Genomic DNA, 288,358 nt, shown 5'->3' with positions numbered 1-288,358 from the left:
CAAAGTTTCTGGCCCTCAAATCACTTATACTATCTCTATATACTATACATATATATCACTATGCTGACCTGGAAAGCATACTCAATTAAATCACAAGTTTGAGACACAATTTCCTGCCCTGCCTATAAGCCATGTTTGGCCTTAAGCAGGTCCTTCACTGTCTTCAGTGTTTTATCTGTATGCTCTGATATCAACCCCTCAACCAGATACCAAACCCCCATGTGACACCAAACACACACCAGAGCAAATACCCAAGAGTCTTCTGAGCTCGATTTACTAGTGGCTTACTCATTTCCTCTTGCTTATAAACCTTGACTATCTTCTTGAGCCTGCACACATATACCATCTTGTCCTCTATCAAATCAACATATCAAATGTAAGAAATGGTAATAGCAATATTATGGTGTATTTATCAAATATTATTCTGAAAGCTCTGTGTAAACTGACCCATTTAATTCCTGAAACACTTATGAGAAGTAAACCTGACTCTTAAGACTATTTTGTAAATGAGGTTTCTACTAAGAGAAAAAGCTTCACCCAGTAAGTGCTGAAGGTAAGATTTGAGTCAGTCTGTATTACCATGTTACAAAAGCATAGCAAGTCTTAAAAGCCTTAAAGTAAACTGCCTGTTTGTTGTGTTAGGTGAAGATGTGTTACATTAGTTTGTGCTGTGAAATATTTGTGTAATGATGCAAAGATGTGTTGCATTCTTTTATGTCGCATTTGTTTAACTCTGTAAAGCTGTGTTACTTTGCCTGCCTAAAACTCTTGATTGGTCTAATAAAGAGCTGAATGGCTGATAGCTAGGCAGGATATATAGATGGGGCTTCCAGGCAGAGAGAATAAATAGGGGGAGAAATCTAGGCTTGAAAAAAAAAAAAGAAAGAAGGAGGAGCAAGGAAAGGAAAAGAATAGGAGGATGCCGGGGGCCAGCCACCCAGCCAAACTGCCAGCCACGGACTAAGAAGGAAAGAAAGGTATATAGAATGAAGGGAGGTAAAAAGTCCAGAGGCAAAATAGAGTTAAAGAGAAAGTGGATAGTTTAATAAGTTAGAAAAGATGACTAGAAACAAGCATTCATACATAAGAATAAGTCTCTGTGTAATTATTTGGGAGGTGGGTGGTGGTTTCCCAAGGGAAAAAAACTACACCTGATAGCTGGAATGTAAAGTGAATTATGGCTGAATGCTTTTGCTTCAGTCTCTGTCATATTTGGCCATTTTCTTTTTGCATTCATAGTGCTCAGTGCACATTTCTCTTCTAAGCTTTAAGGAATTGTGTATTGTGTCAAATAAGCAGATGAAGTGCCTAAATTATCTGACTTCTCTGTGCCTCAGTGGTCCTTCCAAATTAGTTCAGACTGCTGGAGGTGATCAAAACTTAACTCAAACTAGTTTAACAGAGAAGACGGGAGAGTATCCATGTCGGAGACTGCTCATTTGTTTCCCAGATGCCCAGATGCAAAAGTCACACAGAAACAATATTAATTGTAACATTGTTTGGCCAATAGTGGAAGAAAAAAAATCGCAGCAAGGATTACAGTTGCCCTGACTGGGGGCCCCTCACTTGAGATGGAACCAATCACTGTTGCTGCAGAGATGAACTTGTTTTGTTTGTGAGGTCTTCAGCATGTGCACACCCTCATGGTCAAGATCAGACTCATCCAAATATACTTTGTACACTTGATATACTTTAGGTAAGGCAAGAGTTCAATCTTGCCTGGTTCAATCTACTTTGTTATGTGGACAAAGTAAAGAATCAGGGATGTGGTGGCCAGGCTGTTGCTTCTGAGTCTGGTAAAGAGACAGTAGCTGTCTCAGTAGGCTGAGTACGGAGGGAAGTTAAATAGTGGAATGCTTTCCTGATGAGAACATTTTCAGGGGAAATGTGAGAAAGGGAAATATAAAAAATAACAAATACTCTTTTCATCCACTTTACTTGTCTCTGAAAACTTCTGATCTTTCAACACACACACACACACACACACGTTCACACAGTGTAGGCCTGGCTACTCCATACATAGGTTTTCAGACCAATCCTACTGTCAGACAGAAAAACAGTAACTGGTTTCATTTTCAAATGAGTCAACCTTTAGGAAAGCTTGCAGAGATCATGTTCTGCTGTTGCTTCTTCCTCCTATTGCTAACAGTGTTGCCTAAATTCAAGGAACCGTGTGGCATTTCAACTTCCTGAACATAGCCCACTGGTCATCTGGTCATTCTCTTTCCACAGATTAGAAGCCAATCCAGGAAACCCAATGCATTGCCAGGGTTCTGCGACTGACTACCACAGTTCCAGGCCTTAGCGAAGCTGAAACTAGAGAGCAGCTGAAGGCTACAGTGTTTGTCTTCTTTCTTCTCACTATAGATTGTTAGCGTTTACTTATACAGATACAACCCCAAATGGCAGACAAGTCTACTACAGAAGTTGCTGGCTGAAGAGGACTCTATGCACTGACCGTGGCCTCTAGTCTTCAATGAAGTTAGTTGGAAACGACAGTGACAAAACTTGACCACCAATTCCCATGATCTCTGAAGACTCAGGTGGTAATCAGCTCAACTGACTCAGCTGGTCCACTCTGCTTCACGTGTGTACATTCTAAGAATCAAATTATAGAGGCAGATGTTGTCCAGAGCTTCTTATTATAAGATGACAGAGGTATAAGGAAATGAGCAGAAACACAATTCTTAAAGCCCAGGCTCAGAATAGCACACTGATCTTCCCATCTGTGTGTCATTCGTCAATGTAAGGGGCATGTCAAGTCCATGGCTCGGAGGAAAAAGCACTCCTGAACTAGTATGAGACCATAATCATGAAGTAGAAGCTATGGGATAGCAACTGGATCTTTCTTCAAAAAAATATAATTGGTTAGCTCAGTTCACAGAGTGAGGAATTCTAATCAATTTGCTATGTCAAGGATGAGGAAAAGAGCATCCTATGAATGTGAGGTCAAAGGCTGGGGGTGGAATAGGTCCATTAGAACACAAAGTAGACATGAGAAGAACTTCAATTTACATGACTCATAGTGTTGTAAAAAACAAAACAAACAAACAAACAGAAATATCTCCAGTGGATGAAATCCTACTCTATATGATAGACAAAATATACTTAAGCAATGAGACTCTTCAGTATCTTAAAGAAAATAATCAGACAGACAAAATTTACTGTAATTTTACTTTACATACACCTAAGTCCATTTTAGGTCATTATTTAAGAGGCCAATCACATCTGTCCTCGTTCACTTACAGAAACACTGGAAGAATTACCTGACATTCTATGCAAGGTCATTAGTCATGACCACATCATCTTAGAAATTCCTCCATTTTGGTTAAACAATGATAATTCTTTGAACTAAAATAATTTAGTGTCATTTGTTTTTCTAGAGATTCTTGACTTCTTGTACTACCAACTCCAGTAAGGGCTGACCACAAGAGATGCTTACCAATTCCTGATTGACTTGAACTAATTACATTGCCTACATCACCAGCTACCCCGCAAAGGTGTGCCAAAAGCCAAAAATGTAAAGACTTGAGTGCCCTGCTCCTTACCATTTTTTCCCTACACTATAGGCACCCCAGCTTGTAAGTGGATGGTGAGTTCTGACCCCTAAGCTAGAGACCCTCACTGCGGGTCTTTCTCTGTATAAAGTCATGCTGCAACTGAGTGGTGCATGTCTGTCTGTCTTGTCTGTCTGTCTTTTCTCTTTGTAGGTACAGAAAAGCTTTGAAGTTTTAACAACAGTAAATGAATGAGCAATGCTGTTTGTCACTGCAACTGAAGGTTCTATATCTGGATAAGGATTTTAATAATAGAATTATTAGCATTTCTGGTTTTATTGTTGTTGTTTTCACTTTAATATCGACTTTAGACAGTTTTTAATACTGGATATCTTTTGAGATCTCCTGGGTAAACTGGGGACAAGGATTGGGGTGGGGGTGGGAACATGAGGGATCAGATTAGGTGGTTTGGGGGCAGGAAGGAAGGGGAGAATAATGAAAACAATGTCTTGATAGGGGAGGACATTTTGGCTTCAGGTAGAAACCTGATGCAAGGGAACCTCCCAGGAATCCATAAGGATGACTGCAGCTAAAACTCCTAGCAGTAGTGGAAAGGGTGCCTGCACTGGTCATCTCCTGTAATCAGATTGTTGACTACCCTAATTGTCATTAGAGAGCCTTCATCCAGTGACTGATGGAAACAAATACAGAGATCCACAGCCAAGCACTGGACTGAACTCTGGGACTGACAGCTAGGAAACCTACATGGAACCGACTTATGCTCTCTACATAGCTGTGACAATTGTGTATCTAGGTCTATTCGTGGGACTCCTAACAGTGGGATCAGGGCTTTAGGGAGCCTACTCCTCATACTGAGTTGCCTTGCCCAGCCTTAATACAAAGGAAGGAGCTTAATCCTGCCTCAACTTTATATGCCATACTTTGTTAAAAGCCATGGGAGGCCTGCCCCTTTATGAACAGAAGCAGAAGAGGAGTGGAAGAGGAAAGAGGGGAGGCAGATGGACGGAATGGGAGGAGAGGAGGGAGGGGAAACTGCAGTCCGGTTGCAAAATAAATTAAAAAAACTAATTAAGAAACAAAAAACACTTTTAGTACAAGGACAAAAGCTCTTTATCTAATTTCAGTTTTGAAAAAGATTGCCAATCTGTATATTTTCATTCTATCTGTGATCAAGGAGACTTGAAGAAGTGATCAGAAAGAGATACGATAGGGAAGCAATTCAATTTTCTCTTTTCCCTTTTATTTATGGTCACCCTAACAAGATCTAACAAATGAAAAATAACAGAAGCCTCTGAAATGAGATGCACTCCATAGTAGTCACCGGGGCAAGTAAGTAGGGAAAAGAAGGTGATAATGAAGTAACCAAGAAAATCCTGCTAAGCAAAGTGTGAGGTTTTTCCTACTTACTTTTATAATAATAGCGGTAACCAATCTTTGTAAATGTGCCAGGCACAGGTCTTAATGCTTTTAATTTGAAAGCTCATGTAATCCTCAAGCACACTAGGAACTCTGTGCCGTTATGAAACAGATAACTTCTTCATCATATCTCTTAGGAAAGAAACTGAAGCACAGCCGGGTTACTAATTTGCCACAAGTCACAGGAATAGTAAAAAATAGAACTAGAATTTACATTCATGCAGTCTGTATCTACAAAACTCATTATGCCATATAATTTCCATCTAAAGAATAAAGATATTATCAAGACTAGATCATGAGTTAGGGCATAATCCAAGTCTCAGCAAACTGAAGAAGATCCAAATTAAGCGTCTTTTCTGACCACCATGGTAGAAAGTTAGAATTCCATAAGAAAAACTTCTGAAGCTTTCTGAAAATACACATGTAAATGAAACAAAACATTCACAAACTACAGACTGCTTAAAAATGTAAAACATCCTGAGACAAATGAAAACAAAAACATAGCATTCCAAAACCTACAGGCAGTTGTACGAGAGAAATTTATAGCAGTAAATGCCTCCATCAAAGACAGATATTGGAATTAGTGACACAATGTCCCCCATCAAAGAAAAGCCTAGAACCTGAAAAGTTCCTTGTTGAGTTATACTGTTCAAAAAGTTAATAACAATTCTTCTCAAGCTGCTTCTAAAACTTAAAGAGGAAAGAATCTTCATTCTGCTAAGCTAATACCATGCTAATATCAAAACCAAGCAAGGATACAGCAAATAGCGAAACTATAGGCCAATATACTTAATGACTATTAATGTAAAAAATCTTCAACAACATACTTGCAAACTGAATCTAATAGTGCTTTGAAAAATAATTCATCATGACTAAATGGTATTCATCTCAGAGATGCAAGGATGATTTGACATATGCAAATCACTAAACATAGTATATCACTTTAACAGAATGAAGGAAAAATATATCATTTCCATCAATGTAAAAATAAATATTTCAAAAAAAATCACAAGGCCGGGCGATGGTGGCGCACGCCTTTAATCCCAGCACTTGGGAGGCAGAGGCAGGCGGATCTCTGTGAGTTCGAGACCAGCCTGGTCTACAGAGCTAGTTCCAGGACAGGCTCCAAAGCCACAGAGAAACCCTGTCTCGAAAAACCAAAAAAAAAATAAAAAAATAAGCCGGGCGGTGGTGGCGCACGCCTTTAATCCCAGCACTTGGGAGGCAGAGGCAGGTGGATCTCTGTGAGTTCAAGACCAGCCTGGTCTACAGAGCTAGTTCCAGAACAGGCTCCAAAGCCACAGAGAAACCCTGTCTCGAAAAACCAAAAAAAAAAAAAAAAAAAAAAAAATCACAATGTAACAAAAGCTGAATAAATTACCTATAAAACAAACATACCATGACACAATAAGAACCATGTAGAACAATCCCACAGTTAACATGGTAAATGAGAGAAGGTTGAAAGCACTTGGCCCTGAGATCTAGAACAAAAGGATGGTCACGTTTGATATTTCTGTTTACCATAGTACTGTAAGCCCCAGCCAAAAGAATTATGAAAGAGAAAGAAATAATAGGTTCCATACTGTAAAAGAAACATAATCATATATATATATATATCTTAATCAATTCATCAAAATTTGTTAAAATTGTATATCTGATTGATCCAGGTTATAAAATCAGCATATTAAAATCAGTATTATTTCTATATACTAATAGGGAACTATCTGAAAATGGAATGAAGAAAATAATCCCATATAATACATAAAAGTAAATTTAACAAGAGAAGTGAAAAGTATAAAATAACTATGAAAGAAATATTAGGAAACACTGAAACATACCCATAGATTAAAGAATTCATGCAGTAAAAATGTGCATATGATATAAAGCTAAGATTCAATGTTATCCTTACCGAAATACAAATGGCATTCTCATGGAAAAAGAAAAGAATCTTAAAATTCATTCAGAACCATAAAAGATTTCAAATAGCTAAAGCAATATTGAGTGAAAAAGAACAAACTTGAAGGCACTATGCACTTGGTTTCAAAATATACTGCAAGACAATAATCACTTGAAAAGCATAACGCTGGCATAGTAGTACACATAGATCAAGGGAACAGAAGAGAGAGCCAAGAAGCAATTACAGGCATTTACAACCATCTGATTTAGTGACAAAGACACCAAAATATACACAAGAAAGGACTAGCTCCTTCAATATATAATGTTGGGAAAACTGGTTATCTACATATAAAAGAATGAAGGTAAAGTGCCATGTATTAAAAACAGCTCATAATAGATTGCAGACTTAAGGGAAAGACCTAAAACCAGGGTGCTGCTGAAAAAATGGACAACACATTACTGCTTTAGTCTGAATAAGGACTGCTTTCTTTTTTAGATAAGATCCCAACAGCATCAGCAACAAAAGCAAAACTGGACAAATTGTTGGTGGGAATGTGAATTAATATAGCCATTGTGAAAAATAGCATGGAGAGCTCTCAAAATTAAACATAAAATTGTTATATGATCCAGCAGTCCCATTGCCAAGTATGTATCTAAGAGAAATTCAGTCACCATCTCCATTCTCATATTCATTACAAAATTGGCACATGAATCAATTCTTGAGGGCACGACCTCAAATGATACATGTGCAACACAAACCCTACACTGAAGGTTCAGGGACCATTGAGGAAGAGGAGCAGAAGATTCTAAGAGTCAGGGGAACAGGTACCTGCTTCAAGACTATGTTACCTATATATTACAGGGAAGCTGCATCCATAAAACTCAACAATATGGTAGCCTAAACAAAACGTGAAAAAAATGACAACATCAATTAACATTTAAACATGGATGGGGAAAATTTCACAAAGACCCACCCTTCAATAAAGAACTATAGGCAATTAGACGTTGCTGAGAGAATAGAATAAGTCTGCTATTGGATCAGTCCTGTTCTAGTTCTAAGCAGTCAGTCCTAAACACACACATGCGAGCAATACTAAATAAAGTCAACAGGCTATATTTATAAATATACATGTATGTGTATATATATATATGTGTGTGTGTGTGAATAAAGAGTCATGAATTTGAATAATTGAGGGAGAAGAGCTTAGGAGGCTTTGGAGGGAAGAGAGAGAAGGGAGAATGATATAAATAAAGTACTCGTGTATGACATTTTCAAAAAATTAATAGAAGAAAATATATATACATGATAAGAAAACAAAAAAAAACATTTGCAACAACATGGGTGAACCTAAAGAACACTAAGCTAAATAATGCAGGAACAGGAAAGCAAATTCTGAAAGATGTCTTTTATATGCAGACTCTCAAAGAGTTGAAAGTTTAGAAGCAGAGACTAAAGTGGTACTTGGCACAAAATAAGTGGGTCAGAGCAGGGGAGAGACTGGTAATGTGCTACTCGACCATACAGCCAGACTGTAGTAAATTTCAAGAAGTCTATTGTTTTTATAGAGAATAATACATTGACCTTTTAAAAACTCTAAAAACAATGAATATATTGTGTCCTTACCTCAAGAATAATGAATATATAAAATGACAAATTTGCCAGTAAACTATCTCTGACTATTTGAAGCCATAGAAATTCTTTAAAGTATTATGCCATTTTAAGTTAAAAGAAATAAAATAGGAATTAAAAAGAAAGACATGTAAGCTAGGAATTAAGGATAACTGGAGTACATCTATGAAGAGGAGACTCAGTGATGAGTGATGTACTCAGGCACTCTCTTAGTCACTCCTAGTTTCGAACTAAAGAGAAAAACAATCAAACTCTTGCAGGGAGCATGAATAGCCATTGTTTATTTGTTCTGCAGGACTATAGTGCAGCATTTGGAGCCTGGTGAGGATGTCGTTAGTGCCATTTGTGCTGCTGCTGCTGCTGCTGTTGCTAATTTTTTTCTCTAGTTGCTGTTTGTTAATAGTGCTAGGGCTCCAGCCATGGCCACAGGCGCACTAGGCTGCCAGCTGCTCTTCAGTTTCTCTTTAGCGTCCTTTCTGTAACGCCACACAGTTACACTACGCCTACACAAGTAAGGCATAGATGAGAGCTAGCAACTCAAAACTATTTCTCACATAAACAGAAGAAAATTAATCACTTTTTCATAAAGTTGTGCATAGAAATAGGTCACCTAACACATATTATTATGCCTGATTAGCTGTATTAATATATTAGTTTAACCTCGTGGTTAACAACCTGAGGTTAGAAACCATGCAGATCTGAGTTCAAACTCATTTGCATCTCTCGCTGCCAGTGTCAACTAATTATTCTTGAAGTCTTTTTTCTCCTTATGGAATGAAGACAATAACATTGCTTTCATAAATCTACTGAAGGTTAAATAAAATCAAACCGCTAAGGATGGTGTGTGGTATATAGAATGTGCATACAAATCTTTTTATACAGAATAAATATGAGCTAAACCAAAAACATATTGCATAGAAGATGTCATCTAAAAGGGTAGAGTTGCTGGATTCAAGTATCTGTTCCTCCACAAGAAGACCAAAATCTGAGGGAAAATGATCAAGAATGACCACTTTAGCAACTCTGGAAACCAGTCAAAGGTTTGCAATAACCAATCTGACCTTAGAATGGAACAATGGAAAAACTGGAGAATAGCTTTCAGTGTTTTCACTTTCACATAGCTCACTCCATACCTGGCTCAGTGACATTACTTCTGAAAATAATAGTCTGGTCCAATGAGGGGCCCTGACCACTTAGTTCAAAAACAGACAGCATGGCTTGTTTTCAAAGAACTGAGTTTGTCTACTCCGACTGCCTGAAGAACTAGCATTAGGCACCTGTCTCTGTATCACCTAACTCAGAACCCCCTTAACTAGGAAAAGAACCCACACAGGAGCATCCTTAAGAGCATTAAAAAAATGCTCCACCTGGGATAACAAAGGATACACCAATAGTTTGAGGGGGAGAAGAGAAAAGAGGGACTCGGGATAATTAAAGCATTGAAAAATAGCTGCGTATATATTATAAGTACTCTGCACTGCTGTGGAATAATCCTTCTGTACACTGTTTAAGTTATGCTGTGATTGGATTAATAAAGGAACTGACTAGCCATTAGCTGGACAATATAAGGTTAGGCAGGAAAACCTGGGTAAAGACACTGGGAGGAAGAAGGGTGGAGTCTGGTGTGTTGACAAGAGACACCAAAGAAGCAAGACATGCTGGAGGAGAGGAAAAGCCATGATCCACATGGCAGAAGGTAGATTAATATAAATGGGTTAATTTAAGTTGTAAGAGTTAGTAACAAACCTGAGCTATTGGCTGAGCATTTATAATTAATAAGAAGTTTCCAGATGGTTATTTTAGAACTAGCTGGTAGGGAAGAATAGTCTACCTACACTGCACACTATCAAAAGAGAAATGTAAACATCAAGCCAGTCACAAACCCTTTATCTGCAATGACTACACTACCTGCAAGATATGCTATTGCAATGGTGGCCCAAAGATTGTGGAAATAACCAACCAATGCCTGATTTGATCTATGGCCTACTGCATGAGATGGAACGCATACTCAACACTGTTTGGGTGACTGAGAACCTGACACTAGATTGCTCAGGAACATGAAACAAAATAATACTGGTCTAAAAAATTATAGTGATAAAACGACCCCAATGATAATCTGCTATACTCAGTGCCTTGTTTAGCCGTCATCAGAGAAGCTTCCACTTGAAACAGACGGGAACAAATAGAGTCACACACAGCTGAACAATGTGCAGTGTGAGTGTGAGAAGACCTGAGAAGAGAGCGAGAGACCCTGGAACACTTAACCCTAAATGGGATGTCTTCATCAAATCCCTCTCCTCGGAGCTCAGAGAACCCTGCAGAAGAGGAGGCAGAAAGAGTGTAAGAGCAAAAAGGAATGGAGGACACCAAGCAATCAAGGTCCTCTAAACCAACCCAAGCAAAGCTTGTATGAACTCACAGAGGCTGAGGTCACATACACATGGCCTGCTCAGGTCTTCACCAGGCCCCTTGCACTTATATTATGGCTTTCAGTTTAGAGTATTTTGGGGATCCTTGAGTGTGTGAACAAGTGGGTCTCTGACTCTTGTGCTTTCTCTTGGAGTCTTTTCCTTCTGTTGGTTTGTCTTGTCTAACTAAATGTGATAGTTTTTTTTATTTTATTGTATTTTATTTATATTAGTTTTTTAAATGAATGAATGAATGAATGAAAAACTAACCACTAGGGTAAAGGTTAACAGCTGAACTGTCATTTATTCATTCAGGGAGAGAGAAAATGAGTTTTCTTCAGTGGGGTGATGTTCCATATATCAACCGCTCTAGATCAGATCTCATGTTCAGGAGTAGTTGACTATCAAATAGACTCCACAGTTTTTGTGTGCTTTTATTTTATTACAATTTTGTGGTTTTGGCTTTTATTTGGGGGAAGTTGTTGTATTTTGTATTCTAGGTTTGGGGTTTCTGTTGTTGTATTGTGTCTTTTGTTTGTTTTTTGAAATAGAACTTAAAGTTGGGAGGGTAGGGAGGAAAAGAAGCAGTAGAAGAGGAAGAATATAATCTAAATAAATATGAATTTAAAAATTGTTTTAAGTAATAAAAATATAATAAAAGGGAAAAGAAATAGTAAGGAGATTATATATTATATGTATATGTTAGTGTATATATTATGCACATATATATTCTTTTTGTTAGGGTGTTTTATCACAGCAATAGAAACCCTAAGATGCCTGGTATCTGAGACAATAATAACATATACTGATTTCAGTCCATCTTTGTAATTTTATGTAGGTTTTCAACTCATGATCACAGAATCTCTGCCAATTATATGTTCTTCTCTTTCTTACTGCTTTTCCTGTAGACTTTGAAACCTAGCATTAGATGTGAAGATTGTCTTGATAGTTTAACTACCTCCCACAATTATGCAAGTCTGTTGTCTATAATGAATCCAAATCTATATTTAGTTGTCCCTCATTATTCCTGGAGGATTGGCTGAAAGATCCAACAGTTGACAAATCTATAGATACCCAGGCCCCTTATATAAAATGGTGTAATGTTTGAATAGAACATACTGCCATATACCTTTACCAACTCTAGATTAATTTTAATACTTAATACAATGTAGGTGCTATAGAAGTAGTTTCCCAACATTGTTTAATTAAGAATTGCAAAAATAAAAGTTTGTATATGTACAGTACAGATTCAATTATTTTATTTTTATATTTTCAACACCCAGTTTCTTGAATATATATCTATAATGTATATGGTAAATAAGCAATTAGGATTTACAATATCAAGATCAGGGAAAATAAAATTTCTCTGATATATGAATTGTATGCATTGTGGAGGATGGGGCTTAGGACAAGAACATAAAGTAAAGGATTAAATTAAGATGTACAAATAAATAATCAATAAATTAAAAATTAAATTAAAGATAAATTTAAAAGGGCATATTTTAGTACCATATTTTACTAATTTTTGAGGATTTTATACATATATATATATAATGTATTTTCATTGTACTCACCTTTGTTTCTCTCTCATCCCAAGATATTACCCCTACCCTCTCCTAATTTGTATTATGTTATTTTATAACCTGCCCAGTTCAATTTGCTATGTCTGTAATACCCTTGGGTGTGGGACCATCTACTGCAGCATGTTCAACCTACCAGATACCACATTCTTAAGGAAAACTGGCCTTCCTTTCTCTAGAAATCAAAAGTTCCTTATCTATCGCTCTGGGCTCCTAAGTGCTTCCCATTTCTGTGCTAGAATGTTGACGGACTTGATCTGGTGCAAGCCACATGCAGACAACCGCAGGTGCCACGAGTGTGTGAGTGTAGCAGCCTGCTCATGTCCAGAAGACCCTGTTTGGATCTGGTCCTCTGATTATTACAATCGGATCATCTCCTCATCTTTGATGATCCTTCAGCTGTCGGGAAAAGAGATATGCCATTTGTACTGGAACAGTCCACCAACAGTATCCATTGTGTATATTTGAAAAATGCCAAAATTAAACAAAATCAAGGAAAATTTATCATCATGCTCTTACTGAGTGAAAGTCTATCTGATTCACCTCTATAATACATCCCCCATGCTACTGATGCATATGATTCTATTGCCTTTACATATAATGGTTTGGCTGCATAATTTAAAAAAAACATAGAAAGACAAATTAGTTGCTTAAAATGTCTTTTGAATATTTTTTCAAAATAATTTTTAGTTTTGAAACTTTTAGTTTGCAACTTAGTAATGACATTTTGTATACATTGTTTATTAAATTATTATGGAAAAATCCATCTCATGATTAAAACATCCATTTTATTAAATACCTGTAAGATACCAAATCTTTGACTTTATCTTTATATATTAGATAATTAGAAGAACACCCCCCCTCAAAATGAAAGGCAATCTCAGGTTCACTGTAATGAATGTCATCCTTTGGGAAATCTTTGGGGTCAGTTGACCAGCCAGCCAGTCTTCCTCTTCAAAGGAGCTCACAGTTAATGCTTATTATCAACAAAGTTCCCAAACCACTATTAATAATATTATTTTGTATATAGCAAGCTTTGTAACATGAGAAATACCACACACCAAATCTTTCCCAATTTCTTTTTGACAGTCTCTTGTTGTGGGGAGCTGCGGGATGCATTCCTGTCACCCAGCTCCCGGCCGCCTGGCTAGCTTATGCCCCCAAATAACAACAACAAACTGTATTCTTTTAAACACTGCTTGGCCCATTAGCTCTAGTCCTTACTGGCTAATTCTCATATCCCGATCAACCCAGCTCTAATAATCTGTGTAGCACCAGTCTTACTGGGAAAGATTCAGCATGTCTGACCTGGCAGCTTGCTTCATTGCGTTTGCTCCAGAGAGGACAGGATATGGCATCTGAGCTCACTTCCTCTTCCTCCCAGCATTCTGTTCTGTTTACTCCACCCTCCTATGTTCTAACCTATGAGGCCAAGCAGTTTCTTTATTAATTAACCAATGACCTTCCTCCATCAGTCTCTTATCTCCATGCCTGCCCTAGACAATTTGCTGCCATCTTCCTATTTCTTCTCTATTTTCTTTGAAAACTGAAAAGAGTAGTTTTACATAGACCTCTGGAGAAATCACAAAGTTCTAGTTCTGCATGCAAATCACAGGCTTTTCTATATTTACAATGTTTACAAAAGGGAATCTCATCTTTCATTATGATTTCATTCCCCAAATTGCTGGGAAGTTGGAGTACATTGTTACTGGTTTATTTCTTCTTCGACAAATTGCTTATTCATACCTTTGCACATTTTAGTTGCTGCTTTGTTTCCATTCCATTTGATTTATTTATATTTATTATCAATTACATGTATAACAAATATGCTCCTCAAATATGATTTTTTATTATTTTTATTTTTGGTAGTTATGATGTATAACACTTTTACATTTCAGTGAAATTGAGTTTCCTGTTGTTTTTCTGCTCTGCCTGTGCTTTGTCAAGTCTTGTTTAGAATAGTTTGTTATTCAGATGATGATCATATTCCAGATATTTTCTTCTCCATTTTAGCTGTCTTTTCTGCTACTAGATATTATGTTCATATGGAAGTTTGGTTTTGATATGGTGAAATTCAAGAATGAAATTGTTTTCTATATGAAAAGGCAAACAGCTCAGCAATAGCTACTGAACTCTTTGTTCTCCACCATCTGTAGCAGTTCATACTGTACCCTCCCTCTCCCAGCCCACCTCCCAGATATACCCATATCCTAATCCCTGGTGCCCATGAATGTAACCTTAATTTTTAAAATATGGCCTTTAGATATGTAATTGAGAGTTGAGTCTGGAAATGAGAATATCCTGGATTAATCAGCCGGTGGGTCTTAATGGCAACAGGTCTTCTTATGAGAAGAAAGGGAGACGTGATAACAGAAGAAAAGTCATACGAAGGCACAGGCAGAAATTATCATGTTCCCACCAGCCACAGGAAGACAGAATAAGAAAGCCTCCTTCCCTAGAGTCTAAATTGGAAACATGACTCTGACAATACTTTGATTTCCAATTTCAAGATCCAAGAATTGCAAAAGATTTTCCGCCGGATGGTGGTGGTGCACACCTTTAGTCCCAACACTCGAAAGGGAGAAGCAGGTGGATCTCTGTGAGTTCAAGGTCAACCTGCTCTACAAAACGGGTATCAGGACAGGTTCCAAAGCTACACAGACACAGTGAAACCCTGGTCTCGAAAGACCAGAAAAAAAAATGTTCATTTTTTCCACTGTTTGAATCACCAACTTTGTGGTTAAAAAAAATGTACAGGAGCCTTTGGAAACAAATATATGCCAACTTCTCTGTGCTGCTATTCCTGTCGTATGATGAACTCTCACAAATGTGGACGCTATGTCTGCATGTTTTATTTTGTTTCATTGATCTATTGAGCATCCTTCCAAGGTAATACATTATCTTAATTACAGTACCTTTTAGTAGATTGTATTATCCAAGCTGAGAAGGTGGTTCAATCAGTAAAGTGTTTGCTGTCATGAGTATCATGACCTAACTTTGATCCCCAGCACTGACATAAAAGCTAGGCATGGTGGCAGGCACATGCCTACAACCCACATTGGAAAGACAGAAACAAAAGGATCATGGAGGCTTGCTGGCCAGTTATACTAGTCAAATCAGCAAGCTCCAGGTTTGGTGAAAGATTCTCAAATCAAAAAAAAATTAGAAAGCGATTGAGTAAGACAACTAGCATTGATCTCTAACCTACACATATAAACACACATGCACAATACATTCATAAACACACACACATATAGACATCAAAAATTAAGTTATCTGTTAAGACATGTCTCTCAATTATTTCAAATATTGCTTTTGAGTATTATTGCCCTTTTATTTTGCTTCTATAAAAATTTGACAGCAAGATTAAAACTTTCTTAGCAGTCTTCCGTTTTATTTAAATGACACTGACTTTTCAAAAAGCTTGAAAATTTGAGCTTGAAAAAAACCCAAGTAATTTTATCTATATAGTTCTTCATTTATTTTGGTTACCATAAATTGTTTTTCATTTTCAGTTTTGAAATTTTCTCAAAAATTTTTATACATGTATGCTAACCCGTCTCCCAAGAAGCTTTATACTTGTGTTTGCTGCTTGTAAAGTTGTTTATTTGGGATGCAATTTTTGTATCATGTTAACTATTTCAAACAAACATTGCTGAATTATTTAAAATTTGCATAATCTGTAAATTCTCTTGGATTATTTATGTAAGAAAATTTAGTACAAATTTTTTCTTTCATTTCTTTCTTAACGGTGCATGTATAACAATATGACAGAGAAATGGTTATAATGTTGTACCACTAAATTTAATGTTTAACATAAGCAGCTTTTCTTGACCCTCTAAAATAGCTGCCTGTCTTTCTTCCATAGTTTGTTAAAATGGTGAATTATTAGCTTGAGCCATATGAAATGGTCCTTTTCATGATGGCAACAGGTCTTATATCATCAGTTTTATATGGCTCAATTTCAAGTATTCATAGATTCTAATTTTAAACTTTCCTTTTGCTCCATTTTTTCATGAGACTAACTTGACCAAATTGGATTTGTTCGAGTTGGGTTGCCTGCCAAAAGCAGTCTTAGGCAAATCTTCTGAACCATGATCCTTCTTAATCTGCTTCCTGTATTAGGTTGTATAGAAAAGGACTATGGTTTGTTGGTATTTTATAGGAATTGTCCTGCAAAATAATCTTTGCCTACTTTTTTTTTGCATGTAGAAGGAAAGACTGGGTACATTTATTTCTACTGATTCAATTCCTCTAATGTTATGATCCTTATGAGGCATAAATTATATTTTATTTTTATTTATTATTGGAGGGTTTGCACGTGTGTGTGTGTTTGTGTGTGTGTGTGTGTGTGTGTGCAAGCATGTGCATGTGGCTGTGCTTGCCCACAAGGGCACTTGTGGAAGTCATAGGTTGATGCCAGGATGCCTTCCTCCTCACTTCTCTACATTATTTTTTGAGAGTGGGCTTCTCATTGAACGTAAATTTTGCCCTTTTTTCTAGATCAGCTGGCCAGTAAGCACTTGAGATGTGCTGGTCTCTGATCCCACACTAGGGTTACAGGACTGCTCCTCCATGCCCAGTTATAAATGAGTGCTGGAGATTTATATCCTCGAGCTCATGTGGCAAACACTTTATTCACTGAGCTGCCTATCTGCCCTGAATAAATAATAATTTTCTTAGAAATTTTACCTGTTTTCTAAGTTTGGACATAATTTTTTCATGTTTTCTTTAATTAACTTGTTGTCTATTCATGAATATCTCCTTTATCTCATTTCCATAGTTATTTCCTTTTATTTTCTTTGCTTTTGAGCCATACTGCCAGGCTCAATGTTTTCTGTTTTACTGGTTGATAATGTCTACTTTATGTTTGTTTTCTATTTTAAATCTTGTATCCCCATCCTTGTTGATCATTTGCTTTCATTTTGGGAGGAAATACAATGCTAATTTTTTGTTTTCTTAAAAAATCTTGACTTGGATACATGACTCATTAATCTTTTTTCTTCCCTAATTCTAGGATTTGAGACTATTAATTTTTACTTTAGCATTTCTTAAAATTACATGTCACAATATTTGGTATTTCATTATTTTATGGCTCATTTTCACTGAGTTTAATATTGATTTTATTGATTTATGGATTATTTAGGAGGTTCTAATTCCCTACTTATTTGCTGTTTTAGTTAATTCTACGTTATTAATTTTACCTTAGTGTATAGATCTGTTAAGCTAAGCACATTCTTTCTTCAGTAGCATGTATCACACTATACTAAAATGAGCTGTTTCCTCAGTAGCCGGTAAGTAGCATTCTAAACCCAGACTTTTCACAATTTCAGTGCTAGCAAATATTCAACGAATTCTTGTTGACTTATGAAGGACAGAGGGAGAGAGGGAGAGAGGGACTGAGGGACAGAGGAATAGAGGGACAGAGAAAGGGACAGAGAGAGGAAATAGAATGTTCCTGAAGAGCTATAAGCCAAGTGAGTTTCTCTGGCTTCCATTTTCTACAAAACAGAAAGCCTTCCATTGCATTGAATTATTTTAGTGTAATCTTGTCCAAAGTCTATCTTAAAGTTAAGCAGACTAAATATATCCATCCCATTAATAAAGTATGTTAATAAGCAAGTGTTCTGTGACTAGGAAAAGATCATAGGTGCAACCCACAGATACTCCATAGGAGCTTTCGTCAACTGTTACCTCTATAGTGAAGCAATATGTAGCTTGAAATACCACAGTCTTCTGATAATTAATCATCAAGCTGTGCCCTGACTAGGCTTATACAAATTTGACACAACTTGGAGTCATTTTGGAAGAAGAAACCTCTGTTGAGAAAACCCACCTGCCAGATTTACCTGTGGACAAGCCCATGAAGCATTTTCTTGATTGATGACTGATGTGAGCGGACTGAACTCACCATTCCCAGGCTGCTGGGCCTGGGTGCTATATGAAAGCATGAAGAGAAAGTGATGCAGAGAAAGTCCGTAAGCAGCACTCCTCCATGGGGATCATCTTGTCCCTCAAGGCTCCTGCAAGGCTTGAGTTTCCACCCTGATCACCCTTAGCAATGAACTCTTACCTAGAAATGTAAGAAGAAATAAACCCAGTCCTCTCCAAGATACTCTTGGCCATGATGTCTAATTATAGCAGTAGAAACCTTAAGTGCTTGTGCAAAAAGTCTCAGACAGTTAGATGATGCTATTAAAAGAAATGATCCAACAGTTAAACATGAAAGAAGAGCTCAGCTCCTCGGATATTTTAAAATAGTTCTTCTCAATTTATAATTTCTCTTCATGCTTTCTAGAACATATCATATGAATAAAAAGTGTCTAGCATCTAAAAAGATGATATTTAAAAATGTGTGGGATCATCTCCTTAATTTGTTTTGCCATAAGATTCCAAATCTTAGGTATCCAGTAGGAAGAAGGATAAATAAAGGCACTATAAAACATACAAATGAAAAAAAAGTGTATGATCTTTAAATAGAAACAAAACACTTTCTTTTAATCTAACACATAATCAGGTTTCAAAAGTTTTTAATACATGCAATGATTTTTTTCTGTATAAAACTTCTTCCAGGCAACACTTTTCACTTTTGCTAAGTGTCAAAGTGATGTGAAGCTTTATGATACAAGTTTCCCTCATACAGCTCAGAGCTGAATGAGCAATCGTGCACCTCCAATCTAAGGCAAGGAAGATAGTGATGATAAATACACTGAATCTTACTTATATTTTAAAGTAGTTTTTGTCAATATTAAGACGTATTAACTATCAAAATTGTTTTCTAAATGGGTTTGTTGGCTAAGAGCAAGGTCTGGTAAGGGGTGTGTGTGTGTGTGTTTGTGTGTGTGTGTGTGCAGGTGTGTTTGTGTGTGTGTTTTCCAACTACCTTACTACTACCACCTGAAATTCAAAAGCAAATTTAACATTTCCATGAGTCATCACTGGGACTATTTTATACTATAAAACACACTTGAAAACAAAATATACAATTTATCAACAAATACTTTGTTGAATGAATGTAATTTAAAATATTTTCTGTGGATTTATAATATACTTGGTTCACTAGACTACTCATTACCTTTCCTTGTTTCTAATCCATATGATTATAAATAATAATGCTAAGAAACACAAAACATAAATACAGTAGTGTAAATTATACATTTATATGTGAAAAAGCAATAAGTGTTTTTAGTAGCATCCACTGAGTACTTATGCTGTTCTCGCCACCATGACAAAATATCTCTTTCCTTAAATATGCTGTAGCATATGCACTGAAAAACCTGCAGTTTGGAGTGCCTCATACATTTTCCCATGTTATTTCCTCTGTCAGGAAAAATTTATTCCTCCTTCAGCATCTACTTTCTTAAACTAGGAGTGTGACCCCATGTGGGGTTGTATAACTTAACTGAATGTGGAAGTCATAAAATTATTAGCAAGAGTAATGTTTTTCTGAAGGTATGACAATCAGAAATTAATTCAAATATCAAACAAACAATAAATCTTGGGACTTTCTAGCAACTCTTACAGTTTTGAACATAAAATATGTGCACTTTGCACTGTGCGAGAGACATCACACACACCATGCAATGCCAACAAGCATTACCTGAAAAACTTCGGCTCAGACTAAAGAATATTGTGTGTTAGGAACTGCAGCACTTTCATTGTATACACAAAGTTTTCTGCTTTTATAGGAACAATGGTTTCATTATGAAAATCAAATACTGTTAATATTTTGCTCTATTTTTCCTCACCATTTAAGTATCAAATTAGCATAAGATTGGATTGTAATGTGTTAGACTGATTTTTAAAATTGATGTTTGAGTTTCTGAACTGATTTTTATTTTTAAAATCATTAGTAAAATTTGGCTTCGGAATAAGACAGAATTTTGAAAATTTTCTCTAACAGCTGTAAACCTATTTCTAACATTTATGCAAAGTTGTATTCTCAGAAATGATGGTTATAAAATCAAAATATGGATCAACTCTGGACAACATTGAAGTTACTCTAAATATTGCAGCATCAAATATTCATCCAAGTTCTAATTTTTTATATTTAAAAAACAAGTAAATTCATCTGATCAGTATGAAGATTTGCTTTTGTCTTTGATAGATGATAAACTAACATGTGTATTAAAGAGCCTAAATTTGTTTATGATTTATTACCAGTAAATGTTTGATTTATATACAATTTTATATGTTTATATACCCAAGATCATGTAAAAATTTCTTGAATGCAAAGTGATTACTTTTTAGTAATTTGATTAGTAAAGTGATTTCATTTTAAATGCTTAAGATACTCTATCAAGTAGTAAAAAGTTGAAGATCTGAAAGCCATGCAGTGGCTACTACAGCTATTCAGTTTTGTAACGTGAAGGCAACTATCAGCAACACTAAATAAGTAGGTGTGGTTGCATCCCAATGAAATAAATGGATAGCAATTTAAACAAGTCCTAAGGACGACAACTTATCAACGCATGCTTAAAAGCCCTCCAACCTACAGAGAAGCAAAAGAGTCAGTGACTAAAACGCAGCCTAAGGAGCCAAGAAGGCTGCTTTCTTATTTGACCTCAGCTACTTACAGGCTGTGGCACCTCATGGAAGTCATATTATTCTCTTAGCCTGTTATCTTGTCTACAAAATACAAAGATTCTGCATGTACATAGGAAGATTTTGTAAACTATTAAATGAATTGAAAGACACTAATGAGGTCAGCAAAGTACATTATAGGTGCTAAGCACAGTACTGTGTATGTTGTCTCAGGGTTTCTGTCGCTGTGAAGAGACACCATGGTCATAGCAACTCTTATAGAGGAAAACATTTTATTGAGGCTGGCTTACAATTTGGAGGTTTAATCCATTGTCATGCTGGGACATGGCAGCAGGCAGGCAGACATGGTGCTGTAGAAGGAACTGAGACTTCTACATCTTGATCCGTAGGCAACAAGAAGTGAGCTCTCACACTGAGCGTGGCTTGAGCATATGTGAGACCTCAAAGCTTGCCTCCACAGTGACACAGTTCCTTCAGTAAGGCCACACCTACTCTAACAAGGCCATACCTCCTGATAATGCCACTCCCTATAATCCAAGCATTCAAACCCATGAGTCTATGTGGCCATTCCTACTCAGGAGATGAACAAAAGTCACAGACACAAACAACTTTAACAAAAGTGTTAAAGGTCAACCAAGAAGAGAGTATGGGTGAGGTGGTACCTTCACTGGGTCGGCTTGTAGGCATGCTGTCCAAGAGTGCCTTAATTCAATTAACTGAGGTGGAAAGAACCAGCTCACTGGAGGTGCCTCCATTCCCTAGGAGTGGAAATTTAAATGTGTATCATTGGAGAAAGCCAGCTGAGCAAAGCAAGCAAGTGAGCCTATATGCATGAATTTCTCTATGTTCTTGACTATGAATGTGATTTTACCAGTTGTTTTAAGTTTCTGCCTTAACTTTTCTACAGTGGTAGAATATAACCTGAAATTGTGAGCTATTTTAAAATAAACCTTTTTCTCCTGTAAATTGTTTTGTTTCCCAGAGCACTTTGAATCAGCAACAGAAATAAAACTAGGACAAAAGTCATCTAAGAGAAAGAAGGGTGTAGAAATCAAATAGTAGATAATCAAGTGTCTCCATCATGGAATTTTATACAATCTGGGAGGGCATAAAAAGTAGAATGAATGCCAAAAGTGACTGACATGCAGGAAAGGAAATAAAGTCAATGCTGATAGTATGGATGGAAGAGAGGGGTGAGTATAAGATCCTGTCCATCCCTTGAATTCTGAGTTTTTCTGTCAAGCTACCAGTTGTTCTCGTTATATGACAACTGTATGGTTTCACCAAATGAAAATTGTTTGTAAGTTTCATGTCTGGCAGACCCATTAAGGAAATCAAAAGAAATTTCAGCATAACAGAAATATGAACGTTCAAAGAGAAGTGCTTAGATGACAGAGAATTCATAATTAGCTGAGACTAAGAAAATTTGTCTTTATCTTGAAAGCCTTGTTTGAAGTGGGAAACAATAGGCATGATGATAGATATTAAGATATTACCTTTCATATAGTTTCTTTGGGAGGATCAGAAGCTAGGTTAGGTTAAATAATATTTTACTAGCAAACATCCTGCAAATTCATTGACCTAAAACAACAAAATCTTATTTGTCACTACAGGGCCATAAGTTGTCAGGATTCTCAGCTCCATGTGACTCTCACCCAGATAATTTGGCTGATAGAGGAGCCATGATCTTTTCTTAAATAGTGGAATTGTTTATTACAGAAAGCTAACAGCCATAGCATATAAACAGAGGAGAATTGCAGACTCTTGCACCAGTTGGTTGCCACTTTAGTCTCTGTGATCTTTTTATTAATTTAGTAGATTTTAAAAAAATAATCAATCCAAGTTCCCACTCCCTCTCCTCCTCCCATTTCCTCCACGCATCCTCCCATCCCACACCCCTTTAAACCTCAGAGAGGGTAAGGCACTTTGCTTTGGGGAAGGTCCAAGGCCCTCCTTACTATATCTAGGCTGAGCAAGGCATCCATCCAAAGAGAATATGATCCAAAAAAGTCAGTACACGCAGTAGAGATAAATCCCAGTACCACTGCGAGTGGCCCCTCAGTCTGTCCCAGTCATGCAACTGTCAACCACATTCAGAGGGACTAGTTTGGTCCTGTGCTTGTGAGGAGCCATGATCTTTAGTTCTGCTTTCTGGTGGAATATTATATGCTATTATGGTTGAGGCAAAGAGTTTAAGAATTTGACACTGACAAATTCAGTGCTCCAGCATGAAATTAATGTCATCACTTCCAAGCCAAATTATAAATAAGAATTAATCATGTGTCTAAAACTAACCAAAACAAGACAATCTACTAAGTGCTAAGAAAAGTGTTATAGCAACAAGTGACTTCCAAATTTTTCAACTCAAAATAGAGGACTCTTATTCAAGGTTTCTTTAGAAAAGGAACTTGGAAAATATTGAAAGTGCCAGCTACATGTGTTTACCAAAGAACCATAGACTACTGGGAAGAGACCCTCTTCCATTCAAGAAGCCCTGGAAAACTGAACAAACGTTGGACACAATTATCCATAAATAACTGTCATGGACGTCACTACAGTTGGGCACTATGGCAGCATCAGATGCACATCGAGAGTTAATTAATGCAGTTATCAAACTGGTCAACCACCAAAAAAAAAAAAAAAAAAACAGGGATAAGCTAGAATAAAGGGGAAGGGTTGGAGCCCAGTTTTTTTTTTCCATGATTGAAATTGACCCATAGGTACAAAGATGACTTCCCTGTTCTTGAGGCCTAGTCAAATGATGGGTTTGTTGGTACAGCGTCTTACTGGACACAGAATTGGGATTTGTCTAAGCCTATATGTTGACAGGGGATGGTGCAGCAGATATATAATGTTTGCTCTTTTAAAAATAAAGCAAAGAGATGGTGGCCTAATGATTATAACTCAACTGTATGATCAAGATACAAATTAGCATCAGCTTGATAACTCTAATATAAACAAAAACAAGCATGTTGCAGAGAGAAATCAAATATTAAATAAGTCAGTAGTGGAGATGAGAAAAGAGATTCTGGAGAAATGTTCTTTCTTTCATGTGCCAAAGATGGGGTCTTATTAGGATGTAAAACAGTGGCAATACAAGCAGAATCTCTATAAGAAATGCCATTTGGTTAGACAAACAACCAAGAAAGAAATTGTGGCAAACTAATGCATTGGACAGAGTAGGAATCCCAAAGAAGAGAGACACAGTGAGTAGTTTGGCGTATCATCTCAGATAAGACTTGAACTTGCGCCTTACCTGCACATGCCTGGGACACAATAAAGTCAGTGTATCAAAGACTGAGAACTAAACTAAAATGGAAATCACCTCTAGTTCTAGTAAGACCACTAAGAAGCTTATTCACAGATATACTGTACAGGGAAAAATTGATAATTTAATCACAACATAAACTACTTTTCATTTCTGGATTGACTTTAAAGTGGTGAGTGTAAGAGACACATCTAAAAAACCAAAACAAAGATTTTTTTTGAAACCAGAATAAGCATGGGACAAAGCACTGCTGACAGAGGACCAGACAGAATGTGCAGTCTAAATCTAAATGGGTTGATTGCTTGCTAAAGTGAAACACACACATACACACACACACACATGCATGCATGCATGTGCACATTTTGACATTTTTCACATGACTAGAAAATGATTCAGAATTTCACAGTATAATATTTAAAATGTCTAAGATGTTCCACAAATGTATTCAACAAAGAATTAGAAAAATATGATCAACTTTCAAAAGTTATAAAAGAACAGGTACCAATGTCAAGGTGACCTAGATATTAAAATTATCAGAGACATTATAAAAATTATATAACTACTGCCCATTAGGTTGAGAAAGAGACATTTCACATAAGTGGAAACATGGGCTTCAAAGAAGAGATACAAAAATTTTTAAGTAACTTAAGAATTAAAAACAATTCCTTAAAAATATCATTGTCTAAGATCAACAGAAGAATAGAAATAAAAAGGACATAGTGAATTTGAAAGTGTGTTAAAAAGAAATTATCAACCTGTTTAACAGAGAGAAAACAGTTTTTAAAAGTGGAGAGCAGTTCACATACCTACAGGATAATATCAAAAGGCATTGTGTCTAGAGCTGGAAAGAAGGCTCAGAAGTTCAGAAGTTAAGAGCAAATGGTGCCTTTGGAGAGGACCCAGGTTCCAAGAATCCACTGTTATTGAAAGAGATAGAAGAGAACTTACTACTATTAGTCTGTTAAATGGACATAGTATTAAAGCCACTCCTAAACCTCTTGTTATATTGTATATTAGTGCATCTCTCAACCATTGTCAGAGAAGCTTCTTTCATCAATATATGGTGATTAGCACAGAGACCCACCATGTTCAGAGACTAAAAGACTGTAAAATTCTAACCATAAATGAGACATTTGTATCACACCTTTCTCCTCCCAAGGCTCAAAAATCATTGCAGAAGAGGTGGTGGAAAATCTGTAAGAGCCAGAGGTGGTGGTTGGCTGCAAGGAAATAGTTTTCTGGACGGTATATGGAAGTTGCACATAAGAATTCACAGAAGCTATAAAAGCATTCACAAGACCCACACAGCTAAAGCCAGACAAATCACAGCACATAAGGGGAAGGTAGGCATGAACCTCCTTCAGCCAATGGTCTTTGAGAGGCTGGACCAGGTTGGGCACGGCTTTGGGTACCAAAAGGTGCGTGCCTGTCACTCTTTCTCTGTCAGACCTGGATGCTGGATTCCGTTCCTGTTTCTCGTTGTGATCTGTGAGTTCCCCCTTAAATAAAGAACCCCTTATTATACCCTATTCAGAGCTAGTACGAGATTACTTTATTTGTGTTCCCTTTCATCTGGCGTGTTCCCCTTCAAAATCGCATCCCTGGCTCAGGAGCTACTGTTAACTGATATGTGCCAGGTGAGGTGAGCTAGTTTTCTTTAAGGGTATGGTCCCTGGTGGGTATAACAAGCTCCAGTGGAGGACCACACACCTAGGAGTATAAAGGCAGCACCAATGGAACCAATGAGGATGATAGAAAGAAGAGCACAGAATTGCGTGGGTGTGGAGTGAGGGGAAGATCTAGGATAAGATGGAGGAAGGGGATGGAAATGTTCAACATACAATGTCAAAGAATTAATATAATATTTTTGAAAAGAAAGCAATATAGACAAAATTAACAAACCCAAATGAAATAATAAAGGAAAATAAAATAATCCGAGAGAAGGTCAGCAAGAAAAGAGAAACAACAACAACAAAAAAAAAACACCAAAAATTAAGTTGAATTAAATGTCTTAGAAACATGATTATAAACATAATTATACTGTTAAAAATATAACAACAATATGTTAATTTTAAATAGGAAGAGAAAATGTAAAAATATAAAGAAAAGAAAGTGAAAATACATGCCATGCAAGTTCTAACTAAAATAAAGTTGGAGGTATTATATCAGTAGGGAACCCAAAGAATCCGAGAACAGGTAAAATCACCAGGCATAGAATTGGACATTATCTAATGACACATGAGTCAGTTCACCAAGAAGGCATGATAGTTGTAAATATGTAGATTCAGAGCACATGAAGCAAACACTGATAGACGAGAAAGGTCAGATGAACAATTAGTGATGTGTGCTGTGGAAATGGGAGAAAGAATCATCCCTGACCATGGGTTTTGTTACTAAGTTCATAGGTCTCTGACCTCATTGATCAAAATTTCTTGATCTCTCAGATACTGTTTTGCTTGCTTTATGACAAATCATCACTGTGAATGGCTTGATTACAATGATGTTTTAAAGATCCAAGGCATTATTAATAATCATTATTAATAGGCTAACACATAACAAAGAGAAATATGAGGAATAGTGTTATCAAAGTTAATTCAATTAATATCTGTTGAGAGAATGGCACAGATTTATCTATTAATTGCATAAATCCTTACAATTAACTCAGAATGCTCCAACTTCCAAGTATGCTTTGGTGATTTTTTAGCCACCTTTTAAATACAACTATATGACATAAGATTATAGACCTATCTGGACACTCTTGAAGCCCAGCATAAGGCACCCTCAAGTCAGTAAAACATGAGACACTGGAAGGAAGAGGCCCTTCCCTTTGTGCCTTCTGGAGTCTGAAATTTCTGCATTTTTTTTCCTTCTGGGTGGTATCTGTTGATACGTGAGCCTGTAAAGAGTTTCCTCGAATGACTTGCAGCCATAGCCAAAACAAAGCATTTTTCCTGGGATGTGGGTTATCAAGTGTTCAGTTTGGTCAAGAGAGACGTGCTTCAGAAGAAATAAGAGGAATGCAATGTCATGTCCATTTGACATGACAGCAAAGCTGGCAAGTCAGGGACTGCTGGTAGGGATGAAAGGCCCAGTAAGGTCAGGGAGAAAAAAGGAGACTGTGTGCCACCTGTGCAGAAGAGGTTTAGCGTAGTGAAAGATGACAAAGGAACAGTGTTTGTGCTAATATCCGTCAATCCCTACCAAGAAATGGAGTTCACAGATTGCAGCAAATGTAACTTGTCAGAAGTCAAAGCTACTACAGACTAAACAGTGGCCTTCAATAAGCAGAAAGGATCATGCATAAACATTACAATCGAAAATGTCACCATTTCTAACAAGCACTGACATTTAGGATTGTATCATTCATCACAAATACTGTTAAAATTCAAGTTTTCTATGAAAACCATTAATTATAATTAATGATTTAAAGAGCCACGAAACAAACAAGTTGCATTTTAAAAATCATAGTAGAGGCTTAGAATCCTCAAAGAGGACGCAAAAGCTTGAATCATATTGAGAATCTTCAGGGAAAATGAAGGCGTGGTTTTCTCTCTGTGTGTATTTCCTCATGTTTTCTTCACTTTTTTTCAGAGAACTAGGCCTTCTTCTAAGCTGTTGATGCACACGGCCATCGCATCACCTAGCTTCAACCAGTCAACACTGCCCTGTCTGAGGCGTTGTTCTCTGCATCCCAGATGACTCCAGGTGTGAAGCAAACCCATGGGCTAACGTGTCAGTTACAAACAGCTCAGTATTTACTTCTGAATTCTCCTAACAATGCCAAAGACACTTGTAAAAATTTACAAATAACAACACTTAAAATATCCTCAAGTGTTGAAATTCAATTTGACCTGCTTTGTCTAAGTTTGGTATTTTGTAGTATGTAGTATATTGATTAAATCTGAATTAAACTAAGATGTAGATATAGCAATTTATTTTCTGATTATCACATTTATCCAGTTTCCCTCTTTTCCTTTCTTGCTTTTAGTATTTTTGGTGAATAAATTATATGGGTGGCCCCATTATACTTACTTCAATCTGGACTTTGTTAATTATGTTTCATCAGGTTTTAACAGATTCATTGTTTCTCCCACATTTCCCATAAATTGGTTATTAAAATTAAAGTCTTGATCATATTCAGTCTCAAATTTTCGTAATAATCTTTAATAGACAGACAGTGCTGTGGGCACTCATTAAGAGGCCAAACAGGGCTCATTTTCTCTGTGGTGTGTGTGTGTGTGTGTGTGTGTGTGTGTGTGTGTGTGTGTGCGATCTTTGCAGTTACTGATGATTGTTGTCCATCTCCAATACTTTATAGAAATTGAAAATTAGTCGTGTTATTATTTTATCTTCCCTTTATGCGTTGACTAACAATTACTATTTTCTAAAATTTTATTCATTCTTTGTGTGTTGGGGTGTTTATTTGAAAGTACCGCATGTGTGCCTGGTGCCTGCAGAGCACAGGAGAAGGTACCAATCCCCTCAGAACTGAAAGGATAGATGGTTGTGAGCTGCTTTGTGAGTGCTGGGAGACCAACCTGGATCCAGATCCTCCAAAAAGCAATAAATTCTCTTAACCATTGAGCCATCTCTTGAGCTCCACAACTACAATTCTTTTATAGGAGGAACTTTTATAGGAGGAACTATTTCTAATTATTGAGCTATTGTTTTGTGCCTTTCAATGTAGGAAAGACAGTATGAAAATTTCTTACATATTATCATTCTATTTTCAAAACAGTTATTTGTTCTCTAACACATCCAAAGTAGTTTTAAAGGTGAAGAGTAAGCTTCTGTGTTTAAGTTAGAATAAGCAAATGAATTAAACATACATAAATATGTTCAAATATGATACATGTTATTACCAATAATAAAATTGCCCCTGTTCAAGTGGTTCTTATGTCTTATGTTCTTTTAGTGTTGGAAAGGTCTTAGCTTCCTAAGATTGTCTAGGCATAGCTTGCACATTTTCAGCCCCAAGTGCCATGCAGTTTTCATCTTATTCATATTGATTTTCATTTTATGGATTTCTTTTGCCATTTAATTTTCAAATATAATTATGCAAAGTAGTTGCATGTTTTCAAGTTAAAATCTACAAAAGTTGTATCCAGTTGGTCCTCCTCTCTTGTTTCTTGTCTCCCACTGGAAATACTCCAATTTCCTCATGTTTATTCTTCCTGTTTAAGATAAGCATATGTATATGTGCATATATATGTATATATATAGTCTCCTTTTCTTGGAGCAAATGATTACATATTAATATTCATTTACTTTTTCACATACTAATATATGTATATACTTCATTCTTGTTATAGCTATATAGTATTCCTATGTAGATGCAAGATAGCTTTTCAGTCTCTTACTGAAGGAATTTGAATTGTCTCCCAATTTTACAATAATTTGTTGCAATGAATAACCTTGAAGATTTCTTTTTACACATTATATTGTATTATATCTTTGGAATACATTCATAGAAATCAGATTGATAATTCACAGGGCCAATGTGATTTTGCGATGACTTAGATAGTTCTCCTTTATAGGTACCATTTTGTACCATCACAAGCAATGTGAAGAGCAAAAAGATGCATTTTGAATGATAGGAATCTGTGTTAATTTTAGGTAATAGGTAAGTATTCCCTTGCTCACAATCCAATGAGTTTTATACATTCTGTTGGCAGTAGCTGGGCATTGCCCACAAAGCCAATAAACTGCTCATCTTGGTTCTGTACACAGAGAGCATAGGAAATTAATTATTTCAAGCGGCTGGAATTGGCCCACCTCAGACCTTCCCAGTGGGACAGGATGTGATACTAGCTTCACAGGCTGCACACAACTTCGATGGCCAGACTCCGACGGGGCAGAAGCCTAGCAGGCATGCTCTTCAAATGATCATACAGGATAATGGGAGCTACAGATCCACGCAGGTAATAAAATCATCTGCTTTGAATGGGCTCATCTTTATCTTACTTCCCTGTTGAGAAAGCTACACAGGATCCTTTCCATCTGTGTTGTCAGATTCAGGCTTATCTTCCCAGTGTCCAGATTCTCCAAACAAATCAGCCTCCAGTCTGTTCTCCCCTGCATGGCTTCTCTGCTTTTGCCAAACCAAGCCGCTTGCCATCCCGTACACTTGGAAAGACCCTCTATCCTTGTGAGTATAGCTTGTCTTGTTCTATAGGTGAATGCAAGACATTAGTCAAGCCATTTTGTTTGCTTTCTCAAAAACCAGCCTGCACCAGACTCCACTAGAGCCAGTGATCTTCTCAACACCTGCTGCATGAATTGCAGGTCACAGGAGAGCTGATGTTTCCTACATCCACAAGAAGCCCTCAAACAACTACCATTGTATGCTCTCCACTGTCTAGGATTCAGATGTGTTAGAAACTTGAGCACCTAGCACTTAAATTTATGGCCAGATATATATCAGTCTGGAAGGGAAAGCAAGAACCACTGCATTGGATTAGTTTCCTCCAGACATGAGTAACAAATGAGAGATCCTTGTTTATGCACACAGTACATCACACCTCCACATGCTGTGGAGCCATGGGAAAAGAACCAGACTACATAAAGCAAAATGTCCATAGCAAACACAGTAAACCTTGCTGCACACATATAATGTGAATCAAATGGAGCACCATATAGTTCATAGGATGACCCTTATTTTCAAAAAACGAAATTTCAAAATTGTTTAACCAGGATTATGAAAATGCATGAAAAAACTGTACAGTCATACATGATGAGCATCCAATATCTGAAACACTTGGGACTAGAAGTGCTTTGGCCTTCTTTTTCAGATGTCAGAATATTTGCATTACATAATGAGTTATCTTGGGAATGGAACCCAAATCTAAACAGGAAATTCATTTATGTTGCATATACCTTAAATACAAAGCCTGGAAAGAATTTTATATATTATTTCAGTAATTTTCTGAGTGAAGCCAAGTTTCATGGTATCAAACTCTCTGAGTGTTGTATCCTATCAACACTCAAAACAATACATATTTTGGATTTTTTTGGTAATTCATATGCTCAGATTGGGTATTTTCAACCTGTATGTGATTTATACTTATAGATTCTAACAACATTTCTGCATATGAAGTTTCCAGATTAATTTTCCTTACTTATATTTTTGGTATGCAGTATAACTTTGTGATGAACATGAATTACTTTCAAAGTAAGAAAGCCATGTAATATTAAAGCCACATAAAAGGCAGTATAGCGTCTATTTGGCAAACTTACTTTAGATACATAAACATAATAATGTAGAATTTTGAACTTGATCAACTCCTGACATGTCCAAAGGATTTTGGAAGTGAAAGATTCTAAAAAGAATCAAAGACAATCACCATTTTAATCTTGAGACAATATTTGAACAGGCATTATTTATAGTCATAATTTTCAAAGATCAAAGCAGCCTTCTTCTTCCTAGTGTCAAAACAAAGCAAAGAGATGAACTTGCTGAATTCACTTTAGAAACATGCAGAGCAGAGCACATGGATCTTACCTCATCTGTAATAGTATGTTGTCTACTGGAAGGAAGACAGAGGCAGAGAAGAGCCAAAAATAGAGAAGCGATGTGGATCTCTAATCCTTGTCTTAAGACTAAGGAGAGGTGTTGTCTGTGCACCCTCATCCAAAAGCAATTGAGTCTTTCCACAAGAAAAAGACTTGGGGAACAAATGCATTCAGGAGTGGGATTTTTAAAGAATAAACTGACTTTCCCCCTGAAGCTGATAAAGTGGTAAAGGTGGGAGGCAGCGGAAATTATAGGGGTGTCAGTACTGTAGCTGGGTGCTTTTTAATGAGTTGCCCTGGGCAAACGTACCTAATCAGCCTCCACTATTCCTTCTGTTACTCCCCACATCTGTGCAAATTGGTTCGCATTTTTATACCATAATAATCTAGAAACACTAGAAGCCTTCTAATTTTAATCTTTCAAAACCCATTTAGCCATATGTCATTCCTAAAGACAACCCCCTCTTATTTGGGTTGTTAGCTTCTTTAACAAAGACAGAATCAGCTCAGGGGCACCCCGGTTTTCCTTTCTTCTCCTTCAACCATTTCCACTGTGTTACTCGTCCAAACAAACATGTGCAGAGTATGAAACCAACACCCAAATTTCCGTAGCCTTGAAAGGGAAACTATTTAAGATACTATTTAAGAAACTATTTAATATACCCTTTCTCCCACTCTTGCCCCAACATTTTCCAGCTGCACAGACTCCTCAAAATAAAGAACAAGGTGATGTGAACATTCTTTAGCAGTCTAATCAACTGATTCTTCTAATTCATGTCTAATTCACAGTCTGTCACAACACAAACCAATACTTTTACAATAATCTCGCATAACAAAAATCCCCAAATGATTCTTCCTGGTGTCTGTCTGGTCAGAGCCTCTCTGTCATCCTTGATGTTCTTTGGACTGTAACTTCATCACGCCAAACTTGGCTTCCATCATTGCACGTACTTCTTTCTTGTGTTTGTGTCACTAACCAAATAGCCCTCCCTCCTGCAAATATTTGAGCTGTTGAATTGAGGGCCTCCCTGGATTTAACTTCAGACTGGGCCTGAGTTCCCTGTTTAGGCAGTATCAACGAACTTGTTGGATCAGCGCTTCCTAAATACACTGTGAAACTGTAGGACCAGAACCGCAGCCTGGGATCCACTATGACCTCATATTACCCTGATTGTAAAATCTGCAAAGGTCTTATTTAGAAAGAAGAGCGCATTCACAGATTCCAGGTAGACATGAATTAGGGTAACACAGTATTTGCTCTGGATTCAATATGGTTTTCCTGCTCTGCAGCCTGCGTTGAAATTTAATCCCTGTTGAGGCTCATTAAGATGTGGAGCCAAGTAGAACTGTTAAGGGATAATATAGAGCTCTGATCCCACCGACAGATTAATCCATTCATGTGATTAATGCATTAATGGGCTTGATGGGTAATTGAGAATGGACCTACTGTGAAAACCAGTTTGACCAGATCTCTATCATATTCCTTCCCTCATTCTGTCTCTCAGCATGTGATTCTCTGAGCCACCTTTGAACTCTGCCAAGAGAAAGACAATTATTAGACATAGCTCTTTGATCTTGGACTCAAAGTATGAGTCAAATAAATGTTTTCTTTCTAACTTGCTCAGTCTGCAATGTGTTATTAGCAACAGAAGATGAAGTAAAACTGTTCAAATTACCACAATTCTATATATGCTAACATTCCATTGGCTGAAGCAAAATCACATAGCCAGGTCCAAAAAGCAATGACGTATAGAATATGCACTCTACTTACTCAAATGAGATTACCACAAAGTCAGATAACAAAGTGGGTGAATATATCATTCTGTTACAGAGCTGGAAACAAATGGCCAGAGTTCATATAGTTTTTTTAAAAACAGCTTATGCAGCCATGTCATATTTAATAGTTCACATCTGGATTATATGTGCATTGAAGAAAGCATGACTCTATTGGGGCGGAGAATAACATTATTCTATCAAGTTTAATATGGGACATAAAGGTCAAGTTGGGCATTTTTCAGAGCCTTTTTTCTAGAATAACCAAAATAACTCCATGAGGTAGTTATTAGCGTCATTGTTACCAATTCCCATTTTGGAAGTTGAGGCTCAAAAAGTTAGAAAAGCTGCCCAGTTTCTTGATTAAAACTTAGTGTGACCCCAGAGCTGCATATCAATGGAGTCACCAAGCTGTTCTGCCTTTGGGCTCTGTTTCAGCTCTGCTCTAAGCCATGGAAGCATGATGAAAATGAATACAGAGCTTTGTGTTGGCCACAAATTTTGACTTTACAATGATGAGTTGGTGTCTGGGCATGAATATTTGTTTGAATTATCAACAAAATAAATAAATACTTGATGATGGGTTGGGGATATAAACGCTTTTTGTGTTGGTATAAGAGGGTTTGTGTCAATGACAGGCACTTTTTCTAAGGCATAAATTTAAATTGATGGTCATATTAAAATGCTAATTCACTTGGAGGCACACTGTCTCTACGTGAGGTACTATACTTTGAATTTCCCCAGAGCAACAATCCTCAAACCTGAATCCAGTTGTCTTGCATCTTCACACTTGGCCTCATCCCAGGCTGCGGTTCTGATCCTACAGTTTCACAGTGTATTTAGGAAGCGCTGATCCAACAAGTTTGTTGATACTGCCTGAACAGGGAACTCGGGCCCAGTCTGAAGTTAAATCCTAAACGTAGGAAAGAGGCTTTACTCTTGTTTATTTACTCATCCATTGAGTCTTTCAAGTAGCATTTATGAGACATACACCATTTGCCAGTCTAGTAGAGATACAGAGAACAAAACGAAAAAAGGAGAGAGAAGAAAAGAGAGATTTCTGTCTTAGAAATGTTTGTGCTTCCCACAGTCAAGCTTCAACGGGTGTCCCAGCTTGGAGAACTCAGTGCCATCACAAGCTGGATTCTCTGGGAATAAGACAGACAAAAATCATTATGTGCAGAATGTTGACTGGGGAATGTTCTCAGGACCCATACCTGTGAGAGACTGCCAAGGAGGCAGGAGTGGGTAGGGTGCAGAGTGGACAGCTATGGTGCTGGCTAAAAAACTGCGAATCCGTGTGCTAATTTTTGCTTCTGATACAGCCACAGTTTGGAGATCGGCTCTTCACAGGGAGATAATTAAAGAGAAAGAAGGTTATAAGAGTGGAGCCTTAATGTGACAGAATTTGTTCCCTTCAAAAAGCACTCCCTTTTTCCATGTTAGTGTGAAAGAAAGGCAATTTGAGGACACAACAGGCAGGTGCTACAAGCCAGGAAGAGGGGTCACACCAGAAACTAAACCTTGTCTTTGATTTCTAGGCTCCAGGACAGTAAGGAAGTAAATGGCTGTTGTTTATACTTATCAGTATTTGGCTAAGGTAGCCTGAGCACAATAGCATACAGTCCAAATAAAAGTCTCAGTCAAACCCACAGGCAGATCTGGAGCTGAGATAGCCCTTTGGGGCTGTCTCAAGTTTTGGTAGGAGCACTGCTCCATCAATGGGAAGGAGATGTGACCTTAGATAAGACAGTTCACTTTAGTGAAAGTGGTTCACTTCAACTGAGGCAGTTCCAAAGGGCTAACAATTCAGACTTTGCAGCAACCCTTCCAACAGCAACGGGACTAAGATCTTCATTATTTTTTTCTGCAGGTAACATCATAACTTCATGTCATCTTGTGCTCTAAAACACTAAGTCAGATATCCAGCCTTATACCCAGGAAAATATGTATGGGCTTTATGCAAAAAAAAAAGGTACAATTTTCTTTAAGGGGATTGGATTCCTGTGAATTTTGGTAATTGCGAGATATCCTGAAACCAATGCTCCATGGATTTCAAAGACTGACTATACTGTGTTCTTCTGTCTAGCTGAAACACTATCCTTTGACTATACTGCCCTTTATTACCATCGACATACCAATTTCCTGGAAATTCATTCCTCAGTAGTCAGCTGGCCATAGAGCATTAAGTCTCCATCCACCACATTCTGAAAGAATTTCTTATTCTCTTGCTTACAGAATACACACTTCGAATTGCAGTAAGAGATAAGGACTCCCCACTGTAAATTATCCTAATATACTTTGGCTACAATTCAAGATTACATGCATAGTAAAGGCTCTGAAAAATATTTCAGGAAAATATTTATTGATCTCAGTTATTTGTTGCTATATATTAAAGCAATCCAAAAATACATAAATTGAAAAGATATTTTCTCTTAAAACACATTGTTTTTTAACATGATCTTATGCTTAACAGTTCAGGTTGCATTTGTCTATACTCAATTTGCAACCATGCTGGAAAGTCCGACATGACTTCACTCTCAACCTCAATGACATTCCGTGTTATCTCTACACATGGCTAGCATGAGATGCTCACAATATGGTGAGCATAGGGTCTGGAGAGATGGCTCAGCTGTTAAGAGTGCTCACTGCTCTTGGAGAGAACTCAAGTTTAGTTCCTAAGCATCCACATCAGGCAGTTCATAACTGCGTGTAACTCCAGCTCCAATAATCCAATATTTTCTTCTTGCCTCTGCAGGTACTACATTTACATACACATACCCATACATACACATAGACATATACAAATATTAAAAATAAAATATTTTAAAATAGAGTGATCTCAAAGCAGACATGCTTCCAAGATGAAGGAAATGGAGGCTGCTTAGTTGTCTTAAAGACCGAGTTTAGAAATCCCAAAACATCACTTCTCTCATACTTTATAAATCCAATCATGTCACAGTTACTCCACACCCAAGTTGTGAAGACAGAGTCTTAATATAAGAAAAAGCACGCATCTGAGAAAGCCAATGGGAGATAGTGTAAGTCATATATTTAAGTAATTATTGGAAACAATGAGAAATATTTGTCTCTAATTCCCATCATTATTGAAAACAATCAAAATACATTATTTCACATAGCCTGTTTACAAATCCCTGTTGTTATGTAATCAGAATCTTCCTGTGTTATTGTCATTTTAGGTTTCAAATCTAAAAAATCAAATAAAGATGGCCAATCAAAAACCAACGAGTTAGAAAATTTAGGACTCCACACCTTAATGACCTTCTAGTACATGGGTGGTGATGCCGAGTAGCAAGAGTGAGGCATCCGAACAATTTGAAAGAAAAGTGCTATTGCTCCCTCTGTGTAGCTAATCTTCCTTTCTGATTTATGCTTACCAAACAATTGTATGATTACGAAATCCTCAAATTGTATGCTGTAGCCACTTCTATTACATGAATTCTACCTCATTTCCACTGAGTAGATTTGAATGAAGTTATGTGACTTGAAGTCCCTATGAGATTAACTGGTTTAAATGTAATCCCACTTTCCTGTCCAATGATTGCCCCAAGAATAACTTGTGATCAAATTTCAGCCAGAGTGAGATTTAAAAAAAAAAAAAAAAAAAAAAAAAAACTTTTGATAAAAGTTTATTGGAGACAAGGATAACAGAAAGCCTCTTTCTTCTGGGTACACCTCAAAGGAAACAACTCAGGGTCCTACCACTTGTCACATCCAGCGGAATGACATTGATTCTTTTCCATTAGTTAGGACATAATTTATGAAGAATCAACAATAGACAGTTATAAATCAGTCCATCGAGAGTACACATAATGCACAATGGTTGATAAATCAGAAAAGCTCTGGTATAATATCCCTTTCATAAAGTAAAAATGCCAATTCTCTGAAACACATATTTCTAGGCCAGGCAACAATAATTCCTATTGTGGTAGTAAAGGTAGTTCTAAAAGCAATTAATCACATGAAATAATTTCCATTGTCTTCCAATGATAACATCAGAGGTGAATACTAAAACTTATCTTGCTCATGTAATACCTTACTAGAAGATGCAAGAAGTATTCAAAAGAGTGATTTATTATTACAAAATCTTTTAATGCTATGGCTTTGGTAATTAATTGGAGAATGATAAATATTTCACTTTAGCATGGCAGTGATAGAAAACTTAAACTTTCTTCTGATTTTTCTCTTCCACACAGACAACTCCATTACCTGAAGATTTTTTTATTTGCTATGCTTCACTTCTGGTACCAAACTTAATAACATTTAATATGCTTTAAGCTGCATAAAATTGAAAATTCAACTCAAACTACCTTCAACCATAATAAAGAAGTTCTTGTCAATCAAAACTAAAGTTCAGCTATATGACACACATTAGCATGAGTTGATCAAAGTCAACAGAAAAAGTTGACTTTCTTCTTTCCATTCTGATACCAACACAGTCAGTTCCTTCCTAAAGCTTATTGCCTTCATGATCGCAGGATGCCCCCAGCCCCAACTAGAGTTAGTGGCTTCTTATTCATAGTCATTGAGAAACTGGCTTCCCCTAATTATGTAACCATGGAAGAAGTGGCATTTCTTATTTACCATTGGACCAAGTTGATTTAGACAGTCCTATGTATAAACTCAGGTGCAATGGCTAAAATGATTGGATTAGATTAGACAAATAGGGTCTCACAAATCTAGGGACAAACAACTTCCCTTTAACTGTATTAACTATATGTGGGAGTATCTGACATGTAAAAAGAAAAAGAAAATTTAGTTTTGGTTCAGCAAAAGAGAGATTAACACCAGGGAAAGAACAGCATTTACCACCACATTGACTTCAGAGTCTCAGAGAGAGAGAATAGGGCCCTTTCACTCAACAGAATAAACGGTTCCTTTTGGAATGTAAGACAATGACATATCATCTGTACATCTATCTTTTGTACTTTGACTACTTTGAATAAAGTTTTTTTTTCACTAGAATCACATTTGACAAGGCTGAGCTAAGACTACTCCCTGGATCAAGTCACATTCAACCAGATTAACTCCCTACTCACAGTGATATGCTTTCCAGTCTAAAACTCTATCTTAGTTACTCCTCCTGATGCTGTGGTAAAGTACGTGACAAAATGAAGTTATTGAGAAGGTTTATTTTAGCTCACAGTGATGGGAAAGACACAATAGCAGGACTTCTTATGTTTTTTTTTTTTTTTACTTTTCTATTTTTTCAAACTTCTTTCATAAATTTTTATTTAAAAATTTGTCACAATATGTTGTGGTTTATTTGTATACTGTGTGAAGCTGTATTGTTGTGATTGGTGTAATAAAAATCTGAGTGACCAATAACTATGCAGAAGAGTATAGGCAGCACTTCCAGGCAGAGAGAGAACTCTGGGAAAAAAGAAAGGTGAAGTTGCCAGTCAACACAGAGGAAGCAGTATGTATCCATGGAAATGAGGTAACGAACTTCCAGGAAGAACACAGATTTAAAAATATGGTTTAAGTTGTAAGAACTAGTTACAAAGAAGCTTAAGCTAAAGCCGAGCTTTCATAATTTATAATAAGTCTCTGTGTCATTATTTGTGACCTGGCAGTCCCCCCCCCAAATCAAGCTACAACAGTAACTTTTTATCATGCTCTCTTTCCTCCTCCAATTCCTCCCCACCCTCCCACATCCTTCTTACCTCCATCTCCACCCAACTTTATGGTTCTCTCCCTCTCTCCCATATCCTCTCTCTCAAACACCAAGAAACAAAACTATAACAAAAACCAAAAAAATGAAAATAAAAACAGAGAAACAAACAAAAAGAAAAGAAAAACTAACCAAACCAAACCAAAAAGCTTATACAAGAAACATTCAGTATATTTTGTGTTGACTAACTACTCTTGGGCAGGCCCCATGGCCAGGAGTATGGTTGATATACTCAGTGACATTACCTTGGAGGAATATGATTGGTTTTCCATTTCCAAGTGGGTAACAATTATAAATATCTTCCTGTCCATTTCCCCTTCTCAGCACTAGCATTTTGTTTGGGTTGAACTTGTGCAGCTCTTGTGTGTGTTGTCACAGTCTCTGTGAGTTCAGATGTATATATGTTTTGTTGCATCTGGAAGATGTTATTTCCTTAACAGTACTTTGAAGCAGTTGGTTATAAACAAGAAACAGAAAGCAATGAATGCTTGTGCTTGGTTACCTTTCTTCTTTATAAACAGTCTAAAATCCCAGCCCAGACGATGGTACCACCCACAGTAGGTTGATCTTCCACCTCAATTAACCTAGTCAAGATAATCCTCCACAGGCATACCCAGAAGCCATCTCCCAGTTGATTCTAGATCTCTTCAAGTTGAAGACTAATATTAACCCTCATGAGCATCAACAGTTGAATGAACTGGAATAAGAAATAAAAGAAGGATTTGGCAAGATGGTTCAGTGGATAAGAACACTTGGTTGCTATGTCAGGGGACCTGGGTTCAATTCTCAGAAGCCACATGGTGGCTAACAACTATCTGTCACTCAAGTTCTAGGGAATTCAAGATCCTTTTCTTTGGCTTCTATAGACACTAGGCACGCACATGGTATACATACATACATGTAGGCAATCACATAAAATAAAAATAAATTAATTTTTAAAAAATTACAGAAGTAAAATTAAAATATAAAAATTATGATTGCATGTATAGATGCACTTACAAATTGACTCCTAAGTAGCATTCACAAAGTATTTGTGTGTGTGTGAGAGAGAGGGAGAGAGAGGGTGAAAGAGAGATAGAGACAGAGAGAAAGACAGAGACAGAGAAGAGCAAACCAACATTTCTAATATTTCACATGTTCTACCAGTAAACCCCTTGATAATTCCTCACTGTTCACTATAAAACTATTTTCCCTTATTAGTTCTCCAAAAAAAAAAAAAAAAACTGTCAAGCAAAAGACATGCTGTCATCTGTTTCACATGCAGACAGGTAGTCTCCCTAAAGAGAATAGGATTTAGCCCTACATTAACAAATGGGTTCTCAAATTTCCTTCTATGCTTAAGAGCCTATAAAATAGTTCTACCTTAATTATTAGGAGAACTATCCTAGAGTGTAAATGTCAAGCATTGAGCCTTTGAGACACAGCCAGTCTGCAGAAGGTCATCATTCAATGACACAACCTCATTGAAAACAGCTTTACCTCCATTGGCATGTTTTAATGAAATATTAGTTCAGTCTTCCAGGATTTTCTTGAGAGGAGATTGGTACATGAGTAAATTTAAGTTGACAGTCTTATCCTGAGGTAACAAAATGCCATTTTTTGAAAATGTGAGATTAATGCAGTAAAACATTATTATTTATCTGAAACTAAGCCCTTCAAAACTTTAGAAAATTGAGCCAACAAATATCAGAAGTTTCAACATTTGTCTCAGTGCAGAATGTGTGTGTCTGTGTGTATGTGTGTGTGCAATTGTCATGAATATGCACTCATATACACACAAGTGTGCATACAAACTTCATGAACAGTAGAATTCTTCAAATAAATAAACTACGCTTGCACATTGAGTATTATGTGTTGCAGAGGAGAAGGGGGCCCTATGTTTGTCCCAGCTGCCCAGCTAGCTTACACCTGAAATAACCACACAAAAGCTGTATTAATTAAAACACTGCTTGGCCCATTAGCTCTAGTTTCTTATTGGCTAATTCTTACATCTTAATTTAACCCATTTCTATTAATCTGTGTATTGCCACGTGACAGTGGCTTCCCAGCAAGATTCTAACCAGTGTCTGTCTCAGGCAGAAGATCCATGGCTTCCCTCACTCTGTCCTTCTTCCCAGCATTCAGTTCTGTCTTCTCCACCTACCTACATTCTGCCCTATCAGGCCCAAAGCAGTTTCTTTATTCATTAACCAATGAAAGCAACACATGAACAGAAGAACCTCCTACACCAGTTATGTTCTTGGATTTAATTTTTAATCTGCTTTTTATATCATCCTATGCATAATTTTTCCATTCTATGTTAAAGCTTTTTTTAAAAGGTGATTCAAAGTATAGCTTGATTTTGACATGATGCCACCAAAGAGTGCCACCAACAGTATGATGCCATACTGTTTCCTCTCTCTAATTCCAAGAAAAATTTATACAAATGTTGGCCTTATTTCACAACTTAACACACAGACAAATAATTTCTCTAGATACTATATTGGCTAATCTGAAATTATTAACAAATGTCTTTACTGGAGACTCAAATTAAGGAAAAATGTCTAGGATAGACTCCTTAACTCTCATGGGAAATTACAAAATTGTTTTCCAGATTTTCTTAGATTATATTAAAATAGTTATTTTTAAAATTAACATTGTGATACTGCATTGTATTTCATTTAATGGGTGCCAATCAATATTTTAGTTAGAAAACACAAATAAAGAATTTTTAATGAAAAATCCCAACCTTATCTTAAATTCTTAAAATTATAAGTACTAAGGGAGTGGGAACTGGTATTGGTATGCAAAATGAGAAAAGATACTTTGTTATCCTTTTAGAAAAATAAATTATAAAAATTATAAGTACTATCTATTTCTATTTTGTTTTATTATTCCTTATAGAGTAAACCATACGAAACTTCGGTATTAAGCCCCTGTGTCATTCATCATTTATAGTGTATACTTTTATCAATGTACACAAGTGTCTACTTCAATACAATACTGTCAACTGTTCAAATCAATCAAAATTAAAGTCTCTCGTGGGCAATGTTTTGATAACAACACATTTATATGCCATTGTAACTAGAACAACAAACTAAGGTGGCAAGAATGGACAAGAAAAGCCTTAGGCCAAAAAGGAAGAAAGACTTGGGCAATGTTTAAGATAACTACATTAACAGATGATTTTTCCAATAAACTAAATTTCTAAACTCACATTTTGAACAAACAATGTTTATTTTAATTTTCCGCTTGGAATATATTTATTTAAATTTCATTTCACATTCTAAACGCAGTTTTCCCTCCCACCTCTCCTCCTGCTTCCCCACCTCCTCCCAGGCCACCTCCCAGTTCACTCCTCCTAACAGGTAAGGACTCCCCTGGGAAGTAAACAAAGTCTGGCACATTAAGTTGGGGCAGGACCAAGCCCTTCCCCCCTGCATTAAGGCTGAGCATGGCAAGGAGAATTAAATGAGGTCTCTTGGGTAAACTGGGGGTGAGGGAGGTAGTAAAGGGGAGGGCATGGGAGATGAGAACACGAGGAAACAGATGGCTGAAGGGGAAGAAGGACAGAGTGGGAGAGTCATGAAAGGGAGACCTTGCTAGAGACGGCCACTATGGGGTTAGGGAGAAACCTGGAGCTAGAAAAATTCCCCAAAGTCCATAAGCATGACCCCAGCTAAGACTCCTAGTTATAGAGGAGAGGGTGCCCGAACTTGCCTTCCACTGTTTATTTAATCTGAAGTAGTTTCCAAACATTGAGTTTTGTACAGCCATGCTGCAAAAGTTTTCCCGGGAAGTCTACCTCTTCGTTCCGAATAGAGAAAGCAACAACAGAACAAAGAAACCATTATATCCCTATTCAGCTTGCTGTACTAGTGAGTTTGTTGGCATGACTTGAAAGAGCATGATGAGTAAAGGGACTAGTGAAAGGAACATAGGCGGCATTGGCAGGCACTGAAATGTCTGCTCCAGCATGGATATGACTCACTACTGATGATAGCTGTACCATGTGTAGGCTGTTACTTTAAGCAACAGTTACTCACTCACTCTCTACCCCAACCCCTGAAGTTGCTTAGTACTGATACAACCTCAGCTACTTAAAGTGGACCATGGTAAGGTGTGCTGATTAGTTTTTGCCAATTTGACACAAACTATAGACACCCGGGAAAAGGAAAACTGAAAACTGCTCCCATCAGCTTGTCCATGGAGCATTTTCTTGATAGTTAATTGATGGAGGAGGGCCTAGCCCACAAGCAAGCAGGTGGTCTTGGGTTGTAGCAATCCTAGCAAGCCAGTAAGCAGTGTTCTTCTTATGGCTTGTTTCATGTCCTGCCTCTAGGTTCCTGCATTGAGTTACTGCCTTAGCTTCCTCGGATGATAAAGAACAAGCTGTAAATTGTAAACCCTTTTCTCAAATTATTTTCAGGTAATAGTGTTTATCACGGCTTCAAACAAGTTAACTAAAACATAAAGTAAGAAGCAAAGGAACAAACATAAGTAAAGACAATCTAACAAACTTGTAGGTCCAATGTGTGATTTCTGATCACTTGTATGTAATCTTTGAAGATGAATAAGTAAACAAAATAAGATATATGTATCCAAAAGAATGAAAATATGATGCATTCTATGAATTGGATAAATCTTAAAAGCAGTACGCTAAGTGACTAAGACAAGGACAAATAAGCAATGATTCTGCTTACATTAGGGATCCATAAAGTAGATCCAAGGAGACTAAAAGAATGGTGGTTGTTATGAGCGGGACTAAGAAAACAATGCAAAGTTATTGTCCCATGGCTACAGAGTTATATCAGAAGATGAAAAAGTTCTGAAGGTGATGCATAGAACAGAAAATATTTCATCTGAATTCTACATATAATTTGATTAAATTGGTAAATTTGTTGTGTGTATTTTACCACAACTAGAATATATAAATTAGAGGGGTTACCTCATATGAGGCATCAAATTTCAGGCTCACACATGGGTTAGTTCATCTTAAAGTCACAGCCTTCATAAGGGAGGCTTCCTTATCCAAACAGGGAGGGGGCTTCAACAAGGAAGGGGAAAGAGATGTCAATATAGAAGAAGGAGAGAGGAGGGACAAATAATACCAAGGATGTTTGATAAATCCTCGAAGAATCATATTATTTTGAATTTTCCTAAAATTATATATAATACATGTATAGTTGAAATTTAGTTACATGGGATGGCAATGCTGCATACAAGAACCATAGGGTTAACAAAACCTAAACCAGGAACAAGAAAGCCCATGTATAGTGGTTGGTCTCAGTAGTTCAAGTGACTCCCAAATCAATATAGTTCCTATTACTGATGCTGCCTCACATTTAGGACATAGAATTAGATTAGAGCTGGATCTAACCTAAAAGCCTCGTGGCCATAGCCTAGTTCCCATAGTACAGGAAAGCACAACACAGGCTACCAAGGGAGGGAGACAGTCCTACCCAGTTGTGACACCTGTGAACCACAAAAATAACCAGAATGGTAAGAGAGCTGCAAAGTTTCATTGGTAGCACTTACATGTTGATGGTAACCTACGTGAACTTAAGGGACACTCAATAAGTGGGAAACCATGCCTGATCCTAGCAACTTAGCCAACTACCCAAGACCAGTGGGGTTGAGGATCTTAGAAAACTACTACCACCACTTTGCTAGACCAGGATTATTCCTTACTACATTCTAAATATTATCATTATACCCACAGGTAGCTATCAACCCTCATCAAATAAACTTCTTTTTATAGCAAATAGAGATCAACACAAAAAACCACAACTAGACACAATGTGGAGATCACATGTCAGTCCCATTGGAAACATCCATAGCACAGTTCTCAAATCTGTGGCTCTGGGAACATCTCAAAAGAGGGAGAAAAAAGACTTTAAAGACCCAGAATACCAGGAAGTCTGATGCAAGACTGTCTCTCCTAGAACAATGACAATATTGATGGGCTCCTACCCTGATACAAAGAAAGAACTATAGGTAACTAGTGAAAACAAAGACAGGCAGAATTAGCTTCTCCCAGGAATGAGCCCCATAATTGGCTACCCAATACAAAGTTGTCAGCCCTGAAACCATAAACACAGAAACAACAAAAACAGGCTCTGTAGGTTGCATGTGTGCATGTAACAATAATAATCACAGAAAAAGAGTCCTTAAATGTGAGACTATAAGAGGCATGGGAGGGATTGAAAGAAAGGTTACATGGAGGGTCTGGAAGGAGGAAAGGGAATGGGGAAAGTAGTGTCATATTTTAATTTAAAATGTATTTTTAAAGATCAATGAAAATAAAAATCACCATATTTTAAATAATAATAACATTATTTTTATATGTAAAACACCACTACCTTTCATATTAATAAAAGGAATCATTATCAAAAGAAAAATTGGGCCATTTGGAGATGTAGATAAGTCTACATTTTTCCCTTTGCATCTGAATTTTACAAAAAAGGTTTAAGATTTCAATACTTTTGAATTAAGGCATACTTTAGTATTTATCAGTGATAAGTACGTGGGTAGGATGTTCAGTGCTGCCTATGTATGAAATAGACAGTGGGTTGACCTATATAAATCTAGGATGTTATGATTTTAAATCTGTTTCTAAATGTGGTATATACCCAGATCCCTTTTAAAAGAAAAAAAATAATCTTTAGAGCTGTAGAGAAAACTTGGTAATGTGTTTGCTGTGTATATTGTTACTTTTATGTTGCTTTCATAAAATATCATAACCAAAAGCAACTTACAGAAAGAAGAGTCGTTTTTGACTTTAGGTTTCAGGCAAATAAGAATCCACCATGTCAGGGGCCATAGCAGGAAGGTGCATGAAGGCCAGAGCAGAAATATGAACTCACGTGATTAACTGCAGGTATAAAGCAGAAAGAGTAAACCGGATTTGACACAAGGTTTTTAAATGCTTACTCACTACTCCCAGTGACATACTTCTTCCAATAAGTCCCCATAACCCCTCCAAACAGTACCACCGACTAGAGAACAAGTGTTCAGATGCATGAACATATGGGGTTGCTCATCATTCAAGCCACCACACCATGGGAACATAAGGACTTGACTTTAATACCTAATACCCATGCAGAAAGCTTGATGTGCCCATTATGGGGAGACAAAGACAGGATTGGAAGCAGGCACATACCCAGGGCTCACTGGCCAGCTAGCCTACCCTAATTGATGAGCTCCAGATCCGAGTGAGAAACCCCACCTCAAAAAACAAGGTGGACATAAGAACACAACCCACAGAGTAAACTAATCACGACTCGTAAGGGCTCACAGCGACTGAATTGACAATCATGGCCCCTACATGGATCTGAGCTAGGTCCACTGCATATATGGGACACTTTCCCTCCTACTGGGTTGTCTGATCCAGACTTGATATGAGGGTATGTGCCTAGTCTTACTGTAACTTGTTATGCCATGTTGGTTTGATATTCCTGGGAGTTCTGCTTTTTTCTGAAGGGAAACAGAGGAGGAGTGGATCTGTGAGCAAAAGGAGGGGAAGGAATTCGGAGTAGAGGAGAGGGGGAAACTGCAGTACGAATGTAATATATGAGAGAGGAATTAATCAAATTCTAAAATGCTAAAACAAGACAAAAAAGAAGGTGAATAGCAACTGAGGACTGAAATCCAAGGTTGACCTTTAACTTTCACACATATGTACACACATGTACCTACATGCACACGTGTATACATACACATATGCACACACACACACACATACACTTTTTACTTGCAGAAAAATGAGTAGAACAGAAAGCCCTGTGGTTTATTAATTCTAATGATTATTTTCAAGGTCACCAAGGAATCAGAGGTCTCCTTAAGAAAAAAAGGCTACTGTTGAATTTTTCTCACTTTCTTTAGTACTGGGGTTATTATGGGGCTTATTTTCTGGCATTCTGTATTAGCATATAAATATCAACCATACTGGGCTATTTAAAAACCATCTCAGATACTGGAACAATGTTAGTGCTTGGAGTTCTCAAGGCTGGCTCTGCAGATACTTCTTGGCATCAAGGCTGCTACTTAATTCTGAGAGCATAATTCAGGCCAGAGACTGCAACTCCACAGTTCACAATCATTTGCTACACCTCCCTGCCGCAGCTGGAAATGGAAGGTATTCTGCTGGAAAAGGAAAGAAGTTAGAAAGCAGGGAGAGACTGCCTGGATTTCCAGATGCATTTGCTCACTCAGCAATCGCTTGACATGATTTTGCTACCAGATGGCAGAGCAATCTTTCTATTAGCTGTCCTTCTCATAACAGGCACTGATGAAACATTGAGCTAATTCCTAAATACACTGCACTACAGATCTGCAAATTGAATGAGTGCTTCATTATTCGGTTATATCAAGTAATATGCCAGCAGATGCCTGAATAACCACAATAGCCAGTGGACATAATGAATGGATTTCGATGCTATCTTCTGAATGCCTGTAATAGATTATATCTAGTATAGTATATGAAATAATGCCTTTCTTCATTAGAGAGAAGTGCTCCACTAATATCTTGATGCACTGTCAAATGTTCTCTGCTTTGCTGTCTTCTATCTCTGCCCTGCCTTTCTACACAGATGGAACATGAAAACCGCCGACATCCTGAGCTTTTTCAGTCTATACTAGCAACCAGCCAATTGAAGACATTTCTGTGCCCCTATCCAGCACAACGGTTTATCTGCTCATGTTGTGTGTTACTACAGAAGTTGAATTGAAAAGGAGATGATCATAACAATAATATTTACTGATGATTATATGCTTAAGGACATCAATTCCATAAATCGTCACTTATTAATTTGGAATGGATCTTATTTTTGTTTGTGTTACACAAACAAATCAATATACACAAAGAGGTTGAGTAATTTATTTAAGGTCACAGAGCTACTCATGAACTGAGGTGGGGTTCACATCCAACTAATTGTGCTACAGATCCCTGTTTTAACTTTTATACAGTACTGCTTAAGAAGAAAGGCAATGCATTATGGGATTATCTTGTTCTGTCTGGGCCACAATGAAGAAAAGCTACATCCAGTAAAGGGATCATCACATTACCAATCTCCCATAGTAACAATCTCCATTTCTACTACATCACAAAAAAATGATGCCTAATGTGAAAAATGAAATAGTACATGCCCACAGACAGCATAGGTTTAATTTTGAGAGAAAAAAAATAACATTCTTTAAGCATAAAAATGTTCATCTAAGTTCTTTATCAAAATACTAAGCACGGTTGCTTATTTTGGAATCAGTGGAATCACACATTATTTCTTAACACTTTTTAATTATTGCATTCAATGTTTTGAGAATGCTTAGCAGTATCAATTAATTTTATAATCATACACACACATGAACACGAGCCAGTCATGAGGCAAACATTGTTCATGGTAGCCATCTTGGACCTGCCTGTCTAAAAAATTATTCTTGTTCTGAAGTTTTGGGTCCAATATACCTGACTCCATAGATGGAAAAATAAGTAAAAACTAACTATGGGCTTCATTCTGCTGATAGTAATTCATCTAATTAGGGGTATTTGAACCAGTTCTGTTGAAAAAGAGAGAGATTTCTTGATAGACGCAAGTTAAGATTTTTTTGGTGGGGGGGGGAGGAGGGTTGAGACAGGGTTTCTCTGTAGCTTTGGGGCCTGTCCTGGAACTAGCTCTTGTAGACTAGTCTGGCATTGAACTCACAGAGATCCGCCTGCCTCTGCCTCTGCCTCCCAAGTGCTGGTATTAAAGGCATCAAATTAAGATTTTGCTGTAAGAAGCAGAGTGCAGTTGGTACAGAAAGAATTTTAATCACTCATACCTCCACACTAGAATGTGAAGAGAACAGATTTCAAATAGGGGTAGCCATCTGGAGATCATAAGATGAAACACCACAGACAGACCAAAGAGGCAAAGTGGAAGAGACTGGAAGGAACCACCCCAGATATTTGGTGATGTCTGTAAGCCATTGAAACCATTCTGGCATTTCTGACTTCTAAACTTTTTATCATGTGTATTGATTAAATGTCTATCTTAATATTTTGTCATTGTTGTGCCATTTTGTTCCCTATAAACAAGTGTTTATTTTAATAGTTTACCCCAAATAAAACCATATAAATATATAGATTCTGGTCATATAAACATATAAAGTTCATATTTAAATATCATTACCACATGCTTTATTTTTTTCAAATGACTTTTAAGCAATAATTCTTGTATATAAAGCATCCTCCTCTCAGATGGATGCTTTGCATCACCCATTTGATTTTCTCCCAACTGCCAGTCCTCAAACCACTCCACCCCATGTTTTGCAGTCATCACTTCACTTTAACTTTCTAACTAAATTGTGCAATGTGGCATCCATTCTAGTAGCCAATATAACTTCCTACATTTATTTCACCACTCTTCTTTAATTCTTTGTTCCCTTGGTTTCTGCCTGAATTTGGGTTTTGCTTTTACCTCCATGAGTAGTCTTCCTCATCTTTCCTTGCTATCTCATAGGTCCATCCTTCCCTACAGGTCCTCAAAACTGTGCTATTTCTGAAGGTTTATTGTTTGGGAAACCTTTACTCTTCCCATTTTGTGTTCTCTGTTACTGATGTCTTTGGTGTCACTTGGCATTTCTGTGTAGACAGTACATAATATTTCAAAGCTAGAAATACAGTATTTCTTGGTAAATCGTTCAGAAACATGTCAAACTCAACATTTGTGCTTAGAGTTGTCCTGCTTAAATCTGAAATTCTTCCTGTAAACCCTGTCACAGTGAGCGCTACCAAAATTGTTCCAGCCATGCAATCCTGAAATCTTACAGTAGTCCTTGACACCTTTGCTAATCACCATTCCTAAGTCACATTCATCAGTAAGTACAGCAGTGTCACTTTCTAAACAGTTCCCAAGTTCAGTCACGTCACTTTTGTGTCTCTCCCAGATCATTCTAGCTATTATACTCCTGCAGCTAAACTGCAAAACAGATTGTAATTGTTCTTCTTTATATCCATTCTTTCACTTCTTCAATTTGTCTCCACACCATAGTAGGTGTAATCTTCCTTTAAATCCAATTCCGATTAGATCATTCTTTTCCGTGGCTCTTAATTGCTTTCAATATAAAGAGTAAAAGTTTAACTTAATCTCCAAGGCCCTGAAAAATATGCCTCTTTCCCCACAGCCTCATACCCATGATGCTTTACATCGCACTTTCCCTTTTCGTAAGGCCTTTCCACGCTCCCTGATCCCAGGCTCACTTTACTCCTAAACATTTATTGTTCTGCCTAAAACCTCTCATCTGATGTTGACAAATTCTCACTCACCCTTCTAGTTTCAGCTTAGTGTTCAATTTTATGATGCCCTCTATACACATAAGTATCCATGTTGTTATTTTTCATAGTTTGAACTCTTATGACAACCTCAAAGACATTAAAGCAGTGATTTTTGATAGTCTTTATAACTGCTTTATCACTTCATCTTTTATATAATCACACCTCTTTACATTCGGGTATCAGACCACTGTGTTTCAGGAACTATCCCCAGCCCCAGGAAGAGAATGCTTTCTAACAAAAACCAACCATATCTATTTTATTTTTCCGACCACTGCTAAGATTAGTCGTGGACACAGGAAACCGTCTTTGCTAAGAGGAAGGTAAACGACATGGAGATGGAGTGTCTAGGAAGTAATCAGGCACAACTCGGCCCTTCCCAGCTTTGGAGAACGTAAGATTATATAATGCTTAAGTAAGTTTCAGGCATATTTTTGGCTGTCATAAAACAATTATTAAATAATACTTCCGGTTGTGTGCTGTGCAGGGGATTAAATTTCTTTTCCTAGCTTTTCCAAGTTCTGGAGTAGACAAGACATATCTACCATGATCTGATGGTAGAAAGAGTGTTCATCCCTGCTATTTGATCTTTTGCTTGGCCATGCGACTTGCTTTAGACAATAAAATAATGGCAAGTGTGGCAAAAACAAAAGATGCCGCATGGCTTTGTGGTTTGATTTGTTTTCTTGTTTTGTCTACGTGATGATGTCATCTTTCAGGTATTTGCTTTCCCTTCAGCCTGGGTACCAAAATGGACACATATAAAGAGACAACCTCTTTAGATCATGAAACTGCAGTCTAAAGTAGAGTTGCTTTCAGCATACCTGTAGACTTGTGAACATAACAAGTGCTTGCTTGTGTGTGTCACTTAGTTGGGTACGATATGTTATTGAGTATTACCATGGCAATAGCTGGTTGATATGCCAGGAAAGGACAGCAATCCTAACTGCTGCTACAGGCATTAGTTAAATAATCATATAATTAAAGACAATTCTCCCTCTATATATTATGAGGTCCACAGAGCAAAAATTGTGCAGGATTTTGCTTGCAGTTGTATAGCAACATGTAGCCCTTTGGATTTTATAGTAAATATTTATTGATTAAATATCATTAATAACAATAACTAAAGACTATAGTAATATTACCAAAAAATGTTAGACATATGATAGGAAAATAGTAACATTTATATCTTCATTCTTCCTATTAAAATAATATTTTTGTGTTGTAATCATGAATTAATTTTATTTATAATTATTATATTTTACTTTTTTGGTTGTCAAGATAGGGTTTCTCTGTAGCTTTGGAGCCTGTCCTGGAACTAACTCTTGTAGACCAGGTTGGCCTCAAACTCACAGAGGTCTGCCTACCTCTACCTCCTGAGTGCTGGGATTAAAGGCACGCGCCATCACCTGACTATGAATTACTTTTATTACCAGGAATTAAAGCAAAAAAACTATTTCTGCTGAGGGAAAAAAAAACATATAATTGGAAAGAAATACTCTCATGGGTCAAACAAGAAGTCATTTGTATGATTTAAATCTACATATAGTTCCGAATTCAGGAGGCTATAAATTCACATAAAGCAGATGAATATTTAGGTGCCAGTAGAGTAAATAAGGTTTCAGTTAGAACAAGAATTAACACCTAGCTGAGCTCTGTTTAGCTTTGCTTTGCTTCCTAGGATCTGAAAGAAATGTCTCTGGTAAGGCTAGAAATGGCAGAGAATGTAAGAAAACTGGATCAAATAGAAGTATTAGAGAGCTACTGTTATTAATGACCTTGTTTTCTCAGAGTCATTTTCTAAATGTTTGTTTCCTAAGGACATCTCTTCAGCCGCAGCTCTTCACTTTCTATCTCCTTACGCTCAATTTCTTTCCTGCTCTCTTTTTTCCACCTCATCTTCTGAGATGAGGGCATTACTCTATGCCCAGGGCCCCCCGGCATCCTCTGGCCTCAGTTTGTTCCTGTGATTTCTGAAAAGAAAGCAGTGGTGTAGCTGTCAAAATCCAGAAGCCAGGAGCCAGGTTCCACATAGTCACATTGATCTTTTTATTTTTATTATATTTATTTATTTATTTATTTATTGGTTTTTCAATACAGTCCTGGCTGTCTTAGAATTTGCTCTGTAGTCCAGGCTGGCCTCAAACTCACATAAATTCACCTGCCTCTGCCTCCCTAATGTTGGGATTAAAGGCGTGTGCCACCACTGCCAACTGAATTCATCCTTAAAGAAACAGCATCAAGAGAAAATGAAAACACTAAAAGAAATTAAATTTTCTGTAGAAGATATCTTACATAAAATTAAAACCTATGCATTCACATGTGCATGTTAGATTACTTACATATACAAGGGCATGTGTCAATTTGAAATGTTACCCACTAGGATATAAGAATTTTGATAGACACAGAAAATATACAGTGAAAGGAAGAAAAGAGGAGCACGCATTTATAAGGACAGAAGACAAATAATTCCATCCCCTCTCCTTTCTTTCAGTATTTGAACTAAGCCATTTGTTCTCTCTTGTCCTTTGATACTGGAGCTAGTTCTGAATAAGGGAAATGTCGGACAAATCCCACTGAACTAAAATTAAGGCTTGGGAGTGGATGAACTGTATTTCTTTCAGATCCTTGGGGTAAATTGTTCCCTTGCCTTTTCAAGATTCCAAAACCTTCCTTAGCTTATGCCCCACCCCATCCACTATCTTTAAAGCTAGTATCATCTAACCTTTCTCTGACGAAGCTCTGTTGTATTTCCTAACTATGACTGAGAAACATTGGTTTTAATTATTTTATTATTAAAATGGATCTACTCAATACCTCGGGGATAGAGGAGGCAATGTTACTTATGTGTTTCTTCAAATGAACACAGACAGATCTGGACTGACATAAATGAACATGCAGGTTCCCCTCACTCCGCATCTTGTCACACAATGGAGCCAGCTAGAAATCACTAAATAAAGGAAGGTAAAACTATGAAAATTACACAGGAAAGATAAGACTCAGCACGAACACAAGCATGTCAACCTTTCTATAGCCAAAGTGGTGTGAATATTAGAAATTGCCCTTTACCATGTCAGTGTGTTAACTTGACATATGCTGCAGTTCATTTATAAAAACCTAAGAGCTCGTGGAGCTGGAAAAGAATATTTTACTCAACAAAATGTTAATTTACCTCTGAGCAGAATTCTGTTTTGAATTCCCCTCAGAGGTATCTTGTCTAGTACTTCCCAACCCCTGATTCTCTTATTTTCAGTAAATACTTGGCACACTTTGATATCCACCTCATTGTACATACGGACTATCTCCTCCTTAGACCCAGCTCCTGTCTGATTCTGAAGCATCGAGGACCACATCATAGTAGCCAAAAAAGTCAAATTGCAGACAATGACATGGAAAGTTAACTGTCCTCGTGTTTCCTATACCCCACTAAGACCTCCCTCAAGCCTGCTCCAGCTTCAGCGAAAACTGAAAACACGTGTAAGTTCTTTTCAAGCAGAACAGTCACTGAGAGGATAGGTAGCTTCTCACAGCTCACACTGACTTTCAAACATGCCAATGGTTGAGGAAATCCAAAATCAAGACGGGAAAAATGAAAAAAGAATGACGTAAGGCAGCATTAATAATCTTTTAGCTGTCTCTCAATCCATCCAAGTTGACAGCATTAGTTATGGTACCAATTAATATGCATTACTTTCCCTATCTTACCTCAGGCCTTTCTTCTAGTGTTGGAGCTAAGGACATAACAGCAGGCATAAATCTGATGAGGATTGCACTAAATTTGTATACTAGGTTGAGAATAGTTGCTATCTTGATACTACAGAGCTGAGCTGGAGAGACGGCTCATTAGTTGAGAGCACTTGCTGCTTTTATAAATGATGGGAATTCAGTTCTGAGAACCCACATCTAATAACTTTAACTTCAGGAGATCTGACATCTTCTGTCCTCCTGAGCATCCATACACACATGGCATACATTTACATAGACACAAATACACATACACAGATACACACATACATAAATCTGTAACAATAACATTGAGTCTTCCAATTCATCCATAAACAACATATCTCCATTTATTTTGACTCTCTTAAACTGATGTCAACATTCTAGTATAGTGTATAGTATGAATGAAATTTGTTGTTTTAATTCTTTTCAGTTTTCATTACTAATAGGAATACAGTTGATTTTGCACAATAGTTTTCTTTCTTGTGACCAAGATGAAATTCTTTGTTAGTTCTAATGGCAGTTTTTCCAGTTACTTTAGGATTTCTGTATTCTGGATCATGTGTTCTGTGAATAAGAGCATTTTGGTAGTATCTTTTCAACCTGTGTGCCTTTTATTTCTATTTCTTACCTTATTGTACGGACTGAGACATCAAGAATGGTACTGAATGGGAAATTTTAAAAATATACTTATTTTGCTCCTAAATCAGGGCAAGGGTTAGTCTTTTACTATTAAGTATGCAGTATAGGGTGTGCATGCATCCCCTTTATTTGGCTGGTGAAATTGCCTTCCATTTTCAGTTTGGTAAGATCTTATCATATGAATAAGTTGAATTTTATCAAATGTTACTCCTGAATCTATTAGGATGATCATATAGTTGAAATTTTTCTTCTGTTCCCTATTGAGTAAAAATAGATGGGAGCTGTGCAGTAGTGTCCCTGAAACAGCTGGAAAGGGAATGTCTGCTATTAAAATTGCAAATAAAACTTTCCGAATAAGAGATGGGAGAGCTTACCAACAACCACATCAAAATTTTCATAGTTTTGTCTGTATTGCAAAGAGATTTGACAGATATGTAAAAACTAAATAAATTTCCCCACCCATGTGTATATGTATGTGTGTGATTTCTGACATGATTACTTCTTTAGATAACTTTCTCTGATTAAATACTGTCCTGGGTCTAGGGTAGAATAATTTGCCTGTTTGGACAAGGAAATACAGGTTTTCACGTTTAAACTGAGAAAATAAGACATTAAGACGAGAATTCCTTTGTACAGATTTCATTGAGACCAAAGCGGTTTGTTTATTAAACTTTAAATTTATAGTGCTATTATCTAGAAATGAGACTAAAATTTTAGAAGAGTACTCTTTTGTGCATTGCATTATACTTCAGATCTCTGCAGTATTTTTTAATCAGTTTTCAAAATGTATCTGAATTATTAAGCATCTGTCTTATATATGTAGTTCAGCTTTATAAAAAAAACATTTTAAGCTGAACATGGTTTATTTTTACCTTATAAGACAAAACAGTCTCTTAAATTTAAAGATATAGGATCTGAAGGGTTAAAGTGCAATTTCTGACCATATAGTATATTTTATCAATGTTTGTGCCATGTGACTTTAAGAAGTACATACATTATTTTATAAAAATGTCCTCACAAAAATGATATTGTGTTATGCATTTATTCAGAATCTGTTCATTTATCAACTTACTTCACAAATCAATCATTATCAAATCAAAATAGGAATATTCTTTGTTTTAAGGAGCTTATATACTAATAAGGAAGAGGCAATAATTTTACAAATGACTACAACTACAGCCATATACAGTAAATTTTATAAAGGAAATACATTGAGCAGAATGAGAGAAAAGAACTTGGTCAGGGGACAGCGTAGTGTAGAGTGTCCAGGCACGAACTCTATAAACAAGCAGTCAAAATATACATTATGAGTACAATTCTCTCACCAATGCTCTTCTTCTTCTGTCCATCTACCCTTGCCTTCTAGTCCTCTCTGGCTAACACCATACCAGTCATAATGTAGGAGAATGACTTGAAGAGTTGAGAGGAAGTCAAAGTAATATGCCTGAAGCTTTTAAGACTGAGTTTTGTGGAATTAAGACATGTAAAGAAAGACGAGAAAGGAAGGGAGGAGCTATGAAACATAGCTGGCAAAGAACCGGCCAGAAAAATCTAATGTAATAGAAGCCAAGCAAGCAGACCATGAACAACAGACTGCACTGAATGCGCTTGAGAGGTCAATTATAATAGACTTGAAACCTAATATGGTCATCGTGCTTAGCAACATAAAGGGCAGTGGTGATGTTATAAAAATCAAACTTGGTAAATAGTAGTCAGGCAAAATGTCAGAGTAGAATAAATTGATGAGTGAATTAGTCAGTATAAGCAAATCATTACTGTTACAGAAACCTTTTTCAAACTTTCAATTGTACAATATGCAAAATTTCATTCCCTTTTTATATAAAATGTAATATGCAGATGATGTATGACTTTTCCTGAGACAATGCTAACAACTATCTGCTCACTCCAGGCAGGTCATAAATGACAGACCAAAGAAATTATCTTGCAAACATTGAACCTGGTAAAACAATGAATTTACTGTGATTAAAGCAAAGGGGAGGGGTTACTCATAGGAGCACAAATGACTCAAAGGCAGCCAACCCAGCTGGCTACCCAGCATACCCGGGCACTCATGGAATCTGCCATACACAACTTGCAAGCAACTCCACAAAGAATACGCCCCCTAAAAGCCATTTTTTTGTTGTTTATATAACCTCAAAGGGAGGCCCTGGGAGTCTTGAAGCTTTGCTTTGAGATTCATGAACATTACCTTTCCATCTAAGAAGGAATGTTTCAACCCATAAGAATACTTAGACAACAATGAGGCACTAAGAGAGACTTATATAGATCTAACCTACATGGGAAGTAGAAAAAGACAAGATCTCCTGAGTAAATTAGGAGCATGGGGACCTTGGGGAAGGGTTGAAGGGGGAGGGGAGAGGCAGGGAGGGGAGCAGTGAAAAATGTAGAGCTTAATAAAAATCAATAAACACAGAAAACAATGCAAAGAATCAATGAAACAAAAAGTTGGTTCTTGGAGAAAATCAACAAGATCGACAAACCCCTATCCAAATTAATTAAACGACAGAGAAAGAACACACAAATAAATAAGATCAGAAATGAAAAAGGGGACATAACCAGAAACACAGAGGAAATTCAGAGAATCATTAGATCTTACTACAAAGACTGTATGCCACAAAACTGGAAAGTGCAAAAGAAATGGAAATTTTTTTAGATAAATACCATATACCAAAGCTAAACCAAGACCAAGTGAACAATCTAAATAGACCTGTTGGTCGCAAAGAATTAGAAACTGTTATCAAAAATCTTCCTTCCAAAAAAAGCCCAGGACCAGATGGTTTCGATGCAGAATTCTACCAGAACTTCCAAGAAGACCTAATACCTATACTCCTTAATGTATTTCACAATATAGAAACAGAAGAGTTATTGCCAAATTTCTTTTATGAAGCTACAGTTACCCTGATACCAAAACCACACAAAGACCCAACCAAGAAAGAGAATTACAGGCCTATATCACTCATGAACATGGGCACAAAAATTCTCAATAAAATACTGGCAAACTGAATCCAAGAACACATTAGAAAAATTATCCATTATGATCAAGTAGGCTTCATCCCAAGGATGCAGGGCTGATTCAACATACACAAATCTATCAATGTAATCCACCATATAAACAAATTGAAAGAAAAAAACCATATGATCATTTCATTAGATGCTGAAAAAGCATTCGACAAAATTCAACACCCCTTTATAATAAAGGTCTCGGAGAGATTAGGGATACAAGGGTCAAACCTAAATATAATAAAAGCTATTTACAGCAAGCCGACAGCTAATATTAAATTAAATGGAGAAAAACTCAAAGCCATCCCACTAAAATCAGGAACATGACAAGGATGTCCACTCTCTCGATACCTCTTCAATATAGTGCTTGAAGTTCTAGCAATAGCAATAAGACAATATACGGGGATAAAGAGAATTCGTATTGGAAAGGAAGAAGTTAAGCTTTCGTTATTTGCAGATGATGTGATAGTATACATAAGCGACCCCAAAAACTCTACCAAAGAACTCCTTCAGCTGATAAACACCTTTGGTAATGTGACAGGATACAAGATCAACTCCAAAAAATCAGTTGCCTTCCTATATACTAAGGATAAGGAAGCAGAGAGGGAAATAAGAGAAGCATCACCCTTCACGATAGCCACAAATAGCATAAAATATCTTGGGGTAACTCTGACCAAGGAAGTGAAAGATCTATTTGACAAGAACTTTAAGTCTTTAAAGAAAGAAATTGAAGAGGACACCAAAAAATGGAAGGATCTCCCTTGCTCTTGGATTGGGAGGATCAACATAGTAAAAATCGCAATTCTACCAAAAGCAATCTATAGATTCAATGCAATCCCCATCAAAATCCCATCAAAATTCTTCACAGATCTGGAGAAGACAATAATCACCTTTATATGGAAAAACAAAAAACCCAGGATAGCCAAAACAATCTTATACAATAAAGGATTATCTGGAGGCATTACCATCCCTGACTTCAAGCTCTATTACAAAGCTACAGTATTGAAAACAACTTGGTACTGGCATAAAAACAGAGAAGTCGACCAATGGAATCGAATAGAAGACCCTGACTTTAACCCACAAACCTATGAACACCTGATTTTCAATAAAGGAGCTAAAAATATACAATGGAAAAAAAGAAAGCATCTTCAACAAATGGTGCTGGCAAAACTGGATGTCAATCTGTAGAAGAATGAAAATAGATCCATATCTATCACCACGCACAAAACTCAAGTCCAAATGGATTAAAGACCTCAATATCAGTCCGAACACACTGAACCTGATTGAAGAGAAAGTGGGAAGTACTCTACAACACATGGGCACAGGAGACCACTTCCTATGTATAACCCTAGCAGCATAGACACTAAGGGCATCATTGAATAAATGGGACCTCCTGAGACTGAGAAGCTTCTGTAAAGCAAAGGATACTGTCACTAAGACAAAAAGGCAACCCACTGACTGGGAGAAGATCTTTACCAAGCCCACAACTGACAAAGGTCTGATCTCCAAAATATATAAAGAACTCAAGAAACTAGACCCTAAAAGGCTAATCAACCCAATTATAAAATGAAGCACTGAACTGAACAGAGAATTCTCAACAGAAGAAGTTCAAATGGCCAAAAGACACTTAAGATCATGCTCAACTTCCTTAGCGATCAGGGAAATGCAAATCAAGACAACTTTAAGATACCATCTTACACCTGTCAGAATGGCTAAAATAAAAAACACCAATGATAGCCTTTGCTGGAGAGGTTGTGGAGAAAGGGGTACACTCATCCATTGCTGGTGGGAATGCAAACTTGTGCAACCACTTTGGAAAGCAGTATGGTGGTTTCTCAGGAAATTCGGGATCAACCTACCCCTGGACCCAGCAATACCACTCTTGGGAATATACCCAAGAGATGCCCTATCGTACAACAAAAGTATATGCTCAACTATGTTCATAGCAACATTGTTTGTAATAGCCAGAACCTGAAAACAACCTAGATGCCCTTCAATGGAAGAATGGATGAAGAAAGTATGGAATATATACATATTAGAGTACTAATCAGCAGTAAAAAACAATGACTTCTTGAATTTTGCAGGCAAATGGACGGAAATAGAAAACACTATCCTGAGTGAGGTAAGCCAGACCCAAAAAGAGGAACATGGGAGGTACTCAATCATATTTGGTTTCTAGCCATAAAAAAAGGACATTGAGCCTATAATTCGTGATCCTAGAGAAGCTAAATAAGAAGGTGAACCCAAAGAAGAACATATAGGCATCCTCCTGAATATTAACCTTCATCAGGCGATGAAAGGAGACAGAGACAGAGACCCACATTGGATCACCGGACTGAAATCTCAAGGTCCAAATCAAGAGCAGAAGGAGAGAGAGCACGAGCAAGGACCATGAGGGGTGCACCCACACACTGAGACAATGGGGATGTTCTATTGGGAACTCACCAAGGCCAGCTGGCCTGGGTCTGAAAAAGCATGAGATAAAACCGGACTCGGTAAACATAGCGAACATTGAGGACTACTGAGAACTCAAGAACAATGGCAATGGGTTTTTGATCCTACTGTACGTACTGGCTTTGTGGTAGCCTAGGCAGTTTGGATGCTCACCTTACTAGACCTGGATTGAGGTGGGTGGTCCTTGGACTTCCCACAGGGCAGGGAACCCTGATTGCTCTTAGGACTAAGGAGGGAGGGGGAGTTGATTGGGGGAGGGGGAGGGAAATGGGAGGCGGTGGAGGGGAGGAGGCAGAAATCTTTAATAAAGAAATAAATAAATAAATTTAAAAAATAAAAAATAAATAAAATAAAATAAAATTAATAAAAAGAAATAGCTACTTATGAGCAGGTCAGCAGAGGTTTGAGCTGGAATAGCCTTTATTAAATATGGTGATATATTCCATCATCTTAAAGTTGGCCATTACATCATGATTTTCCTTGGTTTTTGTTGCAGGGGAAGAAATCATGAAGACTTATGCATTCACTCTATCTGAATATTCACATAGTCTCATATCACAAAGGAACCAGCATCTGCTAAGAAATTAGAGACAGATATTGGTAACTTTCAATAACATCTATGAAAAAAGTTAAAATGAAAAGGAAACAGAGATGGCAAGTAGAGACCACCATTTTAGAAAGCAAACTCTAAAAATAGAAAGCTCACTGAGCATAGCGACACGTGCTTATACTTCCATTACTTGGGAGTTGGAGTCAGGAGGATCAGGAGCTAAAGTCCATCCTTGGCTAAATAACAAGTTTGAAACTAGCATAGGCTACATGAGACTCTACCTCGGAAAGTCAAAATTAATTAATTGATTGGTTAATTAAAGTAAAAGATGTAAGAGAAGGAGTAAACCAGGATATACTGGGAGGCAGTGGGCTGTGCATGTCTTTATGTGTGTGTCATTTATGTTTGTATGTCTTGATAAAATTGCCTAGAGAAAGTTTAATGCTTAAGAATAAGAAGGTGATAAACACAAAGATTAAAATATTAATAATGCAATGAAGTTCCATAAGAATGCAAGAAATATATAATCTACAAGACAGTGGAGTTTTACCTTTAAATATAAGGAGAAGTACATTGTCCACTCTAGAAGGAGGTAGAATATGAGCCAGAAATTAAGGTAAAGATAAAATTTTGAAAGTCAACAGCCAAAGACCGAGAGAATTTCCTTCCATCACTGTTCAATTTACATATGAAATATAAAGTTAAACCATCCACTAAAACTGAAAAGAGAATGATGTGAAGGCCATAGTCAGAAACTTGAAGAAAATAGCAGTAAAGTAAGAGAGTGGATGATTTCAGAGTGTAAAAGATAACCAAGCAGGTTTCCTGGCAATGTTGAAAGCCTGGTTGGGCTTCATAATCATAAGTGGTCACAGTTATCACTTTGTCATGGGAATCCTCCAGCAATTGCAAGTTTCACAACTCACCCATAAGGATATGTCAAATCAGTGCATTCACTGAGAAAGCCATTTAACTAACTATAGCAACTAAAGGACACGGGGAAAGGGTAACTATTAATATCTACCACAGAATGATTGTGAGGTTAGCTGCACCTACTCTCTATTAGCTAAAGGGGGGTAAGAGCAGAAGTGTGACTTACAGAGAAGTAATGAGGTCTCAATAGAAAAGAGAGTGGCGATATCTCAATGGATTGAAAGATTCATTGGAAATAAAGAACTATGGGTGGTGGATATAGCTGAGCAATAAGCAGAAAATGTGGATAGAGTAAGATCTTTAAAACATAACCACGGAGAAGGTGTAGTTTTCAGTGAGGATGCCCAGTGTTTGCCTGTGGAATTGGATGGTTGAAAAGTGATGGGTGAGAAAGCCATTGAAGATAAATCCAAAGGACTGAGCTGCCAGAGTGTGTGGAAGATCTTCCATAAGGACAATTAATTTATTCCCTAAATAATTTCTATGAAAACTGTGACACAGAAGCTAAATCTTTAATAAATCATGAAGCTAACAAATAACTTTGAGGGTTAAAAACCAGAGAGAGACGATGGGGAGGGGTTTTAATCTGCAGGTGACAAATGAACAATCTGTAAAATATCAAAATTCATATCAACTTTCTCAAAAATTGATTAATGACCAGCCTGTGACCTAGAAATGCATGCATTAATCTGAATAAAGCTGATTAATCTAGTTGTTTACACTATTTGGGTATTCCCATCAAAGCCTATATTTTTGTAGAGCTCACAGCTTATTTTAAGCATTGTGGTTCAATGTGGGAAAATCATGAAACTTCGCCCATGTGGAATACTGATCACAGGCATATCACATTCCTTGCCTGAACTAGCTGCTCAAGAAACACACAGTGTTACAAACAATATTCTTTAGAGAGTGGCTGCGGGTGGGGAGAAAGGTGGAGAGAGCAGGAGGAGGGGAGGAAGTGTGAACTGGGATTGGTATATAAAATGAAAAAAGATTGTTTTTTTAAAAAAATAATTAAAAAACAAACAAACAATACTCTTCATTTGTAGTTTTTTTCAAGTTCAAGTCCCAGAGTAACTGAACTTTAATATTGGTAACAGTATTTTCTTCTAGCTTTACTGTTAAATGCCTTGGTCCAGTAGACGAAGATCCAGAGACCCAGGTAGACCCTTTACGTTATTACGAAACTCCTTTTCAAAGTCATATAAATGGACTTGAAGAGAGTGAAGAATAACAGGACTCTAAGCTTCCAGGTTTTCCTAGTGCTTCAGAATCAGTCTATGCATACTATAACTACCTTATGATTAGTATTTCTTTGACCATTAATAAGACAGATGGTTAATTTTAAAATTAGTCATTGGACGCAATTCCTTTCAAGAAACTCAGTATTACATCTTATTTTGTTGTGGTTTTTCAAATGTTAATCATTTGAAACATTGCCATTTAATTTCAGTTTCGTGAAAAGCAATATGTTGACTTTAAAATGTGAAGTCGAAGTCTGGGTAGTAACATCTTCCAGCTATTACTAGTCTCTGAGAGTCTCCTCCTCCTTTCTTGGCTCTCTTAACTTCACCTCTACCTCTATAAACTCCCCATTAATGGCTTACAGTTAAATCCCTGAGAATGCAGGTTGTTCTCTGACGAGGACTGGACTCTGTCTTTACTAACTAAAGAGTGAGAATTGTAGCCCGCTTTCTCTACACTTGTGGGTTCCATGTCTGTAGATTCAACTCTCCATGGATCCAATGTATTCTTCAAAAACAAATTCCAGAAAGTTCAAAAAAGAAAACCTGAATTTTCTGCATCCAAATGCTACATAAATATGCCCTTCTATATAGCTTTAGTCATTTCACAGGGTCTCAATCTCTGTCTAGTGTTTGATGTTTAAGGTTTGTACATCTCATGTATCTCTTGTGTAGCAGGTAGGTAAGTCCATGATGTTTGCATCTGTAGGGAACATGTACAGATATTTTCTTGCCGTGATTCCATTAATAATGTAGTATTGAAGCTATTCACATTGTAATAGGACTTCTTAAGTAATAAAGAGGTATGGAAGAGTGTGTGTATAGTCTTTGCAAAACCATCCATGGATTTGGCTGTCCACAGCATATCCAGGAACTAAATTCTTGAAGCAGATAAGGAGTAATTTACGTTCAGTACACTCCTGTCTCTACTCACTAAGGCAGCTAGGAAGCTTGGGAAGTAGTAGCAAGAAGTCAACATGTGTTCCACACAACACTAATTCAAGGAAACCCTAGAGCAGCCCTGTTGTGCTAAGCTGCACTTAAAATTCATAGGAAACTAAGCAGGTGGGCCCACCAAATATGAGTGATTCCTTCTCATTACACACAATGGGCACAGAGCAGATGGGAAAATGGTGTAGAGAGGATATGCAGCCAAATGGTGAATCATGGTGATAATCTTGCCTGCCAGTTTTTGCAACCTTACATCAAAGGAAGTGTTTTAGGACAATGTATCTGGGAGCATAGAAGTCTTGGTTCTGTGACCTCCCTTACTAAATCTCTTTTGGAAAAGACAAAATATTTCATTACCAGTAACCAGAGCTAGTATCCTATAAGAAACTGGGGTAGCTTGGACTTTTTGGTCTACTGTTAGTCTTCCGTCTGTTCTTATGGTCTGCTGGCAGTATAGTCTCTATGCTTACTACAGAAAACCTTGGTTTTTACAAGACTTACGTGTCAGAATATTCATTATGAAAGAACCTTAAACCCAGTCCTCCGAGGATATTGTGATCAAATGTTAAAAGTTAACATATAAAGAAAGCAAACATATCCAAAAGACTATGTTAAATTAAAATGATTTTTTTTGTGTGTGTAAAAACTTGGGTTTGAGGGCCTGGGGAAATGACTCAGTGGTTAAGAGCACTAGCACTGACTGCCCTTCCCAAGAACCCAGACTCAACTTCCAAACCCACATGGCAGCTCACAACCATCTTTAACTCCAATTCCAGGGTATCCAACATCCTCAAATGGACATACTTGCAGGCAAAAACACAAATACACATAAAATAAAAATAAATATTTTTTTCTTCTTTATCATTATTATTATTAAAAATTTCCACCTCCTCCCCTCCTCCCGTTTCCCTCCCCCATATCTCTACTTCCTCTCCCCCTCCCTCTCCAGTCCAAAGAGCAGTCAGGGTTCCCTGCCCTGTGTGAAGTCCAAGGTCCTCCCCACTCCATCCAGGTAGGGGAAGGTGAGCATCCAAACAGACTAGGCTCCCACAAAGCCAGTACATGCAGTAGGATCAAAACCCAGGGCCATTGTCCTTGGCTTCTCAGTCAGCCCTCATTTTCCGCCGCGTTCAGAGAGTCCAGTTTGATCACATGTTCCGTCAGTCCCAGTTCAGCAGGCCTTGGTGAGCTCCCATTAGATCAGCCCCAACATCTCAGTAGGTGGGTGCATCCCTTGCAGTCCTGACTTCCTTGCTCATGTTCTCCCTCCTTCTGCTCCTCATTTGGACCTTGGGAGCTCAGTCCAATGCTCCAATATGGGTCTCTGTCTCTATCTTCATCCATCGCCAGATGAAGGTTCTAAGGTGATATGAAAGATATCAGTATGGCAATAGGATAGGACCATTTCAGGCTTCCTCTCGTCAGCTGTCCAGGGAACTAGCTAGGGACATCTCCTTGGACACCTGGGAACCCCTCTAGAGTCAAATCTCTTGTCAACCCTAAAATGGCTTCCTTAATTAAGATATATACTTCCCTGCCCCCATATCTACCCTTCCTCCATCCCAATCGTCCCATTCCCCCAAGCTCTCCCCATCCTCCCCTTCTCACTTTTCTCTCCGTGTCTCCCCTTACCCCCACTTCACCCCCACCCCCGTTCCCAATTTTTGCCTGGCAATCTTGTCTACTTCCAATATCCAGGAGGATAACTATATGTTTTTCTTTGGGTTCACCTTCTTGTTTAGCTTCTCTAGGATCACGAATTATAGGATCAATGTTCTTTATTTATGGCTAGAATCCACTCATAAAATAAATATTTTTTAAAAACTTGTATTTCATATGCATCATGTATCTCCAAGTACAGAATAGGATATGCAGAGTTTCTGAACCTATATGTAAGGGAGAAATGTTTTGTTAATGACATACCTCAGGAGAGTTCGGGCAACACTTTCTTATGGTTGGAAACATGGGCATTTTGTCGGGATGGTAAGATAGAGTATCTGGTTTTCCAAGGAAGAAGTTCACTCTCCTTCAGTCCCCTGGTTCTTGCTGAACCAAAAGCGAGTTACTCTGAACCTGACAGAATTGTACATCTTATTGAATTTACTCTGCACACTTCATTTCAAATTCGGCATCAGCCCCAACTGTCAGAGACTTTTAATCTGGTCCAAAAGGTTAGAGAGGAATTTTCCTGCCCAGTTCTGGCAGCCAATGCAAAGCTTTTTAATTAACTTTAAAAGGTCTGTGCGAGTCATGTGCATGACAGGATATAAAGCATACACACACGCACACACACACATGGGAGAGGGGGCACAGAGTACAGGAATGAGAGAATCTATTGGAGCTCTTCCAAAGCCACCTCCCTGCCATTTGAGGAAGAACACATTTCTTGTTTTGAAACACAAGTTTACAAATTAGATTTCAAACAGAAAATAAAACAGAACCTTACCAACATGAGCTCCAGAGTCAAAGGGATCTGTATTCCAGGTAGCTTGTTCTTTTAGAATAAAATCCACACCAGGCCTTTCACTATTAAAAAGATGCTCTCTCAACCCAGTCCCCACTTATAGGTGACATAGAGCGGAGAAGATCCTCACAGGGTACAATATAAACGACAGAATCTCCTCAGGCAAGATCTTGAAAACAGCTTGAACAAATTCTGATAAATCTTTGACAATATAATTTGTACATGGCATGGTGACTCCAGGCTTTAAAACTTGCACAGTAACCCCAAATGGGGCCTGCTTTCTCCTCATTGCCACAGATAGACCAAATTGAGGAGCTGTTTCAGGAATGTTTTCTCTATTTTGTTCTCTTACTTCCGGAATTCAACAAACCATGTATTACTGAAAGAGGCCTCTTAGAGGAAGATGAATTTGTCCCTGAAAGACAATCTCAACCTAAACTTACAACCACTGGACTGTGGGCTTCATTCAGGAAACTAAGAGGAAACCACACCTCACATATAGATGGGCTAGTAATTTCAAATTATTTATGGACACTAAAAGTGATTAATAAAGCTAAAAGTCTAGATATAAACTGTATTGAAGTGATCATATCATATCATAAATTTTCTCAGTCAAGGTGTACAGAAACATCAACCCTCAGAACCAGCTTCCTCTCCCTAAAAATTTGGATTTTAAAAGGTACTCCACATGAAAACAATGAAAATGGCTTCTTACTGAATATTTTTAGTAACTCTACTTTGAAATCTCCCCTGCATTTGCCTTCTTAAGTATTCCTCCAAAGAGAGTTTCTCATGGCCAAGGAAATGGCATGTCGTTCCATGTTGAATTGTTCATCATTTATTAGATTGAACCAACACCTGAAACTCAGTAGCTGTAGATCTCACAACACTACATTTTCCCATGTTTCCTGCAGACTTTACAGAGAGCATCACAGTGTGCAGGAGTGTCTGGAACATTTGGAGCGAATAACCGTGTCCACTACGGTAAGATGAGAATGCCTTCTAGATAATTCCTGGTGCTGGCTGGAGAAGCTGTCTGTAGGCTTAATGCATTGAATAAATCAGCTCTGGCAAACTGGCTAGTCAAGAGTGTGCTGAGGATTGCTGCTTCCAAGCAGAGTGGGGTTTTATTTAACCTGAAGCAAGATGTTTACTGCTGACACAGAAAAGTCCAAAGCTGCACATCATAATCACGTAAAACTCTCTGGTAGTTATTACCGGCCCAGCTCTCAGCCCTAGCTGCCATTTCCTTGATGGAAGGCACTGCTTGATCTATAGCCAGGGTGAAATTATCTGCCCCCAGACTCTTACTAATTTTCTTATGTAACCTAAAGGAGAGGTTTACCATTAGGGCATTACATTACAACTTTTCCAGTGGGTTTGTAACATGAACTTTTCTGAATCTACACATTTCAAGTCACAAAAGATAAAGAAATGTTTAGGGCCCATGAACAAAGTAACCATGGTGGCAGAGATAGGATTTATACATGGATAAACAATATAGACTTTCACTCACGGAGGTTGACTTGCTACAGCTGCTAATGAGTGTCAGATCCGCCAACAACAGAGACCAACACTGAGCCCCAGATATGTTACCATTTTCTGGGTGACCTGGTGGCAAATTGGCTACATTGGACCACTTCCTCCATGGAAAGGAGAATGGTTTATCTTTACTGGAATAGATACTTGTTCTGATTATGGATTGGTTTTTCTTGCGTGTAATGTTTCTGTCAAAGCAAGGATTAAAATTGACATGAGTGTTTCTATTGTATTTTGTTAAGAATGTATTTATAATTAAATAAACAAACAAATGAATATGTTTATACTGATATTTGTGTTTCTTTCCTCAATTTCTTTATCATGTAATATAAATTAAGAGATATAAATGCATATCATATTTCAGTTTGAGATACTAAACGACTATCCTCGAAGGGACATTGCCACCTATTATAAATTTATAATGTGTGGTTGTATGAAGGATAGTTATATCATATTATGCATCATTATGACCTGCTTAAATAGATAATGCATTTACAATTGTATGTGGAATAGTTATATACTATTGGGAATAATTTTGAAATTATTTTATTTCCTTTGAAAAGAAACATGATATAAGGAGATATGTTCATGTGTCAAGTTTAGAAGTAATGAACTTGTGATGGGCCTTCTTCATTGTCTACTTGACTTCATTTGGAACTACCAAAGCCCAAAATTAGGTGGACAAACCTGTGAGGGATTTTTACTTAATCATTTGAAGTGGAAGGTTTACTTCCAATCCAGATCTCTGAGGTGTGAAGACACACCTCTTATCTGGGTTCCACCTCCTTCTGGAGCCTATAGAAAGGACATGAAAGAAGGCAGCTGCTCTCTTTGACTGTTTGCTTTCATCCTCAGTAGCAAGTCCATTCCTTCACTGGCATTAGAGTCTACTTCTTCGGGATTCCAGCATACACTGAAGACAGCTGAGACATCCAGCCTCGTGGACTGAACAACCACCGGATTCTTGGACCTTCTGTCCATAGACAGCCATTGTTGGATTACCTAGACCACAGCCTGCATGCATCATTCTAAAGCATCCCCTTTCGATAAAGACTCATTCTATAAGTTATGTTTCTCTAAAGCACCTGGCACTGGGCCCACTGCACTGCCTTCCACTGAGCCCTTTGGAAAACGCATCTGAAGCAGACCGTATTGAGGAGAGATGAAAGGTAGAATGTCTAGAAAGACTTGTAAAAACTGAAGCTGACCTACACAGGGACTAAAACTAAGATGTCATCCAGTCCTACCTAATGGGCCTCTCTAGAGTTGACATAGCCCCCCAACATTGTCCCAAATCAAGGTTCAGAGAGCAATTGGCCATCGGCACTCAAAACTCTTATCAGTGGGGGGGGGGGCAGGGTCTTGACTCTTGACTAAACACTAAAACTCAATTACCAGTGCCTTGTCCTCGGCACTTAGAAACCTTCAATGACCCTGCACATTCTATCATCTCACTCTGTATCTTGCTGCCAGCTTTCACTTGGAGAGTCAAGTTCTCTGCAGACTTAATATTTAAGAAAAAAAAAGCAGATTTGGCATACTGAGTAAATATATTAAAGAAACCTAAAATCAGAAGTGTAAAACTTGGCTACAAAGTGCTAAATTTGTGTGCTCATATATAATTAAATTCCATCAATGATGCAAAATTATATCGAAAGCACCCTTTCACAGAGGGATTTTTCTTCTCTGCTGTGCTGTCTGAAGCTGTGGGGGGGGGGGGGAAGGGGTTCACACTTGGAGTGAGGACAAAAGTGTCTGTCAGGGCACTTGCTATAAGAGGGCAATTAAAACATCCTAGTTCTCTGGATCCTGTATGACTAACGAGAGTCCCAGTGTTCCTGAAAATACTTTGTTAATTGCAGTCTCATTTAGTGGCAGGCCCAAACAAAAGCATGCTACCTCGGTCTTTCTAATTTAAATAGAGAGCATTCAACACTTAAGAGCCTAGCTTCAGAAGTACGAAAGTATGGCCGCCCACATCCCACATTCTGTCAAGGAAACCTTCAAAATCTCTCCAGTGTCCTCTCTAAAAACCTAGAGCAGCCTGACTCCTTGGAGAACTCCCCCTTAGGATAAAAGTATGTATATATCACACACTTCTTGCTTTTTGCTATGTCTTCTGTTGCTTAATTTTTCCTTGAAATGGTAAATGCAAATGCAGTTTTTATGACGTAACACAGAAGCCTGTGTATCATTTACTCGGTTCCCATCCATGGAAGCATCTTGTAAAACTAGAGCAGAATGTCACAACCACAATGATGACAATGATACAATCTGCTTATTATATGCAGATTTTGACAGGAGTATGCGTGTGTGTGTGAGCGCACATATATAGTTTTAACACAACTGCATCATCACCCATGTAGGCTCAGTTATCTACCACCACAGCTAAGATACATGAAAACCTTATTCAGAATAGTTCAAATATGGAAAGCCTATTGCTTCTTGCACTTTTATGCTGCTCACCAAGTTCTAGTCCCTTCCCATGCTCTTTTACCCTCACTTTAAGAACCCTCACAGTTTATAAGTAGTTGGATCCACTAACCTGCTCTCTGAAATTGTACTGTAAAAATGTCAGCTACATGAAATCAAGTCCATAATTTTTTGAGGTTGCCTTTGACTCAACATAATTCCTTAGAGAGACTCGTCTAAGCTGCTGTATATAATAAGAGTCCATTTCTTTTCATTCCTAGGCAGTATTCCATGGTAGGGATGTACTAGTTTGTTTAACCACTAACTTGTTGGAAGACATCTAGTTCTTGCTTGAAGTTGTTACTTATTTGTAAGCTGCTGTGAATATTCATATATGTTTTCTTGAGTGAACATAAGTTTTCATTTCTCTGGGATAAATGCTAGAGAAATGTACAACTTCTGGGTCATATGGTAGTTGCATATTCAGTTTTTTACCAAATTTTCAAAGTGCTTGCTAGAGTAGCTGTGTCATTCTTCCATTACTGGCAGTTTCTCTGCTTCTTAACTACTAATTAATTTTGCTGCTGTCATTTATTTTAGTCATTGGAATTGCTCTAAAGAGATAGTCCCTACAATTTTAATCTGAATTTCACTGGTAGCTGATATAAGCATCTTTTATAGGCTATCTACCGTCTGTATATTCCCTTCTATAAAGTATCTTTTCTATTTCTTCACTGAGATTCTTTTTATTCATTTATGTACTATCTGAATGGATAGAAGGGGTTTTCTAAAGAATGGCATGCAGATGCCTCTGGATAGGATAAAAGGTCTTTGGTCCACAGGGATGAAGAGACTTCTTATACTGCTCTGTCGCTCATGCTGGTGTCTGACTTTTGCTCAAAAGAGGAGTGTAGTCTCCAGCTAGGCAACAAAGGACAATGTTTTATTTGATCTCTTATCGTTTGCAATGCTGATCATTAATCCCCCTTACAGGTGGCTCTATGCTTTTCTAGTATTGTCACAGGGAGTTCTTTTTGATGGGTACTGTGGTGGTTTGAGTGTAATTGCCCGCCCCCCCCCATAAGCTCATAGGGAGTAGTATTATTGAAGGTGTGGCCTTATTGGAGGAAATATGTCACTGGGGGTTGGCTTAGAGGTTTCAGATGCTCAAGCCAGGCCCAGTTTCTCACTTTCTTCCTGATACCTGCCAATTTAAATGTAGAACTTTCAGCTACCTCTCCAGCACCATGTCTGCCTGTGTACTGCCATGCTTTCTGCCATAATGATAATGAACTAAATCTCTGAAAATGTAAGCCACCCAATTAAATATTTTCCTTTATAAAAGCTGCCTTGATCGTGGTGTCTCTTCAGAGCAATAGAAACCCTAAGACAGGTACCATGAGCCAATCTAGACTGCATTCTATTGTTAGACTGGAGGTATGGAAACACCAAGTTTGGTTACCTTTTTTTTTTAAGGTGGGGAAACCTAATGCTCTGAAGTTATACTGTTATTCCAACACCAGTGAACCAGACCAGCTCACTTTATTGCCACATTTCAGACATTCCCTTTTATGCTAGTTTCTAAATTCACGGCTGTCCCTAATTGAAACCTATCTGGGAGAAGCAATGTCGACGGGACTAGTCTGGACCAGAAGTCTGATATGAGGACACACTTCATCTAAGTCTAGCTTAGTTTCAACTTCTGACATCTATGGAATTTTCTTTTTTGATTCTAGATTATTTTTATTTTATTTATGTCTTTTTCTCTATTTTTACCCTCATTGGTCCTTTGTATATATATTATGGCTTCCAGTTTCATGTTTTTTTGGGATTCCTGAGTGTGCAAATGAGTGGGTCTCTGAGTCTCTATCTGGTTTTTTTGTGCCTTTTCTTGGGCTCTTTTTCTGCAGTCTGCTTGTTTTGTCCTATTTAAATGAGTTAGATTTTGTTTTATCTTATCATATTCTATTTTATTATTATCACGCAGAAGCCTATTTGTTTTCTAATGAGAGACAGATAGGCAGTGGATCTGGATGGCGGGAACTGGAATAAGTAGAGGGAGGAGAAACTATAATCTGGATATATTATGTGAGGGAAAAAAATCTATTTTCAAAAAAAAAGGAAGAAGAAAAGAAAATGAAGGGTGAGTTTTCGCCCAGGTTTGCTCTTCTGTGACCTTTGATGTTGTTTTCAAAAGGATTACTACTAAAGGAAGTTGAGGAAATGGCATAGATAAAGACTCCAAAATTTTAGACAACCAAAGGCATCTTAGAGACTATTTATCTAATAATGTATAAGCATACCTAGTCACAAAATACATCATGTATTCAAATGGACTCCTGTGGGGAAATACCACATATAGACATCACTCAAGCTGTCTGGGTAAAACACAAGTAGTGATTTGACCTTTCATTTCTCACCCTTCCTCTACCAACTGATACAGAAACCAATGACCCCACCTAGCTCAAATCCCTCCTGTGCAAAGAACTCTTAAGCCCAGAAAGGGAAAATAATTTACCTAAAGTAACATTAAAGTACAGAGATTAAGTATTGAACTCTAAACCTTCCAGGTAAGCAATTCTATCTAACCCTAGAAATGTACACACACAAAAACTGTATGTTGACCCAAAACCTGTACATACATATAAACAGTGACTTTTTTTACCCAAATAGCAAAAAGCTATAAGCAACCTATACGTCCATCAAGTGATTATTGATGGTTGAACAAACTATGGCACATCCATTTAATAGAATGTACTCTGTAGCCAACACCTAAACATTAGGTGGAACTCAGGGAACCTGAGGGAGATAGAGAGGAAAGGTGATAGGATCCAGAGGGTTTGAGGATACCAGGAGAACACAACCCACAGAATCAATTAAGTGGAGCTCATGGGGCTCACAGAGACTGAAGTGGCAACCACAGAGCCTAAATGGGTCCGTGCTAGGTCCTCTGTATATATGCTGTGGTTGTTTAGCTTGGGATTTTTGTGAGATTCCTAACAGTAGAAGTGGGTGATGGAGGAAGGTCATTGGTTAAAAAATAAAGAAACTGCTTGGCACTCATAAGTTAGAACATAGCTGGGTGGAATAAACAGAACAGAATGCTGGGAGGAAGAGGAAGTGAGCTCAGACTCGATAGCTCTCCTCTCTGGGGCAGATGCGATGAAGCTCCAACCCAGGATGGACGTAGGCTAGAATCTTCCCGGTAAGTGCACCTTGGGGTGCTACACACATTATTAGAAATGGACTAGTCCAGGTGCGAGAGTTAGCCGAGAAGAGGCTAGATATAATGGGCCAAGCAGTGTTTAAAAGAATACAGTTTGTGTGTTGTTATTTCAGGGCATAAGCTAGCCAGATGACCAGGAGCTGGGGCCGCAGGAACACAGCCCACAGCTCCCTGACTCTTTTGCCTGTTTGGGGGACCCTTTTTCTCCTACTGGGTTGCTATCTAACCTTGTGTCTTGTGCCATGTTCAGTAAATATCACCGGGAGGCCTGCTCTTTTCTGAAGGAAAATGGAGGAGCAGTGGATCTTGGAGAGAGGGGATGTAGGGGGAAGATTGGGAGGAGTGGAAGGAGAGGAGGTTGCAGTTGAAATGTATTGTATGAGAGAAAATAAGTAAACAAATAAAAATGAGAATGGTACTCTTCAATAAGAAGGACAGGCAGTATTGATGCATGCTATAATATAGTTAAATTTTACAGGTATTGTTTGGAACAGAAGAAGCCATACTCAAAACATATACGACATGATTTTGCATTTATAAATAATTGGTTATAGCACTAGGAGTCGTACCAGGACCTTGTCCATGTTAAAAGCATAGGCTCTATGACTGAGCTATATTATCAGTCTTAATATATGTTATGATTTTTTTTCTTTTGGGGGTTTCATCTTAACACTTCCTTCTTAAAGTGCTTATTTTCCAGAATTGTTTTTTTTGTTTGTTTGGTTTTTTTTTGTTTTTTTTATTCATTAATTTATTTAATTATTAAAGATTTCTGCCTCTTCCCCGCCACCACCTCCCACTCCCTCCCCCTCCCCCAATCAAGTCTTCCTTCCTCCTCAGCCCAAAGAGCAAGCAGGTTTCTCTGCCCTGTGGGAGGTCCAAGGACCACCCACCTCCATCCAGGTCTAGTAAGGTGAGCATCCAAACTACCTGGGCTCCCACAAAGCCATTAAGTGCAATAGGATCAAGAACCCATTGCCATTGTTCTTCAGTTCTCAGTAGTCCTCATTGTCCGTTATGTTCAGCGAAACCGGTTTTGTCCCATGCTTTTTCAGACCCCGGCCAGCTGGCCTTGGTGAGTTCCTGATAGAACATCCCCATTGTCTCAGTGTGTGGGTGCACCCCTCGCGGTCCTGAGTTCCTTGCTCGTGCTCACTCTCCTTCTGCTCCTCCTTTGGATCGTGAGACTTCAGTCCAGTGCTCCAAATGGCCAAAAGACACTTAAGATCGTGCTCAACTTCCTTAGCAATCAGGGAAATGCAAATCAAGACAACATTAAGATACCATCTTACACCTGTCAGAATGGCTAAAATCAAAAACACCAATGATAGCCTCTGCTGGAGAGGTTGTGGAGAAAGGGGCACTCTCATCCATTGCTGGTGGGAATGCAAACTTGTGCAACCACTTTGGAAAGCAGTGTGGCGGTTTCTCAGGAAAGTCGGGTTCAGCCTACCTCTTGACCCAGCAATACCACTATTGGGAATATACCCAAGAGATGCCCAAACATACAACAAAAGTATATGCTCAACTATGTTCATTCCAGAATTGTTTTATTGGCATATAAAGTGACTCAAGATGTCTCTCTTGCTGTATAATCTTGAACTCTTTACCAAATTTCTACTATAAAATGGAACCATTTATTTAGATGGTATCTACAGAACAAAGGCTACATTGAAATTATGACAATCCAATGCATGGGAGTAGACAGAATTGCTAAATGGCCAGGAAATATAATTCAGAGGTTATATGTGAACACTAATACCCACCTAGTAGAGATGGAAATGGACTTGGTGAAAACTCTAAGAGATCAGTGATGCTTCAATAACACAGGAAGAAAACCAGTCTCAACCACAATTTCCCACATCTACTTTTCATCATCATAGTACTGTGTCCTTACTTTGTTCACAAGGGATTGGGCCAAGGTCCTAGTTTGAGCTAAGGCCAACAATATGAGGAAAGAGTCCCTATTCTTACTTCATCTAGACCAGTGGTTCTCAACATTCCTTCTCTGCCATTCTTTAATGGGGTTCATGTTGTGGTGAACCCAGACCATAAAATTATTTGTTACTTTATGACTGTAATTTTGCTATTGTTATGAATCAGAATGTAAATATCTGATGAGCAGGATATCTGAAAGGGGATCCCTGTGAAAGGGTTATTTGACCCTCAAAAGGGTCATGACTGACAGATTAAGAACCACGGATCTCAACAGTTTAACCAATGTCTTTCAGTGCTAGAATCTGAAATGGTTAGTTTTGAATATCAACACTATGGGTTTTAGAATTATGTAGAAGACAAACCTCTTAGTGTCTCTGTAAAGGTATTTCTGGAGAGCTATTACTGGGGTGGGAAGACCCCCTCCCATTTTGTGGGCAGGGAAGCCAGATTGAATAAAAAGGAGAAGCAAGTTGAGCAGGAGCATTCATCTTTCTCTGCTTCCTGACTACAGATGCAATGTGACCATATGCTTTATGTTTCTCCCATCCCAGTAGAGTGGCTCTCATTACCATAACTTCTGTGCAATGATGGAGTTTACCTTCAAATAGTAAGTCAAAAGAAACTTTTCTTTCCTAAGCTGGTTTTGCCTTGTATTTTGTCACAGCAACAAGAATAGTAACTAACACAGAACACATGTGAACAAAGTGTTCCATAACTGTGGAGACTTCAAAAAACCACTGGCTGAGATGAATTCTATTCAAACCATCTCTCCAGCCACTAAATTTCTATTCTGAGAGTTCAACAAGCATGGGATGAGCTTTCCTACTCACGGCAATGCTCCCGAGCTATTTGGGACTACCATCTAGGTCACCATTGAAGGGTACATGTCATATCTCATCCCAAATATCTCAGACCTCACAGATTATGCTGCTGAAAGGGCAAATTCTTCTTCACCACTAATTACTCTGCAGCCTCAACCGTGGATGACATTTCTTTATGGGTATTTATTGTGTGCTTTCCCAGAGAGTCTCAGAAACTTAATTAACTGGCCTGAAGAACCCTAGAATCATAGAAATTTGTCCCATACCAGGCATGGAAAAACAGAAGAGAAGAAGGATAAAATGAAGGCTAACCAGTGCTCTAGATACTGTCTTCTAGAAAAAAAATTAATGAATACTCTATCTCATTCCTCCCACAAAGCTAAATCAAAATCAAGGCCTTCATTCTCCACATATGGATGAGTATTGATCTGTTTGGCCAAATTATAAAACTTTAAATTAAAAATCTGATCTTGGTTTTGAGCAAGTAGAGTCACTGGGTATTAACAGGTCTTCTGTTTCTTACTCCACTCAGGGGACAAAGCATATCAAGACCAAGTCTACTAGGTGATGGTGTAAAAGCAGGCAAGCTACCAAGTTTTCTCTCTCCTGCCTGCAGTAGGTATTGGGGATAATTAGGATTTTTCTATGTCATATTTTCTGCAACTTCTCTGCCCTTACTCAAGACCACGTACACCACCTCTCAACTAAACTTGTGAATACATTCAGAGTAAATTATGGGGAAAGGAAAAAAGACCAGAGTGAATTTTCAAAACTAAATTAGATCATGACTGGTGCACACTAGCCTCTAAAGGTCAACATTACTAACTTCTTAATCTATTTTTATTGCTGCTGATCTGGGATTTTATCCTGTTCACCATTTTCTTTTAGTCCCAAGTCACATAAATCAACCCTGGATAGCTTCAACCCAAACAACCTTACGGAACTGAAAGCTCAATAAGCAGGCCTTGTGAAGGGTAAGAGACCTGGTGACTGCAAATAGTGTGTTAGAAATTTACAGGAATGACTTTCCTCACAGAGATAGCAGAACAAATGGGTACTGATGCTTCTCCATCCTTAGATCAGTATTATTGACACAGATCCTCAAGGAACATACTCTGATTTGCCTATTTTGTGTGATGTCTCCACCCCTTAGCCACTGGGGTGGATAATGGGGATGAGGTGGATCCAGTTATGAAAAGGAGGTTAAGACCAGTGTGGTAGTAAATACCTCTAATCTCAGAAATCAGAAGGCTGAGGTAGAATGACAAGTCTGATGACACCCTGCGGTATATAGTAACATCCTGCCTCAAAAAAAGTAAGAAAGATGGAGGAGGAGGAGGAAGACGACGACGACGACGATGATGAAAAGAATGAGGAGGATGAGGAGGATGAGAACAAGGAGGATGAGGATCAGAATAAAAAAGAGGAGGATGAGGAAGAGGGAGGGGAAGGAGGAAGAAGGAAGTGGAGGAGGGTAAGGGAGAGAAAGAGAAGGAATAAGTGGAGGAGGAAGAATAGTAACAACAACAGAGGTGACCCTCAGATGTGTCAGGGTCAAGCCTGGGCCCCGGGAACCGAATGTACTACTCACCTAATTCTCCCCACCAGGGTCTAGCACCTCTAGCACTCTCAATTCACTGGGCTTTGTCTTAAATTCAGGCATCTCTGTGCAGCACAAGCAACCTTCACCTAACTGGCTCACCTCTAAACTTGCAGAAATGCTCTAGCGTAAATTTGTACAGTCCCATGCACCACAGACTAGCCATCCATACTCCAATCCCCATCTGAGTGAGATGCTGTGCTTCTTCCTCACAGCCTGTGTCTCCATGGTTCACTACTATATTGCGACAAGCCATCCTGTGACATTTCCTTCTTTCTTTTCAACAGTGTGTAATATGAAGTTGAGGCCTTGCCTAAAGTTGCCAACATATAAGAAAATTATAGTTATAAAAGCAGACAATGCTAAGGTTGTGGTTAATTTGGTGATAGCCCTCGGTTTAAACCCTTCTGCTACCTAATAGTGTGACCTGAACACTTTACTTACCTTTTTTGCTTCCAGTATCTTTGAGGTCAAAATAAGGAAGGCACAGATAAGTATGTACTGAACATTTTCATACCTGTGTGCCAGCTGAAAAAAAAAATGATCTTACAGAGACAGAGACTAAAATAGTGATTACCAAAGGCTGGGTAAAGTGGAAAACAGGAAGGAAAAGGTTGGAGAGCAGGTACAAAATTATAGTTAGATGGAATAAGTAAGTTCTAGTGTTATCTAGGACATGACAGTTGATAGTGTTAACAGTTTACATTTCAAGACGAGGGAGGACTCTGAATTATCCTAACACAAAGAAATAAATCTTTGAGGTAATGAATATGCAAATCAATCTGATTTGAGAAGTACATATTATATGCATAAATGAAAATACTACATTAATATCCTATAAATACATATAATTATTATATATAACAACTAGATTTTTTTCAAAAGACTAAAGCAATATTTTAAAAAATAAGTTTTTGAAATATTCACATTAGAGTGTATATATTAGATGACTTAAGACATAAGTCTGGATCTAGGGAACAATTATAAAAGTTAATCCCCATTACCATCAGTCTACGGCAGCTGCATGGTGTCATGTGTAGTGATGTACATGTGTTTGGGGTCCTGAAGAGGTAGGCTTGGAAGTACCATCATTTGTTAGCAGGAGATAGACTTTTTACTTCAGCTATGACAGAAATGTATGTAGAGGTTGGTAACCCCCCCCCATACACACACACTGTAAAGTGATCACTGAATTGCACACCTCACTTGTGGTAGTTTCAGGTATCTACTGTTGTGTTTACAATGGACCAATGGCTGGTGACAGGCTGGACAAATGGCAGAATAGCCAAGGTCAGAAGTAGCCATTCCTAACCGTTGGCAATTTCTCACTGGCTAAGGAGAATATGTGTTTGTAATATCCAATTCATGAAGCACAAGTCGTGAAATCATAAAAGTTGACCTTTACCTTTATCTTATTGTCTTCTTGCTTTATTAGTGCCTTTAAAATTAGTTACATAGAGTTACATATTCTCCCTGCCTCTAAAGGAAGAATACCTTCCTACTCCTACATTTTCTGTTCACTGTGAGATAAAAGACAATTCTGTACTCACTATGAACCCCCAAAGAGCCCCAGTTCAGAAATAAGAATGGCCGACCAGTCTATCACAGAAAGCAGAGCTGTTCACGTGATTGAACTTTGTAACTTCTCCCTTCTGCAGCTAGGGTTTCTGATAGAAATAAATTGCAGAGGCAAAATATCCAAGGCTGCTTCTGCCTACTTCTCCATGGCAAGTGGCTGGCCTGTAATGTGCCTCAATTTGTGTGACTTTCCTATCAGTCAAGACTGAATTTCCAGAAAACACAGTCGTCTCAAAATATTACTATTTCTCACTTGGACGCTGACTTCTAAAAATAGGTACAGGTTCTCTTAAACGCCAAAAACCAGTTGGGCATAGTAGCGTAGGCCTTTAATTCAGGCTCTTAGGAGGTAGAGGCAGGCAGATTCCATGTGTTTGAGGTCATCCTGGTCTACAGAGCAAGTCTCAGGCCAGCCAAGGCTATATAATACCCGGCCTCCAAAGAAAACAGGGGCAAAAGTCACTTCTGTTGCAATCTGTTCATCAAAGCAACTCATAACTAGTTTGGAGTCATGAAAAGTGGAAAGATTCAAGCTATTGGGAGAAGAAGTGGATAGGAAGACATATAGAGGGATATGTCTAAAATACCAGTCCTGCCTCCAAGAATCTCAGAATGAGACTGTATGAAAGCTGTCTCCTCCCATCTTATATTTTTCTCTAGTTCTGGGATTAAAAGTGTGCACCACTACTGCCTTGTTTCTGTGGCAAACAAGTGTGGCTACTGGGATTAAAGGTGTGTGTCACCACTGCCTGGTCTGTAAGGCTGATCAGTGTGGCTGTTTTACTCTCTGGTCTTCAGGCAAGTCTTAATTATTTATTAAAATACAAATAAAATATTCCTACAGTGCAGTGAACTTTATTGTGGTATGTAACAAAGCAGGGTGTTTCAGCACACACACATACTTCTTTTATGTGGGCTAGTATGGAAAGTATAAAGGGGGAATTCTTAGTGTAATGGGGAACTGAGTTAGAGCAGAGACTGTTTAGCCATTAAGGGTCAATTTCTTCCTCATGTATTCTATATAGGACTGGTAGTCCAGGGTCTCTTGTTTCTTAAAGGGCATGTGTACCATAAGATCCACCATCTGTGGGATAAAACCAAATTTACCGTCATACCTAGAAATGAGCTTGACAAAGTGGCCATTGAGGGTAATGTCAGCCTGAATATCAAAGGTTGAGGAGTGAATGACACTATATAAAGTTACAGGAGACAATCTGGTACTCAGTGTAGCCCAACACGTTCCTTAAAGGGATATCCAATGTTCATTTCACAACATTACTAATGGATCATATTTGACATATTTTCCATGATTGACACATTGGACAGCCATGCCATTTTGTTGCTCATTAAGTTCTGGAATGGCCTTTTCCACATCTTTGGCAGGACCAATGGGTATAGGCTTTGCTGTGGCTTTTTGAGTGACCAGTGATTGTGGTCCCAAAGCCCTCCATGATGGCAAAGTTATGAACAGCCTAAGCCTGTGAGAGTATTAGGTAGTTTAAGGTGAAGAAGTCATGGTTATTTTGAGGAACTTATCATATTGGTAATAGTCCTTCCACATCACAAATGTGAAGGTATTAGCTGATGAGCAGAAATGATGACATGTTTTGGTTCCACTAATCAACTGAGCCCTGGTCTTGTCCATGGTGGTAGAGATACCAGTGTCACCCGTTTGATACTGACATTACCTGGTTCCTGGAACATGGGGGTGGTCTTCCCATTGCCAACAAACTTCCCGTTCTCATCCTTGACTTTTCCATAGCACTTGCTGTGGATGGAATCATATTATAGCATAGAGACCATGTAATTGATGTGAACAGAGGGAGATTGATAACACAGGTATCCACTTTGCCAGATCTAAAATCAACTCTGGTGACCAGGTGCTCAATACAGCCCAATGCGTCCATTCTGACCCTCACCATCATGTCTCAGAAAAGTAACTAGCATGAAAATATGCAGCTTTCTTTTGAATATGGATGAGTAAAGAGCCTCAGACAGAAATTTTATAGAATATAATTTACAACTCCTTTTCTAACAATCATTTCCTCATAAATTCAGTGAGATTAATTATTAGCTTCAGGATACTAATTAGTCACCTATGCAGTTGACTGGCAGCTGCCTATAAGTCAAAGTTTTAGTGGCAGTACACTGGCTAGCTCTTACATTTTCTACCAAAAATAGTTATCCAACCATTCTCTTTTCTTATAAAATGTCCCTTGTCTATGAGGGACCTCTTCCTTTGTATGAAAGACTATAGCAACTGTGTGAACTATCAGGATTGTAACTAAATTAAGGGAACTTTCCTGTAATATTAATATCAAAGTTTTTGGTGTTAAGTTCTCTCTATTAGAAAAAACCCAAAGACTTCATGTTAGCTCTTTCCCCCCAATAGTCGCATATATCTGATTCCTAAAAGAAAATCATCTCCATGGACTGGAGAGATGGTTCAATGGTTAAATGACTGCTCTACGAGAGGACTGAGGTTCAATTCCCAGTATCCACAAAGCAGCTCACAAATGTCTGTAACTCCAGTTTCAGGGGATCTGACACCCTTACGCAGACATGCACGCAGGCAAAATACCAATGTTATAAAATAAAAAATTAAAAACTCATCTCCAAAGGAAAGAAACTAATATGCAAAAATTACAAATTTCTTTTTTGTTGTTTTTATTAGCTTTTAAACAGAAAATAAAATAGACTAAGATAAATTACAAACCATCCTATTGGGCTGGGCAGCGGTGGTGCACACCTTTAATCCCAGCACTTGGAAGGCAGAGGCAGGCAGATCTCTGTGAGCTGAAGGCCAGCCTGGTCTACAGAGTGAGTCCCAGGACAGGCTTCATACTACACAGAGACACCCTGTCTCAAAAAACAAAACAAAATAAAACATCATATCAAAATTCGACAATTCAAGCCAACAGAAAAATAAAAAAGCCCCAAGAGAAGGCACAAGAATAAGAGACTCATTTATTCACACATTCAGGAATCCCATAAAAGTCCTAAACCAAAAGCCATAGTATATATGCAGAGAACCTGCTTCAGACCTGTGGAGGTCCTACACTTGCTGCTTCAGTCTCTGTAAATTCACATGAGCCTTGCTCAGTTGTTTCAGAGGGCCTTGTTCTCTTGTTGTCTTCCATCACCTCTGTCTGCTTCTGCCTTACTGCTTCTGCCTCCTCTTCTGTGGGGTTCTCTGAGCTCTAAGGAAAGGGATTTGGAGACATCTCATTTAAAGCTGTGTGTTCCAAGGTGTCTCTCTGAATAATGGCTGGCTGTAGGTCTCTATTTGCTTCCATCTGCTACAGTAGGAGCTTCTCTGATGATGGCTAAATAAAGTATTCATCTATGAGCATAGCAGAATATCATTAGTACTCATTTTATTGTTATTTTTTAGACCAGAACTATTTGGTTTTACCCTAGTTCTCTGAGCTATCAAGTCTCTGGTCTTTGGTCATCCAAGCAACATCAAGTATGGGTTCCACCTCACAACGTGGGCTTTAAGTCAAATCAGACATCAGTTGATTACTCCCGCAAGGTTTGTTCTAGCATATTTTGCAGGCAGGACAGACTATAGATCAAAGGGTTTTTGGCTGGGTTTGTGTTTATGTTTCTCTTTTGGTAGCCTGCAGAGTACTTCTCCATGTCAAAGACACTAGAACATGGGTGTGAAGGTTCTATGTAGGTGCAAGCTCACCCTTTCCATGTTCAGTGAGTTGTCTTTCACTTGATTTCCTCATTCCAAAATTAAGAATAAGCCATCAGGATGGCCAAACAAAATAAGCTGCTGCATGTATGTCCAAAATCAGCAGTAAAAAATAAAACCTAAGGGAAAACAGATGATACTCCATAACATGAAAAATTATCTCTCAGCGATCCTTTAGCAGTTATTTTTACTACAGTTCTCATCTTCCAGTTTTTCCTTCCCCTTCATGCCCTTTGAAAGCATGATATTAGTTTAAATTCCACACAATTCACCTTCACCACAGTGTCTCTGGTTGATGATTTTCTTTCTTTCTTAGAAATATTAAAGGGATGATTATTTCACTACTTTCCAAAAAAGATCCATTAATTGTAGACATACACTTACTGTCATTTCTTACAAGCAGCTAAGAATGGGCCTCAGAGTAGCCTCTGCTTTGAAGTATGTTGTGCTGGATAGTTTTATGTCAACTTGTCACAAGTTAGAGTTAATTTTAAAGAGGGAACCTCCACTGAGAAAATGTTCTCACCAGATTGGCCTGTGGTCAAGTCTATGGTGCATTTTCTTGAGAGCCCAACTCACTGTGGGAGGTGCTACCCCATGGAGGTGGTCCTGAGTGCTATAAGGAATCGATTTTAGTAAGCCACCAGTGGCAAGCCAGTAAGTAGCACTCGTTGGCCCCTACCCTGACACCATTCAGTGATCGACGGTGGTGTAGAAATGTAAGCCAAATAAACCTGTTCCTCTCCACGTTGCTTTTGATCATGGTGTTTCATCACAGTAATATAAATTATAACTCAGACATGAGTTTTTGTCCTTCTGTGTAGATCAACATACGACAATTCTACTCTTTGTGAGAACACTTCAAAGGAGGACAATCAAAATTCTATCTTCCTGAAGATTTATTATGAATTGCCGTATACATACTTGTTCCAAAACCAAGTGGCCTAAGAAACATTTCATTGTCCATTATTCTTTGTATTATGAATTGAAGAGGTCATCATGACAACTCAATTGTTTTATATGACTCTATTATACCTGCTCCCCATTCCCCATTTCCCTCCCCTCCTCCCAAATATTGCCCCCTCCCCCCACTCCCCTCCCCCTATCCCCACCATTTAACTCAATTGCTTTCTGAAACATTCTAGTTTAGGTATCACAACTTATAAAAAGTCATTGGTAAGCAGAAAACTCATAAAGAGCAAATGATCAATAAGCATAAGAAAGAATGCTCAGTGTCAATAGCATGGAAAGCTGAAAGGAAAGGCACATTTTCATCACACAGGCAAAGGGTTTGAAAACTATAAGTCTTTGAATGTAAAAGATGTATGACACAAACATTGGAGATTTTGATTATTTGAAAATAATTCAGAGGCTGAAATAATTTGAAAGTATGTTGAAACTCACATTTGACTACCACATGAGAAAAATGCAAAATTGAATCACCAAAACTAGAAATGGAGCTCTGGAGAGTCTCTAAAGCACAAGTCTCAATTCAACTTTGCTATTTTCTGCTACTTCTGCATATTGGTCTACTTACAAACTAGCAGGAAGTAAGCCAAATGCCAAGAATACTTGAATAGTTAATAACTTATATTGTCTTTAAAAATTTGTGCTTTTCAAATTTTTTGTTTCTAAATATCTCACTTTTAGTAGTCAGCTTAAAAGAGTAAGAACAGGGCATATGTGTGACGGTCCTAGTGCAATATTCCATTTAGGGCTTCTTTCCTCTCACTTGAATAAGACCAGCACATGCAAATGAGTATCTTTTCATTGTGGCTCACCAGAGGAGTGTACCCCCTACTCTGTTCTTCAGATATCCAACTATCCTCTTTATGGCGTCCAATCTTGCCAAAATGTCACCTTCTTAATAAAGTCATCCCTGACTATACTACCTATAATGCTGCTTTTTCCTCCAACCAGGTGTCTTTTATAGCTTCTCTATAGCTCATGTAACTTAGGATGTTTGGGTTTTATCTTGCCAGAACACCCCCATAATTTAACAGCAAATGAGTTAAATAGAATTTAACCAAAAGAAGGTTGCATCCCCAAAGGTTAGAACGGAACATACAGGAGGTGCTTAATAAAAGCTCATAATAGGAATAGCTGGGCTTTAAATATGGTATCCAGAACAGAGCAGAAAGAGTGTGGGAGCATGAATCTTGCATTTCACATTTATCTTCTTTCAGCTTTTATCCACATCAGCATTCTGCAGACTCACACTAGGAAACTATTCTTTATTAAACCTTGTCTATGAAACATGCAGACCTTTTACACAAAAGCTACTCTCATATCATATCCTCTGACACATTGTGATTCTATATTTATTTTTTATTAAATTTAGAGTTCAAATTCCCAAACTTATCTGGCAAGTGTTAGTCATCCTTCAAGTTAATCAAAATTCTTTTTTTAAACTCTTGTCCCAGATGCTTCTCTCATCACTATTGTCTGTAGATTTAATGTATATTTCACAATCTTGACTGAGTTTTTGTGGAAACGAAACTTCTGCAAAGTATTGAATGCATTGTGGAATGTACCAGTTAATGTACTGATATACACATCTTCTTTTAAGTGGAAGCTACATCCAATTTACAGGTACAAAACCAGGGGCTTAGGTAAGTGTACAAATTGTTCAAGGCCTCTCATGTACTAAAGGGGATATCCAGGATATTTACTTGGTCACTAAAAATCCCATGTAGCTATGACTTAAAAACAGATCTGAAGCTACCAGAAACCCTTAAATTCCAGAGCTGAGGTGCTGCCTCTATCTCAATTGAAGTCATAAGAACTACACTCAAAAACAGTGCTTCTAAGTCAGTAGCTAATCCTCACTGTGCATCAGGATTACCTGGGAAATTTTAAAATACACACAGGGATGCTAAGGTTCCACATCTTCCCCCAGAATTTCTGATGTAATTGTTCATTATTAAGGTTTAGACAACGTACTTTATAAAAAGCTTCCTGCGTGATTCTAATGTACATCCAAGGCTGAAATACACTGCCTATAACGAGAAGAGATGGAATACAAAATTGCCCATCATTCAATTATTTATACATGAGAAACACTACATCTGCAGAATCTCCCAGCTGCTCTTAATGACCCAGGCATATTTTATACATGCATCTGGAACCCAAACAAAACTTCCTTCTTTTCCTTTCTCTCTTGACTACACCACAGGAGATTTTAAAAAATCCTTTTATCTCCCTCCTCTCTGCTCCTACATACCTGTTCCACCCAGCTCAGCCATCAATATCCACCAAGAAGTGTTATCCTGTAATGAGGACCCTGAGCCAATTATCTTCATGACCATTATATCTTTCTTTGGGTAGAACCTTTAAACCATTTAGTTATTTCCAAGATATATATAATACTTTTATATCCAAATTATGCAGAGAATGGCCAGGCAGTGGTGGTGCACTCCTTTGATCCCAGCACTCGGGAGGCAGAAGCAGGCAGATCTCTGTGAGTTGGAGGCCAGCCTGGGCTATAAGAGCTAGTCCCAGGACTGGTTCCAAAGCAACACAGAGAACCCCTGTCTCAAAAAAAATTATGTAGAGAAGCAAAGTTTTATCTAATCAGTAATAAGTAACCAAATCTAGTTTTTCATTTTCCTTGTACTATTTTTTATTGAGCTATATATTTTTTTCTTTGCTTCTCTCTTCATCAGCCCTCTCCCATGGTCCCCATGTTCCCAATTTACTCAGGAGATCTTGTCTTTTTGTCTACTTCCCATGTACATTAGATCCATCTTAGGATCCTCATTGTTGTCTAGGTTCTCTGGGATTGTGAATTGTAGGCTAGTTTTCTTTGCTTTATGTCTAAAAGCCACATATGAGTATGTACATATGATGTTTGTCTTTCTGGGTTGGGTTACCTCACTCAATATGATGTTTTCTAGATCTATTTGTCTGCAAATTTCAAGATGTCATTTTTTTCTGCTGTGTAGTGCTACATAGCCAAAACAATCCTGTACAATAAAGGAACTTCTGGAGGCATAAAAATCCCTGACTTCAAAGTCTACTGCAGAGCTACAGTACTGAAAACAACCTGGTATTGCCATAAAAACAAACAGGAGGACCAATGGAACCAAATCAAAGAACAGGATATTAATTCACACACCTACAAACACCCAATTTTGACAAAGAAGCAAAAAGTATAAAATGGAAAAAGAAAGCATATTTAACAAGTGGTGATGGCATAATTGAATATCAACATGTAAAAGAATGAAAATAGACCCATATCTATCACCATGCACAAAACTCAAGTCCAAATGGATCAAAGGCTGCAATATAAAGTCAGCCACATTGAACCTTATAGAAGAGAAAGTGGGACGTACACTTGAATGTATTAGAACAGAAGACCACTTCATAAATATAACACCAGTAGCATAGAAATAGAGAAACAATTAATGAATGGGACCTCCTGAAACTGAAAAATTTCTGTAAAGCAAAGGGCATAGTCAACAAGACAAAACAACAGCCTACAGAATGGGAAAAGATCTTCACTAACCCCACATCAGACAGAGGCCTGATCTCCAAAATATACAAAGAACTCAAGAAATTGCTCATCAAAAGAACAAATGATCCAATAGAAATGGAGTATAGACCTAAACAGAGAACTCTCAACAGAGGAATCTAAAATGGCTGAAAGACACTTAAGGAAATGCTCAACATCCTTAGTCATCAGAGAAATGCAAATCAAAACAAGTCTGAGATTCTATCTTACACCTGTCAGAATAGCCAAGATAAAAAAAACACTGATGACAATTTATGCTGGAGAGATTGTGAGGTAAAGGGAACACTTCTGCATTGCTGGTGGGAATGCAAGCTGGTACAGCACCTTTGGATGTCAGTGTGGCGATTTATCAGAAGATTAGGAAACAACCTTTCTCAAGACCCAGCAATACCACTTTTGGGTATATATCCAAAGGATGCTCAATCTTGCCACAAGGACTTGTGCTCAACTATGTTCATAGCATTGTTTGTCATAGCCACATCCTGGAAACAACCAAAATGCCCCTCGACTGAAGAATAGATAAAGAAAATGTCCTTGTATTTTATTTTACTTCTCAGCACAATGTTTTATTCACCATATATATTAATTTACTTAAAAAGTTTTATTAATTCTTTGATAATTTCATACATTGTATTTTGATCATATTAAGCCCCTTCTGTAAACCCTAACCCAGATCCACTTCCCACTCTATACTCATCTAACTTTCTATCCTCATTTTTTTAAAACCCATTAAGTCTGATATTTCTGTGTTGTCTATATATTTTGGGTATGTTGCCATCCACTGGAATATGGGCAATTTACTAAGTGATACTATTTCTCCCTCTCCCACAAGCTATCAATTATCAATATCTCTTTAGCTAGGGTTAACACTTGTTGCCCATTTCCTCTCCCCAAGCTGGTATTTGTCTAACTTGATCTTGTACCAGTCTTATCAGTACTATCACAACTTCTGTGAGTTCATACATGCAACTAACTGCCTTGCTGTGCCAGAAAACACAGATTGCTGGTAGTTCTCCATCACCTCTGGTAGAGAATCTTACAATCTTTTTGTCCATTCTTCCATGATAATTCCTGAGCTTTGGAAGGAGAGACTGTGATGCAGATGCTCCATTCAGGGCTGAGCACACCACAGTCTCTTATTCTGTGTACCTTGACCAATTCTGGGTCTTTGTGTTAATCACCATCTACTTCAGAAAAAAAGCTCCTCTAATCTATGGGTTTGAGGGTAAGTCATTAAAGGTTAGCTTAACACTATGTCCATTTAGTATAGTAATTAATAGAATTAGGTTCTCCCCTAGGGCCTCTGACTATCTAGCCACAGGTTCTTGCCCCATAGCAGTGCCACATATGGGTTACATCTTCTGAACCCAGAAGGTGGTTGCTCCTATGGCATACACGACACTATTGCACCCATGGGCACATCCTGCCAGGCCAGTTGTTATCACAACTCCCAGAGTTCACACCTAGGTAAGCCTGGCAGTTACTTTGCTCTACTAGTACTGTACAGAGTACCTTCTAGCCCTATGAAAACTAGCCAGTAAAGGTGAAGAAACAGGTCAGAACCAGCTTTATTTCTCTGTATTCTATGACTCAAAAAAGTGGTGTTTTCAGCAGTATGATCTTATTACTACATTCTGTAGGATAACCAAGATCAATGAAACCAGACTGTGATATTTGAGGGTCTATTAGACCTCAGTGGTCAACAACTCCAATAGAGGTAACCCATTCCTGGACTGAGCTTTTTATTTGTTAGCCTATGGAAAACAGTAGGGACATTGTCACCCTACTATAAGGCAAACTCCTTTTAAATTCTTTTTTATAAGTGTATGTTTATATTTTAAGAAATTTCCATTTAATTTTTTATATGTATATGTTTATATTTTAAGAAACTTCTTCAATACTGGATTTCATATGATGTTTCCAGAAAGTCTTTAGTTTTGTTATCCCCGTATTCTCTCCTCTGTCCTGCCCTCCCATCCCCCACCCCTTTTAACACTTCCTGCTCCATTATTCCTCTTTCCCCTTTAAATGTAGGTCCATGTTTAAATTCAAATGCATTTCAAAAATAAGTACATTGGCCGGGTGCTGGTGGCGCACGCCTTTAATCCCAGCACTTGGGAGGCAGAGGCAGGCGGATGGCTGTGAGTTCGAGACCAGCCTGGTCTACAAGAGTTAGTTCCAGGACAGGCTCCAAAACCACAGAGAAACCCTGTCTCGAAAAACCAAAAAAAAAAAAAAAGTACATTGAAGTCCAAATGGCTGAGAAATATTTCAATAAACTTATTTTTAAATGGGATTGGAAATTAAACACGTTTTACATTTGAGAGCAACTTACCTTTTATTCATTTCCCTAGGTCACACTGCCTCTCATTTCATTTTACATTATGACTCACAGACAACAATATGAAAGAGAAGTGTAGAGTTAAATTTAGGGGAATATTGAACTGACCCAACTGTTAAATAATAATGCAAGGCATCATAATTTTCAATTCCATATTACTGAGAATATATTTCCCAGAGGGGTTTCCATTTGTGATTGTTTTTCTTTTTGTTTTCTTCCCTACTCTGTGAGGAATGAAATCCCCAAACAGATGATTGTTAAACAGTCAATCTGAACTCACTGTAAACATATTCATGCTAATGTTAGTGGCCCCTACCTTTGGAGAGTTAATAAATAAAGGCCTTTAGAGAATACAAAGAAAATGCAGTGTACATCAATCAAAATAGTCTAAATAGTAGCATGCCTTTAATATACTTTCCCTCCTGAGGATATCAAACTCTAATACTTTGTAATGTCAAGAAATAGCCATGCCGGGCGGTGGTGGCGCACGCCTTTAATCCCAGCACTCGGGAGGCAGAGGCAGGCGGATCTCTGTGAGTTCGAGACCAGCCTGGTCTACAAGAGCTAGTTCCAGGACAGGCTCCAAAACCACAGAGAAACCCTGTCTCGAAAAACCAAAAAAAAAAAAAAAAAAAAAAGAAATAGCCATGCATGTTTTGCATTGTGGGGATTGTAAAATTCAAATTGTGCCTTACTTTACTCATCTGATCAGCAGAAAGAAAATTAGCCCAATATGATCTGATGAAGAGGGAAAGTGTCTTTTTTTCTTAGACATTGCCATTGAAAACCCAAAATGGACTTCTCCATTGGTGGTCAAAATAACACTTAATGGATTTTCTGTTCAAGAATAAGATTTCTCAGATGGCTTCCTTGTCATTGTGTATCATGCAAATAGTGTGACCTTTGGTATATCACTTATTCTCTCTGAGCCGCCTCAGATTCCTCATTTGTTCTTCAAAAAGAGCAGTTGAAAGGATTACACAAGAAATTGTAGTTGTATCTCCTATAAGACACCTAGCAAATAGTGAGAGCCATACTACATCAGATATGATGGGTTATCAAAAGAGCTAACAAGGAGAATGGATGGAGGAAACTCAACCAACTATGAAAGGAAAATATCAACATATTTAAAGATTCAGTTGGTTGGTGAGAAAGTTGAGGGAGAGGGATAGAGCTTTGGGCTTCAGTGAACCCCACATCAGGGACATATCCTAACAACAAATCATAATACTACTCAGAATAGGACTGGTTGTCTTTCTACCACTTTGGCCTTCCTTAGAGTCTTTTCAAATCTTTTATTGTTTTATTATGATGTTGACACCCATAGTGCCTTAATCAGATGGCCTTTGCTAAAAGAAAGAAGATTGATGTGACCTCTGACACTCCTCCAATTAGTCATTATTTCAGATCAAGACACACATGATAAAGCCTCACAACTAGTTCTTTTGGAACCCTAAGTACCTCTGTTCTCATTGTAATATTTTCACAACTATTCAAATATTTTATAGAGTTGTTTACTACATTGTAGTTTATGAAAGAAAGAAAGAAAGAAAGAAAGAAAGAAAGAAAGAAAGAAAGAGGAAATGGACACATTAAATTATTGTACCTGGAATGCTATATCATTATTTTAAAAATTCATAAGTATGTGCTAATGTAGAATTATTTCCAAGATCCCTTGCTATGGGGCAGTATTGAAGATGGAACCCAAGGCCTCACCCATTATAGATGTTCATTTTTCTCAGATGTAAGATAGGAGTTACGGGGAAAATTTGTTACCTTTGTAGTTTTCATTTTAGAAGTCTTATTCTATTTGAAATATCTACTGTGTAAATATATTAGGTTTTTTCTTAAAATGAATTAGCTTTTAAATGTCTCTATGAGTCTGTAGAGTCCTGTACCCTGAAAACAATCCATTAAATGCAACAGTTTAAGTTAAAGAAACAGGTGTGACCTTTGCCCAAGATGATCACTGTGTTTGTATTCTCTGTGCTACTAGGTAGTTGTTTCCCTCCAAAGAAACATATTTGATTGTAATTTAATGATAAATGAACCATATTCAAATTTGTATTGATACAAAGCACCAGAATTTGATGCCTTTTGACAAAGACAGTCTCAAAGAACAGATTTCTTTAATGACATCTGAAGGCCATACAACAGCAAGCAAACAACACTAACAGTAATAAAGTTAGCTCACTGTTGAGGGTTCTCAACAAGGTTCTAGATGTTTTGCATGTATCATTTCATCTAATCCCAACCATAACCTTGCAAGGTGGCTGTTAGTGATAGCATTTTAGTCAGGAAGCCAATAACTACCTTCTAGCGAAGAATTCCATGAACTAACTTTGCAAATATTTGAACTTACAATTACTAAAACACTATTTAGAAATTATGCTTAATTTTCATAATTGCATTGAGAATTTGACATGTCCCTCAAGCTCCAAGATTGTGATATAACAAAATATTCATAAGTTCCTTCCTCCAAAAATCCACTTGTAGGGCTGTAGAAGGCAAATGTGGCATTTATCTGGATCAGTGAAACCTTCTGATCCCATCTCTTTTGTCTCCAAAAGAGGAATCAAATACTTCTCAAATCTGCTTCAGAAATTGTTAAAAGAATTAAATAATGTGATTATGCAAAAACTCTAAGTCTGTAAATACAGTAGTGGAGCAAAGAATACATTTGGTTTTTCTTCACACATAATAAGATTTATAGTCAATATCAAACTTTATATTGCAATCACTTCAGAAAGACAAATATTTTTTGGTGCAAAAGGAGACTCTGAAAAGAATATATTGCCGACTTTGAAGATGAGAGTACTTGAGTGACAAAAAGACAGAATGTAATATCCAGTACTACACAGAGGAGTCCGTCCCCAAGCCTAAGTCTTCCAAGACCAAGTTTCCAGCACTTTCTCCTGTCTTGGCTGTGTTCCCTTGCATCCTCATCTCTACTTGCTGGACTTGTGCAGCAGATTTGGTTCTCAAAGACAGGCGTCCAGGCCTCATAGTTCTTTGCCATTCCCAGTATTCATTGCTCCCAGAATAATGTGAGTTCTATTCATCAGCTAAAGAAGTCAGGAAACAATACATGCCATGATTGAAACTGCCTTCCAAAGAAACACCTCAGCTCTAATAACTCCAAAAAGCCCTCTGGATTCGTATCAAAGATTTATCCACTGCAGATTACATGCTGGATTTTATGATTCTCAGTTAATATGCAAGTGTCCCTAAAAAGTACAACAATGACCACTTCTAAACCCTAACTTTTAAACAATCAAAATTGGGAAATGTATACTGGCATGGAAGTCACATTCCAGATGCATGAGTTTGGGGAAGGCATTGAACCGCTTTGAGCTTTAGTTTTCACACCCATGAGATGGTTATGAATCTTTGCAACAGAGTTAGGAAAGGAAAGTTAAATGTGGTCAGATATGTATGGCAGTTTGGCAAATGGTGTTATGTTACCGTTACTATTGTTACTGATGTTCTATTTACAGTTGTCTTCTAACCACATGACTGAGTACACAGAAGACCGTAAGGTAATAAATTTGAATAGACTATCAGATATACCACAACAACAGGCACAGACCTGACTCAAGATTCTGTTGAAAGATAATTTTTCAATAGCATATAAGCACAACTGTCTCACAGATATAAAATGAACACATGTCAAAGATATTTTTTAACTCACTAAGTCATGGGGGAACCAGTAAGGTGTCACAAGCTATTCAAAGGAAAATTCAAAGTAGTCGTACACTTCCATAGGCAGATAAAGAAAATTGAAATGAAATTACAAATTGGTTTTTTTGTAAAAAAAAAAAAAATGATTCAAAATCCAATTCCATTCCACCAGACACTATCCATTTACATTTCTATAGGAAAAATAATTTGCATTATTATCGGTTTCAAGCAACTTACTGCATGGTAAAAATGCTCAAAGATGACGGATGGCGCAGGTAAGCCGTGCAAGGGAGGCTGAAGCGCACAATGAGGTGTTTGTTGTTACTGTTGTTTACTTTGTTTTACTGTCTATTGAAAATATTCACAATTTTTTTCTCTTTAGTTCTACAAAGTTTTCTGGTCTCATAGATGCTTCTTGCAGTCAGGGACTGGGAAAGGAGGGCAGAAGATGAGAGGAGGCCAGAAGAGAGACAATGGGGCTAGACTTTCCTTTCTGGTGAAATCTAAGATGAACTGTAATAGGATATACCATCCCTTCTGGAAGTCCATTTGTTTTGCCCTTAATAAAAGGTAACCAGTGTGTGACAGACACAGTTAATTATCTCTTGATATTGGTTCTCTTCTTTCCTGGTAAGAAAATCCCCTGGTTTTAGCTAGCCTCACCTTCCTAGATGCAATCGTGTGATTCCTTTCTGGCGAATGGGATACACATTGAACAGTTCTGAACAACTTCCAGTCAAGGTTCTTACAGGGAAATAGCATGCCCTTTCTGACCCATCTACCTTATTTGTTTATTCATTCATTCACTCATTCCCTAACTATAAGTGGATCCAATGACTGGAACTTGAGTGAGCATCCTTGTGGAAACCACCTGTTGAGTGACACTGAGACACTGAGCACCAAGAGACCTAGAGCCTGAGTACCTTGAGGAGTTACCTTCTACATGAGTGAAACTGACAACTGACCTTGTCCTCTTGTGGATTTTCTTCTAGTGTGTTTTTATGGTCTTTCTTTCTTTCTTTCTTTCTTTCTTTCTTTTTTTTTTTTTTTTTTTTCTGTCGGGGGCGGTAATCTGTCCCATACAGTTAATGTAATCCTAACTGCTAAGAGGAAAAGCCCATTGTTTTCCTGGACAGTCTCAATTTCAATTCACAGTTGTTCCTCTGAAGAAAACATTTCTGTCTACAAATGACAACTGAATATCATTCTCTATTAGCTTCTGCCCACTCAAAGGTGCTCACTCTCCTAGAAATAGGATTATCTTTGCCTCTGACCCACATAAGCCATTTGAAGACATCCCTTGAAGTCACAACATTTGTAACTGTGGGGGACTCCTAGTGTAGATTGGAGGTGTAGACTGTCACATGGCACAAACCTGCACACAAACCTCAGTTCTCAAACTCTTAGCTCAGGAAGCCCAGCTGGGTTTTGCACAGTAAGGTAGCCTGTGGCAAAACCAGTCATAGGAAGATGATCAAGAGGAAGTCCCACAGGCTAGGGAAAAAAAAAACTCTGATGTATTTCTGATATATTTCTAATAATCTGTGTTATTTAGTCTGAATATTATAAATCACATACAACCTAAAGGCAGTGGTGTATGGCTTTGGAATGCCTTCATTCTTGCAGCAGCTGCGAGTTTACCTTGGGGATTATGTTTTCCTGGAGCTAATAATAGAGTTGGTTGGCATTCCTAAACACATGCTCACTAATTGCAGGCAAAGCAAGCTGAAGAAGTCATCATGGGATTCAAATTTTGTTGCAGACAATAAAAAAGATGAATAATTTACTCACTGATAAATTGACCAAACTTATAATTTTCAGACTCCGTTAGTCACTCTTACACACACACACAGAGAGAGAGAGAGAGAGAGAGAGAGAGAGAGAGAGAGAGAGAGAGAGAGAGAGAAAGAGAGAGAGAGGAGATTCAATATTGCTACATAGCCCAGGCTGGCACCAAATTTATGACCCTCCTGCCTCAATGGCCCAAAATGGCCTAAGGACTGATATATATATGAATGAGCCTGGTGCACGCATTCTCTCTCTCTCTCTCTCTCTCTCTCTCTCTCTCTCTCTCTCTCTCTCTCTCTCTCTCTCTGTGTGTGTGTGTTTAAATGTATATGAGGAGGGCTAATCTGGCTATATCCATATATGTGAATATTAACTACTAGATTCTCCATACACATCTTTAGCATGGCGATTAAAATTTCTTCCACTCTTTTAAATATGCTTTGAAATTTTCATTCATTATCTTTTCATCTATGGAAAAATTATTATCTATCAAGGTCCCAGTCCATTAAAAGTCCATATTTTGAGAAACATTTCAAAAGATCACTCCCAACTAGAAAGATGATTTTTACACAAAGAAGCCTAGGCCACATGCAGACAAACACTGCAGCCCCGGAAATCCCATTTCTGCTTGTTGCATGCTGGAAGACTCACAGGGAGGACAGGAAGCTCTCATTATTCACAACAGCCATTTCTACTCTTTTCTGCTTTCCTAGAAGCAAAACAGAAAGCAATCGTTGTTGTCATCTGTGTGTCATCTTGATTGTCACTCTGAAAAACTCCATGAGGGATGAATAGGCAGAGCGCAGCGGGTTCTGCAGGCAGTAAAGTACTCCGTGTGACAGTACAGTGGTGTCTGCGAGTTGTTGTACTTAGGACCAGAGCCAATACCAAGAGCGGACTCTAACGGAAACAGTGGACTCTTGGTGATAATGAAGTGTGGATCTTAATTCTTTGATTATAATAAATGTGCCATTCTAGAAGGGGATGCTGACAATGGAAGAGATTGTGTGGTGGCTGGAGACAGGATGATATGGAAAATCTTAGGATCTCCTAAAGTTTGTCAAAAATCTAAAACTGATCTAAAACCAAATGTCTATAAATAAAAAGCATAAACCTATTTAAAAATTTAAATACATATACATATATATATTATATATACCATTCAGATCCTGTTCTTAATGTTCCCAGAGCCAGTAAGGAGGCTGACATCAAGGACCAGATGTGTGGCCCCATTTCCAGGGGTTCACAGGCAAACATTCACTAGGAAAATTCAGACTCCTTCTATGTTTTCTGCAGGCCACTAGAGTATATTATTATTGCCCATCACTTTCCTTAAAAGTTTACTTTTTAAAATGTATTTACATCTTCTTTCTTAGGCTGTATCCTTTTGTGTCAGAAAATATAGTATCTGATCTGTGGTTTCATTTTCCATAGTTTCAGTTTCATGGTAAACCACAGCCTAAAAGTATTAATGTCAGAAATAATTTGATGTGACTTTTGTTATAGCATATTAGTGTATGTAATGCAATACCTGCTCTACATGCTATATGCTATGGTACGATTCACGAGTCGGGCAAGGGGCTGGAGATTGAAACATACACACAGATACACAGAGACATGGGTAATGCCAAAAACGCCCCAAGAATAAACGCTCTCTTTATTGTATTCCAGGACAGCTTATATAGGGTCTCCTTGACTAATGGTCACACCCTAACTCTCACCTGCAAGTTCACCAGAAAGCACCTTCCTGCCATCGGGAACTCCTGAGGATCTCGTGTTAGAGAAGCTGCAAAACAAGTTGTTTTCTTACAGCAGCTGCAAGCATAGGAAAACAAGTTGTTTACTCTGGCAGACAAAGGGTCACAGGAAATTCAGGGTCTGGAGGTACACAGTCCCCAACAGGTGTATAATTTTTCTGTTTCATTCTTGTCAGTCTCTTATGGTACCCAATTTGTATTGCCATCTTTTGTTGATGTTATTGTTTTCATACAGCATCTCATGATGTTGCCCATTGAGTCTTAAAGTCAAAGACAGAAGTCATCCTCCAACTTCAGCCTCTCAAGTAACTGGACAATATACACATGCCAGTGTGTCCAACACTGTGCCTGATGTATAAATTAGATTTTTCATAGGTATGTATATATAGAAAAAGCATTCAACACTGTATATGAACGATAAGTGACTCCTAAATTCCATGTGTTGACTTGCCCCTCACCCAGTCTATGTGATTACTGGCAGTGGTAAAGTCTCTTGGACTTAAGACCTAATGAAAGAAAAGTTAGATAATTGAGGGCATGTCTTGAAGGAAATATTAAGAACCTGATCATTCCTAGAATCACAAGATAATTCAGTCCTTCTCTGCCACATGGTCCTGGCATCGACCCAAAGAAACAAGAACAAGTGATCACAAATGCAATCTTCTGAAGCCATGTACAAATAAGTCTTTCCTCCTCACAAATCGACTTGTTTTGTATACTTAGTACAGAAACATAAATTTGACTAATTACTGCTAGTGTTTAGCATTATCTGTGATTTCAGATATCTTGGAATGTCATGGAATCTCAGAAGGGAAATAACTGTATGGTTTTGTATTTGCTAGAATTAAGCTATTTCCTTAGTAGGAGTAAGTCTTAAATCGGAAGTTCTCTGGACATGTAGCAGGAATGCAAATTCCCAGGTTCTATCTCTGACCTCAACGGTATTGAGGAAATTGGGGAAGTGATAGCAAGCCCTTCATGTGATTCTGAACAATGTCCTCTCACATTTGCAAACGCTGCCATAAAGCAGAGGTTCTTATCGAGTTCACTACAGGACCTTCCCATGCCAACTCCTCAGACCCAGATAGGATTTACTACATTTGAGGGGCAGCCAGATTGTTTAGCCCTAAAATATTTCAAGTGTTTTTTAAATATAGTTGTAAACATAAATTGATATATAGTCTCCAGATACAGCTTTAGAGAATGCACCCAGGCAACTGCTTATTTCTACTATCTTTTACGACAAAGAAAGAGTTAGGGAAGGAGAGCTAGGTGACAAGTGTGCAGAATGAATGACAAACCCCAAGAGTTTGCCTCTACCTCGAGTCATAATGACCACTGAAGTTTAGGACTCTATTTTGAAATCTCAATATCAAGAGATGACGCCATAAGTAACTACAAATCGAGGTCATTTATACTCATACTCCAGCTTTTTCCTCTTCACATATAGCCTTCTCTTAACAGACTTTTACTTTATACATATTATTTATTTAGAAGAGAAGAAAATCTAGGGAAGAAGACATTCATAATCAGGTACATTATATTGACTGCCTCATTTAATTATCACAATGACCCTCAAGGAAGTATTAATATGCTCTGTCTCAGAAGAAAAAGCTAAGATCCTAAGTACCATTTTTGCCTCACACTGGTACCATTTCTTCTTCATACTGGTATCCACTTGTATTATGTGATTGCTCAAGTTAGTTCCAAGCAATATTGCATTTTCCACACCAAAAAAAAAACTGCCTCTATTTCCAGTTCACAGCAAACTTCACTGTTCAAAATGATTATTTTAACAGTTGAAAAGGATAAAAACTCAGACAAAAGGGGAGATGTCAAAGGCATATGATTAATTGAGCACTGAAAAGACATTTAAGACTGAGAAAACTTTTAATAAGAGTTTTTTGATGCTTTGAAGGGTAATTCTTGCTTTAAAAAACTGAAAACAGACTCAATGGCTCTCTAACTTCATTGCGGACCAAAAAGGAAACATGTGCCTGCACATATCCTATGAGGACCTTAGGTTCTAAATAGGTATCTATGCTACATGTCCTGTGACATTCTGTTTGAGCTGCCTTGTCTGAGGAGGTAGGGATTAAAATTCAAAGAGAAAACCAAAGTATTCTTTAAAAACCTCTATTTCAGATAATACCCAACATAACATCAGAGACACACTTGCTGTGTTCAGAAGATGCATGCTGAATAAATACAGTTGAATTTATGATCAACTCTTAAAAAGCAAACGAGGTAATCAGGATATCTTTGAGATGATATAGTTGCCAAATTAACTAATAAATGATAGCTGATTCTGCATACACAATGGCTGGGTTAAAAGTCCGCAGTGGTAGAACATAAAATTTACTGACTGGTACATCCATGTTGACATTACAACTATGCCCTCCCCATATCCTTCATTATCTCTTCCCAGTGAACCAACTGCCATATCAGACTTTTGTCTTCTTTAGAACTTTATAAAATAACCAATAAATACAAAAACTCGCAAAAAATCAAATGTAACTTAACAGGGGTACACACTAAGAAATGTGTTGTTGGGGGTTAGAAGATTTCTGTGTACTTAACACGGATCAAGATGGCCATACAATCACTAAATGATGTGATCTGATGGTGTTATCATTTTTGTAGTCCATTGTCAATCAAATGTCATTATGCAGCACATGACTCTACTTTCAACACAGACTTCATTGTTTTCCTTTTCATAAATCAGTATTTTTTCCTCATCCTAAAAACACTTAATATTTGAAATAGATCAAGAGAACTCTCAAATTCATAAACACCTTCCTAATCCCACCTTTAGAATTGCTTTCTCATGAAAGTGATATGTTTGTCTTTTAAAGGGTGCTTTCACATATACTGCACCCCTTTCTACAGACATCTCATGATGCAATAGCCCCAGGAGTATCCAGAAGGAAATTGTAAGGCCCACAGGATGCATACACTAATTTCCATCGCCTATCCTTACTAGGTTATTTCCCAAGTGAAATAGGGAATTACTAACAGATGACTTTTTTTTCTGGAGCTGGGGAATCTCACTCTGAAAGCCTGAAGAATAAACACAAAACATATGTGTGGCAGATGCTCACATTCAAAGATTCTGAAAAAGGCAGCATGCACATTCTTTGGCAACTTAGAGGGTCAGTTATAGCCACAGACTGAATGCAGATGAATAGCAGCATTCTCTGGGGCCATAACTTCAGCCACATCTCCACGTTGTCCATGGTTTTCCTGATGAAGAGCTGGAAGCCACGTGAATGTTCAGTACCTAGCTTCTAGATAATAAATGCAGATTCGTCCTCAAACTTTCCAAATCCAAATGCTTATGAGTAGGGTCTTAAATAAGCATTTCTAGCAAGTACCCAGATGATTCTTCCCGTGGCACACCAAGAGTGAGAATTGCTGCTGGCAGAACTTCCATTCCAGCTGACCAGGAGAGTTCCATCACCATGGCAACATGCTTAACAGCCATTTGGAAGCAACTCTCTCTAATGTCACAGTAGAAGGGAAGCATGCAACTGCTGGGGGTGATTAAGAAATGGTCCAGCCACGGGATGGGAAGATTCAATCAGCACCAACTGCTCAGCAGAGTGCAGAGAACAGAAGCTTTTTTTTTCGATGAGAACAACACAGAAAACAGGATTTTATCACTGCATTTAAATCTGATGGTCAACTGGAATGTATTTTTTTAATGAATAGGAAACTCAGAATATTAGCTCTACTAATATCCTGAGAAGTCGTCTAAAGGAGTAAAAAGTAGAAAAGTGAATCTAAACTTAAAACTATTTTCAAATGGCTAAATTGTTGCCTTTTTTTCTCCTTCTATGTTTGGAATCTTTGCCAGAACCCAGTCTATTTTTAAAGGCACTGGAAACCCACTCGGGGTGATTTTCAGAGAATGTGACCACAAATGGTGTCCGTGCTTTATCAGGTCCCGAATAATATATGTGTGGATCTGAATAGCTGTAAAGGAAACTTTTATCATGAAAGAGCAAATGAAACTCTGGGGTGTGTGAGCTAACAGTTTTAACATCCATATTAGTCCCAGATGTTTTTCCAAGGAGATTGAATTTTATATAAAAGCTGAGACATAGTATGTTTTTTATTCCTTCTCATCATGCCCGTAATCCAGAAAATATGTACCAATTAAGTAACAACACACATGGGTTAATTACTGTTTTAAGATGCTCTATAGTAGGTTGAGTTTCTCTTCAACACATTTGGGCCTCAGTTGCTTCTAATAAGTTCATATCTTTTCAGAAAAAAAATGCAATGAATGGATGAAAAATAGAATAAAGGTGTCTAACTGAGGTATGCAAAAGGATAAAAATGAGAAAGTTTTGAATTACTGAGCCACAGCTTTTAAAACAGGAATGAGCCTCTGGGTTCTTAAATGGCCCCCAAGCTAACTAGGCAGAAGAAGGAAGTAAGGCAATCCATTTTTCATTACTATGACAAAATACCTGCCATTGAACATAAAGAAGTTTGCTTGACTCACACTTCTGGTCCATGGTTGAGGGGTTAAATCTGATGATGGTTGTCTTCCTGGTAAAATCCCAAGTCAGTACAGGGCTTTGCACAGGAGGAGATAAGGAGGGTACCTCTATGTGACTCTTCTACTTCTGTGTCTTCTTATAAAGTCACTAGAATTCAACCAAGAGGACTCAAGCCTGATCGCCCTACCTAATTATTTTTTAAAGGCCCCACCTCTCAATACCAAAGTCTGATTAAGTTCCTACTCCTTTATCCTATCTCTCCTAGTTAAGGTTATTATTGCTGACATAAAACACCATGACCAAAGGAACTTGGGGAGGACGGGTTTATTTGACCTGTGCTTCCACATTACTGTTCACCATCAAAGAAATCAGGACATGAACTCAAACAGAGCAGGAACCTGGGTGTAGGAGCCAATTTAGAGGCCATGGAAGGGTGTTGCTTACTAGCTTGCATCCCCTGGTTTGCTCAGCCTCCTTTCTTATTATAACCCAGGACCACCAGCCCAGAAATGGCCCCAACCACAGTGGACTGTGCCCCTAGGGAGGAGTGTTGCTTACTAGCTTGCTCAGCCTGCTCTCTTATAGAAATCAACTCTCTCCAGTGATGGTACCACCCACAATGGACTGAGTCCTCCCTCATCTGTAGTGAGGTGGCGTGGCGGCCTGCTTTTCATCCTGCCTGGCTCACGCATGGTTAGCTTTTCACCCAAAATAACAACACACAAGTTGTATTCTTTTAAACACTGCCTAGCCCATTAGTTCCAGTCTCTTAATGGCTAAGTCTCACATCTTGATTAACCCATTTCTAATAATCCATGTAGCACCACAAGTTGGTAGCTTACCGGGAAAGATTCTAGCCTACGTCCGTCTAGGGTCAGAGAAGCATGGCGTCTGCCTCATAGCCTTCTTCCCAGCATTCTGTTCTCTCTTCGCTGCCTACCTATGTTCTGACCTATCAGGCCAAGCAGTTTTCTTTATTAATTAACCAATGAAAGCAACAGATAGATAGAAGACCCACCTACATTAATGGGGAAGTTCAGCCAATTACATTTGGCCAGGGTGTGGCCACCTGGGGTGAAGGAAGAAGCACCTGGGGATTGGGTGCCCGCCCCTTGTTTTGTCTCTTTCTCTGCTGCATGTGACTCTCGCTGGACCCTTGTCATGTGAGTCTCTCTTTATCCCAATTATTAAAATTATATTCCTTGTTTTTGAGCTGGTCTGGTTAATTCTAACTACCAGTCGACCATGCCCCACATTGGGCACCAATCTGTTGTGTGGAGTGGCGGGCTGCGTTTCTGCCCAGCGCCTGCATGGCTAGCTTTATACCCGAAATAACAACACACAAATTGTATTCTTTTAAACACTGCTTGGCCCATTAGTTTTAGCCTCCTATTGGCTAATTCTCACATCTTGCTTTAACCCATATTTTGTAATCTGTGTAGTACCAGGAGGTGGTGTCTTACCAGGAAAGATCTTAACCTGCATCCATCTTGGAGAGGAGAGCTAGAGCGTCTGACTCACTTCCCTTCTTCCCAGCATTCTGTTCTGTCTACTCTACCCACCTATGTTCTGACCTACCAGGCCAAGCGGTTTCTTTATTAATTAACTAATGAAAGCAACACATAGAAAGAAGACCCCACCTACATTACTACATCACTCATCAATCACTAAGAAATCACTAACTAACGGGCTTGCATGCAACCCTACTTTATAAGGTCATTTTCTTAATCAAGGTTCCTTCCTCTCAGATGACTATAACTTGTGTCAAATGGACATAAAACTAGTCAGCACAATTCCCCAGAATAGAATTTGATTTCAGTGCTTGAATTACAGAGGAAACACTCACAAACCATACCCATACCATAGCAGAAAGCAATCAATGACTATTGCTTGCTATATATAATACAGTATATTAGAAGAAACTAGCAGATACCAAGGCCTTTCCTAGTATTCCTAATTAGCATGTGCTCAAGACTATAAGAAAAAACCCATGGTTTCATTTCCAACTTTCCCTTTGCAATTTTCCAAACATCTGACAAACTAACCTCCTCTGAGTCCTCCAAACTCATAATGCTCATTTCCAGAAGAGACTCCCCATGTCTCTGTCTGAGTTTCTCTCTATAACATTTTTCCACACCTTATATCACCCTTTCAGCGATTCAAGTTCCCTGCTGTGTAAGACAACTTTCTGTCATTATAACAGAACACCCAAGACCGTTTCTAAATAGGACAGGCTAACTTTGACCCATATAGTTTCAGAGGTTCCAGGCAATAGCATGAAGTTCTAGAATCTTGAGCATAGTATAATATGGCAGGGGCACATGGCAAAAGAGTTGCTTATCCCATAGTAGCCAGGAAATAAGAGAAAATACTGTAAAGGACCAGGATTCCAACATTCTTTCTCACTGTATATCACTAAGACCCTTACGTTCTCCAAGATCTATATACTAAAGATTACAGCACCTTCAAATGATACAACAAGCTGGTGACAAAACCTTTTGTTGAAACATTTCAAATCCAACTCTATCATCTTCTGTCTTCTAGCTGCTGGGCTCACTACCCCCTCTTGCTCCAATCGTCTTAGGCAATTACTGTCACTCTCTGGTGTGGGTTGTGGGTTGAATTGTATTTCTTCCTACTCACTTCCAACCCACTCACAGACTCACATTTTCAATCCAAACTCTGATACTTCTGAATTTTACTTTTTGTTTGTTTGTTTGTTTGTTTGTTTGTTTGTTTTAGAAACATAAAGGTTGCATATTTGATGAGTTAAGAAAAGGTGATTGGTGTTGGACTCAGTCCAATAAAACTGATGTTCTTATAAAACAAGTATTACATGAAGGAATATATTCAGACTCAAGGCAAAGGAGCTGTGGAGAAACAAAGATAATAGCCATTTATAAGTCATCAGAGAGGTCTAGAACAGATGCTTTCCTTACACCTCTGGGAAGGAAATAGCCCAGCAACCTTCATCTTAGATTTCTAGCTTCTAGAACTGGAAGATGATGTACCTCTGACTTATAATAATAATAATAATTATTATTATTATATATAAGGTAATAATATTGTATATTTTGTTATTATTATTAATTTTATGTATATGGGTGTTTTGCCTGCATGTATGTCTGTGTATCACATGTGTGCTTAGTGGTCACAGAAGCCAATAGAGTTTGTCAGATTCCCTAGAACAGGAGTTACAGACAGTTGTGAGCAGCCATGTGGAAAATGGATTGAGACTTCTTTAAGAGAAGACACTACTGAACCATCTATTCAGCCCTATGTCTCTGTTGTTTAAATCACGCGGTCTGTGGTCATTTGTTGCAACAGCTCCAGAAAATGAATATGATAAACCTAATTTAGTATTTGAAATTTATAGCCAGAGCCACATTTTGCTATCTGTGACCCTGTATACTTTTGTCATCATGAGTTCCATCCTCTGTATAAATTTATTATTTAAAATATATTTTAGGATATTATTAAAGCTTCAGGAGGTCGAGGGCCATATTTGACCATATTTGCATTTCCAATCCATAGCAGACTTTTCAGGAAATAGCTGCTAATTAACTGATCTAGTCTAACCTCATCTTTCCATGAAGTACGTAGACATCTAAAGCATCTATATTATTTCATTATGCTTGGCTCTTCCTTTTTTAATTAAAAAATTTACTTTTCATTTTACATACCAATCCCAGTTCCCCCTCCCTCTCTGCCTGCCTCCCCTCATCTCCCCCTTTCCATTCTCCATCCACTCCTCAAAAGGGATAAGGCCTTCCATGGGGTGTCAAAAAGGTCTGGCATACCAAGTTGAGGCAGGACCAAGCCCCCTCCCCAGCATATTAAGGCTGAGCAAGGTTTCCCACCATAGGGAATGGGCTCCAAAAGCCAGTTTGTACACCTAGAATAGGTCCTGGTGCCACTTCCAGGGCTCCCCAACAGATCAAGCGACACAACTGTTAGCCACATTCAAAGGGTCTAGTTTGCTCCCATGTCAGTTTCCCATCTGTCAGCCCATAGTCCGTGAGCTCCCACTAGCTTGAGACAGCAGTCTCTGTGGGTTTCCCCATCATGATTTTGACCCCCTCCCTTGCTCATATAATCCCTCCTTCATCTCTTCAACTAAATTCCAGGATCTCAGCCTTGTGCTTGATTGCAGATCTCTGCATCTGCTTCCATCAATTACTGGATGAAAGTTCTATGACACAATTAGGGTAGTCACCAATCTGATTACGGGGAAGGTCAATTCAGACACCCTCTCCACTATTGCTAGGAGTCTTAGCTGGAGTCATCTTTCTGGATTACTGAGAATTTCTCTAACACCAGGTTTCTCCCTAACCCCATAATCTCTATCGAGATATCCCTTCCTTTTAAGTCTCAAGGGACAATGACTCTATTTCAACATTTATCAGAATTTATATCTGAAATCATCTTCTCAAGCTCACTAATATGCCTTTCAATTCGATATCATCCACAAATAGTCCTGAGTATAAATGTCCCCAACTCTGCATAACCTGTCATCTCACTGTATAACCTCTGGCAATCATGTAATTACTGTAGACCTTGGTTTCCAAATATGTAAAATGGGAGCAGTTCTACACGCTCACTTAGGTAATATAATATCTTTCTGGAGTCTTTGATACAGTTGAAGAATAGATAGATAGTTATAGTTTTGCTTAGATATGATGAAAGATAAAGTAGATATAAATATTGTAACTGTAGTTCTTGCTTGATACCTGCTTTGTTATATTTAGTTTTGCTATATTAAAATTAAAGCCTTCCTTTCTGCTTAAACAGAAAAGAGGAAATTGTGTAGGAGGTCATTCTGTCTATGTGTTGCTTTCATTGGTTAATAAAGGAACTATTTTGGGCCTACAGCAGAGCTGTAGGGGAACAGAACTAGGTGGGGAAAACTAAACGAAATTCTGGGAGGAAGAAGGCGGAGTCAGAGAGAGGCACCATGGATCCATGGCCAGAGGTAGATGAGCTGAAACTTTGTTGGTAGTTCACGACCTCATGGCAATACACAGATTAATAGAAATGGGTTAAATTAAGATGTAAGAGTTAGCCAATAAGAAGCTAGAGCTAATGGGCAAAGCAGTGATTTATTAATACAGTTTCTGTGGAATTATTTTGGTTTTGGGCGGCTGGGAATCAATAAGAGGTTCCTTGCATGACACATGTGGGGAGTAATCCTGGTTTTAAACAAACAGGCTGAAAGAAAAATGATCTGATCCTAGCATCATTCTCTGTATGTACTTTCTAAAAGTCTAAAAGAAAAGGATGCACAAACAAGGTCTCAAGAGAGAAAGTTTGTTCTGGCTTTGTGTGTATTATTTCGTTCATTCATTCATTCATACATACATTCATCCAACCATTTATTAAGTGTTTGCCATTTTGCAAACATTTGGTAAATACAAAGGGGTGGGTCAATCTTTGGGGCAATTTAAAGGAGGCACTTTCTAGAGTGACTTTTCTGTCAGCCTTATGTATTTACAGTCCCTCAGCCTTGCAAATGCCCTTGTACATGTCAGACAATACCAAGTCCCTACTCACATCTATATCCTAAAACCCAGATCCTGGAGGAAAAGAGATTCTCTGTAGCTGGAGCCCTTGGCACTGTGCTTGTCACCTGCACAAACTTGTAGCAAAATCAGCCCATTCCAGCCTCACCACTCCTTTACTGTCACTTGTAGGATGGAGTTTAATCTTAAAGTCACTGCAGCTCCCACCTTGACACTTCCTTATCTTCTAAAATGCAGATAAAAAGATCTTCTCACAGATGACAGAACAGCCTCACAAAGGCCAAAGGTGGAGCTGCTTCTAAAGCAGACACTCACTTTATGGAGAAACAGAGCCTGCAAATGGAATAGTCATGCACAGATTGAAATCTGGGTCCCTGAGTCAGATCCCCCAATGTGTGATTTATTGTACAACATGTACTGGAGATGCTTAGCTGAGCCAAAAAATACTTTATCTCCTCTGGTAAAAATATGATTCAAATACCATCTCTGAGTGTGGAAAGAGCCATTAATCCATATAGCCTGAATATCACATCTTGTTGTCCAACATGTTTTGGGGGTTTAGGACAAAACAATACATAGAGATACTTCACCCTGAGGGACAGCTTCTTTCAATAGAATTTTTCCTAAATAGGATATATGGACCAAAGAATGAAATTTTATAAATTGTTTTGTAAAGAAACATTTAATTTGACATCTTGTATGCAGTAGAAATCTGGAAACTAACTTCTGTACACTATTGCCTCTTCATTTGATGCACAGCACCCATGGCTACACTTTGAATTAAACAGCCAAAGAAGAAGGTTGCATGTAGATAATGAAAACATAATCATCCTGGTTTTAAAAGGTAACACTAAACTGGAGGCCAATTCTAAGTCACTGCAGCTGTGGATTAAGTAAGTAAAAGCAGGTAACACTCTCTAAGACCCTTCCTTCAGTTCTTAACACACTGCTAAACAGAAGCATGGAGAAAATGCCTTTAAAAGTCTTCTTTCCCCTTGTATTATTATTCCAAAAGAGCCCTATGTGAAGTTTTATAAAATGAATAGATTCACAAATGTAAATGAACTCTAAAAATCCATATGTGCAAATAAAAGCACATTATTTTCCAAAAGAAAAAAAATCATCTAACTTTGAACCCCTGTATCCATTAGGTTGTCAGGGGGATTTTCCTATCCTGATTCCTGGGAGATGTACAAATTCCCTGGGGGTGTGAGATAACACTCAAAAATTAAGGAAGACCATAGGACATCAATCTATATTTACTATTGCTGAAGTGAAGATCACCTGTGCTTGTATCCCCACTTCTCTTGCAAGCTTCATTGTCCATGCCCTCCGAGTGTTTTCCTTCTCCCCAGCACTGAAAGCCATGACCATAGGCTTCCATTACTCATGAAGCCCAATATTGTCGACTCTTCCAATCTTGGAGATGTTCCCTTCTTTTCTTCCTGTTCATAGAACATTTATTTCTGAAAATGTAGCTTTCTCAGTAGATCAAAAGATAAGTAAATGTGCTAAAAGCAAGTACAACAGAATATTAGCAGCAAATATCTTGGTAAGTAATGAAAATTCACTATGAGTGACAAGAATTCACTGGAAAACTATCAATTCAGCCATATGTCTGAACTATTTAGTAATGAACTGCAAAGCAAAGAGAACTCTGTCCCCAACTTGTAACCTCTATGATGTGGCCTTTGAAACAAAATAATTAAAGAAACTCAACAAAGTGGGGAACTTAGCCCTATGACATGAAACTCCCCCGAGACAGGGGTGATGGAGGAAGGTCACTGGTTAAAAAATAAAGAAACTGCTTGGCCCTCATAGGTTAGAACATAGGTGGGTGGAGTAAACAGAACAGAATGCTGGGAGGAAGAGGAAGTGAGCTCAGACGCCATGGTGCCCTCTCCCAGGCAGATGCAGGGCAGCTCCTCTCAGAGGCAGACACGATGAAGCAAGCCGCCAGGTCAGACATGCTGAATCTTTCCCGGTAAGACTGGTGCTACACAGATTATTAGAGATGGGTTGATCGGGATATGAGAATTAGCCAGTAAGGGCTAGAGCTAATGGGCCAAGCAGTGTTTAAAAGAATACAGTTTGTGTGTTGTTATTTCAGGGCATAAGCTAACCGGGTGGCCCCGGCTGCAGGCTGCTAGCTGGGGCAGGAACGCAGCCCGCAGCTCCTACAACACAGGGGAAATGGCTAGCAAACTCCCTTGGAATCCAAGAAGTAAAAATATCATGAGAACAAAGCAAAATTTCATATCTCATTAGATTATCCTACCACACATATCAAATGACAGAAACCCACGTGTGTCCACACCCATTCCTCATTACTACCACTATCTGCAAACTGGTCGCCTAGATACAAGAGCCAACTCGATTTTACTATAAGCTGTAGAATCTAAGGTGTTTAGGAATGTGGCACCTCTCTTCAGTTTTATCTCATATTCAGAAGACAAAGAATGAATTCTTGGCTTCAGGACACATACAGTGAAGGTACCCCAAAATGTTGATGTCAATAATTCAAAGAACCTATCTTAAATTCTCAAAGTACCCTGTGGATTGGTTATTAGGGTTGTACTGAAACTATCTTGCCATTGCTTTGAACGCTGAGAAATGTTGAGTGCTAGTGGTCTTTCTTACTTCTTTAATCATCAGTGCCAAATGGGAAGCTCTGAACAGTGAAAACATAGGTAAAAGCTAAAAGGCTCTTTACTTACATGGTTAAAATCAAGGTTTTGTCTGACAGTTGTCACATAATGTGGCGATGATTAGATGGGTTTTATCAAGTTTGGAAGATGTTTTTAATTTCCTAATAGCTAAGCATTGAGTGGCATATGGAAAATACATTTTCGGTTGCCCACTAGATTCCTCCATGTGCAATACTTTGTATATTGTTTGGTTATTACTACTCATTGTGTTATTTGAGTGTCCCCAATGGTCCATTGTAATCCAAGGTTTGATCAGCAAGGTGACACAATTGGAAAATGGTAGGTTATTTAGAGGGAAGGCCCTTAGGTATTAGCAACCTATCCTCAGACACAATCATCTTCTCTTCCTTCTCTAGCTGTCTTTTGCAACTAAACACACTCCTGCCATGAATGCCTCCATCCACTGGCCTCTTGAGAACCAAATTGATACAGGCAACATGCTCTTGAAATCTCAAAACAGTGAGCTAAATAAACTTTTTTTCTAAATTGGCTACCTCTCTTTCGGACTGTGAAGCTGATGAAGGCACAGTGAAAAAAGATGTCTGTGGTGAATATAAAACTGAGGTATGTTAAGATAGTCAACAGACTAATGGGGAGATGAGAAGCACGAGAAAAGATGGATTTTGACTTTGGATCCTTAATTAAATGGGTCATCTACAAACCCTGAATGGTGATGAGTGTGTTTCTCCAAGACAACTGTAAGGAGATGCTCTGTATGGCTGCGGCGGGGATTAATTCATTTATCTAAAAGTGGCTAGCAATTTTCCTAAGCAATGTTGAAAGGCTGGGTGCTTAATAAAACCAAAGAAAACTATAGTTAAAGAAGCAATAATGATATAATTGTAGTGTGCAGAAAATGTACTCAACTTCTACAAATACTAGAGCAGGCATCATCATCATCATCACTGCCATCATCAAAACCTGGCATGACATATCCCACCAATTCAAAAAGCATAAATTTACGTGCAACCTCTCATCGCAGTTCGAATCTTCAGGCAGACCGACCACACACTTTCTACTTATCCCTTAACACCCTTGCTCTCTTCCATACAGGATAACTTTTTAGTTCCAGCATTGTTTCTTTAAGGAGGAACACTTTTCAAATCAAAGAGATGAATTTGATTTAGAGGAGAAATATAAAAACCATAGAAGCTTCATTATCCAGAAAGAAAAGCCACGATAAGGTTTTTATTATGATGAAGTGAATACTGAAAAGAAATGAAATATTTAAGTTGCCCCCATCTGGGCAGGTAGAGAGAGGATGAAATCATGAAATATTTAACTATGAAGGCAACCAAACAAACAACAAGTGGATAAGAAAATATTTATCATTACCAATTCTCAGAGAAATACAAACTAAAAATACAATGAGGGGGAGCTGGAGAAGTGTTTTGTGGTTAGGAGTGTATACTGTTGAGTTCCGTGCCTGGTGGCCATGTGTGGCAGTTCACAACCATCTGCAACTCCAGGTCCAGAAAGTCTGACACCAGCATCTGGATTCAGTAAGCAACAGTCAGTGTGTGTGTGTGTGTGTGTGTGTGAGAGAGAGAGAGAGAGAGAGAGAGAGAAAGAGAGAGAGAGAGAGAGAGAGGGGGGAGGGGGGCATACACATGCCCACACACACAAACGCACAATAAAAAAGTAAATCAAATCTTCAAGAACTCAATGAGGGAGGTGAAGAAATGGCTTGGTGATTAAGAGTAATGGCTGCTCTTGCTGAGGAGCTGAGTCAGATTTCCAGCACCCACACAGTGGCTCACAACCACCTGAAACTCCGGTTACAAGTGATCGGATGCACTCTTCTGGCTTCCTCCAGCACCAGGCATGCACATGGTACATAGACATACATGTAAGCAAAACAACCATTCACATAAAATAAAAACTAAAAACATTAAAAAAAAAGTGGGAGCTATCACCTTGCATCTGTAAAAATGACTATCTTTGAAATACTAAAAATAGAAAGGTATGAAAAAAAGGAAAACCTGCTGAACTATTGTAAGAAATATAAGTTAACACAGCTGTTATGAAGAACAGCATGGAGATTCCTCAAAAAAATAAAAATAAAAAAGGAAACAACCACATGCCTCAGCTGTCCTGCTTATGAGTGTTTCCCCAAATGTAAATGAAATCAGCTGTGTGAAAGAGATGCCTGCACTCCTAGGTCTGTAGAAGCATTATTCACAATAGTCAATTATGGCAACAATCTAAATTCCATCAACAGATGAATTTTTAAAACTGTAGCACATACACAAGGGAATACAACACAAACATAAAAGGGAAAAAAATCCTGCAATTTGCAACAACATGGATGAACCTGGAAAGCATGATGCTAAGTCAAACAAGCCTGTCACAGAGATGACCACAATAAGATTCTGTATGGATTACTTAGAGAAGTAGAAAATGGAATGGAGGTGACCAGAAGCTAAGAGAAAGGAGAATGAAGACCTAAGAAAGGCTGTTCAAAGGATATAGCATTTCAGTGATATATGAAGAATCTTTTTTCTGATCCAGTGTATAGAATAATGAACACAGCCTATAGTAATGTGAATTTATAAATTGACAAAAGCATGCAATTTCAATGTTCTTCCTACAAAAATTAAATATGAGAAGTTAATCAGCTTGATTCAATCATTCTATAATATGTCCATGCCTGTGTATATGTAAGGTTATATATGCATTTGTATATATGTGTGCATATGTCACTATACTCCTTAAATGAAAAAATCATAATAAATATGCATATATAATAATTTTCTTGAGTAACATTGAGAGGGTGAGTGGCCAATAAGACCAAAGAAGACCATAGTAATGATATAATAGCAGTGTACATTAAATGTCATTGTCTTATACAGATGCTGTAGCAGGCATCATCATCATTATCATTGTCATCATCAAATACTAGCTTAAAACATACATACAAATGTAAATGAAAACCTCTTTTGCTTCCCAGCCACCCAGACCCAAATAATCACACAGAAACTGTATTAATTGCAACACTGGCAAAAGGCTTAGGCATATTCTTCTTATATCTTAAATTAACCCATTTCTCTTAATCTGTGTATTGGCATAAGGCTGTGGCCTACTGGTAAGGTTCTGTAATCTTTCTCCTTTAGCAGTTACGTGGTGTTTGTCTCCTTAACTCCGCCTACTCTCTCTCTCTAGCTCTGAACAGATTTCCTGCCAGACTTTACTAAGCCATTGGCCAAAACAGCTTTATTCATTAACCAATAAAAGCAACACATAAACAGAAGCCCATCCCACATCATATAAACATCCCTTAAACATAGCTTGCATGAATACAGGCCTTTGTTATCAATGTTCCTCTTTCCTAGCTTCTTCCATCAAAATATGCTTGCTTAGAAGACCTAGAAGAAACACAGAAAGTCTTTGGTTTAAGAGACTCAGACCAATTCACTTGCAGTATTTAAACTAAAAGAAGTTACCGTGATTTATAGATGAAGAGGGAATCGTTGTAGAAGAATAGCTACATGTGAGCTTTGGGATGAAACAGGATTGAATCTTATCTGTCTTAAAATTCACAGGCAGGACATTACTTTTAAAAGCACGCAAGGGTAATTATAATAGCTTCCAGGTACAGGAGAAGTGTGTTTGGCACAAAGCAACTTGTCTGGTCCTATGTATGAAATCTGTATGAAGCCTAGAGCCACCCAGAATCCCAAGATGCACATGAAGACTGCCTTCTTGTCTGATTCACTTGTGCTTATGCACATCAACAGGGAACTCTGTAAACCAATAAATATAGAACACAAACCAAAAAATGAAAATTCCTTCAAACAGGTCGGTAAGCATATTAGAAATAATAATTCGCAATTATAAGCAAGAATTGTCATTGTAAGACTAGTGTTTTAACTAGCAGATCAAACTCTGGATACAGATTGAAATGAAGAACAAACCAGAAGAATCACTTTGACATCAACTACAAGATTTCACCTTTTCTAGTATGAATTTCCCAATTCCTCATGAAAGAAATACTATATTCTCTAAAACTCATCAGCGATCAAACTGCTTGCCTGTGCTTGAACTACTGTTAATAAAGTCACTAGGACCATAGCTTCCTAATTCCTCTTTCCGGGTCAGCATATTCCTGAGAGAAGAAGCCAGGACTCTTTCACCTGGAAGGTACATTCCTAGTACCTACCTAATGATCATTCAGTGCATTGAGTGAATTAAAAATGAATGAATTAAATGTGCTACACTACCCACTGAATGCTTTTATTAAAAAGTACACTCGGTACATTATCAACCAACAAACAACCCAGAACTCTGGAGGCATACAATAGCTTGCCAAAATAAATAAATAAAAAATCACAAGACAAATTACAACAGCAAAAATTCTTGGGGCCAAGCTCAAACTTAGAGTTCCAGTTCAGTGCTGGGGTCCACCAGATAAATCGTAGTCTCCTGGTGCCAATGACTATGCCCATGTCTTCCCTGGCACTCTCTAACCAGTTCTCAGAGTGAGTGACAAGGCTGAGCCTCTCACTTCCACTCTGCATCCATTGCTCCTTCTGTTATGGTGAAGCACCAAACAGTAACCTATCCTAGCTGGCACCCCAGGGTGGCTCTGCTTTGTCCTGGGCCCTCAATATGGAAGGCACATCCACCTGGCAGGATTAGAAGAAAGGAATCTGCCAGGAGCTCAAGAAAACTTCTGTGTAAATATCTATTCTGGCCCGTCCGGCCATAAAGCTGAAGAGCTCCCGCCTGATCAGCATCACCACTGTGATTTTACATAAATGACATTCAGGCTGGCTGCAAAACCCCATGTGAGTCTCAACAGTAAAGGGCCTCTGGGTAATTCACCAGCTGGCTAGCTTATTTTAGCACAGTTAGTAAAACACTGCATTAACATTTAGCTTTTGTGTGTAGAACAAGCTGTGCAGTAAATTTTTCTAAATGTTACTGAAATATATTACCTGCAAAGTATGGGCTGAGCGAAGGCAGCAACAGGAAAAGCCTCTGTTCTCAGAAAGCCCAGATTCGAAAACAAACTTAGTACATACTTGGAGAAGTCACAATGGGAAAAGTTCTTAATATGCGATAGGCATGCCTAGAATGAAGGAATTTCTACCTATGCCATGGAGCACACACTCATTTGATTCTTTGATCTATATGTGTTATGTTCTTACTGCCTATAAACGCCTTCATTAGAAGCCAAGTATGAGGAGCATCAAACTCAGCTTTTTCTATAGTGCGAAATAGGAAAGCTGGCTCTCAGTACTCTACTGCTTAATCTACCACTATCAGCCCCATCCATGATCCTACTGCACGTACTGGCTTTGTGGGAGCCTAGGCAGTTTGGATGCTCACCTTACTAGACCTGGATGGAGGGGGGTGGTCCTTGGACTTCCCACAGGGCAGGGAACCCTGATTGCACTTAGGGATGATGAAAGAGGGGGACTTTACTGGGGGAGGGGGATGGAAATAGGAGGTGGTGGCGGTGGCGGGGAGGAGGCAGAAATCTTAAATAAAGAAATAAATAATTAAATTAAAAAAAAAAAAACAGCAAAGTCCTCAATGCACAGCTCTGATTCCCTGGAGTTCTGGAAACTTCTTTTTACAAAAACTTGCAACTTGTTTCCTAGGGGACTTTGGGGATTCAAACTAAGTGTTTCCTATGAACCTTGGAAAAGTAGAAATGGGGGCCACTTAGTATTTCCAGAGGTAATTCTCAACCAGCTGGAGACTGGAATTGGGAAGCAATTATTGCTATACAAGAAGTGTTAAAACAAAGGTCTGTTCCCCTATGGTGTCTCACAGATCCCTCACCCACCTTGTAACTAACATAGGAATACAGTTCGGTTACACATACCCCTTAACCCAAGATGACATTGGGTCCTTGTAAGAGGAAACATGTTAAATCAAGAGTGCATTCAACATGTTTCATCTACCCAGCATTCCAGCTGGCTGTCAGCACACTGTAGAGTATTTGTTATCCCCTTTACAGTGTCCTAGCTGACTGGAAATGACAGTCACTAGCACCGCCCGGCATAGCTAGACAGAATTAGACCACAGAGCACTAGCCTAGGAGATCAAAGCTAAAGATGTGAACTGTGGTTTCCATCAACTGTCTAACAATTTGCATCATTACAAAAGAAAAGAGCTGGGGAGATGGCTCGGTGATTAAGAATGCTTGCTGTTCTTGAAAAGGATAAGAATTCCGTCCCAGCACCCATGTCAGGTGGCTCAACTGCCTGTAACTGCAGCTCTAGGGAACTCAGCTCCCTTCTTTGAACCTCTGTGGGCACCCACATGCATGTGGCATACTGTAACACGAACATGTAAATAAACAGAAATCAATCGCTTTACTTAAAAAACTATGTGTAAATTGAACTATGTTAAGCAGGACCCATTTGGACTGTCTGCTGTCTCATTGTCCACTCCCTACCAGTGCATCTCAGTAGGCCATCTGATCTCCATCTACATCACTAAGAGTCAGCTTGGTACCACCCCAGCCAAAAGCAGATCCCTCTTTTTCTCTTTGAATGCAACTCTCACCCTTGAACACCATTTGCAATCTCTACCGGGGACCAGTTGTCCTGATAATTTCCTCAGGTCTCCATTAAACAAAGACTAATTGCTTATGTAATTAAACCATCTTTCCTCTTTATTAAAGCCCCAAATTCATCATATTAGTGTGAGACTGATGTAAAGGATCAAAAAACCAAACAAATAAGAAAAAGTGAGCCCTTCCCCCATGAAGCCAACAGCAGCTGAAGGAACACAAGGCATTCAGCACACATTGCTGGTCCTAAGCTTGATGATGTCTCACTTCTGGCCCTAGGGAATTCAGACTGCAGAGATACTGATTTGTTCAAATTGTCACCAAAGTGACTTTGAAAGATATTGCCTTGGTACATTTTCTGTTACTCTAAGGGAATACCTGAAACTAACTCATCTTAAAGAGAGATTTATTAGCTGGGCGATGGTGGCGCATGCCTTTAATCCCAGCACTCGGGAGGCAGAGGCAAGCGGATCTCTGTGAGTTCGAGACCAGCCTGGTCTACAGAGCTAGTTCCAGGACAGGCTCCAAAGCCACAGAGAAACCCTGTCTCGAAAAACCAAAAAAAAAAAAAAAAGAGAGAGAGAGATTTATTTTGGCTGTATACTCCTGGGCGTGGGACACCTAAGAGCACAAGACCAGCATCAGTGTCATGTCTAATGAGCAATTCACCCTGCCTCAATTCACGGCAAGAATCAAAGGGACAAAAACCTGAGACTGGATTTCTCTTATAATAATCCATTCTTGAAGTACTAATAACCCCACCCCTCAGGAACAAGAACTCTCAAGTGAAAGGAACCCATTCAGTATTCTTGGCTCCATTACCCAAAGCCCTTCCTCTAAACACTATCTCCGAACACTGCCCACAAGGAATTAAAATTTCAACACGATATTTGGTCAAGCCAAGTGGCTTTCAGATCAGAGCAGGTTGGAAGGCAGAATGTGAGAGGATGGAAAGAAGAAAGAGGAGGATCACAGTTCGGGGATCTCCCCAGAACTGTTGCTGCAAGATTACAGATCAGGGACCTCCTGGGAGTATGTGACCATGACAAAAAGTAATGGCACAGCTTTGCTTCTGTAACCACAAACGGGAATAGGCAAAGTGGAAATGCTGTCAAGCAAAACCATACAGGGAGCAGAATGGTAGTTAGAAAGTGTGAAAGGGCCTTGTTTATCAAGAGACACAGCCCCCAGAGAGGACAGAAATATCTTCACAAATAAACACCTGGAAGGGAAAGCCGGAAACATTTGGCCACACTTAATTCTGCTCAGGTAGATTATCTAGCTGGTGAACAGTCAATAGCAAAGTCTCTACCCTATGCTGATTTCCCACCCATAGCCACTCTATACCTGCTGACTTTCCTGAACACAGGTTGGTAGCTAGTCAGGAAATACAAAACCATTTAAAGGCAACATGAAGACAGATATTTGCATTCATGCAAAACCCCAGGAGAAATGCTTTCTGACTATTCTCAGTGGTTTTAATTATTTAGGTTCATAACTCCTTCCATTTACATGGTTACAGTTAGGAAGTAACTGTACACAAACAGCCCTACCAAGAGGCATACACTAGAGAGGGAGAGGTGGCCGCTGGCCACATTGTCAAAGCTTCCTGTCCATATGTGACTGCAAACAGGTAGCTGGATAAATTCAAAAGCAATAGTAGTCACAAAAGTGAAATATAGTCTAGGCGTCTTCACTAGAAGACATGATGTGCTGATAAGGTTGTGGTTTTTCATTTTGTTTTGTTTTGTTTCTTGTCAACTTGACCCAAGTTAGAGTTATTGGGAAATAGGAACTTCATTAACAAAATGCTTCCAACAGATTGCTGGTAGCCAAGTCTGTAGGGCATTTTCTTGATTAATGATTGATGTGGGAGGCCCTCTGTGGGTGGTAGGTCCTGGACATGGGTGCTCTTACAAAGCAGGCTGAGCAAACCGTGAGGATAAGAAGTGCTCCTCCGTGTTCTCACTTCGTGTGTTCAGTTCCTGTCCTAAATTCCCTAATGGTGCACTGTTACCCAGAACTGTAAGGTTTCCTCCCCAAGTTGCATTTGGTCATGGTGTGTGTTATAGCAAAAGAAAGCAAACTAAGCTGGCTTGACTTGTTTGACCAATTAACGAATCTTTAAGCATCTACCATGTGCCAAAAATGGGACAAGGGAACTTCAGTTTAGTAAATATTACCCTTTGTTACTTAAGAAAAAACTTAGCCATTCTACTAATTCTTTTAAAGCAAACACAAAGGAAGTCTGGTGTTATTTAGTAAAGAATAGGAAAGACCTTGCTTTAAAACCTAGCTTTGCCACTCACTTTCCATGTAACAAAAGATGAGTTTATTGTCATTATTACTCTGAGCCTCAGTGTTGTGTGATGTTTTACTCTTTTGGCTTTTTGGGGGGAGGCACCACCCAGTTCCCAAATAAATCACACACATAGGTTTATTCTTAGTTAGAAATGCCTGGCTTTAGCTTGGCTTGTTTCTTGTCAGCTTTTCTTAAATTATCCTAGCTACCTTTTGCCTCTGAGATTTTATCTTTATCTATTTCTGTATACCTTTCTTTCCTTCTTACTCTGTGGCTTTCAGGGTGACTGGCTGGGTGGCTGGCTGTCTGGCTGGATGACTGGCTGGGTGGTTGAATGACTGGCTGGGTAGCTAGGTGGCTGGCTGGCTGGTTGGCTGACCCCTGATGTACTCCTCTCATTGTACTCTTGCTCTTCTTTCTTCTCAGATTTCTCCTTCTATTTATCCTCTCTGCCTGCCAGCCCTGTCTATCCTTGATCCTGCCTTGCTATTAGCCATTCAGCTCTTTATTAGACCATTAGGTGTTTTAGACAGGCAAAGAATCACAGCTTCACACAGTTAAACAAATGCAGCATAAACAAAAGCAACACATCTTAAAATAATATTCCCCAACACCTCAGTTTTAGCATCCTTATAATGGTTAACAGTAATAGGACATGCTACCCAGAGCATGAGTAAGTAAAATAATAGATGGAAAGTCTTCACACAGTGCCTCTTACATAATAAGTGCCTTATTAATTTGCTGTCACTTCTATAACAAAGTACAGTGAATTTAGTGGCCTGGAATGACACATCTATTATCATATAACTCAGGAAGTCAAAAGTCCAAAATGGGTCTTATAATTTTAAAATTTTTGGTGCTAGAAATATGTGTTTCTTCTGGAGGTTCCAGGGTAGAATTCTTTTTTTGCCTTGTCCAGCTTCCAGAAGTTACCTGTGTGTTCTTTGGTTATCCTGTCTCCTTTAACTCTGCCCTTCCCCCTCCTCTCTTATTTGTTCTTGGTGATTATCTTGATCCCTCCCCCTAATCTAGACTATCTCTGTCTCTTAAAAGTCTTAATTTAAACACACTTCAAAGCCACTTTGTGATGAAGAGTAACATAGTCATAGGTTCTGGGAACTGGACAAGCCTTTGGGGAACTATTATGTATCTTAGCACAGTGTTTATTAGCTTTTCATTTGGTTCTGTTGTTAGAAAACCTACTGACTTCTTTGAGGAAAGATAGTGCTGGGAGACTTTGACACAGGCAAAGGCCTCTTTTAGTTCCAGGGGGCGTATTATATGTTAATAAGTTCTTTAAAATGTCAAAGGTCATTGTGAATAGCCAGCCCACTGTCCTCAGGGATAAACACAGACTTGAAAACATGCAGAACCTTTGGTAGAGAAGGAAGAGCCAGAAGCTGAACAAATCAAATTCAGTTACAGATGTCTTTGGTCTCATGAGTATAAGAGAGGATTTGATGAGGATGAGTCTTTTTAACAAAAGTGTCACAGTTTTGCAGATACTACCAAGGCCCTCCCAAAACTGGAGAAGTATGCAATAAAATCAAATATTGTTCTAAATTTTACCAGTATTTATGATGCAATCAAAGGTCCTCACCCATCTGCCTACTTCACATAAGTAGGTAAAACTCAAATAGGCACCTCAAACTCTTCAGGACCAAGATGAATTCCTAGTTCCAACCCCAACTCCAACCCAACTCCTCCACAGTGTTCTCCTTCCAAGTAAACAGTAACCATTCCAGAGATGGAGGCCACAATCTCAATGACATATCTCATTCACTCTACACATTGTCTCTCTCATCCTTCACATTTAACAGGGCAGAAGATACTGTCAGCTCCACCTTAGAAGCACCTGGTGTAATGGTCTGTCATATCCCTTTAAGAGACAAACCCTACCCACTCCTTCCCCCATCCACCAAGGCAAGCCATCTTCCTTGCTTCCAGCATCTAGCCTATGAGCTCTCTCTTTTCTGTCTCTCTACCAAAGAGGTAGCTTCCCCTCTCCTCTCCCCAAACCCCCTTTCTCTCCCTCTCTCTGTTTCTCTTTCTTTGTCTCTCTGCTCTTTCCCCTTTTCCCCTCCCCCTTTTTCTTTCCCCTTTATAACCCACTAAATAAATATCCACTTTCTCTGCATGGCATACCTATCCATCTTTGTCTCTCACCTGCTGTGTCTCCTTGTGGGACCAGCTGACCTACCCAGGTTTCTCACCTGTCCCATTGCTCCCAGCCTGGGACCCACTGTCTCTCATGACCTGCTGCCTGCCTCCCCTCAGGGAATGCCACCATTTTATTTTTGCATTACACTTGGAATACAGCTAATTTTATTTACCACAGATATCATCCTAGTCCAAGTCACCACCACTTCCATGCTGAAATGCTGAAAATGTGTTCACATGGACAACCTATGCTTTACCATGCCCCTATACAGAATGTTCTCTAGGAATAACAGTTAAAAACACATGTCAATTCATGTCAACCTTGCAATCAAAATCCTTTAATGATTTCTTACTTCAGAGTAAAAGTTCAAGTCCCCCACAATTGCTTTTGAGATCCTGTATGACCTTCACTCCAGTCTCACAGTACTCTTCTTTGTCTACATCTACTCTCCCCAGCCACACTGGCCTCCTTGCTACTCATCAGACTCATGGGGCATGGTTCTACCTCAGAAACTCTGTAAATGCTATTTCCCTATAGAGAAAATTCTTGATAACCAACAGAGCTCACTAGCTCAATATTTCCCCAGATCATCTAATCAAGTGAGGCCTTCCTTGACCACTCTTTTGAATATAGGACCCCTTTCCATGTCCACTGTACTTTTTGCTAAGGGTTTCATCATCTAACATAGTACATATTTATCTTGTTAATTTTCTGAATTTCTCACCTGAATATGTGCTCCAGGAAGGCAGAGTTCTTGCTTATTTATTTCTATAACCCCAGTGCCTAGAGAAGTACCTAGCACATAGTAGGTACTTAATAAATAAACAATAACATCCATGAATTAATAGAATGAATAGAGGTACTTCTGGGACTATAATATTCAAATGAAAAATAAAATGATATGCATATTTTAGGACTGGGGAACATGTCCTAGAATTTATTTGATTCCAAAATTATGATGTGAAAAATCAGGTCATGAATTGGAATTTATTTATTTGTTTTTCTTAAAACTTTGATTATGAGCTTTCAATTAACATGCTGATTTTAACTCCTATCCTAGGATCCTCTTTCTTCCTTCATTTTTTTGTTTACTTTTTTCCTTTCTTTCTTTCTTTCTTTCTTTCTTTCTTCAATTTGTTATAAATATTTACTCTGGAGAATAACTTTGGAGAATAAATTTAGTCACAAAAAAAGAAGATACTCCTTTGGAAAAGACAAGGGAAGAGGAACATGAACGTTTGCTCTGTGTGTATCCATTTTTAACCAGGAGACATGAACATTCATCCATCCTCTAGGTAGAAATAGATTCATAGAGATGAGTATAATCCTGTGACATACAGATAGACAACAAATAAAACATTAAATCACTCTCTTTGTAGTTGTGGTACATCAAGAAATTGTGTTGCCTGTATTAGCTTACTCACATGTTAAAAAGAAAAGTTAATACCATAGCAGATAATGGTTCCTAGAACTAGAGAGAGTGTCCCACAGAGAAAGGATGGGAGAGGATGAATCAATGTTTACTCAGATACAGTTAGAGAAGATAAGAATTTGTAGGATGTTTTGTGAAATAGAGTAATTATAGGTAACAAGAAAAGACTACATAATTTTGTTTGTGACAGGGTCATAGAGACTAAGCTGGACTGAAACATCCCATATATCCAATGATGACCATGAAATCTTGACCCCCTTGCCTTCATCTTCCTAGTGTTAGGACTACAGACACATGTCACCAAGTTTGGTTCATATTGTACATTATAAAAAAATGTAGAATAAAGGCTTATGGATGTTTTCATGATGAAGAAATGGTAAATATTTTTAAAAAGTAGACATGTTTAACTCAACTTAAACTTTATGAATTGTATACATGTATATGAACATCTCAAATTTTAAAATATAAGATAACAGATAAAATAATTAAAATTTAGAAACATCTTTTGTTTCAAGATTTCAGGCATTCAGTGTAGAATAATGAACAGGTTCTGGAAGCTAGATGATGATGGTTGCATGGAAATGCTTAACAGCACTGAAATATATTATTGATGATTAAAGTGATGTTTCTGTTATTTTTATTTCATCACTGTATAAAAGAAACAAACCTAGGGCACAAACTTTAAGTCCCACTGATAGGGCTGAGATGCCTTCTTGCTCACCACTACCATTTCCCAGTCTCAAATGCTATGAAGGCATTGACTATGGATTTCTTCAATGTAGCAGAGTCCTCACTCAACTCCTAAAGTGCTACGAACACCTGATGTGTCTTTACTGGGGCCTTTATCCACCCTAATGCTAGTGTTGTCTTTGTTTTTCTTGTTAAAGAAAGAGGTACCAGAGCATGTGTGAGTCCAAGAAACCATCTTCTTTAGTTCTCACGCCTGTCTTTGTAATCCTGAAGCTCAGGTCTCTCCTAGAACAAATCAGTGATAATTAAAATCATCTAACTTATATTTCTAGCTTGTATTATACATAATTAGACTTCCTAAGACTTCCCCCACACAAATAGGTTATATATGTCTGCTAAAATTAGAAGACTGTTCAGGTAGGACAGGTATTGTCACATAAAGTAAAAATGTCTAAACACTGTTCTTGTGAGTTACTAGTTAGCCTATTTCTGAGAGACTAACTACTTTTAGATATGGTAGAAATTCCCATTGCTGCTAGAAATAAAAACAAAAGATCAGGTTCATACCACTGGAAGGGGCTGCCAAGTATCCATCAATAATCTTTGGTCGTTGGGGATTTTATTTGTTTGTTGTTTTGGTTTGCTTGTTTTATTTGTTTGTTTGGTTGGTTGATTTGATTTTGGTTTGGCCTTAGGATTTCTTTTTTCTCTTTTTATGTAAATTTGTTTTTTATTATTTTTAATTTTTTTACATCATGACTACAGTTTCCCCTCCCTTCTCTCCTCCCAGTACCTCCCTCTACCTCCTATCCACCTCCCAAATCCACTCCCCCTCCTCCATTTCTCTTCAAAAAAGGGAAGGTTTCCCATGAATATCAACAAAACATGGCATATCAGTTACAGTGATACTAGGCACCTCCCTTCATATTAAGGCTAGACAAGGCAACCCAGTATGAGGAAAGGGTGCCCAAATCAGGAAAAAGTCAGAGACAGCCTCTGCTCCCACTGTAAGGAGTCCCACAAGAAGACCAACCCACACAACTGTAACATGTGCAGAGGGCCTAGGTCAGTCCCATGCAGGCTCCCTGGTTGTCAGTTCAGTCTCTGTGAGCCCCTATGAGCCTAGATTAGTTGATTCTGTAGGCTGTGTTCTCATGGTGTCCCTGACCCCCATGGCTCCTACAATCCTCCCCCTCTTCCGCAGGATTTCCCAGGCTCCACCTAATCCTCGGCTGGGGGTCTCTTCATCTGTTTCCTTCATTTGCTAGATGAAGCCTCTCTATTGACAACTGGGCTAGGCACCAATCTATGAGTGCAGCAGAAGAGCGTTAGGAATCACTTCATTGACTTTTTTAGCACTTTGGCTTTATCCTAGGTCTCTGGGCTGTCTAGCCTCTGAGTCCTGGTCTTCCAAGTTGTGTCAGGGGTGGGCTCCCTCTAATGGATTGGGTCTCAAGTTCAACCGGTCATTGGCTGGCCACTCCCACTAATTCTGCAACACCTCTACCCTAGCACATCTTGTAGGCAGGACAGATCGAGGGGTTTGTGGATGGGTTGGAGTCTCCTTTTGCTACTGAAGAAACAGGTGATAGGAGAGGAGCTAAAACTGTCTGTGTCCATTGGTCTACCCAAATGCATTCATTCATCAGCTGGATAAAATGAATGAGGAACCTATTCTCATGGATTTTTCTATAGAAAGAAACAAATACTAAGCAAAATTCATAATATGAGTAATATTATGCAGTGAGAAGATTATATTTATGACTATATATGTATATACATATATGCATGTAACAGCGATTATTGATAAAAGGGGCCATGAATTTGAAGAAGCACAAGGTGGGGTATATGAGAGAGTTTGGAGGGAGCAAAGAGAAGGGAGAAATGATACAATTATATTATATTCTTTTCAGCTTCCTTTTTATTTATTCTTTGTGTCTTTTACATCATACATCTCAATCCCATTTTTCCCTATCCCTTCGTATCTGCCCTCTGCCCTTGCAACCTCCCCCCAAAGTAAAATAAAATAAAATTTAAAAGAAAAAAGGGAAAATCAATCTCTTTGTGAAAGCTGCAGTGTAACACACAGTAAATTCTTTTATCCATATATTGTTACTTTCAAGTATTCTTTGCAAAAAGTTGTTGGTCTGGTTTCTGCTACACTATAGATTCTGGGCCCTGGCTGGGACTTGTCTTGCATTATCTTGTTGTTATCCTGTGTCATGGAGATCCTGCAGCTTTGGATTTGCAGGTTAGGTCCCTTCACATACTCTAGCAGATCATAGATGGGGAGGATGTCGGGGTGGGTCAATTCATAATCCTGCTTCCAGACCTGGGTAGTTGCAAGGTTGATCAACCCACCAGCTCTTCCCTGTCCTCACCTCCAGGGTGAGCTCTCCAGCATTGCCCTGGCTAGTTCACCCCTTGTAGCGATTAGCAAGGGACAGGGCCAGTTCTCTTGCTTTCATAACCTTGGGGTCAGTTGTCCCACACCTACATATTAGGGCCAGCTCTATTATGCTGCCCAAGCTAGGTGTTAGGCCACTCTCCAGAGTGCTGGTGAAGAACAGGGACAATTTTCCCACTCTTATAACCTCAGGGCCAGCTCTCCCACCGAAGGCTTAGAAGGGCAGGATGGGAGAAGGCATCTCTCCTGCGTCCATGCCTCTTTATGGCAGATGAGTGGCAAGGCCAGATCGCTCACACCCATGTTCTCAGGTGGCCCCCACCCCTGTCAACAGAGTCAGCTCTGCTTTGCTGCCCAGATGAGATGTAGGGTCCACTTTCCGGAGTGTTGCAGCTGGTAAAGGGGAGGGTCAGCTCCCTTGCCTGCTGGAGGTAGTAGAAGCGAGGGGGCAGAGCATCTTTCCCTTACCCCCACTACTACACTGTGGATGAGGGAGGTGGTAACAACTGTGCTCTTTCATGTCTCAGGGCTGGCTCACCCATGCCCTTGTTTACAGAATCAACTGTACTGTGCTGCCCAGGCAAGGCACAGGGCCCAGAGGGCTGCAGGTGGTAAGGGGCAAATGGAGACCTCTTTCCCTCACCACATGGTAGGCACAACCTGCTCTCCCATTCTCACGCCCTCAGGGCCAGCTTGCCCATGCCCCTGTGAACAGAGTCAGCTCTGTTGTGCTTTCCTGGTGAGTTGTAGGACCCTCTCTCCTGAGATTGTCAGCAGGGGAAGGGCAAGATCAACTCTATACAGCCTATCTTCTCAGCTTTCGGTAATATCAGGAGCCATGGACATCAACAAAGACCGGGGCTGCATCAGGGCCACGAACCCAGATATGGGCCCTGGCAGCAACCAGGCAGAGACATCACCATGGCCCTTGGTGGCAACCAAAACACCCATATCTCTGGCCCCTCCCCATCTACTCCTCCTTCTCCATTCAGAAAGGGGCAGGTCTTACAAGGGCATAAACAAAACATGGCACATCAAGGAAAGGCAGAACCAAACTCCTCCCCCTGCATCAAGACTGGGCAATGGCAACCAAGCATGGGGAATAGGTTCCCAAAAGCCAGCTCAAGAGCCAGGGACAGACTCTGATTTCACTGCTAGGAGCCCCACAAACGGACAAAGCCACACACCTGTCACATACCTGCAGAAAGCCTAGGTCGGTCCCATGCAGGCTCCTCAACTGTCAGTCCAGAATCCATGAGCTCCCACAAACTCAGCTCAGCTGTCTATGTGGGTTCCCCCATCCTGACATTTACCCCCTAGCTCATGTAATCCCTCCCCCCTTTCTTCAGGAGGATTCCAGGAGCTCAACCCAGTGCTTGGCTGTGGATCTCTGCATCTGTTTCCATCCATTAATAGATGAAGGTTCTCTGATGATAATTAGGGCAGTCAGTCACCAATCCGATTATAGGAGATTGTCAGTTCAGGCACCCTCTCCATTGGTGATAGGAGTCTTAGCTGGGGACATTCTTGTGGATTCCTGGGGTTTTCTTAGAACCAGGGTTTTCCCTAACCCCAAAATAGGTCCTGCTGTCAAGGCTTCTCTCATTACTCTCTCCCTCTGCACCACCCCCAACCCACACAACCCAATCCCCCATTTTCCCACCAATCCCCAGCCCCCAGATTACCCAGGAGATCTCTTCTACTTTTCCATGCATCCATTTTTTGGAACTCCTTGTTATTTAACCACTCTGGAGCTGCAGATTATAGCCTAGTTATCCTTTATTTTGCTTTACAGCTAATATTCACTTATGAGTGAGTACATACTATGTTTGTCTTTCTGCATCTGGATTACCTTGCTCAGAATGCTTTTTTCTACTTCCATCCATTTTCTTGCCGATTTCCTGGTGTCCTTGTTTTTAACAGTTAATAATATTCAATTGTGTAAATGTAACCACATATTCTTTATCCATTCTTCAGGTGAGTGACATCTAGATTGCTTTCAGGTTCTGGATATTATGAATTAACACTGCTATGAACATAGTTAAGAAAGACCCCTTGTGGCATTATTGAGCATCCTATGGGTACATGACCAAGATTGGTAAAACTGGGTCTTGAGGGAGATTAATTCACAATTTTCTGATAAACCACCGTAGTGATTTCCAGAGTGTCTATACAAGTTTATACTCCCACCAGCAATGGAAGATTGTTCCCCTTACTCCAAATCCTTCCCAACATAAGCGTCATTAGTGGTTTTGATATTAACCATTCTGATGAAGATAAAATGGTATCTCAGCATCACTTTGACTTGCATTTCCCTAATGACTAAGGTCGTTGAACAATTCTATGTCTCAATTGAGAGTCTTCTGTTGAGAACTCTCTGTTTAGATCTATACCCTATTTTTAAATGAATTATTTATTCTTTTGATGTCTAGTTTCTTGAATTCTTTATATATTTTGGAGATCAACCCTCTGTCAAATGTGGGGTTAGTGAAGATCTTTTCACATTCTGTAGGCTGCCATTTTGTGTTATTGACAGTGTCCTTTGCCTTATAGAAGAAGCTTTTCAGTTTCAAGAGGTTCCATTTACTAATGTCAGGGTCTGTGCTACAGGTGTTATATTTAGGAAGCTGTCTCCTGTGACAATGTGTTCAAGGCTACCTCCTACTTTCTCTTTTATCAGTTTCAGTGTAACTGAATTTATGTTAAGGTCTTTGATCCACTTGGACTTAAGTTTTGTTCAGGACAATAAATATGGATCTGTTTGCATTGTTCTACATGCTGACATCCAGTTATGCCAGCACTATTTGTTGAAGATGCTTTCTTTCTCCATTGTATAATTTTGGCTTCTTTGTCAAAAGTTGGGTGTTCATAGGCATGTGGATTTATCAGGGTCTTCTATTCTATTCTATTGTTCCACATGTAAATGGAGTGTGTGCTTTTGTTTTCTGAGTGACAAGACCAAAATAATCACAGAGAATCTGTAGTAATTACAACACTGTTTGACCAATGGCTCAGGTGTATTCCTGGCTACTTCTTACATCTTAAATCAAACCATTTATATTAATCTATGTATCATCATGAGGCTGTGACGTATTGGTAATGTTCTGGCATCTTTCTCCTTTGTTGACTACATGGCATCTCCTTGACTCTGCCTACTCTCTCTATATATCTCTGTTCAGATTTCCTGCCTGGCTTTACTCTGCAAAGTCATTGGTCAAAACATCTTTATTCATCAACCAACAGAAGCAACACATATATAGGAGGACATCCCACATCATCTTCCCTTTTATGTCTAATTAAAAAGGAAGATTTTTAACTTTGACGTAGTAAAATTGCATATACACAACAGTTATCAAGTAAGAATTATAGTTATAATATTTAGTCCATTTACATTTGGCAAACTAAGGAAAATACTATCATCTATCCTATCTCTGTGAGTCTAAAATTTTATATCTAATTTATCTTTAATCATAACTAAGGACAACTATGATTATAACTATCTAGTCTTTAACTCCATCAAAAACCCCAGAAGAATATATTACCTAAGTAAACAGAAAATGCATTGTAAGCAAATTCCAGAGCTCTAGAAATATAGAGACATCTCACTACCTGGTCACTCAAAGTTCTTTTGTAATGTTGGGGCAGCCGTCTTTAGCTTACAGGCCCATAGTATCTGGCAGACTTTTCAGCTAAGCAGGAAATTTGAAGATCTGTTCTGCTTTTTACTGGCAAAGTTCATCAGTTGTTTTCTTCTGTGTCCTACAGAATGTTGGCAGTTTCTTCTGTGAAGCATGAACCCCAAAGAACTATTCTATCTTTTGGAAAGTTCGTCAGTCTCTTTTATGTGGGTCCTGTATGTACAGTTCATATAGCATACTATCAAACAGTCCAGGAATGAGCAGTTTTTTGCCCAAATGCTAGCCTTGTCACATTGAAGGCTAATTCCATAACGAGTTTCATCAATGCCCATCAACCTCTCTAAAGTAATTGATGTTGTCAGAAGCAGAAATGTCTCACAGTTGAAAAAAGTCTAAATTTTTAAAACATTTTAAATGCCATATTCTGTAGGTCTTTGAAAGATTTGAACAATACCTATCCATCTAAAATATATCTCTGTAATCTAGAAAAATCTAACTAACATGATTACAGTTTGATTATTATAGATGACTCTCTATTAATCTGTAATTTTAATTATACATTACATTTTTAAATGATCTGTATAAACATAATACCTTAAACAAGAATATAAATATACATTTAACAAAACTGACCTTAAATTTGTATCAATAAACCAAAGTCCATAGCAATGTAAAGTATTCATATCTATATCATATATCCCCTCTTTTAGAAAGAGATTGACTGTGACCATTAGCCACTTATAATCAACCCCCTTTAAATGAAAACAAACAGTTATAAACAATATTTGGAAATTTGGGCATAGTTCTATAGACTAATTCTTGCTGATTGGGGACAGTGTTAGTCAGGTCATTCATGGGATATCCAATGTGGGTTAGTCCATCTCAGCCAACAGTACTGAAGCTGCCATGGATGTTAGACCACCTGGGACATCACTTCAAAAGGTCTTGTTTGATCAAACCATATTAGCCAGTAAGGAATCCACAGCTTTCTATCCTCTGTGGAAACAAAAGCAGAACCTCTTTTCCAAAGTAACATGTCCTTTGACTTAAATTCTAAAGTTAAGATATCTTTAAAATATATATGCTGGTTTAGCTTAGCAGCCCATACAATGAAGTGTCTACTCTATTACTTTTTAAGAACTTTCTCTATCCTCTTTCTTTTCTCTCCCAAGCCTATGTATAGTTTTAAACACACCATAAATCATTTAGAGGTTTGTTTGTTTATCTGAATCTGTCTTTACTGTCTATCTCTATTTTTTTTCTGAGCATATGAGTCTTACATCTGCTAAACAGCATGGCTGGGATTAAAGATAAGGTTTTGGCAGCTGGATCCACGCCATTCCTTAGCTTTCTGAGGGTTTAGCTTCTTTGTGGAGGTACTGGAAGGAGCCAAGTTTATTGCTACAACTCTGTGTAGTTTCTAAGTCCATGCCACCTCCAAGAAGCCTGATGCCGGCTGCTCATAACACCATTTAAGTATTTTGTAGCAGAGCCTCTTAAAAGAGCTATGAGGTTTTTGCCATGAATACTGAGTCAGGAAGCCTCTCTTATAGGAGCTGCACCTCTGCTCATCACCAACACAAAGAGCTTACCAGAGAAAAGATGGTTACCAAAAAGTTATGCTTGATTCTGTTCTTGTCTGTCTAGAATTCTTTTTTTAAAGCTTTCTCAGGCTTTATGTGGAAATTCTTTTTTTTTATTCTTTTTTAATTAAAATTTCCAACTGCTCCCAGTTTCCCATTTCCCTCCTCCTCCTCCCACATATTGCCCCCTCCCCTCGCTCCCCTCCACCTATCCCCACTCCACTTCTCCTCCCCCCAGTCCACTCCCCCTCCCTCTCGATACTGAAGAGCAGTCCAAATTCCCTGCTCTACAGGAAGACCAAGGTCCTCCCACTTCTATCTAGGTCCAGGAAGGTGAGCATCCAAACAGGCTACGCTCCCACAAAGCCAGTTCATGTATTAGGATCGAAACCTAGTGCCATTGTCCTTGGCTTCTCATCAGCCTTCATTGTCCGCCTTGTTCAGAGAGTCCAGTTTCAACCCATGCTTATTCAGACCCAGTCCAGCTGGCCTTGGAGAGCTCCCAATAGATCAGTTCCACTGTCACAGTGGGTGGGTGCACGCCTCGTGGTCCTGATTTCCTTGCTCATGTTCTCCTTCCTTCTGCTCCTCATTTGGACACTAAGAGCTCAGACGGTTGCTCCAAATTGGGTCTCTGTCTCTCTCTCGATCCATCGCCAGATGAAAGTTCCTGTGCCATTCTCCTTGGCCTATGTGGAAATTCTTGCCAAAAGTTTGAACACCATTGATAAATGGAGACTATGCTTTTATTTCCTGGATCCCCATATCAGTATAATTACACAAACTCTATATTAATTACAATACTGTTTGGCCAATGGCTCAGGCATATTCCTAGCTAGCTCTTACATCTTAAATTAATCAATTTCTATTAATCTGTATATTATCATGAGGCTGTGGCTTACTGATAATGTTCTGGCATGCTTCTCCTTCCAGTGGCTACATGGCATCTCCTCGACACTGCCTACTCTCTATATATATATCTCTATTAAGAAATCTTGCCTGTATTTATTCTGCTAAGCCATTGGCCAAAATTATTCATTAACCAATAAAAGCAATACATATACAGAAGGACACCCCACATCATCTGCATGTCTATTTTTATGCCAATACCAAGCTGTTTTTATTACTATAGCTCTTTAGTAAAGATGGAAGTCAGGGATAATGATACATTTATTTGCAGGGTTGTTTTAGCTATCCTGTTTTTTTCCATATGAAGTTGAGTATTATTCTTTAGATGTGTGTGAAGAATTGTGTTGGGATTTTTGTAGGATTTGCATTGAATCTATAGACTGCTTTTGGTAAGATTGCCATTTTTACCATGTTAATCCTACATATCCATGAACATGGAAGATCTTTTCATTTTCTGATATCTTCTTCAATTTCTTTCTTCAAAGTGTTAAAGTTTTTGTCATACATGTCTTTCACTTGTTTGGTTAGAATTACCACCAAGATATTTTATTTTATTTGTAGCTATTGTAAAGGTTGTTGTTTCCCTGATTTCTTTCTCAGACTGTTTATCATTTGTATTTAGGAGATCTACTGAGTTAATTTTGTATCCAGATATATCACTGTGCTATGGAATTCTTCCTTTGGACACAGTAAAGTTTTGTCACTCAAATTGATTTAATAAAATGCTTATTAGTCAGTGGTCAGGCAAACAGTATAGGCAAAAAGTATAGGCAAGACAGTCAAACTGAAAATGCTGGGAGGAAGAAGGGCAGAGTCAGAAGAGATGCCAGGCAGCTACTGGTGAAACAGGACTTGCAGAAAATGAAGTAACAAGACATAAGCCACGTGGCAAAGCATAGATAAGACATATGGGTTAATTTAAGTGTAAGAGTTAGCTAGTAATTAAGCCTAAGCTATTGGCATGCATTTTTAATTTATATTAAGACTCTGATTCAGCTATTTGGGAAGTGGCTGCTGGTTATTTGGGAGCATACAGTCAGGACATTTATCATTAAAGGGTGTTGGATTTTGTCAAAGGCTTTTTCAGCATCTAATGAGAAGATCATATTATTTTTCTTTCAGTTTATTTATATGGTGAATTACATTGACAGATTTTCATATGTTAAACCATCCCTGCATTTTTGGGATGAAACCTACTTGATCATGGTGGATGTGCTATTGGATTCAGTTTGCCAATATTTATTGAGTATTTTTGCATCAATGTTTACGGGGAAACTAAGTCTGTTATTCTCTTTCTTTGTTACATGTCTGTGTAGTTTGGGTACCTGGGAAACTAGCCTCATGAAAAGAATTTAGCAATGTTCCTTCTGTTTCTACTGTGTGGAACATTTTGAGGAGTACTGATATTAGCTCTTTTTTAAAATTCTGGTAGAATTCTGCACTGAAACCACATGGCCATGGGTTATTTACTTATTTATTTATTGTTTGGAAAACTTTTAATGAATGCTTCTATTTTCTTAAGGGTCATAGATCAATTTAAATTGCTTATCTGATCCTGATTAAATTTTGGTATCTGGTACCTATCAAGAAAAGTGTCCATTTCTTTAGACTTTCCAATTTTATGGAGAAAAAGTTTTTGAAATATGACCTAATGAGTCTGGATTTCCTCAGTGTCTGTTGTAATACTACCCTTTTCACTTCTGATTTTGTTAATTTGGATATTCCTTCTCTGCCTTTTATTTCTTTGGAAAAGAGTTTGTCTATCTTGTTGATTTTCTCAAAAACTAACTCTTTGTTTCATTGATTCTTTGTATTATTCTCTTTGTTTCTATTTTACGGATTTCAACCCTCAGGTTGATTATCCCCTGCTGTCTACTCCTCCAGGGTGAGTTTGCTCCTTTTTGCTCTGAAGTTTTCAAATGTTCTGTTAATTCACTAGTGTGAGATCTCTCCAAATTCTTTATGTAGACACTTAGTGTTATGAACTTTTCTCTTAAGCACTGCTTTCATTGTGTTCCAAAAGTTTATGTATATTGTGCATTCATTTTCATTGAATTCTAGGGAGTCTTTAATTTCTTTATTTCTTCCTTGACCCAGTGATAATTCAGTTGTTTAGCTTCCATGAGTTTAACCCACAGTGATCCAATAAAATTCTGTGAATTATTCTAATTTTTGCATCTGTTAAGATTTGCTTTGTGACCGAGAATGTACTCAATTTTAGAGAAGGTTCCATGAGGTGCTGAGAAGAAGGTATATTCTTTTGTGTTTGGGTGGAATGTTCTGTAGATGCTGTTAAGTCCATTTGAGTCTTAACATATTAGTTCCTTTATTTCTCTGTTAAGTTTCTGTCAGGCAGACCTGCCCATTGGGGAGAGTGAGGCGTTGACATCTCCCATCATTATTGTGTGGAGTATGATGTATAATTTAAGCTTTAGTAATATTTCTTTTACAAATGTGGGTGCCCTTGTATTGGGGGCATAGATGTTCAGAATTGAGACTTCATCTTGATGGATTTTTTCCTTTTATGAATATAAAATGTCCTCTCCATCTCTTTGATTAATTTTAGTTTGAAATCTGTTTTGTTAGATATTAGGATAGCTACACCAGCTTGCTTCTTAGGTCCATCTGATGGAAAATCTTTTCCCAACCCTTTACTCTGAGGTAATGTCTGTCTTTGAAATTGAAATGTGTTTCTTGTATGCAGCAGAAGGATGGATCCTGGTTTTTATATCCTTTCTGTTAGCTTATGTCTTTTATTGACAAATTAAGTTCATTGATATTAAGAGATTAATGATCAATGATTGTCAATTCCTCTTATTTTTAGTTTTGGTTGTGGTGTGTGTGTGTGTGTTTCTTTTTGGGTTTTGCTGCTGTGAGATTACATATTGCTTGTGTTTTCATGGGTACAGTTAACTTTATTGGGTTAGAGTTTTCCTTCTAGTACTTTCTGTAGGACTGTATTGATAGATAGATAGATAGATAGATAGATAGATAGATAGATAGATAGATAGATAGATAGATGATAGATAGATAGATATTGTTTAAAATATGATTTTGTCATGAAATATCTTGCTTTCTCTATGTATGGTGAATGAAAGTTTGGCTGGCATCTGTGGCCTCTTAGTGTCTCCAAATCATCTGTCCAGGATCTTCTGGCTTTTAGAGCATCTTAGTTTAGATTTACTTTTGCTGTGAAGAGACACTATGACCATGACAACTTTTATGGAGAAAGTATTTAATTGAGGAGGCCCACTTACAGTTTCAGAGGTGCAGCCAATTATCACATCGTAGGGAGCATGGCAGCATGTAGGCAGAAGTGGTGCTGGAGCTGAGACCGCTATATCTTTCAGGGAACAGGAAATCAACAGACTCACTGAGCAGTATCCCAAAAATAAGAACCCCTAAAGCCTGCCCCCATAGTGACGCACTTCCTCTAACAAGACCATACTCTCTCCAACAAAGCCATACCTCCTAATAGTGCCACTCACTATGAGATTATGGGGGACAAATACATTCAAATTACCATGTAGAGTCTCCATTGAGAAGTTAGGTGTAGCGTTTCATCCCAGTACATGGGAAGCAGAGGCAGATAGATCTCTGTGAGTTTGAGGTCAGTCCACTCTGGCTATTCTGGAACTTGCTTTGCAGACCACACAGAGAATCCCTTTCTTGAGGAAGAGAGAATAAAAAGAGAATTCTCTTGGTTTTTGTTTTCTTTATTGCTTCTATTTCAGTTTTCAAGTCTTGAACTATTTCTTTCACATGCTTAAGTGTTTTTTCTTGGTTTTCTTGATTTTCTTGAAGGGATTTATTGATTTCTTTCACTTTTTTGTTTGTTTTTTTCCTCAATTTCTTGAAGGGAACTTTTCATTTTCTCTTTAAGGGTCTCTATCATCTTCATAAAAAATATTTTTAAAGTCATTTTCTTGTGTTTCAGGTGCATTGGAATGTTCAGGTCTTGCTTGCTATTGTAGTATCACTTGGTTCTGGTGGTTTCATATTGCCCTTTCTGTTGTTGAACATATTCTTACACTGACATTTACACATTTGGATTTAGGATGATTATAGGTCTGGGTGTTGATTCTTAGGCGGTCATTGTTGGATGGGTACTTTGTTCCTTTATTATCTGTTTCCTTTATTGTCTTTTGTCTAGAATGGCCAAGGGTTCTGGTGATTTGCAGGTCTTCAGGTCCAGTAGGGTGTCTCAGCTGAGGTTTGTGGGAATTTGGGTACCTAGATCCAGAGTATCCTCCTGTTCTTCTACCTGGTGTGGCTTGTACCTGTGCCTATGAAGACTGCTGGAGTTACAGGGAAGGGTTGGCCACAGGTAGGATGATGAAGTGGGTGGGATTGGAGAGCAAGGGAGGCCTTGGGGAACCAGAATCCAGTGGTAGAGGTGGTGGTGGTACAGCCTGCAGGCCAGTCTCTCAACTGCTGGCTGGTTGCTGGGAACTATACCAAAGCAGTAGAGTGTCACCAGAGTTGGGAGAACGGCTTAGCTACCTTGTGGTGCTGAGATGGGGGAGGAGGCACAGGATGTGCCCTGGGGTCTGGAGGTTGAGGCACTTCAGCTGGGAGGCCACTCACCTGTTCTTCCAACTGGTATGGGTTGTACCTGTGCCTATAGAGTCTGCTGGAGTTGCTGGGAGGGGCTGGCCATGGGAATAATGAGGTGGGTGGGATTGGGCTGTGGAGTGGGTCTTGGGGAGCAGAATCCAGTGGGTTGTGGTGATGGCGGTGCAGTTCTCTCACCTGCTGGTCGGCTGCTGAGGACTGCCTATATTATAATCTTAAGAAAGGAAAAAAGAATGTATAAAAACCACATAGAATTGTTAAATTTTGAGCAATACTGAGGATTGATTTTTAAACAAACAAAAAAGGCAGAGAAGACAAGCTTGAAATGGGAAACATTTGCACCATGAAACACAAGAAGTCCAGCAAGGGTGCATAGAAGAATGGCAGATTCTCTTTTACATTTCCACAGTGTCACAATCTGTGCTTTCCTGAAGATACACGTCTCTTTGGATGCTAATCTCCTTGAAAGGAAAGAACACAAGCAACACATTGGCTTTCTCCCTGGTCCTAAACATTTAATATTTGCCACACCTAGTTCCTCCACGACAGGCAACTAGTGATTCACTTACCATACTTACTTGGACTGGATTATCCATTTGGTAACTCTTATCAGCAAAGCTTAGTGGGTCTGAATAAAGCAAAGGTTGGCAGAGCTCCAGGACTCATCCACTAGCACAACAGAAAATACTCTTTCCTTAGGCAGAACATGGCCGACCCCACCCACACTGTTTTGAAACTGGGTCTAAGATCCACTCACCTCTACTTCCCGAAATGCAGGGACACCATGCCCAGATCCTTTAAAAATCTTAATGGGGAACTGGGGGAATCGGGGTGATTGGGGGTAAAGGAAGGTTGGATGGGGGAGCAGGGAAACTCATACCTTAGCTAAGGGAGCCACCTAAGGGTTGGCAAGAGACTTGAACCTGGAATGGCTACCAGAAGCCCAGGGCAATGTCCCCAGTTAGTTCATTGGGGCACCTGAGGATAGGGAACCTGAAATGAACCTATCCTATAATCATACTGATGAATATCTTGCATATCGCCATAGAACCTTCATCTAGCGATGGATGGAGATAGAGACAGAGACCCACACTGGAGCACCGGACTGAGCTCCCAAGGTTATAATGAGGAGCAAAAGGAGAGAGAACATGAACAAGGAAGTCAGGACCATGAGGGGTGCACCCAACCACTGAGACAGTGGGGCCAATCTATTGGGAGCTCACCAAGGCCAGCTGGACTGCTACTGAAAAAACATGGGATAAAACCGGACTCTCTGAATGTGGCGGACAATGAGAGCTGATGAGAGGCCAAGGAGAATGGCACGAGAACTTTCATCTGGCGATGGATTGAGAGAGAGACAGAGACCCAATTTGGAGCAACGGTCTGAGCTCTTAAGGTCCAAATGAGGAGCAGAAGGAGGGAGAACGTGAGCAAGGAAATCAGGACCACGAGGCGTGCACCCACCCACTGTGACAGTGGAACTGATCTATTGGGAGCTCTCCAAGGCCAGCTGGACTGGGACCGAATAAGCATGGGTTGAACCTGGACTCTCTGAACATGGCGGACAATGAAGGCTGATGAGAAGCCAAGGACAATGGCACTAGGTTTCGATCCTAATACATGAACTGGCTTTGTGGGAGCTTAGCCTGTTTGGATGCTCACCTTCCTGGACCTAGATAGAAGTGGGAGGACCTTGGTCTTCCTGTAGGGCAGGGAATTTGGACTGCTCTTCAGTATCGAGAGGGAGGGGGAATGGACTGGGGGGAGGAGAAGAGGAGTGGGGATAGGGGGAGGGGAGCGGGGGGAGTGGGCAATATGTGGGAGGAGGGGGAGGGAAATGGGAAACGGGGAGCAGTTGGAAATTTTAATTAAAAAAGAATAAAAAAAATGAAAAAAAAATCTTAATGCTCTTACCTGCCCAAAATATATACAATTTTCCCACCAAAATGTCATATCTAAGAAATATGTGAACCGCTACTAATACCAGACACATTCCACACAACTATGTTGTCAAGAGAATTAGGGAGATGAGGCCAACCACATGAGTACTGCTCAAAGTTACCAAATGAATCACTGAAAGGAATTCCCCGTTTTTCTGCTTCGTTGAATCGGTTTGATTCCAGATCTTCCATAATGTTAACTTCAAAGAAAATAGATCATTAACTTGACAGTCAACTCAATAAAGCATTATATCTTATAAAATAATCCATGCCCTATGTCTCTTTTATCTATACTGGAAATCTAATCTGTTGCCTTGTCACAACTTAAATTATTCTTTATTAAAAATATTCAGAAGCCTAACAAAAGGCAGGTTTTGTAGAACAAAGCCCATCAAAAATTTAATATATAATTTTTTTAGTTCATTATCCTTGTAGCTCTATTTTCCTTCCACTGCCCAACTGTGTGAGTAGGTACAAGAAAACACTAGAGCAGTCTTAGCCAGTGAAGACAAGTCACAGCTGCGCACTTTCCCAAGATAGAATGTTCCACCTGTGACCTTGTCAGTCACTAGATGGAAGAGAGAAAAGGACACTGACACTAGGAACAGTGTGCACAGACCAGACCCTCTGAAGGCTATGGTTCTCAAACCCAACTTACTGAGCCTCACTCCAGAGTTTCTCATTCAGTGCTCTCGGATAGAACCTGAGAGCATGTATGTCCATCATCTTCCTTAATGATGCTGATGCTGATTGTCCCAGGAGCACACTATGAGAGTTACTAGCCCAGTAGAACAAAATGCCTGACATGTAGTTGCAATTTTTAATACCCAGCTCTTTGTATATAGATGCCTGTTAGATAAAAATAGCTATAAGGCCTAATAGTCATCAACTACGCATGGATGGGATATGTTTTTAAACTGCATTACTAGGAAAGTTTTGTCATTGTGCAAATATCATACATTGTAGTTACACAAACCTGATGGTGTGCCCTGCCTTGTACCTCCACTGTATAGTAAAACATCTTGTTTCTAGGCAACACACTTGTACAAAAGTTGACTATGCTAAATACTGAGGATAGTTATAATGCAATGATAAGGATATATGTGCATATTTATAAACATTAAAAGATGAAGTAAAACTTCTAAGTAATGGGAAATTTTCAACCCCATTGTAATCTTAAAGAATCACTGCTCCATTTGCTCCTCCTTTGGATCGTGAGACTTCAGTCCAGTGCTCCAATGTTGGTCTCTGTCTCTGTCTTCTTTCATCGCCTGATGAAGGTTAATATCCAGGAGGATGACTATATGTTTTTCTTTGGGTTCACCTTCTTATTTAGCTTCTCTAGGATCACGAATTATAGTCTCAATGTCCTTTATTTATGGCTAGAAACCAAATATGAGTGAGTACATCCCATGTTCCTCTTTTTGGGTCTGGCTTAACTCACTCAGGATAGTGTTTTCAATTTCCGTCCATTTGTATGCAAAATTCAAGAAGTCATTGTTTTTTACTGCTGAGTAGTACTCTAATATGTATATATTCCATACTTTCTTCATCCATTCTTCCATTGAAGGGCATCTAGGCTGTTTCCAGGTTCTAGCTATTACAAACAATGCTGCTATGAACATAGTTGAGCATATACTTAGAGAGCACGAGCAAGGAACTCAGGACCGCGAGGGGTGCACCCACACACTGAGGCAATGGGTATGTTCTATCGGGAACTCACCAAGGCCAGCTGGCCGGGGTCTGAAAAAGCATGGGACAAAACCGGACTCGCTGAACATAATGGACAATGAGGACTACTGAGAACTGAAGAACAATGGCAATGGGTTTTTGATCCTATTGCACATAATGGCTTTGTGGGAGCCCAGGTAGTTTGGATGCTCACCTTACTAGACCTGGATGGAGGTGGGTGGTCCTTGGACCTCCCACAGGGCAGGGAAACCTGATTGCTCTTTGGGCGGAGGAGGGAGGAAGACTTGATTGGGGGGGGGAATGGGAGGTGGTGGCGGGGAAGAGACAGAAATCTTTAATAATTAAATAAAAAGAAAGAATCACTGCTCCATAGTGTTTCATTGAACCAAAGCATCATCGTGTAATGCATAACTTTTATATGTGCACATTTTAATACATGTGCAGAATACTCCACTCCAGAAGAGCCCAGCTTTGTCATCCATTTCTTCATTAATCCCATGAATCTTCATATCTTCTCCTCATGCTACATAATTTAAGAGGACTAAGCCCAGAAAAGCAAGAGACAAGGCTTTTTGAAAATTAGCACTTCTTGAACATCACTTCGTTGCAACAAGCCCAGACAGAAGCAGGGTAAGTTTTTTGTTTGTTTTGTTTTTGTTTCATTTCCAACTATTTTTTTTAAATCCGTGTCTGGGCATTGGTTGATAAGATGTCAAATCAAAGTCTGAGTCCCCATGTGCTGAATTCCCCTACCATCCTAAAAATACCTATGTGATGAAATCATGTCGACATCATACTTGGCCTCTACCCAAGCCCACAAGGATACTCTAGAACACTTGAAGAGGGCAATTCAAGGAAAACGGTTTCTCCAGAGTCTCCCTTCCACTGGGCAAACACCTAGTACACATAGGATCTGCTCATTCTGGTTCTCTGGCTGCCCTCTTTTATCCTGCAATGCCCGAGGGCCTGGTCCATTCTCTCTGCTTTTATTCCCTGTTTCAGTGTGATAAAGATGTATAATCATTCTGATCATCCTCCCTATGTTGGAACTTCATGAAAAGAGCAGGGGGCCTGAAACAGCAATTTGCCTTGTGAGAGAGACCTGCAGTTTGCTACAATCAACAGATTCTTTGAGAGGCCTCTATGCGGTCATCTATGAAGGCCAACTTAACAGGGAAAAAGCAATGCTGATTTAAAGTAGAAAAATCCAGTATACTTGATGCTCAGGTGTTGCTACTATTCAGGTAGGAGTTGTTATGGTTTGGGATTGTCTTCTGGGGAAGCTGTGGATGTAAATGAAATAGGGCAGTGGCAACATTTGCTGTGGCCCAGGAGGTGTACTTGTAAACAAAGCAGAAGCCTGGGTTTTCCCAGACTTGTCTAAATCCAAGATGCTTAGAAATTCAGGGGTGTATGGAGATCTTGCTTCTCTCTCCCAGCTGATGGCTGGAAAAAACACGTAGTGGCAAGTTTTCCAAATGTCACAGGAAGGCTCATTTCCCCATGCTTTAAACGTCTAGGAGGCAAAGCTAAAGTTCTCATGGCAAAGAATGACTTTCCCTAACTGATGTCCCAAAGGAACAGGGAAGTATTGTGAGTGCTATCTCCCCTGGAATCAGTTGGGCCATGGGAGAGGGTGGGTGAACACAATCATTTTCATTCACAATGAACTCTTAAAGGACTTTACACCTTTTACACCTTCACATGGGTAAAAACTAAGAAAAGAACCTCACCTGAGATGGTTTGGGGGAAATTGATGCCCTGAACTGGTTCAAACCATTTGCATTAGGATGCTCATCTACCCCTGTCTGGGTAGAAATACCACATCCAAGCTGATCTGTCTTCAGCCAGAGAGTGCTGGTTGTGGTCATTTGACTTCAGTCATAAAATGAGCTATGACTGCAGGCCAGTACAAAAAAAGGACTAGGCACTTGGGGGGGGGGGGGCAGGGAAGAGACTTCAGTGCTATCCAAGGGAGCAGAGGAGAAAAGGAAAGATTTGATGCATCTGGGAAATCCTGAAAGCAAGGGGACACCAGATCTGACACAGGAGAACCCTCGACATTCCTAAAATCAGCACTGTACTTCCAACTGTCCCAGAACGAACAAAGGACAATGACATGGCCCAAACTGTGGGAATCCTAGGCCCCAATATGATTAGAAACTATGTCTGGTTCAAAGTAACAGCTAGAGAGATAAGATGAGCATAGGGGCAGGTGTAAATTAGAACTGCTTTTTATATGGGAACATGAGGTCCAAGTTCTAGACCTGATACCAAGGTACCATGGGAGCCAGGCGGTGGTGGCGCACGCCTTTAATCCCAGCACTTGGGAGGCAGAGGTAGGCGGATCTCTATGAGTTCGAGACCAGCCTGGTCTACAAGAGCTAATTCCAGGACAGGCTCCAAAACCACAGAGAAACCCTGTCTCGAAAAACCAAAAAAAAAAAAAAAAAAAAAAAAAAAAAAAAAAAAAAAAAAAAAGGTACCATGGGATTCTTCACTGCTCTAAGGAGCAGATTCCATTTTCTAAGATTACAGATAATTAAAGGCATTTAAGATTGCTATCATCTGTAGAAAGTCATCATTCTACACAATGTGTAGGAAATAAAATTGGGGGACCAATGTTATGGGATAATCTTGACATCAGACCCCAACAGAACAGATCCAAACAAAATTGTGTCTCTTATAATAATTGTTCCATATTCCAACCAAAATGTTAACAAAGCAGACAGAATCTAAAACATGCCTATAGTGGCATTTCATTTGTACTTCAAAAAATAAAGCTTGCCTAAAGATCAGAGAGTAAAACTGCCCCCACTGATCAGCCTTACAAACTGACCAATGGTAACACACACCTTTAATCCCAGTAGCCACACTAGTTTGCCATAGAAACCAGGCAGTGCATGCCTTTAATCCCGGTAGCACATGCCTTTAATCCCAGTGGCTGGCTGCTTTACTTTTCTGGTCCTCAGGTTGAACCCCAATTTCTGTCTCTGAGTGCTTATTAATCATGCTTCATTTGGTGCCCAACATAGGGCACTAATTTACAAAACATCTGTTTGACTCAGGTTTTTTAGCCACCAGCCCAGGCCAGAGCTGGGACTGGAATTCCAGCTCTAGGAAATAAAACCCAAACCTAGCTACCTGGATTCTGGAGAAGCACTAGCGCTCCCAGATCCCATCTTTCCTGGCTTAGCTTTCTCTCCTACCATGCCCATTTTTTGGCAAGAATTTCCACATCATGCCATTTGTAAATGGAGACTGCACTTTCATTTTCTGGCCAGCCAGACCCAAATAATCACACAGAAATTATATTAATTAAAACACTGGCTGGTGGCTCAGTCATATTTCTAGCTAGCTCTTACATCTTAAATTAATCTATTTCTATTAGTCTATGAATTGTCTCGTGGCCATGGCATTACCTCATTTTCTACATGTCTTGTTTCTTTGGTGGCTGGCCGGCATCTGCTTGACTCTGCCTACTCTCTCTATGTATATCTCTGTTAGGATTTCCTACCTGGCTCTATTCTGCTGAGTCATTGATTGAAACAGCTTTATTCATCAATCAATAAAAGCAACACATATACAGAAGGACATCTCACATCACATGCCAGTTTTTTTCCTAAAAACGGGAGATTGTATTATGAGTCAGCATAATAAGGACATTCCCTCTAGTCTTCACAACAATATAGCTGGAAGGTCAACATGATAGTCAGTCTATACTGTTATTGCTGTTCCTTAGTACCTACCCTATAAAACTTTCTATTCTGCTATTGGCAGGTGAAAGATGAGATCAAATAAGTCTATTTATGATTGTGAGAGAGTGAAACCAACGCTCAAAATTTTGATCTCAGTTTCAAAACTGAGAGGTTGACCAAAAGAAGTAGGGAATTTTTAAGATTTGCCTAATGCCACCTCTGGATGTACTTTAAGTTTGATCTACAAGTTTCTGACATATGAGCTACAACCTAACTTGATATGTAAACAGACTATAACCTACTCTTATCGCAAGTACTTGAGTCTCACCTAATCCTTTATGGATTGTTCAAGTAAGATGGATATACACTATAACCAACTGGGCTGTTCCTAACTCACTTGTCTTCTACTGTGTCTTTTCCTGTCCTCTGACTATAAAATACCCTATCCATGTGTTAGAGACCAGTCTTTCAGAACCTGCTGTGGTTTTGGAGTTTCTTTCGTTCTGGACTCATTCCTTACTCAACAAAGTTTCGGATTATCTGGAGGGCATAGAAAGAAGTTTTCAATTATTTCTAGCATTCTTCCTTTTTATCCCTGAATTTTGATGTACAGAGAACTACATGTTTGATTTATATAGCGTGATAAATATTGCAATCAGCAAGCATATAAGGAAAAAGTTTCATATTGCAGAAGTTATTTTTTTATTTTTTCTTTTTATTGAAAATATCTTTTTTCTCACATAACACATCCTAATTAGAATTTACCCTCCCTCTACTTCTCTAAGTTTCTCCCTCCCTTCCCTCCCATCCAGAACTACCCTCTTTCTGCAGCCTACCCTTAAATAGTTTGTTTCTCCAGTAAGACTCTCATAGATAAAACTAAATTTTCATTTGCAAATGATTATCAATTAGAGATATCTTCTCCATTTAGGGCTGAGTGTTCTGAGGTCTTTCACTCTCTGCATGTTGTCTGGTTATAGGTCTCTGTACTTGCTCCCCTCTGCTACAGGAGGAAGTTTTTCTAATGATGACTGAGCAAGCCTAGGATCTATGAGCATATCAGAAAGCCATTAGGAGTAATTTTATTGCTATGTTTCTGTTTGTTTACTTGTTTGTGTTTTGTTTTTGTTTTGTTTAAACAACAGTAGTATTTGGTTTTACCCTACATCCCAGGACTGCCTAGTCTCAGGTATGTGGTCACCCAAGAGTGCCAGATGTATGTTACAACTTGTGGAGTGAGCCTGAAGTCAAATCAGATATTGGTTGGTTATTCCCACAAGCTTTGTGCTACTGTCGCACTAGCGTGTCTTACAGGCAGGACACCATTCTTGTGCCTAGGTTGGTGTTTACTCTACACTCTCTTTTAATAGCGTGTGGAGTGCCCTCCTAAACCAAAGACACTGACACATAGGAGTGAAGCCTCTATGGTAGGCACCAGCTTGACTCCAGCTTGACTTCTCCATGTTCAGTAGTTGTGTAGGTGTTATCTTCAGCAATGGGGCCTTGCCATGAGTTTTTGGAGAGCTATGTATAGTCTTGAAAACAGCATGGATAGTTTGGGGGTTCCAATGGGGCCCATTTAGTCAACAGCTCAGTAGATGAAACATAATCTCGGTACTAGAATCTTCATTTTGTGACAATAGATGCCCAGTTGGTGCTCTGTCTTCCCTATTATTTTGTGATTCATTTAGCCTTCATATTTTTATATATTTTACAAAGCTTGTATATTAAGTTTTTATACTATCCCTCAAAAGGCCCTTAATTTTAGCTGTCTATCCTGTGTTCTTTCCTTTATCCCTCTTCTCTCTCCTCTCCACTTGATCTTTCTATTCCAGCTCCCCTCCACCCATTCATATCTATTCTATTTGCCTTTCCTAGGGAGATCTATCTGAACTCCTACCCCCAGCCCTTACTCTCTATGTAATCTCTGTGGTTCTATGGATTGTAGTTTGGTTATCATTGATGTAAAAGATAATATCAACATATAATTGAATACATACTATATTTATCTTTCTGGGTCTAGGTTACCTCATTCAGGATGATATTTTTTACTTCCATGTATTTGCCTACATATTTCACAATTTCACTCTTTTAACAGCTAAGTAACTGTATCACTTTTTCCTTATACATGCATCTATTGAGGGACATCTATGTTGTTTTCTGGCTATTATTTCTGGTTATTATGAATAGAAGAACACAATTCAATAAGTGTCTCTGTGGTAGGATGAAGCATCCTTTGGGTATATGCCCAAGAGTGATACAGCGGGATCTTGAGGAAGATTGATTCCCATCTCCCTGAAGAACTGCCACACTAATTTTCATAGTATCTGTATAAGTTTGAATTCCCACAAGTAGTTGTTGAGCGTTTTCCTTACCCCACATTCTTGCCAGCATGAACTGACACTTGTGTTACTGATCTTAGCCTTTCTGACTGATGTAAGATGGCATCTCAAAGTAGTTTTGATTTGCCTTTCCCTGATGACTAAGGATGTTGAACATTTCTTTAAGAGCTTCTCAGTCATTTGAGTTTCTTCTTCTGAGAATTATGTATTTATATCTGTACACCATTTTAAAATTGAGTTATTTGTTTTTCTGATATCTAGTTTTTTTTTGAGTTCTTTATATATTTTAATATTATCACTCTATCAGATGTATAGTAGGTAAAAAAAAAAATCTTTTCCCCTTTCTGTAGCCTGCTGTTTTGTCCAAATGATGGTGCCCTTTGCCTTACAGAAGCTTTTCAATTTCATGGGGTCCCATTTATTAATTATTGATTTTAGTGCCTATGCTAATGGTATTCTGTTCAGAAAGTCTTTCCCCTGTCAATAAGCTCAAGCCTACTCCCCACCTCCCTTTTTATCGGGTTCAGTGTATCTGGCTTTGTGTTGAGGTGTTTGATTCATTTGGAGTTGAGTTTTGTTCGGCATAATAGCTATTTGCATTCCTCTACATGCAGACATCCGGTTTGACCAGTACCATTTGGTAAAAAATTTGTCTTTTCTTCAGTGTGTATTTCTTGGGTTTTTATCAAAACTCAGATAGGTATGTAGATTTATGTCTGAGGCTTCAATTTGATTCCATTGACCAACAAACATATCTGCTTTGTGCCAATATTATGCTGTTCTTATTACTATAGTTCTATAGTATTATTTGAGTTTGGAAATTGTGATACCTCCAGCAGTTCTCTAATTGTTTATGAATGTTTCAGCTACCCTGGGGTTTTGTGTTTCCATATGAAGCTGAAACTTGTCCTTTCAAGATTTGTGAAAATTTTTGTTGGAATTTTGATGGGGATTGCACTGGATGTGTAGATTGCTTTTTGTAGTATGGTTATTTATACTATGTTAATCCTATTGATCCATGAGCATGGGAGATGTTTCCATCTTCTGATATCCTCTTCAATTTCTTTTTTCAGTGTCTTAAAGTTTTTATTGTACTTTAACTTGCTTGGTTATATTTACCCCATGCTATTTTATATTATTTGAGGCTATTGTGAAAGGTTTTCTTTTCCTGAATATCTTTCTCACTCCATTTGTTGTTTGTATGTAGGGTGTCTACTTATTTTTGAGTTAATTTTGTACCCAGCTACTTTACTAAAAGTGTTTTTCAGCTGGAGGAGTTTTTGGTGCAATTTTTCAGTCACTAATGTATACTATCATATTATCTGCAAATAAAGATACTTTGACTTCTTCCATTCCAAAATGTATCCTTTAATCTTCGTCAGTTGCCTTACTGCTCAGTTAAGATCAAACATTATATTGAATAAGTATGGAAAGAGTCAACAACCTTGTCTTGTTCCTGATGTTAGTAGAATTGTTTTGAGTTTTTCTCCATTTAATTTATTGTCGGCTATGGGCTTGCTGTAAACAGCCTTTATCACGATTAGCTATGTTCCCTGTATCCCTAATCTCTCCATGGCTTTTATCATGAAGGGGATTTTGTCAAAGTCCTTTTTCTGCATCTAATAAGTTGATCATGGTTTTTTTCTTTAGTTTGGTGAATTACATTTATCTATTTATGCATGTCCCTGCATCTCTGGGATGAAGCCTGCTTGAACATGGTGAATCATCTTTTTTATGTGTTCTTAAATTCATTTGAGAGTATTTTATTGAGAAATTTGACATCTACATTCATGAGAGAGATTGATGTGTAATTCTCTTTCTTTGTTGGATAGTTATGTGGTTTGGGTATCAGGGTAATTGGTCTCATAAAACAAATTGGCAATAAATCCTTTTGTTTCTATTTTGTGGAATAATTTCAGTAGTATTGGCATTAACTCTTCTTTGAATATCTGGTACAATTCTTTGTTAAAACCATCTGGACCCAAGCTTTTATTTTTCCGTTGAAATATTTCACTAGGGGTGTTTAAATTGCTTATCTGATTTTGCTTTAACTTTGTTAGGTGGTATATATGGAGAGAATTATTCATTTCTTTTAGATTTCCAATTTGGTGGAGTACAGGAGAAGTATATCTCAGGATTTCCTCAGTCTCTGTTGTTATGACACCCTCTGCATCTCTAATTTCTCCTTTGGATTTTCTTTCTCTACCTTCTATTTAATTTTGATGAGCGTTTATTTATCATATTGATTTTCTCAATAGACCAACACTTTGTTTCATTGATTCTTTGTGTAGTTCATATTTTATTGACTTCAGCACTGAGTTTAACTATTCTTGCCATGTACTCATTTTGGGTGTGATTATTTCTTTTGTTCAAGAGCTTTCAAATTTGCTGTTAAGTTACTGGTATGAGATCTCTCCATTTTTTTAAATGTAGGCACTTAGCACTATGATCTTTTCTCTTAGAACTGCCTTCAATGTGTCCCATAAGTTTGGTAATGTTGTGTATTAATTTCTATTCAATTACAGAAAGTCTTTAATTTCTTTCTTGATTTCTGTCTTGACCCATTTTTCATTCAGTAGTGAGCTTAGTTTTTCAGTTTTCATGAGTTTGCAAACTTTATTGCAATTTTCTTGTGTTTGTTGAGACTGAATTTGTGTCCAAGTATGTGGTCAATTTTGGTGTTGAAAAGAATGTATATTATTTTATGTTTGGGTGAAATTATCTGTAAATATCTGTTAGGTTATTTAGTTTATAATATCAGTTATCTCCAACATTTCTCTGTATAGTTTTTGCCTGAATGGCTGGTCTATTGGTGAGAGTATGGTAAGGAAGTATTGCACTATCGGTGTGCATGGGTCACATTGTGATTAAAACTGTAGTAGTGTTTATTTTGTGAACTTAGGTGCCCTCGTGTTTGGAACATAGACATTGGAACTGCAATATCCTCTTGTAGTGTCCTTTTATATCTCTTCTGATTAATTTTGGTTTGAAGTCTATTTTGTTAGAGCTTAGAATGCCTATACCAGCTTGTTTCTTAGGTCCATTGTCTTGAAGTCTCATTTTCCAATTCTTCCCTGAGAGGTAATGTCTAGTCTTGCTGTTAAGGTCTGTTTCTTGGATGCACACAAGAACATATACTGTTTTCACATCCATTCTGTCAGTTGTGTCTTTTTATTGGGGAGTTGAGATGATTTATGCTGAGAAATATCAATGAACAGTGTATATTAATTCCTGTTATTTTGTTGTGGTGGTGGTAAAGTGTGTGTGTGTGTGTGTCCTCTTTTGATTTGTTGATCTTGGATTATTTATTCCTTGTGTTTTCTTAGGATTTGTTAACCTCTTTAGGTTGGAGTTTTCCCTTTGGCACTTTATGTAGGACTGAACTTGTGAATAGATGTTGTTTAAATTTGGTTTTCTTATGGAGTGTCCTCTTTTCTTTGTATGTGGTGATTGAAAGTTTTGCTGACTACAGTAGTCTGGGCTGACATCTGTGATCTCTGCAGCACATCTATCCAGGCCCTTCTTGTTTTAGAATCTCTATTCAGGCACACTTCTGATAGGACTGCCTTTGTATGTTACTTGGCTTTTCTCCTTTGCAGCTCTTAATGGTCTTTATTTGTTTTGAACATTTAGTGTTTTGATTTATTATGTAGTGAGGGGGAATTCTTTCCTGGTCCAGTGTATTTGGTGTTCTGTATGCTTCTTTTACCTCTGTAGCTATGTCTTTATTTCAATTAGGTAAATATTCTCCTATGATTTTGTTAAAAATATTTCCTGGGCCTTTTACCTGGGTTTCTTCTCCTCCCTCTATTTTTCATATTCTTATATTTGTTCTTCTCACGGTGTCTCAGATTTCCCAGCTGTTTTGTGCCAGAATCATTTGTATTTGACATTTTCTTCGATCAGGGTATCCATTTCTTCTATCCCGTCTTCAATACCTGGACATTTCTCTTTATTCTCTTGCATTCTGTTAGTAAGGCTTGCTCTGACATTCTTGTTCAAGTTCCTAAATTTTTCATTTCCAGATTCCCTTAGGTTTTCTTTATTGATTCTATTTCCAGTCTCGGGTCTTGAACAATTTTATACAGTTCCTTCCACTGTTAGTTTGTGTTTTCATAGATTCTTTAAGGAATAAATTCATTTCCTCTTTAAGGTTCCCTATCATATTTATATTAATATTCATAAGGTTTTTGTCTTGAGCTTTAGCTATGCTGTCATTCTTGAGGCCTGCTGTCATAGACTTGCTAGGCTCTGACTGAGACATATTGTTCTGAGTGTTATTGCTTGTGTTTTTATCCTGACATCTGGTCATTTGAACTTGGGAAGATTGTAATTGTAGGTGCTGATATCTAGTCTTGGCTGGATACTTCTCTTACCCTCTCTGGTTCTTATGAGATTGTGTCTATGTGTTGTCTTATAGGGAATTCTTCTGTGATCCTGCTAGCTATGAGTACATGGCATTATGGGTAATAATTGGAAATAACCAGAAATGCCAAATATAATTTTAAATATTTTAAGTTAAATGAGAAAGATAAACATATCAGCTAACCCAGAGAAACAAAGTAGCATATATAATTTAATTTGCATAAAAGAAAATGCCCGTGAATTGTTTTATGATACTTGACAGAGTATACATAGGACATGGCTGTGTTTTTCTTCCTTCATCACTGCCTTCAACTTTGGCATATCAAACTCATTTTCCTGTCTCCTGAAAAAACAGACAAAGATAAATATTGTGACCTTTAGGCCCACGTTAAGAACAAACTCTGACAGAAGGAGGGAGAACATGAGCAAGGAAATCAGGACCACGAGGCGTGCACCCACCCACTGTGACAGTGGAACTGATCTATTGGGAGCTCTCCAAGGCCAGTTGGACTGGGACGGAATAAGCATGGGTTGAAACTGGACTCTCTGAACATGGCGGACAATGAAGGCTGATGAGAAACCAAGGACAATGGCACTAGGTTTCGATCCTAATACATGAACTGGCTTTGTGGGAGCTTAGCCTGTTTGGATGCTCACCTTCCTGGACCTAGATAGAAGTGGGAGGACCTTGGTCTTCCTGTAGGGCAGGGAATTTGGACTGCTCTTCAGTATCGAGAGGGAGGGGGAATGGACTGGGGGGAGGAGAAGAGGAGTGGGGATAGGGGGAGGGGAGCGGGGGGAGGGGCAATATGTGGGAGGAGGGGGAGGGAAATGGGAAACGGGGAGCAGTTGGAAATTTTAATTAAAGAATAAAAAAAATGAGAAAAAAAAGAACAAACTCTGAGTATTTTCCATCTATACATCTGACAGAAGATTAATATGCAAAATATATAAAGAATTGCTTTTTAAAAGGAGCCCATTCAGAAAATAAGCATGTCCTAAATAAAGTTCTCAAAAGAAGACAAAATGGCTAAGAAATATCTCAAAAATATTCAGTGTTCCTAGCAATTAGGGAACTGCAGATAAAAATAACTTTGACATTGCATGCTATTCCAGTCAGAATGGTAAAGATCAACAAAACATCTGAGAACAAATGCTGAACAAGATGTAGGGGGAATGGAACCCTCATTCACTGTTGGTTGGATTTCAAACTGGTCCAGTTATGTTGGAAATTATTGTGTAAAATCCTCAAAAAGCTAAAAATAAATCTACTATATGGAGCATCTATACCACTCCGTGTCATATTCACATAAGACTCAACATCCTACTGCATGAACACTTGCTCAGCCATATTTATTGCCACTCTATTCACAATAGTTAGAAAATGGGAACAACTTCACGTTCTTCAAATGATGGATAGTGTAATGTGGTACATGTATGTATACTATGGAATACTATTCTGTTTTAAAGAAAAATAAAATCATGAAATTTGAAGGTAAATGGGGGGAACTAGAAAAGATCGTGTTGAATGAGGTAACCCAAACCCAGAAAGACAAATAACACATATTCTGTCTCATCTGAGGCTCCTAGCTGCAAATCATCAGGCATAAGTACATAACTCTAGAAACCAGGAAAGGAAAAGGGACCATGGCATAGGGGTAGAGAGTATAGTAGCAGGACACATATAATTTGAAGAGAAAAATGGGGGAAATGGCGGAAGGATGCTTTAATTAAAGAGGGATGCGGTGGTGTGAAAGAAAATGGCCCCCAAAGGGAGTAACACTATTAAGAGGTGTGACCTTATTGGAGTAGATGCGGTCCTGTTGGAGGAAGTGCGTCACTGTGGAGGTGGTCTTTCAGGTCTCATATATGCTCAAGTCACACCCAGTAAGACAGATCACTTTCTGTTGCCTGCAAGATGTAGGGCACTCAGCACCTTCTCCAGGACCATGTCTGCCTGCATGCCGTTATGTCTTACCATGACCATGATGACAATGGACTAAAGGTCTAAACTGTAAGCCACTCTAATTAAACGTTTTCCTTTATAAGAGTTTCCATTGTTCTGATGTCTCTTCATGGCAATAGAAACCCTAATTAAAATAAGAGGTTATGTATAAATATGGAAGAGGGAGGGAAGAAGATAAAATAACAATGAGAATTTTGAATAGTAAGGAAGCATAGTATTATCTGCCTATATAAAAATCACATATAACACATATAAATCTATATATGCAGTCTATATATGCATTTTTAGCTAATGTTTATGATTGTCCAAGACACTACCAAAACATTATAGGTTATTTCTTTTGCCTTTGGTTGCTTCCTAGATCCTGTAAGTAAATCTTCATTGCTAAAGGCACCATGAACTTCAGACACAGGAACCAGAAAATCCAAACCTAAGCTGACCTGACAGCCTCCACCCTGAAGAGTAGCATTCATATTATCAGTTATCTAAAAGTGCCGTGCAAGCTTACAAAGGAGGGAGGCAACTAACAGTCCTACTCAGCCACGATGCATATTAATGGCATGGGTGCAGTAATGGCATGCATACCTTGGTGGTAACCAAAAGCTCTCTAATTGGACTTAAGACACTTTTAAACCATAAATAGTGATTTGCCTTCCGTCTCTGAGGAGCAACCAAGGACAACAGAAATAGCATATAATGTCTTAGGAGTCTGTTGGACAAGAATACATTAATATATTTAAAAATAAGAGTAATTTTAAAAATACTTCTAAGGGTCTGAAGAGATAGCTCAGTGGTTAAGAGTACTGGCTGCTCTTCCAGAGATCCTTTGTTTAATTCCCAGCACCTACATGGCAGCTAAGAACCCTCTATAGCTCCAGTTCTAGGGTTTCTGATGACCTCTTCTGACCTTCATGGGCAGCTGGCATGCATGCGGTGTACCACATACATACAGACAAAATACTCACACACAGAAAGTAAAACTAATAAAATAAAATAAGAATGAACTGAAAGAGATTTTTTTTAATCTGAAGAGTAGGGTGCCAATCACTGCACCAGATCATAGGTATTGCTGCTTTTTTGCCAACTCGCCTTGTTGTGGGTGGCCCCCAAGACTCACAAAACCTCTCCCAACTGGATCCCCTTCTTGGGTTTCTATGTTTCCTGAGGCAGGCATGTGCACAGCTCTTTAGCCGACAGTGCAAACTCTTCTCACAAATCACCCGCAATAGACCTTAAAGTTAAAGGAACTGAGAGCTTCCGTTTGATCTTGCACATTCCAGCTGGTTCTTGTTTTATTTTACTTCCTATCCTGCTTCTGTTTCTAACTAATCTATAGACAATGGTTCAAACAGCCCCACTTGGCTTCTCAGCCAACTTCCACAACTTATAAAGTATAACTTCCATGGTAAATACTTCAGTTTCTCGTAGTTACTTTGCTTCTCTTGTGAAATCAAGTTGACACATTCCTTTAAGTACACATATTTATGCTTGACTCTGTAAGACAGCCTGAATACAGGAATGAGCCCACAACTAATATCAGTAATGGTATTGTAAAATGCTTTTCCCATGGCATATAGCCACATGCTGGCTTTTCTATGGGTTATAGACATATGGGAAGGCGTTGCTTGTATCTCTAGATAATATATAGGAACATCTAGGTGGTAATCTATCCCCTGACTAAAGATACACACTTAATGGTCAATTTGGATCTCCTCAACTTTTGTAACCAGAAGAAATTTTGAATCCTTTTAGTAGCAAGACTCTTGTAAAGATACCCTACTGAGCAAGATCTCTGAATGGTAACTATAGCTACTGCCCTGACAGACTCGTGAGCCCCAGGGACTACACAATTGTTCACTAAACAGTGGGAATACATGACTGCCCTGGTCTACATCCCTCGCACTATTCTTGAGACAACTTTTCTTTCTAATGTTTTCAGGTGAAAGGCTCTTTGATACTAAACACTCCAAAACTCAAAGGAGACATATCAATGTTTCCCAAGAATCAAAACATGGGGCTTCTCTTCTACCCCAAGAAGATCTAGAGGGTCTTCAGAAAGCCAAGAATTACTCCTTTCATAAACTCCCTTCTTGAATATACAGTTTTATCTTAAATATGTTTCTGGGGGTGATAAATCCCTGAAAGTTTTTGTTCAAATTTCATGAGTTCTGTATATGTTCTTTGGACTCACAATTTATTATTTCATGACTTGTGTCACTTGGCATTGGATTTTTCAGTTCTATTTATCCCCTTATACTAGCCATCTTAACCTCAATGTTAAACAAGGCTGTCCTTTAAAATAATACAAATAGTTTACCTATGGCATGACTTGAGAAATCCCAAGGACTGACTATTTCAAACATTTTCCTCTTTTTTTTTTTTCATGATGCCATAGACCTAAACATCCAAACACATTTTATTTGGGGGATGTAGAGATGTTCCGTGGAGAAAGTTAGAATCTTTAGCATCCGTAAATGTATAGCATAAGTGTGGCATAAATCCATATAAGTGTGCCAATCTGCTTATAATTCCAGTTCTCAGAAGGCAGAGACAGGAGATCCTTGGAACAAGCTGGTTAGCTAAACTAACCATGTCAGCAAGCTCTGGATTCAATTAAGAGGTCCTGTCTTAAAGAATGAGGTAGAGAGTGATTGAGGAATATTCCTGACATCAACCTTGGGCCGCCAAATGTGTGTACACATACATACATACACATATGAATACACATACATACCACAGACATGTAATAAATAAACAATTTTCATTTGCTTGACAGATTAGACCCTCAAGGGTCCTCAGGGAAGACACTTTATGCTATTACTAACTAGCACTTTGTCATAGATAAGTTAGTCAAATTGCTTTCCAGGGAGACAACTGGTTAAATGTTAAGTAAGAATAAAATTCAGCACAAATTTCCTGTTCAGTTCAGGCTTCTCTAACAGAATGCCATAGACGAGGTGGCTTATAAGTGGTAGAAATGAATGGAATCACTTTAATGCACACACACTATATGATGTCTTACTGACCTGAAAGTCAGCCTGTCATTTTTAAGGGGAATTTTCACTCTGCAACTTGAAACTATAATATCATTAGGTAAAGCAGTGGTTCTCAACTTTCCTAATGCTGAGATCCTTTAGTACAGTTCCTCATGTCATGCTGACCCCCAATCATAAAATTATTTTCATTGCTACTTCATAACTGTGATTTTGCTACTGCTGTGAATCATAGTGTAAATATCTGCATTTTCCAATTGCCGTAGTCAACTCCTGTGAAAGGGTCATTCAACCCCCAAAGAGTTCCAAAGCGACAGGTTGAGAAGCACTGGTAAAGAGTCAGAGGAAAGAGACACAATCAATCTCTTTCTTTTACATGAAATAAATGTAAGTTTGGTGTCAGGACAGTTTTGAAGTCCAAGCGCCAAGAACACAGAAACAAAAGGAAACATTTCAGTGAGTATAGAAATGTAGAAAACTAACTACTTTTCCTACAGGATAGCCCTGTGGTAGCATGGCTAGATACAAACACAGGGACTCCAAAGAACCAACGAACAGTGTTCATAAATCTTTCAGAGCCTTACCACAATGAGTCACCAGAAATAATGTTGTTGTTGATGATGATGATGATAGTCCCAGAGCCAGGTTACTGCTTTAATTTTATATTTAATTTTATTTTAAATTATAATGTTTTGAAATAAGGTCTCATATACCCTAAGCTGACCTTGAACTCACTGTGTAGCCAAGGATATCCTTGAACTTCTGATCTCTTTTTGTCTGCCTCCCAAAAGCTAGATTATGGGTGTGTACTGCATCACCAAGTTTATGCTTTGAAATGCTGGGGTCAAACCCAGGGCTTCATGCATACTAGACAAGCACTCTGCTGGCTGAATTATATCCCCAGCCACAGCTTTGATGTCTTAAAAGTTTATCCAACAAGACATTTCTTTATTTCAAAATTATACTCTTTAATTCTTTTTTTCTTGAAATGGCATCAATTAATACAACAGGTAAAATACACAACTATTACTCAAAGGGAAACTTCAAAACTACTGGCAAGGGCTAAAGAAAGCTCCCTTGCCTACCCTGAGTCCTGGGGGCCATTTGTAGTATTGAGAATGTTAACCATGAAACCGTCCATATCTCTGTGCCACCAGCCTGGCCCACAGCCTGCAGCCTACAGGCACAAATGTTTTTAATTGTTTTTGCTTTTCTTTGATGTCATTGGAGATGATACACTATTCCTCGAAAAATACATATAAAAGAGAAAGAAGCTCTCTGAAACACACTACACAAGCCCTGTCTTTTGTATATGAGATGAACTAAGTTAAAAAAAAAAAAAACCAGCCACTGTCAACAGAATCAGTAGGTTTTGATTCAGCACAAAGGAAAAGATGTACTTCTATCTCATCCTCTACCAATGGCTTTCTGTGACACAGACAATGTCTCATCTCTGGGGCTCTGTTTTCTCTCCCCAAAATACAGAGATTAGCCTGGGTGATCTTTCCAGTTGTAATAATCTGATTCTAAAAATAAAGGTGAATGCATAGGACTTACAATATTAATGGCAGTAGAGTGTGTTTGTATTTATGAAATTCAGCTCTGTCAACATGATGGAATGATATTTCCTTTAAATGTCCCTACCAATCTTATGAGGGATACATTGTAAACTCCATTATTCTGGTTACTATTTTAGCTTACAGCAATACTTCAATATTAACAAAAGGTATTATTAATATTACAAATACATAAATGACAATAACAAAGAATTAATAATATTTTGTGGAAAATAAAAATTTTCTCTCATAGCTTCTAAGGCTTGGGAGTTTGACAATTCCCTTTGGCTATCTGCTCTGGGGTCTTTCCTGCAGCTGCAGTCAGACAGTGGCTTAAGCTAAAAGTGCCCAAGGCTGGGGTAGCTGCTCACTGTTTGAGCCTCTTTCTCTATTCCTGCACAGCTAATTCTAAGCATCCATGGTAGTTACACTCTATAAAGTCACTAAAAAAAAACACTGAAAGAGTAAATATTGAACCATTTCTCCTGAGGAGAGGTGCTGATCTCAAGTCACAATCTTTTTTGTCAACCAATCAATACACAAGCTTGTTTTATGCGTGTCTCTGTTGAAAGACACTTTATTTGCTATATATTGATGCCATATTAACACAGAACTTACAGTCAATAGCACTCTATCCCACAATAGAACCAAGTTTATCTGAAGCAATTGTGTTCAATCATGGGCATAGCACAAGCTCTTCCAGAACTCAAGAACGCCAGCACTATGCTTGGGGTCTATTTCAAATATCAAAATCATCTGTTTCTAAAGAAAATTGGGGGCCACTGCCTTCATTACCACTGTCACAAATGACAATTCATGCATAATTTCTCCAATGAAGATAATTATTGATAGTACTAGATTACGAATCTACTCAATCAAGTGTCTCATCATGAAAGAGAGCATCCTATCCCCAGTGTATACATAAAGTCATAAAGGTTTCAACAAGACACTCTACTGACTATCCTCCTAATGAGAATTTTCCGTGAAGCTCAGATTCATTAATGATCTTTTTGGCTAACAAATACTTATTTTTATTTTCTTGCCAGTTATTCTAGTTTTTCTTTTTAAATTTTTTATTATTTTTTGTGTATGTATGTTTTGCTTACATGCACGGCTCTGAACCATTTGTTTGCCTGGTGCCCACAGAAGTTAGAAGAGGGTGTCAGAGTCTCTAGAACTAGAGTTACAAACAGTTGTGAGCCACAATGTGGGCAGGGGGAATTGAACCCAGGTCTCCTAGAAGAGCAGTCCTCTTAACCACTGAACCATCTCTCCAGCCCTGATTATTCTGGCTTTCAATTTCTATACAACAATTCACCAGACTTAGAGATTTTGAAAAAACAACCATTTCCCTTTTGGGGGGTCAGGACTTCAAAACATGCTTGTCTGAGTAGTTCTCGCCTGAGGTCTCCACAGTCAGCTATCAAAACTGGGACTGCATTCATCAAAAAGACTTGACTGGGCTCAACATCCAAGGTGGTGCACACTCAGGCTAGAACAAAAGTCAGCGACTGACTAAGAGCTCAGCAGGGGCTATTGTGTCATCTCCAGGATGACAATCTTAGGACAGTCAGACTTCTAGTATGGAAACTAGCTTCTTCCAAAGTATCCCAAGAAATCCCTGCAATGCCTTATGCTATTGGAAGTCACTTCTACCAAACTTCTGAATGTCAAGTACAGCACAGTTGGGACTGCCTGTGGCTCTCAAGGCAACTTCTACCTCAGAACTCCTGGCAACCAGGGCCTCCCAGGATGTCCTCGGGGACACCTCAGGCTGCTACACAGCAGCTAAGCTGCTGTTGTTCTCAAGAGGACTAATCACCAGAAACTGGAAAGAAGCCATAATATGAGCAAAACTGATCAAGTCCATTAAACCCTGAATGAAAACGTGCAGTTGTGTTATCACTGTGGTTTCCAGGGCTTTCCACAGAAAAAGAATACTGAGTTTCCTGATGAACCACTTCTAGTTTTCTTCATGCCACTAGAGTCCAGCCACATTTTCAACACAGACCTAACAAGCTTGGGAGGAAGTCACCTGAGAAAAATTCACTATATTCAGCACATCCAAAACTTCCATCAAAGTCATGACCTGCTGTGGAATAATCCCTTTGTACACTGTGTGAATATATTTAGCTATGATTGGCTTAATAAACAAGCTGACTGGCCAATAGCTGAACAGGATGAAGTTAGGTGAGAAAGCCAAACTGAGAATGATAGGATGGGGAGAGGCAGAGTCAGAGGAGCCCCCAGTGAGGTGGAGGACAAGTCAGACACACAAAATGGGATAGAGGTAAAGGTCATGAGCCTTGGGGCAGCACCTGGATTAATTGGTGGTTAAGTTGTAAGAGCTAGTTAGTAGCAAGCCTGAGCTATTGACTGAACATTTATAATTAATATAAGCCTTGGTGTGTTTATTTGAGAGTGGTTGCAGAACAGGAAAACTCTATCTGTAATGTCCCTCCCTCACAGATGAGTGTGTAAGCCTCCTTTCAGAAACAACAGCTTCTCAGAACCTTTGGAGAAAGTCTGAGCATGACCTCACTTCCACAGCCATCACCTCTCTCTGACGATAGTTATAAGCAAGGCGTTTTGAACAGAAAAAAAAAAGGAATGAACGTGGATTTCCACAGTTCTTCAGCCAATGAAGACAAACAGTAAAAGCCAATGTAACATCAAGCACCAGCCAGGCAGATCCATCTTCCTGCCTCGATTTTGATGGCCTTATATGAGTTCACTGCAACGCTCTGAGCCACAATTTCCTCATCTACAAAATAAGATAACAACAGTCATCACAGGGTCTTGGGCCATGGGCCATTAGGCAAAGTGTTTGCTGTGGAAACATGAGAACCTGAGTTTGAATCCTCAGAACCTACAGAAAAGCCATGTGTGGTGGCACAAGCATGTAAGCCAGTGCTGTGGTGGAATGATAACGGGCAGATTCCAGAAGCCTCCTAGCCTGGCAGTTCATCCAAGATAGTCAACTTCACTTTCAGTGAGACATCCTTTCTTAGGGAAGATAGCAACTGAGCAACTCACCGACATGAGCTTGTGTCCTGCGTGCATGTGGGCAAGCCCACCCATACATACGTGCACATATACCACACACACAAAGGAAAGTAGCAATGGCTTAGTAGGTGACACTGCCACATGAACATGAGGACCTAAGTTCAGATCCCAGCATTCCAGGGCAAGATGGGCAATGCTAGTCTGGTGTATGCAGTGTTAAGCAACAAAAGACCCTGCCTTGCACAAGTTAGAAGCTGAGAGTTGACACCTGAGGTAGTCCTATGACATGCATGCTATGATTTACATACAATACACACACAGAGAGAGACAGAGACAGAGAGAGACAGAGAGAGAGGTGAAAGTCCCCTCCAAATGGCATTTGCTATTAAAGGGACTTGTTTGTTTGTTTTTCAAGAAAGCTCTGGTTATCCTGGAACTTGCTTTGTAGAACAGGCTGGCCTCAAACTCACAGAGATCCGCCTGCCTGTATCTCTCAAGTGCTGGGATTAAAGACATGCCCCACCATGCCCGATTTAAAGGGACGTTTTGAAACTGGAATAAAAGCAGTGATGCACTGAGTAGGTAATAAAAGCCATTCTTCCCTGGTGTCTGCACTCAGCCCAATCTCTGCCCCCTACACACACACACACACACACACACACAAATACACACACAGGCAGAGTGCAAAGAAGACTACAGAATACTCCGGTGTATCTCAAAAGGAAAGCAACCAGAGGGAAAGAGAAGCCATTCTGAAAAGGGAGCCTTGAGTCCCACAGAGCACCTGCACCTCACCCAAAGCCTTCATAGGGCCCCAGTAAGTCTGCCGGCATGCTCTGCATTTTCTCATTTTGGTTCCTGCTCCCTAAATTGTCAACATCAGTATCTCAGCCTTGACTGTCTCTCTCCCCTCCCCATACTCCTCTGTGTTCTTCTCGCCCTGTGGTGAATGCCAAGGAGTATGACCTCACTGACACTAATATGACTTAAAGGCATAGTCAGGTACCTTTGATTTTTAAAGTATTAAAAATCAACATAATTGAATATTTTTCTTCCCATTTTAGAGATAAACTGAATCATGCTTAGAGTGGAGCTTTCCAAAGGCCACATAACCATTAGGGACAGATACTGGTATAATCTTGGCCTTTGGAATTTAATGTGGTGCTTTCTCCATCACACCAACAAGTGGCAAATGGGTTCAGGACACTACTGTAGGCTTTTCAGTCACCTTCACTGTGAAGAGACTTTATGATACTAAAAGGAATGAAAACGATCTTATGAGGATCAAGAATTCTTAAAATGAAGTTTCCTCCCTAGCCTTCACCCTAGCCATCATTTTCCTTCACATAATTCCTCAGAGCTAGATCAGAAACTAAATTCATCCCTGGTGTACACACCCAGGTTCAATGTTTGAACTAATTTAAGTAGCTTAAATCTTTGCGATGATTTCAACATTTATCCTCCACAATTCATGTATTGGAAATTTAATCCCCAAAGTCACATGTTAATGGCCATTAGAAGTGGCATCTTTGAGAGGTAATTGGATAATAAGGATTCTTCCATGATGAACAGACTACGAAGAAAATAGCTTTCAAACATGGAAAAATTTGGAATATTTGGAATATCTATGTAATATTTGCTGTCTTAATATATGATGATTCTGCCATGTGGTGTTCCACCAGGAAGACTCTCCACATGCTGAGTTGATTATAACACCATACTTTTAGACTTTTCAGCCTCCACAATCACCACCTAAATGCATCTTTATTCTGTATAAATTATCTAGTCTGTGATGCTCAGCCTAATTCTTGTATTTGAACATGGCCCAAGCCTAAGCCTAGGATTGTCTGTAATACCAAGGGAAATAGTACCACTTTCTCTAAGGCCGAGAAAAATCACTCTTTGCCATTCATTCATGGCCTCTCAGATCATCTCCTCTCTATGCCTCCATGCCTACGTGCCTTGGAAGTCAACCTTAACTGATTTATAAATAAACACCAGCACATTGTCCAAGAACCCTAACAGTTGCTCCAATTTATATATATATATATATATATATGTATTGATATATATTTGTATATTATATATTCATAATTTATGTATTAATAAATTATAAATAATGCATATAATACTATCATAATGGTAATAAGGTTTAAGGGGCAGAATGTTCATTCTCTTTCTTAAAATCTGCCTAAACACAAAATTTTTAGTTTCATGTTTAATAATTATTTGATCTATCAAAATTTCACATATATTTTGTATTGTTTGATCCCTTAACTGCTAAAATATAATAATTATGCTTTCATTGTGAAGAGATTTCTCTTAATGCTTACATTCTTACTGGCCCTAACTTATCAACTACACGCAGAGACCCACCTGTGACAGAGAAGTCGCCCCACCTTTGCCACTTCTCTTCCAGCAGTTAATTTCTTCTTGTCCACTGGGAAGTACAGGGGAAGCATCCATGGTTTACCCTTCAGGAACTTTCTAAGTTGCACTGTGCCAGGCAGTATAAATGCGAAGTATCAAAAAGAAGGAAATTTTCAGAGTACTACTGTTGTCAAAACAAATCTCTCTAATCACAGAGTAACACATCTGTGTGTAAGTCACATAGCATTTCCTTTTTTGCCTTCATCAAAACCTCAGGATGACTTTCTAGGGTTATCAGTTAATCATTAAAAATAATTTTCATGTTTACTTGCTGTAGAATCTCATACACATAATACACAAGTTTAAAAGCCCAAGTGATATTGTTATAATCCACTCCAATTCACATAGATATTTCAAAGAAATTTTCGAACTTTTAAATCTAAAAACATGAGAAAATGAAAACATAGTATATACTGAAGTCTTATCTTTCTAACAATAAGTAATATTCATCCACAGATACAGCTTATAAAGATATATTTCCAAAAAATTTAGTTTCGTGTTTAGGAATTATTTGGTCTGAAATCAAATTATATATATATATATATATATATATACACACATATATATGTATATATATATACACACACACACATATATATACACATATGTGTATATATATGTGTGTGTGTGTTGTTTTGATCATTTGAGTTTCAATACAGTAACGAAGCCTTCTTTGAAAAAAGAGTCTTCTCGATGCACTCTTGTTGGCCTTGGTAACAGAGCCTCCAAAGCTTACACATCTTTACTGAAGTGCCAGTTTGATATTTGTACTGAGAAGTCTGGTAAACAGTTCAAACTTAACATGCCCTGAATAACCCTTCTGATGTCCTTTCTCAAGCCAGGTCTTTTAACCCTTTTGTCTGCTCAGATGAAAAACCTTAATGTAGCCCTTGAGCTCTGAGGCATCTGTGAGAGTGTGCCATACAAACCTTCTATACAGAGAAGGCAAGGATCAACTCACTCCACTGCAAATGCATCATGGCATTGGCACTGAGATTACCTCTCATGAGTTTTTCTCTGCCAGTGTCTGAGTGTGAGAGAGTTATTAAGACAGGCCCATTTCTGAGAGACAATGAACTGGCCATCTTTAGCTCAAGAATTCTCCAAAGACTTTTTAAAACCTTACACTACCCAGCACTTGGGAGGCAGAGGCAGGCGGATCTCTGTGAGTTCGAGGCCAGCCCTGGTCTACAAGAGCTAGTTCCAGGACAGGCTCCAAAGCTACAGAGAAACCCTGTCTCAAAAAACCAAAAAAAAAAATAAATAAATAAATAAATAAAAAAATAAAACCTTACACTAGAATGTCTCATGGTTCTCCAAGCTTTCCCTAGCTCCCTCTATATTTCTTTTTCACACAGGAAATATTAACAATAAAATATTATTTAATTCCACTTCTGAGACTATGCCTCTCAGAAAACACAGATTATCACAGTGTCTCTTGTTTTGTCCCACATATCATGACAAATCAACAAACTTCACTAGCTCACTTTAAAATATAACAATTTCTTACAGGGTATAACCATTTTTCATGATCCCCACTGGTATCACCCTGGTTCAAGCCATAATTACATCTCACCTGGATTATGGTTACACCTTCCAGTCTCTGACAGTGTGGTGTATTGAAAATGGCTATAACTTCAATGTGGTGCTCCCAGCTCTCTAGATTGTAGGCTTAGCCTCTGAATGGCTTAATCACTTGCACATAGATGTGATACTGCACCAGTTACAGATCTAAGTTTTAAGGAGACTGGCAACTTCTGCTTCCTGCCTCTTGGAACCCAACCTCCACGCTGAGTAAGAGTCCTAACAGCCCACTTGGAGGGAAATCAAAGCCAACTGCCAACAGTCCTAGCCAAGCACCCAGATGACAGCCAGCATCAACTTCGCAGTCATATGAGTAAGCCATCTTGGAAATTAATCCTCTAGCTCCAGCTACCCTAGTTATTGCCACATGGAAGTTATCCCCACAAAGCATTGCCTATATTGTGAGAGTATAAGAAAATGAATTATTGTGGTTGCTTGTAGCCATTCAGGTTTGGGGATTAGCAATAAACAATCAAAAGATCCTACACCATTATAAAAAAACAGATGGCATCGGGCAGTGGTGGTGCACAACCTTAATCCCAGCACTCAGGAAGCAGAGGTAGATGGATCGCAGTGAGTTCAAGGCCAGCCTGATCTACAAAGCAAGTTTCAGGACAGCCAGGACTGTTTCTGTTTCTAAAAAACAAATTCAAACAAACAACAATAACAAAGAAGAAACCCGATAGCCACTGAAGGAATAACTGAAGAGTTTGATCAAATAATTGTGTTCACAAAGGTAAGGCCAGCATTGTAAAAATGAATCTGAGATGTAAAGCACATGGGGAACACCATATCTAAAATAACAGCAGAAGAAAAACAGTTATCTGAACCTGAGAAGAGAAAGACATTCTTGCTGGAGTTGTGGCCTTAGATAGAAAGGCATAGGAAATTTGCAGTAACTTGGCAGAAAGGAAACCAGAAGAATAAGTGGAATACATTCCCTGGCTTTGTTATTCTCTCTCTCTCTCTCTCTCTCTCTCTCTCTCTCTCTCTCTCTCTCTCTCTCTTCTACAACTGTTGTTCTTCATTGGTTGAAGTCATTGGAAGTCAGAGGGCAAAAGCTCACTGATAAAGTCCATACAGAGTAGTGGACTTCATCCAGGAGGACTTATAGGGCAGGATGGAAAAGGTGAAGAACAGGTATGAAAGTAAAATACAGATACCTAGAAGCCCATCTGTTTTTGAAGTCCTCAGATAAACAAAATCAGTGGAAAGAAAAAGATCTTTTATATATGAGAAGTGAAATTATATATACACAAACACATATGGACACACACATAATTAGGTATGAACTAGGTTACACAATTACAGAGGTAGAAATATCCTACAAACTCGCATCTGCAAGCCAGTAAACCAGAGAAGCTGGATTTGCTATTCTGAGCCCCAAAGCCTGAAACAGAGAAACTGATCTGGTCCAAATCCAAGGACCCAAGAATCTTGAGCACCAATACCCAAAAACAGAGGAAGAAAATATCTCATTTTCTCCTGCCTTTTTACTCTATTCGCATCCACTGCCCTTGGGTAATTAGTTTGTACATACTAAGAAAATCTTGTTCATGTGTTTTTCTAAGCGGATGTTAATGGATAGCAAATAACTACTTAGACTGCATTTCCACGGGTGACATGACATTTTTTTTGAGGTTGTACTTTAATTACCTTTCTCTCTTCCCTTCCTTCCCTCACACCCTCCCATATGTACCTGCTCTTCTTCAATTCATGGCCTCATTTTCATAGTTATTGCATGCATATATATATATATACATACATATATACATATATATATATTCCTAAACATAACCTGTTGAGTCTATATAATGTTATTTGTTATATATTGTTATATATTGTTATATAATGTTATTTGTTATATATTGTTATTGTTAGATAACAATATTTTCCATGAGCTGAAAATTAAATATTTTGAATAATTTAAGTTTATAACTAAAACTCTATTTTCAAAGTTAATTTCAAACTACATGAAAGAGGTTCACAGTTTAAACAAAAATATCCTAGGGACTATCTAAGCCAAAAACATTTGAAAACCATGGCTAGTGTGTATACTGAAAGAACTCTGGCCTTGTATTGAAAAGAATTCACCTCTTCCCTTAGCTATGACTTTAAAATGTCACCTAATTTCCATAGGTCTCAGGTTTCCAGGTTTCTCATCTATGAAACTAAAGAACTAAAGAACGAGAATATGAAATCTAAAACCACCACCTCCATTCTAAAATGCTTCATTCTGTAACCTTGAAAATTGCACACAATGGGGAATTGTTTATTTACAATTTTAGTTTGTCATGGATGTCCCTTGCTTCCTTATATCTATTCCTACTCTGATGTCTGCATGCCTGTGGTATCACTTGTGGAAAGGGTAGTGAATATATCTCAAGGACACAGCCAGCAGTGGGCATCCTCTTCTCTTCCTATAACAGGGTCTCATGCACGATTATTGGTAACTCAGCCTATCCACTCAAGGTTTGGACACTCTTTATATGCCTCTCGCTCCTCCTGATTCCCCATCCTCTGCTGACCAAGATTGGTGGTGTAGTAAAAAGCTTCCCTCAAGAGGTTTGGTCTAACAAAAAGGCTACTGTAGTAGGAGAGTGCTCTTTTGTTCCCAACTGCCCAGACCTGAATAATCACACATAAACTATACTAATTACAACACTGCTTGGCCAATAGCTAAGGCATATTTCTAGCTAGCTCTTACATCTTAAATTAGCCCATTTCTGTTATTATTTTATATTTTACCATGAGGCTCATGGTTTGTTACCACTTGCTTCTTGGGCAGCTACATGGCATCTACCTCCTTCAGCAGCTACTTGGCATCCCTTTGACTCTACCTACTCTCTCTCTTTATCTCTTCCAACCTGGCTATATAGCTTAAGCAGCTCCTTTATTAACCAATGGTAATAAAACATTCATAGGATACAGAGAGGAATCCCACATACAGGCTCTTGAAATAAACTCATGATCATTTGGGCAAGGGATCCTTTGGTTGTTTTGAGTACCCAGGTAACAGTACCAAGAAGCCATAGTCCTGTCTTATCTCATAAGGAGGATGTATCAGGGAAAGGGACAAGAACAACATCATCCAACATACAGAAGCCGAGAAGGTGGTCCCAGTCCCTAGGTCTAAGACAATACTGTCTGCCCTTTATAGTTACTGAATGATTACTGGTCAGTATGAATGGCTTCACATGTGTCTCTCCATACAGTGAAATGGAAATGTTTCATAACAATAGAAAAAGAGAAACATCATGGATGTACACCCAGAACTATTCTAAGCAAAAGGAACCGGACTCAAAGGAGTATAGACTGAGTGTCTAATTCATATGAAATTCAGGCAGATGGAATACATAATGATAGAGAAATTAGTGCCTACCTTGAATCATTGGTAAGGGAATTGGAAAATAAAGACCTAAGATTCTTTAAGCTGATGGGATTACTATTATATGATTATATAACAGTAGTTTCACAGAAGTGTGTATTTGTCAAAACTCATCAAACATAAAATGGGTACATTTCATTGTATGTAAATTATACTTCAATAAAGTTGATTTATGAAGCAAAACAAGAATCAACAAAGGGACTGTCTAGCAAAACTAACATCTGTTTAAAATACATACATTCCATATTATGGTGTAATTTCTCTTGTTCTATCCTGATAGAAGTTTTCTTAAATTTGTGAGTACATGCTCTGGAAAGAAGTATTTGTGTGTTTATATATAAGACAAGAACTGTCACCTACCAGCCATACTTAAAGGTTAATTCCAACCCCAGATATTTCCCTTGATCCCAGTCAATCTTCATTCTTTAATCAAATATCTCATAGAAGGCAGTGTGAACCCATAAGCCCTAAGTTCAAGTGTAAGGCCTACCTCTTTGAACTAAATGGTCCAATGGAATTTTCACAGTAGGCAAGCCTACAAGGTTTTATTTTATTCTCTCCAAGACCCTGTAAAAGAGGCCACTTTGATTAAGACTTTTTTGCAAATGAGAAAACCAAGGCTAAGTTCATATCTAACAAGAAATAGGAATTGAACCCAAAACTCTTAAATTCTGTCCTATTATGTCTCTCAAGAGCAATTTGCATGACTTCTGAGGCCAGAGTCCCCTTCTTTCTACAGCTTACATTTAGGACCACTTTCTTTTTTTATTTTTTTAAAAGGAAACAAAACTATCTTTTTTCATTTTACATACCAATCCCAGTTCCCACTTCCTTCCCTCCTCCCATTCCCTCCACATACCCTCTTACCCCCATAAACTCCTCAGAGAGAGTAAGGCACCTTGTTTTGTGGAAGGTTCAAAGCCCTCCCTACTATATCCAGGCTGAGCAATGTACCCATCCAAAGAGACTAGGATCCCAAAAAGCCAGCACAAGTAGTGTGGATAAATCCTGGTGCCACTGCCAGTGGTCCCCCAGTCTGCCCAAACCATACAACTGTCAACCACGTTCAGAGGGACTAGTTTGGTCCTATGCTTGCTCCTTCCCAGTCTGGCTGGTGTTGGTGAGCTCCTATTAGCTCAGGTAAACTGTTTCAGTGGGTGAATCCATCATGGTCTTGACTTCTTTGCTCATATTCTCATTCCTTCCGTTCTTCAACTAGACTTTGAGAGCTCAGTTCAGTGCTCCAATGTGGGTCTCTGCCTCTGTTTCCATTAGTTTCTAGATGAAGGTTCTATGGTGATATTTAAGATATTCATAAATCTGACTACAGGGCAAGGCCAGTTCGAGCATCAACTCCTCTATTGCTTAGGGTGTTAGGCTGGGGTCATCCTTATAGATTCCTGGAAATTTCTCTAGTGCCAGATTTCTTGCTAACCCCATAATGGCTCCTTCAATCAAGATATCTCTTTCCTTGCTCTCATCTCTGTCCTTTTTCCATCTCAACTATCCTGTTCCCTCAAGTTCTCCTCCCCCTTCTCTCCTTGTCTTCCCCTTCTGCCCTCTCTACTCCTCCCCCTACCATGTTCCCAATTTTGTTAGGTGATCTTGTCTATTTCCCGTTTCCAGGTAGATTTATTTATGTTTTTCTTAGTGTTCACCTTGTTACTTAGCTTATCTAGTATCATGACCCATAGGCTCAATATCATTTGCTTTACAGCCAGTATCTACTTATTAGTGAGTACATACAATGTTCATCTTTCTGGGTCTGGGTTACCTCACTCAGGATGGTTTTTTTCTAGTTCTATTTAGGACCGCTTTGAAAACAAGCAGGTGTTTTGTGTCTTTGAACTGATGTGTCCAATAGGTATCAGCCATTTTGATACAATAGGCATGAAGTTTCCAGTTATTTACAGCTTTGGACTTAAAGACAGACACCAGAACTTCCTGCTCACCTTCCTCTTGGCAGGCTTCCTGCTGCAATAAATAAATGATAGATAGATAGATAGATAGATAGATAGATAGATAGATAGATAGATAGATAGATAGATAGATCTGGAAAGTTCAAAAGTGACCAACAATTCCACTATAGCCACTAAATAATGTTCAACTAACACAGAAGATACACACTACCATATAATTGGCTGTTTGACACCAATTAAAGAAATTCTTTCAATTCAAGAGACAAGATCCTAAAATATTAAATATTTGCTAAAAGGAATTCTAAGTTCATAGCTGGTCATAATAACCATGTTTGTAACCTAAGCACTGAGGATGGGGAGAAAATAAGGAATCTAGAGTTCAAGGCCAGCCTGCCTAGGTTACACAACAAGACCTTGCTGTAAGACAAAGAAAGAGGAGGACATAGAAGAGATCTAAACTCAAACAAAGGAAGCTTAGGGCCTCTCATTTGAAGTGATTGTTCTTCACAAAGGACCCCCACATAGCTAATCTTCCATACATATGCAACACCCTTGCATATGTACCTAAAGGTTTTAGGGATAGATTATTCTCTACTACCATTGTGTTACGTCCATTCAAATAAATGAAATAATGAGCCAATAACCCTCTCACTGCATTTTATGTTCTAATAATGAGGATGATGATTCTTATGTATAGAAAAACCAAAAGCAGTGTCAAAATTAGATGTTGTGTAGGTTGATTACAAACTCACCCATATAGGACCTCTCTTTGGTGAGTTACATCATTGTTATGCAATCAATGGAAGAGACTAGCAGGAATGTTTTGGCAGAGTGCCTGGCACACTATGGGAACTCAATGATGGCTAATATCCTGCCTACCAACTAATCCTCAGAGGTTTAAGAGTCAACATGGGGAAGCATCCACCTTCTGGGGAAGAGGGGGCAAGTTAAAATTGCAACAAATGTGTCACCATGTTTAAATGCCCATCTCTCTCCCCACCACAGGAAACAGCACATAAGAAAACTTTCCCAGAGGCTAATTAGCAGACAGCTACAGTCACCTGAGCCTTCAAAACCTAAAAACAAACCAGCAGCTGCCACAAGTCAAGTCACTTTTAAATCCTTTCACAACTATGTTTCTAAGGGGAGGACATTCCTAGCAACTGCTGCCAATAGGACCTAGCATGATTACTGATGGCCAGCCCAGATTCTTGTGAAATAATATCAGATAGAATGAGCGTCCTTTAGTGTCCTAAAGCCAGTTTCCTCTACTGCGACAGAGGTGATCACCATCACCACCATGTATAGCTCTGTTCTTAAGGACTCTGCCAGACTACCTTCTGTTGACTGGCCAAGAGCCGCCACAAGCTACCCATAGTTCAGGATTCTGGGAAAGACTTGGATCCAAGTGGACTGTGAGACTGTGAGTGTATTTATTGAAGCTTAGAAACTAAGTTATGAAAACCAAAAAAAAAAAAAAAAAGAAAAACCCTGTCTCAAAAAACCAAGAAAAACCAAAAAAAAAAAGAAAAACCCTGTCTCAAAAAACCAAGAAAAACCAAAAAAAAGAAAAACCCTGTCTCAAAAAACCAAGAAAAACCAAAAAAAAAAAAAAGAAAAACCCTGTCTCAAAAAACAAAGAAAAACCAAAAAAAAGAAAAACCCTGTCTCAAAAAACCAAGAAAAACCAAAAAAAAAAAAAAGAAAAACCCTGTCTCAAAAAACCAAGAAAAACCAAAAAAAAAGAAAAACCCTGTCTCAAAAAACCAAGAAAAACCAAAAAAAGAAAAACCCTGTCTCAAAAAACCAAGAAAAACCAAAAAAAAAAAAAAAAGAAAAACCCTGTCTCAAAAAACAAAGAAAAACCAAAAAAAAAAGAAAAACCCTGTCTCAAAAAACCAAGAAAAACCAAAAAAAAAAAAGAAAAACCCTGTCTCAAAAAACCAAGAAAAACCAAAAAAAACACCCTGTCTCAAAAAACCAAGAAAAACCAAAAAAAAAAAAAAAAGAAAAACCCTGTCTCAAAAAACCAAGAAAAACCAAAAAAAAAAAAAAAAAAAAAAAGAAACTAAGTTATGTAGCTGAGTCAGTACTTTACTGTACTTGAACTTGTAATGGAGACTTAGCAGCCAAGGGTACAGGTGGGGCTGCCATATTGGACTCATGTTCTCAAAGAAGCAGAAAAGGTCATTTAAGCTGAACAAAAGAAGATTGATACAAAGCCACAAACACAATCTGGGAGAAAAGTCCAAGGAAGATGGAAAGAAATATAAAGAGATTTTGGATGCTCTTTGTGTAGCTAGCTGCACTTGGCCTGTTTTTTATTTTTTTATTTTTTTTTTGATGTTAATTTTTTTTTATTATTCTTTTTTACTTAAAATTTCCAACTGCTCCCCGTTTCCCATTTCCCTCCCCCTCCTCCCACATATTGCCCCCTCCCCCCCCCCCCCCGCTCCCCTCTCCCTATCCCCACTCCACTTCTCCTCCCCCTAGTCCACTCCCCCTCCCTCTCGATACTGAAGAGCAGTCCAAATTCCCTGCTCTACAGGAAGACCAAGGTCCTCCCACTTCTATCTAGGTCCAGGAAGGTGAGCATCCAAACAGGCTACGCTCCCACAAAGCCAGTTCATGTATTAGGATCGAAACCTAGTGCCATTGTCCTTGGCTTCTCATCAGCCTTCATTGTCCGCCTTGTTCAGAGAGTCCCCACTGTGACAGTGGAACTGATCTATTGGGAGCTCTCCAAGGCCAGCTGGACTGGGACTGAATAAGCATGGCTTGGCCTATTTTTTAAATCAAACTTGAGTCATGACCAATACCTTTCTGTCTATTTCTTTCATCTCAACCCTTAAGGTTTCATTTCTCTGATTAACCTGTTAAACTATTTACAAGACAATCAATCATATTAAATATATCAAAAATATTTAATTACCATACACAGCATTAGGTTTCACTGTGAGTTTTTCAAATACACTCTTTTGATGTTGATTATCCCCCATCCCACTTCATTCTCATTCGTCTGCCCTCCCTTGTTCTCCTCTGCAACCTGTAGCCTCTGTGGTGGTTTGAACAAGAGTAACCCCCATACCCTCACATGCTTGGATGCTTGGTTCCCAGTAGGTAGAACTGTTTGAGAAAGGTTATGAGGTATGTCCTTGTTGGAGGGAGTATGTCACTGCAGGTGGGCTTCAAAGTTTCAAAACCCCCATGACATTTCCAGGTAGTCTCTCTCAGCTTCATGGTGGTTGTTTCAAAATTGCTCCAGGACCATGACTCCTTGCCTGCCTCAATAGCTCCTTTCCACAAAACCCCCATTGTCAATATAGTCCCCTGTTTGGTCATATATTCTTTTATCCTTTGCCTCCTCCATGAGAAATGCCCCTTCATGAGGTCCTAGATATTACAGCTATTGCTCATCAGTTAGATTGAAGCATCCTTTATGGATATTCCAAAGCTTAAAGTATATACTTTCTTGCTAATTGCTTGGTAATGCTCCGAGGTCATTTTAGTCATGCTTATTGTTTCCCTCCTGTGTGCTCTTGAAGCTCTGCAAGGCCACAGAGAGTGAATGATTCATATTGAGGCCCCCGTACTCTACAGCCAGACCTTGAACAATTCTGGACGGACAGAAGAATGAGATAGATGGGTAGAAAAGTAAAATGAGATGTGAAGCAACATCAAGGTCTGAAGAAGGCATTTGACATTACCGTAGCCATGCAACAAACCTTAAAATGTACCTACATGGAAAATATTTTATTGCTGTCATGCTAATCTAAAAGAGATGTCTGTGTGAAGAATTTTGGCAAATCTTGAATCTTTTCTCACTTGGGGAATTTCCATGTTGTTGGCAGGTGTCAGCAGGACTAGAAGTCATCTGAAAGGTCGATTTCTGTAGACATGAAAACATCAAGCTGTGTACAGCTGATCCTAGCTGTTGTCCAGGAGTTCAGCTAAGATTCCACTACAACCCCAACATATGGTGCCTAGCTGTGGCTTGGATTTCCTCACAGTAAAGTCATCGGAGCATAGCCAGAGTTCTTCCATACCTGCAGAAAGATCCATCACTATGATTCCAAAATTCAAGACAGAAACTACATTGTCTTTAAAGACCCAGGCTCAGAAGTCATAAAACATCAGCTGTATGTCTTATATTGGCTGAAACAGTCACTCACCTACCAGAGGAAACAGAGACCTTATACATCTCCGTGGAAGGATGCCACACAGAGTTTTAGAACCACAGAAACTGTCTCCTTTTATATGAGAAGAAATCCATGTTCAGAGAATTTAAATAGTTTATTTTCAGTCACAGCAATAAGTGACAAATTCCCTTCACTTAAACCAGTTAAGTTATCATTGTCTTCATTACTTAAAAAATGGAAAGATTTACTTCTGCCCATTAGCTTCATTGTCTTTGGGCCTATAATAAGGTAAGCTATTGTGGTAGTGAACACATACTAGAACAATGCTACTGATCACAAGGTGTCTGGGAAGCAAAGAGATAATAAAGACAAGGAGGGCTCAAGATGCCAATATTTCTTTTAAGGGAATGTCCCACAATGACCTAACTTCCTTCCTCTAGGCACTAACTACCTACTAATGGTTCTACCACATGCCAATTGTGGCACAGGCTTAGAACCAAACATTCAAGACATGGGCCCTTGAGAGAGTTTTAAAGTTAAATTATAACACTAGAGAAATGTTTCTGATCATGTATAGGATTAATCTGGGAAAAGTTCATATGACCAACAAGGAGAAAGTCACCTGTTTCTTCTGATGTGGTTCATACAAAAGACTTTATTGACAATATGTTGGCACATAGCTCTCTAGTACTTTCATTATTGGCAAATTCAATAAACCATGTATTTCTATTTATAAAAAAGTCTCCTCACTATTGCTGAAGAGACTAGTTGCCAAACATAGATGTGTGTGAATTGATGTCTATGTGACATGGTTAAAAACCCCTTGTACACTCAAAGATAGTACACTCAAAGATATGAAAAAACAGAAAGATGTATGGTTAGTGAGGCATTAGTACCAACATCTCTCTAATGTTGTCTTTTTCTGTTTTGAGTCCACATTTCCAAAAGTAAGAGCATCACCAACCAACCCTAGGAAGCTTCTATCCCTAGCTTTCATCAATCAGCTGTGACCAGAAGGGTCAGGCAGCAAACTATACAGAGTTCCAGGAAAGGTTGCTCCTCAGTTTCAGGATGTGTCTTGGCAAACAGCGTTCATCATGGTCCTGAAACCATTATGTGTTTGAGCACCTATCTCTCAGCAAAAAGAAACCATGAAGACATGTGACCAATAGGACATTTATAAACCGAATCCTTGTTCCCATTGCATTGCTTAGTATTTAAGGCTTGCCACATGGCATGTAATAAGCTTAAAGTTTGCTTGATGTCTTTGTGACCAGAAGAGCATACTTTTTGGGCAGAAAATGATTAAGAATCATGTAACCTGTCTTATAGCCCATGTATTCTAGCAGTTCTTGCCATGTGCATGGCATTTGAGAATCAACAGCTCACATGAAGAGATGATACAGAAAGGCAATGACCAGTTCAGACAATGTGGGATGAGATTTTCATCAGGCAAATTACTATTTCTGGAGCCACACCATGTTGGGCTAAGATGCTAAAGCCATCTGTGGGGAAATTTTTTAAATAATAAATCAAACTTTAAGAGTTGTTTCTTTTTATTAAAAACTCTTTGTGAAATATCTATTTTTTATTTTATGTGAGTGCCTGCATGTATGTATGTGCACCATGTGTGTGTCTAGTGCCCATGGAGACCAGAAGAGGGAAATTAAATTCTGTGGAATTGGGCTTACAAGAAATTGTTTCCCATGTGGGTACTGGGAACTGAATCTGGGCCCTCTGCAAGAGCATAAAGTGTTCTTAACTACTGAGCCATCTCACCACCTCAAGTGATGGAGGAAGGTCATTAGTTAATTAATAAAAAAACTGCTTGGCCTCATAGGTTAGAAGATAGGTGGGTGGAGTAAACAGAACAGAATGCTGGGAGGAAGAGGAAGTGAGCTCAGATGCAGGGCAGTTCCTGAGTCAGATGCAATGCAGCCAGCCGCCAGGTCAGACATGCTGAATCTTTCCCAGTAAGTGCACCTAGTGGTGCTACACAGATTATTAGAAATGGGCTAAATTAATACGTGAGAATTAGCCTAGAAGAGGCTAGATATAATGGGCCAGGCAGTGTTTAAAAGAATACAGTTTGTGTGTTGTTATTTCGGGGCATAAGCTAGCCAGGCGGCCGGGAGCTGGGTGGCAGGAACGCAGCCTGCTGCTCCTACTACACTCAAGAATAGTTTTTATGTGAAAATACTTTCTTTTAGTGGGAAGAAAGAATATCATAAGTCCCCCCTGTAACTGACAGCTGATATGATGGCATATTTGGGTAAAGGGGGGCTTTAAAAATGTCAAAAGTGATATCAACGTTGATCTTCTAAGAACAAGGAAGTTTAAAAGAACACTCCAGGACTGATCTTAGCTCAAGTCCTGCCCAGTGTTACAAACTGAGAAATAGAACAAAAGAATGACTGCATGCAGGCCAATGTCATTTAACCAGTCTCCCCTAAGATTGAACTGGAGAATCCATCTATCTCTGTCTTTCTTATTGCTGACATGATTAGAGCCAAGACTCACTGAAGTTTGAATATTTTGCCCAGTAAAAAATATAACCCTGCCTGTTAGTTTTATTATAGTGATATTTTATTTGTATTATAGTGAATAAAGCTTGCCTGAAGAACAGAATGCAAAACAGTCACACTAGTCAGCCATACAGGCCAGGCAGTGGTGGCACACACCTTTAATTCCAGCACCCATGCTAGTTAGCCATGGAGGCCTGGCAGTGGTGGTACATGCCTTTAGTCGCAGCACTAAAGAGGAGTATAAGGTAGAATGAGACACTAAATTGCTCTCTTTTCAATCTGAAGATTTCAAAGAGATAAAAGCTCTCTAGTGGCTTGACTGCTTTTGATTTTCCGATCTTCAGGATGAACCCCAATATCTGTCTCTAGATTTTATTATTTGTGCTACACTTTACGATCCTAATAAAGCATCAATGTTCTTTCTATTAGAAAATCACTTCAGTATCCCTTTGACTATGTATAAATATCTGCCCTTTGAACTAGCTTTACCATTCTTGCTAGCTCCTTTATTAATTAATTAAATGAACAAACCCTTTACACATGTTCATTCTGTATCTGTACAAGAGGCATGTTTTTAACGTTTTCAAAACTAGACTTCAACACTAGGTACAAATGTTCTGTTCCTTCAGCATCTGCAATTACAGGCTTGTGGGTAAGGTAATTGTAAGATTTCTTTTCAAGCCAGTAAATGCAAGATGCCTTCAATGAAAAATATAGTACAAAGTATTTAAGAGTGTAGATCATCTGTTAAAGACAGAAATTGTCCAGCAAAAATTTTCAGGAAGGTTTGGGTGCAATTAAATAGAAAAATGAATTCTAGCTCACAAAGAATTTTCAAAATGATCATCCACACCGTGATTTTAATGCTGATGTCTCCTCCAAACTCTGTGCTGAAACTTAATCCTCAGAGCAATCATCTGCCATTGGAGTGTACAGTGCTATTTCTCTTAGGAGAACACAGTAACAAGACATCATATTGGAAGCAGAAAACAGCTCTCGTGGGATATCAATCTTTTAAGTGTCTTGATTCAGATGTTCCAGCATTTAAAACTATGAAAAATAAATGTCTATTGTTTCTAAATTACTCACTTTGTCATATTTTGCCACAGAGTAAAAACAAACCAAGACACTGATATGAATATCCAGAAATTAAAGTGCTCAAACTATCAGACTCTAAAAGGAGCATCCTTTCTTGTCTGAAGATAGATGTAAATTCTTGTGCTCTTGTCTGGATATAGTTTGGAACTCTCATGATGCTTGTCTTGGGGAACAGAGGTAGATCACCAATGAGTATGGGAGGTACATGTTTTATTCTTCCAGGTGAAAGCCTATACCAGATGATGAGCAAAAATCCTCATAGGTCACTAGGCTACTTGCTATCCCAAGTATGACCCCAGGGCCAGCAGAAAAAGGCAACACTTAAGAACAGGTTGGAAGTCTCCAAGTCAAGGCCTAGCTATGACTCAGGGCAACAGAATCTGCCTTTTAGCAAGATTCCCTGGTGAATGACCAACACAGGACGTTGAAAAGCACTGGTCTGCTTATAGGGCTCAGAAATGATTCTAATCATTAGAATTCATTCAAATGCATGACCTTGGCCATACATTAGAACCACCTGGAGACCCTTTAGGCTTCCAGATCATGAGTGTTGTCAGTGTCCTCCACAGTAGGACAGGAAAGAAGTGGGAAACAAAAGGCAGTCTTCTCAAATCAGTCCTACATAAAAAAATTAACCAGTGAAGGAGCTTAATGATAGGCGCTTTTCAGTCAAGGATCTTGGAAAGAAGCCAGGGAGAGGGAAGCTGAGGGATAGATGGGAAAATAGAATAGTTAAGCCTGTGGTTCTACTGATTATTTCCCTTGAGGATGAAGATACTTGTGACTGACCAGGATGCCTCTCTCCTGCCCTGGCTACTTCTTTCTATTCAGTAGATCTATCCACAGTTGAAGAGCAATTATCAGTGGATATGAGATCCAAAAGGTCCCAAGGGACAAGGGAAAGGAAGGTATAACATGCTTTAGCCATCCTCAATGATATTGCTTTACTCATTCTGAATCTTTACTTGGGTAGGTTCTTTTTTTTTTTTTCATTTGAAGCTTTATAGTAAGAAATTGCAATGATAATCAAGTTAGAATCCCCTCTATAATAGCCTACTGTGGCTATTTTTAGAAGTGCTATTCTATGAGCACAAGACAATTACGTTAAGAGCCAGTGGCCTGCAAATGGAGAACCAAATACTTGTCATAGATATGTTCTGACCACTGAAGTCTTCTAATCTATGCTAAATAGGACTTTGGATTCTCCAGTTTCTAAGTGTTGTTTGTAGGTCTGGTGGGTTCAGAGGAACACAAGAAACATGGTGAATGCTAAGAGATGTCACTATCTGGTAAACTTTAAAAACAAAGTATATGTAAAACCAGTCAACTAAATGAACTTGTTGAGAGTAACTTCATTAGGATAATGTTAGCTACTCAATAAACACCCAATCTTCAAACAATAGAAACATCTATGTCTCCCACATAAAATTCAAAATGAATGTTTTAAGCAAAAGATTTACGGTCTGGCATTCAGGTTCCCTCTATCTGGAGGATACTTCTAAAATTGCCACTTCTCAGTCAGTTCAGGCAGATACAACAAAACACCATAGACTGAGTAGCTTATAAGCAATTGCACAGTTTTGGTGAGATTAGAGTATCAACATGTTAGTTTCTATGGAGAGGCTTGCTCCAAATTATAGACAGCCAATTTCTTGTTATAATCTTACATGGCAGGGAAGGTGAGAGAGCTCTCCAGAGTCTTTTCTATCAGAAAGCTAATGCCACTCATGAAGACTCTGTCCTCCTGACCGCACAACTTCCTGAAGGCCCAACTGCCCAATACCTTCACATCAGAAGTTAGAATGTCAATAAATTAATTTGAGAAATATACAAGCATTTAGTTCACAGCCTAACCACCACATTTGTCTGCCTCAAACCAGTGGGTTAAGCAAAAGTTAGTTAGGTCTTACATGGAATAGTTTTCATGGGTCACATTTTAATTTGGGACATATCACTTCTGGTCACATATTGTGAAATTTGGGAGTATATGTGCATGTGTGGATGCATGTGTGAGTGCAGTTACACATGTATGTGGAGACATGTGGAGGCCTGAAGTCAACTTAGGTATTGTTCCTAAGGAACCTTGTTTTTTGAGATACGGTCTTTTGTGAGCCTAGAGCTTCCCAAGTGGATAGGCTAGCTGACCTGTGATCCTCAGGCATCCTCCTGTCTCTGCTTCCTCACTGCTAGCATTGTACACACATGCTGCCACACCTGTTTTTTACATATATTTGAGAGATCAAACTCAGGTTGCCATGCTTGCAAAGCAAGCACTCACACACTGAACTATATCCCTAACCATTGGTCATCTTTTATCAGTTATAACTCAGTACCAAACCACAATTGAAGCCAGGATTATAGACTAGCTGCATAATCAGAAGACAAGATGATCTAGGAAACAATTTTGTTCCAGTTAGTCAAGAACATCTTTTCAAAATGGGCTGAAATGAAATGAACTAATATGCATATGACCTGGAATATATGAAAGGTTCCCATAATGGTAGAAAAGTATTGTCTTAGCTGTCAATATATTTGTGTGCATTTCATGAATACAAAAAAATTTTACACTAGGTCATGGCCATAAAATTAAAAGCACTCTTCTAAAGTAAGATCCCCATAGACAGTATTAGCAGAGGCACCTGAAGAAGGAAATAAGAACTCAAAAGCTAAAGGGAGTTTTAAATCATTGAGAAACTGGGCAACTATTAACATGCTTAAACATTCATAAGTGACAATAACGTAAAAACGTCAGACACAGTTGTATAACTGATTCTGAAAAATTGACAAGTATGGCTGAACTTAAGTAGCTACTCGTGCACTTGATAGCAACCTCCCTCCAGTCTCCAGGGAACTAATCCATCTCGATACATGCCAAGTATGAGTGGAAAATTCAGTTGCCAAACTTGTATGGAAAAGTCATCATGAATCAAAAGAATGAGGTTGTTGAGGTTGGGTAAAAGACTAACTTCATCTCCTTTTTCTGACAAAAATCCTCGTCTAGTTTAAGTTCCAAATACATCCATCATAGGAAAAGCCACCCTCTCACTATGTATGCACAGGAATGCATATGAGCGTTAGCCCGTACAAATGTGAGTACATTTGAGCACATTCTCATCTCTGGGCTGAGACACAAGAGAGGAAAAACAGTAGAGAGGCCAGAATGATTGATGGTTCTTAGCAAATAAATGAAGCTAGGTTGAGCCATGTCGAAAGGGTACAATGGAGGAAATCACTCCGTGAGAATTTCTAAGGAAAGGCAGGACATAGGTGGACAGAACACAATAGAGGTGGTGTTTTAAATGGGAGGATCTGTGATGAGCTGTAGAAAAGAAAAAACACTCTTCAGAGTCGAAATTGCCAGACCGACATTTGGCGCCCAAAGAGGTCATTTATTCTTCCCATTACACAAATTAGGAGACTGAATCATAGAAATTACACTAGGGATATCAAAGATACACCAAATAGAATTGTGTGTCTGTGGAGCAAAACATACTAGAGCAGCAGAAGTTCAAATGGTAAGGAAGGGTACATGGGGCTCTTGAGCGCTGGGCAGATGCTAGCCACGCTTACATGGGTGACCCGGGCTACAACTTCACCAAGGAGCAAGCTCCACAGCAAGTGAACACTGTGGAAAATGCTATCATTTCATTTTGTCCCATGTCTTTCCTGCCGTACCACCCTCCAAGTGAAAAAGATCGTGCTTAATCCCCTGTAAAACAGGCACTCGACTCAATTTTCTCATGCAGTTCTATAAAATGCAAGCCCTCCCTTTCTTCCCCACCCCTCTCCCACCACCCACTACCCACCGGAACTAGGCTGGATGGAGACAGTCATTTCTTAGAAACACTAAAAATACACATTACATCATTCCTCCCACACAGCCTTCCACCCCCACAACCAGTCAAGTAATCTGAGCCCCTCTGCACAGCCTGCCATAGCCTCCCTTCGAGATCTGTGTTTTCCCTATTTATCGTACCTGGGAGACTGACAGACATATGTTTTATGATACATTATATATTAGGCTTGGCTAGAAGCTCCGTTTCCATTAAAGATAACTAAAGCACTAAGTTATAGCTGCCTGGACCTCCCCTGCTATTTGTTCTCGGAAGCTGTTCTCTGAGCTGCATTTCTGTCTTTTAGTGTGACATTTGCTCACAAAATGGACCGAGCTTGGCCATGAAAACCCCAAAACTCTCTATTTCAATACTATGTTTTAGAACAGAGCTCTAGAGCCCTCATCCTGAATTCTTCCAGTTCTCAGTTCTGATGATTGCCTGAAATAGACAAGTACTCCCCAAAGCTGCAAAATCACATCTCTCTTTAAAATACCAGCTAAAACTGAGAAAGATACAGTAAAAACACATCTACTACTTTTCAAAATGGGGTTATGGGAGTTACTGCTCCCTTCAGGCAACTGCTCTGCTATCAGCCCATAGTTACTGCTCAGTGATTAGCTAAATGCCTACCCTCATTCATAAGATACACACTTTGGAGGATGAGTGGTTTTACTATTGGGTTTTTTAATTTGGAATAATACTTCCAGATCAATTTAGACAGCATGTTATCGCACAGGTAATTAGTAAAATAAACAAAGGGAGTGCATAAAAGTGGAAGCAGCATTCAAAATAAAATCAACTTTCATCAGCTCTCTAACCGATGAGTTAAGACTGGAAAGGGAGAAAATAATTTCCCTCATTCTGTGCAAGAGTCATTGACTAATGGAAAATACACATCAAAGAGATTCATTTGCATAGTAGAGGCTCTGGTACCTCAAGAAATTTTAATGGAAAGGCCTCCGTAAAGCATACACAGACACACAAAGAGCCCTCATATTGCTACATAGGTCATCATTCCCATCCACGAAGGCTGGGCATAGTTACAGCTGGGTCCAGAGAGATTGCTAAGTTGTACCAGACAGTCACTGAACTAATTATAGATATGTAAATATGTACAAAGAATGAGAAACATAACTCTTGGTAATTCTGTTGACTGATATAACACACCCATGTCCTACACACAGAGCTGCTTTTCCATCCTCTCTTTTTTTATAGTTGTATCTTATGAAGTCAAAGCTCCCTTCCAATCCCCTATCAAAAACTAGTCATTCTTTAGTTGGGTATGTCGCGCCACATGCCCAACAACCTTCATGTTCACTGCCACACAGAATAGCACACTTCTGGGATATTGATTACTCCTACTATCTTAATACAAGATTCTCGATGCTTGTAACACTCATTTTGAAAAAGTAATGCGATATTAAGGAGGCATGTTACTACACTTTGCTTTAGCCTTGCTTGACCAAAGATGAACAGACCCCAGTCTGGCTATGAACTGCTGTGTACTGAGAAGTGCACGCATTTGAGTAGAGTCAGAAGCAAGTACAGGCTCAGAAGACCATGACTGAGAGAATTTCTAGAATAGCTAGTTGATATTGATGCAAGGTGAACTTAAAAATAAAATCCTTACCCCCTCAAAGCAGCAATAAAAGTAGTAAAAAAAAATTCTGGACTCTGAACAATGACAAATAAGATAGAATAAGTTGATAAGCATTTATTCAACAAAATTTATTCACTCTGAATAAAAATAGGAAGAGCTTCGTTTTTTCCCCTGATGCTCTCGCACACTCTTCATAGTAGCACCATGGCACTATAATTCTCCTAAAGCAGGACAGGCCTGAAGGATGAGCAGTTCCGCTGCTGGGACTAACATGATTTGGAAAAGATCGCAAAAAATCCTATGCCCAGGAGCATTGTAGCAAAGAATAGCAATCTTGGAGGCATACATCAGAGATGAATAAAACTACAGCTAGTTTAAAATTGTTATACCAGATGAGTCAGCATTGTGTGTGTGTGTGTGTGAGTGAGTGTGTGTGTGTGTGTCTACATATAACACAAACACATATTCAGCAGAATCTGGAACCTGGAGCTGGAAAAAAAGATAACTAGGGTTACCTCTTTTTATTTTTATCTTTTATATTTTTAACTGGTGAGTTTCCATGTATCCCAAGGAGGTCTAGAAAACTGTGCTTATGCTTAAGGAAGAATGGAGAGAGCCTCAATGAGCTATTTGCATCTGGATACAGGTGAGACTCTACCAGCACAGAAAATAAATGTTGTAACAGATGTGTTAAGTTTGGAATATCATTTCCCAAACCATACACAGATCCATCAACATCAGGTAAAATCATTACTAGCTCAAGTTGCTAAAAACACGGGCTTTAACAAAGCTTTGCAAACTCAGACAGGCTCTAAAAATGTCAAGCTTACAGTATGATCATGAATCTTACTTTAATTGAGTAGAGACATCAGTGGGTGGCTGAACACTGATGGGAAGATAGGTGCTATCCAATCATTTTCAACAATGTTGCTCAACAGCACCAAAAATAGAAATTGCACACAAAGGAGAGGAAATTAGAGCCCATAATTGCTATAATCTGGTATGAAAATATACAATTTTCAACACAAAGTTATGAGAAACAGAAAAACAATAAGAACAATGTAACCTACATTCAAGAGATAACTACAGGCAGTAAAACCACTTGAAAGACTCTGAGTGTTGGACTTACCAAAGACTTTAAAATAAGTTCAAAGAGCTAAAGCAAACCACATTTAAAGAACTGAACAAAAAAATATAGCAATGGTTCATCAAATACAGGACAGCTTAAGAAAAGGTTTTAAGGAACATGGTAAAAACACTGTTCTTGTACTTTCCCTTAGTTCTTTACATGTGATATCCTTCAGATCCTTGAAAAGATTTCAAAATTACACACCACTACTTTAAAGTCTATCTAGAAAGCACATCTGGAATTGTACAGGGAAAATTCCCATTGGTGGCCATCTATCCTCTTTTGTGAAGACCATACTTAGCTAATTTTTGCTCACCTCATCATTTTCTGTTAACAGTTAGTCTGAATATTTATTATGCGCACTCTGGAAATGAGAGTCACTCATATTTTATGAAGAGTAAATTCCTCTTCATGTTTTATCAGAGAAGCTCTACTCTGGATCCAGCCATTTATTAGGAAAAGTTCTTTACCTTCTTGGAACAACAACAAATCTCATTATTAGGAATATATATCTATACGCATGTAACAACAATTAAAGAAAAAAGAGGCTATGAATTTTAGAGAGAGCAAGGTAGGGTATTTGGGAGGATTTGAAGGTAGGAAAGAGGGGGAGGAATGATGTAATTACATTGCAATCCTAAAACTAAAATAAATGTCTTCATTTTTAAGCCTGGTCTTTGCAAAATGGTCTTGTAGACACACTGGGGACTGTGGGAATCCCTTCTGTGCTGGGACAGTTTAAACTTTACCTTAGATCTTACATGTAGCTTGTTTAGCACCTCAAGGCTTGTGGAGGTTAATGCTTAGGACGGTCTGAGAGCTTGCTGCGCAGATCCAATACATAGGGCCATGAAGAAAAAAAAAATTCTCCTTTTCCTCCCAAGCATTTTTGTTTATCTATTTGTTTGCAACAATTATTATTCATATTTGTCTATAAGTGTTTCAACAAGTGCCCAACAGAAGAGTTTGTAGCGAAGAATATAAAAAGATGCTTTGGGGATGATTATCCCAAAGAGCCACCAGGCAAATCAACTAAAGGCAGTTTTTTGCAAATAATGCCCAATACGAGCATTACAAAAGTAGATTGTTAATTGCAAAAATATGACTCGGTGGTGGATGAAGGAAAACTTACTTAAATTGCCAACATTTACTCATCTTTTTTCTAAATAAACACTCTTGTGTGTAGTTAGAAGATTTTGTGAGCTTCTATAGAAGATTTTAACAAATTTTTGCTATTTTTCATTGCTTTTACAGAGGCACGATCATACAGAGTTCCTTCTCTATTGCTTTCTCTCTATTCAGAGAAGACAAGATCTTATGTACAGAAATTCCCAAGAAATCCACTAAAATACATTCAGCAATATCAAATAAGATTAACAAGATTGCTGGTATAAGTTCAATAAACAAAAATCAACCACATTTCTGGGTACTACTGCTGAGTAACGGGATAATAGATCAAAAAAACTGTTCCATTATTAACACCATGAAATAAAATAGAATACTTAAGAATAAATGTAACAAAACTATGGTTTATTTATATGTTGCAAAACTATGTACATTGTACCAGGAAACTAAATAAAATATGGATAAGTGGAGAGGCATTACATTTTTAAAAGTTGGGAAACTCAGTATCGTTAAGTTGTTGAGTCTTGCAAAGTTGTTCTGTTCTGTGAATTTGTTGTAATTCTTGTAAAAGCAAAACTGTATTTTTGATGTTGAAATTGAGAGACCAATCCTAACATTTATTCAGAAATGCAAAGAACCCAGAATGTCAAAGTAATTGAGCAGAACACTATGAGAGAACTAATTCTTCCTACTTTTCACTCAGTCCAAAGCTAGAATATGACCGGAGAGCACTACTGATGCGAGGGTGAGCATGGCACTGATCCCACAGGATGCGAGGGTGAGCATGGCACTGATCCCACAGGATGCGAGGGTGAGCATGGCACTGATCCCACAGGATGCGAGGGTGAGCATGGCACTGATCCCACAGGATGCGAGGGTGAGCATGGCACTGATCCCACAGGATGCGAGGGTGAGCATGGCACTGATCCCACAGGATGCGAGGGTGAGCATGGCACTGATCCCACAGGATGCGAGGGTGAGCATGGCACTGATCCCACAGGATGCGAGGGTGAGCATGGCACTGATCCCACAGGATGCGAGGGTGAGCATGGCACTGATCCCACAGGTTGCGAGGGTGAGCATGGCACTGATCCCACAGGATGCGAGGGTGAGCATGGCACTGATCCCACAGGATGCGAGGGTGAGCATGGCACTGATCCCACAGGATGCGAGGGTGAGCATGGCACTGATCCCACAGGATGCGAGGGTGAGCATGGCACTGATCCCACAGGATGCGAGGGTGAGCATGGCACTGATCCCACAGGATATGAGGGTGAGCGTGGCACTGGTTCCACAGGACGTGACGGTGAGCATGGCACTGCTCCCAGAGGATGCGAGGGTGAGCATGGCACTGATCCCACAGGATGTGAGGGTGAGTGTGGCATTGGTCCACAGGATATGAGGGTGAGCGTGGCACTGGTTCCACAGGACGTGACGGTGAGCATGGCATTGCTCCCAGAGGATGCGAGGGTGAGCATGGCATTGGTCCCATAGGACGCGAGGGTGAGCATGGCATTGGTCCCACAGGATGGAGAGTCTAGCTAGGGAGACATACACAAGTCCATTGGTTGTTTACAAAACTGCCAGAAAGTTTGATATAGAAATAATAATCTTTTCTACAAATGGCACCAGAATATATTTCAGCATCTAAAAAAGATGCAAAAAAAAAAAAAAACAGAAACTCCATAGTACTTCATAGACCTAAATATAATGGCTGAAATAGAAAACCTTCCAAAGAAAAGTCTTATGACTCTGAGTTAGGCAAGGAGTTCTTAGATATCACATTAAAATCCATAAAAGAAAAAGTTAATAAATTGGACCATATCAAAAGTTAAAAAACTCTGGTCTTGAAAGGTCACCTTTAAGAAAAGTTCAAGACAAGTGAAATCAAATATTCACAGACTGTCCATTTACTAAAGGTAAAGGCCGTGTTTCAGAATGTACATAACATCATTTAGTAGCAAGAAGAAAAGTTCATTAAAAAATCGGCAAAAGACAGACATTTCACCAAAGAAATAAGTACACAAGAGAAAAAGTCAACATTAGTTTTTAAATGGTGAAAATCAAATTATAACCACACCCAGCTACCATTCATTCCCACAAGAATGAACATCATCTAAACACCAGCTAAGGCCTGAGGAGATGATTCAGTGGGTGCCAAGGTTGAGAACCTAAGTTTGATTCCTTGAACCTACACAGTGGGAAGAGCAAACCGACCCCTGAAAATTGTTCTGCAACCTCCACTTGAGAGCTGTGGTATGTGTGACAATGCCTGATACACACATAATAAAAAATGAAATATATCTTAAAAGTAAGTGTTAGCAACAATATATAGAAACTAATCATCATGTTTTGCTGATACAACTGTAACCTAGAGTACAGCTGCTTTGGAAGAAAGGCAACTGCCTTAAAAGTTGGAACACAGTTTTAGTAAGTGAGCTTTCAGTTCTACTCCTAGTTATCTAGTCAAGAGAAAATGTTAGAAGTACATTCATAGAAATATGTATATAAAAATGTTCCAGCACCATTAATCATAACTGCAAAAAAGTAAACAATAAAGTGGAAATTGAAAAATGTACATTTACAAAATAGAAAACTATCCACCAGGAGAGGTAGCCCTCCCCAGGGGCACACAAATTGGTTGTTTAGTGCCAAATGGTCAGCCTTGAAAATGTACATACAAGTAGCATTATATAGACTCAACAGGTTATATGTGGGAATTTTTATGTATATACAAATAGATATATGTATGGAATAACAAATGATGAAAAATAAGCACCATAAATTTGAGCAAGAGCAATGAGGAGTATGTGGGAGGGCTTAGAGGGAAGATAGAGAAAGAAGAAATGTTGTAGTTAAAGTACAATCTCAAACACAAACAAAAAGAAAAGGAAAAGAAAGGAAACTATCCACCCATAAAAAGGAATAAAGTTCCAACGCGTAGTGCACTATGGCTGAAAATGACTGGATTCAAGAGAACACACATTGCATGACTCTACTTAGACGAACTGTCCAGTCCAGAAAAAGCAAATGTATAAAAATAGACAGTAGATTCCTGCGTGCCTGAGGCTGAGGACACAAAGGTTGCAAATGGATGCAAGTGATCATTTCTGTTAGCAGGCAGTGGGGTGATGGCAAGGTTCTAAAAGTGGATTGTGCTGATGGTTTCTCAAGTCGGAAAATGCCTTGAGAATCACTGAACTGTACATTTTAAATGAGTGAACTCATAGTATGTTAATTATGGATTAATAAAGCTGTTAAAAATTAAATACAACCATGATAATGAAGAGGCCGCCCCTAAATAAATCACTATTAATCGTGTTAAACCATCCAGAGCGGCACAGTGTAGATGAGTTTACCAGAAGCACAGCCTGAGGAAAGGAATTAATTCCTAGAGGCAGATGGTTCATTTCAGGAAATGGAGAGACCACACAGACAGCGAGAAGGGTGTAACCCTGTGCTTCCCATCTCAGGAATCTTTGGGGTGGTGCAACCCCATCTCATTTTTGCATCCATGCATTATTTCCAGTCTCAGGTCTTCTCAAAAGGGAAATAAATAATACATTACAGAATATTCTGGTCTAGAAATCAGAATAATAAGAATTGTCTGCCCATTGAGGAAACCCCAGTTTTCAAGCAAGTGTTTTGAAATAAAGGATCACATGTCTTTTCAAACAGAAGAGTGGTACTCAATAGTGATAATTAAGGAAAACTCAGACTACACTTGCTTTAGAGGAACAGCCCAGATGACTTGTGCTAATCACAGCTCTCCTGCCATACATGCCCAGAGCAGATGAATAACCAATGTCCAAATATTATTATTATTGATGTGTGTGTGTCTTGTGTGTGTGTGTGTGTGTGTGTGGTGTCCTTGTCCCCTCTGTCTCTTACAATCCTTCCTCCCTCTCTTTTACAGGATTCCCTGAGCTCCACCTAATGTTTGGCTGTGGGTCTCTGTATCTGTTCCCACCGGTGGCTAGATGAAACCTCACTGATGACAATTATGCTAGGCTACTATGGTAGCTTGAATGCAATTGACCCCCATAATCTCATAGGGAGTAGTACTATTAGAAGGTGTGGCTTTGTTGGTGTGGGTACGACTTTTTTGGAGGAAGTGTTCACTGTGAGTTTCCTATGCTCAGGTTACTCCCCAGTGTCCCAGTCAATTTTCTTTTGCCTGCAAGATGTAGGACTCTCAACTGGTACTCCATTCCAGCACCATGTACGCCCGCATACTGCCATGCTTCCCGTCATGACGATAATGGACTGAACCTGGAAACTGCAAGCAAGTACTCCAGCTAAATATTTCCTTTCTAGTCACGGTGTCTCTTCACAACAATCAAAACCCTAAGACAGCTCTTGTCTAGGAGTATAGCGGAGTCTTGTTTTATGTTTTAGCCAGTTGTACTTGCTTCTCTCGTAGGTCTCTGGGCTAACTGGCCTCTGGTTTCTGGCCCTCCCGGCAGCGCTGGGGGTGGGCTTTCTCTTGAGGCATGGGTCTCAAGCTGGACCAGTCATTGGTTGGTCACTCCCACAAGTTCTGCACCACCTTTACCCCAGCACATTTTTCAGGCAGGGCAGATTGCAGGTCGAAGGATTTGTAGCTGGGTTGATGGCCCAATCTCACCACTGGAGGTCTTGCCTGGTTACAGAAGATGGTTGGTACACACCCCGTAGCCTCTATTACTAGGAGTTTTAGCTAGTATCACCCTTGTAGATTCGTGGGAGTTTTCATTGCCCTGGGTTTTCTAGCTCTTCCAGAGATGTTGCCTCCCCATTCTAGTTGTCTCTCCTAGTGCTCTTTCCCTCCATTCCCTCATCTGACCCTTCCTGTTCCCATCCCCACCTACCCCCAGTCCACTCACAAAATCTATTCTATTTCCCCTTCTCAGGGATATTCTTGTGTCCCCCCCTTGAACCCTCCTTATTACTTAGCCTCTCTAAGGTTGTAGTCTGGTTATCCTTTATTTCACATCTATTAGCTTTATCTACGACTTAGGTCATCAATAAGCAATATCAAAGCCCAAAGTTTATTTAGCATACCTAACATACCACCAAACAGCTAGCAGCATAGCACACTGTAGAGTAACGCTTGTATCTCCCTGCGATCCTCAGGCTGATGAACAGATGCTCAGCATGCCAAGAAAAGACTGAACCCAGACTATATAATACCAAGGAGATCATCCAAATTAACATTTTCAAGTATAGTTCCTGGTGAATGAATTTGGCTTTTGTATCATCCTAAAGTCAAAACCTATAAAAGCTGAAGCATTGTAAATCCAGAACTGATTATACTTGTCACATGGAGATGAGATTTCAAGAACTCTTTAGATATTCAGTCAATGTTAAGTGCCTGATCATATGTCCACTCCACAGCCATTCACCTGCCAGCCAAAAGGACAAGAGAGCACTAACATGCCCAATCAAGTCCTCCAATGGATAGCCTCCACTCAAGGGCACATTAATGCCAGAGCCTAGAAGGAAAAGAGCAGCTATCTAATTTGCCTGAAATGAAGTGTGCCCCAATGGAATTCTTAGCAACGTCTGAGAACGTCAAAGAATTTCTCATGTTTTCCTAAGACCAAAGTAGGACTCAACTCTTCAATTCACATTATCTTCTAGGAGCCTTTATGGTGTTAACCCTGGCCAACTCACCTTCTGCTTCCATCAAGAACAGAAAACTCAGAATCCAGATTCTGAGATGTTATGGTCCTTTGTGCTCAATTCATAATTAAAGCAGGGTTTTTTTATTTGAATAGCTTTACTAAATAAAAACATTTAAATGAATTCCTGCTTATGTATTTCCACTTTATTAAAACGCAAATATAACCCTGACTTTCAGTTCTCCCCCAAGTAGTTCATATTGTGCTTATTTGAGGATAATCTCTTTTTTTACATTAATCTTAATAACCCTGTAGAGTTCCCCACAACTCATTTCTCTCTAGAGCTGCCTCTATTTGCTTAGATTTTCTGCTGATGCAAGTACTTACACTGATCAAAAAGGTGAAGAGGAGATTAGGCAAGCCCATACGAAAGCTCTTAAATCTGTGTGTTCTCAATTCTTTTCTTGATCAGGAAGATTATTTTGGAAGAGTTATCTCTGTCTACATAAGAAGAGAAGCTTCAGAGCTCTGCTATAGTGAGGTTGTTAAGGATTACAGATTTTTTTTCCCCTGGCTTTACCCATTGTGTTCCTCGGAGCATTCCTTTATGAGGCTTCTGCTTCAAAGCAGACCTCAGCCCTAGCACGTCCCACTCCGAACTTCCAACTGTAGGACACTGCGCCCACTCTGACTACTGCTTCCCTACTACCACCCCCATCTTCTAAGTATCAGAAAATTCATCTCCTTCCTCCTAGTAGCATCATCTTAAAATCCAGAGATCAAGTTGAATTTCTTTCCTTCCCCTACCCTCTGTGTTAACTAGTTTCATGACATAAGATAGAGTCATCAGAGTGAAAGGAGCCTCCCTTGAGAAAATACCTCCAAAATATCAGGTTATAAACAAACATGTAGGCATTTTCTTAATTGGTGATTGATGTGCAAGGATTCAGCCCACAGTGGGTGGTGCCCTCCCTGGACTGGGGGTCCTGGGTTCTATAAGAAAGTAGACTGAGTGAGCTATGGGAAGCAAGCCAATAGCAGCACCCCTCCATGGCATTTTCATCAGCTCTTCCATACATGTTCCTGTCCTGTTAAGTTCCTGCCCTGAATTCCTTCAGTGATGAATGGAAGTGTAAGCCAAATAAACCCGTTTCTCTTTAAGTTGCTTTGGTCATGGTGTTTTATCACAGCAATAGTTACCCTAACTAGGAACCTCCTGCCAAATATAATCTACTAAGAAATAGAACTATTCTGCTTTCAGAGTAGGTATTAATTTAATAGATTGTCCCACCCCTGCTCATAAAAATCCATCTTCTCTCACTGAAGCACTGCAGTACCCTCACACTGAAACCTGTGCTGCCGATTTTGTTCCTTCTAGACCATCAGATGGGAGAGCTTATAAAAAATTAAAGTACATCATATTGTGCACCTGCAAAAACCTCTGAGTAGATTTCCAATGAAGTCAAGATGAGGATGTCCTTGCTCTATAATAATCTAGAAAGGTGCTGCCTGGTGACCTCTCCAACTAACTTATTTCCATTCTCCCTAACTTTTTACTGCTCTGCCATCTCATTGGCTTTCTTACTTGTCTTCTAACACCTCATTCTTATTTTTTTTTAAAGACAATTTGCACTCACTGTTCCATTTTGCAGGAACACTGTTCCACTAGTTCTTCCTATGCTTATCTCTGTTCTGGGCTTGGCTCGAATGATGCCTTCCTAGATAAAGCAAAAATTGACTGCCCAGTCTACTGTTTCCTACCCAACATTATCATGTTCTCATTTTCTCTGTGGAAAGGACAGTGTTCAGGCACTCCCATCCCCCAAAGAGCACAAGAACAACAGCAAGTGAAAGGATAGGGTTTCTCGCAACTTACTTTGTCTATCACCATCCCCTCAAATGAGTGCACTTCATGTATTTCTATACACGCACACACTCCCTCGTATACTCACAGCCAGAATCCTGCCAACTAGCAAAGACTGGCTTCTACCATAGTAGAGGAGGTTTGAAGTTGCTGCTATGGCCACCAAAAAACAGACACATTTTACTAAGAGACAGTCCAAGATAACTTGCATTCACCAAACAATTCGTTTCACCCTACCATAACTCCCAAACCCAACCCCCAAGTTTCAAACCTTATCACTTCTTGGAGGCTCATATACATCATGGGCTCTGATACATACATTATTAAATACAATCTTTTTCATCTGTTAATCTGTCTACTTTGTTTGTGGTTTAGACTCAGTGACTGAACCGTCAGAGCATAGAAGGAAAAATCTCGCTGCCTGTTATGGACTGAATGTAAAGTGTGCACTATAAGGTTTAGTATTTCAACACTGGTAGCACTGTTTGGGGGAGTTGTGGAACCATTAGAAGGTAGACTCATGCTATAGGAATTAGGCCACTGAGCGCAAGCTGAAAGACTTGTAGCACAGTCTTGCTTCCTGTCTCAGTCTGCTTCCTTTTCACTGAGATATGAGGAAGTAAAGATTCCCAGCCACAACTCCCCCAGACTATTGTAGACTATATCATCTCAAACAATAAACCAAAATAAATCCCTCCCCCTTAAGTTGCTTCATATCAAGAATTTGGCCACAACAAGAAGAAAATAACCTACACAGAAAACTTTCTGAGAGTAGAGTAAATACTAAGATAAACTTGACCATGTGATTCTTGGGCCTCTAGAACTGGCTTACAGGAGGAATGTGGAAGAGTCTGTAGTTTCTAACTAAAGAAGCTCTATAATATTGCAATTATAAATTAATGGGAGGTTCTTCTGGGAGTAAAGAAAACCAGAAGGACGAAAATAATGAACAGTAATGGCCATGCTATAGATGATTAGATGGTCATAAGGTTTCAGTCAGAAATTGAACTAGATGCCATTGATGTTTTTTTTTATTTTAAAAAAATAGTATCCATTTGAATTCTGCCTTTGCCTTGAAAATTTGAGTGAAACTGAATTCAAAAGTTAATGGAGAATGGGCAAAATCTACACCTCAAGCTGGAAGCAAGACTTGACAGCATCTTCAATGTAGTAATAGCTTTGCATATATGCAGGATACAAGAGTTAGAGGATCATTCAGGCTTGAACAAAGGTTCCAAAAAACTGTTGAGCTCAGGCAACACATAGCAAGACTGGATTTCTTGCCTGGAGCTTCTGAACAAGCTGTAAGTGAAGCTGTGAAAGTAGCATCTTAATGGAGATTCAAGGATATTGGAGATATCAGAAAAATGAGACATTTGCCAAGGACAGCTGTGGAAACTGAGTAGAACTGGCCCAAGAGAGAGGACATAATTATCACAGAGAATGGAACTGGAGCAATAGTTGTCACAGAAGACAGACTGGAGCAAGACTGTCAATGCCAACTGGGATGCAGGTGATACTATGACAGGCTCTGGATGCCATACATGAAGGTGGGGAGTGCTTACTCTGCTGAATTTTAGTCTTACCTTCATCCAGGCTTTTCTTGTTATCATCCTGTTCCTGTATTTTGAAATGGAAAGTTTTACTGCATACTATGATATGCAGCCTTTGTTGTTTTACAGAGGACACAATTAATAGATATTCTTGGACCAGAAAAGGGACTTGAATCCTAGGTTTTAGACAGTATTGGAAACATAAGACTATGGCATCTTTTTAAAATGATATTGAATGTGTTTTGCATTATGTGATGGCCATGAGCCTGCAAGTCCCAGGACCAGAGTCTTATTTGAATGTGAAATGGCATCTTTAGGTTCATGTTTTTGAACGTTTGGTCATCTAGTGTGCTTTCTGGGAAGATTATGGAATTTTGAAAAGGTGGTACACTGCCAGGCAAGCTCTAGCCTCTTATTTGCTAACTCTCACGTCTTAATTCAACCCATTTCTAATAATCTGTATGTCACCACAAGGTCGTGGCTTACTGGGAAAGATTCAACATGTCTGACTCTGGCAACTCCATGTTGGCTCTCTCTGCCTGCCTTCTTTCTCCCAGCATTCAGTTCTCTTTTCCCCGCCTACCTAAGTTTCTACCCTATCAAAAGGCTAAGGCAGTTTCTTTATTTACCCAATGAAAGCAACACATAGAAAGAAGACCCTCCTACATTAAATAAATAAATAAATAAATAAATAAATAAATAAATAAATAAATAATAAAAGGTGGTGCGTCATTGAAGAAAGTGAGCCATTGGAAATGAACTGGAGGTTTATAACCCAATCTTATTCTTGTCCCATCTCTGCTTCCTGTTTGCCAAGATGTGAAGGCCTGAGAAGCCTGATCCACAAGGTCCCACCACTGTGTAGCGGTCTGCTTCCCTGGCACCCTATACCCCTCACACTGTGAGCAGTGGATTAAAGAGAGGTCACAAATTTGAGAAAGAATAAGGGGAGATGGTTCTGTGGTAAGGGTTAGAGGGGGAAAGGGAATAAAAATGAAGTAATTATATTTTAATTTCAAAAACTCAAATTTAATAAAGAAACCATTCCTCCCTTAAGTTGCTTTTTATCAGGTATTTGTGACAACAATGAAAAGAGTAATTATTATAAGTCCTTTTAATGCCCTCTTCAGAGAAACTTTGCATGACTGCCCAATCTAGTTTTGCCCACCCATCCACTATCACATTAAGTTGCTTGCTTCATTTTCTTCATAGTATTTATCATTCTTTAAAGTTGGGTGTACATGAGTATGTGTGTGTGTGTGTATGTGTGTGTGTACGCACACACAGAAACTTTAAGAGGGGAAGGCGTTTGGAATTTCTTTAAAACATAGTGCATAATTTACTATATGAGAATGTAAACATTCAGTTCTCTGAGCCAGAAAAAACACCATTAGAGCATATGTTTCAATTACAAATCAGTTTAGTTTAGCCATAGACCTTCATTCAGAAGTTACTATCATTGCACTGAACCATTGAGTGTTGTTGGATCTAGAAGGAAACTTGGCACTAATGTCCACTGGCCTCAATTTATACATGAGGTTACCGTAGCCAGACTGTTTCAAGTGACATATGCAATGCTGCACAATGTTAAATGGTGAAAGTCAAAGTCACAGTCAGGTTTCCTGGCCTGTTGACTCAATGGGCACAGTTTTGTTTTTTTGTTTTGTTTTGTTTTGTTTTTGGCTAACTAATTGTATCCAACTACCCTTTCTCATTCTCTATTTCCCTGTTAATAAAATGCTGGTTTGTTCAAGTAATAGTCAAAGATTGTATGATTCTAGACAAGAAAGTTCCCTTCACCAGCCTTGGGAAATAAACCATTATTAAACTAAGTGGTCCTTTCCTGTCCTTTGGTTGTACTGATCTGCCATGGGTCTGTGACCTATTTCTAAGTAATGAGGTCTAAAATATAATCTTCTGGAAATGTGTCATTTCCTGCCTCTGACCCCAAAATAGAAACTCAGAAGAAGAAAGAAATTCCCTTTCATCTTTTTGCCTTGAATTCAGATATGATACCAAATAGTCTGCAGTTATGATAAATACAGCAGAAATATAGAAAAACCAGGACTCATAATACAACAGCAATTGCATTCTTCTGGATTTATAAGAGGTAAAGAAAAGTAAGTCTCAACTTCTTTAAGGCATCAAATCATATTTTCTGTTTCCAGTGGCATGTTATCATGATAACACCCCCAGAGACTTTTACACTTTGATCTTAGGAGACAGATAGACAAGATGTATCACTGTCTCTGAGGGTCAAGAAAGGTAGAAGAGAGTGGGTTCAGTGGGTGAGAGCATTTGCCATGAAAGCTTGTTAAGTTTCATATGAGTAGCCCACATGAAGGGAAGACCCAAGTCTCGAAAGTTGTCCTTAATTTATGCATACACCAACTCATGAATGCACCCCCATGCACACCTCCCACACACATCATATATATATACACACAAAGAAAGTAATAATAAATAAATTTAAAAATAGAAAGATGGGGACATGAGAAGGGGTGAAGGAAATCTACAATTTCACACACTTCCTTCTCTGAGATTAACAGCCAGCCCTCTTCTCTTTGAGTCACGACTAAACTTTCACAAAAGCTTTAATTGAAACAAAATACTCATGCTCTAGAATCATTTGGGGAAGTGTTATAGTGTGCTACACAGGTTTATGCTTTCAGTAAAAAATGCCACAAATAAGATACTCTAGGGGAATTCAATAGGCAAATTAGTTCCCTACAGATGCCTTTTGTAAAAACATGAACCATCCTTTCATATAAAAATATGGACTTCACACATAGATTCACTTAGAATAGAGTGAATTCATCATCTTCCTGACTCAGAGCCTTGAAATTGGCCTCTAGAACAACAATGCTCTTATTCTTTTAATGTTTATCCATTGATTTGTCTTCTAATATTGTCAAGCAGACAAAATAATAAACATCAGCTATGATTAGTATCAACTCTACTTTAAAGACCAGAATATATAGTTAACAGTTTAGTCATCATGGGGAATGGAGTTTACTGCCCATTATGGTGTGGGTTTACCTGAACTGGTCACTGAGTCTGATTTCTTCTCTAGGATGAGGACATAGTCCTTGCCAGTATGGCTTGGTAACAACACCAAGAAGTAGGATCTTTGCAAACTTTTTCTTTATCTATTTCTGTATTTAGAGTAGCCCTAGCAGCTGAAAGCTCAGTGCAAAATCCCAAAGAAATGGAAACAAACTACATTTTCTATACTTATGCTGTTGTGCCCCTTGCTTTAAAGCCTGTATCCTTGCCTTGGTTAGATGGAAAGTTCAAAAATGTGTATTAAGACCATCCCATATCTTCCTAGCCCATTTTGTCCTCCATCAATTGATATAACAATGGGTTTCATATATATATATATAACTTGTTGGCACCTTGATTCAGCTCATTACATTTCTGGCTCTCAGAATTAAGATCTTTCTAGTGTTTCAGTACAGGATACCATTGGATTCATGTGTGGATAAAAGCCAGAAGAAGAAGTCAACATCCTACTACAATCACAATCAGTTGGAAATTAGCATTGGTGGGTTTATATACTGTCCCCGAAAGAGACAGTTCTGAGGTGCAATCATATATGTCCTTGCTGGCTTCTCTGAGACTGAACCCAACAGTCCAAAGCAGTCATCATACACGAGAATGAACCCTTGGAATAGCTTTTCTTCCTTCTCAGCTTCACTCTTCCCATACTATGATTTTGTTACTGAAAATTTGGGGGAGTCCTATTAGAGTTGTCATGGAACTGGGGACCCATCTTAGGGTTCTTAGTCTAATTAACAAAATAATTTAAGAATGGATTCAAAAAGAATCTCAAGGGCATTTTTATCAGTGTTTAAAAGAAAAACCTAGGTGGAAGATAGGTGGGCATAATAGAAGAGGGAGTACAGGGAAGGATAACTAACATTATGGATCTTTAAAAAAGTCATATGAAATCATAAAACTATATATACATGTATATGTATATATGTGTATATATATGTATATATATACATACATATGAGTTTAAATGTAGTTACACTATAATGGAATAACAATGCCTCTCCCAAATACCATAGCCTACCAAACAAAAAGACAAGTGCTATAAATGGACTACATCTTTTTAGAGCTGTAGCTCTGGACCAACTACATGTAGTAGAAATTCTGGGAAGGATAAGCATATTATCTTATTGAAGGAGTAATTACTTCCCCTATCTTTTTAGTGTTGCACAATGAGGATCCACTTTCCGTGGGTGTGGTCCCTTAGCTGGGTGATTGACTGGCCAAACTAAATAAACACTCTTATATTTCAGATATCTTGGAATACTAAGTCTCTATCCAGGTCAGAGAAATAGTTTTCCCTAATGTACTTCCACAGAACCCTGATCAAGACTTCTCTAAAAGTTTGGATATAGTTTTAATGTGCCTCTAAGTTTCATGGTTTCATGAATTAGAAGTATGACCCTCCATGCACAGGTCTGCACCAAGTCCTGTGTGTGTGTGTATGATTGTGTGTAATGGTTTTTAGTTCAGTGTTTTTATGGTATTCCTGAGTGTGCAAATGAGTGAGTATTTGATTCTTGTGTCTTTATTTGGGCTCTTTTCCTCCTGGAACTTTGCCTTGCCCAACTTCGATGTGATGGTTTTTATTTTATCCGATATTTTATTTTGTTATGTTTTGTTGTTATCTTTTAGAAGCCTGCTATTTTCTAGTAAGAGACAGAAAGGAAGTGGATCTGGATGGAAGAAGAGATAGGGAGGGATTGGGAGAAGTAGAGGGAGAGCCATAATCAAGATATATTATATGAGAAACAATCTGTTTTCAATAAAAGGAAAAAAGAATAAAGAAAATAAAAAGAAGTATGACCCTCAGTATGACAATCTGAGTGACCTTCAATAGGTGGAGTTTAGTGGAAGGTCTTTTAAGTCATTAGGGATATTGACCTCCAAAGAGATTAATGCAGTTCTTTCAAAACAGTAGTTAGTTTCCATACGATTGGGTTGTTTTAAGATAGTGTAGTACCTCCCGTGATTCCTTCTTCCATATGACCACTTGACCTTGGACGCATTCCTGCCATAATGCCCTCTGCCATATTGTGATGTGTCCACAAGAACCTCACGAGTGGTTAAACATATGGGGCTACCTGATCTTGAACTTTTCAGCCTCAAAAACTGAGATAATACTTAACCTTCCCCCATCATCAAGCATTTTGTTATAACAGTTAAAAACAAAAACACCAATCTCCCATTCTTATTTCCTAAGGTTTCTTATAAAAGAAATTACTTGTATCCAAACCCTGCCTTTAAAGTTGTCTATCAATTCATAGTCTAATGGACTGTTATTAATTTTCTTACCCCCTAAATTCTTTCCTTCTAAATGCTAAGACTGGGAGAGCAAGTCCTCTTCGCACCTATCATCTGGGCTGTCATGATAAAAGCACACCCTTCTGCTAAATAGCATATATGGTTACCTTAAAACACACCCACTAATTATTTGACAGTAGGTACTTTCATTTATAGCTGTTCCTTCCTCTTCAGTCTGGGAAGATATCTTGCCAATATAATACAGCAGAAATAAATTACAACTTCAAGGTTGAGTTATACAATTCCATGAATCCAATACCTTGTTTATATACTAGATCTCACACTTCTGAACTTGTATCTGTCATATAATAAATCTATTTTGAGGCCACTATTCTAGAAAGGCCATAAAGAGGTAGCCTGATCTGCTGCTCCAGAGAGTCTAGTCTTTCACCTATCTGATCAAAACGCTAGTCATTGATATGGTCTGAATGTTCCCCTTGCTATGTAGAAACCTATAATCAAATGTGATTATATTAGAATATGAGGCCTTTGTTAGACTATGTAGAAAGAGCCGTCATTACTAGAATTAGTACTCTTATAAGAAGAGATCCCAGAAAATTAGCTAGCTCCTTCTACAATATGTAGATACAATAAGCCAGAGGCTTCCAAGCATCAAATTTGTCAGCACACTTTACCTTGGAATTTCTAGCCTCTATAACTGTCAGAAATCAACTGTTGTTCAAAAACATCTGAATGATGACATTTATGATAATACCCCATTCACCAACTAAATGTGACCTCCATTAACACTACATAGAACAGAAGGATCATAGTACCTAAATTCCATACCCATAAAACCATGAAATGTAGTACAATTTCTTTTTAAGGTACTACATTTGGAAATCCCTTACTCAGTAGCAAGAGATAAAACACCCTGGAAAGGTAGGACCAAGTTATTTATAGGGAGGCACTATTCCCCTTGAGACTAGAGAACTGAGCAGTGCCCCAGGACAAAACTCATTCAGGAGTCAGGGATACCTCAACTCTAACTTTGTATAATACCTTGAGTCAACTCTGCTGTATATCCTGTTTGATATAAGTGATTAAACATCGAAAACCCTTACAGGTGCTATCTCATTTCTCATTTGAATAAAACTCCAAGCCCAGTTATCAAAGTGACATCTCTGCGCCTTTGTTTATGCCCTCTTAGTAGTCTGTGTTGAGAGTATCTGTGGTGGGTGGGTTTTAAAGACTTATGCCATCACATGGATAATGTTTAGTGCATTCTAATCTCAGGTTGTACACAAGAGGAGGAAAAAATCGTCCAAAAGGCCATCATAGGATAAAAATGCAGTAATTGGGAGCCTGCAGGAATTCTAAGACATAAAACAGTTGCTACTGACTTTTATCTTTCTATTTATCACACTTAACAGGAATATTTTACACTTGTATGATGCCTTACAGTTTAAAGAGCACACACACATATTCATATTCTACAAATCTTTCATGTGAGGTCTCACCTACACCCATGACCCTACAGAGAAAACTCCAAAATTGTCAAACCAATCTCCCTTCCTCCCTTTTCTCCCCCTTATTGTATTTCTAATTACCTGCTAAAACCATTCTGCCTAAATAGACCTAAGATAAATTCCCAACCCATTTTTCTACACACACACACACACACACACACCACTCTTCCACCTATGTTTCTACCACAATCCTCCCCAGCTTAAACATCTTCTCTTTCCCTCCAAAGCCAATTAATCAGTTGTCAGTGCCTGTGAGTTCTACTACCATGATATTACTCTGATTTCTATCCTTCCTGCTTCCCTCAGATGCCACACCCAGTTTAAACTCTTCTCACCATTCTAGATTATGATGTGGGAGGTCCTTCTGTATATGTGTTGCTTTTATTGGTTAATGAATAAAACTGTTTGGGCCTACAATAGGGTAGAGTATAGCCAAGCTGAAAGGGATAGAGAGAGTAGGTGGAGTCAAAAAGACACTGTGTAGGTGCCGAAGGAGACAGATGCCAGAACTTTACCTGGTAAGCCATAGCCTTGTAACGATATACAGAATAATAGAAATGGGTTAATTTAAAATGTAAGAGTTAGTTAATAAGAAGCCTGAGCTAATAGACCAAGCAATGTTTTAAATTAATATAGTTTCTGTGGAATTATTCAGGTCTGAGCAGTGGGGAAACATCTATAAGACTAGGTTTGGCAAACTAAAGTCCATTAGTCAAATCTGGCCTGCCAGTTATTGCTTATTAATAAAGTGTTATTGCAACATGTCTGTGTCCATTTGTGTATGTTTGGCTACAACTGATTTCCTGCAATGCCAGAGAACTGACTAATTGCAACAGAGATCATATAGTCCCATAAGACCTCAAATTTTGTCCATTCCAAAAGAAATTCTCCAATCCTAGATAAATCTGCAAAACTAAAAGCATCTTTCCATTTTTATTTACCTAGAGGTATTTTTGTCACCACAGCAAATACGCCAATTCTTCTTTCTTCACTGTGCCCAAATAGACTATATGCAGTTTACAGTGTCGATTTATCACACTTTCTGTTTTTAAAACTGACTTCCTACAAATGAGCTTCTTCCCAGAGGCTTTGTGCAATTCAATACAGGGCATGGTAGGCTCCGCCAGACTAAGCCATGCCTCCCAACTGTCTATGACTGGAATTGTATCAACTAGACACCCCAATTTGAAGTTTCCTTTTTATTGTTGAATTTCTATTATTTCTTTTGTATTCTTTGACATTCTGAAGTCTTTTGCAGCAAAGTACTAACATAATTAAATTTGAAGGTCATGGGATAAGCACAAATAATTTTTATTTCTACTCATACTTTCTCCAAAAAGTAATATTGAAAGTTTATACATGATTTCAAAAGACTTGGTAGAAAAGAGAAACCTTTTTATTTATTTTATTTTAATTTAAATATAATTACAGCATCTACCCCTCTTCAATTATTATTGTTACATATATAAATGAATAAATGTATATACAACCTTCTATGTCTGTTTAGTGTTGTTCTAGCTCTTAGAACCTTCATGCCCCTTCTTCTACAATGTTCACTGGACCTTTGGTACAGAAGTTGAACTGAACTTCATCCGAGGCTGGACATTCTGTAGTCAGTTCTCCCTGCACTTTGATCAGTTGTGGTTTTCTGTAACTTTCTCCAACTGCTACAAAGAGAAACTTCCTTGACGAGAGGTTTGAGACACACTTATCTGTGAGTTTAATGGTAACTATTTAGAATGTAGTTAGGGTTGTACTGGTCTAGGCTCTCCCACAAGATCCATGACTTCACTAGCCCAGAGTATTTGGCTATTTCCAGTACTAGGCATGATTTTCCTCCTGTTAAGCAGATCTTTAATCCAGTTAAAGAGCTATTGGTTACGCCGGGCGGTGGTGGCGCACGCCTTTAATCCCAGCACTTGGGAGGCAGAGGCAGGCGGATCTTTGTGAGTTCGAGACCAGCCTGGTCTACAAGAGCTAGTTCCAGGACAGGCTCCAAAACCACAGAGAAACCCTGTCTCAAAAAACCAAAAAAAAAAAAAAAAAAGTTTAAAGAGCTATTGGTTACTATCAAGGTATGTGTGCCACTATTGCACCTTTAGGGTTATTGTATCATGCCGGTTATTGTTGTGATTCATAGGCACTGGAGCTGAGTAAGACTATTGATTTGCTTCCCTACCTGGAAGCTTGTATGGTGCCTTCTGGTATTATGGAAGCTAGTCCTCAGCGTGGAAGATTTTGGAACAAATTCAGTTCTATTCATTTGAGTCTTGTGTCAATATTCATGATGTCTTCAGCAATAGGGACTTAGCTTCAATTTCTGGAAAGCAACTAAGGGTAATAGTAATAACCTATGTTGTTTTGGGAGTCTCTTGGACTCCCCTGACAAACAACTCAAAAGGAGGTCTCAAAAAGAGAAACAGTTTTTTTTTTTTAATTTTATGTTGCCTATAAATGACCATAAATTCAGTGGCTCAAAACAGAAAATGCTCATTATCTCACAGTTTTACATATTGGTGTGTGGGTACCATGTGCCTGGGTTGTCTATTCAACATCTCACTGGGATGATATCTGTGTCAGTGGAGGCTATGGTTCTCATCTGAGACTGGGATACTCTTACAGAATCATTTCTAGAATCAGTTCTTTGGAATTGTCAGGCTGATCCCAATTTTCCTGCTAACAGTCATCTTCTGGAAACCACCCAAAAGCAATTCTCATGGGTACCCACTTTCTTCTGGGTTAGCTAGAATGTGTCTCTGAGACATTCTTTTTTGCCATCAGTCAAAGAAAACTCAATCCTTGTTATGGTCTCAGATGAAGTATCTCCCACTTGTATATTCTTCTAGTCAACTGATTTGAAACCTTAATTATACTTGCAAAAATTCCTTCACATCATCTAGTTTAGTATTAAAATAAACACCTGGGACAAACAACTAATTTCATTAACTACTAGATTTCAACTATATTTTAGAGAGCTTATTCATTCTTGTCTATATTTAAGTGGAATCGAATTATGAGAAAACTTCAGAATTTTACAAAATTTCCAAATCTCTTTTTTTAGACATGCAACATTTAGAGAGCCTTATAGTTATATTTCTGAATTATCACGCAGTATTCAGGTAGTCATATCCCTTTATGAAAACTACATCCTACAAAGATAAAAAGGCAAAAAAATACATTTGGCATTATTGTAGGAAAATAGTATCAATGTTGTCCAAGCTATTTAATTTTATCTTCAACTTTCTTTTGTCCTATTTGGAGAGTGTTTAATGAAATGCATAAATAGAGAGCTGTAAATTTAATATAAATTTCTCTGTTCATTTTAAGTGTTTAATATATTCTTAAGCAAGAAACATATTCTCAATTTCACTATTTTAAATGTAGTTTTCTTTATTACTGGTTGAGTGTACTGCTAAGTGTTTTCTTAATTTTTTATCTCTGATCTGAAATAGTTAAACCTCTCATACTGTGCTGGCTAGTTTTATGTCAACTTGACACTAAGAGGAAGGAAACTTGATTGAAAAAAGCATCCTTAAGTCCAGGTTATAAGCCGGGCGGTGATGGCGCATGCCTTTAATCCCAGCACTCGCGAGACAGAGGCAGGCAGATCTCTGTGAGTTCGAGGCCAGCCTGGTCTACAAGAGCTAGTTCCAGGACAGACTCCAAAACCACAGAGAAACCCTGTCTCGAAAAACCAAAAAAAAAAAAAAAAAAAAAAAAAAAAAAAAAAAAAAAAAAAAAAAAAAAAAACCCACAAACAACAAAAGACCAGGTTATAGGTTTATGAGGGCATTTTCTTAACTAGTGACTGATGGAGGAGAACCCAGCCCTTTGTGAGTATGGTCACCCTGGGCTGGTTGTCCTTGATTTTATAGGAAAGAAGGCTGGGAAAGCCATGGGAAGCAAGCCAGTAAGCACCACCTCTCCAGGGCCTCTGCATTAGATCCTGACTCCAGATTCCAGTCCTGTTTGAATTTCCATCCCTAACTTCCTTCAATAATCAACAGGGATATGGAAGCATAAGTCTAAAACGCTTTCATCCCCAATTTGCTTTGGTCATGGTGTTTCAACATTGCAATATTAACTCAAACTAGGACACATGCTGTTGTGGGATATTTATACATTGTGTGAAGGTGTATTGCTGTGATTGGTGTAATAAAAATCTAAACAGCCAATAGCTAGGCAGGATGTATAGGTGGGACATTCTGGCAGAGAAGAAAGGGTAAGGAGGAATTTAGGTGTGAAGGAGAAGCCAGACTCAGAGGAAACAGGAGGTATAAGAAGGAATAGAGGTAGTGCCACGTGACAGAATGTAGATTAATATAAATGGGTTAAATTAAGTTATAAATTGAGGCGATCCCAAACTAAAGGCCAAGCTTTTATAATTAATATAAGTCATTACTTGGGAGTTGGCTGATGGGACAGCAAAAGACTTGTTACTTTTGGTATCCAATGTGGAGGCTCAAATATCCAAACATAGAACCTGATAAAGCTAAGAAAAGTTCTGAACAAAGAGCTAGATATGGATTTCTAGTCTTGCAGTCTCTCAGGCAGGCCCATGCTCTGCAGCATACAGAGGTACAGCTCCTGGCCATTGCCTGAGGCTGGAGCAAGTTCCATGTGACAGCTAACATGGCAGTTTAAGATTTGTCTCATGAGCTCAGAGAATGCTGCAGGCATTTGGTAAAGCCAGGTCCAGAGACAAAAAACCTCAGAAAGATACAGTGTATTTAAAAATGTGCTTAGATGCCAAATAAAGAAAAAAAAATGGGTATGCACAGTCATAGAAAATTAGTTTAAAAATAATAAAGTATTTAAAGAGAGAGTAAAGTAATATGAAAGTAAACAAATAAGCCACCTATGTAAAGCTGAGAAATACACAGTGTCTGGATTCTGCATGATGCTTTGTTGACTTTGAATTTTTAAATGCTAATGTACAAAAAACAATGGTTGCTGAGACACATTGGATTGTGTAAACTGATAATTAAACGAACCTACATATTTTAAGAAGGTATGTAAGATGAGAAAAGATTGTTTTAAAAGTAAATTAATTAGTTTAATTTTAAAAAAAATGTCTTAACTTCAAAATGGAGGTCAGAAAATATGTTGTGTTGTGGGAGAGGATATGCTTTTGTTTCTACAGCAAACAAAAATTTACGGTTCTTTTCAAAATTAATAAAGATAAGATTTTATTGAGGAGACCTCCTGAGTATCTTGGCTATAAACATGAGGGGAAAAGCCAAGAAAGACTACAGAAGAGGTGATGTATATGCTGATCCCTTGACATGGAACAGCTCAGACTAGACAAGACACGATAAATCTTGTTGGCTACAGAGTCCTCATGACTTATTATTATATACCATCCTTTCATATGGATTGAGAGAGATTTATATTACACTTTGTTTATGCAGTCCGAATGGACTTACAAATTGACAGATGCTTTTTAACCTGTTCAAACATAGGACAAAAAAACATCTTTAGCTGACTTGTGCACACCACACAGTCCACACTTGTGCTAATGTGGATACATGTTACCTTTAAAGATTTGTCTGTTTTCAGAAAAAAAGGACCAGACACCAATGAAGAAAAGTAGCCCAGGTGATCCTGCCTCAGAAAACCTATGTTGCAGTTTTCTCAAAATTCTGCTTCCAGAACAGCTTCAAAGCTGCTGAGATGGTTCAACCTCATGCACTACTCAAGCCAGGGTTTCAGATAAGCCCTGCACTTTCCCATCACACAGACAGTAGACAATAAATTATAAAATTAGCTCTCCCAGGGTTTAACTATTATCTAAGTTTTCTCAGGGAACCCTAAAAATGTTGTTTCCCCCAGACAATAGAAAGCAGTCTAAAGAAGATTACACCCACATTCCCAAGAGGTTGGGTGGGTGAGTTTTCGGTCATCCAATGGACTGTGGATGTTTATCATCATTTAGTGGGATTGGTTACTAGTTGTTGTTGGTCATGATCAGAAAAAAAGCTAAACAGAGGAGATTAGATTCAGGGATCTCTTTCTGAACGGAAAAAGGGGACATAAGAATGATAGGATAAAATGGTAGATTATTGAATCTACTTTCAACTAAAAAGCAACTACTAATCTCAAATATTTTACCTTGCTATGGAATTTTATATTGATAAAAATTTAAGGTTGTTTTTTATTAGAACATACTCTATAAATGTTTCTGCTTTTCTTTAAGATATTTTTGTATATTGATACAAATTTAAGGTTATTTTATTAATAAGTATGTATGTTTCTACTCTTGTTTAAAGTATTTCACCTATGTAGCTCACTTAAAATGTTAAGTTTTGGCCCTTGAAAGCTATTTCTGATAAGAAAAATGAGAAACATGAGAAGGGGAGGATCGGAGGAGCTCGGGGGATTGGGATGATTGGGATATAGGAAGGGTGGATACGGGAGCAGCGAAGTATATATCCTAACTAAGGGACCCATCTTAGGGTTGGCAAGAGACTTGACTCTAGAGGGGTTTGAAGGTGTCCAGGGAGATGTCCCCAGCTGGTACCTTGGGCAACTGAGGAGAGGGAACCTGAAATGACCCTATCCTATAAGGATGAATATCTTACATACCACCTTAGAACCTTCATCTGGCGATGGATCGAGGTAGAGACAGAGACTCAGTTTGGAGCAACGGTCTGAGCTCTTAAGGTCCAAATGAGGAGCAGAAGGAGGGAGAACATGAGCAAGAAAATCAGGACCACGAGGGATGCACCCACCCACTGTGACAGTGGATCTGATTTATTGGGAGCCCACCAAGGCCAGCTGAACTGGGACTGAATAAGCATGGGTTGAAACTGGACTCTCTGAGCATGGCGGACAATGAAGGCTGATGAGAAGCCAAGGACAATGGCACTAGGTTTCGATCCTAATACTTGAACTGGCTTTGTGGGAGCTTAGCTTGTTTAGACGCTCACCTTCCTGGACGTAGATAGAAGACCTTCGTCTTCCCGCAGGGCAGAGAATTTGGACTGCTCTACAATATCAAGAGGGAGCGGGAATGGTGTGAGGGGTGGAGAAGAGGAGTGGGGATGGGGGAGGGGAGTGGGGGGAGGGGGCAATATTTGGGAGGAGGGGAGGGAAATGGGAAACGGGGAGCAGGTGGAAATATTAATTAAAAAAGAATTTAAAAAAAGAAAAATGACAGTTTTAGTAGTTATAGTCGTATTAGGAAGGTTTTCAAGGTCAAACAGAGATATATTTTAAATAGATAGATGATCTTCAAATACTTCAAAGATATACAGAATATGGCATTTAAATTTTTTTGATATTTTTTTTATTGAAAAAATTTCTGCCTCCTCCCTGCCTCCCATTTCCCTCCCCCTCCCCTCACTCCTCTCCCCCTCCTTCTCCAGTCCAAAGAGCAGTCAGTGTTCCCTGCCCTGTGGGAAGTCTAAGGTCCTCCCCCCTCCATCCAGGTCTAGGAAGGTGAGCATCCAAACAGACTAGGCTCCCACAAAGCCAGTACATGCAATAGGATCAAAACCCAGTGCCATTGTCCTTGGCTTCTCATCAGCCCTCATTGTCTGCCATGTTCAGAGAGTCCGGTTTTATCCCATACTTTTTCAATCCCAGTCCAGCTGGCCTTGGTGAGCTCCCAATAGATCAGCCCCACTGTCTCAGTGGGTGGGTATACCCCTCATGGTCCTGACTTCCTTGCTCATGTTCTCCCTCCTTCTGCTCCTCATTTGGACCTTGGGAGCTCAGTTCAGTGCTCCAGTGTGGGTCTCTGTCTCTATCTCCATCCATCGCCAGATGAAGGTTCTATGGTGATATGCAACATATTCATCAGTATGGCTATAGGATAGGGCCATTTCAGGTTCCCTCTCCTCAGCTGCCCAAGGAACTAACTGGGGACATCTCCCTGGACACCTGGATGGCATTTAAATTTTTAAGAACATAAGGCTTTTAGTGTCAATGAGACATGTCTGCTTTTGGACACACCAATTTACTTCAAAAAAGGATGATGAATATTGAAGAACCTCAATATGGAGCTTGTTTTCTTTGTGGCAAAGATAGCCCCTGGGCAAAGAAACTAAGCTTGCCTCAACTGCTAACAGTGTGTTGTCCAAACTATACAAGAAGGACACAAAAGAAAGTGACTGCAAAACTTTGCTAAGACAAGGTAAGGTAGTCATTCAAAATTCCTACTTCATAGGAAACTTTGCCAGATATTCTAAGTCTGTACAATGAATGCTCCAATATAAGAGGAACCTTGGAGTGACTGTTCAGGCAGCCATATGTCTCTGTCATTTCTTAGCTTTGGAAGGTTCTTGTTCAGTACTTCCTGTTTAATCAGGTAATATTATATCTTCCTTGTGTCTCTAATGGGATTGAAGACAAGAAAATTATAGCTTTACAGTTTTCTTCATTACCAAATTCATAAAAAAAAAACTTACATAAGAGATGTAATATTTATAAGGTTGAGGAACATAACAGCATAAGTTGTTCATCTAGAAGATGTTTTAAGGTCTAAAAAGGTAATTTTAAGATAGTAATACAAGTTGTAATAAAAATGTGGGTTAGGTATAAAACTTTGGAATCATCAAGATAGAATAGATAATATTGTAATTTCTCCAAATTTGCCAAATACAAATGGACTGGATATTGTAAATGTAATTCTTACCTGATAACTTTACTTATTGCATATAGTTTTAATATGTTAGAGGAAAAACTTCCTTTTTATTTAGACAAAAGGAGGAAACATTGTGGGATATTTGTAAACTGTTTGAAGATGTATTGCTCTGGTTGATGTAATAAAAAGCTGAATGACCAATAGCTAAGAAGGAGGTATATGCAGGATTTCCAAGAAGAGGAAGAAGGCAAAGGAGAAATCTAGGTGTGGAGATGAAGCCAGACTTGGAGGAAATAGGAGGTGCAAGATGGAAGAGAGGTAATGCCACATGACAGAATGTAGATTAATATAAATGGGTTAATAATTTAAATTATTAGAGCTAATTGAAACAAGCCTAACTTAAAGGCTAAGCTTTTATAATTAAGATGTCTCCATGTCATTATTTGGGAACTGGCTAGAGGGACAAAGAAAGACTTATTACAACACAATTCCCCTCCATTTTCTCCCTCATAAGAAGTCTTATTGTGAAAACTATCATGTTACCATGCAAAATGTATTTTCCCATTTATTGCAGATTCTAGTGTTGTATTGTTTCTACTGTAATATAGTATTACTTAGTCACAAACATTAGACTAAAAATAAATTATTTATGTTTACCACTCTTACGCAACTATTTAACTAAAACTAATCCATAAGTTAAATAAAAACGAAACTACATATTCAATAAAATATTAAAATGATTGACATTAATTTCATATGATAACCTCCTGAATATTAACCTTCACCAGGCGATGAAAGGAGACAGAGGCAGAGACCCACATTGGAGCACCAGACAGAAATCTCAAGGTCCAAATCAGGAGCAGAAGGAGAGAGAACACAAGCAAGGAACTCTGGACCGCGAGGGGTGCATGTACACACTGAGACAATGGGGATATTCTATTGGGAACTCACAAAAGCCTGCTGGCCTGGGTCTGATAAAGCATGGGATAAAACTGGACTCGCTGAACATAGCGGACAATGAGGACTACTGAGATCTCAAGAACAATGGCAATTGGTTTTTGATCCTACTGCACGTACTGACTTTGTGGGAGCCTAGGCAATTTGGATGCTCACCTTAATAGACCTGGATGGAGGTGGGGGGTCCTTGGACTTCCCACAGGGCAGGGAACCCTGATTACTCTTTGGGCTGACGAGGAAGGGGGACTTGATTGGGGGAGGAGGAGGGAAATGGGAGGCAGTGGCGGGGAGGAGGCAGAAATCTTTAATAAATAAATAAATAACTTTCATCTGGCGATGGATCGAGAGAGAGACAGAGACCCAATTTGGAGCAACGGTCTGAGCTCTTAAGGTCCAAATGAGGAGCAGAAGGAGGGAGAACATGAGCAAGGAAATCAGGACCACGAAGGGTGCACCCACCCACTGTGACAGTGGAACTGATCTATTGGGAGCTCTCCAAGGCCAGCTGGACTGGGACTGAATAAGCATGGGTTGAAACTGGACTCTCTGAACATGGCAGACAATGAAGGCTGATGAGAAGCCAAGGGCAATGGCACTAGGTTTCGATCCTAATACATGAACTGGCTTTGTGGGAGCTTAGCCTGTTTGGATGCTCACCTCCCTGGACCTAGATAGAAGTGGGAGGACCTTCGTCCTCCTGTAGGGCAGGGAATTTGGACTGCTCTTCAGTATCGAGAGGGAGGGGCAATGGACTGGGGGGAGGAGAAGAGGAGTGGGGATAGGGGAAGGGGAGCGGGGGGAGGGGGCAATATGTGGGAGGAGGGGGAGGGAAATGGGAAACGGGGAGCAGTTGGAAATTTTAATTAAAAAAGAATAAAAAATAAATTTAAAAAATCATCTTCAAAAATAAATAAATAAATAAATAAATTTCATATGATAGATTGTATAATTATCTAAAATCAAAATCATTGTTGAGTTTAATATTAGAATGATAAAGACTTTGCTATGATTCTATATTTAATCTATATCTGTATTTTGATTTTTATGCAATGACTGTTTACACAGAGATGGTATAAAATAATTAAAAAGATGTGAGTTTGTTTGTTAGTTCAAAATAATCATGAGACTCTTCCAGTGAATAACTGTCAAATGCTAATTTTAATTAAACACAATGACACATGAAATATATGGCCATTTGATTCCCTGACAAAAAAGACAGAAGTCTGAGAAGGAATCCTAACTAGGGAGGGAGCTCAAAAGATATCAGGAAAGTAGTACAGTGGAACACAATAATAAGGTAAGGAGGAGGACAAGACAGAGGGAGAGAGAGTCAACTAGAAGTCTGTCATTCAGTGTCCTGGAAGTCACAGTAATAAGTGAGCAAGATGAGAAATTATTAGAAGATTCTGAGCAGAAGAAAGACATATGTGGCATGTTTTTAAATAACTGGTTGTAATCAGTTTTAGTGAAGAGGAAACAATGAAAGAAGAAAAGTGGTAGGATAACCTGGTTCCACACAATCTGATGGGACCTTGAAATGGGTTGGTGTTAAAGGTGGTGAGATTGTTTGTATGCAGAATATGTCTGAAGCTAAAAATAACAGAATTTGCTGGTGGTATTAAAGAATGCAGAGTTGGGATTTCTCTGATGTTTGAGACATGGACAACTGGGAGAAAGGTGCTGCCATTCACTCAGGTAGAAAATGGAGGAGGAGCTACTGTAAGTGGAGATAAAAGAGATTCCATTTTAGACACGCTAAATATGAGGTGATTGTAGGGCATGCAATATCTAAACAAATACACAGATGAAGAGTGAGAAAAGCGCTGGCATGTAGAAAGCACTCAGGCTGCTTTAGATAGTATTAATCCAAGTGGAGATTAAAAATAGAGAAAGGGTGTGTGTGTGTGTTTGTGTGTATGTATGCATGCATGTGTATGTTAGAAGAAAGAGGGCCTACTTTTTGTCCCAGCCACCCCGCTAGCTTACACCCAAAATAATCACACAGAAACTGAATTCACTTAAACACTGCCTGGCCCATTAGTTGTAGTCTCTTATTGGCTAACTCTCACATCTTGATTCAACCCATTTTTAATAATCTGTATGTCACCACGAGGTCTTGGCTTACTGGGAAAGATTCAGCATATCTGACCTGGGAGCTCCATGACAGCTCTCTCTCTGCATTTCTTCCTAGCATTCAGTTCTGTCTACTCCACCTACCTAAGTGCTACCCTAACAAAAGGCCAAGGCAGTTTCTTTATTCAACCAATGAAAGCAACACATAGACAGAAGAACCTCCTACATGCATGCACACATGCACAAGTGCATAATTTGGGAGAAATGTCTAGTATTAAAAGCCGCTACCAAATGAGATTATTTAGAAATGAAATATAGAAATTCATGGAAATAAATTCCAGGAATCAGCCCTAAAGTTCTCTAAAAGTTCAAGTTTGGAAAGAATAGGAATATCCCAAACTAATAATTAGAAAGAGCAGCCAATAAAATAAGGAGAGCATAAATGATGGTAACCTCACAATCAAGTGAGAGAAATCTATTAAGTAGTGAGTGCTTCTTTATGGCCAAATATGCAAACATAAGGTAAGATCACATGGAGTCATTAAAGACCCTGACAAGTACAGTGTTTGTGAAGTAGTAGGAGTTATAAGAGACAGTGTTAGACAGAACAAGAGAACATGAGACATGCAGAGAAAGGGAGTTAGGAAGTATAGGGAACTTGGTCAGTGAAATTTTCTCAAAGTGAAGCAGAAAGAAGGTAGTAACTCTAGAGCAAATTGGGTTAATGGGAAATACTTTTTTCTACTAAAGACTTCTCTTTTTATTTTATGTTTATGTGTATATACCAGGAGGTGGTACACGTGTGTGAGTTTGGGTGCTTGAAGAGTCCCGAAGAGGGTGTCAGATCCCATGGAGCTAGAGTTATAGGCAGTTGGGAACCACCAGATACTGGTGATGAGAACTGAACTCAGATCCGCTACTGTAGCATAAATAATAAAAACCCAGAACCAGAAATTGGGGTTCAACCTGAAAACCAGAAGAGCAAAGCAGCAAAGCCACTAGAGAAGTCTCACTTCTACCAAGGCTGGGCGACTGCAGACTAAGCAAACTATGCAGGCTAAGCAGTCCGAGCCTCTCTCTCCTCCCATTTTATATTCCCTCTAGTGCTGGGATGAAAGGTGTGAGACTCCCTAGTACTGGAACTAAAGGTGTGAGGCACCACAACCTGGATTTGTTTCTGCAGTGATCTTGTGTAACCAAGGATGGCCTTGAACTCACAGAGATCTATCTGCCTCTATCTCACAAATTCTGGGATTAAAGTGTGTGACACCATTGCCTGGCCTCTGGTGGCTTAGCTTTGTCCTTCTGATATTCAGGCAAGCTTTACTTATTAAAACATAAATAAAATATCACTATACTCTAGAAAAGTAGCAAGAGCTTTTAGCTGCTAAGCCAGTCTTCTGGCCCCAGGGGAGTATATTTTTAAGTTTAACTAAGTCACTGTGGTGGAGGAAGAGGAAGTAAGAGAACTGAAGGCTTAAGCAATAGGAAAACTATAAGAGTGCACCATGGACCTAACCAAGGCTTAGTAGGAGGTGATAATGAAATGCAGTAAATGTGGTCTTTGAAGAAATAAGCTGAAAATACAGAGAGTAGTGGTCAGAAAGCTGTGTAGCTAGATATGATGGTACACTTGTGAAATCCAACATTTGTGAGGCTAAGGTGTAAGATTCTCAAGTTCCAGGTTAGCCTGGGTCATTGAATGAGACCTTATTTCTCAAAAGAATGGAGATTCTTAAGACTAAGAGTTAGAAAAGAAAAACCCATTAAGTATGATAACAGCAAATGGTGGCTGAGATGGGATCACAGGTATCGTGTACAGGATTCCAACCCTGATGAGAGCCTTCATATATTTTCCCTAGTCTGGCCCAGATATAGGTTATAGTCTTATACATTACATTGATCTAGGCTTATTTTGTGTAATCTATTCTAATCTTACATTGTACCTAATCCTCATCATTCTATCAATGCGGAAATTTCTTAAGGTCATGCAGTTAGTCTCCAGTAAAAGCCCACATCCCCTGACTTTTAGTAATATGGGGTAAAGTATTCATACTAAACTTGAAAATGGATAACAATGGCTATATGCCATTCCCCCAAAACACAACTGACAATGTTGTCTTATATTTTTAAATTTTTGTTCCTGATCCTCATCTGTCAGAAAAATCTGAGAGAAAAATATGACAATAAAACGATCATCTTTTTATGTCTCTGCCTAAGAAACTAAAACATAACACCACACAAAGCCTTGAATATACCAGAATCCATACCTAAACTATATTTTTAAGTATTTCAATAAATACTAATTTTAATTAATAAATAAGCACTTGACATAATCATTTGATGACTGTCTCCATATGCTACCTATACACATTGCTTTTTAACCTCTGTGTGCAGGACTCGTTCATTAACCCATTATTGTTATGAAAAATACAGTGTTACCTGAGTTCATCTGACAGACAACTGAAACATAGCATTTCTTTGAGAAATAAGGTTTTATTTAGAATGCTTTCATTTATTAATATATTTTTGTTTTTACACCCATACCACAGTTTCCCTTCCCTCCACTCCTCCTAGTCCCTCCCCCTACCTACCTCCATCCAGCCCCCTTCTACTCCTCCTTCATTTCTCTTCAGGAAATAGCAGTGAGGCTAAGCACCTTCTCTCCTTTTGAGGCTAGATGAGGCCACCCTGTAGGAGGAAAGGGTCCCAAAGCAGGAAAGAGAGTCTGTCCCTCCCCCCCCCCGCCCCACCGCTCCCATTGTTAGGAGTCCCACAGGAAGAGTAACATTTGTGCAGAGGGCCTGGGTCAGTGGCATGCCGGCTCCCTGGTTATCAGTTCAGTCTCTGTGAGCCCAGGTTAGTTGATTCTGCAAACTATGTTCTCTTGGTGTCCCTGACCTCTCTGACTCTTACAATCCTTCCTATTCTTCTTTCACAAGATTACCCAAGCTCCACCTAATGTTTGAATGTAGGTCTCTTCATCTGTTTCCAGCAGTTGTTGGATGAAGCTTCTCTGATGACCATTTGGGTTAGGAACCAGTCTATAAGTATAGCAGGATAACATTAAAAATCATTTCATTGATTTTTTTTTGGCTGGTCCTGTTTGATTCTACCCTAGGTTCTGTGATATCCTGCATCTGAGTCCTGGACTCTAGGCAGTGTCAGGAATGAGCTCCTTCTCATGGTATGAGTCTCAAGCTGGACAAGTCATTAGTTGGCCACTCCCACAAGTTCTATGCCACCTTTACCCCAGGACATTTTCTAGGCAGGACAAATTGTAGGTCACAGGTTTTATGTCTGGGTTGATGTCCTAATCCCCCTATTGGAATTCTTACCTGGCCACAGAAGATGGCCCGATCAGGCTCTGTATCGGCCATTGATAGGAGTCTTCGCTAGGGTCACCCTCATAGATTCCTGAGAGTTTCCATTACACTAGGTTTTTAGTTCTTCCCAGAGATACCCTCCCCATTCTAGTTTCTCACCCAGTACTCTCTTCCTTCCTCCTTTTCCCACCTGATCCCTCCTGATCCCATCCCTACCCCCCATTCAGGCCACTCTCTCCCTCCATAGATGATGTCCATTCTATTTCCCCTTCAAAATGAGATTTATGCATAGCCCCATCCCTCCTCATTACTTAGCTTCTATGGGTTTGTGGACTGTAACATGATTGTCCTTTACTTTACAGCTAATATCCATTTATAAGTGAGTATAAACTATGTTTGTCTTTCTGGGTCTGGGATACCTCCCTCGGGATGATCTTTTCTAGTTCTATCCATTTGCCAGCAAATTTCATGATGTCACTGTTTTTATTTAGAAGGTTTTTAAACATGCAATATTTGTCTTTATCTTCTAAAAAGGAAACTAAACAGAACTCAGCCTGTTTGAATTAAACATGATTTAACTTACCATGAAACAACACTGATTACACAAAACAACAGGATACACCAAAACCTTTTCTAACAAAATGTGTGTTTGTGTTCCATTACTATGACAATATACCTAAGGTAATCAACCTAAAAAGAGAAAACACCTAATTTGGCTCGTGATTTCAGAGGTTTCATGCCAAGGTAACTTAGCCCAATTGCTTTGGGTCCATGTCAAAGCAGAATATCACCAGGGAGAGCACGCTGTGGGAGAAAGTTGGTCCCTTCACAGTTGTCAGAAAAAAAATAAAAGATTGACGAAGGGGATGGAATCCTCAAAGGTCATGCTCCAGTCACCTAACTTATTGCCATTAGGCCTCATATTTTCAAGGCTTCACCACTTCCAAACAGTACTACAATCTATCAACCAAGCCTTGAACACATGGTTTGTTAGGAGATTTTAAAGATGCAAACTCTACCAATGACCCTGTCATATTGGCACTTTTATGGTTCTACCCATGTTCCTAAATATTAGATGTGTTTTATCCCAGTACCAAGATACAGCTCCTTTTTACTCACAGCTGCTATCACCTTATTTTTAGTTAATTATTTTTTCAAATTTTGAAATTTTTCTTTATTTAGTGTCTATATATGTATTCATAAACATCTGTGCACATGAGAGTATGTGTATATGCATATGAAGACCAGAGGACCACTAGTGAGAGACAGTTCTCTCATTCTACTGTGTGGGTCCTAAGGATTCAATTCAGGTCATCAGGCTGAGCAGGATGCATCTCATGAGTCCCACTTCTAAGTCACCTGTATGTAAGAAAATCTCATGACCAGGTATGCTAAAAATAAAATGGGCTTGGCCATGTTGACCTTGAGAAAACTATTTTAACCATATAGGACCATATATAATGCCATACCAGCAGGAAAGCTGAAATGTTGAAGAAAATTCATATGTGCATTCTCTCATGTATCAATCCTATGTTTTATACAGCTACATAAAGTTATACATATATATACATATGACATGAATGCAAAACTATTATAGGTTAACAAAGAGTACAAGTAGGAAACAGGATGATAAAGAGGAAGGTACGAGGAGTAGAAGGAATAAGCCTTAAATATCTGATATACTTGAATGAAAATGTTCTCATCAACAATGAATATATGCAAATAAAAATATTATTAAAGAGAATGGAATTTCTCTTATACTTTATCATATTTACTATACATTGAGTCAGATATTATGTTTAATTTATAGCAAAATACATCCATAGATGAATATCTGATAATTATCATTGATATCTTTCATGGACATACATCTGATATGTCAATATAAGATCACTTAATTCACTAAAATAATTCTTGCTTAATTGAGATCACCTCAAAATCTATACCTTAATACTAAAGATATTTCCAGATTTTTCCTTTTGCCTTGGTAATTCAAGCAGGAAATTCTGCAGTAAATGCCCACATGTGCTTTTAGAAACATAAAGAACTCCTAAACATTGTCTACTTCAAATCTTTAACTTTAAAAATTGGTAATTTGAAATCCAAAGAAATTAAAAGCTTTGGGCAAGGTCAAAAAACTGTGCTACAAATTGGTCTGAAATTCAAAGATTTGGGGTCAACTTCTACATTCTTTCCATTGCTTATGAATTTTACATGTCATCTCCTGAACTACATAATGAACAATGGTTCTCAAACTTAATTGGGATGTAGCTCAGTTGTATAGCGCCATCCTGGCACAGAGGAAGTCCTAGGTTCAATATCCAGCACCACAAAAAGCAGGGAATGGTAGCACAATCCTATAATCCCAACACTGGAAAAGTAAAGGCAAGCAAATCAGATGCTCAAAGTCATCCTCTGCTATATGAGAAATCTGAGGTCAGCATGAGATAAAAGACCTTGTTCTAGAAAAAGATCAGACTTGCTAAGGAATGAGAATTATCTGGAAGGCCTGTCTTACTGATTGCTGGTCTCAGTCTTGAGGTTCTAATTCCACTGGTCTTACTGAAGGCATTTGCGTTGTAGATGACTGCTACTGGGCCAGGGACTGTACTTCAAGAATGCTCTCTGAGCTGATAATGAGCCAAGTAAAGTTTTGGTTTTGTCCAAAAGTGTGGTTACTGGGATAAAATGAACTTTCAGCCAGGCACTTTCCCTGAGATTTATGAAGATGAAAACAAAACTCTAAAAGGCTCTTTAATGTTAAGACATCACATTTGAGGTGGTCCCAAATGAGCAAAATGCTTCAAATGAATAGATTTAATTATCTCAGTTAATATCTAATAAAAATTCTTTTTTTCTTGCTCAGAAGCTTGATAATTAAGCATGAGTCTCATTAGAGACAAACAAAAGAATTAAAGATAGTGCTTGTTAATATTGATAAGCTTTTTGCCCTATGGAAAAATTGAAGTAGGATTTTTGGATTATCTAAAGTAAGAAAACAGTTCGGTTATTTGAGTATTAAAAATAATTCTAAACCAGACAGGCACAGATGCTTATGACTACAACCAGCACTTGGGAGGCTGAGACAAGAGGATTGCTGTAACGTTGAGGGTGGCCTAAGTCACAAGGTAAGTTCTGTACTGTTCTCAACTGTGGGGTAAAACCCTGATTCATAAAAACAAAACAACACACAAATCTCAAACCATAAGATTATAACTTCATCAAGCTGTTGGTACAACAGGTCTGGATATAATTATTTGAAGTCCAAGAGTAAAGAATATTTTAGAGAGCAAAACTGCATGTATTTGCTTTTGAGAATTATAACATAAAATTTCTTTTATTATTAATTATTATTATTATTTTATTACTTTAAAATTACCAATCAAAACTCCCACTCCCTCCACACACCCTCCCACCCTCCTCCTCCAATCCTAAGAGAGGAATGCACTGTGGCAAGTCCAAGGCCCTCCCTACTACGTCTAGGTTGAGCAAAGTATACATCCAAAGAGAAGAGAATCCCCAAAAGCCAGTACATGCCGTAGAGACAAATCCCATTGCCACTGCTAGTGGCCCCTCAGTCTGCCCCAACTGTCAACCACATTCAAAGGAACTAATTTGATCCCATGCTCATTCACTCCCAGCCGAGTTGGAGTTGGTGAGCTCCCATTAGCTCAGGCAAACTGTCTCGGTGGGTGAACCCCTCATGGTCTTGACCTCCTTGCTCATATTTTCGCTCCTTCCACTCTTCAACTGGACCTTGGGCGCTCAGTCCAGTGCTCCGATGTGGTTCTCTGTCTCTGTTTCCAGCTATTGTTGGATGAAGGTTTTACGGTGATATTTAAAATAATCATCAGTCTGACTACAGGGCAAGGCCAGTTCAGGCACCGTCTCCTCTATTGCTTAGGGTCTTAGCTGGGGTCATCCTCGTGGGTTCCTGGAAATTTTTCTAGAGCCAGGTTTCTTGCTAACCCCATAACGGCTCCCTCAATCAGGATATTTCTTTCCTTGCCCTCATCTCTGTCCTTCCTCCATCTTCACTATCCCATTCCCTCAAGTTCTCCTCAACCCTCCCCTTAGCCCCTTAATTCTATGCCACACGTCCATGCTCCCAATTTAGTCAGGTGATCTTGTCTGTTTCCAGTTCCCAAGTGGGTCTATATATGTTTATATGTTTTTCTTTGGGTTCACCTTAATACTTAGCTTCTCTAGGATCATGAACTATAAGCTTCTTTGTTTATGACTAGTATCCACTTATGAGTGAGTACATACCATATTCATTTTTGGGGGATCTGGGTTTTTGTAGTAAGACCTAATGATCTCTCTGAATTTCCTTGGTGTCTGTTATTATGTCCCTTTTTTTCATTTCTTATTGTGTTAATTTGAATGTTCTCTCTCTGCCTTTTCATTAGTTTGGATAAGGGTTTGTCTACCTTGTTGATTTTCTCAAAGAATCATCTTTTTGTTTCATTGATTCTTTGTATTGTTTTCTTTGTTTCTATTTTGTTGATTTCAGCCCTCAGTTTGATTATTTCCTGTCTTCTACTCCTCCTGGGTGAGTCTGCTTCTTTTTGTTCTAGAAATTACAGGTGTGCTGTTAAGTCACTAATGTGAGCTCTTAGTGCTATGAACTTTCCTCTTAGCACTGCTTTCATAGTGTCCCACGAGTTTGGATATGTTGTGCCTTCATTTTTGTTGAATTCATGGAAGTCTTTAATTTCTCTATTTATTTCTTCCTTAACCCAGGGGTTGTTCAGTAGTTGATTGTTCAGTTTCCATGAGTTTGTAAGCTTTCTGGGAGTATTATTGTTGTTAAATTCTAGCTTAACTCCATGGTGATCCAATAAAACACAGGGGATTACTCGATTTTCTTGTATCTGTGGATGTTTGCTTTGTTACCGAGTATGTGAACTATTTTAGAGAAGGTTCCATGAGGTGCTGAGAAGAAGGTATGTTCTTTTTTGTTTGGGTGGGATGTTCTATAGATGTCTGTTAAGTTCATTTGATTCATTACATCTGTTAGTTCTCATATTTCTCTGTTAAGTTTCTGTCTGGTTGACCTGTCCATTGGTGAGAGAGGAGTTTTGAAATCTCCTACTATTAGTGTGTGGGGTTTGATGTGCGATTTAAATTTTAGTAATGTTTCTTTTACATATGTGGGTGTTCTTGTATTAGGGGCATAGATGTTCAGGATTGAGACTTCATCTTGATGAATTGTTCCTGTTATGAGTATAAAGTGTCCTTCTCCACTTCTTCTGACTGATTTTAATTTGAAATCAATTTTGTTAGATATTAGGATAGCCACACCAGCTTGTTTCTTAGGTCCATTTGATTGTAAAACCTTTTACCAACCCTTTACTCTGAGGTAGTGTCTGCTTTTGAGGTTGAAGTGTGTTTTTGTAAACAGCAGAAGGCTGGATCATGTTTTCATATCCATTTTCTTAGCCTGTGTATTTTTTTTTACAGATTCCAAATTCTCAGGCATAACTCCTGTATTTTTTTTAATTTTTTTTATTAAACATTTCCACCTCCTCCCCGCCTCCCATTTCCCTCCTCCTCCTCCCACTCCCCTCCCCCTCCCTCTCCAGTCCGAAGAGCAGTCCTCCCTCCTCTATCCAGGTCTAGGAAGGTGAGCATCCAAACAGACTAGGCTCCCACAGTCAGTACATGCAGTAGGATCAAAACCCAGTGCCGTTGTCCTTGGCTTCTCATCAGCCCTCATTGTCTGCCATGTTCAGAGAGTCCGGTTTTATCCCATGCTTTTTCAGTCCCAGTCCAGCTGGCCTTGGTGAGCTCCCATTAGATCAGCCTCACTGTCTCAGTGGGTGGGTGCACCCCTCGTGGTCCTGACTTCCTTGCTCATGTTCTCCCTCCTTCTGCTCCTCATTTGGACCTTGGGAGCTCAGTTCAGTATTCCAATGTGGGTCTCTGTCTCTATCTCCATCCATCGCCAGATGAAGGTTCTATGGTGATATGCAAGATATTCATCAGTATGGCTATAGGATAGGGCCATTTCAGGTTCCCTCTCCTCAGCTGTCCAAGGAACTAACTGGGGACATCTCCCTGGACACCTGGGAACCCCTCTAGAGTCAAGTCTCTTGCCAACCCTAAAATGGCTCCTTTAATTAAGATAAATACTTCCCTGCTCCCATATCCACCCTTCCTTTATCCCAACCATCCTATTCCCCCAAGCTCTCCCCATCCTCCCCTTCTCACTTGTCTCTCCCCCATCTCCCTTTACCCCCATCCCACCCCCCCAAGTTCCCAATTTTTTCCTGGCAATCTTGTCTACTTCCCATATCCAGGAGGATAACTATATGTTTTTCTTTGGGTTCACCTTCTTATTTAGCTTCTTTAGGATCATGAATTATAGGCTCAATGTCCTTTACTTATGGCTAGAAACCAATTATGAGTGAGTACATCCCATGTTCATCTTTTTGGGTCTGGGTTACCTCACTCAGGATAGCGTTTTCTATTTCCATCCATTTGCATGCAAAATTCAAGATGCCATTGTTTTCTTACAGCTGAGTAGTACTCTAATATGTATATATTCCACACTTTCTTCATCCATTCTTCCATTGAAGGGCATCTAGGTTGTTTCCAGGTTCTGGCTATTACAAATAATGCTGCTATGAACATAGTTGAACAAATGTTTTTGTAGTATGATAGGGCATCTCTTGGGTTTATTCCCAAGAGTGGTATTGCTGGGTCCTGGGGTAGGTTGACCTTTTTGAGATACCATCTTACACCTGTCAGAATGGCTAAAACCAAAAACACCAATGACAGCCTTTGCTGGAGAGGATGTGGAGTAAGGGGTACATTCATCCATTGCTGGTGGGAATGCAAACTTGTGTAGCCTGTGTCTTTTTATAGGTGAATTGATTCCACATTAAGAGATATTAATGACCAATGGTTGTTAACTCTGGTTATTTTTGGTTGTAGTGTTTGTGTATTTTCCTTCTTTGGGTTATGCTGGTACGGGGGTTATCAGATATCTGTGTCATTGTGGGTATAGTTAGCTTCTTTGGGTTGAGGTTTTCCTTCTAGTATTTTCTGTAAGGCTGGGATATGTATTGTTTAAATCTGTTTTTGTCATAGAATATCTTGTTTTCTTCATCGATGGTGAATGAAAGCTTTGCTGGGTATAGTAGTCTAGGCTTGCATCCATGGTCTCTTGGTGTCTGCAGCACATCTATCCAGGACCGTTTGGCTTTCACGGTTTCCATTGAGAAGTCAGATGTAATTCTGATAGGTTTACCTTTTTATGTTACTTGAATTTTTTCCTTTGCAGCTCTTAATATTTTTTCTTTATTTTGTATGTTTTGTGTTTTGATTTTTTATTTAGTCTATTTGGTGTTCTGTAAGCTTATTACACCTTTATAGGAATATCCTTCTTTAGATTAGGAAAGTTTTTTCTATTATTTTGTTGAATATATTTTCTGTGCCTTTGATCTGGAGTTCTTCTACTTCTTCAACCCTATCATGCTTCGGTTTGGTCTTTTCATGATGTCCAAGATTTCCTGGGTGTTTTGTGTTAAGAATTTGTTGGATTTAATGTTTTCTTTGACCAATGAGTCGTTTTCCTGTATAGTATCTTCAGTGCCTGAGAGTCTTTCTCCTATCTCTTGTATTCTGTTGGTTATACTTGCCTCTGTAGTTCCTATTTGTTTACCCAGATTTTCAAATTCAGAATTCCCTCAGTTTGTGTTTTTTATTACCTCTATTTCAGTCTTAAAGTCTTGAACTGTTTCCTTTACCTGTCTGATGTTTTTTCTTGGTTTTCTTGGGTTTCTTTGAGGGATTTTTAAATTTCCAACTTTTTGTTTGTCTTCTCCATTTCTTTAAGGGAGTTTTTCACTTCCTCTTTAAAGTTCTCCTTCATTTTCATAAAGTTACGTTTAAAGTCATTTTCTTCTACTTCTGGTTTAGGATGATCAAGTCTTCCTTTTATGTGTCCACTGGGTTCTGATCTTATCATGTTGCTTTGTAGGTTGTTGGAGGAATTCTTGCATTGACATCTACCCATCTCTTCCTCCAAATGCAGTGTCTTGTATCTTGGTCCAATCCTTGCTGTGTCTGTCTCTTAGGTCTCCTCAGTATTGCGGCAGGCTGTGTTTCAGGGTTCCACAGAGCTCACAGGTGAATAGGCAGGTTTGGGGGTACATTGGGTTGGGGGATAGCCCAGTCACAGGAAATCTCCCTGCTGGCTGGCTAGAAAAGCCAAGGGAGTTAGGGAGGTCCCAGAGAGTGAGGCATCCAACTCTCCAGACCTGTGGCTGCTGGACCTCTTAGGTCCATTCAGTATTAGAGCAAGCTGTGTTCCAGGGTTCCACTGAGCTTGCAGGCAAACAGACCACATATAAAATTTCTAATCTATTTTTCCTTTCACTGAATCCTATTTTATTATTTTGGCACTAGATAAACAATTACAAAAATTTTAGAAGGTATTGAAATCACCTGGGGTTCACAAAATGCAGATCCAGTGAGTGTAGGGTAGAATCCAAGTATCTGTAAATTCCAAGTTGAGGCCTAAGTTGCTGGCTCATGAACTCTTCTTCAAGTACACAGTTCTGATATCACAGATGACCAAGACTTGCCTTATGGTCACATTCTCCAGAGCCTATTACATTCTCTTTGCTGAATAGACAAACTTCATCCTGAAGAAACAAAGTGAATGCAACTGTGTTTGAACTAGAAAATCATACAAAGTTTCCTAGTTCCAGTCGACAAGGCATAAGCTGAATATATTAATTCTTAGGTATGCTATGGCTTCCATCCCTTTGGGCTTTTTTTGTCAACTCCCAGCTTTGGTTCTTGACAGCTTTCTACTAGCCTACAATAAGTCATTCCCATGTGATAACCTGTTCCATCTCTACCTAAAGATGTCCTTAGTTCATTTGGTTTCAGACAATGGATCTTTTGTGCATAGATTCCCTCTCTGTGTTCCCACACTCTTTGCCAAGGTCATTGCTCATGGTTTTCTTTAACAAGGCAACAGTCTGGAGCCCCAGGTGTTTTTATGTTGGTCTAGCATGGGTATTTTAATAATTTTGTTGTCAGCTCCAACACTTCTCCTGACTGCCATTGTAGGTGTCAAAAATTTCATCTCCCTCCCACCTTCGTTATTCAAGAATGACTACAATTTCACAATTCCTCATCCTCCTCAGCTTCATCCACCCATTCTCAAACATTACATCTCTGAGAAAATAGCCATTAACATAGCCAGAAATAATAATGATTAATACGAGTGGGCACCAAACATATGACAAACACTTTATAAGTTATTGTCTCAGGTCTTCACAACTAACACACAAAGCAAGCACTATGCTTTATTACAGATAGGGAAATTGAGTCTGCAAAGACTAACAGACTTACAGGGACACACAGATAAAAATGGTTGAGCAATCCAGTCAGAGAAGAAATCAAAGATTGTCCTGCCTGACTGAAAGGGGATGTTCTACCTTTCTTCAGGAATTCTGAACAATATTTTCTCCAATCTAGAACCAGGGAAGTCCATCTGGCCTTGGGTAGCTTGCAATCATACAAAAGTCATGGGTTAACCAAAAGCAGAACATAACACTGGGGAAATTATTTGTGACTACAGCACTATTAGAAACTTCTGTATAGAAAAAAATACTACAAATCATTTTAAAAGACAATAGAGAGACTTGAAGAAAGTATTTTCAATAAACATACCTGTCAAATAGTAATATTCAGTACAAAGAACTCTTTTAAATTAATCAGAGAAAGACAAACAACCAAACAAGAAAAATAAGCAAAGGATAAAAATTACCTACCTGAAAATGAAATAATAAAAAAAATCAATAGTCATATGAAAATATATTTATCCTTGTCAATAAGCAAAGAAAAATAATTTTATGTGATGCCATTTTTCAACCATAAGACTGGCAAAGTTAAAGTTAAACAACATCAAATGCTGGTTAGGTCAGGAGGAAACAGATACTCTTAACTTCTGCCTGTGAGAGCAATCTGGTTCCATCTCTCTGGACAGCACTCACTCTACCAAGATCAATTGGAATTGAAAGGCAATCTGAAACTATACAGTGAAGCAGGAGTTCTACTTCTAGTCACTTCCCTTAAATAAACACTTGTATATTCCATAAAAAGATGTGGACAAGGATGCAGCAGTGCTTGAAATTTCAAACCATAGAAGGTAAAAACAATGTCTACCACATCAGTTAAAATTTTTGCATACATATTATAAAAGTATATAAAATAACAATAGGAGTAATTACATATATATATATGAGGGAAATGGAAAGGAGAACTCAAATATTTATTATCGAGTGAAAAACAATTTTAAAAAATTCAAAAAAGAGATTTATTAAAATCAATTCTAGGTGGGTCATAGAACTAAATGTATAATACAAAACCATACAATTCTAGATGACTTTGGTGTATTAGTTAATTTTTTATTGCTGTGATAACCATCATGCTCAAAATAACTTATAGAAGGAAGTATTTATTTAGGCTTATGATTCCTGAGGAATAATTGTCTACCACCACACAATGGGGAATCATGATAGCAGGCAAGCATGACAACTACAACAACAAGCTGAGAGCTCACCTCTTGAAGCATAGGTAGAAAGCAAAGAGAGAGAACTAGAAATGATACATGGACTTTGAAACTTCAAAGTCCACTCCAAGTGACATATTGTCTCTAGTAAAGCTACACCTACTAAACTTCTCCACACAGTGCCAAAATCTGGAGATCAGGTATTTACATACTGGAGATTATGGAGGACATCTCATTCAAACCACTACACTTGGGTAAGGGGGTATAGTAATAGCCACAAACTGGTTTGACTCAAATTTAAATTTGAGGATGTACAAAAAATATTATCAAGAGAATATACAAAGAATTCTTAAGACTAATAATAAGAAACCAGTAACTTGCTTACACAATGGGTATAAACATCAATGTCAGACCCCATATTGGGGGCCATCTGTCGTGAGCCCCACTTTGAGGGGCATCTGTTGTTGCCCCATATTGAGGGCATCATCTGTTATAGCCCCACATTGGGGTGACATCTATTGAGGTCCAGGCTTGATGGGGTTTATACCTTCCAGGGTAAGGGGTGTGTGGATTAGAAATATTAGATAAGAAAAGCAGAGATATGAAAGGAAAGGATCAGAGACATAAAATAAAACTGGGAGGGCAAATTCAGTGGATACTGAATATTCCAGCATTTATTTTCCTTATGTTTATATACCTCAATACAAAAGGGGGGAAGAAAGCAAAAGACTACTTTAACATGATACAAAGAACAAATAGAGCAATTACTTGCTTTGATATTTGAAACATGAAGCCACTATTTCCTGAGTTAAGCATTCTGTTGTTTAGGCAGGACATTCAGTGACTACACCTTAGACTAAGCATCCTGTAGGCAGCCACTCCCTGGGTCAAGCCTCCTGTCATATCTTTGAAAGAGCAGGAATAGGCTTGAATTCTCGGACCTTTGGTCAAGGTGGAGCAAATACACTTCTGTGGGCTCCTACACATGAACAGACACCTCATCACAGAAGACACACAGATAAAATGAACATGTCACTGGAGAATTGCTAACTAAAACACTGAGGTATCATTATTTACCAGTTAGAGTGGCTGAAATTCAACAAACTGGCAACACCAAGTCCTGGACATGATACAGAACAACAGAGACTCTTATTCATTGCTGTAAGAAATGAAAAAATGTAAGGCACTTTGGCAGTTTATTACATGTCTAAACACCTTCCTATAATATGATCAAGAAGATACATTCCTTGATACTTTTCCAAAAGCCTTGAAAACTTATCTCCACACAAAAACCTGTATACAGATGTTTATAGCAGCTTTATTCATAATTTCAGAACTTGAAATTCACGATCTTTAGTAAAAATGAATAAATCAAAAACATCCAAATTATGAAATGTTTATACTAAAAACAAATAAGTTATTAAGTCATGAAAAGACATGGAGACTATTTTAATGCATATTACTAAGTAAATGAAGCCAATCTGAAAAAGCTACATATTGCATGACTCCAAACATATGACGTTGTTGAAAAGGCAAAACTATGGATGCAGAACTTTAAAAAAAGCAATGATTTCCATAAATTGGGAAAGAAAAGAAAGATGAATAGATAAATCAGAGGAATTTTATGGCAGTGAAGCAACTCTGCATGATACTTTAATTATATATTTATAAATTATTAATCTTATATACTATATATGTGTGTGTGTGTGTATGATGGTGTGTGTATATATTTGTGTGATATTATGTTTCTGAGTCCATAGAATATAAAGTGAACGTTAATGAAGACTGAAGTCTCTTTGGTGATAATGATGTGATGTGTCCATATTGATTCATCAGTTATAAGAAACATGCCACTCTCATGTGGAATGATGATAATAGGAATGGCTGTGCAGTTGAGGAAATAGTGAGTATATGAGAATTCTCCTCCATGCTCAATTTTGCTGTGAATATACAGCCATATTCTATAGCCAGGCAAGGTTTCCAGCAGCGGGGCTGGGACACCAACCCAGCTACAAAACCTTCGACCTACAATCTGTCCTGTCTGCAAGATGTGCTGGAGTAATATATGGTGCAGAACTTGTGGGAGTGGCCAGCCAAATTACTGGTTTAACTTGAGGTCCATACAATGAGAGGGAGTCCATGTCTGACATTGCCTGGATAGTCAGAAACCCAAGCTCAGACAGCCCAGAGAGCCAGGATGGAATCAAACATGGCTGGGGAAGAAGTTCAATGCGATGATTACTGATGATATTCTGCTGTACTCACAGATTGGTGCCTAGTCCAATTGTCATCAGAGAAGCATCATTCAGCAACTGATGGGAGCAGACGCAGAGATCCACAGCCAAACACCAGGCAGAGCCAGAGGAACCCCACAGAAGATGGGGAAGGATTACAGGGATGGAGGAGTTGGGGACACTATAAGGATGCAACCCACAGAATAAACTAAGCAGGGATCATAGGAGAGATCACAAAGACTAAAGCGACAATCACAGATCTTGTATGGGTCTGAGCTAGGTCCTCTGTGTATATGTTATGGTTGTATAAGTAAGTGTTTTTGTGGGACTCCTAACAGTGGGAGTTGGGTGACTCTGATTCTTTTGCCTGCTCTCAGGACCCTTTTCCTCCTTCTGAGTTACCACATCCAGCTTTGATATAAGGGTTTATGCCTAGTTTTATTATAATTTGTTATGCTGTGTTCAGCTGATATCCCTGTGACGTCTACACTTTTTCTGAAGGGAAAGAGAGGTAGAGTGGATCTAGGGGAGATGAGAGGTGGGTGAGGAGGACTAGGAAGAGTGGAAGGTAGGGAAACTGTGGTCATGAGAGAAGAAGAAAAGAAAAAAATAATCTTTAAAGGGTAAAAACAGAATGGAAAGTCACTGGATGAAAGATGAACTGACATCATCTGAGTTGTACTTTTTAAATACTACTTAAATACTAAATACTTTTATACTTAAATACTTTTTAAATACTACTTCACAGTGTAAAGTCTAGGCTCTAGAAGGACAGGGGTAGTTAGAATATAATTGTGAAAGTCTCTGTAAGTAAAGGTGATTTACTCTGGCAGGTGGTAGTGGGACACAGAGATGTGAAAGAACTGGGAATTTGTGTAAAAAATAAAGTCAATGGAACTAACTGAAGTCAACGGTGACAAGCATACGAAGTATTTTTTAAATGGTCTGAAAATATTATTCCAGAACATACAGAAGCAGTTAGATCTCTGGAATGGAGCTATGATAAATGGCATACTCGGGCACACAATTTAAGTGGGAGATAAAATATTCAGTCATCATGGTAGGTAATATTTAATATATTTTATGGAAAATAATTTTTTCATGAATCTGATCATTGTTTCCCCTCTATCATATTCTCAAATATACTCCCTACCCACCCAACTCCTGACCCTTTATTTCTCTTTTTAGAAAACAAATAGGCAAACAAACAAGAATTTTAAAAACCAAAAGCACAAGAAACACACACACACTCAAAACCATAAAAACAGAATATCAGAAACCATAATATACAAGCAAAAGACCAGTAAGGTAAAATATGCCCAAACAAAGCAATACAGGAATACTGCTGAGTTTATTTTGTATTGGCCATCTACTGCTGAGCATGGGGCATACACTTCAGTGTAGTTTAAATATTCAGTGAGGCTTCATTGGAGAAATCTCTCTTTTCCTTTATGAGGAAATATAAATTGAAGATAACTTCTTTTAGCTTTAATTTTAATGAAAATGAAGTTATAGTCAAACAATATATTTTGCTCATAGCCCCTTCAATCTCCTTCCAGATACTCCCTACTTCCCTACTTTTCCAACTCCAATGCATTCTTTCTCTTAAAACAACAAACAGGTAAATAAAAAGGTAAACAAATAAGGATTAAAAAATTGAACAAACTAATAAATAAAAAAGTGGAAAAAGAAACTAAGAAAGAACATGAGAAACAAATACACATACATACATACACACACAATAAAAAAAACCCTAAAAACTCAAAATTGGAAACTATACTATACAAGTGAAAGACCAATAATGCAAAAACAAATTGCCCATATAAACCAATATGAGACAAAAACTGGAGATACCTTCTTGATTAGGGATGGGAGGTCATGTCTACTTCCCCTCTCAGTGCTAGGACTCCATCTAGGTTGAACTTGTGCACACCTTGTGTGCGCTGCCACAGTCTCTTTGAGTTCATATGTACTATGTTTGGAAGGTCTTGTTTCCTTGTTATCCTCGATCGCTTGTGGCTCTTATAATATTTATTATACCTCCTCTTCTACAGAGTTCCCTGAGCCCTGCAGGAAGAGATTTGATGGAGAGACATCCCATTTATGACTGAGTGTTCCAAGGTCTCTCTTTCTCTGAGTAATATCTGGCTGTGGGTCTCCACATGTGCTCCCATCTGCTGCAGGATGAAGTTTCTCTGATGTTGGTTGAACAAGGCACTAATCTAAGGGTATAGCAGGATGTCCTTAGGAGCATTTTATTGCTACATTCCTTTAACAGAATGGTAGTACTTGGTTTTACCCTAGGTCTCTGGGATATCTAGTCTCTGATTCTTGGTCACCCAAGCAATGTCAAATATGGATTCCATCTCATGGCGTAGGCCTTCAGTCAAATCAGTTATTGGTTAGTTACTCCCATAAGCTTTGTGCCACAATTGCCCTAGTATATCTTACAGATAGTACACCATTGTAGATAGAGTATTTGTGGCTGGGTTGATACTTGTTTTTCCCTTTAAGTAGCAGGTAGAGTAACTTCCTGTGTCAAAGATACTAGAATGTAGGGGTTTCAAGGAATCCATCCAAGACAGGTATTCTCCAAAAGCAACTCCATGCCCTCACAAGAGCAGTGCGTTCATTGCTTGTGTGGTTGTGACTAAAACAATGAAAGAACAACATAAAGGGGAAAAGATCCATTTTAGTTCATGATTTCAAGGGTTCAGTCCACTGGTCCATGATTCTATACCCATGATGAGGCAGAACATCATGGCAGCAGGAAATGTGAAGGAGATTGTTTATCTTATGATGAAGAGTGATATGGGAGAGTCTTATGTTTTGTGTTGATTTCATTGGTTAAATAAAGAAACTCCTTTGGCCCTGTAATAGGACAGAAAATTAGGTAGGTGGAGTAAACAGAACAGGATGCTGGGAAGAAGGCAGTGAGGTCAGTTGTCATAGCTCTCCTCTCCAAGATGGACACAGGTTAGAATCTTTCCGGTAAGCCATGGTGCTACACACATTAATAGAAATGGGTTAATCGCTTTTCGTCAAGATGGCGCCGAAAGCGAAGAAGGAAGCTCCTGCCCCTCCCAAAGCCGAAGCTAAAGCGAAGGCCTTGAAAGCCAAGAAGGCAGTGCTGAAAGGCGTCCACAGCCACAAAAAGAAGAAGATCCGCACATCGCCCACCTTTCGGCGGCCCAAGACCCTGCGGCTATGAAGGCAGCCTAAATACCCCCGGAAGAGTGCGCCCAGGAGGAACAAGCTTGACCACTATGCCATCATCAAATTCCCCCTGACCACCGAGTCAGCCATGAAGAAGATAGAAGACAACAACACGCTTGTGTTCATTGTGGATGTCAAGGCTAACAAGCACCAGATCAAACAGGCTGTGAAGAAACTCTATGACATCGATGTGGCCAAAGTCAACACCCTCATAAGGCCCGACGGAGAGAAGAAGGCATATGTTCGGTTGGCTCCTGATTATGATGCTCTGGATGTTGCCAACAAAATTGGAATCATCTAAACTGAGCCCAGCTGGCTAATTCTAAATATACACTTTTTCACCATAAAAAAAAAAAAAAAAAAAAAAAAAAAAAGAAATGGGTTAATCAAGGTGTGAGAGTTAGCCAGTAAGAGGCTGGAACTAATGGGCCAAGCAGTGTTTAAAAGAATACAGTTTCCGTGTAATTATTTTGGGTAAAGCTAGCCGGGTGGCGGGACACAGCCCGCCGCTCCTTCAATACTACAGAAGAGGAAGCAGAGATAATCCAGCTATAACCCTCAGTGGTACATACTTACATCACAGTTACTTACTTCATCCATCAAGGCCCTACCTCCTAAAGTTTCTAGAATGTCCCAAAATAACACTTCCAGGTGGGAACCAAGCTGTGAGGGACATTTAGTATTCAAAACATGATATAGAAATTGATTGGAACTTTTAAATTTGGAGTAAGATTTTTTTCAGAAGGATTATAAATTGATTATAACCAGGGTTCTTTAAAGAAACAGCATAATTGTGTGTGTGTGTGAAATAATTTATTAAATCAGTTTTAAAATAATAATAATAATCTAAGTCATATCTGAGAAGCTGAGAATCCAGCCATTACTCTGTCCTTGAGGTTGGGTACTTCAGCAATCCAAACCTGGCACCAAAACCTAGTCCATGCTAAAAGGTTGGAAATGCTGGTGATATCAGCTAAGAGGAGCAGCAGCAAAAGCAGCAAGACAAATCAACTTGGCAACAAGCAGGAAGAACAGGCAAGCAAAAGGAAAGATGATCTTCTTTCTTCTTTTTTACCCTGCAGATGCTACCCACAATCCGGATGGGCCTTCTCACATCACTCAAGATAAAGTTCCCTACTCAGGTGACTCTCCATTGTGGCAACTTGACATTAAAACCAACCATAATAAATGGTACTAAGACTAAGCCAGGTGTGATGCCACATTATGGTATTCCCAGATACTAGAGGAATTAAGATGGGGGGTGGTGAGTTTAAAGCCAGCCTAAACTATACAGCAAGACCATGTCTCAAGACAAAGAAAACACAGTGGGGATGTAGCTCAGTAGCAAAGCACTTCCCTGCCGGCACAGACAAAAATCTGCCATCCCCAGTCCTACAAAAAGAAACAGTCTAGATAAGAGGCCAGCGTTGCTTTTTCTCATTCAAGTGTTACAGTAAAAACAGGGTTAAAGAGAGACAATGACTATTATCTGTGTATGTTACTATAGAGGGCAGTTGACTTGACCTAGAATGATGGGCCTATCTCTGAGTTTAACGTTTGCAGGAGAAAAACTGTCATTTACCCACAATTATGGGAAAAAGAACTGGAAAGGGGTCAGCACTGTTCTACTCAGTTTGAGAGGCAGATTATCTTTTTAGCAGGAACAGCTGCCAATGTTAATTTTCAGTTAAATTAGATAGCCCGCCTCAGTTGACCATCTGTCAAAGAGAACCTCACAACTATTTAGAGGCTGTGATACAAAGCAAACCATGCTATAACATATTCTCTGTATACTAAAAAGAGTTCCCAATTCCAGCCCACATATTTCAAATGATACTCGGTACTGGTTCCGATATGATCAAAAGATCTCCAGTTCATTGCCATTACCTTTAGCCACAAGATTAGCATTTTGTACTTTCCCAAAGTGCTTTTGACTCAAGGAGCATAGGAGCTTTCTAGGCCTTAATTAATTTGTCCTCATATACCCCTGTGAAGTTATCACTGTCTTCATTTAAGGGTGCATAATTATCAAATAGAAGGGTGAAGTGGCTTATTGTATGTCTCTGCAACAAGTCAAAAGCGTAAAAGAAAACTCAAGAGAGAGAAGATTCAGACTTACTAGGTTTAAGGAAAACAAATGATTAAACATAATTTCAAATGTCATTCTGTCTTAATGATTTTAAACCATTTTCCTTCACAACATCCAGGTTTCTAAACCACTGGTTCATTACAATAGAAGTAACAGAGGATGACAAAAGAGATCTGTGGACAAGTAGTAGAGCAGGAACTTGTATTTTCTACCTCCTGGAGCACCACACACACACACACACACACACACAGCTTCAACAGAACTCAAGGAGAATTCATTATGCGTGACCTCATGACCTCAGAAGGGCCTGTGCCTAAGACAGAGTCGCAGCACCCTTTCCATTTGGTCACAACTGAATCTAGGACAGGCACATGTCAATTGGGTAAATTTGCAACCTTTCCAGTACTTCAGAGCAATGAAGGGGCATGTCCACTCTGGTGCAGCTGGTAGGACACCAGTTTGGGCTGGGATCAGTCGGCTATTAAATGCCTCACGTGGAAGGAGTATGTGATAAATGTGGAAAAAGGACACAATAGGGTACACCAAGAGAGTGTCGTTTCAGTCCCTGTTCCTTCAGGCTATTCTACCTCTAAACTCATTAGAGATTTTTAAATCAGTGCCAGAGAGATAATAACCAATAACCCAGCAGTGGCAGGAAGATTATTTTAAACTAAAAACATCTGAACAAACAGCAGCTGCAGAAAGAAACCTTATCCAAACTCAAGCAGAACCCCCTGAAAATGCAGCTGTCATTAACCCCCTTTTGGAGGGAGTTTCCTGTTCAGGAGATTACTGACCCTTAGCACCAGGAGGTGTGAATTCAGCTGTCATAAATACCCTGGGGTGGGGGGAGAAGAGTTTCAGCTGGAAGGAGACTGTCCCTTAATGGAAAGAATGAAAAAGCCCACTAGAGGCTTCCATACTGTTGCACTGAACCATTAAGCCCCACCTTTTACTAAACTGGTATATAAACTCGTAGCTTTGGCTGCTCAGCAAACCAACTCCTGTATGAATGGGAAATAAGTTTTTCTGTTAATGTATGTGTTGTCAGTTAATGTGGAGGTTCTCACCACTTGAACTTAAACTGATAGAGAAAAAAAGTTCCTCCCAACAATAGGTAAATAGCAAGAAGTTCCTTTATATATTCTCTCTGTGTTTATGTATAGAAATATACACATGCACATACATACATAGTAATGAGTAAATAACAGCAATAAAATTCTTACACAAGGTGAGATGACTACAGTCCATTATTGTTCAGAACCCCACTATGGACCACAAAACTGCGTATCATTGGTGTATTAAAATAAATTCAAGATAAGTAGATGAAATGTTCACTTGAATTCAGCTCCTATCTGTTTAGTTATCTGCCCATCATGGCTCCCTTAAATATTAGATTAGGTTGAAGGTTACAATGGATTCTCTTGCTTCACAATTTGCTGTCTTCTTTTAGCAACTAATTCTGTCACACTATTAAAATCCCTAGGGGCAAAGGTTATGTGACTTGGTTGGTTACAGGAGATGGCCAGTTCACTTATCCGCTGTTGCTAGGAGTCTTAGCTGGGATCTTCCTTGTAGATTCATGGGACATTTTCTTGTTCCAGGTTATACTTGACCTCAAAATGACCCTATTTCCAGAAATCTCATTTAGTTCTCTCTCACTACATACCCCCCACAACCTGATCTGTTGTGTTCCTATTCCCACTCACCCTCAGTTGACTCTGAAATCTCTATTTCCCTATTGCAGTTGTGTAGCATTGGCCTCTTGTGGGACTCCTAAAAGTGGGAACAGGGGATAACTCTAACTCTTTTTTAGGCCCTTGGAATCCCGCTACCACAGTGAGCTGAACCCTCCACATCAATCATCAATCAAGAAAATACATCACAGGCTTGCCCACAGGCCAATCTGTGCAGAGCATTTTTTTTCTCTTTCTCTCAAATTCTCTCTCTCTCTCTCTCTCTCTCTCTCTCTCTCTCTCTGTGTGTGTGTGTGTGTGTGTGTGTGTATTCCTAATTATATAAATATAACCTCTTCAGACCACATAATGTTATGTATATGGGTATGTTTTCAGGGTTGACCAATTGGTATGTTCTTCTTTGGGGAAAGACTATTTCTCTAGTAGTCCATCTTTACCTATAGTTCTTTGTATAGTGATGAGACTTTGTGGAATTTTCTCTTCCATATTACCATGTTTATTGGTACTGTCCTTGCTCAAGTCTTGTTTAGAAAGCCATGTTGATGAGACTTCATGGGTGTAGCTTCTCTGACTTTTCTAAGAGACATGATCTTACAGTGATCTTCTTTTTCCTCTGGCTCTTACAATCTTTCCACCTGCTCTTCCACATTGATTTCTGAGCCTTAGGTGCAGTAATTGTGTTAAAGATGTATCAGCTGAGTTAAAAGCTTTCTAATTGGACTGAAATTCTGCCCAACAAAAGAAAAACCATGCTGTAGGATATCTTTGTTTATCCTTTTTTAATTAAAATTTCCACCTGTCCCCGTTTCCCATTTCCCTCCCCCTCCTCCCAAATATTGCCCCCTCCCCCCACTCCCCTCCCCCATCCCCACTCCTCTTCTCCTCCCCCCACACCATTCCCCCTCCCTCTCGATACTGAAGAGCAGTCCAAATTCCCTGCCCTGCGGGAAGACGAAGGTCTTCTATCTATGTCCAGGAAGGTGAGCGTCTAAACAAGCTAAGCTCCCACAAAGCCAGTTCAAGTATTAGGATTGAAACCTAGTGCCATTGTCCTTGGCTTCTCATCAGCCTTCATTGTCCGCCATGCTCAGAGAGTCCAGTTTCAACCCATGCTTATTCAGTCCCAGACCAGCTGGCCTTGGTGGGCTCCCAATAAATCAGTTCCACTGTCACAGTGGGTGGGTGCATCCCTCGTGGTCCTGATTTTCTTGCTCATGTTCTCCCTCCTTCTGCTCCTCATTTGGACCTTAAGAGCTCAGACCATTGCTCCAAATTGAGTCTCTGTCTCTACCTCGATCCATCGCCAGATGAAGGTTCTATGGTGATATGTAAGATATTCATCAGTATAGGATAGGGTCATAGCCTTTGCTGGAGAGGTTGTGGAGAAAGGGGCACACTCATCCATTGCTGGTGGGAATGCAAACTTGTGCAACCACTTTGAAAATCAGTGTGGCGATTTCTCAGGAAATTTGGGATCAACCTACCCCAATATCCAGTAATACCACTCTTGGGAATATACCCAAGAGATGCCCTATCATATGACAAAAGTATCTGTTCAACTATGTTCATAGCAGCATTGTTTGTAATAGCCAGAACCTGGAAACAACCTAAATGTCCTTCAATGGAGGAATGGATGAAGAAAGTGTGGAATATATACATATTACAGTACTACTCAGCGGTAAAAAACAATGACTTCTCGAATTTTGCGTGCAAATGGATGGAAATAGAAAACACTATCCTGAGTGAGGTATCCCAGACTCAAAAAGAGGAACATGGGATGTACTCACTCATAATCGGTTTCTAGCCATAAATAAAGGACATTGAGCATATAATTTGTGATCCTAGAGAAGCTAAATAAGAAAGTGAACCCAAAGAAAATCGTATAGTCATCCTCCTGGAGAGTGGAAGTAGATAAGATTGCAGGGCAAAAACTGGGAACTTGCGGGTGAGGTGGCATGGGGAAAAGGGGAAATGGGATGAGAAACGTGAGAAGGGGAGGATGGGAGGAGCTTGGGGGATTGGGATGGTTGGGATATAGGAGGGTGGATACGGGAGCAGCGAAGTATATATCCTAACTAAGGGAGCCATCTTAGGGTTGGCAAGAGACTTGACTCTAGAGGGGTTCACAGGTGTCCAGGGAGATGTTCCCAGCTGGTACCTTGGGCAACTGAGGAGAGGAAGCTGTAGGATATCTTAATTATGCTGTGAATATGTTTTGTTCTCATTGGTTGATAAATAAAGCTTCTTTGGCCTATGTCAAGACAGGGTAGAGCCAGGTGGGAAATCCAAGCAGAGATATAGGTAAAGAAGGTCAGAGTCTGGGAGATGCCAGCCAGTTGCTGAGGAATCAAGTCATGTAGAAAATGAGGTAACAAGTCACGAACCACATAGCAAAGCTTAGACGAAAAAAAAAATGGGTTAATTTAAATGTAAGCTAGCTGGTAATAAGCCTGAGCTATCAACAAAACTTTTATAACTAATATAAGTCTCTGAGTGTTTATTTGGGAACTGGTGGGCAGGAGAGAAACCTCAGTTGGACCAGATACTAGAAACCTGGCCAACTACCCAAGGCTAGAGAAGCCAATCATCTTGCAGGACCTACAACTCCCACTTTACTAAACCAGTATAATCCCTAACTACATTCTAAATCCTTATCCTTAGACCCATAGAAAAATATAGTTCTCAAGTTTCATCACAGAAAGTTCTCTTTGCAGCAGATAGAGACCATTGGATAGTGTTTTATTTTATTATAGTCACAGAAAGTGAACTAATACAATCACCAGTGACCTACTTCTTACAAATAGTTTCCCCCTCCTAAAGTTTCCAGAACCTTCCATAAGTAGCACCACCAGCTGGGGACTAAGCATTCAATACAAAAGTCTGTAGGGAACATTCCATTTTCAAATAATTAAATCAAGTAAATGCCATGGTCTTGGGCTGTTTGAAGAACCTAGTCTGCAATTTGCTTTTACCGCTAAACATACTGGAAACTCAGATTTGTGTTATGGATCAGTGGCTCATATTCCAAGCGCATTTAGCATTTAATTATATGTTAAATCATGGTGCTACTTGCCATGGTCAAGTCTTTTAGAATAGGCTTTTTTAATGCCAATAATGGCCATACTTTAGGATTCAACAAATGAATACCAGAGAAAGTCCTATAAATAGGATTATAAGAAACTACGTTTCCATTGTAATACATATTGTTTAGTGGAAGCCTTAGAAAACTCAAAACTATTCTTTCGTGTCACTATTTTTCATTATAATTGAATTTAACACCTACTGATTATGTGGATCAGACATCTTTTGTTACACTGCATTGCAATAACAATCTCAAAATCTCAATAGTTTACAATGAAAAGGGGTATTTTTCACTCAGAACTTTGTCTGTCATATGTTGGCTCCACCTCTCGATTTTCATGCCAAGGGCCAAAATGAAGAATAGCTCCTCTCTAGGGCAGAGTACCAAAGTGTAAGAAACAGAAAAATGCACTGAAAGCTTCTGTTCATACTTTATTGTCCAGATAGGGCACTCTTAGTTAGGGTTTGTACTACTGTGAGAAAACACCAACATCATAAGGAACTTGGGGAGGAAAGGGCTTATTTCATATTATAGCCTAGAGTCCATCATCCAGAAAAGTCGGATTTATATTGAGGTCTTTAATCCATTTGGACTTGAGTTTTGTGCATGTCAAGACCATGATGGATTCACCCACTGAAATAGTTTACCTGAGCTAATAGGAGCTCACCAACTCCAGCTGGACTGGGAAGGAACTACTCCCTCTGAATGTGGTTGATAGTTGCATGGCTGGGGCAGACTGAGGGGCCACTGGCAGTGGCACCAGGATTTATCCGTACTGCTTGTGCTGGCTTTTTGGGATCCTATTCTTTTTGGATGTATACCTTGCTCAGCCTAGATATAGTAGGGAGGGCCTTGGACCTTCCACAAAGCAATATGTCTTACCCTTTCTGAGGATTAGATGAAGGTGGGGTGGGAGGGTGTGGGGAGAAAATGGGAGGATAGGAGGAAGTGGGAACTTGGATTGGTATTTTTTTGTAAAAAAAATCTAATAAATTAAAAAATGAAAAAACAATGGAATGAAGGAATATAGTTTTCAGGGAGATACGGCAAATTTACTTGGCAATAGGTGAAAATATATAACTCTCCTATAGGACAGACAAGATTAAGTAATTGAAAACATTGACACAGGTAACCATACTGAATATAAGTGAAGTTTTTTATCGTGTGTCCCTTATACCCACATGCAACTAAAACATTCACAGTAAAAAAGGGATCTAATCCCTTGGGAAAATAAAAGAAAGAGGAGGAAAGAAGAGGCAGAGAGAAGGGATAAAAAGAACTTCCCAGTGCCAGATATTCTATGCTAAACACTCTCTAAATATCTTCCCTAAAAAGATAGAAAGAAAGAAGGAAAAAGGCATGGCAGAACGTGAAGAACTTAGATCACATCCTTACTCCAGTCTTAAGTACAGTTTATTTGGAGTTATTTTCACTTAATAAATCATACATAATAAATCCAAAAGAAACTTTAAAAGGTCACCTGTTAAACTTTCAAAACTTCTTCGCCTTGGATAAGAGAATAATTGGAACATTCAAGACATTTTGACCATTTTTTAATTGAAAAAGAAAAGGCATTTTCTTTCTGAGTAATTTTTGAGGTCAAACAACAAGTCTTTCCATATTTAATGTCTTAAGATTAATAATTCCTTTCTTACATTGTCTTACTTTCAAGTTAGTCAATCATCTATAATTGCCTCAGCACAATTGTCACACAGTTGGAGTAACATTTCTTTCTACCTAAAGTGACTAGATGACTTTAAAACATAAATATGGCCATGCCACTTCATTGCTTAAAATGTTTCTGCAGCTCTCTGTGCCTAGTCCACTGAATAAAATTCACTGTCCTTCCTCAGAAGATTGTAAGTTTATTGAGAGTCAGACCAGTTGATCTTGCTCATTGCCATAACCAGAATCTCTAACACACTGCTTGCCACATTGCAGATGCTCAGTAGGTATCTGCTGAATAATGTGTGAGGGAGTAAATGAATGAAAGAATAAAGGCCCTCTTTAAGCAGGTCACAACTCACCTCTGCTGTGTGTAATTGGAATATGACTTGTCCCCTCTGAAACTCATAGAGTTAAATTCCCTATTGTGAAGTATTCAGAACGTGGAAACAAAGTATGGTGCTTTAAACTGGCGGATTTTAGAAACGATTGTTCTCAACTATTCAGCTCTGCCTTTTTTACAAGGTTGTAATTTGTTAGGGTACATAATGTAGTCCCATGATTAAACACTGGTGATCTTGTGGTAGGAGTCCAGGGTGTCTCTTGCCATATGAAGTTCTCTGCCAGAGAATAGCTCATCACCAGATATGAACCCTTGACTTTGAGCCTCCAGAATTATGAATCTAAATGAATCTCCTTTCTTGATAACCTACCTACCTAGTCTGTGGTTTTAAGTATGGGCAATTAGAAAATAGACTAATTGTCTTAGGGTTTCTGTTGCTCTGAGGAGACACCATGACTACAGCAACTCTTTTTTCATTTCTTGGTTTTTCGGGACAGAATTTCTCTGTGTATCAATCCTGGCTGTCCTGGAACTCATATTGTGGACCAGGCTGGCCTTGAACTCACAGGGATCCTCCTGTTTCTGCCCCCTGAGTACTGGGATTAAACACAGGGGGCCACCACTGCCCAACTTCACAGTAACTCTAATAAAGGAAAACATTCGATAGAGGCTGGTTTACAATTGCAGAGATTTAGTCCATTATTATCATGGAAGCATGCAGGCAAACATGGGACTAGAAAAGGAGCCGAGAGTTCTACACGTTAATATGCAGGTAGCAGAGGGAGAGTGAGAAGGGGAGATAGATTTTATGGGTAGACTTGGGGTGGGTAGAGATGGTATCAGGAGGAATCAGGGGAGAGAGGAAGGGATGGAGGAAAAGAGTACAGGGAGAGATGATTGGGTATGTGGGCATTTATGGGGTGATGTGGAGCCCTAGTACAGTGGAAACTTCCTGGAACCTATGAGGATGACCCTAGCAAGAGTTCCTAGTAATGGAGGGTATGGAGCCTGAACCAGCCATCTTCTATAACCAGGCCAAGCTCCCAGTAGTCAGACAGGGACACCAATCCAGCCACAAAATCTTTGACCTACAATCTGTCTTGCCTGTAAGATGTGCTGGGACAATGGTGGTTCAGAGCTTGTGGGAGTGGCCAACCAATGACTGGTCTAACTTTAGCTCATACCACAAGAGGGAGCCCATGCCTGACACTGCCTGGATGGCCAAGAATGGGAGACTGGATGGCTCAGAGATCTAGGGTAGAACCAAATGTACACATAGATTGGTGCCTAGTGCTGATGTCATCAGAGAGCTTCCTCCAGCATCTGATGGGAGCAGATGCAGAGACCTGCAGTCAAACACACGATGGGGCTCTGGGAGCTCTTCAGAAGAAGAGGAGAGCAGACTGTAGGAATAAGAGAGGTCGAGGACATCATGAGAGCATGGCCCACGGAATCAACTAAGGAGGAGTCATAGAAGCTCACAGAGACTGCAGCAGCAACCACAGAGAATACATGGGTCTGTGCTAGGTCCTCTGCATCCATGATGTAATTGTTGAGCTTGGCATTCTTGTGGGACTCCAAACACTGGAAGAGTGGTTGCCTTTAACTCTTTTGTCTGTTCTTGGAATCCTTTTCCTCCTACTGCCTTGATAGGACGGTTAGTACCTAGTCTTACTCCATCTTGTTATTCCATGTTCAGTTCATATTCCTGGGAGGCCTGCTCTTTTCTGAAGGGAAACAGAAGAGCAGTGGATCTGGGGAAGAGGGGAGATGGGGGCACTTGAAGGAGGGGAGGAAGGGGACGCTTCAGTCATGATGTATTGTGTGAGAGAAGAATAAAGAAAAAGAAAAAGATTATAACAATTAAAATAACAAAACTGTAGTTGCCCTTGTTTATTACCATTAAAAGGTATTGTGTCTCTTTCGGGTATACAGTACCTTTGTCTATATCTTACCTATGATTTCACCGATATGTCTACACAATGTGCATATAATATGCACTAGGCAGCTCTTGAGATTGTCAAGGATACAGTGGAAATTAAATAAATTAAATAAATAACATGGTAAAGCATGTGAAAAATAATTGCCAAAACATCTCAGCCTACAAATTGTCACTATCCTCTGACCCATTTACCATCATTCTCAACATATAGCCCTTAATCCTGGCTCCAGGTGTTTAAAGGACAGCCTAACCCCCAGAGCAGATTCTATTTTTAATTTTTGATGCAGTCACTCAAAGTATGCCTACAGTGTTGCTAACATTGATCTATCTCTACTTGTTTTCCTTCTCCTCAATGTTTCCTTATGCTCCATTTTCCTAGTTTGTATAAAGCACATGTTTCCTGACAGCAGAAGAGGGTTGGTGGAGTATCCAGGGGCCCTTTATTTACAGTTTTAATAGCTGTTAGAAGTTCAGAGGCTACAAGGAATGACCAGATGGAGCCGATTACAGAAATGGATTTATAAACAGGAGACAGCTCTGTTGAATCAAAAGAACTAAAACAAGCCAGCTTCACTTAATCATCATTATAGAAGGCTGTAAGGCAGCTGAAGAGAAAAGACATGCTTATAAAGCTTCCCGTTTAAAGCTTAGCAAGACGGTCAGGATGACCACTGGAGGACTGGCTGTTCAAGTCCATCCAGCATGCACCCTGGAGTGAGACTGGACGAAGGACACTTCGATTGATCAGACAAGACAGAAACTGATTGAGCTGGCATCAGTGAAAGGGCGAAACCCCGTTTAAACTAGCAGCAATTGAGAGCTTTCCTACTCCAGGGGAGCAAGGCTTCCTCTGCTAGATTTCCCAGAGTGGTCATTCTCGTGGTCTTGGCATGCCTTTTCTATACAAAGGAGACCCGTGAATCCCATAGAACTTTCTGCAGAGTAGAAATACAGCTAAACTCTTGAAATGGCGGCCCTGAATTCCGCTGTACAGCTTGGCAGCATCTAAGGGTTAAAGACTACTCTTGACTTGAACTTTGTGGACTGTTTGAATGGGGAGCTCTCTTTTGTATGCTTCAAGGACAGCTTGTTTACCTTTAAGACCTTGAAGATCTCAATATAAATTGACACTTAAAAGGCCACAAACTATGGTGAAAGTCGGGTGAGGCCCCTCTCCAGGCAACCCCATTCAGGGCACCAATAGCCTCAGGTGCAGAGATGACAGCGGCAGCCAGAGCGCTGCCGGTCGGAGAAGACTCAAAAAGGAATTTTTTAAAGTATTTCCAGAAAACATTACTAAAGAGTAATTTATAGAGAAGAAGCCATAAGTTAACTTTGTTGTGTTTCTAGTTGATGAAAAATCCACACCTATAGTTTCTTCATAGTTGCAGCATAAATTGGATTTATATCATATTAGTCAATCATGATTAGGCAGTGTTTCCTATCTGGATAAAGCTAAGGTCATACCAACACGAGGCAGTTCCTGTGAGTGGAGAGTTCCCCCACTTAAAAGTGAGCAGCAAAGGAAGTTCAGCGTGTAGAGGTTTTCTTAACTGAAAATACTCTATCAATAACTGGCTAGTAAACTCCATATGTAGTAGTTAGTCATTCATGAGATTTTCCTCCATTTTTTTTTTACTTTTTAAGGTTATAAGTTGATTTTATATCAGCGAAATTGATCAACGAGACTCCCTTATCATCCTATAAACTGAGGCAGAAAGAGGCAAAAATGGATTCCCAAAGGAAAGTCAGATGACAGGGCTATTGTAATTAACTCACGTTTGGGGGCAAGGCATAGGTGACTGGCGAGCTGCATCTGCTCCTGTAACGATGCAGCTTCCTCATTCCCAGGAAAATGTACTCACAAAAATGCAATCCCATGGCAATAGGAAGTTAATAATACATATCCCCCCCGGATGTTAGGAAAGAGAAATGAGATGATATATATGAAATGCCTCAAGCTCCTCAGAAGGAAGGTACTGTACACATTTGCGGTATTGTTATGAATAATCACAATAATTAAAAAAAATGCAGCTTTTTTATCTACTCACCTAAAATAAAGTAGCTCATTTTGAGTCTAACATTCCACTCACTGGATCATTGCCAACAATTTTTAGGTGGGTTTTCTGAATGTAAACCTTAGTGGCTTCATTATTTTCTATGACTGATAAGTTGCTTTTCCTATCAAAACACCATTTGGTGAAAGCAATTTTTGCTCCTGTTGTAATTTATTCTCTATTGCCTCAAGTAAGCAGCTCAGATGTTTATCAAATCCTTGGTGGTCAACATTCCAATTGGTGACAATCTTGTTGCCCCTCTTCCTTTCTTCCATGGGAAAAATTTGAATGCCTGCCTCCTCCTTTCCCGGGAATGTAAATTTGTTCTAGGAGAGATGGAGATGGGCCACCTTCACCTCTCTCACCAAATCTCTTGAACTGGAAAGCAGATTGGAGAATTCACAGAACTGCAGTGTCCCCATGAACTTCCCTTCAGCCCAGCCAGTTCTCTTCAGTTGCCCTAGTACAACTAGCTGATTTCAGAACGACCGAGACTCAGTCACACTTGACACATCAAGAAAGCCACTGGCTCTGTCATTCGTTCAATTTGCTTTCTCTGAACTACTAAAAGATAAAAATGCACGCCTATGCCAGCTCCTGTAGACTGAGTAGAGTACATGACTTTCTTGTCGCTTGAGTGGAAAGCTGCTTTGGCTACAGTGGGTCTGTCTCTGTCTAAGGTCCCCAGAAGCTAGCTCTGAGGTTGAGGTTTCAAATTCTAGTAGTTTAGTTTAGAAGTGATCATCAATGTTTAGGAGAGAGAAGTAAGATGGAGAAGGAAGGCAGGCAATAAATAGAGCTCAGTCTTGGTAGGGGTAGGAGACTCTGAGGCACTATGGCATACCCTACAGGGAGCAGAGGAAACCCTAAACAAGTGAAGGCCTGGATGAATGTGTATTTTGACATTGCCTAACGATTTGAGATCTCCAAGACAAGCTGGCCCATGGGAAATTAGCATAGTCATTACTTGTATGGGTCAGGCTCAAGAAAATGTAAAACATTTTGGGGGAGAGTCCAAGTATGAATGTTTATGGATGATTGATCATTGTGTGCAAAGACTATCAACTGTGGCTTCCTCCTCCTGAATACTTACAGCTTGAAATTGCTTGCTTACAGACACTACCAAAACTGGCTAACCCACCCCCACACTCCACCCCTGTGCTATACCTAAGAAAGATTCTGAGGTTCCAAGTTGCTGTACTGGTGGTAATGGTTGTAGTTAGATAGAGAAAAACACCTGATCCCAGCTTCTCTGTCATTTCTTCCTTCCCTCACTGCCCCAACCAGAATTCCAGGACCCCAAACTACAGAGGAGTGGACACAGTAAATACCAAAAGCCTTCCCTCCATCCCTAGCCCAGGTGAAGAAGAAAGGGAATGAGAAGCCTCATTTTCCAGTCTGTGTGTGGATGCTGATTGTGTGCACAAAATGTCCACTTTCTCTCCTTGAGACATTTACAGCATGAAGACTGTTCACCTATAAAGACAGCACCTACTGGGGTTAGCTAAACCAGTCTTCTAGATGCAGCTGATTACCAGAAACTCTGCCTCCTTGTTTATAAGAATGTAATAACCCCTCCTCCTTGTTCAGCTATATGCAATAACCCTACCTCTCTGTTCAACTGGATATAATAAACACATCGAGTTTCTGGGGTGTTGCAGCTTCTCCATCAAAGTACCCAATCCACTCAACCCCAGCTGTTTTTGTGTGTCTACCTCTGGTTGCCCCCAGTCAGGGCTATCCCTGGAACCAGGCAAAGACATGGCAAAATGCCTTGAAATATTCCTTACGAAGAGGCTAGTAAACTCAAGTCATCTTCCACTACCTCAGCTCATTCATTGTACAGAGATACCAGGAAATGAAAAAGCATGAGAGCTTCAACTCTCATTTCGCTAGCCTGCTCCTGGTACAGGCTAGAAGATACCAGTAGCAAAGGGTGCCTGCAAGCAGTCTCATTGGTACTCACATGTGAACACTGCTGGACAGAGTAATTCGAACACCAGGAGAGGCATAAAGACAAAGAACCTGGGGCTGGAGAGATGGCTCAGAGGTTAAGAGCATTGCCTGCTCTTCCAGAGGTCCTGAGTTCAATTCCCAGCAACCACATGGTGGCTCACAACCATCTGTAGTGAGGTCTGGTGCCCTCTTCTGGTCTTCAGGAATACACACAGACAGAACATTGTATACAAAATAAATAAATAAATATTTAAAAAAAAAAGACAAAGAACCTGCAACTAGCGCCTTGGGTCTTGATTGCACAGGATCTCCCACTTGTCCCCTTTCTTCAAAGGCTGGACAGCACCTCTCTATGAATTTTCCCTTCTCATTGGCTTTCTAGTCAGAGTTATTTCTCCTCTGCATTGGAGGTGAGGTTTGGATGATATTCAGGACAAATTTTCTAGTCTAGTCAGTTGAGAGCTACCTATCAATGAACTCTAAGACTGCACCAACAAATCTTTATGTCTAGGACCAAGGATACTATCTCCTCCCAGATCTCATGGGCACTTGCAGTAAAATTACCTTGTCTTTCCTTTCTCCATCCTCACCCCACTCATTCCTCTAGGTGTGAACGAATATCATAAGTTTATAGACACTTGGACATTCAATATGAATTATTATACTTGAAAACCAGAAGTTCACAGCTGTGTTTTTCTTTTTTTACTTCACAATTTATTCCAAAGAAAGTATTTTAACTGGTTTTTGTTTTCTGACAGCCTTTGGCTTTATGTACCAAAGTTCTAACAGATCTGGGTTAAATGGCAGCAGCTGAAACTAAAAACCCATGTACGTTCAAACTATTTTCAGGGAATGAACTCAGCAAAGCTTTGTGGTAAGGGGTCACTGAACATGTTTGAATAGAAAACAAAACTAAAAGGTGTTGTGGACATGGACTTTGTTTTCTTCATTGTTGACCATCTCAACCCGTCACGGACCACCAGTCTTTGAATTCAAAGTGGGTCATACCAAAGCAGGGAAAAGTTAAGAGGACCAAGAGAAGGGGTTTGAAGGTTAAAAAACTGAATCAAGGAAGCAACTGGAAAAATAACTATTCTTTCCTCCACATCAAGCCCCTATTCCCAAACAGGCAGAAAATAGTCCTTAAGACTCTACCAGCTATTAACCAACAAGAATTTAGTTTTGTCAAAGACATGTTCTTAAAAATTATTTTTGCATATTGTTTTACATTGCAGTAGTTTTCCTGACATTTTCATTCATGTAAATCATTAAGGTCAGCTTCATTATCCATTACTCTCGTTCTTCCACCCGCAGCCTAAAGCAATCTCCCTCTACTCTAATATCACATACACACATATTTGTGGATAAGTATGTAAATGTGCATTAAACATATAACAAAAAGCATGATATGTGTCTTTCTGAGTCTAGTTTAATTCCTTACATGATGTTCCATCCATTTCCTTGCAAACTACTCAGCTGTGTTCTTTTTACTTTAAAATGTGTGCATATGTGGGGAGTGTATATACAGGTAAGGGTAAGCATGGACATGTGTGCCCATGTGTGGAAGACCAGGTGATGTTCTCCAGGAGCCATTCAACTTTATTTCTGAGACAGAGTATCTATTAGGCCTAAAGCTCTCTGATTACACTTGGATGGCTGACTATCAAGGACCAGGGATCCACAGTTTTCTGCCTCCCCAGAACTGGAATTACAAATACATACTATCTAGATTTTATTGTTTTATTGAGTTATACATTTTTTATATTCCCCTTCCCTCCTCCCCTCTCACCTTTCGATGTGGGAGTGATTTCTTTCTAATCTGTTGCTTTCATTGGTTAACTAATAAAGAAACTGCCTAGGCCCATTTGATAGACCAACCCTTAGGTGGGTGGAGTAGACAGAACAGAATGCTGGGAGAAAGAAGCCTAGTCAGGAGTCGCCATGATTCTCCCACTCCAGACAGATGCAGGTTAAGATCCTCCCTGGTAAGCCAGCTCATGGTGCTACACAGAATATTAGAAATGGGTTAGATCAATATGTGAGAGCTAGCCAATAAGAGGCTGGAACAAATGGGCCAGGCAGTGTTTATAAGAATACAGTTTCCATGTAATTATTTCGAATAAAGCTAGCGGGGTGGCGGGACACAGCCCACTGCTCTCACAACACCTTCCACCTTCCTTCCTGATCCCACACTCACGTTTTACTCAGAAGAGCTTGTCTTCTTCTCCTTACTAGGTGTATCCATGTATGTCTCTCTTAGGGTCCTCTTTGTTGTCTAGGTTCTCTGGGGTTGTGAACTGTAGGCTGGTTATCTTTTGCTTTAAATCTAATATCCACTTATGAGTGAGTACATATTATATTTGTCTTTCTGGGTCCGGGTTACCTCACTCAGTATTGTTTTTTCTAGTTTTGTACACTTGCCTGCAAATTTCAAGATTCCATTGTTTTTTACTGCTGAGTAGTAAGTACTTCATTGTGTACCACATTTTCCTTATCCAGTCTTTGGTTGAGGTGCATCTAGGTTGTTTCCAGATTCTGGTTATTACATATAATGCTGCTATGAACAAAGTTGAACAAATGTCCTTGTGGCATGATTGAGCATCCTTTGGGTATATGCCCAAAAGCAGTATTGCTGGGTCTTGAGGTAGATTGATTCCCAATTTTCTGAGAAACCACCATACTGAATTTCAAAGCAGCTGTACAAGTTTTCACTCCCACCAGCAATGGAGAAGTGTTCCCCTTATTCCACATTGTCTATAGCATAAGCTTTTATCAGTGTTTTGATCTTGGCCATTCTGACAGGTGTAAGAGTTGTTTTGATTTGCATTTCTCTGACGGCTAAGGAAATTGAGCATTTCCTTAAGTGTCTTTTGGCCATTTGAGATTCCTCTGTTGAGAGTTCTCTGTTTAGATATGTACCCCCAATTTTATTGGATTATTTGTTCTTTTGATGTCTAGTTTCTTGAGTTCTTTGTATATTTTGGAGATCAGTCCTCTGTCTGATGTGGGGTTGGTGAAGATCTTTTTCCATTCTGTAGGCTGCCTTTTTATCTTATTGACTGCATCATTTGCTTTACAGAGGCCTCTCAGTTCCAGGAGGTCCCATTTATTTATTGTTGCTCTCAATGTCTGTGCTACTGGGGTTATATTTAGGAAGTGGTCTCCTGTGACCATGCATTGAAGGCTACTCCCCACTTTCTCTTCTATCAGGTTCAGTGTGGTCAGATTTATATTGAAATCTTTAATCCACTTGAACTTGAGTTTTGTACATGGTGACACCTATGCATCTATTTTCATTCTTCTACAGGGTGACATCCAGTTACACCAGCACTATTTGTTGAAGATATTTTCTTTTTTCGTATTATAATTTTAGCTTCTTTGCTAAAAATCAGGTGTTCAAAGGTGTGTAGATTGATATCTGGGTTTTCAATTAGATTCTATTGTTCCTCCTGTTTGTTTTTATGGTAATACCAAGCTGTTTTCATTTCTGTGGCTCTTTGAAGTTAAGGATGGTGATGCCCCCAGAAGTTTTTTTATTGCACAGGATTGTTTTGCCTATCCTGCGTTTTTTGTTTCTTGATTTGAAGTTGAGTATTGTTCTTTAGAAGTCCATGAAGAATTGTGCTGGGATTTTGATGGATATTGCATTGAATCTGTAGATTGCTTTTGGTAAGATCCAAGAACATGGGGATTTTTTTTTTTTTTTTTTTTTTTTTTTTTTTTTTTTTTTTTTTTGGTTTTTCGAGACAGGGTTTCTCCGTAGCTTTGGAGCCTGTCCTGGAACTCCCTTTGTAGACCAGGCTGGCCTCGAACTCACAGAGATCCGCCTGCCTCTGCCTCCCGAGTGCTGGGATTAAAGGCGTGTGCCACCACCACCCGGCTGGGATCTTTCCATTTTCTGGTGTCTTCAGTTTCTTCCTTCAGAGGTTTAAAGTTCTTGTCGAGCAGTTCTTTCACTTCTTTGGTTAGTGTTACCCCAATATATTTTACATTATTTGTGTCTATTGCGAATGGTGATGTTTCTCTGATTTCTTTCTCAGCCAGTTTTTCATCTGTATATAGGAGTGCTACCTATTCTTATGTGTTAATCTTGTATCTTGCCACGGTACTAAAGGTGTTTATCGGCTGTAGGAGTTCCCTGGTAGAACTTTGGGGGTCACTTTTGTATACTATCTTATCATCATTATATAGTAAAAGTTTGGCTTCTTTTCCAGTTTGTATCCCCTTGATCTCCTTTTGTTGTTTTATTGCTCTAGCTAGAACTTCAAGTGCTATATTGAATAGATATGCCTTGTTTTGTTCCTGATTTCAGTGGGATCACTTTGAGTTTCTCTCCATTTAGTTTGATATTGGCTGTTGACTTGCTGAATATTGCCTTTATTGTATTTAGGTATGTTCCTTGTATCCCTGCTCTTTCCAAGATGTTTTTCATGACGGGGTGTTGAATTTTGTTGAAGGCTTTTTCAGCATCTAATGAAATGATCATATGTGGGTTTTTTTCAGTTTGTTTATATGGTTGATTACTTTGACAGATTTTTGGTATGTTAAACCATCCCTGCATCTCTAGGATGAAGCCTACTTGGTCACAGTAGATGATTTTTCTGATGTGTCCTTGAATTTACTACCCAGCTTTTTAACAAGAGGCCTGGATGTTGCACTCAGGTCCTCATGCTTGCAAGGCAAGCACTTTACTGACTGAGCTACCTCCCCAGAACAGTTCTTCTGTTAGGATAATGTTCTATTGCGTATATAAACCATATTTTCTTTGGCCATTCACCTATTGACGAGCACCTAGTCTGATTCCATGACTTCACTACTGTGACTCGTACTGCAATGAACCAGTGCATAGGTATCACTATTGTACACTGAATCTGATTCCTTTGGGTACATACTCCAGAGAACCATCAAAGTTTAATGAACCAGCTTGGTATTCTGGAAGGATCAATGAAGGGGCAGATGGGCAAATTATATTTTCCCCTGACCTTCTGGAAACGTTGGAAGAAGATATGATTACTTTTGTTTCATAAATGACCTGGGTGCTTTTGTTCTGTGGCTTCAAGCAGGGTGCTAAGTTAACCTTAACAAAGCCCCAGCCTACTCATCAGAAATCAAGAACTTATATCAATAATATCCTCCTTGCATAGCTGTTACATAAAGTACATTACATGTAGCTAGTACACAGTAGGTGCTCTCAAGAGTTGCTTTATCTTTTAGCAGGACTGGAATTATCAAATAGAAATAGCCCAGAAGCAGAGAGATCTAGGTTCCAATCTTGACAGCACCATTGTCTGTGGAGCTACTAATATTAATGTAAACTTCCCTGTGCAGCACACCAGAAAGAGCTGTTAATTTAGGCCAGGCAATGTTAACTTGGGCTGGTGGCGCAGACCTTTAATCCTAGCAATCAGGAGGCAGAGGCAAGCATAGCTCTTCAAGGTCATGCTGGTCTACAGACTGAATTTTAGGACAGCCAGAGATATGCAGAGAAACTGTCTCAAAAACAAACAAACAAACAAAAGGAGTCATTAACTTATAATCTGTTTTAGCCTCATTTTTATATTTCCAAACTTACAAGAAATAAATACAGTTGCCTTACATGTTCACTATAAGAGCAAGTAGGTGATTTGTTCCTTTAAAGTAAAGATAACTACACCCTTCATCCATCCCTCATTGTTCTCCCAGGATAGTTGACTTTCTGGGAGAAATAGGTGAATGTGGCCAAACAGGGGATGTAGCTATTACCTGAGACAAGTCATTATCTCTCCACTGGCATATTCCAAGAATGCAGTTCTGTGGTCTAGAGTATGCTTACATAGTAACAAAGGGGCGAAGAGAAATTTCCTTTCATCCTCTGAAGGTTTGGGGAGAATGACAGTAGAGAGATTAACATGAGAAAAGATATAGAGATGTCTTCTTTGTGCATGCACACAAGTGTAAAATTCCGAGAAAGGTCACCTGGCGGTTGAAGTTTATATAGCTATAAACTGTCCTATATTTCCCTAAACTCTGCGAAGCAATAAGATTATTGGGATTTTGAGGTAAATAAATTAATAGAGGGGGGAGGGTAATACATAGCAAAAAAAGACAACCTTGTTATGCAGGTTACCACTTTCTTTTCCTGTGAGTTAGTTTTACATTTAATGAGATTGTGTGAAAGGGCAGAGATGATAGATAGATAGATAGATAGATAGATAGATAGATAGATAGATAGATAGATAGATAGATAGATGATAGATAGATAGATAGATAGATACATACATACATACATACATACATACATACATAGATGCACATAGATAGATACATATATACATAGATTGGATTCATTTATATAACTGGGGGTTGAGTATTTAAACATTGGCTGATTATAAATTTAAGAGGCAAACAACCTGGCAGCTGCTCAGTCTGAGGAGCTGGAGGCTTCATGACAAAAGGGATCAAAAACACAGTCCCTTTTTGAGGCTGAAGACCTTCAGCTCCTTGGAGAGTCACTGGTTTAAAGCCACATGGAAAGACTGAGAACGATGGGGTCTGCTATCCACAGGCAATGGCAGCAGCAACAGACATCTTTGCTTCAGAAAAATGGAACTTGCAAACAATGCTTGGTGGCATTTTACCACTTTTATCCCATCAGATCTCCCAGCCTGTTGGATGAGATCATTCATATTCAGGGAGTTGCTGGCCTACACATCAATCTTCTCTAGAAATTCCTTCGCAGACACTCCCCAGAAGTGTGCTTCACAATCTCCTGGGTATCTCTCAACTGAATTAAGTTAACAATTAAGAGTAAGTATCCCAGTTCTTCCTCGACTCAAATTAGTGAGCCAGCAAAGGATGGAAAGTTCCTTTTGCTATGTATCAATTTTTAATTTTTCTTTACTTAGAGCCACCTATAACAGCAGACTTAAAAAGAAAGTTAAGAGAGAGATCATGAAATAGAGGAAAAGTCTTTGTGTGCTTATATCTTTAACAGTAATCTCCCCTTCCTTTTTGAACAAGGATCTGTGTCTTTTCATTTTCACTGGACCTCATAAATAAATAGCAAACATTGGTGAGTCTTAGAACAACAAAGCTGTGTGTTCATCATTCATCTGGTGCCGAACAAAATTGGATATCCAAATATTCTGGTTAGTATTTCCATTTCTGACCTCATTTACTTTTCTTTGAACTCCATCCATAGTCTCTCTAAATTTAATATAGGTGTAACCATACATTTCCCTACCTGTTATCATACTGTGAACCCCCCAGGGCAGAAACTGGGTCAGAAAAGAGAAGAATCCTAAACCAACACTTTTTTAAACCAAGCTCTTAGCATTTACCTGCTGTGCTCCTACATGAGTTATCGGTTTGAAATTTATCTTCTTTAACTACAAGGAAAGTGTTGCCTCTCATAGTCTTCACTGGACACAAAAATGGAGACTAAGAAGGGAAAGAATACTGGCTATACTGATCACTTCCTAAAGAAGCAGTAGACCTGGCATATTTTATATATGTCTTTTAAAGGAGGATCCCAATAGTCCTTTCTTAGACTCTTACAGTATCCACACAAAGATCGTGAGAAGGGAATTATCTTTAGGTTCTTTTTTATATGTTGTGGCAAAATGTGTGTAATTTAAAATTTGCTATCTTACCCTTATTTAAGTATAGAGTTCCATAAAATTAGATGCTACACAACTACCACCATCTATCTGTTTGATTATTAGAGAGTATTAGTTGACGTTGTTATTGATGGTGGTTGCTTGGTCATAGATTATGAGTACTGTGTGGGTACTTATGATGATGGTTATTTGTTTTTGATCATTCTCTTTTTGTAACCCACACTGGCCTCAAACTTACCATGCTACTGCCTCCTGAGTTCTGAGACAAGTTTGTGCTACCATGTTCTAGCCTACTCACTTCTTAATTGCAACTAGAACTTGGTCCTGGCTATTCCATCAAAATGGCAGATATATTGCACTTTTAATTCAAAGAGGATAAAAGAAAGCAAGCCTAAAGCATGTGGGGACATGAATATAGAAGATGCTTACTCTGTGACTGATATAGATCCAGGAAGAAAGAAATGTCACCTAAGAAAGTGAAAGAAAAAACCAGTACAGGGTCCAACAATCCTCTCTACATATTATCAAAATTACAAAACTAAACAACCCTGCTGGAAAACCTTGCTAGCAAGCAAAGCATTTTATCCTATCCACTACAGTCAGAAAGAGAATGACACATTGACAGTCTTAACAGTATCTCAGCAAAGGCAAGGTGGAGAGACTCTTTCAACAGGTTCAGAGCCTAAGCTATGTGGTCAGGTGAACTTTGCAGAGGATTGGGTTGAGTTTATGACATAATAACTCTGGATTAATGGACATAACAAAAAGAGAATTTTGAATGAGACTTTATGAGTAATCTTTGATTCTCCCAGGGAAATTATTGTAGTAACTTAGTTGTCTTCCTTTCTAGGAACTGTCATTTCCTGGAGCAAGTAGCTGCCAAGGAAAAGCATCAAAATAGAGTAGCAATGATTCAGAGTCCTTCCTATGGAGTCGAGGGGCATTGTTAATCAGGTCTCAATCATGTCTGCAGATGAACCTTTGAGCTGGTGTGCAGACATGCCCACCAACACCTAACCACCAGTCCGATGCAAGGTGACCTTTGGACTGGACCACACCAGATTCCTGAAACACAATTAATTTCTGCTGACCTCTGGTTAAAAAGGTCCCCTCCCCTGAATCACCCAGAGTCTAAGATTGTAGCCAATTTATTTTTCACAAATCAGTTTAAATTTTTCATCACCAATTATAATATTTTACTAAAAAGTAATGTAATTCTCACACTCCCTTTGTGTCTTAAATCTCTAAATACAAATGCCATTTTCCTGGGCACGTTTTCGAGGCTGTTTGAATCTGTGTTTCCCCACATCACAATTTAATTAGTTCCAAATAAATATAACTTTTTAATCTTAACTAGATTTTTATTCTCAATTAACATTTTGACTTCAGTATTCTGAAACATATAGAAACTAGGCCTGGTCCTAATATTGTTAAACATAAGAACAGAAATTGGTAGTGGTTTTGGTTCTCAACATGAGAAAACCAAGAAAGATAATGATGAAATTACTAGCTTCCAATTTCTGAGCAGCTGGTAACAGAGTTGAGTTTTGTTCCAGAGCCCCTGACTGCAGCTTCAGGACTTGATCAGGCTTCCCTGACCCCAAAGTATACACACCCTAAACTACTAGAATTACTTTCTACTAAATAGAAAATATTGTAACAACATCCTAGGAAACTTGGGAGACCACACCAAATGCCTTCGCCATATCACCTCTGTGTCTACTCTAGTCTTTCTTCATATGTGGTGGTTTGTCTTTATTCTCTACTCTCCACTCACTTTCTCTCCAGATTTTCTTTCTCTGAAGCCTTCTTGAGAATGATATGTACACTTTCCTAATTCTCCCAATGTTAGAATTCTCGCTGCTGTCAGGAAATACATGATAAAAACAATTTAAAGGAAAGAAAATTTCGTTTTGACACATGGTTTCTGAGAGTTGGGTTAATGATCTCTTGACCCCATCCATGTGGACACATCAACAGTCATGGGAGTAAATGATGATGGATCTCCACTCCATGGCATCTAAGAAGGGCTGGGACTCATAGCAAGATATGCCACCAAAGACATACTACCCAGTGAGCTATTTCTTTCACCTAGGCCTACCATGTAAAGTTTCCACAACTTCCCAAAATAGCACCACCAGCCTGGTTCTAAGTGTCCAAGCATGGGCCTGTGAGAGACATTCCACATTCAAACCAAACCTCTACCAAGTCTTTGTTTTTATTCTGAAAAGTCCAAAACAGATGTAGGAATGTAGCTCAGTTAGTAGTGTGCTTGCCTCACATGCATAATACCCTGGGATTTGATACCCAGCATTGCAAAAACTGGACGTGGTGGCACATGCCTGTAATCCTATAACTCAGGAGGTGGAGGTAGAAAGATCAGGAGTTCAAGGTCATATTTGGCTATATAGACTTCTGTACTTGAGACTGCATCAAAGAAAAGGAAAGGAATGGAAAGGAAAGGAAAGGAAAGGAAAGGAAAGGAAAGGAAAGGAAAGGAAAGGAAAGGAAAGGAAAGGGGAGGGCAGGAAAGGGGAGGAGGAGAGGAGGGGAGGGGAGGGGAGGGGAAAAGAGGGGAAAGGAAGGGAAGGGAAGGGAAGGGAAGGGAAGGGAAGGGAAGGGAAGGGAAGGGAAGGGAAGGGAAGGGAAGGGAAAGGAAAGGAAAGGAAAGGAAAGGAAAGGAAAGGAAAGGAAAGGAAAGGAAAGGAAAGGAAAGGAAAGGAAAGGAAAGGAAAGGAAAGGAAAGGAAAGAGGATATATCCAAACAGGTTAAGAACAAATGGATTCTGCTACAATCATTTTACCCAAAAGAGCAATTTAAGCAAGTCATAGGCCTCCAAAAATATCTGTTCCTATCAACTCAGAATCTGGGGCTCAAACCTCTACAGACAAACTAACCAATGTCACTAAGGCAATGACATTTGGTTCCCAATCAAACCCATACTTCACATTAACTTTTTTTCTTTCTGATTTTAGCTTTCTTTTTCCTTCTCCCTACTTCCCGCCAGAGGACTATCAATCCCTTACATGGGCAATGTCCCACTTCTTTAGTGGTCCTCATCCTTAAATTAGCAAATCTTTGCTCCAATTATGATCACATTCTACAACTGGAGCAAGTAAATGATTATTCATTCTCAATGATTTCATTCTCAGATAAAGTGTTGCTAAAAAGTTATAAGATAGATTTCTATGAAGCTAATCATATTTAAAATGTACTTGAAGGCCTGTCAGAAATTTCTCTTGTTAGACCTTTTCTAAATCAAATAAATAGTCACTTAAATTTCCTTACACTCTAAATCAAATGATCTGGCATTATTTGACTGAACATGACAGAAGACATCTTTATGAAATCTGAAATAAAAATGCATTCTTAGGTCCAAAATAATGCACTATTTAGTTCTCTGCCCTACATAATAGTATTTCTTTAAATGATGCTCCAAGAAGTAGAGGAGAAAAATCTTGAAATTCACATGAACATTTAAAGATATAAAAATCATTTCGAAACTTATATATCTATAATTGAACAGCATTCTGTTCATATGGTATATTTTTGCCCCAGATATCCTTTGAATGATATAGATTGGCATTATCTGGTATTGTAATTGATCAAGGTTCACTGTTGACCAAATAGCCTGGCATTTTTCATTATTCTGGTCATTTCTCATTATTCTATTCAGCAGCGTAGTGATACTATACAACATAAGGCTGCATTACAAAGGCAAATTATCTTCATTAGGCAGAATGTTTCTGAAGGTCCAGACCACTTCTTATTGGCATGCACACTGTATTGTCCAATACCGAAGTGTTTAAACACTCATCTTTGGCTTGATATTGAGAAACAGATAGTTGAATAAGGCTCTAATAGTATATAATCTAATGGGTTGCTTATAAAATACACTGTCCAAAGGAATTTTCTGGAATCATCATTAATTTCCTGAATAAAAGATCATTTTACTATTTGAGTTTAGTTCCTCTACTTGTAACAAGACTATCAAACTCTTAGAGCTTTGGGTGGTTTGAATGAGAATGGCTCCCACAGGTTGTTTTATTTAAATGCTCAGTTTCAAGCTGATGGAACTGTTTGGGAAGGACTAGGAGGTGTGGCCTTGTTAGAGAAGGGATGTCACTGAGGGTTGGGTTTCAAAAGCCCATGCCATAGCCAGGTATATCTCTGCCTGGTGTTCATGGATGGAAATGTGAGCTCTCACCTACTGCTCCAACACCATGTCTGCCTGACTGCGTGCTGCCATGTTACCAACTATGATGGTCGCAGACTCTCCCTTTGAAACTATAAGCCCCAAATAAACTCTTTCTTCTATAAGCACTTTGGTTAGAGTGTTTCATCACAACAGTAGAGAAGTAACTAAGGTAGACCTGAATCATAATTGAACAATTCAAAATTTTTCTTAACAAAATTATTCTCCCCATATTCAAACTTTCTCTGAGATATCTCTGAAAATTCCCAATAAGGTGAATGAGTTCCAGCCTGGAACCCCTTCTTTATCATTCATTATGGTAAAGATGCTGATTACAATAAAGAATTTGGGCAGAGTTTTCTGGAACTGGTATCAAGAGAACAGAACTGGGCAGAGGCCAGGTTTTTATTAGCATGTAACTAACTAATACACACTCAGTATTAGTTTGTCTACCTAGTTAATTCTTACATGTGTGAAATGTCAGTTCCTTGACAAAACCTAGCCATAGGCCCTAGAAGAGAGCAAACCACCCTGTCATTGAATTCTCAGACCCCTTACACATTCCTTTCAGTGACTATTAGTAAATACATGTGTGCATTTACTTAATTAGTATATAGATCTCCTCAGTAGACTTTACGTTTCATTCATGCACATTATTTGTTGAATGAAAGCAAAATGTCCAACAGCTATGCCTTAATCCAGCTAAACTGGTTAGATTGTCTACTGAATAGATCATACTTTCTCCCATAAGACTGATCATTTATAATGGCCACATTACTTGGTGTGATAGATGGCTAATTTGGGGAATATGATTAGATTGACATGTGCCTGTGGTGTATTTGTGAGTATTTTCTGGAGAAGACTAAGAGGGTAGGAACCCATTGTGAATGTGGGGAGCAAACTCCCATAGGCCGGAGGGAGCTGAAAGAAGTAAAATAGGAAAAAGGGAGAAAGCCTGCTGAAATGCAAAAATTTCCTCTTTCTGCTTCCTGCCTGCCACAATTGGAATAGCTCTTCTCTGCCACACATGTTCATTGCCTCTATGTTCTTTCCAAGTGTATATGGCCAATTGGCCATTTATGGAGTACACTGAAACAACAAGCCAAATAAATCCTTCCTGCCTCTAATTGTTCTTTTGGGTATTTTATCATAGCAACAAGAAAAATAGCTTATATTGGTTAACCTAGCCTCTTCTTCATCATTCATTGAAAATAGTTATTTTTAAGTGATGCATACTGAAAATGAACTTACTATTCCATATATATGTGTGTATGTATGTATGTATATACATATATACTTGCAATTTCAAGCCATATTCACAGATGAGAAGAAAAGTCAACAGATAATGGTACCCAGTTATTCTGACAACTTTTCATATTTTATTTCTAATAGAAGAGAAGCCGTCCCAAAATTATTTTTCATATTTTATTTCTAATAGAAGAGAAGCTTTCTTTCCCAAAATTATCAATAGGTTCCTGAAGTACAAAGTCTGAAAGCTGGTTAAAAAAAAAACACAAGTATTCTTAGCAGTTTCATTCACAATAGACACAAAGTAGACACAGGCAAAATTGTCTATCAATGGATGAGAAGGTAAACAAAATGGAATATCATTCAGTTTCAAAATAGAATGAAGTACTGTGATGTGTACTGCAATAGAATGAATCCTGAAAATATTATACTAAATGAAAGAAGAGACAGAAGGGGTCACATACAGCATGTTTCTGTAATAGAGAATGTTTTCTTTCCTTAATTCTTTCTCTTTCAGATGGGAAACCAAACTCTAAAGAGAGGCCTCAAAATACTGTCTCTCCTTGACTTGTATGAATTGGCTTGCAGCAGAGTAATGTGTTTGCCTAGAAAAAGGCAGATGTTATCCAAGGAGGCAAGGCCCCAGCTCCAACTTTCTAAGAAGCAAGAAGAATGAAACAACACTGTGGAAGAAGAGTTTCACTAGAATGGGAACTTGCTGCCCAAGACCTTTCTGGAGCTCCTTGATGCCCCCAAACAACTCTAATATGACACCTCCAGAAAGGTAGGGATTTAAGATGAAAAATTTTCCTCTCAAATAAAAGTATTTTTTCCTTTTAATTCCTGTGTCTCAAATTTTTCGTCCAGCAGTAAGCAATACAAATCTTAAATTTCTAAATCCCATTCATTATGAATGTCCAAATCCATGAAGCCAGAAAACAAACTAATGTTTTCTGGGAACTGTGGGGAATATGGATTCTGGATTTTCATAATAGATGGTATAAAATTTTCTGAAATTCTTACCAATTTTTGTTCCTAAACTGGGTTCCTTTTCACTCCTAAAAATGTAGAGCAACATCAAAAGGCCAAGTGCCAACTGAGCAGCTGAAGAAACTTGATGAAGAATAGGAAAAGTGAGAGATAAACTCACAACTGAACAAGAAATGATGGAAACTATAATCTTGCAACAGAAGTGAGGGTAAAGATACTTAAGAAAGGAAAAAAATATTTGTATTTTGTATGGATTTAAACAAGAATTCATTTGCTGTTTGTATCTTTTATGGTTCTTTTTGTTAGCTACATAGCATCTATTCTTTTTTTATTGCTTTATAAATAATACCATTCAAAATTTCCACTTCTTTCCCTCCTCCCATTTTTTTCCTGCTCCCCCACTCACCCTCCTCCTCCCCTTTCAGTCCTAAGAGAGGGCAGGGTACCCTGCCCCTGCCAGGTCTAGGAAGGTGAGCATCCAAACAGACTAGGCTCCCCAAAAGCCAGTACATGCAGTAGAATCAAATCCCAGTGCCATTATCATTGGTTTCTCAGTCAGCCCTCATTGTCAGCCACATTCAGAGAGTCTGGTTTTATCCCATGCTTTTTCAGTCCCAGTCCAGCTGGCCTTGGTGAGCTCCCATTAGACCAGCCCCACCATCTCAGTAGGTGGGCGCACCCCTTGCTATCCTGACTTCCTTGCTCATGTTCTCCCTCCTTCTTCTCCTTATTTGGACCTTGGGAGCTCAGTCCAGTGTTTCAATGGACCCACACATTTTCAAATAAGTTTTTTCCACCAGAAATTAAAATTCAGAGTCTCAAAAACAAACAAGCAAAACCAACTAACAAACAAATAAACACAAAATCAGCAGCATCTATAAAAGGAAACCATTAGCCCCAGATTACTGATTGACATTTTAACTCTGGTTTTTACTGCTACTACTACATTACCATTGCTGCATGGACTTGAGACTGGAAGATTAATTGCCATATTTCAAGTAATTATTATTCTAGGTTGAAGAACATGCCATTTTAAATGGCAATTTCATAAAAGAATATATTCCCTAATTTTTTGATATTACTAAATGTACCAGCCTAAAGGAGAAATAACAAAACAAAACAAAAAACAACCTTTGTCAACCTGGACATGTGATTACCTGCTCTGGCTCTCAGCTCTTTTCTCTCGAAAATGAAAAGGCTAAATGAAAGAATTCTGCATTTCTAAAATCACTTAAGAATTAAGGAAAGCAAATTGATGACGTGGTTGCTCAGGACAACAACTCAGGGACTTTCTCAGACTGTCCAGTTGTTTGGGTCTGGTGATTTCTAATAAAGGAAGCTCAAGCCAAGACCACTAAATGTAGGAGTTATGTGCCTCTGTGGTCCAGGTTGGTAATTAAGTGAGTGAGGAAGGCTAGGTGGAGAATCTAGTGAATTAGAGCAAATGCCGTATGGAACGGCGCATTTCCCTCCCACTCCATCTGATTGTTGCTGTAAAGATGGGTAGGCCTAGTTTGTCAGAATTTCGGTTTTTTTCCAGAAAAAAAACAGAAATTCAGATTTTGCTTGGTTTTCTCACTATGTATTACTGACCGTCCTTGAATGTTCTATGTAGCTTAGACTGGCCTTGAATTCGTGTTCCTCCCACCTCCCCATGCCAAGCTCCAGAAATTCTGATTTGTCAATAAAATCTGTGCATTCTGAAATCTTTCCATGCCTTTCAGCTTTTCACAAAGCATTGCATATGCCAAAGAAAGCATTTCTATAAGGTGGTCCAGAATCATCAATCTTCAACCTGCCAATCAATCCAAAGTCAGAAACTGCAAGAGTGAAAAGACATTATGGGGGGGGGTAATAAATTTGCAATTCCTGAGTCAGGTTCAGATGGTTCTGAGGAAGGCAGGAAATGTGGGAGCTTATATGGATAAGAACAGAGGAGACTGACTACTATTTAAAAAGTGTGTGAACAAGAGGAAATGTTAAAGAGTGTGATATCTTCTTGATACACATCTGGAGCCTCTGGGCACAATGCAATCACTCAGTTGTTCTGGCTGTTCCAGTACCTGAAGTCAAAGAGTAGAGAAGATCAAAGTTCACATTCTAACCAGTGGCTTGAGGGGTTTTCTAAATCCTGCTTCCTTAGTCCTCCCCATTCCATTTTGAAAATCTCCAGGGTACCTAGATCATAATTTTCCTTTCTTTCCATAAACCCCAAATTGGAATATTTAGTAACATTGCTGACAATAAAATCACTATGAACCTCAAGAATTTCTCCAATATATTCTGTGGGACACAATATAATATAGCGTAGCTCAACCCATTCATTTGTCAGTTTATTTCTTGTGTATTCATTGGATGCTTACTGGAGTACAACACTACCAATTACTCTGGCCGCACAAAGATGAGCCAAAGTCGACTCATAGGTGTTCCTATGTTCAGAGAATTAGAGCCTTGTGGAGTAGGTGAACTTTGGCAAAATAATCATAGGAATAGGTGAACCATTTTAAGCTATGCAAAGTATTTTCTAGTCATAATACCCAGTGCTACAGCAATTTATAAAAAGGGGGTGTGAGAATTACCTAATGGAGAACAGCAAGGCAGGCTTTTCTAAGCAAATGGTATTGAATCTAAGACTCTATCCACGAATAGAAATGATGGGGTTTGTTGTTGGCAGTCTGCAGCTGCTGAAGCCCTGTTGGAGGAGCTCTTCTGGGTAGATAGGAGGGACAGGGAGAAGGTCTGGGCTGTTGAAGCATGAAGAGCTAGAGGAAGAACGGACAGAAGGGATAAAGATGAAGAGGACAGTGATGGCTAGCCCTTGTAAAATATGAATAATGGGGAATCCTTGAGGCCCTTTAGGAAGACAGTGTAGCTGATCCTTGGTATCCACAGGTTCTGCTGTGGATGATAAAGGCTGGGAGCTCTCAGAGGTTGAGAGACAAGATGGAAATCCCTCGCCAGTGTTTACTAGCTCTTGTCACAGTCAGCAAAAGAGTTCAGAGACAGACAAATAAGGCTTAGGAGAAAGTTTTGTTACATGGAGAAAGTCCATGCTGAAGAGGTAAGGATAGGCTTCTCAAGGGACAGCCATCCTGCTCGGGATTACTGGCCAGTTCTTAGGGGAAGGCTTTAACAGAGTGAAGCGTTGTTGGTGAGTTAGAGGGTAGAAGAGACAGGGACCTTCAGGAGTGGGTTGGGATTTTTCTGGAACTGTGTCTACTCCTCTTTCCTGTTTTAGATATCTCACGGCATCAGATGCACACTGGGAGCAGTTGTTTTGCAAAGCTACTGATATAGATAAGTTGTCATAATGAAGCGAGGAACAATTAGTGGCCGTCTCAGGCAGCTGCATTGACCTAGACAGTCCTGAGTGATCATGTGGGGGCTGTCGTTGTTTCCAGTGCTGCTGATCTAACCCAGAGCCTCAAGCACACTAGCCAAGCACGCTAGCCAAGCACTCTACCACTAAACTACATCCCTAGCCCTTGTTATTTTTTTTTATTTTGCCATGGATTCTTGCTGACTTTCTCAGGCAGGCCCTGAACTTGTGCTTCTGAGTAATTAGAATTACAGGCCTAAACCATCAAGCCCAGATGTGATATTGTTTGTTTACTATTTGACTAATCACTTGGAATTCTGCTCTAATACAGCACTTTGATTGAATCAGCCTTGAGTCGCTCTGCAGCTTGCTTCTCTTATCCCCCCATATCTGTCTAGCCTACCTCAGTTTTAGAAGTCCTTCTGCAGAGATACCTAGATCCACTGATGCTGAAAACCCTTATAGAAAACAGTACAATTTTTGCCTAAAACCTATGCACACTCCTCCGTGTAGAGAAGAATTACCTGAAAAATAGGACTAATCATCAGAAAGCAGAGGGATAACAGGGAAACCATAAGTGGGGTCTCAGAATCTAGGAGAGGTGGGTACAGTAGAGAGCGCAGTTCAGCTGGGACGGGAAGAGTCCCCCGCACCTCTGGCACACAGAAGCGTGGGGACTTAAGAAAGCCACAAAGAAGGAGCCAGTCGGGCAATCAGGAAGGGAGGAAGCCATGACAGTGAGAATGTGACACTTGGCCTAGACTTTTTGGCAACAGAAGGCAGGAATGAGGCTTTTGGCTTTGGATGAGTTTGTGTCTTAATGCCTCATGGAGCTCTGTGAAATATGGCATTCTGGGTTCTGCCTGACCTCTGAACCATAAGCTTGCCTCTGCTTACCTACCAAAATACAATCCTGATCAACACTCACCCCTACCTCATGCTAAGTCGGGGTGACTTCTAAAGCACAGCATTGTGAAAGACAAAACACAGCAGCAGTTTCTGTCTGCCTTCCCTCCCCCGGCTCCCTGAACCTTCCTTTTCTGATTGGTTCTCATATTGATCATCCCTTTCTGTCTGTCCCAGCCAACCTAATGCATGCCATGTGCAATTCATTATTAAAGATATTTTGGGTTTTATTTATCTCATTTTACATAACGAAATCAGAATCTTACTAATTCTTCATATGTATTTAGTCTTTCATCTACAAAGCAACACTGGTAATCTTTGAAGTATATTATATAGTACGGTTTGAGAGAAACCATAAAAATATTCACTTTGACAGTTAATTTTTTCTAAATTCAAGTTTCTAATCCAGTCACTGTTGCTCCCAGCCAGACACTTCATATGTTCTTAATAGAAACAAACAAACAAGAATATTCCTCTGCAGCATCCTCCTCCCCAGGTAGATTAGCTGGGATTCCTCCAGAGAAACCTACTTTCCTCTAAAACAATATTTCCATCCCCTATGGGCATTGCAAAAATGACATTAGTGATGCCATTTTGCTTCAGTGACACTGGGGAAAGGAAACATTTTACTAAAGATACTGGTTGTTCAAACAGTAAGAATATATATACATATATATATATATATATATATATATAGTGTGTGTGTGCATGTGTATGTGCGTGTATATGTGTATGTGTAATTATTTTAGTTAGCATGCAAGGCTATATAGCATTATACTTTACTTCTATTTGCCTCCCAGCTCCTCCCCCATCTCTTTCCCTTTCCCTTACTGGAGTATTAAAGAGCCTCCTTAAATAGTCCTATGCTTTTAGTCTTAAAGTTTCTTGCTGCCACAGTAAGCTTGCAAGAAAAAAAAAAGATTTCAACTATGACATTTTCTCCAAAAGTATCCAGTGATTCCCTATCGCCCATCAAATGCACAAAATTTGCTGCCTGCCTTCTGCTTTGGCCCATAGTCTGCCTCTACACCTACTAGGAATACTCTTCACTGCACACTGGACTCTGATCAAATTCTACTTGTCATTTTTGTTTCTGTGCCCTAAATTTTGCCTCTCCTTGACTTTATTTAAGTTGTTCCTTATTACCACCATATCTTTTCCCTCATCTCTGCTGTTGAATTCTATTGCTCAGTTCATTATCTCTATTTATACCATGCAAGATCACAGCCAGGAGATGGTACCACACACCCCAATTATCTCAATCAAGGCAATGTCCTCCATACATGTCCAGAGGTCTTCTTCCATGTAATTCTGGATCCTGTGGGGCTAACTGTCACATCTCCATTGCGCTGTGTTGTTAGGCCATGATGGGTCATGGCTTAGACACAGTAAATGCACTTTCAGGCTCCTATTTCTCATGGATGCCTCTCATCAAATTTGGGAAAGCAGCTGTACTCATTCTTCACTGGAGAGTCCTGTGTGGCAGTGAGGGGAGGGGCGATCACAACAGTTGGGCAGATGGGAGTTACAGGGCCTTGCTTGCTGTTGTATCTTTTACACTCGTCCCATTCTCTACTGAGTGGACTGACGTCTTGGAGGACTGCAACATTTCAAGATTATTTTTACTTCTACCATGGCGCCCAGCCAGGACCTGGCACAGAGCAGGCCCTCGACAAATACATCTTCACAGATAGATTAACAAAGAGCAAGGAGGGGAGAGGGGAGAATGCTAACATCAGGCCACCACGGCAAGGGACAAATAGAAAAATACATCAAAAATCATGGTGTGACAATTTGTTCAAACTCGCTCATTTCTAAAGCCCTCTCCAGACTCTACTAAGAAATTTCTTCAAATATTTGCAGTTTCTTCAGTATAGATCCCTTTAGGGTACATTAATTAACGTTGATCCTGCCCCTCTGGCTACCGTGAATAGCAAGTGACTTAAAGCTAAGTGATTTTTCTAGATAGAAGGCACACTTTGAGAACTGAGCTCTGCACCTCTGCCAAGCTCTGGAGAGTCACTTATTATAATCTCCTCCTCTTCCCAATCTGGGCAGGTACTCCAGGCCCGATTCTAGTGCCCTCTCAGTGGATCCAGATGTATTCGCAATTGGTTTGCCTTCATTTAGTCTCCTTCCCCATTCGATTCATCTTAGTATCTCATCTCTCTCTTTCAAAAGTATTTTTTTTTACTGTACAATCACCAGAATATCAAAAATAAAAAATTAGCAATGATAAGTATTCACAGTTTAGGGAACTAATACAGCTATCATGGTGTGGGTAGAACCTATACAGCTTCTTTGGATGACTATTTGATGATAGTTACTAAATGAAAACATATGCTTACCATATGATTCTATGACCCCACTCTTAATTATGTACCCAGGAGAAATGAGTGTATATGCTAATCAAAATGCATATACAAAAATCCTAGTCATAATAGGGACTTGGGGTGAAGTTCAATGGTAGATCACTAGTCTAGTGTGCATGAAGCCCAGAATTCATTCCCAGCATCCACAAAAATAATACCATGTGGAGCAAGTGATGGGTGTGGTCAATCGGAAGTTGTAATTAACCAGACCAACTTAAAATAATATTTAGCTTTAATAAACAGAATAAAGAAAACTTACAAACCAGAGTTCCAGCCATCCAGGAGCGCAGAGGACAAAGAGGAAGAAGCAAGCACACCTGGATGTTTTTATTTGTTTTTGTGTGGCCCCAGGGGGACACACCCTAAACGGAATGTGATTGGCTGAAGTACCCCATCAAGCAAGTAAAGAATGTTCTCAGGTGTCTTCATAAGAGTACATAACTGGAAACATTAATGGAAGAATGGATAAACAAATTGTGGTATATTCATTCAACCACATGTTACTCAGCAATGAAAAGAAGCAAATGACGTATGTAGAGAGTAGTAAGGGGATTACTTGGAGGTGAAATGCTCAAAAGAATATTGTATTAAATTCCTAAATAAATAATAAAATATTTCAAAAAGTTAAATAAACATCAGCAGGTGCAGTGTAGAAAGGCCCCTGTCATAGTCTTCAAATCATCAGATCTTTATTTGAAACAGACAGAGATAATTTGTATTATATATTTTCCTTTTATTTATATGTTTTATTTATAAAAAAAAATAAGTTGTTCCCTTGGGTGAGATAACTCAGTCCCTTTCTTCACTTTCTTTAAAAGTCCCCAGTGGGAATCCATTTAGATATTTCTTATGCACTTCTTGTGTGTAAACCTTTTTCAGGGTCCATTTGTAGAGCAATGAAAACTAAGAGAAGGTAGCTTTGTGAGTCAGTGGGAAACACTGGAAAAGAAGAGTTCAGAAAAAGGGGGAAGGAACGAGAAAGGAAGAGGAGCTACATGGAAATAACCAGGACCAAAGCAGTCATGATACTTTGAAGTAGCTGTGCTGATAATTTATGTCAACTTGACACAGGCCAGAGTGATCTGAGAAGATTCTCCAACAGATTGGCCTGGCTATGAGCCTATGCATAATCAATCAGTTTCCATGATTGATGATTGATGTGAGAGGGCCCAGCTCACTCTGTGTGCGATGTGCCACACAAGTCTGGTGGTCCTGGGTGTTATATTAAGGTGGACTGAGGAATCCATGAAGAGCAAGCCAGTAAGCAAAACTCCTTCATAGATTCTGGATCACCTCCTGCCTCTCGGTTCCTGCTTTCTTTGAGTTCCTGCTCTGATTTCCCTTGGTGATCAATGGACTCTGGTGTGAAAGTATAATTGAAATGCGTCTTTTCCTTTCCACGCCACTTTTGGTATGGTGTTTTATCACAGCAGTAGAAACCATAACTAAGGTATTAGCTCAGTGCCAGGCTTGCCTGGCAGACTCAAGGCCCTGGATGTCATCCTTAGCACTAACGAAGTCAAAACTAAAACAAACAAACAAACAAACAAAAAACGCCATTGTGATAGGATCTACCATGCATGCCCAGTGCACACGGCATCATCCATGTGAGACTTTCTGCTTGATGTGATTTTCAGTGCCCAGTGTTCTTTGCTTGGACACCAAACACAGCATTCTGAGCAACCCAGCTCTTGATGATGTTTTCTCTGTTACTTTAAACATTCTACCTGATAGCTGATGAGTGCAAACGCTTTCCACACTAGTTTGTAGCAGCACTGGCCTTTGAAGGGAGTTTTTTGATTTCGGTACCCATTGTAAAAGACTCGGGAGATGAAAGGTTATACAAAGGTTAAGTATTATTGCTTTAAATATCCTGGGAAAATGTCTTATTTAAGACATTTATCACAAAAGAAAGGCTGAAAAGAAGAAAACCAGGCAAGTTATAAAGAGGAAAAAAACACATCTTTACTGGAAAAACAATGTGACCTTTCCTTTGTCCAAAATGACTTCGGGAAATCAGTATAATCTGGCAGGTGAACTTTCTAACAGTAATAAAGGAATCAATTTATGCTCTAAGATATTGCACAAGTTGCTGGGGAAATCAGAATGCCCTCTAGGAGTGGAATAATTTCTTCAACCCTTTGTGCTAGTCGAGAAAGGAAAGTCTGAAGTGAGGAGTCATTTTCCCCTGTAAAAATCCACCTTAGAAATACTGCAGGAAATGCAGCAGAGCCCAGTGCACCCAGAGCGACACCCTCTATCCTGCCTTTGGTATTAGCTCGCCATGTGGATTTTTCACATTGCTGCAAACCAGTGTTACATAATCTAATGCAAGACCCAGTTTTGTTCTCATTAAGATTTGTTTTCCCAGAAATGGAAGAATATCTATAAAAAAGGACACTTCACAGCTCGGGCTGCCATCAAACGCTTCATCCTCAAGGTCTCCGCCTCCCTAGTACAGGATTGCAGGCATATGTCAATATGCCCAGCTTCTCTGTTAGAGGGTAGAATTTTATTTTATGTTCCTAGTGTGAAGATTTGTTGGCCAAATCTAAAATGAAAACTTGGTCCACGAAGACCCTGATCAACACCCTGATACCTTCCCAATCATTGCTCTTTCATCCTGAGAATATAGCCATTGTCTTCACAAGCCAACACAGCAGCATCTGGATCTTAAAGACTAGTACAGGCAAAAGGATAGTTAGTAGAAGAAGGTACATATACTTTTGCTTATATAGTACTAGGCAGAATAAGAGACACATGGCCAAACCTAGTTGTAAAGCAAGCTAAAATTGCATTCATTATTCCAAAACATACTTGCTTAGTTAAAAATCCTAATACTGTCTTAAAATGTGAGCTTCTAAAAGGCAAAAATCTATCATTATTCCAGGGTTTTTGTTGTTTTTTATCTTAGTACACATTTAATAATACTCTGAGATTGTATTTTCAGATAAAAGGTCATTTTCAAGTTGTCCTTGTCCCATGAACAAAACTTGGTCCCACCACAAATCCTTGGTATAAGTTTTGCTTTGTTGATATAAATTTAAGGTCAATTTTGTTATATGTATATATATATATATATATATATATATATATATATATATGTATGTATTTCTGATCTTGATTAAGGTATTGTGATTGTGTAGTTCATGTAAAAATGTAATGTATATAGGTTGTTAATGGATAATCATTGATAATAGTCAAGCTTGTAGTTATGTTAGTTAGATTTTCTAGATGTGCATAGATATATTTCAGATAGGCATTCTTCATATCTTTTGGAGACTACAGAATATGACATTTAATATTTTAATAACTTAGGACTTTTCATGACAATGAGACACTCTGCTCCTGGCAGCACCTATCTACTTCAAGATGACGATGGGCATCAAAGAGGCTCCTTATAGAGTTTGATAGCCATTTGGGCAAGAAACTGTTCTTGCCTGGACTATTGTATAAACTGGACACAGAGAACCCGCAGAGAGAGGACTACTGAACTTGCCTAAAGGTGAGATGATCTTTCGGGGTTCCTAATTCATGAAAGAGTCTGTGAGATATTCTGCAGGACACAGCAGATAGTGACTGACTGCCTTTGAAATTTCCTGCTTCATGGAAATATCTGCTGGAAACTATGGGCCTGTAGGCCAAAGATAGATGCCCCAATGGTACAGAGGAACTTTGGGTGACTGTCCAGGCAGCGAGATGTCTCTGTGATTTCTAGAATTTTGTAAGTTGCTTACTTCTCATTTACTTGGGTAATATTATATCCTTCTGGAGTCTTTGATGGAGTTGAAGAATAGATAGATAGTTATAGTTTTCCTTAGTTATGATAAAGATAAAATAGATGTAAATATTGTAACTGTAATTCTTACTTGGTAACTGTTTTGTTATATGTAATTTTGCTATGTTAAAGTTAAAGCCTTTCTTTTTTTTTTTTGTTTAAACAGAAAAAGGGGAAATGATGGAGGAAGGTTATTGGCTAATAAAGAAACTGCCTTGGCCCATTTGATTGGCCAGCCTTTAGGTGGGTGGAGTAAACAGAATGGAATGCTGGGAAGAAGGGAAGTGAGCTCAGACACCCTGCCGCTCCAGTCCAGGGCAGACGCGATGCAGCCAGCCGCCAGGTCAGACATGCTGAATCTTTCCCGGTAAGTGCACCTAATAGTGCTACGCAGATTATTAGAAGTGGGCTAAATTAATACATGAGAATTAGCCTAGAAGAGGCTAGATATAATGGGCCAGGCAGTGTCTAAAAGAATACAGTTTGTGTGTTGTTATTTCGGGGCATAAGCTAACCAGGCGGCCGGGAGCTGGGTGGCAGGAACGCAGCCCGCAGCTCCCCTTCAACACTTCCCCATCTTGATACATCCCATAAACAATGCACAAAAAAATACGATTTTCTTTCCTTAAGTTACTTTTCAGGTATTTGGTTACAGACATGAGAAGAGCACCTAATATTTAGCCTATCAAACTATAAATGCATCATTGTTTTATCCGCTGATGAAGTTAGAGCTCTCATGGTCCAATCTATTTCCATAAGTTCCACTTTTGGATATTAGTGCATCACCCCATCACACTTTATGTCCTAACTGTGGCTGCTAGTCCAGTGGAAAGAAGATAGGTCCTTTAGGCAGAGAGAAAGGCATGCACAGAATTCTTATATAAGAAAAGAATCGGCTTTGTTTGTAGAACTAAAGAAGGACCATTGTCTTTGTTAGGTTTCTATTGCTGTGAAGAGATACCATGACCACAGCAAGTCTTATAAAGGAAAATATTTAACTGGGTCTGGCTTATAGTTCAGAGAGTCCATTATTGCCATGACAGGAAGGATGACTGTATGCAGGCAGACATGGTGCTGAAGAAGGAGTTGGGAGTTCTACATCTTGATTTGAAGGCAGCAGAAAGAGAATGTCACACTAGACTTGACTTGAGTATTTGAGACCTCAAAGCCTGCCCCAGTAACCCACTTCCTCCAACAAAGCGACACCTACTCCAGTAAGGCTGCACCTCCTAATAGTGCCACTCCCTGTGAGCCTATGGGTCCATTTTCATTCAAACTATCACAATCAAGTGGGTGAAATTTTGCCCCCAAATATGATTTTTCTGATATTCTTTCTTGATCCATTTTGTGTATTACTTTTTTCACATACACAAAGAATCAACCAAAAAGAACTTCATTTTATACATGTAAAAGATTCGCTAGGATTACTTCTCTTATAATGTATCACACTAGCTAGGTGGTGGTGGCTCAAGTGCTTTAATCCCGGCACTTGGGAGGCAGAGGCAGGCAGATCTCTGTGATTTCGAGGCCAACCTGGTCTACAAGAGCTAGTTCCAGAACAGGCTCCAAAGCTACAGAGAAACCCTGTCTCGAAAAAAAAAAAATGTATCACACTAGGGGAGATAGTTCAGCAGTTAAAACCACTGGTTACTCTTCCAAAAGACCCAATTTCAATTCCCAGAACCCACATGATGTCTGTGATTCCAGTCCCAAGGGGCTCTGGTGCTCTGACTTATGCAGGCACTAGGAATACATGTGGTATACAGATGTGTATGCAGGCAAAACACCCATACACATAAAATAAAAAAAAATGAAAAGCATCTTCCAGTACCTCACAAACTTCGTAAGGATAGGATACTTCAAGAAAGCATCAACAACATCCAAATTGAATGAGTATCAGCCCTGAGCAGGTGGGTCCTGAGGACTGAATGTAAGGGAAAGCACTCTTCATTAGTGAGTCCAAACTGTAACCAAGTCAGTCTGGGGACATTAAAGAGAGCTGGAGCAATGCTAGCTCCTAGGATGAATGTTATACCGAGATGGTGTTGGAACTGAAACAATGAAAGAATTATAAATCTAGAAGTGAGGCTTGTTAAAGATAGCTATATATTATCATACACCCCATCGAGTAATACAGTATTATCCTGTTTAGTTTCTTTGCTTTTATGTTTGTTTTTCAGTTGTTTAATTTTGTTTTATTTTTGAGACAGGGTTTCTTATAGTTCAGGGTGGTCTCGAATTTGTTATGCAGCTATGGGTGGCCTTAAACTCCTGATGCTCCTGTCTCTAACTCCTAAGTGCTGGTATGACAGGCATGCACCAACACAAGCCAACTGTTTCTCTAGTTCTTAAACATGGCTGATTCTGTGACTTCTTTGATCAACAGAAGATGGATGAAATCATCGTGAGTCAGCTCTAGGCTCAGGTTTCAAGAAAATCAGCTGCTTCTAACCTGGACTGTTGGAACCCTAAACTATCATGTCCAGAGTTCAACTACACTATGGAAAGGCTGAGGGGTTAAAACTGTATGAATGACCTTCCACCAGAGTACAATACATGTGATAGACAACATCCATTTACTGAATACCACCAACTGACTGCAAATAGAAGGTCAGGATAAGCCTGCATCAAATTTGTGACCCACAAGATTACAAGATGCGAAACATTTGTTAATGAGGAACACTATGTTTTAGAATCATTTGTTATGTTCCAATACATAGTAATCACTGGCTAAAGAGCCTTTGGGCTTATGGACTTTTTAAGGTATTAAGTCAATGAGAAGTTTGGGATTTCTGAGCCCCTCTGGGTCTTCTTTCTGCTTCTTAAGTATGGATCGCTGAAGCAATATCCTCCATTTAGAAAGTTCTAGGATTCCACAGAAGATAATTATATAGTAGAAACATAGTACAACTGACTGGATATTTGTTTTGTGAATGGAGACCAAATGACCTTCTGTAACTGTCCAGCCCACTTACACAGGAAGAAAAGACTGCTCTCAAATCATAGCTGTTGGATTTCCTCTTGAGCTGAATGTCATTTGAGATGGAAAATAAATTTAAATATGGTTAAGAAGCAAGCAGCCCCAATACCCAATACCATTTATTTAGAAACAAACCCATTTATAAAATAGTAGCTACCTATTTTTTGGAAGCAAAAGTTGAAAAACACCATAATCATATTTTTCCTAATCAGGCCAGTCTTTCAGGTCCTCTCTCCCTGCTTCTGTTTATAAACACTTGGAATTTGCCCAAGTTATTAATTATTCTTGGTAATTGGGTCAGAAGTGGCAAGAATAATCACAAAAGAAGTCTCAAGCTTCAAATAAATGTGTAATTTAAAACCAAATATCTGAATTGCCCAAAGTGAATTACACTGCCTCACTCTGTCTCCTTGGATGGAATACTTAAAAACGATGGAATGGCAGGGGAATGAAAAGAATACAAAGGCACATAAGTGTGCAACAGAAGGTAGAAACACCTAATAGAAATAAGTCAGACAGAATTAGGAGACTTAAGAGCTTCTAATGTTGCCAATTAGTATCTTTAAACAAACCTAGTTTCTCTTGCTCTCTGTCTCTTTTGACTGGTGACTGTGGAGAACAATCTTAAAGTTCATGAGGTTGCTATGAATATCTATGTAATAATTCATGTAAAACAACACATTCACATATACACATAGAGTTTAAAATGTACTGCAAGAGTAAAGTAGTCATATAAAAAACTAAATTTTATTTCTCTCTAAAGAATAAAAAGAGAGCTATGTGCAGGCCATGTGTGGAGATTCACTAACACAAACCATTTACTTTGAAAATGACAAAGTTCATGTCTAGAAGAGTTCAGTGGCTTGTGAAGACTGCAGATCTGTCACCTGGAAAGTATTCTCCTTCCACCCAGCCTAACATTCTCTTGGGCCCTTGATTGTCCTTGAATACTTCTGAAAGTTGCAGACAATGTCTAGAATGGTTATGAGCAGGTATACAGCTCCCAAGACTTTCAATGGTTAAAAAGAGAAGGTTGCAACCAGTCCCCACCCCTTGTGATCTGTCCATCAGCTACTATTACAGAGTCTTAAATGTCCCTCTCAGGCTCCTTTTGAATGCTTGTTGTCCGGTTGGTGATGCTGTTTTAGGAAACTACAGAGTCCATAGGAGTAGGGTCACTAAGAGGATGACTTTGAAAGTTGTATCCTAGTTCTTATTCATGTCTCTCTCTCTCTACTTCCTGGTCCTCTGTATCTTGAACAGTCTCTACCTCATGCTCCTGCCATGATGGATGGAGCCATTCCACCATGCCATCCCTGCTTTGACGGATCAAAGCCGTCTGAAACCATGAACCAAAAAAGCTCTCCTCTCCTAATTTGTTATGTCAGACACTTTGTCAAAGCAACATCAAAGCGACAAACAAACTAAGTTTACATAAACTTTTCTGAACCCCAATCCTTCTTCTCTATTTACAGCGAGGTCCCCAAACCAAGTTTGCCTGTGGTTCTCCTAACTTCCATTCTTTCTCTGTCTCATCTATTATTCTTGCATCAAGCAAAAATGACTTCCTCAAAATGCAAACTTATTTGCATCAGTCTACTTAATCTTTTAGAGTTTTCCCATAAAAAAATCAAATCTTACCATGGCACATGAGGGCCTTCAGAAGCTGGAGCCTACAGATCTGTTTAGCTCCATTGTTCTGTTTCCTTCCAGTACAGGGTTATGATTGACAGCCTCAAGTTGGGCTCATATGCTATCCCATTCTCCTGGCATATTGATGCTCTCCCTAACTGTCTTCACTTCCCTGCTACTCCCGCCCATCAACCCAAATCAACTCTAGTGTCCCCTCCTCTAGAAAATTTTGTTTTATCATGCAGACTAAAACAGGACTTTTTTGTAATTTACTTACTACTTCTCTTTTATTAGTGGTATGTGGTGTGTGTGTGCATGCTTGTGTTTGCGTGTGTGTGTGTGCATGCGTGCGTGTGTGTGTGTGTGTGTGGTGTTCATGCTTAATAAGAGTGTGATAAGATTCTGAAAGTGCATGTAAAATCCAGAAAACCTCTGGAAGGCCAGCCTCCTTCTTTGAGCCAGGGTCTCTCGCTGACTTGGATGGAACTTACCAATTCAGCTAGACTGGTTGGTCAATGAGCCCCAGTACTCCACCTGCCACTTTCTCTCTGGTGCTAGGATTATAAGTACACATCACCAATCCTGGCTTTCTTCCATGGGTGTTTTCATATAGGTACAAAGCAAGCCCTTTATTGACTGAACTCTCTCTCCATCTCTCCAATTCTTTGCAGACTTTGGCATTACATATTTACACATGTAATTGCTTACTTGGTGCCAGTCTCCACTCACACACTGTAAGGCTCTTTTGTTTGCTACTTGCTCAGTGGTTAGCACCTGGAATTCAGTAGGTACCCACTAACTGCTTTTTGAAAGAGAAATGAAAAAAGAAGTACATGTCAAGACAATATATCCTGAGTCTTTTCATATCATATTCTAAAAAATTAAAGGAAATGACCTAAAAGTAGAGGGACCATATATTACTTTTATAAGTAATCTTCAATTTCTGTTGATTCATAAATGTGATTAAAAGGAAATCTAATTTCAAGAAGCAGTCTCCACTTTTAGAACTTCTCCCTGTCTAAAGGTCTTCCTTTATATGCTGAGAAAAAGCCAACCACTGAGTCCAAGACTATCCCAACTATATAGTTGAGATGGGTGTAGAAAATTTAAAAATGATAAAAAAAACAAAAATAAACATAAAAGTTATATTTCAATTTAAAAGAATATATACAGAAGATCAAATCTCTCTCAGTCCAGATTGTTTTAATACAGACAGAGAAAACTCAAAATCTTTCTTTTCTAAGAGTAGAGACATTAGGCAAAAACATACTAAGTTACCAAGATTCTAATAATTTCTAAACATAAGCTAGACACTGTGAAAGTATTATATCAACTGATTTCACAGTTGTGTTATTAGTTTGTGTACTGTCAATTTAACATATGAAGTAAGAAAATAGCTAATCTAGGGTTGCATCACTATAAACCAGCACAGCTGGATTCAAACTTAGAGCCCTTTCTTACACAAAATTTTTCTTACCATTATCCAATTATGTTCATTTTCTTTCCCTAAACTATCTTTACAAGATAATTTCTGAGCATCCACAGGAAGTACACTGAAGATAAATTTTCCCTATTCCTTCTTTCACTCTGTGTACTCATGATCTTTAACCCTTCGCTAATGTTTTGAAGCATCAACATGGACACATACTTGCTTTCACTTCATTCCCCTAAGCCTAGCATATTCATCTCTTTCTTTCTGTTGTTGCTTTTTAAATTTTGTTTGAGACAGGATCCTACTGTATAGCCTAGGCTAACCTCAAATTTCCTTTCCTCCTTTTTCCACCTGGAAGAGTTGCTATTACAAGAGTGTATGTCCATGCCTGGCTGTTGAGCTCTTTTGAGAATGAGGACCATGCCTCATCCATCTTTGGAACTCAGTGCTGAGGGAAATCACTAACACTTCATGAATCTTTGTTTAACTAATGGGATAAATATAAACCACTGCGGAGATTACTGAAATCTAACTGAAAGAAAAAAAGCACAAACCAGAAACAATAATAGAAGACAGTAATAAAAGTGTCACAAAAAAAATGCTTCATAGAATAAAGAATACTGGTTGGGGTTTCAAAAATTGATGGGATTCTAATAAACTAAGAACAGGCTCATAGAGTAGTCTAGGTAAAAAATTAATACAGGTAGGAATGCAGATTAAAGGAATTCTAGAAGCTAGGTGGTGGTGGTATATGCCTTTAATCCCAGCACTAAAGAGGCAAAGGCTAGCAGACTTCTATGAGTTTGAAGCCAGCATACACTATGGAACCAGCTACAGAATAGCCAAATATACACAAAGAAACCCTGTCTCAAAAAAAAAAAAAACACAAAAAATAAGAACAAAAAAGGAAGGAAGGAAGGAAGGAAGGAAGGAAGAAAGGAAGGAAGGAAGGAAGGAAGGAAGGAAAAAGTCTAAAACTGAACCAGCATAACTTCATTTGAATGAAGCATAGAGTATAGGTCAGAGATATACCTGGCAAGTTGGTTAAACTCAAATCAGAAGAAAGAATATTAAAATATATATTATGGCAATGGGCTTGGGAAAGAGTGAGATTCTAGGAATGGTTTATTTGGGAACCAGAAGTAGGGTGTCTTTGGAGCAACCTAGGGCAATAAAAAAGGAGAGTTCTCAGATCAGAAAAAAAAAATGGGTTCTTAGCTCAACAGGTAGTGAGTGAGAAGGACTCAGAAATTGAATTTAATACCAAATCCCATTACCCCAAAGACATACCGAATAGAAAGAGTCGAGAAGCAAGAAAGGCATCGGTTCTCCTAAATATGCCAATGTTTTCATTTTATCTAAACCACAGGTCTTTCCCTTTCATAGTGTTTATAAATTGAACGAAGAGACTGTTCCAGGGTGCTAATTCCTCTGGGATTAGCCCTAAACAGATGGTAGGGGAGAGGTATGGCAATAATACCTCAGCTTTGTGACTCTGAGGCATGGTCCATCTCCCAGGACTCCCTAATGAGATTGACCCCAGGTGCCCACAATAGTCACTTGCTGCATTCTACACCCCAAATTGACTGCCTTCCATTCCTGAATCACTTCCCTATGCTATCCTACAGCTGTTCTCTAGGATAGCTTCCTAAGTTAATTATCTTCCCTGTAAAACAATGTGGAAATCAGATTCTAGGTTAAGCCAAACTGCCTTAGTTAGTTTATGGTGCTGTAACAGAGTACCATAGACTAGAAGCATTGAAAAATCAACCTGTGTTCCTTGTGGTGCTGATGGATAAAACATCTCCCATCAAAGTGTCAGCAGACCAGGGTCAGCCCAGGCTTCTCTTCCTGTTTTACAGAAAGCTATACTCTCACATCCTCTCGCAGCAAAGAAAAAAAAATCATCTTTCCCACAATTATTCTTTTCTATGTATTTTTTACATTTTAATAGAAATATTAATTTACAAATCTCTTGTTTTATTAAGATAGTTCACATGAAATATACTTTATGTCTTTAATTGTATAGATCAGAGATTTCAGGGCTGCACAACCATCACACTGGACATTTTCTTTTCCTTTCTTTTTTTTAAAGAAAACAATCTTTTTCATTATACATACCAATCCAAGTTCCCATTCCCTCCACATACCCCCCCATCCATTCCAAAGAGAGGGTAAGGCACACTGCTTTGGGGAAGGTTCAAGGCCTCCCTACTACATCTAAGCTGAACAAGGTATCCATCCAAAGAGAATAGGTTCCCCAAAAGCCAGCACAAACAATAGGGATAAATCTTGGTGCCACTGCCAGTGGCCACTCAGTCTGCCCCAGCCATGCATCTGTCAAACCACATTCAGAGGGACTAATTTGGTCCTATGCTTGTCCCTTCCCAGTCTAACTGGAGTTGGTGAACTCCCATTAGCTCAAGGAAGCTGTTTCAGTGGATGAACTCTTCGTGGCCTTGGCCTCTTTGCTCACATTCTCATTTCTCCCACTCTGAACCTTCTTTCTGTCTCTAGACACACAGTCCCATCATTTTATACAAATGGAATCATATATCTGTGGTCTTTGGGGCATGGCTTCCTTTACCTAATATTTTTATAGTTTTCCACACTAAACCTGCTGTGATATTCCATCATGTGGAAGTTTTACTTTTCATTTCTTTAAAATTGTTATTTATATAGTCATCTACCAATGGATATTTAGTTTTTTTCCACTTTGAACTAATCATGAGCAATTTTGACATATATTCATAAATATATTCACATGTATAGTCAGGACTGTAATTCATGGGTTATAATGGCAACTCTATATTTAAGTTTTGAGAACTTGCTGGACTGTTTTCCAAACAAACAGCTTTATTTTCTAGTCCTACTTAAATTATCCACATCCTCACTGGTATTTTTTTTTTTGGCCAGTAATTTTTATTACATTTGGCTCTTGATTTGTTACAAAAATCTGCTTACAAAATCTTTAGCTCCCAATGTCCTATAAAAGCAGGATATGTTCCTGTTTCCTGTTTCCTGTCTCTGTCCCTGGCCTTCACTTAGGCATCGACACTTTCTCCTGCATTCCACGCAAGTCCTTGAAGATTACACAGGATGGGGAAAAGCATTTGAACATCAGTTCATTTAACTAGGAGATAATTTCCAGCAAAGAGGTCAAGACCATGATGGATTCACCCACTGAGATAGTTTATCTGAGCTAATAGGAGCTCACCAACTCCAGTCAGACAGAGAAGGAACAAGCATAGGACCAAATTAGTCCCTCTGAATGTGGTTGACAGTTGCATGGCTGGGGTAGATTGTGGGGCCACTGGCAGTGGCACCAGGATTTATCCCTACTGCTTGTACTGGCTTTTTTGGATCCTATTCTCTTTGAATGGATACCTGGCTCCGTCTAGATATAGTAGGGAGGGCCTTGGACCTTCCCCAAAGCAGTGTGCCTTACCCTCTCTGTGGAGTGGATGGTGGGGGGATAAGTGGAGTAAATGGGTGGAGGGGAGTAAGTGGGAACTGGAATGGGTATGTAAAATGAAAAAAGATAGATTGTTTTTTAAAAAAATAAAAAGTAATAAAATTTTAAAAAAGAAGAGGCTAATTTTACCTGTGTCACAGTATTGTTTTGAAGTTGGGATGAGGCAGCATAAATTAAAGTGCCTAGAGGAGCCAGGCATGCTCGCACATACCTGTAATCCCAACCCTCAGAAAGCTATGGCAAGGATCAAGGGTTTCAGACTAGTTTGAGCTATACAGGAAGGGCTGGCTATCCTGGGTTACACAGTGAGACCTTGAAAAAAAAAAGACGGCATGCAAAGCAAAGGGCAGCCTGGACTATATGATGTGGATGGAGAGAAACAGACAAAGAGACAGAGACAATGATTACAGAAATAGGCAGAGGCCTACTTACTTCTTTTGCTCTTTTATTTCCTTCATCATCTTTTACTCCATATCTCAGACTTTCTTTAAAGCAGAGCTCAAAGCTCACTACTGGAAAAATTTGATTATTAATTCCAGACTCTTCTGTCAAGTTCCCTAATTCCTCCAAGGTGAGATTGTGACATAAACTAAGGATGCACATGGGCTAAAAAAATTAGAAGACTGTAATTTTCTAAGTTATATGATATATTATAGACATCTGAAGATATGCATTTGGTACATATTCTGAACAGTTATCCATTACCCAAGATTCAAATTTTAGTTGATCATTCTCCTTTTTATTTGCTGAATCCAGTAAATCTCCTTTCAACGATATATTAACCTTTCCTATTTTTGATATTTTCTGTAGATTCTTTGGGTTTTTAATCTGTTTCATGGATGGATACATAACTTGTAGTTCTTTTTCTTGGTTTGTTTTTCTGGGGCTGGAAAGAAAGCACAGGGTCTTGTATTTCCCACACTCCCAGTTCAGTTCCTTCATGCTTCTCCCAGCAGTGGGTCCATATGTATATCCAGTCCACTATCCAAGCCTAAGGCTAAGCCAGCTCCCTAACAAAGCTTCTCAGACTACTGCAGCAACAAGCTGAGACCATTGCCTATTCAATAAAAGCATATTTCCCACATGGTTCATTTTGCAGTGAATCTGTTGCTTTTGTGACACATTCTATACTGGGATGTTGAATTGTTGCTTCACTTTTTGTGTACTTATTTCTTATTATCGTGAATCAGTCAGTCTGTTTAGTTGTCAGCAATAGAAAGCAACACTGACTGATTTATACTGAAAGAAAATTTACCAGAGGAACATTACGTGGTTCATAGAAATGCCAGTAGGTCTTAAGAACCTAGCTCAAAGCAGTGTCCCAAATCATTCCACAGACCCCAAAGGATTTTGCTGCCAAACATTGCCAACACACACAGAGAGACAAACACACAGGAGAAGGGATGAATACCTCTGGGAAGCCAAGAGTCCCCACGTTATCCGCTTCTTTGAGCCAGTACTCTCAAGTCCAGTGTGAAAGAAGTATATCTGAGCCATTGAGCCCTGGCCATGTGTCAATGTACTCATTATAGAGGAACACGAGGAAATGTGGGTCAGATGTTTTGTGTGATCCTAGATGGAGATGAATGCTTCCTTCTACCAAGACCCACAAAGTAGCAATTTCTCCACTGAATGGGATTCAGAGACTAAATGGCAGAAAAGGATAACTTATAAAGCATCTTGAGATAGCAAAAATCATATCTCCAGTAACCAGGATAGTCTTTTGCAAAAAAAATTCACCAAAAATATCTTTGGAATTAATGATAAATACTGGGCTTTCAAAATAGGCTACTGATTTTACAAATTACATTGCAGTTGTCTGGAGTGTTGGAAAGCACTGTAGTATGCATCCATTTGTCTAGCCACTATCATTATGAAGATGAATAAAGAAAATGTATTAATATGAGGAAATGACAAGAAAGGGAGGCCTCCTGGACCACATTTATAATATGGTTGGGTAATTGTTCAGTTGTAATAAAGAAGACTATGGGAAGTCCTGTAAGTCGGGTTCAAACTCAAGGTGAGAACATTTTATAAAGGAGCCAACACTGGACCTCAAGTTGGAAGGAAAGAGTGGATTTCCCCTCAATGTGGGAAACACCGAGGTGATAAGGAACTGATCAAATGAACAGAACCCAGGAAACAGCTCCTGTACTGAGCCTGCGCAGCTACTCAGCAGGCTAAGGCAGGAAGACAACATGAGGAAAAGAGTTTAAGGTTAGCCTGGACAGCACAGTCAGATTCCCATCTCAAAAAGTCAGCAATCAAAAGAGCTACAGCCACGGAGGAAGGGTATCCATGACCTCAGTCCTGCTGTAGTGGCAAATGGCTTCATGAAGTAGAGAAATGAAGGCTTTCAAGTGGCACACAGTCTCCTTTAAGGTCACATCCTCTTGATACAAGTCAGACTTCTGTGGCATATTGTAACTGTGTTGTGTTTAGTGACTTGAGGAAAAACCCAGAGAAGGTGCCAATGACCCTCAAAAATATTTACAAAAATCAATCAGAACTAAGAAAACCTACTTATAATGATCGGTCCTTGCTTTACTACATAAGACAAGGTTAATGGTGAGAACAAAATAGGCCATATATGTGTGAACATGCCATAGTGGGACCTATTCCTAAGTACAATTAATAAATGGTAATTAAAAAGTTCTGTAGTTCTGTCTTGTTAAAGATACTGCCAGAAGGATGAATGGGCAAACCAAAGATTAGTAAAAGAGTAGTTACAAAAGAGGTATTATTTTAAGATTTATTTATTTAATTTTATATGTACAGATGTTTTGTATGCATGATTCTGTGCACCATGTGTGTGTAGTGTCTGTGGAGGTCATAATAAGGTGTTGGATACCCTAAAATATGGTGTTACCGAAGGTTATGAGCCACCACGTGGGTGCTGGGGACCAAACCTGGGTCTTCTTCAAAAGCATCCAATGCTGTTAACTGTTGAGTCATTGCTCCAGTTATATCAAAAGACAAATTTATAAAGGGCATATCAAAAGTCTGAAGAATTATTAGACCTCAACAATAAGAAAACAAACAGTCTCATTCAAAAATGGCCAAAAGACATGAACAAGAAGCTTACCAAAAAGCATATGAGGACATGTTCAACACTATAGGTAATTATAAAATGTAAATTAAAGTGGTAGTAATGGACTGGAAATATAGTTCAATGGTAGAGTGCTTGCCTAACATTCACAAGTACCTGGACTTTAGCCACAGCACCACAGACATACAGAGAGAGAGAGAGAGAGAGAGAGAGAGAGAGAGAGAGAGAGAGAGAGGACAGGAAGACAGGCAGACAGAAAAAGACAGAGACGCACACAGAGAGAAAGAGATCATTGAGCTATCATGAAAGTATATGAAGGAAACCCAAATTCACGTTACTTAGTGTAAAACAAGCCCATATGAAAATCATAGAGTATATGATTTCAACTATAGAACATTGTCAAAAGACAAAGCTGAGGAGACAGTGTAGATGAAAAGATCCGTTGCCAGAAGTCAAAGGAGAGGGAATAAACACTAGGCAGAACACAGAGAGTCTTATTTTTATTATTTATTAAAGATTTCTGCCTCCTCCCCGCCACCGACTCCCATTTCCCTCCCCCTCCCCCAATCAACTCCCCTTCCCTCAGCAGCCCGAAGAGCAGTCAGGGTTCCCTGCCCTTTGGGAAGGCCAAGGACCTCCCACCTCCTTCCAGGTCTAGTAAGGTGAGCATCCAAACTGCTTAGGCTCCCACAAAGCCAGTACATGCAGTAGGATCAAAACCCAGTGCATTGTTTTTTTTTTTGTTTTGTTTTGTTTTTTAAGTGCCATTGTTCTTGACTTCTCGGCAGCCCTCATTGTCTGGTATGTTCAGCGAGTCTGGTTTAATCCCATGCTTTTTCAGACCCAGTCCAGCTGGCCTTGGTGAGTTCCCGATAGATCATCCCCATTGTCTCAGTATGTGGGTGCACCCCTCGCGGTCCTGAGTTCCTTGCTCGTGTTCTCTCTCCTTCTGCTCCTGATTTGGACCTTGGGATTTCAGTCCGGTGCTCCAATGTGGGTCTCTGTCTTTGTCTCCTTTCATCGCCTGATGAAGGTTAATATCCAGGAGGATGACTATATGTTTTTCTTTGGGTTCACCTTCTTATTTAACTTTCCTAGGATCACGAATTATAGGCTCAGTGTCCTCTATTTATGGCTAGAAACCAATTATGAGTGAGTACATCCCATGTTCCTCTTTTTGGGTCTGGGTTACCTCACTCAGGATAGTGTTTTCTATTTCCGCCCATTTGCATGCAAAATTCAAGAAGTCATTGTTTTTTACTGCTGAGTAGTACTCTAATATGTATATATTCCATACTTTCTTCATCCATTCTTCCATTGAAGGGCATCTAGGTTGTTTCCAGGTCCTGGCTATTACAAACAATGCTGCTATGAACATAGTTGAGCATATACTTTTGTTGTATGATAGGGCATCTTTTGGGTATATTCCCAAGAGTGGTATTGCTGGGTCCGGAGGTAGGTTGATCCCGAATTTCCTGAGAAACGGCCACACTGCTTTCCAAAGTGGTTGCACAAGTTTGCATTCCCACCAGCAATGGATGAGTGTACCCCTTTCTCCACAACCTCTCCAGCAAAGGCTATCATTGGTGTTTTTGATTTTAGCCATTCTGACAGGTGTAATATGGTATCTTAAAGTTGTCTTGATTTGCATTTCCCTGATCACTAAGGAAGTTGAGCATGACCTTAAGTGTCTTTTGGCCATTTGAACTTCTTCTGTTGAGAATTCTCTGTTCAGCTCAGTGCCCCATTTTATAATTGGGTTGATTAGTTTTTTACAGTCTAGTTTCTTGAGTTCTTTATATATTTTGGAGATCAGACCTTTGTCAGTTGCAGGGTTGGTGAAGATCTTCTCCCAGTCAGTGGGTTGCCTTTTTGTCTTAGTGACAGTGTCCTTTGCTTTACAGAAGCTTCTCAATTTCAGGAGGTCTCATTTATTCAATGTTGCCCTTAATGTCTGTGCTGCTGGGGTTATATGTAGGAAATAGTCTCCTGTGCCCTCACAGAGAGTCTTTAAGGCAATGAAACTATCTGTATGGTATAGTAATGGCAGATAATTGTGAAAATTTATAGCATATGTAGAGTCAAGAGTAATGACGTTTATTCATTTTTTGATCACTTAACTAATATGTGAACACAGCATCTCCATCACTCTCACCCCTCCCTCCTGTCTCCAATTCCTCCCATATTTCCTCGCTCTCCCAAATGCATGATCTATTTAAATTATGGACTTTCAGTGATAACTGTTATTTCCATCAGTTGTATCACTAGGTCAGCATTTATTAATTGTACTTAGGAATAGGCCCATGTATGGCATTTTCACATATATATGGCCTATTTTATTCTCACCATTAACCTTGTCTTGTGTAGTAAAGCAAGAACCGGTCATTTTAAGCAATTTTTCTTAGTTCTGATTAACTTTTGGAAATATTTCTAAGGGTCATTGGCCCCTTCTCTGGATTTATCTTGAAGTCACAAGCAGCTTTGATTTAGAAAACACCACTCTGCTCTGATAGTAGGCGCTCATAAAAAGGCTGAAGGCACGCTGAGCATAAATTCAGTTGCCATAATGAAAAGTTGATCAAGAATTTTTTCAGAGTGAAATGAAACTAATATATACGAAAAATATCTTCGAATGGGGAGAATCGGGGATCAAATGCAAACCTCCTTTCTTCTGTGCTTTGCTACTCAGACTCATGAAAATATAAATGGAAAGCATCTAATAAAGCTGAGAACAGGCAGTCTTACACAGTTATGGATACCTACTGTCAAATTTTCCAAAGGGCTTGGAAATGGATAAACATAGCTTAAAGGAAGATTTGAATAGATAGAACAAAAATCAATTATTTTCAAATATAGGTTTGAATGAAGACAAATGAAAGAATTCTCTTAAGTAACAATGGCAGTTCTGGGGAAACGGCCTTGTTTATAGATGTATTAAAACCATCACAAACCTGTAGGGAATCATTTTTCTGAGAAACAGTTCCCTTGAAAATAAATAAACAGAACTTATTCGCTCTGAAAGAAGAAGCAAAATCCTCATAAAACAACTTCAAACAGCAACTTTTCAGCCTCAGTAAAACTGAAAAGCATTGCCTCTGAAAGCCAGTCACAGCACTGCAAATCGGTGCTGGGAAAAAAGTTGTGATACAATGAAAGCTTAAATACAAAGAGGAGCTGAAAGATGACAACCACACAACTAGTCATTAAAAAGAAATCTCCAAGTAAGAATAGTCAAGTTCAACAAGTCCTCACTCTATAGATCTTTTTAAAAGGTCTGAAGATATGCTCTTCTTTTTGACATTGACAACTGTGTACACTTAGGATGATTTAAGAACAAGTCACATTACATTGTATATATACAACTGTAAGTAGTTTAATTTCTTGTGAGAAAGGGTGTTCATGTATAGCCCAAGATAAGCACAGCCCAATACAGCCTCAAAGCCATGATCTTCCTGCCTCAGGTTATTGGGTGCTAGGATAAAAGGCATATGACACCACACCAAATTAATTATTTCTTAACATTGTTTGTTTGTTATTTGTTTAATTCAGTGTGTGTGTGTGTGTGTGTGTGAGAGAGAGAGAGAGAGAGAGAGAGAGAGAGAGAGAGAGAGAGGCCTATATGCAAGCTACAGTGTATGTGGAGGTCAATGAACAAACTGAAGCAGTTGGTTCTTTCCTTCTACCATGTGATTCCCAGGGATTGAACTCAGGTTGTCTGCTTCGGTGCCATGCAGCTTTACTCACTGAGCTATCTCTCAGGCCCTAGTTAATTTTTAAATAACTAAATAATTACAACTGAAAGTGACTTATTGCTTAGTGTCTAAATAATTCTACAGGAGCCAAAACCAAATTTAGAGGTTGCTATGTGCTTCATTGCATCCCTAAATGAGAGTATTAGGAGACAGGGTCTTTAGACAAGGAATCAAGTTTAAATGAGGTCATAAGGGTTGAGCCCAATCTATAAAACTGATACCCTTGACTTTTTCCTTACACTCATACACAGCACATCTAGCTACACAGAGGCAAAGTCATGTGAGAACACTGTCAGCTGAACATCTACAAAGGAGAAAAGGAGTACTCAGATGGCTCTACAACTGTGAAAAAGTACATTTCTGCTGCTTAGCCTACGTGGTCTGTGTTATTTTTTTACTGTTAACCCAAATGACTTATATAAGATAGTTAGGAAGTCCACAATACACAAAGTGATTCCCAGACCATGCTTAAGGTCAATTAGCAAACATAGCAGCTAATTGACTCAGCTGCTATAGTGATCAGTAGGTATGTGTGCATATGTGTGGTGTGTATGTGTGTGTGTGTTTCTAATAGTAATGGTTTGTCACGGGATTTCAAGCCTAGTCAATCGATAAAAGCTTAGCTCTATAAGAATCAAAAGGAGCCATTTCTACCAGCAGTTGAGTTAAGAAAGTGATGTTGCTAAATTACGTAGTTCTCACTTGCGACACTTGTGCAGCAGGAATTCTTTTCGTGCAGACGCAGGATCAGTGCTTCCTTCCAAAGAAGGTAGCAACAAAGGAATACCAATTTGGTGCCACTGGTCTTGAAGCTGTCCCAAAAAAAAACTCTCCTCCTGTACTTCTTCTAATCATCAGGAACATCTAACACACAATGTGCCAGGATTACCAATGCAGCTCATTAAAACTGAGTTGATAATAGTGGAATATGAATCCATTACACTGCATGTTTCAATGTATCAAACCACAAGCTGTTAGAACTTTAAAATGGTAATACTAAGTCTAAAAACCATGCACTTTAAGTTTCTAATTTTACAGCCCAGCCTTCTAAGTTGTTAAAAAGTTATTCAAGAATATTAAATGAATACAGTCTTCATATTGTCGAGAGAAAGAAAATTTCTTGAAACAAATGCTATACAAGACAAAGAAATTAAGAAAATATAATGTCACTAGTTAAGTGTCTAAAAGTGTCAGGAGGAACAATGATCAGTATCTAGTTTTAGTCATCTTTAACTTCTCTTATCTGTCTTCTAAGAGGTAAGGTATTAATTTTGCCATTTTATATGGGGATAAAAAGTCTCACTACATACAAATGACTAGCATAA

Source organism: Chionomys nivalis, chromosome X (assembly GCF_950005125.1).
Source record: "Chionomys nivalis chromosome X, mChiNiv1.1, whole genome shotgun sequence".
NCBI lineage: Eukaryota > Metazoa > Chordata > Mammalia > Rodentia > Cricetidae > Chionomys > Chionomys nivalis.
This window is presented reverse-complemented; position numbering follows the sequence as displayed.